Raw genomic sequence first — 268,864 nt, forward strand, 5'->3', positions numbered from 1 at the left:
CTAGGGACAAAGGTGAGAGTTGTTTCCTAGTTCTGCTGGATCTCTCAGCGGCCTTTGATACAATCGACCATAACATCCTTCTGGACCGTCTAGAGGGGTTGGGAGCTGGGGGCACTGTTATACAGTGGTTTCGCTCCTTCCTCCTGGGCCGTGTTCAGAAAGTGGTGGTGGGGGATGAGTGTTCAGACCCTTGGGCCCTCACTTGTGGGGTACTTCAGGGTTCCGTCCTCTCCCCCATGCTTTTTAACATCTATATGAAGCTGCTGGGAGAGATCATCAGGGGGTTTGGACTGGCTGTCCATCAATATGCAGATGATACCCAGCTCTACCTCTCTTTCAAATCAGAACCAGTGAAGGCGGTGAAGGTCCTGTGTGAGTGCCTGGAGGCGGTTGGAGGATGGATGGTGGCTAATGGATTGAAGCTGAATCCTGACAAGACAGAAGTACTGTTTTTGGGGGACAGGGGGCGGGCTGGTGTGGAGGACTCCCTGGTCCTGAATAGGGTAACTGTGCCCCTGAAGGACCAGGTGCGTAGCCTGGGAGTCATTTTGGACTCACAGCTGTCCATGGAGGCGCAGGTCAATTCTGTATCCAGGGCAGCTGTCTACCAACTCCACCTGGTACGCAGGCTGAGACCCTACCTGCCCGCAGACAGTCTCGCCAGAGTGGTGCAGGCTCTAGTTATCTCCCGCTTGGACTACTGCAATGCGCTCTACGTGGGGCTACCTTTGAAGGTGACTCGGAAACTACAGCTAATCCAGAATGCGGCAGCTAGACTGGTGACTGGGGGCGGCCGCCGAGACCACATAACACCGGTCTTGAAAGACCTACATTGGCTCCCAGTACGTTTCCGAGCACAATTCAAAGTGTTGGTGTTGACCTTTAAAGCCCTAAACGGCCTCGGCCCAGTATACCTGAAGGAGCGTCTCCACCCCCATCGTTCTGCCCGGACGCTGAGGTCCAGTGCCGAGGGCCTTCTGGCGGTTCCCTCATTGCGAGAAGCAAAGCTACAGGGAACCAGGCAGAGGGCCTTTTCGGTAGTGGCGCCCGCCCTGTGGAACGCCCTCCCATCAGATGTCAAAACGATAAACAACTACTTGACATTCAGAAGACATCTTAAGGCAGCCCTGCTCAGGGAAGTTTTTAATGTATGATACTTTAGTGTTTCCTGGTTTCTATGGAAGCCGCCCAGAGTGGCTGGGGAAACCCAGCCAGATGGGCGGGGTACAAATAATAAATTATTATTATTATTATAACTGTGTACAAAAGTGCTACGAACAAGCATATGAGGGCAATAGCTGAATCCCACTTACGGCATTCAATACAAATGCAGTAAGGGGAAGACAGGCGTGCTCTGGTCCATGGGGTCACGAAGAGTCGGACACGACTAAACAACTAAACCACAGGGACAATAGGAACTACCTTCACTGTTTCATTCACCACATCTGTGTCAGTCATGCTCTCCTGCTGGTGCACAATTGGCATCAATCTGAGATGCCCTTACAGAGCATGCAATCTACAGAACAGGAAGCCAGAGTCCTGTTCATTCTCATAATACATAATGCCAGGTACAGGCTGATACTGCTGCATGATTCTAATTAGCAGTGGAGCAAAAACTCAAAGCAGGAAGTTCTTTGATTATGCAAGCGCTCCTGCTCAAATGCAAGCACAATTAAGGCAGTCTCATGAGTAGGCAGTTTCTGCTTGCGCCTCTAAGCCATTTGCTAACTGCTACCAAATCCCTCACCCTCAAGAAAAATAAGTAATCTAGGGGGAAGGGGCAGGTAGCAGCTGGAGGGGTGTTAGGCGGGAGGAGCTTAGGAAACATCTCCTCCTTCGCACAAGAAAGCCTGGCAACGACAAACTGCACAATCCTGCCCATTGGCGGCATCATCTACAGCCAGTGAGAGGTCTATCAACTTGTAGGTCAAACCCATGATCTCCCACAGCATCACTTGCCTGAAGGGGGAGAGGCCCAGTGAGCTTCTTCCATCTTCTTTGAAGTTCTCCACAGCCCAAGGGGGAGCTATATTTTCCCCTCCATCAGTTCCACTTTCTGAGTTCCTTCAAATGCTCAGTATCTTTTGAAGGCATTCAGGTTTTCAGCAATAATTCCCAAAGGCCCATTTGATTTTGAGGGCTAGCACCATTCACTAGTTGGTTGCCCATTATTAATCCTAAATTGACCACTTCTTTGTCCATAGACTATTATCTGGAGAACTGATTTAGACCCTGAGGTTCTACAATTTGGCTTTTATAGGTAATTTATAATTGTAGAATTTGTCTTAAGACAAATATAAATTTAAGATTTTAAAGTATATCATACTTTTCTGTACCTATAGACTCGCACACCAGATTACTACTTTCCCCAAATATTTTCCCCCCTTAACTGTAACACCTGAAGAGGACTATTGCTGAGGATAGATTGTTGTCTGTCATATTTATAAGAACTCTTAAAAACTCTTTCTCCCTGTAAATTAAATGGAGATATGCAAATATATCCAAGAAGCAACACAGCAAATAATAAAACAGTCTCTCTTGCACAAGCTTTGGATAAGCTCTCTGTGGCTTGGCACAGCCATTCCAAGTATTAAATTCTTTATTTTACACGTCATTTTCATGCACGTTTATCTCACTTGCATGAGTTAGATAAGGATACACAATCAGCCTATGTTATTAATCATAGTTAATCTATTCCATGTTGATAAGTAACTGTTTGATTTCAGATTTTGCTCCAAGGGCTCATTCAGGATTATATTTCTAACAGGAACAATGGAATCACTTCTCATTCTTTAAGTGAATCATCAGAAGTGGTGTAGTAAAGTTAAATCACTCGACACCATTTTCTTCTAAAAACAAGTATTTTTTATTTTTAAAAAACTGAATAAAAATTAATGTCAATGTACAGATGTTAATGTTATTAAAATGTTCAGCGACATCATTTGCATTTTGCTGGCAATGTAGGAAATCTAAGGAAACATTTTGTGCCAGTTAGCGTGAAACTGAGCAAAGTGGAGAGCTAGTGAGCATTTATAGAAGAGGGTTAGCTAGAAGATGGCATATGATTAAGACCTTGTATATGTAAGCCAGTGTGTATCGATACATGTGGCCATTTCTCTTCTTCAGTAGCTTAACAGGGAAAATACAATTGTCTTCAGAATTGGATGATATACCATTTTATAGATCATCACATAACCAGACCAACAAGATGTAATTTAGCGCATGCATACATACACCCACACACACACACACACACACTATACAATTTAATGTATATTTTATGTAAACCACTTAGAGGTTTCTGTAAATAAGTGGTATACTAAATCTGTTAAATAAACAATTAAAATACAAATAGCAAAATCATTATTCACATGCTAATGCTTATGTAGCCCAAAGAGCGGAGTATTGTCATACTTGGTGGGGCCCACAGGTTGGCAGAAATAGAAAATGCTTTGGGGGAAGCTGCAAACAGGGTGGGGCCAGCTGGGGCAGGACACTCCATGGGGCCTCTGAGGAGTCTGCCTGCCTCCTGCCTCTCAGCCTCCCTACAGCTGAGGGGGGGAGGCAGCTGGCAGACCGTTTGGGGCAGTGCAGAGCCTGCAGGCGCCCAAGCCACCACATCACTCCCAGGACAAACACATGGCTTGGGCGCGCTGCAGGCCCTGTGGTGAGTGCCATTTTGGCACTCCCCTCAGTGATGACATCCAGGGAGGCCCGCCCCCACCGCACCCCCCATCCTCTGCCCCTGAATATAATTGGATAGTCTCAGTTTTAGGTCCTGTTTAGACACAACGACCCCACCAGTCTGCAGATAGGGCTGCGCGTACTACCTGCACTGGAATACAGATGGAAATAAGTTACTTGTTTCAATAGTTTTCAACAGTAGCTATTTCTTAAGTGGAGAAAGGGCTGAATAGACAGGAACATTGGCTCAGCATTTTAGCTCGCTCCACACCCTAGGTTTGTGGTAGCAAACCTAGGAACACTTTGCAGTGAGGCCTCCATCATTTGGCAGCAACAAGCCATGCTAAAATGATATGATGTATGCACTCTTATCTGCTCATTGGAGGCTTCTTATGGGACTGTTACTTGCACATGACTGCCATATTTTTATAGACATATTATGCGCATCCTCCAATGTGAAGGAAGATCTTATATTTAAAGCAACCCAGGCGGGTTAGGCTGAGAGAGAGGAAATGGCTTGAGATAAATCCATCGAGTGTTTGCTCTCACAGTACATTGTTCCATGTGGCTGTATTTTGGACTCTGTTTGTACAGGATGGATCACATTCAAACTGAGTATAGGTATAGGGAAAAAATGTTCCAGGCTGTGCTTGGAACTTCTGCTAATTCAGGAGCTGCTGTTGTGGAAACTTGTCTACTTCTATTTCATTGAATAAAAATCTGTGCATATCAGTTCTAATGGCTGCTCATGAGATTGGCCTTTCCAGACAAATAGGATTGTTCCTCTTCTCCTGTAATTAATTCTGATGTGTGTGTCTGAATAGTATTTCTTTCTTGTGCTACTTCGGCTCTCATATTTAATTGAAAATGTGTTATGTTTACAGAACATCAGAGACAGGGACATCATCTTTTAACTTGCGTGTTACAGCCTCTTTAAGCCACAAGATGGCAATATCAGTTATATGGCTTTCACCCCCCTTTTTACTGTCTGTCTTATTTTTCTGATTTTCAAATACAGTAATTGGATTCCTAAAAGTCATCTTTAGATTACAGAGGCGTTCTGTAATCATGTGATTTTAGGAAAACTATCACTAGCAAGTCTTAGAAAGTTTCCTCTAATAGATACTTTCAAACCAAACCAGAACCTGCATTAAAAGCAACGAGAAAACAAGCTATATTTTGAAATTGTTTCTGAAGGACTGCAGCTGTTCACTTTAAGAGGACTCAGATGGAGAGGCAGGTTGGGTTTGAACGAGTTAATGCTTTGTGTTTATAGAAGCAGTTGTGCTCAAGTGATAAACATCGGAGTGCAACTTGTATAATAGGCCCTCTTTAATGTTTCAGACTAGGTTCAAATCATTTGCTCAGAAGTGTCTCACTTTTAAATTTTGAAAATCTGGTCACATCTACAGCTGAAAATATAACTTTTGTCCTTGGCACTTTACGTACAGTCTCTGGAGTGTTCTTTGCAGATGCTTTTGATAGGAGTAGCAATGTATCTTTCTCAAAATAAGAGGAATTTCTGGTCCAGAAGAAAAACTGCTGGAAGTTGTACTGCAGATGCACTACTGATCACAAATAGTGATCAATAGTGAAAGTAGTGACAATGTGCTCTCTTTGGATCTTTCCTCAGAGCACAGATCTCAGGAAAGTAAATGCTGCTGGTTAGCTCAGTCTAATTCATACTCCCAGTGATTTGATATATGGAAGTGTAGACTCTCCCAATAAATGTAAGAGTTTCTCAAACTACTCGAGATGTTTCACCTGATGAAGAGCTCCTATGTTTCCTTTGAATTTTAGCAGCATTTTTGCATTTCAGTGGCAACTCTTATCTGTTTCAGTTCAGGGCTAGTGGGATTTGCACTAGCAGACATACATAAAGAAGCATGCTCAAATTTTTAAATGATGGAATGTTTTTTGTTTAAAAAACAACAGTATTCTAGCAGGTAGGAAAGGCACGAGGTAGAAACATGGGAGCACTTGGGAATGTATCATCATATATTAATAAAGTATGTGTAATGTTGTGCAAACAGAGTGGTAACGTTGTCCCTGTGCAGTGAATTTTCAGACGAAATTGGTTCTAGAGTTCTTTTATCTGATGATTTCCAAGAATTACCAGAAAGCGTGAAGAGTAATGCAGCCAGTGTGGTTCAACTTCCAACTATTCACCTTCAGCAGAAAAAAATCAGCAACAGTTATATTACATTAAACAAACTGGTCAACCTCTTCAGTGTCTGTGAGTTATTGAAATCACAGATCATCTGAGTATATTTCTGGGGGGGGGGGGGAGGAGAGTAGAACCTGAATTAGGGAAAGGTTGGTGACCTCAGCCCTAAAATCTGAGCCTGTAGGGGGTTCTGCTGCCACCAGTTTCTTCTGCCCCACTGTAAGGGTGGTGTGGCCTTTTCATTTTGTTTCTGTAAGATATTAAACTAAATGTGAGAACCTTCCTGCTGTAGTTTATAATACTCTTGGGCAATCAGAAAGCTTTCTGGATTTGCAAACAGTTGTATAAACTTCAATAGGAATCACTAATATGAAGTTATCTACTGTCTCTATATCAGACCTGGATGAATGAATTTTAATTTGACCCGTAAGAGTTGAGGTAGCCAAATAATAACAATGAAAAATGCATGAGAAGAGAAATTTCAGAGTGGTGATTTCACAGACAAGCTTATTTTATGCATCAGTTGCAAATTAATTGGAATGCCATTCCTTTCTTAGTAAGCCCTTTTTAGTTATTGTAAGCAGAAGTTCTGAAGTGTGTTAGCAGAGGAAGGATTATTGATGGATTGCTTTTTATTCAGGGTGGAATTCTTAACATTACTTTTGCAAGGAGTTTAGCATACAGAGGTATGCTGTGCTATACTATCTCAGCATTGCAACCTTCTCTGTGTGACCTATCAGTCATTCAAGCTTTGAATTTATGGATTCTGTAAACAGAAATAGCTTCCAAAGGAAAACAGCCCTCTATACATAGAATCTAAATTCATGTAAATGTAGTGACCCAAAAAATGACAACTGACGGTGGGCAGGTTGAATCTCATAACTTTATGATGTTGTGCAGCTTAGTAAGAGGAAGATATAAAAATATCCCTATAAAAAGAAACTAAAGACAGAGGAGAGAGGTCTTTGAATGTTAGAATGTATAGATATGCCCAACAATATAGTATTGTTGTGGGTTTTTTAAACCAGATTTCTTTGGGGATATTCAGGTGGGTTGCTCTGAGGCAAGATCTAGACTTGACATGCCATCATGTTCTGCTGATATGTCTCTATGGGAGCTGAGAAGGCATAACTCATCTGGGAGTGGGCTAGTTGTGTGTCAAAATTATATTGACAGTGTGGGATAAGAAGAAGTAGAGTTTGGATTTGATATCCCGCTTTATCGCTACCCGAAGGAGTCTCAAACTGGCTAACATTCTCCTTTCCCTTCCTCCCCCACAACAAACACTCTGTGAGGTGAGTGGGGCTGAGAGACTTCAGAGAAGTGTGACTAGCCCAATGTCACCCAGCAGCTGCATGTGGAGGAGCGGAGACGCGAACCCGGTTCCCCAGATTACGAGTTTACTGCTCTTAACCACTACACTACATTTGCTTTGATGTAATGTCAGCTAAACCTTCCACAAACAAATGAGAACGACTGTGCAATAAATGGGTCACTTGAAAGCTCCCTAAGAAAGATACAGAGAGTTGAGTTTGGGTTTCGTAAGCAAGTAGCATTTGAGTGCTGTCTGTTTTATGTGGGAACTGTATACTTGGGCTGTCTCTTGAAACATGTGCATTTATGTCCTCCTATGTTCAGTGTTTATATATGTAAATAAACATAAAGGTAAAGGTACCCCTGGTCCAGTTGCAGACAACTCTGGGGTTGCGGCGTGCATCTCACTCTATAGGCCGAGGGAGCCGGCATTTGTCCGCAGACAGCTTCCGGGTCATGTGGCCAGCATAACTAAGCCGAACCAGAGCAGCACACAGAAATGCCATTTACCTTCCCGCTGGAGCGGTACCTATTTATCTGCTTGCACTTTTTGGCGTGCTTTAGAACTGCTAGGTGGGTAGGACCTGGGACCGAGCAATGGGTCTCTCGCGGGGATTCGAACTGCCAACCTTCTGATCGGCAAGCCCTAGGCTCTGTGGTTTAGACCACAGTGCCACCCATGTCCCATAAGTATCACAAAACACAAATAAATTTCCAGTGGACTCCTTCCAAAGTGAACCAGAAGGGGGCTATTGCTGTCTCCCTGGAATGTCTTGGCACATAAAGAATTGGGGTGAACATAGTATTAGGGAAGCCTCCTACAACTCTTTCAGCTCAAAGGAAGGTAGTCTAGTCATCAATAGATACTTACAAGTAAAAAAACAAACAAACTAGTATGATCCAGTTAAAGTTAAGCACATCCTCAATCCATACACCCTCTTTCTTCTGTTGAAAGAAATGGGAATTTGAAATGCTTGACTTTGGCTGAATTAGAGCAAATTTGGGCACATTAATGAAATTTGCAATCTTAACCCCATTTACATGGGATTAAATTCAAATGGAGTTGCTTCTGGCATGTTTAGGATTGTGCTGTTAAGTACTATGGGACATTGTGGTCAAATGGTAAGTTTGGTTTGGGCCGTCTGCATTCAGATCTCTACTCGGTTGTTAAGGTTCCTTACATACAGCTAGTACCTATTTTTTCAGTCTTAAATGCAGGCATCAATGAGCTTCACAGAGTTACTGTGGGAATGACACAAGGGCCAGGATTGAAAGACCTGTGAAACTAGCTCTGTGAATCTGGAGGGTTCACAGAATAGCAGCCTCCTCTGACAAACAGGAACTTAAAAGGGCATTTGTGATATGGAAGGGGGATGGGGTGGTAATTCCACAAGCTTGTGTAGCGCTTCAGATTCCAGCAAGGATTGTAAACCAATTTGTATCCTAGCCTTTCTATTAAACAACAAATTTAAAAATGGTATTTGCTAGGGGCTGTGCTCCTGCTTGCTCCACTCACCTACCCCGACATCCCCTCCACATTAACCCTCCACAGCTTCCCCTTCCTGCCCCATGCAGCTACTAAGCTTGGTATTCCCCTCCCCAGCCCCTTTTCTAAAACCACTTCTGTTTTTCATTCTCACTTTGTTTTCACCTTCAGGCCCAGGTCTCTTCCCCACTCCTTCTGTGCAACTTCCTTGTACACAAACCACCCCCTATGAAAACCTCCTGCATCTCCTTCCTCCTCCTGTCACAACTATTAAGCACCCTTTCTGCCCTCTTCCCAACTATGAACCCACCATCCCCTCCATGCAAAACCAGGATTGTGAGGCAGCTCTACATGTCCTACAATGGGGGCTGCAAAATGACCGCCTTATATTTTTACGTATATAGAGAGAAATTGTCTACAAATGAAATTACATCCATGATCCTAATGATAGCAGGGGCAGCACAGTTCTGTACTACAGTAGTGGTTCTAGTTCCTATAATTTCATTGTTACTGAAGCTTTCTTCTAAGTGCACTAGAAGAAACAAGTTCTAAGTTCCACAAGTTAGCGATAATGCTTTTCTCCCAGGACACAATAACCGAAGCGTCACATTCTGTTTCTTGCTATAAATCCTTTATATGTGAAACTCAAACCTCTGCTAGGCTAGATTAATGGTTACCAGTGTATATAATATTTATCAAACCTCCTTTTATGTTGCTTGGCAATCTGTGCTGCCATCAAACACGTTGAAATAATTGACATTTAGTGCGTTGGCTTCTTTTGACTAAGAAGCATGACATTCATGTAGATAGTAAACATTTGGCAATTGCTGTAAATGTCTCCAAATTTAACACCATGACCTTTTCCCAGGTAAATGTTTTGGGATAAAATGTAAATAGTGATTCACTGGATGTCAAATACCACTGGATGTCAAATGCTGTGTGATCCTAAGTTTGCTGCCTTGTTATTTTTGAAAGGCTGGGAATTTGGTTTACAGGACCTCCCTGTTTTAAAGTCTTTGCAACAGAAGCAGTTGAAAAAATGTATTTACTGTGCATGCAACACATTTTTAGTCCTGTATTACTTTTTTTCATACTGTCTTTTTGATTAATTGGAGTTAGAGAAAACTTCTATAGAGGGATAATTAAATAGCAGCGTGTGTTTAAATTGAAACTGCTCACACTTTAAGTAAGCTCAATAATGCTGAACAGCGACACTGTTTAGAACTGATGTTTGGTATCTTGATTGAATATTGTATTGACAAGAAAATATTGTAATGCGTTCTGAAAAAAACCATATTTAGAGGGCTATATAATGATTTATTTATTTTGTTTCTAAAGCTGCCCCTCAGAGTTATTCATTTCTTATGTCTAGTACTCAGAAACTGGTTTCTCAACTGTGCTACTACAGACTGCCTGTAAGTGTCCCGTGAGCCAATGATTCGTAGAATTGTAGAGTTGGAAGGGACCGCCAATGGTCATCTGGTCCAACCCCCTGAAATGCCCACTAAAAAATAAATCCCTGAAATCCCTGTCCATAGAAAACTAGCTGTTGAAGAAGGGGGGTTCTACCTTAGTTTATTCTGTTGACTGTCCATCTTTCTGCATGCAGGGAATTTTCTTTTTTATATGAAGAGATATTCAATCATATGAACCCCACCCCACCCCCAAATTGCAGCCTAGAAACATATTTACTGCATTGTTTGTTCTTGACAAGAACTAGGCCTTATTTATTTGGGTGGGTTAGTTGACTCCCTGAGTCTCCTAACCTGGCAGGTTTTCCTATCTAGAATCTCCAGGTCCACTCTCCGCAATATTCCCAGCATCTAGCTTATCACATGGCTCGCTTCACGAAACCTAAAATGACCAGTTAACGCTTCTTTGGAGTGTTAAGAAGGAGACTCCCTAGTAGCTCTACAGGAACGTTCCATCCACACAAGGATTTCTGCTTGCACAATTGAACACCCCCTTTCTGTGCATTTCCTAAATCTGTTCTAGGGGTTCCCACAACCTTCTGGAATAGGTCTGGGGGAGGACACAGGGCATGCATGGGGGAAGGAGAGGGAAATATGCCCCATTGCACAAGCAGAAGTCCTTGCTGAACCTGGTTTCCCAGCAACTATCAAGTAGCCTGCCCACCTTTCCCAAGAGCGAAGAAGAAAAGAAGAACCCAAGATGACCTACCTTCTATAAAGATCATCTGCCACAACACACTTCTAGGCGTAGTGTTAGGTGTACACAGCCAGAGGTGCTGTGCATGCAGTGAAATAGAAGTGTGTGTTTATTTGCAGGCTCTGAACTGCATGGTGTATTCATGCAATTCCACTTAGCAAAATCAATTCTCATCTAGGAAAAGCAGAATGGTGATAACCATTTGAATGCACTGGTGCATTCACATCTAGAAGAGAAAATATCTTAGTATTTGACCCTGGATGTGGTTATAAAGCAGCACATAGCACATAACCTTTTCTAGGTCAGAATTCAGTGACTAAGTACCAGGCTATATGTTACAGCCCTTCAGTTGCATGCGTTAAAGCTTGGTGGCTGGTGTTTGCAATGAAAAGAGTGGGTGCTTTTCCATAAAGAAGTGTGGAGATGAGTTCACAAAGCTAAAAGAAGCAGCTAACAGGCTTTAAATTTACATATAATGCACAGTTTGGTTTTGATGCCAAGAATGCTACTCAGTCCACCATATTGTTTTCAGGACAAACCTATCAATGTAGGGAGGCAGGCAAAGATGACCTTCCTCTGCCTGGCACTCCCAAGAACCCCCTGAAAAGGTGCCCCAAATGTTTAGGAGTCCTTTTTATGCATTGGACTGTGGTGCAAGGGGTCTGATGGGATGGTGAGATCACAGAATTGCATTTGTTCAGTCCTGAATGCCAATATATTTGACTCTTTTCCCATTCACTTTAATTCTGTTAAATCTATATAAATCTACTTTAATTCTATATAAAATCATCACATTCAACATTATCATCAGTAAATTACTCCAAATCAACAGAGATTTAGGATATTCATGCCTGCACCCAAAAAACCCTTAGATTTATTGAGTAAATTAGAAATCATTATAATAAGTTTATCTGCATCCTGTACTTTGCATATAGCCAACAAATGGTACCAAACAGAGCTACAGGAATTGGAAGATTTTAACGTGACAGCCTCTCACATAGTCATCATGGTACAGTGATCACATCTAAATGTAAAATCTGCGATAGGAAGTTGGAAAGTTTCACTGAAAAATCCAGATACATAAATGTGTCCAGAACTTGTTGTTTATTATTCAAAACTTCTTCATATGAGACACTTGTGCATCCATGGGTGTAAAGGCCAGAATATCAGATAACCTGAAGCAATCGATAAACAGGATGGAATATCCTGCCATCTTAACAGCTATGCAAATGGGATACTAAGTTTGAAGCCACTTTGTTACAACCAATAACAGCTGTGAAGTCAATAACTGTGTCTAAAAGATAGCAAAACATTATGTAGACCTAATTGTCTTAGATTTTTATTAGATGTTTTTCTGTATCACTTTTAGAGTTCTGACCTTCCCTATTGATTAAGTGGCAATTTTGTCTGGCCAGTGATTGAATTATTGAATCACACCTGCCAAAAGTGATCAAGAGTGCATGAAATAAAGGGCAGGTGTCGTGTGATTTACAACCCAAATGAGTTGCTTGCTTTGGTTTTGATTAAATAATACAAAATAAAAATTAAATTAAGTAGTGACCAAATTGCAGGCAAAGTACTATAACAATTTTAATTTTTTTCATTTAGTTTCATACCATAGACTAATATCTCAGCACTGTGTGTGATATTTTTCTTTTATAAAAGTTATGACCACAGTTCCAAACCAAAAATTGATTATATTTTTCATGCTCTTTCAAATTGTTGTTTGTGGCACCGTTGTTGTTAGCAATACACATATACACATGTATGTGTTGCACATACACTTTTAGGGGATTCTCTTACTTGCATCATACACAGGTCCCCTGGTTGAATGACTCCATCTCCATATAGCTGTTAGGCACTTAGGGACTTTGCCAGTGGTTAACCCACTTCATTGGCTCATATTAGCATGTAGGGTTCTGACAATAGCATACAGTTCAGGCCGAGTGTCAAGCACAATGGCAATCAATTATTTGGGGAGGATCTGTATCAAAGGCTCCCTTGCTATTCCTGCTAAGTAATACTAATCTGCACTGTTCTTGTGGTAGGCTGCATGTAAAGTCCTGGACATCAAAACTGCAGATTTCATGGTGCAGTGAAGCTGTACATGAACAAAACCTCCCACATAGGTTGAGGAATCACTCTGTGTCATCAGAAGCCCAGTACTGCAGGCAATTACCCCCATCTTGTCATCTACTGGGGCAGTAGTAGAGAGGCCTTATTCAAACAACTCAGAACACAGACTGTAGAGACCTCTAGAGGCAACATGAGCTCATGGTAGCATAGGCTTACATTAGTGACATGAAGACTGTGCAACAGAATCCCTATTTTCCCTTCTGCTTGGGTGCTGGGTTACATATTTAATATAGGTAGCTGGTGACTAATTTCACCCATTTATTTCAAGGCAACTAACTGTCTGGATTGAGGCCATGCTCCACAACCATTCTTCCACCTTGAGCCCCCCAAAGCTGGTGGACTACAACTCCCATCATACTTGACCATTGGCCAGGGTGGCTGGGAATGATGGGAGCTGTAGTCCAACAACAACATTTGAAGACCCAATGTTAAAGAACATTGCATCATAGCAAGCTGCTAATGAGATTGTATTCTCCCTATCCTGCCTAAATATGCAATGTTGCTTTGGATGTTTCAGAAACATACTAAAAATGGCATTCAAAAGGCTTTTAAAATCCTGATACGACATAGGTAGGTTGTCAGAGGGAGGGAGGGATTGATGACTGCTTAGAAGCACCGACTCCCCCTATAAATGTAAGAAACTGCAAATTGCTTTTAATGACATTCATTTCTAATGGGAGCTCATTATGCAAAAGGAAGATTAGTATAATTAATCTATTTGTTACAAAAAGAATCAGTATTGCATCTAAGTAGTCATGAGCAAAGATCACAAAAATGAATGAAAACAAGCATAAATGTCAGCAACATTAACATACCTGAACCCCATGACTGTTTCATTTCTATTTGACAATGGGCTAGATACGTGATTCTAGCCAGCGGTAGGATATATACAATCTGTCCCACTCTGAATGGTCTGACAAATAGCCTTTCAGAAACCACTGGAAATTAATTTTCTAAAATATAGTAACAAACTAGCAACACAATTCTATGCATGTCTCATCAGAAGTAAGTTCCACTGTATTCAGTAAGTGCATTTAGGATTGAAGCCTAAGAGTACAATTTGTGAGATTTGTGCTAGAAATAGACAATGCCTTGGATCCAATAGTGGCCTGGTTCAAGTGAGACAGAATTATACTTGTGCCAGGGGGTATCTCTGATTTCAACTGATTTTGCTCTTACGCACACACACACACACACAGAGAGAGAGAGAGAGAGAGAGAGAGAGAGAGAGAATGAGCAACATTTAATGCTGCTCAGAGGTTCTCCCCAATTCTCAAGCATGGCTTTGATGGCAATGCAGGGGACTTTCTTATTAAGTCAAGGAGCTGGGACAGGTCTGTTCAACAAAGCTGCAGGAGTCTTGGAGCAGCTATTGTGCATTGGTGTCTTCTTATCCCAGTGTTATTTTCCTAGTATCTTTAAACTTGCAAACCTGCCAGAGGCAACAGTGGGACAAAAATAAAGCAATAGCGTGGAAACTATGGATTGCAGTGGGCTTGCCATAAGACCTGCAGCTTTCTGAGAAAGACTATTGACTGTCTCTAACCTGCAACTCAGGGTTCTTGTTTCAGTGTTTGAAACCCTACACTTAAGGGAGTCCCTTTCACAATAATGCTGATCACCCATTGTCCAGGGAGTGTATCATTGTGGGGATGGATGGAGCTTACTCCATGTATTCCTGCCTGCCCCTTCATGAGTTCTAATGGAACACCAAAAGAGGGCTACACAAAATATCTAGCATCACAAAAGTGAATGGTACTTCACATATTGTCTGCAGATGTTGCCCACTGACCTTAACTGAAAGGACATTAAAGATACAGAGAGGCTTTTATCCTGATTCATTTGAAGCAGAAGGCAATTGTATTTTGTCCCTTAAGGAAATATGGGGGAAATGAAAGATACTCTAATCATTTCATCTAATTGCAAATTATAATTGCAAACTGTAAATCAAAAACTATATGAATTCTTAGTAATGCAATGAAAAAAATTAATTGTACTTCACAATGCTGAAAACAGAGCAAATCAATTATATTGTTACAGGACATCCCAATCTCTGTCGAGCAGCTGCACCACGTTCCAGGTGCTCCATTCTGTCACACCCCTATAACAGCCATTTTGTGACAAGTCATGCCCACAATAGCCATTTGTGATTCACACCCATTGGCTCAATTTCCCATGCTAACTGATTGTTGGAGTGAGGGACCTGGAAAACCAGCAGGAATGAAATAGAGCATCACTCCAATGGTGATGTACAGGTGTCAGGGACAGGTAGGAGTCTGAAGGTGGACACAGGAGGCAGGGGGCAGGAGGGTGATCCAGGGGAATGGACCAGTGATTTGTAGAGTTCTGTGCCACCTGTGAGACAGGAGGCAGAGACTGGGCAGACAGAGACGGAAGTATAGGCAGGAGAAGAGGAGGTGGAGGAAGGTGCAGAGGTGGAAGAGACAGTCTCGGAGATAGTCAGGCCATAAGACTCTCTTCCATCTCTTCACCCATGATCTCCCAGGATGAGGAGAGACTTAAAGTGGCAGGAGGGGCTAGAGATGCTATGCAGAAGTCATCAGCTGCTTGCATGCAGCATGTCAGAAGAGGAGGTTTAAACGTGCTGTTGGAGGCATGGTTGCGCTGTTGCTGCAACTGTTTAGGTCAGAGCACAGGTCTTTAGAAGAAGATGGCTAACTAGATATTTAGCAGGAGTGGTGCACCTTAGGAGCTGATGTAATTGAGTGTTTTGCCAATAAATAACTAAACTTCCAATCATGTGTCTTCATTGGGGGGCTGGGTGTGCTCGGCACAACAGGCTTCCCTCCTTCTAACCTATTCTTGCAGCAACTGCTGGCCCATGGTCCACTGTCATCATCATACAGGACTAACATATTTCAAATATTGACATAGTTGTACAAAATAGTACCATTTACAGTGGTACCTCATGTTACAGATGCTTCAGGTTACAGACTCCGCTAACCCATAAATAGTACCTCAGGTTAAGAACTTTGCTTCAGGGTGATAACAGAAATCACGTGGCGGCAGCATGGTGGCAGCAGGAGGCCACATTAGCTAAAGTGGTACCTCAGGTTAAGAACAGTTTCATGTTAAGAATGGACCTCCAGAATGAATTAAGTTCTTAACCCGAAGTACCACTGTACATATAGGATGGTTCAAGAACTGGAGAATTACTCCATTTAGATTGCTGCCTTTCTCAAAACTTTGATGGCAAATAGTTTTGTTCATTTCTTCTTTTTTGATGCTCAAGTTCCAAAGGAGGAATACCATCAAGGACTTTCCCACGTTCAGTTTTGTTGCTTTTACTTGTACAAGAGCAACCTAACCAGAAGTGGGCAGCATGAGGGCCCTTGGGTGATGTCTGGCCAGATAATGTTGCCGTTTCTCCATTGACTGTGTAGTCATGCACTGCCACCATGTGGCAACTGAGCTGAGGGCTAATGTTTATAAAGAAATGTTGGTAGAAATAAATTCCAATGAGAAAAACCAGGCTAGTTGGTTCTCATTGCAAAAGCAAGCATGAGGGTATTCCAGTAAAGATCATGGTAGGAGCAAAACAATAAACAAACAAAAAAACCTAGCAACCTTCCCCCATACACAGTTCCAATCTGGTTCAGGGCCTTGTCAATTTGCTTTTTAACAAAGCAAAAAAACAAGCCACACAAAACCACATAAATAATGTCACTTTGAGTACTTGGGGGAAATTCTGTGGAAACAGTCCTGCTGATCACTTTTAAATCCCATTAATTATTGTGGGCCAGGGTTAAAGCATGTGCCTAACTCTGTCCTTCAATAACACTGGGTCGTCAGAGGGCTTAACTTTGGCTAGATCACTCGTATAAAAACTTAGGGGCACAATCCAGTCAGCCACTGCATCCCTTTCCCTCTCTTATGTGCACTTTCCCATTGCATGGGAGTTTTGCAATTTAGAACACTGCGAAATCAGGGTTATAAATTGTGTGAGGAGTCTTTATTAGTACAGGTGGTGCTCCACTTCAGAGATTCACTTTCCTAATCATGGAGAAAAGTGGAACACTGGAGGGCGTGGGACTTGCCAACCAACCCCAATATTCTCTCTCACATTGTGCAAAGAAACAGCACATCTAAACAGGGCTATAGTTCCCTTCCCCCCAGATAATCAGTGATAGTACCACTCAGCTGTTCAAAAGGAGACCTCTTCCATGCTTCCTCCCCCCCCCCCAAGCATCTGATTGGTGGCATCACCAGTTATTTAACCATGGCTATTTGTGCGTGTTTCTGACTCTGGAGCTCCCTTCCAATTGGAAGAGGCTTAAATAGTGGTTCCCCAAACCAGTAAAAGGAGCAGTATTCCACTATTTTGGAATGACCAAAACTTTATTAGGAAGGCAATGCTGGGAAAGTAAAAAAAGTGTTATGTCTGTGAAACTTTGGTGCATTGAATCACATTTAATTCATATTTTGAAAACCAGTCACTGCCTTGACGTATATAGTCACTGAAATATTTTAGCTTGGACCTTCATATCATATGATATTTTATTTTACTTTGAGAACTGGCCAGCATATCATATAGTGAAAAATGCTATTGTTCCTACATAAATAGAATCCAGAATGATAAAGATATACAAATATTTTGAAACCATCCATTAAAAACCTCTGATTGTATTAACTGGACCATGCTTGAAACAAAAGCTCCTCTCAGTGAAAACTTCCCCACTTACAGCAAAGGTTCTAGTTGAGGACTAAGCTGAAGTTCACTCTAGCCCTGGACTATTGTGGAATTTGATACAAAGAAAAGAGTGGTTTGGATAAAATTGCTATGAACCCTTTAAATTGACCACAAAGACAATACACTGAAGAAAAAATATAAACATGAGTAGGGCTGGGGGCCCCTCCAGAACAGTGTGGGGCATTGCGGGGGCTGATCGGGGGAAGACGAAAAACCCAAAGTCCTGTTGTGCATTTGATTTGGGTCCCATAAAACTTCCTTAATAGAAATTATTGGCAATTGTTCAGCTTGTACAATCTATCTAGTCCATTTTTGAGCATTGATTGAAGTGTAAACCATTAAACAGGCTCACATGACCTGTTATTTAAAGTGGTAAAGTTGCCATTTCAGCTCATCACATGCCGCTCATCTGTTATATCCAGAGGAAGGATATGCAAAATTAGGCTAGCAACCAAGGGAAGAACACTGAATATCCTGCTTAAAATATTCTATCCAATGCACTTGAAAGCATGTCATCATCCTTGAAACTGTTTGAATAGGAGCCAGCAGTGAGATCATCTTAATCCAATAATCTATGTCTTAAGCAAACAAGGCAAAATTAATTTTGTAAAATTAAGTGTTTGTCTAGGGAGGTTAAAATATTAATACTGCATAATCCCCTGGACTTCAGTAAAATAAACAGAGATTGAGGGTTATCCTAATGCAGGAACTGAACAATTTGCTTTGTTTTATGCAGTCAAAGATGTTTGCTTTGTGGATGAAGAAAAATATATACTGCTACAATTTGGTGTTATCTCATGCAATTTTATGATCTAACTGCATTAGTTTGTGTTCTTATGAGAAAAGTGCTGATAATTCAGCAGAACACACTGAGTCTATCCATGAGTGTATTAGAAACCTGTAATTTTCATCTGAAAATTAAATATACAAACTTGATGGAATAGTACACAATAATATATATTTAGAAGGATTATATTTTAAAATGCCTGTAAAAATGGAAAGCAATTTTCAGGATTTTTTTAAAAAACAAGGTACCACTTAGCAAGTCAAATACTTAATACTTCTTGTCCTGTATACTCCTTCCTTCCTTCCTTCCTTCCTTCCTTCCTTCCTTCCTTCCTTCCTTCTTTCTTACCTTCCTACCTTCCTTTTTGGAAATCTATTTTAGATCAATTAAATTTATGTGTATGTATATCAATATTCTCCCCCCCCTTTTTTAAATGGTAAAAATGCACTCTCTTAATCTTGCATGTCCATATAATGTTCCTTGCCTGTAGATTCAACTGTGCACCTGTCTTCTGCTGAAAACCTTTGTCAACATAGAAAAGAAAGGTACTACAGTGGTACCTCGGGTTACATACGCTTCAGGTTACATACGCTTCAGGTTACAGACTCCGCTAACCCAGAAATAGTACCTCGGGTTAAGTACTTTGCTTCAGGATGAGAACAGAAATCATGCTCCGGTGGCACGGTGGCAGCAGGAGGCCCCATTAGCTAAAGTGGTGCTTCAAGTTAAGAACAGTTTCAGGTTAAGAACGATCCTCCAGAACAAATTAAGTACTTAACCCGAGGTACCATTGTATTGGAAGACTAGCAGGGAGACCATGCTCTGAAAATCCTGTACCTTGGGTGGTACCTTGGGTTAAGAACTTAATTCGTTCTGGAGGTCCATTCTTAACCTGAAACTGTTCTTAACCTGAGGTAACACTTTAGCTAATGGGGCCTCCTGCTGCCGCCACGCCGCCGCCATGCAATATCTGTTCTCTTCCTGAAGCAAAGTTCTTAACCTGAGGTACTATTTCTGGGTTAGTGGAGTCTGTAACCTGAAGCGTCTGTAACCCAAGGTACCACTGTACTGCGTTGTGGGGGGGGGGGGAGAGCAAGACTGTATAGATTTGAATGCCTTGATGCAAATACAGTGGTACCTCGGGTAACATACGCTTCAGGTTACAGAGACCGCTAACCCAGAAATAGTACCTCGGGTTAAGAACTTTGCTTCAGGGTGAGAACAGAAATCATGCTCCGGTGGCACAGCAGCAGGAGGCCCCATTAGCTAAAGTGGTGCTCCAGAACAAATTAAGTACTTAACCCGAGGTACCACTGTAGACCAAATTCTTAACCTTCACATGCTTATTTGTATATTTACAAGGCTTTATTTCACCAGCTGACTTGCTGCTTCTGAGTTTTTCCTAGTAATTTAGTAAATTGATGGAATAAACAGTGTATACACTTCTTAAGCGTGGCTGCATTGTTACAAGTACAAACTGTGACAAGCCTTGGGCCCATGCACTCCACTTCCTCTTGTTCCCTCTTTCATGTGGGATGGCAACATTAGAAGCTTCCGTTTGCAGTTTGAAACAAGCTATAGTTCTTGCTTTATTCAAATAAGGGAGAGAGTAGTTTGTGCTAAGCAATAGTTTGTTCACACAGTAGGATGATCATAGTAGGAACAGATCCTGGGCCTTTGAGTGCCAGCCACATTTCATGGCTTCCATCTAAAACACAAATACCTAACAGACAAATGCAATTTGTTTCCACATCCTTAGACCCATAACATGACTTGATGTGTACTCTCTTTCTTTCTTTCTTTCTCTCTTTCACACACAGTGCTGGGCTCTCAGGATAAGAGGATCAGGAGTGACCTGGCAGATAATCCAGTGTACTCTTCCACTTTAAACAAGACTTAAAACCTGATGGAACATGACTAGATGCTACTAGGACCAGGAGCACGCAGTCACTGCTGGATAGGGCCACATGTGACGACTTCTCAGCTACTTTTATTGAGAGAAGGTCTGTAGAAATCCAGTCAGTTCCCTTTGCAGAACTTTGAATCACCCAACATTGCAAGCCAGTTGTAGCTGAACCTTGCTCAAAATCATCTGAAAATTGCTCTGCAAACCAATCACTATCTTGCATCTCTCTCTCTCTCTCTCTCTCTCTCTCTCTCTCTCTCTCTCTCTCTCTCTCTCACACACACACACACACACACACACACACACGGATTCTGATGCTTGTACCATGTCTTCAGTGGCTGTCCACTCACCAACTCTCTCTAAACCCTGCTTAGGGTTTAGCCTGTTCCACCCAACCTATTTTTCTCTAGAGATTAGCACCCTCCTGTTTACTTTGGAAACCCCTGGTACCACTTGTCATGCTAATAAGATAGATTTGGGTTTTTTTAAAAAATGAATTATTCATGGTAAAGTGAAATTAATTCACTCTGTTTCCCTCCCTGCCATTCCTTGGGGGATATTAAGGCTCCCTGCACGTTTTAATAGCTCCTTTCAATCTTCTAGTAACAGAAGCACTCATTTTGAACAGAATGAGAAACATTTTGTATCCACCTGTTGCACTGCAACATATTTTTTTAAAAAAACCCTTCAAGTGTATTTTTACTAAAGCACTAAAAGCCTCAGGCAAGCCTAAAGCTTATAGCTCTGGAGGAGGAGAGAAGAACAGAAAGAATTACCAGGTTTCCCCCTTCTTTTCAAATAACGCTGTCTGAGGCACTATGCACACTTTAATTTGGTTTAATCAAAATGAGTAGGCTGTCAGCTGATCCACACGTGGGGGTGGGGGAGAAATTTGATTCCTTTTGCATTTAAAGGTGAAGCTGCCTAATTTGCGGTCTCTGGTACAGTTCGCAAAACAGCCATCCTTCGAAATTTGCAGTCCTCTGGATTTTGCAATGCACTTCTCGAGCCAAGCAATATGTACAGAACTTCCTGTGCTGGGGCAAAGTGTGCCTACAAATGCATGCATTGCTGAGAATAATGCTCATAATTGCATTCCATTGGGCCAAACTGCATATAAAAATGTATACAGCAGGAGAACTCCAGCTGAAATTAGGATGGATTTTCACAAGGTCTCGTTTGCTTTTTAAATTGCAAGCGGGTGTAGACATATGGAGAACTGCGCTTAACATTGAAAAAATGAGTAAAATGAGAAACCAAAACAGACAGATGCAGTCATACCCAGCAGAGGCATTCATTGTAGGTCCCCCTCACCCCAGGCTGGGTGATTCACAGTCAAATTGCAATTGCAAGAGACTACATGTTTGAATTCTTTTTCTCAGAGGTGGGGTGGGAAGGGCTCTAGATTTAACCCTCTTCCCAAGGAACCAGTTTTCTTAAGGGATAACCCCTCATACCAGAGATGCCAACTTGGATAAAACATTGGGGGTGGGTTGGGACATGGTCTATGAAGAATTAAAGAAAATGCTCAAACATTCACTAAAAGACCAGAAGCCTTTTTATTGGGCATTATGACAATAAACATCCCAAAATAAAGCAAAAGATTATTTCTATATGCAACTACGCTGGCTAGAGTATTACGTAATTGCCAAATACTGGAAAGGGAATTCGACTCCAACTAAGGAAGAGTGGCAAAGTAAATTGGGTGAATATGTAGAAGTAGCCAAAATGACCGAAGTGATAAGAAATCACTCGTTTACAAGGTTTAAAAAGGAATGGGAATCTTTTAAAAATTATCTAGCTAAACATGGTTCCAAACTTAAAACTTTGATGTGCCTAGAATAAATTCACAAAGTAAAAAACAGTTAGATGAGTTATTTTATAGAGAGGAAAGGTTGAAAGAATACTAGAACACAGTTAGAAGGGAAAAGGAAATGAAGAGAAATGAAGAATCCGCTAAGAGGTAGGGGAAAGTCAATTAATGTACTATGGAAATGAATAATTTTAGAAGAAGAAATAGATTATGTATGTATGTATGTATGTATGTATGTATGCATGTATGTATGTATGTATAAGAATGAAGGAAATAAGATTTACAGTGGTACCTCGGGATACGAACAGGATCCGTTCCGGAGCCCCGTTCGCATCCTGAATGCAACGTAAGCCACGATGGCGCATCTGCGCGTGCGTGGGTTGTGTTTCGCCGCTTCCGTGCATGCACATGACGTCATTTTGAGTGTCTGCGCATGCGTGAGCGGTGAAACCCGGAAGTAACGCGCTCCATTACTTCCGGGTTGCCACGGAGCACAACTCGAACACGCTCAACCTGAAGGACATTCAACCCAAGGTATGACTGTATATCTGCAGATTTTAAAATGCAATTAAAAAATTATTTTAAAAAATTGGGGGCGGGGACGACCGATAAGCCTTACCCTGCATAATCGATCACAAGATGCAGAGCATGCAAACCATTTGATTGACAACCATTTCTCATAAGGCTTGGTTTCCAGACCCTTGAACATGTTGGTTACCCTCCTCTGCACACGTTTCAGCTTGTCAATATCCTTCTCAAATTGTAGCACCCAGAACTGGGGTCCAGTCTCCAGTCTGAAAGTGTGTCACTTCTTTAGCCACAAAAATTCCTGAGGGCTTTAATCCACTTTAATTGTGCAAACATCCATTTCCGTTATGTGACTGAATCCACTCCGTAAATTTCAAACAGTTCAGAGGCGAGCACAGTCTCTGAAAAGCGGAATCATGGTTATAATTTTCTTATGTGTAGGTTGGGTTTTATTCTAAAATGAACGTGACTAGGCTCAGAAAATGTAAACAGTAGAATTGAAATGTAACAGCCAACTATTTAATAATTCTTTCCTCTGCATACTTTTTGTTGCCACTCCTGTCTAATTGGACAGCTCTGTATATTCTCTGTACATACACAGTAACCTCTGCTTACACTTTGTGTGTTATCTTTGGGCAGTTGCTTATATCAGATAAAAAGGGGGTAAGTATCTCTCGCTGATATTAGTGGCAAGGTCACAGAGTATACCATCACTTCATTCATCTTTCACAATGGATATTAATTCATTTCATGTAAGAAAATGTACTCTACTATCTGCTGGATAATAATTTAAAGAAGCACTATCAGTTCATGCACTAGCACTGGCTTCTTTAAAAAAAACGAGCATCTGGATCTGATGCACTTCAAAGCAGAATGCTACGCAGAACTAGTCTTCTTTGAAGTACAGCTACAAGCACAGACAAGTTTAGGAACCCAAATCAGTTTCTGAATCTGCTGTACTTGGAAAAAATCCCAGTCAGATGTCTTAAAATAATAATACGCATTTTGGAAAATTGGTGTCTGAATCAGCTGTACTTCAAAGCAGAATGTCTCATACAGCTTTTTCCCCCTTTTTGCTTTGAAGTATGACTAATTCAGATGCAGACTTACTTTCTTCCTTTTTTTTAGGTTGAGGGAGCCGAAATTGGCATTCACCTTAGTCATGCTCTGGTCATTCTTCTTTGCTGCCTTGTCATTTTCTTTCGTCTTCAGCCAGTGTGAGAAAGGTGTAGTGTGCCATGCTGTAATAATAACCTGAATAATTTAGAACTGTAGCACCTCTGCTTGTGGTTAACGCTTAGCTGGAATGAAATATTCAACGCAGCAATAGAGAAATTAAAATATTAATTTATTTGTCAGACAAATAAATGAGAGGCACAGTGGTATATGGTTACCAAGCTCTGGCCTGGCCTCCTGCCATTCTGGCCAGCACTTATATTCCCTTAATCCAGCCCCCTTTGCTCCTCCTGTGGCTGCCTCTGTCCAATCAGCCTGGTTGGAATTCCTATTGGCTGTTTGGTAGAACCAATCACAAAAGATACACCCACAAAAGATACACCCATTTCCTTGCCCTTATAAGGGAGACAAAGAGCTATATATATGACATATAAGTAATAATATATCTTACATGGAATCTTAATTACCAGCTCACCTCTTGCCCTATTGCCTTCTAAAACAAATGTTTAATCTTACATTTTTATGTTCAACAGATGTCAAGGATCTTGAGTTCACATCAACATTGAAAGATTTCCTTCATTTAAGGTTTCTAAACAAATGCCTGACAACTATATATCAAGAGTGCTTGGATGGCGTCTTCTGTCTGGCAGGGGGGCTAGGCTGGTGGCTGACTTAATTTCAGGATAAATACAACTCTTACAACCATATGAAATAAGAATCTAGCATTCCTTAAATCCTTTGCATAATTACATTTAAGCCAATATATTTAAGCTAATATATTTCATACATTATCATAGGTAGCCTCTTAAAAGAATAAAGCTTCTCAAAGTAAAAAGGAAGGAACTCAGTAAAAAACAGCTTTTAAAAGAAGCCTCTTTAGTTTACACTCCTCCTTTCACCCCCCTTTCCAGCCTAAAAATAAAGTAGAAAGAAGCTTCTTCTCCAGCCAAGCCAGTTGCCTTTCCCCAACATTTTATTGCCCTTTTTAACTCTCTCAGTTTGAGAAAGAAACAGCTTTAGAAGATTTCCTAAAAATGTTCTCTTTTTTCTGTCAGCTAAATGTTTTTCCCATTTGCTTCTGGCCTTAGAGAATTCAGCTCAAGGTTTAACGTGAGGCCCATTGGTATCATTTTACTTATTTACCCATTCTTAATAGTGTTTTTTCAGCCTTGGGGCAGCATATGTAATTCTCCCTTTTTATGACTTTGAGAATTGTTTTTTCTACCATAAATCAATGGGGCCCTCTTGTCTTAGGAGAAAACCTCTTGCCAAGGTTTTTTCTGCCTGGCATGAAACATTTTGAAAATCTAAGCCCATTTAATTTAGGAACCTGATCAAGATATAAGCCAATATAAGTCTTGATTAAAAATGCAGTCTATATTCAGATGCCACATTCCCCCCTTTCAAGCTCAAGGACCTTCATCCCAAGTGTCCTTGATAGCTTGACCTTCATCATATTCCTGAGGTAAAGCTCTGTATAGGGCCATGATATGAGGTAGAGTTTCATTTGAAACCATCTTGCTAATTGTACTTCTAAAACATGAAATGATACATGGCATCATACATAAAACCATTACCACTACTGTCAAGAAAAACAAGCAAGACAATAGTATCCCTTTAAGTCCTGTGACATTAGGTAACCAATTGGTGAGCCATCCCATATCCCATCCTTCCCATGTTTGTACTGGGACATGTGCTATATTCTCCATCTTTGTAGCCAACACACGGATTGCCTCACCATTATCTGAAATGTTAAAGCAACAGGCATTCCCTGTCAAGTTCAAGACTCCACATAAGCCTCCCTGCCTGGCAAGTACATAATCCATTCCCATTTTCAGCTGCAAAATGGCGGCTCTACTTTCATCCAACTGTTGTGCAATAAGTCTCAAACTCTGGGCCGTTGCATTGGTTACAAGTTCCACTACTGCTTGCAATCGAATTATTCTATTTAGATTATAAATAGGATCCCGTGCCCCTTGTATGAGCTCACCAGGATTCCAGGAGGCAGGATCATAATAGGCTATAATGCGCTCTGGCGGCCAATCATCAGTACCGCTCCAACTTTGGGTACTTCCTCCTGCTATATGAGAAATATCAGCGTTTCTTCGTGTACGCTTGGCCGAACTAGTGGGCATAATCCACATTGGTGGTAATACCCAACCCAAGAAACAAGTCCCACTCCATTTGGAAGGGAGTTTCTTGTATGCCCATTCTCCACATATCCACCACAACCATCGGGTCTGAGGTTTTTGGTACGTGGAGTGCATAAGGCGAAATATCAAAAGGGGTAGAGAGTTCACAGTGCAGTATGTTAGATTGCCTTTTTCTGTCACAGTTATGTTCCACACCACTTTCCATGCATGAATAAAAGGAGGTGCACATGGCAAGGTATTCCGAGTTCGATACGTAGTACCGTTTGCCCAGGTTTGACTATTCTTAATATAATCCCAAGTATAGTGACAATGAGAAGAGCCTATCATGGTAGGATCAGCTGCATCTGATGATTTATGCACACAGATTTCCCCTTGCACAGGTATAACTCGTATTGGTTTAGTTGAGTTCCATCCGGGGAAATTCTGTACTTCTGTTTGGTGTGGCATTTCGCTTACCATACCAATGGCACTTAATGGTATTGGTAATAAGGGCATACCTCCCTCTGAATCATCTGGCCCAAGAGAGCAAACAAGGCAATTAGTCCTATTTGCAACATTGGCTACCATCTCAGCTAAGCCTACCCACATATTGTGGTCATGGCGGAATCCATATTTAGCAAATTTGGTCAGATTCATGGACCCTTCCCCTTCCCAAGGGATCAGGATTAATAATGAAATCATGTTGATGTCTAGCATATGCATTCCTTCCACAAAAGATTACCTTATTGTGATAGCAAATAATTATTAGCCCCAATATAATTCCCCCAATGACAGAAATGGGGAACCACCAAGACCAAAACATATATCCCGAGGATCCCCAATGAGTAATATCACTTATAATTGTTCCACAAGGGGGCAGTCAATCGATTGTATAAGAGAATCTTCCCGTTCACAATCGCTGGTTTAGACGCTCCTCAAGCTTCAGGCGTGCGCAGGTCAGCCAGCTTCCAGGTTGTGGCTGCAGCAGGCCGGTCGTCAAATGTTGCCCGTGACCTAGCCCGTTCCCGGTAGGGCTAGATACAGGGGTTTTTGGAGAGAGTTAGTTTTAAAGGATTAGAGGGGTCACCTTTGCATGTCCAACTGCCTTCGGACTTCTTCAAACGAGAGTGATGAATCCAGGGGGTCACCTCAGCTACCTTCACCGCTGTTGGAGTAGAGAGCAAGACGGTGTAAGGTCCACGCCATTTAGGTGCAAGTGGATCGCGTTTCCACTCTTTCACCCATACGCTATCGCCAGCCTGGAACTGATGAATCGGCTCAGCAATGCTGCACGGCGTGCGTTCGAGGGCCCACCTGTTAAGAGAAACAAAAACACGGGAGAGAGATTGCACTTGTCCCTGTGTCACATGGTCTCCTATTTGTTTAAGGTCAGCTGGAATATCCTGAACAAAGGAGGGCGGTCTCCCATACAGGAGCTCAAAAGGTGACAACTTAAGTCTTTTTGTGGGTGCACACCGAACACGAAACAGTGTTATGGGTAACACATCTACCCATCCCAATCCCGTTTCCTGGGTTAATTTTGCCAATTGGGTTTTCAGAGTCCGATTCATTCTTTCAGTTTTCCCTGAACTCTGAGGCCTATATGCTGCATGCAGTCTCCATTTTACTTGTAGGACTCGACATACATCTTGTACTACTTGATCAATGAACGCTGGCCCATTATCACTTCCAATGCATCTAGGTAATCCAAACCTTGGGATCAATTCAGTGAGGAGTCTCTTAGTTACCTCTCGTGCTTTTTCAGTTCGGGTGGGAAAAGCTTCAACCCATCCGGTAAGAGTATCTACAAACACAAGGAGATACTTGAATCCCTTAGAAGGGACCAGCTCTGTGAAGTCCACAATTAGGCTTTCCATGGGGACGTATCCCACATGCTGAATTCCAGGAGGTTGTACCGGTCCCTGCCTGGGATTGTTTTTAGCACAAAGAACACATTTCTGTGAAATGCAAGTTGCTAATTGTGATAGGTTAATAATATACAACTTCCGACTGAGACTCTCTCTGGTTGCAGTACCGCCAAGGTGAGTAGATTCATGATAATTTCTTACAATTGTGCCTGCTAGATGATGAGGTACATAAATCCTATTGTCCGGCAGGATCATCCAACCGTCCTTCACAACCGCTCCTTCCTGTTCAGCCCACTTCCTCTCTTCTGGGGTATAGTGAGGTTTAACTTCTTCTGGAACTACCTCTGGTATGAGGGCTGCTATAAATCCTCCCACAGGCTTTTGGGCTGCCTCTCGGGCTGCTTTGTCAGCAGCATGATTTCCTCTGGTTATTGGATCCCTTCCTCGTCCATGACCTTTGCAGTGCATTACAGCAATCTGTTCTGGAGCCCATACTGCTTCTAACAGGATTTCTACTTCAGGTCCATATTTCAAGGCCTTCCCGTGGGCTCCGATTAGACCTCTTTCTTTCCATAGAGCTCCATGTGCATGCAGGGTTAAGAAGGCATATTTAGAATCAGTATAGATGTTTGCCTTACATCCAGCTGCCAACTGCAGAGCTCTAGTTAAGCCTATAAGTTCAGCTTTTTGTGCTGAGGTGCCAGCAGGCAAAGCTTCAGCTTCCACAACTTCCTCATTGGTGACCACAGCATATCCTGCTCGTCTGGCACCTTCATGCAGGTAACTGCTACCATCCGTATAATATACAACATCTGGATTTTTCAATGGCTCATCTTTCAGATCAGGTCTACTGGAATAAACTTCATCCATTATTTGGAGACAATCATGTGATTCTTCATCATCTACCTCTGGTAGGGGCAGCAAAGTCGCTGGATTGAGCATATTCACTACTCGTAGATGAATCCTGGGATTTTCACACAATAGGCCTTGGTATCTAGCCATCCTTGGGTTCGTTAGCCAATAACTACCCTTATATTCCATGAGTGTCAGAACAGCATGAGGTACATTCACATACATCGTCTGGCCAAAGGTAAATTTATCAGCTTCTTTGACAAGGCTTGCAGTGGCCGCTACTGCCCTTAGGCATGGAGGCCATCCTTTTGCTACTGAGTCCAATTGTTTAGACAAATAAGCTACTGGACGGTTCCAACTTCCTAGTCTCTGGGTCAGGACTGCCGCTGCAATCCCATTCTGTTCATGTACATACAGCTGAAAGGGTTTTTCCGAATTAGGCAATCCAAGGGCTGGTGCCTCCATAAGTCGTTGTTTGATAACTAAAAAGGCTTGTTTCTGCTCAGGTCCCCATACGAATGGGTCCTTTTCTGCACCTCGAGTGCTTTCATGTAAGGGCTTGGCCAGACTGCTGAAATCAGGTATCCATAGTCTACAAAACCCTGCTGTTCCCAGGAATCCTCTAAGTTGTTTTCTTGTGGTAGGTTCCTTGATAAGGCAAATAGCTTCTTTCCTCTCTGGTCTCAATGCTCGTTGTTGGTGTGAGATGTCAAAGCCCAAATATTTGACCTTTTCTAAACATAACTGTGCCTTTTTCTGGGAAACTCGGTAGCCAGCTTCCCAGAGCAAGTGGAGCAGTTCCTCTGTCCCTTCTTTACAGGTATCAAAATCCTTTGCCGCTAATATAAGGTCATCTACATATTGCAGAACCACCTTTTCTCCCGGTATTGAGGGGTAACTTGTTAGATCCCTCGCCAAGGCAGTGCCAAATAAAGTTGGGGAATTTTTGAATCCTTGGGGCAATCTTGTCCAGGTTAGCTGGCCTTTTGTTCCTGTTAAAGGGTCTTCCCACTGGAAGGCAAATATAGGTTGGCTCTGTGGTGCCAGCCGGCAACAGAAGAATGCATCTTTCAAGTCCAATACAGTAAAAAATGTTGCTTCTGGTGGGATCAAACTCAGCAAGGTATATGGGTTTGGTACATTTGGGTGCAAGGTCTCGATAGCCTGGTTTACGAGCCTCAAGTCCTGCACTGGCCTGTATTCATCTGTCCCAGGTTTTCGAACAGGCAAAAGGGGTGTGTTCCATTCTGATTGGCAAGGCTTAAGCAGACCATATTTTAATAGGCGGTCCAAATGTTTCTGGATGCCCTCTGCTGCTCGCCGGGGTAAGGGATATTGCTTTACAGATACAGGGGTAGCCATAGGTTTTAGGGTTACTACAATTGGAGCTATATTCTTAGCCATTCCTGGTGGGCTATTTTCGGCCCATACTCCTGGTGGCACCTGTAGAGTTCGGAGGAGCTTGTTTAATTCTGTATCCAATGTGGGTTGGACTTGCAAGGCTGACATTAGGCGCCATGATTGTTCCTTAGGTACTGAGAGGGTAATTATTCCTGCTGCTTTTGATGGCAGTTTCATTTCTGGACCTCGAGGAGTGAAGGTGATTTGGGCCTGCAATTTGGACAGCATATCTCTGCCTAAGAGAGGTATTGGACACTCAGGTATATACAAAAACTGATGGGTTAAACGATGTCCCCCAATCTGGCATTCCAAAGGTTGGAGGAAAGACCTCTTAGCTGACTGTCCAGTGGCACTTTTAATGACTACACTTTTGGATGCCTTTTTCTGCAATAGTTCTGGGAGTACTGAGTATTCAGCCCCAGTATCAATCATAAAGTCTATTAAATGGCTCCCTAATTGAATCGTGACCGTGGGCTCCTGGAAGCCTAACTTTATGGAGTCCGGTCGTTCCTAGTCTTGGGTAAAATCCTCTTCTGCCAGTCCAATAAAATTGTCTCTACTCCGTCCCTGTCCTGGTCTCTGATATCTTCCATCTCGGATCATTCCCCGTCCCCGTCCCTGGTTTCTTGGGCCGGAGCCTGGGCCTGGGCCTGGGCCTGGGCCTGGGCGTACTTCTTCCAACCTCAAGGGTTCAGGACACTCCCGCTTCCAGTGACCCTCCTTCTTGCAATTTGCACATTGATTCCTTCCCAATGGTGGATTCCTTCCTCGCCCTCTCCCTCCATTTAAGGGGCGGTGGTCTTGCTTCACTGCTGTGGCTAGCATCACCATCTTTTCCTTCTGCCACTTCTTCTTCTCTTGTTTCTCAGCCTCATCCCTATTCCGATAAACTCGGCGTGCAATGGCCATAATTTGGCTCATCAGCATCCCTTCCCATCCTTCTGATTTCTGAATTTTCTTACGAATGTCAGAAGCACACTGGGCCACAAATGTAGCCGTAATCATTCTGCTGTTTTCAGGGGCTTCAGGGTCAAAAGGAGTCCATATACGATAGGCTTCCTGCAGCCTCTCTAAAAAGTCTCCCGGACTCTCATTTGGTTTCTGTTCTACTTCTGAAACTTTAGACATATTAGTGGGCTTCTGACATGCCCTGCGGATACCTTGCACAAGCGTCTGGCGGTAGGTGGTAAGTCTGGTCAGGTGAATTGCATTGTTTGGATCCCAATTAGGATCTTCCAAGGGAAAGTTGTCTTGGAGATGACGGTCAATATTAAAAATATTTCCCACTCTGGCCTGCTCACGCAAATATATCTGTGCCTTTTCAATTATGTCTCTCCTTTCCTCAGTGGTGAAAAGAGTATTTAGGAGCTGGCGACAATCTGTCCAAGTAGGGCTATGAGTATTTACTATTGAAGTCACCAAGTCCATCATAGCCTGAGGTTTTTCTGCAAAAGATGGGGTGTGTGTTTTCCAATTCATCAGATCCGTAGTTGTGAATGGAATGTACTGCAGGGTCGAAGTTCGAGGTGGCCGTGGTCCGGGTTGCCCGTTAACCAGCGCAGGCTCCTCAAGTGCATCAAATACTCTTCTAAGAGGGGCTACTACGTGACCTTTCTCTTCACTTTGCTCTAGGGGCCTCAAATCATAAGGGATGGTATCTGTTCCAAGGCGTTCTTTTAGCAGCTTTATACGCCTGGCTGTATTGCTTGCTGACCGATCAAGGTCTCCCTGTAACTTCTGTAATATTTCTCTAGGACTTGGATGTACAGGGGTTTGGGGTGGGCAATCAGTTGTTCCACTAAAGGAGACTTTAGATGGAGGTCTATTAGGAGTCACAGGTGGAATAACCACTTCTGCTTGGGCTTTATTATAGGACTCCAATGCCTCCTGAAGATATTTATCATAATCTATCAAGGAATCAAGCTCTGTGACTCCACCCCCATTATTCATTCCACTTTCTTGCCTCGGGGTTACAACTGGTGGAGTGTTTGGATTAGGCTCCCTTCGATGTGGAGCATAGGGGGGAGGTGGAAGCACCTCTTCCTCTGGTCCCTCAAAAATGGGTTTAAGTTTATTTGGCAAGATTCCTTTCCTAGCTTCAGCTTTTACAGCCAATAATTTGCATCGTTGGACTTTGCATTCCCTTATCCATGGAGGATTTTTATTTAATGTGCTCAGCCAGGAATCTATATATGGAAATTGTTCTGGGCACCCTCCAGTTTCTTTGGCGATATCAGACCAAAGTTTGCTTACTAAATTTATATCAAAGGTTCCCTGGGATGGCCATTCAGTATTTTGTTTTGGCCATTCTAGTTCACATAACGTTCTCAAGCGCTCTGGCGTCATTTTGACTCCATATGCCCCTGAGAAGGCTTTCTTAAAATTATTTAACATACACTCAAGAGGTGTATTTTCCCCCTTTGAACCCCCAACTCCCATTGTATGGCCCTGTGAAGTATCCACTCAGTCACTCACAGACACGCTTTGTGGGTTTCCTTGCCTAGTGAAGTCGCCTTACTAGGAACCGAAGTACTGCCCACTCCACACTCAGGTCAGCTACAGATTGCTCTGTACTTTCTCACACATACAATGCGCTGGATACTTCACCACACTCTACCTCCCAATTTTCCCTTTTCCTCCACCAGACCACCATCTGATGTACCCAACCACCTAGCGTACTCAGTTTCCCCTTACTGAGACGCAGAAGTTTGATCAAGACTTCTCTTCCTCCTAATTAATTGGAGGGCCAAAAATCCCTTTGTGCACTTACCCTTGGTTGGTTCCCTGTTTCCCCCGGTTCCGTCGCCGCCAGTGAGCAGGGTATCAGACAGACGAGTCTTCTGCGTTCCCCCTGGAAAAATTTACCAGTGCGCGCTTTGGGTAAGCAGTTGTCCTCTCTCTTGTACCCTGCCCAGTAGGGCGAAGGGGCTGCGTTCCAGCAGACCACTTATCCGAGTCACAGGGCACCATAAAATGTAGCACCTCTGCTTGTGGTTAACGCTTAGCTGGAATGAAATATTCAACGCAGCAATAGAGAAATTAAAATATTAATTTATTTGTCAGACAAATAAATGAGAGGCACAGTGGTATATGGTTACCAAGCTCTGGCCTGGCCTCCTGCCATTCTGGCCAGCACTTATATTCCCTTAATCCAGCCCCCTTTGCTCCTCCTGTGGCTGCCTCTGTCCAATCAGCCTGGTTGGAATTCCTATTGGCTGTTTGGTAGAACCAATCACAAAAGATACACCCACAAAAGATACACCCATTTCCTTGCCCTTATAAGGGAGACAAAGAGCTATATATATGACATATAAGTAATAATATATCTTACATGGAATCTTAATTACCAGCTCACCTCTTGCCCTATTGCCTTCTAAAACAAATGTTTAATCTTACATTTTTATGTTCAACAGATGTCAAGGATCTTGAGTTCACATCAACATTGAAAGATTTCCTTCATTTAAGGTTTCTAAACAAATGCCTGACAACTATATATCAAGAGTGCTTGGATGGCGTCTTCTGTCTGGCAGGGGGGCTAGGCTGGTGGCTGACTTAATTTCAGGATAAATACAACTCTTACAACCATATGAAATAAGAATCTAGCATTCCTTAAATCCTTTGCATAATTACATTTAAGCCAATATATTTAAGCTAATATATTTCATACATTATCATAGGTAGCCTCTTAAAAGAATAAAGCTTCTCAAAGTAAAAAGGAAGGAACTCAGTAAAAAACAGCTTTTAAAAGAAGCCTCTTTAGTTTACACTCCTCCTTTCACCCCCCTTTCCAGCCTAAAAATAAAGTAGAAAGAAGCTTCTTCTCCAGCCAAGCCAGTTGCCTTTCCCCAACATTTTATTGCCCTTTTTAACTCTCTCAGTTTGAGAAAGAAACAGCTTTAGAAGATTTCCTAAAAATGTTCTCTTTTTTCTGTCAGCTAAATGTTTTTCCCATTTGCTTCTGGCCTTAGAGAATTCAGCTCAAGGTTTAACGTGAGGCCCATTGGTATCATTTTACTTATTTACCCATTCTTAATAGTGTTTTTTCAGCCTTGGGGCAGCATATGTAATTCTCCCTTTTTATGACTTTGAGAATTGTTTTTTCTACCATAAATCAATGGGGCCCTCTTGTCTTAGGAGAAAACCTCTTGCCAAGGTTTTTTCTGCCTGGCATGAAACATTTTGAAAATCTAAGCCCATTTAATTTAGGAACCTGATCAAGATATAAGCCAATATAAGTCTTGATTAAAAATGCAGTCTATATTCAGATGCCACAGAACCACAGAATCATATCATTGTAGTTCTGGAAGGGCCCCTGAGGGAGAGCCCCTGCAATGCAGTAATCTCAACTAAAGCACCCATGACAGATGGCCATTCAACCTCTGCTTGAAAACCTCCAAGGAAGGAGAGTCCACCACCTTCGGAGGGAGTCTGTTCCACTGTCAAACAGCTCTTACATTCAGAAAGTTCTTCCTGATGTTTAGTCAGAAATCTTCTTTCTTCCTGGCATTTAGTACAAGAATCTTTTTTCTTGTAACTTGAATCCATTTGGTTTGGATTCTAACCCTCCAGAGCAGGAGAAAAGAAACATGCTCCATCATCCACATGACAGCCCTTTAGAAATTTGAAGTTGGCTATCATATATCCTCTCAGTTCCTTCTTTTCCAGGCTAAACAAACCTAGCTCCTTCAACTGTTCCTCATAAGGCTTGGTTTCCAGACCCCTCATCATCTTGGTCACCCTCCTCTAACACATATTCCAGCTTGTCAATATCCTCCTTAAACTGTGGATTAAATTTGTTTATTATAAATGTATCTATATGCTACCATCCATGTGCACGGTGCTTTTCATAAAACAGATCTGATGGGTCCTTGCTTCCAAGAGGCATATCATCTTAAAAGGCACAGAGGAAGGGGGTGGAGGAAAGGGTAAACAGGTGAAGAATATACAGTGGTACTTTGGGTTACATACGCTTCAGGTTATAGATGCTTCAGGTTACAGACTCTGCTAACCCAGAAATAGTACCTCGGGTTAAGAGCTTTGCTTCAGGATGAGAACAGAAATCGTGGTCCGGCGGTGCAGCAGCAGCAGGAGGCCCCATTAGCTAAAGTGGTGCTTCAGGTTAAGAACAGTTTCAGGTTAAGAACGGACCTCCAGAACGAATTAAGTTCTTAACCCAAGGTGCCACTCTATTCTATTATACTTTGGCTTAGTTACAATAGGGTGTTGCATCTAGGGGGATAGGCTTCCTGGGAAAGGTGAGTTCTGAAGAGGAAATAAAGGAGAGCAGTTGGAGGATTCTTGGAGGTAGCTGCAGGCATAAGGGAAATTGAGGGAGAAAGGGCAAAATATATTTGGATGGTTGAGACTGGTTGAGCTGGGATCTATCAGGTTATGAGAGCGGAAAAATAGCAGGGTGGGGCCATGTCATGGAGGGTTTTGAAGGTAAGTAAAATTAGTTTATGTAGAATCTGGCTGGAGCTATGGGAAATTCTAGACCACGGGCGGAAGCTCTGCACAGCACGCATTGAATATTTTCCACATATTATACACACACATGTATATGCTAAATATTGCATTACTGTTGGGAAAGAGCCACATCTTGGTGGTAGAGTAGAACACCTGTTTGGCATGCAGAATGTCCCAGGCTGAATCCCCTGCATTTCAGGTAGGACTGGGGAAAGTTCCCTATCTAAAACTCTGGAGAACCACTGCCAGTCAGTGTATAAAATGTTGAACCAGACGGACCAGCTTCAGTCTATAAGACAGCTTCCTAATCTCCAGTGTTTGTAAGGGGTGGGTGGGTGGGGGGAATCTAGGGTGTATTTGAAACCTGTTGTTTGAAACTGGGTGGGTGGGGGCTGGGATTCACTGATTCTAATAAACCTTTCATTTATTCCAAAATAATTTGGACAGAAACTGCCTATTAGATTAGTTTCTCACATCACAAACTATGTCCCCCTTGGAGATCGACATCTGGTAGGAAGTCCTTAATTAGAATATTCCTAGGCTGCTGCTCCAGAGAGCTGATTATGCAGCAAGAGGAAGATACAGAGAATTCAATTTGTATTACAAGGGAGTGAATTGTTGCTAGCACAGAACAGAGACAATCAAGATGGTGTATTGGATTTTGAATGAAAGCTTGTCAGTTCTGTTATTTGTAAGTATCTATTTCATAATCAAGCTGCTGGTTCTGATTCATTTTCTGATATTTCAAAGGAACTCTCCACTTTCCCCTAAATGTTTCATTTTTATCATTCACACAACTGATGCTCAAAAGTTTCATTCTGTTTAGCATTGGGTTCTTTTGACAAATACAACGCAGTTGTGAGATTTCTTAATTATACATTGCATTAGAAAAGAAAAATAACATGGTAATTGTGATTGAAAATCAATATATTTTCTATTTACTGTAGCTATTGTGGTTGGGAATGAACTTATACCTGTTTATTGACACATTCAACTGGTATGAAGAGGAGGATGCCTATCTTTATACTCGGGTTATGTTGGGTGTAAGTAAAAGTTTGTTAAATGCCCCTTTAGCCAGGCTTTCTCTTGGATATGCTTCTGCATTGTTATGTACCCCAAAGTCTCACTGATCTGCATGCCATTCTGCTTCTTGTCCCCCCCCCCGTTTTTTGTAACCAAATGCCCCATAATTTTAAAACCAGCCTACCTGGTTGCTTTTTTTTTATCCCACTTGATTTGTTTTAGTTTTGTGATTTAGGAGTATACTGCATCCATATCTCATTCATTTTTGTTAGTCATAAACTGGATTAGAAAAAGAACTTATCCATTGTTTCCTGAATCATGTATCTATAGTAATGCGCCTCTTACCCAAGCAGAACCACTTACTGCAGGGACATCATAATATTCCTAACGTGATATGATTTGTGACATTATACTACTACAGCCTTCCCCGATTCTGTGCTTTCCAGCTACTTTGTGACTACAACCTCCATCATTCTTGGCCATTGGTCATTATGACTAGGCTGATAGGAATTGTAGTCCAATGATGTCTGGGAGGCACGAGGACCAAAACGTTAAAAGTCTTGTTGCAGCATTAAGATTCCAAATCTTGCCTTCATCCATTTCACACACACACACCAGGTCGCTTCACCCTGCTGTATGGCAGAATTGCCCTCCCTGGCTGTAAAGCTGTGAAACATAAAATCAAATGGTAATTTGTCACCTTTGGGGGGCTAAAACATTTCTTGTGCTTTTCATTTCATATGTGTAACACATTATGTCATTTTGTGTCTAGTCCACGCTTGCCTGGGCAAGAGCTTCTGCCACCTGCCTCAACTTTAACTGCCTGCTAATCCTCTTACCAGTTAGTAGAAACCTGGTTTCATTCTTAAGGGGAACAAGTTTTGTAAGTACTTTCCCCCCCATTGCACAAGTATTGCCTTTTAAACGATCATTGAAAAGGTTCACTGATAATGTTCTTGTTATAAATGCACATTTAAAAGAAACTGATAAACTGTAGCATTTGACTGCCAGTGGATATTTATAGGAGTGTATTTTTCCATAGACTCATCACAGTGTTACAAATATAGCTATAATATTTCAATAACAACAACAAAAACAATAACAATAATAATTTATTATTTATATCCCACCCATCTGGCTAGGTTTCCCCAGCCACTCTGGGCAGCTTCCAACAGAATATTAAAATACAATAGTCCGTCAAACATTAAAAGCTTCCCTAAACAGGGCTGCCTGGTAGTTGTTTTTCTCTTTGACATCTGGTGGGAGGGTGTTCCACAGGGCGGGTGCCACTACCGAGAAGGCCCTCTATCTGGTTCCCTCGCAATGAGGGAACCGCCAGAAGGCCCTCAGCACTGGACCTCAGTGTCTGGGCAGAACGATGGGAGTGGAGACGCTCCTTCAGGTATACTGGACCAATGCCGTTTAGGGCTTTAAAAGTCATTCATTCATTTTATTTGCATACCACCCTTCAGGGCACTTCACAGCATAAAAATACAAGATGAAAAGAGAAAATACATAATAAAAACAAAAGTTTATCATTACTGGAATGAGCCTAGGTGACTTAGACTCATTCACTCTCTCTTCTTTTCTCCTCAGCTGATATAGCTGCAGGGAGGACATTGGAAGCTTTTGTGCGGTGTAGCGGTTAAGAGCGGTGGACTCGTAATCTGGTGAACCGAGTTCGATTCCCCGCTCCTCCACATTCAGCTGCTGGGTGACCTTGGGCCAGTCACACTTCTCTGAAGTCTCTCAGCCCCACTCACCTCACAGAGTGTTTGTTGTGCGGGAGGAAGGGAAAGGAGAATGTTAGCCGCTTTGAGACTCCTTAAAGGAGTGAAAGGCGGGATATCAAATCCAAACTCTTGCTACTATTTTTTTTTTAAACCACCATTTGTTTAGCATTATGCCCCAATCTGGACAAGCTTCAATTAGCTTTAACTATGGTTTACTTAAAGAAGCTTACTTCAGATATCTGAAGCTTACTTCAGATATTGGTTTGTGAAGCTAGCTTGTTACAATAAACCACAGTTGAGTTTTGCCTCTCAAAATGGCCTCTCAAAATTCTCCAGCCTAATTTTGAGCAAGGAAATGAGGGGGACCATGCCATCAAACTTCTCCAAGTTGAGGAGAAACTCTGTAACAGTTTTTCAGGAGTGTAGCTCACCATTATCAGTGACAGCAGCACCATCTCCTTTTTCCCTAAGGGTTTTTGATCATTCTTGTAATGATAAACCATAGGGGTGAGCAGGGGGTGAATCTTGGAATCACCTCTCAACATTGCTTCCAGCTGCAGTATTCCGGCTATGTTCAGTAAATTCTGGACTAGATAAACTGTACTTTATAATTATATTTGCATGCAATTTCAAGTTCATAAAAATGATTTAAGATGCATATCTTTTCCCCTTTTCATCAAGTGTTGTGGAGGAGTCCTGAGGAGACAACTTGACAAAAGTGTCACATTTCACAAGACTATTGCATATGGAGTAGCTGTGAATGCAAGTAAGTTTTTTTTTTTAACTTAATGCTTACAATGTAGGCTTCCTTGTTTTGTCTGGAGTGATATGAATTTGGAGTGCTAATCATGCAGTCCTAATGCAGGGAGGTCCAATGTGGAACTGGCCCATGTGGGGACACTGAGGGCCGGGCTTGTATGTGTGGCCTGGCCCTGCTTTTAGCCACACACTTTCAATCAAATATCTGAATATTTGGAATTCAGGTGTGAGCAAACAAATATAAAAATTTTGGGGGGGTTGCAGGTGGAATCTCTGAAGAAGTCTACTCTCTGTCCTTGGTATCCAGAGACACTCTGTGTTCTCAAATATGTCTTCTTAGAATCTATTGTTTTCAATGAAATTCCCAAGTAAGAGTGCATTTTCCCTTCTCCCTGAGAACAACACTTTCTGCTGTGATGGAGACCAGTTCTGTTATTTCAGGGATGGCTTGCTGAGGGTGTGAATAAATGCAGTTTTTTGGGGGGGAAAGGAAGAAGCTCTGGTATTACTTATGGTACCCCTATTATTGATTTGCAATTCTTACATATTTTAGTAGCAGGTGAGATTCAGTTTTCTTTATTTCTATCTAGTTATCATTACAAAACAAAGCTTTAACAGAATGAAAGTAACACAAGATAACATTGACTGAAGTTTAGATCCACCGAAACCCTACAGCATAAACAAGCTTAAAATGCCAACTAAGGCTTACTCAGAGTAGACCCACTGAAAGTAATGATCATGACTCAGTTAGGTCTACTCTTAGTAAAACTTAGTTGAATGCCAGCCTGATTTTTCATGGCATAGCACTACCCTGCCTCTTTAAAAAAAAGAAAGAAAATGGCCCTCTTTTAACAAATATGAAAATGCAATATTAAATTGAAATAAAAATGAAACAAAATGAATCCATGCAAATCCAAATACAATTATGTAAAACCTAAATGGATAAAAGCATAAAACAAGACTTTAAATTCTGAATCTCCCTGGCAGGAGAGAGCATTCTCTCAAGAAATTTCTCCTCTCATTAGTTACTAGAAAACGTGCAGTCTTCACAGGAGGCAGGAGCATTTGTTCTTCTCCAAACCTTTCCAGTTTTCTACAAATTTTCTGCAGCTTTCTTTACTACATGCAAGGAACAACACAGATCCTTTGTTATGCAGAATGTGTGCCTTTAACCATTTAATTGCTGGGTCAGAGGGCTTACACTTTTAAACAGGAGGATCTTACGGATAGGAGTGCCAAAGATCAAACACACACCTGTATGCTGCAATCAATTATTTAGTCAATAACAAGGTCTAAACCAGGGGTAAGCAAACTTTTTCAGCAGGGGGCCGGTCCACTCTCCCTCAGACCTTGTGGGGGCCTGGACTACATTTTTTTTGGGGGGGGGGAATTAACGAATTCCTATGCACCACAGATAACCCAGAGACGCATTTTAAATAAAAGCACACATTCTACTCATGTAAAAACACCAGGCAGGCCCCGCAAATGACCCAGAGATGCATTTTAAATAAAATGGCATATTCTACTTATGTAAAAACACGCTGATTCCCGGACCATCTGCTGGCTGGATTTAGAAGGCGATTGGGCTGGATCCGGCCCCAGGCTTTAGTTTGCCTACCCATGGTCTAAACATTATCCCTATCCCTTCATACTTACTCAAGCATACCTCCTCAGATGGCCAATCTGAGCAGAGCTGGTGAAGAGGTCAGAGTTTGGCTGATGCACTCTGACCTCTGGACTTGTCTTCTTGATCTCCAAAATCCTAGGTGCACAAGTCCTTGCTTTATACTTTCCAGTTTTCATCAAACATGACGAAAGTTATGAGTGAGTAGCATTTGAGGTCATTTGATCTGAGGTCATCAGGGTGGTTTCCCAGACCCTCATATGTTGTTCCATCATATGCTGTTTTTCAGACAGGCAGGTTCCCAGTCCCTGATCTTTTGAACTTTCAGGAGTCCTAAGACAACCAGAACACAGCCTTCTGTCTTGGCCTTCTTCCTGATCTTTTAACCTTAGGTCTCACATATTGGAAATAGCCATAGATTTCCAAAAGACCGCTTGCTTTTAGCTGTTTGTGGTATGTATTTTTGGCTTTCCTTCCTCCAGCAGATGTTCCCAGATGCCCTCTATAATTCCCACCAACAATTCGGCACTCAGATCCATTCTTTATCATTAGCCATTGAATAAATAAACATCTCCCATACATTCACTAAGCACCCCGCCCCCCATTTTTTAAAAGACATATATTACATTCATTGATATACAGGCAACTCCCTGCTTATACACATTCAACTCGCATACAACCGTGTATATGTGTGGTGTTGGGAAATGAAAAAAATAATTCGATTTAAACTGCAAAAAAGGTGTGAAATGGGCAAAAATGGCCCCAGAAGAACACAAAAGCTGCGAAAATGGTGTGAAAAGAGTGGGGGGAAAGACTAGGAAGTGCTACTGGTTTTTTAAAGGAAATTTTCACAGGGTTCCAGAGGTTTAGAAGATGTTTACAGGCTTTTTAGATGCTGTTCCCCACTATACATGATTTCACATACATGTTCGGTACCTGTGATTGTAACCCTCATGTAAGTGTGAAGTCGCCTGTACCCAACCATCAACTTAGATTCATTCCTTCTGCATACAATGCAGATCCAATGCAAAAGGGATGAGTCTAAATAATAGGATCAGTGGCTCAAGAGTTCTGCCCAACAGCTGTTGATACTCCCTTGCCTTCAAGAAGGACTGTGGAAGGGCTCCAAGATGGCACACTTCCCACCAGGATCAGTCAGCTGAATTTTTGTTCCCCTCAAAACCTCAAAAGAGCATGGAATGCAGAACACATTGCAGTGCTGTGTGGAGTTATATTTCTCTATCAGCCCAGCAACATACCACTTTTCTTTCATCATAAGAATGGATTCCTGAAGAAAGCACAATTTTCCCCTTTTAATTAACAAGTCATTCCAGGAATAGAAATGTATTAATTGATCTTGTTTTAGTTTCCTCAAGGTATCAAACTAAAGGAGCATTAACTTTAAGTCCACCAAAGGGAGATTTCCTCCCAATACAAATAGCAGCTTCAGGAGAGAGATTTTCCTCCCAGTTGATGCATGATTGACTGGGTCTGAAAAGTGCTACTTTTGGGCTTCTTCCACGAAGATGGGGAAACTACCCAGCCGTGTTTCTCATTCCTATGGAGGAAAACCCTATACATGTAGATGGGGCTCCCTTTAGACCAGCGGTTCTCAACCTGTAGGTCCCCAGATGTTGTTGGACTACAACTCTCATCATCCTTGAGCTCTGGCCTTGCTAGCTAGGGGTGATGGGAGTTGTAGTTCAACAACATCTGAGGACCCACAGGTTGAGAAAGGCTGCTTTAGACAGAGCTGGTTATGTGATGCATGGGAAACATTGTTGTTCAGAGGTTGGGATTCCCCCCTAGTTTTTACACACATTTCTTGTCCACAGATAGTGCTCAGGGCCTTTGCTTTGGGAGGAATGCAACAGGGATTTTATCTAACTATGTTTGTATGTTAGCATTTATGATAAGACATGAAAGCTATTAATGGACTAGGAATAATTTGCAGGGTGGTGGCGATCACAGTATAGGAGAGGTGTAAATAATGGGAGTCATTGGCAATCTATGCATGTTAAGACATGGCTGTTAAATTCTGAGCACGGTAACTGTGAAATTAATAAATCTGAGTGTAAGAGATGCTTCTAAATGTTTTAGATAGTTTTAAACTGTTTAAAAATATGTTTTTGTTTTATTTTAAATTGTGCTATTTTAACATTTTGATGAATAGAATAGAATCCATATAATACAAGTTAGGAAACTGATTGTAATGGGTATGCTTAAGTACTTAATTAAAAGGTGACTAACTTCAGTGCAACTATTATCCCAGACAGGCATGCAGAAAGACAGAGAAGTGGCTTTTACTCTCTTGAATAAGTATGTGCACCAGTTCAATAAGAGCTGTATATGCTTCGCTGAGAACAAACACAGATTAGCCAAATGTATCAAGACAACTCTCTTGTTTGGCTCTTTCTCTACATGCTGAACTGATGGATAATGACCTGTAATTGCAGCTCATTTACTAACCCCCTCTCCATAAAACAATCCAGCAATGAGATAGATGGAAAATTATAGACTAGCGTGCAACAAAGTAATAATAGCACATATGAACTACTTATGTGTGATCATAGACTTGGATTTATGGCCTGCTCTTCCATAGCTGCTGGCGTGTGATGGGCATGTTTTGAATGTAAGAGATGCTCTATACACTACAATGGGCAAACACACACATTTCTCCACAGTGCAAAAAAGTGGGGGCCTATGCATCTTCCACACAAAAAGGCTTCAATGTAAATTGAACAGCACGTTGCCTACAAGGGCAGCCTCATTCACAGAAGTGGGAAAGACAATGTTGTGTGCTTGTTCCTCTGCAATCCCACAGAAGTGAATAGGACAACGACTCTGGTGTTTTGAACCTATGGAAATGAAACCAGGCCCCCACATGCATTCATAGGTTTTATATGATAAGGAGAGCTGTATAAAAAGTGGAAAGATAAAAGTGAGAGAGGCTGAACCACCCCATGTTTGAACGTTATGTATCACATATGAACTGAAACAGTATTATATTGATTTATAGTATAAATATGTATTCAGGGATAATATCAACCTTTCATGGTTTATATTGTGACATTCTCTCATGTGTGTGTGTGTGTGTGTGTGTGTGTGTGTGTGTGTGAGAGAGAGAGAGAGAGAGAGAGAGAGAGAGAGAGAGAATTGAATGCAAAAGGTAAACCAAGCTATGTTCTCAAGCACATAACTCATTACCTGACCATTGTTGGAAAAATATTTGTCATCACCATCATCAAGGCTGCCCAGCTCTATTCTGGGAATACATGTTTAGCCATCCATTGTTTACCCAATGACTCATCCATGAAATAAGGATCTGTTTGCTTCCAATATTTCATATTATGGTCCTCACTTGATACAACTCTTTCTTTTCAAAGCCATTCACATCATTGCACATTTGATCAACATAGAGCGATACCATCTTAGCCAGTCAAAACAAGCAGGAGAGTTAAGCAGTAAACTGTCAGGCATTGGCAAGAGCCCTAATGAATCCTACTTGAACCCAATCAGGAACTATGACATGGTAAGTTGGCATTTCGGGGATTGGCTGGTGTTTGTCATTGGACTGTTTCCTCTCCCTTGAAAATGCGTGCGAGCTCTCTCTCTCTCTCTCACACACACACACACACACATCAGAAACAATGGAAGCAAAAAGTCTTCAAATGTTTAGTGTCTTCAAATGTCTGCGCAAGCACGCTTTATTTTGAAAGAAGAACGTGGCACTATGTGTATAACTCATTATTGCCTAACATCTGCCTTTTGGAAAATTACAGCTAGATTAATCTGCATGGGTTTCATTCTTACCTTTCTGTTTCATTGAATCTTGCTCTATTTCATTCCCTCAGAAGGACTTCAGTGTAGCAAAACAGCTACCTCTTAGATCATATCATTTCCTGTAATCCTTTCACAGAAGCAAACAAATTGCAGCTAATATTATTTATACCACTTTTCAGCACAAACCTAAGTTTTAATAATCAGTGCCAATAAGTTGCATCCAATGCTAGTTCTATCCATTGAAAATAACAGACATAACTAACTTAGGCCCATTAATTTCAGTGGGTCTACTCTGAGTAATACTTAGAAACAACCCAGTATGTCTGATTAAAAACCCCCAAATCTTTCATGTGTTTATTTTTACGCTGAAGCTACAACATTTATTCATTTGTCCTATAAAACCACTTTATTATTTTTCTTTCCCCCCAAAAAAAGAATACAATAACTGAAATACTAACAACCACTGCTGGAATGACAGGTCTCCTGATCACTGTGTCATTAATTCTGATCATGACTTCATCTACAGAGATCATCACAAGGTCCTTCTATGAGGTGTTCTGGTATACTCATCACCTGTTTGTTGTTTTCTTCATTGGTTTAGTTATCCATGGGATGGGGTGAGTATTAGTATACATCAATATGACTCAATGTCGTCATCATCAGAAGTCATCATTTGTGTGTTGCTTTCCTACCAGATTGTGCCCAAAGTCACATCACCCATATTATAAATTTATGCAAGATGGATAGTGGACTTCTTTGAGGGCAGCATAAAAACAGTCTGAGAGGCCAACACTCCTGCTTCCTGCTGTAACCTACCCACAAATTTCCCCATCCTGCTGCCATCAGGAATGGCTGATACAGTGGGGTGGTATCACACTGCCACCCCAGAATGAGGCAGGGCAAGAGTGAAGCTGAGGCTGCCTGGTTCGCTGGGGGGGAGCACTGGACTGGCTGCGCTAGCGTGCCTGAACAGCCCTGACCTCACTGCTGCCCAGCTTTACCCTGACACATTGTCCAAGTAAGCAGCAAAGATGCCAGTGTTGGCACTGCCCCATTGTGATGGACACTGCTGACCACCACTGTGTTATTCCATGTGTGCTAAAAGAAAGGCTCATGAGATTTTTAATTCACAGGGGGACTTTTTGATGGTAATGCAAGTGAAAAGGGAATGTGAAAGACCATTTTTTATTCAGCTCTAGCTTTATAATGCTTTTCTTTTTCTGTTTAGTCAGCTCATCCGTGGCCAGACCCCTCAGAGTTTGTTGCTGCACAATGTCACTTACTGCAAAGATCATTATTTGGAGTGGGAAACATCAGGTCAATGTCCTTTGCCACAGTTCTCTGGCAATGACCCTGTGGTAAGAATGACTCTTGCTTCTTGCCTCATTCTAGGCCCTTTCAGATGTGCTGCTGTTCAGATTTTTTTTTTTAAGTGTTATTGTTACTTTGCTGTTTCTTAGAGAGTGATTGCACTTCTTCCAATCCAATCCACTCCAAGGAGGGAGTTGTTCAGAATCTGGGTTTTCCAAACTTGGGTCTCTAGCTGTTTTTAGACTACAACTCCCATCATCCCTAGCTAGCAGGGCCAGTTGTCAGAGATGATGGGAACTGTACTCCAAAAGGAGCTGGAGATCTAAGTTTGGGAAAACCTGGTTCAGATTGAGAAATGTTCTGTGCCTTATGCTCCCTCATTCCACCAAGCAGTAAATGTTGGAGTTATGAGCATGTGCCCAAATTATTGATAGCCTTTCAGTGTTTGGTTGTTGTTGTTGTTGTTGTTGTTTTGCATATAACATGTGATATGATATAATTCTGACCCCGGGGAGATTAGGAAATAGACAGCAGGAATTACAGTGGTACCTCAGGTTAAGAACTTCATTTGTTCTGGAGGTCTGTTCTTAACCTGAAACTGTTCTTAACCTGAAGCACCACTTTAGCTAATGGGGTCTCCCGCTGCCCCACTGGAGCACAATTTCTGTTCTCATTCTGAAGCAAAGTTCTTAAACCGAGGTGCTATTTATGGGTTAGCAGAGTCTGTAACCTGAAGCGTCTGTAACCTGAAGTGTCTGTAACCTGAGGTACCACTGTACTTGGTTTACTGAGTCAGTCTGAGCTGTCCATCATTTTAGAGACTGCATTGACAGGCCTCCTGTCAGAAAAAGTGGGGAAATGCCATGAAACAAAAATTGCTAAAACTACCACCACCTTGCCATATATAAAAGTGAGAAACTGCACAAAGCACCTTCCACACAATGAAAATATTGTGGAACTATTTAAGGTATTTCAAAATAAGTCAGCTATAGGACTACACAAAACACATCTGGAAGAGCCCCAAGCGTGTTGCTCTGTTTACAAGGTTGTGGAAAAACAAGAGTGCCTCCTGTATAAAATTAATCGCAGTGGAACCTGTATAAAAATCCAAATTAATTTGCTTGACCATATTTGCCAATAATGCCTTCCAAGCTGTTAGATGATTTCATTATGTGTCATATTGTGCCTATAATTCTCTGATTAGAATAAGGTTGCCAGTCTGACCACCCAGTGCAAAGAACAATATTTTATGTCAAGGCATTTAAAAACAAAAAAACAAAATGAGAAAACAAAAGTAAGCTGTCTAAGAGTTTGAAATCTTGTTCAAAAACAAACCCTCCAAAGACTGCAAATCCACAGGGGGTAATTAAGTAACCATCATGTGCATGCTTGTCACATGCTTGAGTGACAAAAATCTAACATTTATTAAGATATTTTTAGGCTACTGTTCACAAAAGATTAGGATTGGGCAGAAAGAAAGCAGGAATAAAATTACTATGTTAAAATACAATGGGGGAAAAATACATCAATAACTTAGAAGGATTGTAATGACTGACCTAGATTGGTTCCCACATAAAACTATTATTTGCTACTACCCTGCATGCATATTAATATATCTCTAAAAACTTAGTGTCTCCATAGAAATAAATACTGTGAATAAAGACAGCCATTGTCTTGCAATACCGTGCACTGAAACTAATGAGCATAACATCAGTGAGGCACGGCTCCTTCCCTGCACACCCAAAGGAATGTACTCAAGATTGGGGAAGCACTGTGACAGTGGTAGGGCACCTGCTTTACATGGTTAAAGTCCCAGAGGTAACCTCCAGCATCTCCAGGTATGACTGGGAGAGACCCCTGCTTGGAATTCTGAAGAGCTGTTTAGTCATTGTAGACAGTACTGGGCTAGAGGGACCAATGCTCTGACTCAGCATAAAGCAGCTTTCTGTGTTGTAGATAGATTAATAGATCGGCAGATCTCCCTAGTTTCATAGCTGATGCTTCATTGTGCTGTCAGTGGTGGCTGAGGCCCATTGGGACCAATAGGATGGAACTCAAGGTGACCAAGAGTAGGTGGAGCCAGAGCAAATGACTTGCAACGCTGACTAATTCTAATTTTGTGAGCATCCTCTGCTGAGTTCTGCAATACTGAGTCTAAGGAGGAGGAAGCTGATAGCCAGTGCTCTGGAAGTAAGAAGATAGGCAGGCTGAGAGCAGACTGAGGCTGGAGGACCAGTCTCTGCTGCATAGTTTTGAATGCTGATGGATCTTGAATCTCAAAGTCAAACCAGATTAAGATGATTTGGTCTATGAAACAAATGACAAACACATTGAAGTTGGGAAAACACAATGTTGGCACATACCACTTAGTTTTACAGATCATTCACTGCTTCCTGGAAGATTTCCTCTGAGTGGAACTCAATAGACATTAGGATGTCCAAGAAGGAAGCTTTCCTTACCACATTCCCAATGTAGACATTCACAAAGAAGTGAATGTTAAATAAGCAATGAATGTTACAGCCAGCTATCTTACTCCTTAAGGAGTTTCAAGATTTGTTTCTTGTGCCTGTGCCATGGCAGCGCTGGGTAAGGATGTCTGGTTTACTGTCACCAGGTCATTGTTTAAAAAAAACAAAACCCAACTCTTCTGATTTACAATGCCACCACTAAGCCACCCAAAAGCAAACTCTGGGAAAATATCTCCTGGAGGATTTTGAGATGCAACTTTATTAATCTCTCTGAGCACATGAGAGTAACTGGTCAACACTGATCAAATCACACAAGGGTGTAAATCAAAGCCCATATGAACAGTATCGCTTAAACAGTATCACTTAAAGCCGTCCAGAGTGGCTGGGGAAATCCAGCCAGATGGGCAGGGAATAATAATAATAATAATAATAATAATAATAATAATAATAATAATACAGTAGTATTGAAATGGAAATGCCTGTTTCCAGGACAGTAAAAAGGCCAACAACATTAGGTCTAAAGTGGGTCTCAAAAGTGTCACAAATGGAGAATTCAGCAAGCTTGCCAAGGAATGAAGTCAATCATCTCTTTAAAGAATTCATATGTTATTTAAACTGTTATTAGTTGTTTAGAACATATATAAAAGAAACACACTTCATAGATTTGACCAGGTTCACCTCCAAGTGATGGTGATCTACCTTTAGAGTACTAAAGCCTGTATCCTCAGCTTCCATCATCAGCCTGTCCAATATCATTTAATGTCAGGACTAATGAATTTGTCACCTTGGCACAAGGGAAGTGTCCTGAATACAAGGAAAGAAGCTTTGGTCACTCAACAAGTCATCAAAGACTATTCATTTCCAACAAAAAGAACACTTTAAAGATAGCACTTTCTACAGCTGCTTGCGAAAGGATCAAAGGAGCATATTTGAAAGCCTTGGCTGAATTCTCAGGGAGGATATCAAATAGTTTAAAAATTCCTCAGCAGGGTTTTTTCTGTCTGTGCAATACAAACAGAAAGAAGAAAGACGCTTGATTTTCGCTTTTCTGTAGCTAGTAATTAGGCCAATGATTTACTTTTCATCGGTGACTTGCACCACTGCAGTTTCTTAAGCCAGAGCAATATTTTACCTCCAGTACTTCTGTTGAGATGAGTTATAGCCTGAGCAGCAATCCTATTATGCTGAAGAATGTCGATGCAATGGAGTGACTATGATCTTGTGGTGCCACCTTAGATTCCCTGGTGCAAGCATTAAGCTTGTGGTACTCAGATAATCTTACCTCATATATGGCCAATTGACCACTCTGAACTGCAGAACTGGCACTCCTACAGGTATCACATAATATTTGTTTTGCACTTGTAAGAAATCAGTAATTTGGTATGGCTTCACCCATAATTTGGAACTCCCTGTCTCTTGATATCAAGCAGGTAACTTTGCTGTACACTTTTTGATGCCTTCTAAAAAACACTTTAAGCAAACCTATCCAGACATGTAGAAGTTGACATGTGTTTAAATCTGTTTTTAGTTTAACTGTTGGTTTAATTATATTTTAAAGCCAGTGTGAGAGCCAGTGTGGTGTAGTGGTTAAGAGCAGTGGACTTGTAATCTGGGGAACCGGGTTCGCGTCTCCGCTCCTCCACATGCAGCTGCTGGGTGACCTTGGGCCAGTCACACTTCTCTGAAGTCTCTCAGTCCCACTCACCGCACAGAGTGTTTGTTGTGCGGGAGGAAGGGAAAGGAGAATGTTAGCTGCTTTGAGACTCCTTCGGGTAGTGATAAAGCGGGATATCAAATCCAAACTCTTCTTCTTCTTCTTTTGGATTGCTTAAAATACTTTCTCTTTTTAACTTTATATTTTATTCAAAGATAGTATTTTTATTTAAAATACTTTATCTTTTTTAACTTTATCTTTTATTGACAATGTGATTATTTGGGGGGGGGGTTCTAAACCACCTAGCTGTTCTATTTGCAATCAAGTGGTATATAAATTTCATTATATAAAATAAAAATAAAGCTAATGTTCCAGAGGGTAGCCAAGTTAGGCTGTCACCGGAAAATCAGTGAAGAGTCTTGTGGCATCTTAAAGACCCACAAGTTTCATATGGTCCAATGTTATGGATTAGAGTCCTTTTAAGCTTAACCCATTATAAATTTGTTAGTCCCGAAGACTGCAACTAAAAAGGCAATTCATTCAAGACAAGAGGGAAGGCTATAGTTGCCATTTACAGTACATTGGCCCCTATGTGAAAGCATCACCATGCAATGAGGCTAGAGAGGGCCATAAATGACCTCCTTTTTGCATCTTTAACTTCCTGTCCTCAAGTATGACTGCTAAGTTGCAAAGTCAGTAGCAGTTCTGGCTCCTTCCTGGGAACATCCAATACCCCAGATCAGATTTAGGAGCACAGCTGATAAAAATGTCCAGGCCAGGAGGACAGGGCAGCTCCCACCACACAGTTCTTCCCCCAGTCAAGTCACTTCAGATGGCTTTGTGCTGGTTAAAAAAAGCGTATCATTCCATAAACTGGGACACTTGTTTTTGCAGGTTCTGCTATCAATTTGTAAGTGACCCCCACCCCCAAACCACGGCTCTTGATGTTTGAGGGACCCATTGGAATGGGGTGGAATAAGGCAAATGAGACTTGAGTAGGTCAGGGGAAAATAATTGAAAATCAGGTGCCTCTTTCTGCTAGTGAAAACAACCCCTGTGGATACACCCAATTGTATTTTTTTGCCTCAATGTCATCAGTGTTAAATTTCAACAGAAATCATTGCAACCAGTTCTGTAATGGTACCATACTCTGGAAAAATGGAGAGGAGGGTAATGAAAAATGTGGAAAACCTGCAGTGTCAAAGGGTTCAAGAATTTTATAGACAACTATTCAGCATCACTTTGGCTAGTTCTGATAACAATACATATTGCACAATAGTATTTGCAAACAGCTACATGATCTAGTTTTGTTCAGCATTGGATATAGACTAGGGCAACTGCCCTGTGTTTCTCCCCATTGCATACTGTTATTCTTGGTTTTATTAATATATAAAGTATTAATTAAAGAGAAACTTAAATCTAAGTACTTTGGTATAATTGAGTTGCAAAGTCAATAAATGAAAGCACATCCATTTTGCATATCCTCTGCTGACTAAAATAAGCCAGTGTAAGCTGTTTCTCCAATACTAAAACTAAAACGGGAGAATGAATGCTTGCATGTCTAAAAAAATCCTGCATCTTCCATTATATCTAATTATCTAAAGCTGTTGTAGCTCAAGCTGAACAGAATGACCAGTTAATATATATGGTCAGCTAAGTACATTTGATCAATAGGATGATCAGTATATATGACCATGAAGTGCAATTATCAGCTATAATATCTTGAGGTCTAAGCAACTTGATGTCATAGATCTGCTAAGTGTAATTATTGACAATAAAGCAGCCCAATCAATTTAATAAAAATAGGTCATTTCAGCATAACTGAACTTTTTGGGTCAATTTCTGGCCAATGCATCATACTAGAAAACTTTGGTAATTGTACAGCAGAATCAGAGAGTGGAAATTGGTTCTCTCTTCTTAAAGGTTCAAGAATCTAATCTAGAGAGCCTGTGTCAGAAAAAGAGAAGCGACAATTTCACGGAGCATGCATTTATGCACTCTGAGCCAAACAGGATCCATGTCCCAAACAGCTGAGGGTGGCTTGCATCAGCATCCATAATGCTTAGGCAGGTGCAAGAAGCCCTATGCCCTGGCAGAACCCACCATTGTCACCATGGACCCTCTAAAGCCCACCCCCTCCTCGATTCCCAGAAGCTTGGAAAGGCCTCCCATTATTTTTTCTAGTTCAAGACTCTGAACAATGAACAGGTAGGGAATTCCATTTCTCAGTTTCCCTACTGTAGTTCAGGCATTACTTAACTTTAATATTGCATTATTGTAAGGTAAAGGTAAAGGACCCCTGGATGGTTAAAGAGGTAAAGGTAAAGGGACCCCTGACCATTAGGTCCAGTCATGACCGACTCTGGGGTTGCAGCACTCATCTCGCTTTATTGGCCGAGGGAGCTGGCGTACAGCTTCCAGGTCATGTGTCCAGCATGACTAAGCCACTTCTGGCAAACCAGAGCAGCGCACGGAAACGCCGTTTACCTTCCCGCCAGAGCGGTACCTATTTATCTACTTGCACTTTGATGTGCTTTTGAACTGCTAGGTTGGCAGGAGCAGGGACCGAGCAACAGGAGCTCACCCCGTTGCAGGGATTCAAACTGCCGACCTTCTGATCGGCAAGTCCTAGGCTCTGTGGTTTAACCCACAGCGCCACCCGTGTCCCAACTACTAGATGGACCTGGTGGACCTGGATGGTTAAGTTCAGTTAAAGGCAACTATGGGGTTGTGGCGCTCATCTTGCTTTTAGGCCGAGGGTGCTGGTGTTTGTCCACAGACAGCTTTCCGGCTCATGTAGCCAGCAGGACTTCTGCACTTTTGCACTTCTGGCGCAACGGAACACCGTGACGAAAACCAGAGTGCACCTTCCCGCCGCAGCGGTACCTATTTATCTACTTGCACTGGCGTGCTTTCGAACTGCTAGATTGGCAGGAGCTGAGACAGAGCAACGGGAGTTCACTCCATTGTGGGGATTCAAACTGTTGACCTTCTGGTTGGCAAGCCCAAGAGGCTCAGTGGTTTAGATCACAGCTCCACCCACGGCCTTATTGCATTATTGTAACACATTCTAAGTAGGGCTTTCTTTGCACTTCCCTTGGAAACCTAGTTAGTTCAGGAAGATGCAGCACAATTACTGACAGGAGTGATACCCTTTCAGCATATTACACACCCTGCTCAGAGAGTTGCACTGGCTTCTGTTTCATTAGTGGGCTAAATTCAAGTTATTACTATTAGTATTTAAAGCCCTTAATAGCTCCATGGGCCATAAGTTTCCAACCCCTGTGGAAAAGATGGAAACCTGCATTCTCTTCTCCATCAGTGGGGCGGTGGAGTGTTTGGCAAGCACTCCTCCTCTTTGCTTAGGAATTTTGGGTATATTGCCCACCTTAGCATCCTCTTTGAAGGCAAGGTGGAGATGGACTGAAATAACATAGTGCCTGCAGTGGTTTCCATCAGAAATTTAAAGCTTATATATGCATTAAAACTTCTCTTTATATGATCCCCAACAGGCTTGGAAGTGGGTCTTATGCCCTGTGATATTGTACATCTGTGAAAGAATTATTAGGCTCTGGAGGTTTCAGCAAGAGGTTGTCATTACAAAGGTGTGTGTGTCGTATCAGCTTTATTATCTGTATTAAAATAAAAATGTATGGTTATATTGCTTCATCAGTAGAAAGTTCTGTATTCAATATTTTGTTGGTGTACTGCACATTCTGTTCTGGGGTTCATTTTCATTTCCATATACATGAGCATTTCAATATTGCCTTACTTTCATAATACTGTTAAGAAAAAAGTTTTCCTGCAACGGCAAGTCGGAAATTGAACTGCAAGGTATGCAACATCATCACCATGTGAAAAATATGGAGGCGCTGTGGCCAGCAAAAAGTCATGCAACCAGGGGCAAATGGTAGCTAATATTTGCCCATTTAAAATCAGCTGAGTCACATTTATTATTACATTCCTTGTTGATGCACAGGACTATTTTGGGGTTGCCATTCAGTGGTAGAGCCTCTGCTTTGCATGCAGGTTCAATCCCCAGCATCTCTAGGTTGGGCTGTGTGAGTTCCTTGCCTGAAACCCTGGAAAGAGCCACTCCTGGTCAGTGTACACAATACTGAACTAGATGGACCAATGGACTTGGTAGAAGAAAGCTCCTTGGGTTCCTAGATATATTGTGTGCTGATTGTCATTTGACTGTGGCTTAGGTGGTGTCTCATTCCTCTGGAGTTCTGGAGCTTCATATGAAAAAACGTGGCTTTAAGATGGAGGCTGGTCAGTATATCTTTCTCCAGTGCCCTGCTATCTCACAGATGGAATGGCACCCGTTCACTCTCACTTCAGCCCCAGAAGATGACTTTTTCAGTGTACACATAAGGTCAGTCGGGGATTGGACAGAAGCCCTTTTCAGCGCCTTTGGAGCAGAGGAGAAAACCTTTCAGGAGCCCTGGAAGCTGCCAAGGTTTGATAACTAACTGCAGTGTTGCATACTTGTCATTTTGTTTTGATTAACTAACAATTTGTGAAGGGTTTTTTTTCGAAACAGAGTATAAATTATAATTATAGATGTAGTAAAACACAGCATTCTCGAAGTCTCACTGGCAGGAAGAAAAAGCCCCCATATATTAATGTTTTCCTTCAGGAGGACTGCTTAAATCATGCTACTTGGAAAAGATATTGAACATTATTTGATATGCCCATGATCCAGCCAAAACTAAGCACTTTGACATTCCATGGTTTTCAGTAGGAAAGCTAAGCAACTGTTTAAGTCTGCAACTGTAAGGTTCATAAAGTGCTTCACTTATAGGGGAAGGGACAGGTCTGGGGGGGAGCAGGGGGCTTAATGAAATCCACAGATCCTACCTCCCAATTTTAGCAAAATCTTGTCCCTCCGTAGTTTTCTAAAAATAGCAACACAAAGGCAATGCCTCCTTCCCCTGTAATTCAAGTACTGGGAGTAAGTCCATTGAGCTCCATAGCATTTACTTCTGAGTAACTATGTATGCTTACCACTATGCTGCATGAGAAGGGAGAGGATAGATATTTTAACTAAAAATCAGAAATGTTTGTTTTTGCTACAATGCCTATAAATAACCAAAGGATAAAAGAGATAAAAATAAATTACCCCCAGATTGGAAGTAAAACTTTTTGAATCTACTCTGGCTCTATAGCCAGTTCTTATTTGCTTGTTAGCATACTTGCTATTTCCCCCCCCCCCCCAGCTTTGCCATAAACTTTCTTCATCCTTCCTAATCATTATAAAATAGTACCAGCAACTTAACAGGGTATCTGGGACAAGGCAATCTTTGCAGTGTGTGCTGGATGCTGGCATTTTGTTCTCAGGAAGTTGTTCACAAATCTATCTTCTTCCCGTCTGCTTGCAGCTTCCTAAAAGTTGGCACATGTCATGCGACCTGACGCGATATTGCAATTCATAAAACCCCCACCAGTCAGGGATACCTTCTGAACTGAGGTGCAGTCTAGATAAAGTTAAAGGAGCCTAAGGACCCCTGATAGGAAATGACCAGGTTCCAGTGTAGGAAAGGGACTGGAACTCAGAGAACAAGGTTTGCAAGGAGGCCTTGGACATCTCTTGTTACAGGTATCAGGTAAAAGGTGGAGGCAAAGATGACCTCCACCTGAGATCCTAAAGAGCTTCTGCCAGTCAGATTGGATTGGGGTGGGGATCCTTCTTCAGGCCTCCTTCCCTCATGGACAGCATCCTGAGTTTTGGTTCTCTCGATTTCTCATTTTTCCAATCTTTTTTTAAAAACAAAAAAACCACAGACATCTTTACAGAAAGTTAGAAAAGCTTTCACTTTTTCATTTTCTCTCTTTTATTTATTTCTTACCCAGTTTAGTGGACATATAATTATGTATTTCTCCATATTCCAATCTTAAATTCAGCTCTCTGCATTTCTGCAGCACCCTGCAGAAAATCCCTTAGCATTTTAGCATGAATATCTCCTAATAAACACATTTTTTCCAAGCAGTTTTGACTAATGGACCCATTCTTGCAAACAATCCCCACCTAATATAATGCGTTTTTGTATGTTATTTTCATAGATATCTTCATTTTTATGCAGACTTTTCCCTAATATATGCATTGATGGGTTGGAGAACTGCAAAATTTGGATGAGTGAGAATTCCAAAGGTCAGCTGGCTGTTTGCATTTTGTTTCAGAAAGTGTGAGGCTGATAGATTTGGCTTTAAACGCATAATGAATCAAATTCCCACGCCATCCCTGTTCCTGGGGGCCACATGCATGTAGTGGGTGGGGTCAGAGCAAATGTAGATGGAGCAACAGGTATGACTCTTATCCTTGTACGGTAAACATCAGAGGTTTTGACATAGTGTCGCATTCCTCTCCCCACACCCAAATCTCTCTGTCATCCTTTCAGGCTAGTGAGAGGCCTAATTATAGTTCAGAGAAGCATTTCAACCAGTCAAAAAGCTCTTGAGGAGGGCACAAAACAGGGCCATTGGGGCTGTAGCCTGAGACTAGAGCAGGCTTCCTCAACCTTGGTCCTCCAGGTGTTTTGAGACTACAATTCCCATCATCCCTGACCACTGGTCCTGCCAGCTAGGGATCACGGGAGTTGTAGGCCAAAAACATCTGGAGGGCTGAGGTTGAGGAAGCCTGGGCTAGAGTGTGTGTGGATTGGGAAGAAGTTAAGTTTAGGAAGAGGGCCTGGAAAGTGGCAAGGCCTGCTGTTCTCCAGCCTTAGATTAGAAAAATGCTGGGCTAGCTGAGCAAATAGTCTAAGATAGTATAAAGCAGCTTCCTGTGTATGATTAACTATCCTTAACTTCTTTTTTTTACCAGATTGCCCCAGAGAGGATTAAAATATAAACCCTATATATTAAATCCAAATCCTGAATTTTAAGTCTTCTGAGTTTATGTCACTAAACCACTTTTTATCCAATGAATCAGGGATTACGTCTTCAAAATATCCTCAAAGTAGAAAAGATGTTAGATGATTTTAAGCATGGCATTTAAGAAAGAACAATGGACAGTCGGGCACCAGTTATGTGCATTCAAGAGCAAGTGGCTCCGTAGGAAAAAGACTTATCTAGCCAGGAGGACTGAGAAGCAGTGTAAGAGAAGAAGGAATCTCCCTTCCTGAATTGGTGGCAGGCTCGTTTTGCTCTGAATGCTCCTTTTAATGCAGACATTTTCATATATTTATGAATTACGTGCTAATATATCTAATTCTATCCCCACCCTCACATTTTTCATTCCTTCACCGCATAGCAAGAAGTTTTCAAACTGATTAAAAACATTCCAAAATTAAATCAGTTCCTCTGTGCCTTGATTTGCACACTATGGAAAATAAGACTTTTAAAGCAGGATGCTTTTTTTCTTAAATCATAATTAAATATGCAAATGCTCTCACTAAATTTGGCCATGCAATTAAGTCACTAATCAGATTGCCGGAATCCTTAAAATTGCAATTGCATGCTTAAATAAAATGGCCAGAGCCCTTATGCACATACCCCTCCTGCTCTCTTCTGCTAAGTAGTTTCTCTGATAGCAAAGCAGCACTCATGGAAAACTGTGCCCTTCTTCTTGTAACAAATATAACCAAGTCATCATTTTGGAACGATTCTATTTTGTCCTTTAACATATTTTATTTATGTATTTATTAAAAATTATATCCCACCGTTCTTCCATTTTCCCATGACAGTTAGTAATCCGTATATTAAAATAACAGGTACGGCGGTACCTTGGTTCTCAAACTTAATCCATTCCAGAAGTCTGTTCCAAAACCAAAGTGTTCCAAAACCAAGGCACGTTTTCCCATAGAAAGTAATGCAAAATGGACTAATTTGTTCTAGACTTCTAAAAACAACCCCTAAAACAGCAATTTAACATGAATTTTGCTATCTAACGAGACCATTGATCCACAAAATGAAAGCAATAATCAATGTACTGTACTATAAAATAAATAAGACAGTATTGTAGATGATAAAAATTAAAATTAACTTTTTTTCTTACCTGCACTGATGATAGTCATTGTTTAGATAGGGTTTTTTTTTATTCATTTCCACAGTCACACAATCAATCAATCAGTAGCTGAACTGGGTTCCACACAGTCACAAAAACAAATTAACCAAAAAACCTCAAAAACAAAAACACAAAATAAATAGCAAAAACAAAAGCGCCCAACTTAATCTGTTCCAGAGGTCCGTTAGACTTCCGACATATTCAAAAACCAAGGCGCAGCTTCTGATTGGTGCAGGTGACCTGGAAACAATAGCCGACAGTCGCATCAGATGTTCAGCTTCCAAAAAATGTTCGGAAACTGGAACACTTGCTTCCAGTTTTTCGGCATTTGAGAACCAAGACTTTTGAATACCAAGGCGTTTGAGAACCAAAGTACCACTGTCTTAGAAAAATAAAATCCACATAAACTTAAATCAACAAAAAGAAAACTCTGAACAGTGGCAGACTTCTAATTTTAGCTGAGTGTTTCTTGTTACAGACTAGCTGTGGATGGGCCCTTTGGAGCAGCAGCAACAGATGCGCTTCAGTATCAAATCAGTGTCTGCATTGCAGCAGGAATAGGAGTCACTCCTTTTGCTTCCATTCTGAAATCAATTTGGTATAAGTGCTGTAATCTAAGCACAGGACTGAGACTGGAAAAGGTAATCAGTACTGTGGTTACATGTTTCATTTGCAAATATGCTTTGCATCACACATCTTGCTCATTTGGGGGATCATTTCAGTAAATAACCATCATGGTTGTACTAGCCACTTGCCTTCCAGCTAATGTCCCAATTCTATTAACTTGTGGCATTCTGTTTAAGGGAGGCCAAGCTGCCTGGCTTTTTCCTAGGCAAATCCTATCTGTAGCTGCTTATTCTTACCTTTGTTCAACACTTAGCTAAATGGCCCATAGTATTAAGATTCTTTGGGAGCAGCCATGACTGTGGTGTGATGCTGCTTTAAATGTATAGTGCAGATGGGGCCTTGAACTCTGCATAAATACATTAATATGATTCTAGATATTCAAAGTTTTAAGTCTGGACTATATTTCACCCAATAGAACATATGCATTGGTTATGACTTGAACTGCATAGCCAAGTAAAAAAAAAAAGTAAACAGACTGTTGCATTATCTTCCTTCTCTGATGTACAATATATTGGTCAATTTGGTGATATAACCCATATCGCTATTTTAGTGATAGCGGTTGAGATGAATTATTAATTCATTTCCATTCCTCCCCACTTTTTCCAGTTCCGCATGTATTCCACAAACAAGGTAATGCATTGAGGGGAGGTGTCTGGCCCTTGTAAAAAATGCTGTGAGGTGTGTCACTGAAACTCCCATTTTACCGACAGAAAACTGATAGTAATGGTACATGAACTCATTATGAAAATCAAGTCTAAAAAGAGGTGCAATGTAGCGGCTAAGTGTGTGAGATGTAGTCCAGGAAGCTCCTAGTTTAAATGTTACTTCAGATGTGACTCATTAGGTGGACTTAGTTAAGCCACTCTTCTCAGCCATCTGCAATATGGACAAAAATAAAGATCTACCTCAGTGGGTTGTTGTAAGAATTACTGAGGTAAAGGATGTGAAGTGCTTTGAACACTTAAGAAGAGCTATAGAAATGTTGGTTACTATTCTTATATTGATTGCCAAAACTTGCCAAGTTGCCAGAGCATCCTGGCTTGTCAGATATTTGAACCAAATCTCCCTGGCCCAAGTCCCTTGTGCTGTCATATTACTGGAAGCAGTTTAGATGGAGCATTAAGAATGTCTACATCTCAGTGCCTTAGAGGCAGTGGCTGTGATTTTCAAAAATCCGTTTAAACTGTATATGAATGACTGCTGGAGTATGTTTAAAAACTCTACATCGTCAATGCTGGATAGAAAATCAAGTATAAATTTACACCTGAGCACAGTAGCCAGCTATAAGATTAGCTACTTATCTCCAAATAAATAATTTAAGAGCCATATAGGATGCCCGATGAAAGCTTGCACTTTGTTGAATTGTTTTACTTTCCCTTGACAGGTTTATTTCTATTGGATTTGCCGAGATCCATCTGCCTTTGAGTGGTTTGCTGATCTCCTGTGCTTGCTGGAAGCACAAATGGCTGAGAAAGGGAAAGCCCATTTTCTAAGCTATCACATATTTCTTACTGGCTGGGATGAAAGTCAGGTATAAATGAAATCTTATGGGACTGAGTTACTGAATCTTACTTTTCCAGGACTGCAGCCTAAGGAACAGTAATCAAATGAATGCCTAATCACATAAAGCGTCGCTTCCTTAGAGTGAATAGTTGTAACATTTGTCTTTTGAAAGTATTCATTCCAACTATATTTACCACGGTAGTCCCAGGTACACCACTTGATGCCAGGTTCTCTGCAGATGCAGGAGCACCCAAGCCCTGGCAGATTGGCAGCCAGATCTGCAACTGCTCCCCAAGCCCTCTTCCCTTTAGTTCTTCTCTTACTCTTTCCTCTCCCTCCTTCCAGCTTTCCTTTTCCCCGTGACTCTGCCTGCTCCCAACCCCTTATGGCAGTGCCACCCTGTCCACTAAATTTCTCTCTCTGGCACTTCACAATTTCTCCCACAACTTGTACATTAGTCTCTACTAACTATTTTGGTTAACTGAAACAGGAAGGCACTGGGGACATATTTGGAGTTACCTATACATAATTTGGGGTTATCTTTCAGGGGTTTGATGACCAGGGCAAGAATTCCTGCCTACTGTGCAGTCTGCTACCCAAATTGATGCCACTGTGATAATAAAGAAAGGAATGCAAGGTTGGAGGGGTATGAATATGCAGCTGGGAGATGGGGAAAGAGAAGAGGGAAGGGAGGCATAGCTACAGAATTCCATTATCTCTTGCAGACCTTGAGTAGATGCTGCATGATTTATGTAGCTTAGCTACCCATGTGAATCTGCTTGCTAATGTGGAAAGTCTGCATGCCAGCGCCACATGCCATACATGAGATTGGGCAGGTCCACAATGGATGCCGATTACAGAAACATCCACAGAATGTTAACATTTAGAGCAACAATACCACGGTCATAACTAATGAAGATGTCTTATGAATTGTAGAGTTGGGACCACAAGGGTCATGTATAGCCCAACTCCCTGCAATGCAGGAATCTTTTGCCCAACGCGGGGATCGAACCCATGACCCTGAGATTAAGAGTATCATGCTCTACTGACTGAGCTATCCCAGGAGAATATGAACTTGGAATATAAATCCCATCAGCCCAGCCAACATGCTCAGTGGTCATTTGGAGGGCATCCCTGATCTAGACTTTTGAGTGCCTCTTTTAGTCTGTTCCTCCAAATTTTAGGATGATAGCCTTTCCTTTTTTCCTTGAAGGTGATGTTAAACTTTCTGGTTCTCAAATAATTACCTTTTGGTTCTCAACAATACAGGCTACTCATATTGCCTTACATTATGATGAAAAGTTGGATGTAATTACTGGTTTGAAACAAAAGACCTTCTATGGACGACCAAACTGGGACACAGAATTCAAACATATAGCAGAAAATCATCCTAGGTAAGGCAAATTAGCAAGTAATGTCATTATACTGCATTTCCCCCAGTGAGCTAGGTAGGGAAGAAAAATTGTACCACTTTATCAATAACACTTTCAATAATAATTTGAGCTGAGTTCTTATGCTGAAAGCATCTTTATGTGTAATAAAACTTTAGATGAAGAAATCTTGGATAGACAATGCCAATAAAATCTAATTTTTGGACAGGAGAATCTAATATTTGAAGTATTAAAATATCTTGGCATTTGTCCAGCTATAATTGAAAGACACAATCCAATTATTGTTCAGCACAAAGGACAAAGTAACACTAATTTCCCTTGAAAATGGTTATTAAAGAGATAAACAGTGAGGCCTTTTTCTTACGATGTCAAGGATGTGTTTGTTCCCCAACATAATTGGCTGTGGATGTAAAGACAATGCTCTTATGTTATTAGTTCATCTCAGCTTGAAAGGTCTAAGTTGAACTCCAGAGTTTTGCTAAGAAAAGCTTAGAAAAGGCTTATTTGTTCCCAGTAGCCTCTGAAGCAGTCACTGCAGCTTATTTTGTCTTCATCACCCAGAAAAAGGACATAAACAAAAATATTTTGTGGTTTCTTAACAGCAGTAGGGGTGTGGGAGAAATTCAATTCAGTTTGCATTTAAAGGTGAATCTATGTAATGTGAAACGGTGTGTATACCAAAATGCAGCCATCATTTGAAATTTGCATTTCTTCAAATTTTGCAATCCAGTTCTCCAAGTAATTTATACAGTGTGCATGAATATGCGTATACTAATGAAAGTAACATGTGAAAAGTGCATTATTTTAGGGCAGATTGCTTTGCAAAAATGTGTATATTAGGCAGAATTATAAACAAGCATGTGTATATATACAAGCAATACAGTATTAGGAGAAATTCACACTAAAATGCTGGTGAATTTTCATGAAAATGTTTTCTTTAATTACAAGCTGTTGTGGAAATGTGGAGAAGTGAATGTAAGACTGGAAGAACTAGAAACTGAAATTGACAGACCCATCAGTCCCTGTTTAGCAGTGCCTACTATTTACCTGCCAGTTGACCAATAAGAATGTCTTTTTAAATAAGAAAAAAACATGCATGGCGATCCTATGTATGATTACTCAGCTATAAGCACTACTGAGACAAGTGAAGCTTACTTCCTAGTAAGGATTCAAATGGAATCTATCCAGTGGACTACCTAATCCAGAGATGCCTAACCACTGACTTGGGAGGCCATATGAAATCAGCTGTGATACACAAAAATGACAGAATATAAAGTCTTTGCTTTCAGGTCCATATAGTTCATGCTTTAAAGGATTTTTTCCCTATAAACTGTTTGATGCATGTTTAGCCCTATGACCCTTTTAAAGGGTGACTTTCCGAAACAGACAAAAAAAGCTCCAGGGCAGTGCAAACTTCACCTTCCCATTCAGTGTTCTGACAGCATCCCCCAAATAATGGTCATGAAGCTGGAAACATATTTCCCATGCTCTGTAATAAAGTTGGCATTACATATTATTATTCCCCCCCCCCTTCTTTCATTCTGAAATTAATCTGGGTATCTTGCTTTTCTTGGCAGCAATAACATTGGTGTTTTCTTCTGCGGACCTAAATCTCTGTCTCAAACCCTTCGAAAGAAGTGCAGCTGGTATTCATCTGCTGATCCAAGAGGTGTTCAGTTTTACTACAACAAAGAAAGTTTCTAGAATCTAGACCTTTTGAAACAGAGCATTTGGCATTCTGTGTTCAGTAGAGGAATTTACTTTGTCCTTAAATTGCAACCTGAGATTGCTTAGGGTGAGGGTGATGCTTTAAAAACAACAGCACAGTAGTGGAGGGAAGTTCTCACCAGCTCAGTAGTCCCACATATTCTGAGTTAGACAAGTGCTAAGCAAACAGGTCACCTGAAAAACAATCTTCCCTCTCCTCTGTGAGCATTAGGATTAGCAAATGGGACTTGGCTGTTTTTCTATCAGCTAATGGTAACCTGGAGGTGGGGTATTTCAGTGGCAGCACGAGTGTTGTAAAATGCCCTCCCTGCTGAAATATGAGAGGTCCCAGAAGTACCTGTTTAGGCAAGCGTTCCTCTGAACTTGATTTTTTTTTAACTGCTTCGGATGTTGTGCTTTTTAACTGGCTTGTTTTATTGTATATTTTCATTAGGGATGTTTAAATGCTCTGGTGGAATTGTTATTGTGTATTTTAATTATGTTTAAATTTTATAATTGATTTTATAGCTGTAAACCACTTAGAAGCTATTTTTGCATATAAGCGTTATATAAATCAATAAACAACAGCAACAATAATAATACATATAAATGCTAATACATTTAGATCATGCTTAAAATAAAAAAGTGATGGGCAGAACCTCAGTTCTCCGGTCCCACCATCTAGTCACAGCACATTAATAATAATAATAATAATAACAACAACAATTGTACTCCATTTGGTGGTCTGAATGAGAATTGGGTTTGTGTGGTAGTGAAGATACAACATGTGTTACTATTGTGCAGTTTTTATAGGAACAAAAGAACCAGACCCATCTGTCCTGTAAGGTCTTCTGTAGAGTGATATAGCCTTCTTGGTCATAGATACACAATCTCATGAAACTGAATCAGTTACAAATCTTTATAACATGGAACACAAAGCTTGCAAGCTCAGAATTATTAAGGACTACTGGGTCTAAGTTTGTCTGAACCTTTTTGATCTTTAACAATGAAAATGTATTGTTCAAGGCTTCCCTGCATCCCCCCCTCCTTTGTTATGGATTTCTTTACAGCATTTATATCCTGCCCTTTAGCCAAAAAGGCTCTCAGCACTGCTTACAGAAATCAGTTTCAGGTCCTTCTCCTCAGGCTCATAATCTACAAAGACATAACACATGAGGAGGGGAGCAAGCTTGTCACACAAGATAGGGTTGCCATATCTTGAAGAGCAAAAAAGAGGACAGCCTGAGCCAGTGCATGCCTGAGCTGGGGAAAGAGGTGTGTGGGCACCTGAAATGCCTGAGCCCCAAACACGCCCCCAAACCAGACATTTTCTTTAAACTGTAAAAATCTGCCCAGATGGGTATGTTGGCGCTCAAAAAGAGGACACGTCCGGGTTTCCCCAGATGTATGGCAACCCTACACAAGAGCTCCAAATCTACTTTAATTACACAACCTGAATGCGCCTGGTATGTGATTGAATACCACTTGAAAATTCCAGCTTAGTTACCTTCTATGCTTTCAGACTGTTCTGCTCCCCCTTTCTCTCTCTACCTGATTCAACTCCCATCTGTTTTTAGATTCCAGCTGAGATCATAACACTTTTCCTACTCAGGTGCTTTGCTACTTCCCTCCTCTCCCTGTAAGTGCTGTTTTTCTTTACTCTGGTCATTGATAAACCATTAAGAATACGTATTTGAAACCTGACACTTACATACTTCATGGTGAAGTTTCCAAAAAGTGGGGGGGGGAGGGGAGAATCCATAAAAACTCCAAAGAATTAGCACATAAATAGCAGTAGATTTGTTTGACAGTAAACAAAAGAAAGGCATTGCAGTTGTACTGAGGTGTAAAATACGGATCAAGGGGATCAGATAATGCGGTTACTGATCCACGCAATAAAACCTGAAGTGCAAAACATCCCATGTGTGTCACCAGATGAACAAGACAAATGACAACATTAAACATACATGCACGTACAAGGCAGTGGTAGAACACTAAAAAAACACACACCAAACAAACCCAATGAGAGTATACAGAGCAAGAAACCCTGCATATTACTGAACGCTGCAGTTATAGTTTATAATCTTCTGTTTGGGGACCAAATTTGTATGGAAAGCTTGCTATAAAAGGCACAGTTGTACTATGATTGAGTTTAAGGCTGTATATCTTTATTTCCAAATAGTTTTAAAAGATGTGGTTTTTCTTCTTCTTTCCCCTCTGTATGAAATGATTAATGTGGGGCATTGGCAGGAGCCACAGAGTAAGTGATGAATGAATCTCCGTGGTGGTTTGCCCGGAGGCTTCCCTTCGCCTCAGTGTTGTACTGAACCTCAGAGAAACTTGACACATTAAAAATATAAATTTCATAGAGAAAGAAACATCAAGCTTTTGTGAAGAGGAGTGCTGTGCGGAAACAAGGATCAGCTGCTACTCTGTTGAAGAAAGAAGCGGTAATTTCCGACAGATCCAGAGTGGTTCTTTTAATGGAGCCTATATAGGAAGCAACAAGCATAGTGTCTGAAGTACCGTGCTCTCATTCCCCACAACCTATACTTAGGGCAGCCTCCTGCAACAAGATGTAATGTTTTTGCTTCTAGCTCAATGTGGCATCTCTTCACTGCTTTGATTTATTCTCGCTTTTGCAAATCAATGTGGTATGCTACAGAAGGCGCATTTTGAGTCCTTGCTGTAGTTGACTGAGTAGCAGAAGTGTTATCACTGTGAGAGGTGAATTTCCCTGGTATCAGGGTGAGTGACTTAGAATGAAGGGGGGGGAAGGAAGGAGGTGGGGGAAAGATTGGCGAGGCTTGTTAGACTAGAATGAAACTGTATTTACACTGAATGAAAATCACTTTATTATGGATGCGGCTGAAATCAGAAATGGATAATAGGATGAGGATGTATAGAACCCTGCTGGGAGAAGTGCTATTTTGCCCATTGACTACAACTTTAGGAGTGCATATTGCAGCTGTGCCTGGAGTGAGGTGGAATGAAGGGCAAAACAAAATAACAAACAGAAATGAATTTGCTTTTTGGATATGTGAAGCTTTAGCAAAACTGCAGAACTGAAATAAACATCACATAGACCTTGTTCTTGAAGCCTGAGTTGCAGTGGCGTAGTGTAGTGTTGAGGGGGCAGAAGGGTGGTGACCATGGGCACAAAATTCTCAGAGGCTCCCTTGCGTGGCTGGGCTTCTGCCCCTTTCTAGAGCCATGGGGCGGCAAAGTGGGCCTGGGCTGGGCCTTAGAAGCTGCGGTCACACCTCCTTCTCCTTGTGGCTGGCAATGGGATGCCCACATGCCCTACGCCTTGGCTGGTTGAGCTGGGAAGCGCTGGAGCCATCAAGTCAAGAGGGTATGTGGCCACCACCAGCAGCAGTGCCGACACCAGCAGCCATATGCCTCGTGGGCTCCACATGTGCCCCTCAGGCACATGCCTCCACCCCAGCTACCCAGTCCACTGGTGCGGTGTGCAGCACTTGCCTCGCCTCAGGCGCAGGCAATCCACAATACGATACTGTTGGGTTGTGACAGGGCATTGTATGAGTTCTGCCCTATACATATCAACTCAGATCTAATCCACTATTACGTTCAGTGGTGCCTACTCTCAGGTACGTGGGTACAGGGTTACAGCGGTACAGATGATGGGCAATATCTGAGAATTATTGGAGTATAACCCAGATTGAATGGCAGGTCTCATCCTGTCTTCCTATTCTTTAACATCAAGAAATACAAAAATCATTGTTGCAGCATGAATGCATTTTCGGTGGGATAGCAAGGAAAATGAACAGAGGAGTAAAGTATTTCCTTTTGTCTCAGTTTTGTGGTTATACTTGACCATATTCATTAATCCCAATGACTACCCAAAAGCATTAAGTATTTAGTTAAGCAGGGAAAGTTCTGTCAACTGAAGCAAACATTATCAATTAAGAAATCAGATACAGTGGTACCTCGGGTTACATACGCTTCAGGTTACATACGCTTCAGGTTACAGACTCAGCTAACCCAGAAATAGTACCTCAGGTTAAGAAATTTGCTTCAGGATGAGAACAGAAATCGTGCTCCAGCAGTGCGGCGGCAGCGGGAGGCCCCATTAGCTAAAGTGGTGCTTCAGGTTAAGAACAGTTTCAGGTTAAGAACGGACCTCCGGAACGAATTAAGTACTTAACCCAAGGTACTACTGTAGTCACAAACTTGATTCATGGGCTTGAGCTCAACCTATCATAATGACAGAAGTGACACCATAGTCCCCATGATCAGCACAACTAGACTTACTTAAAATTCCCTTCAGTCATTCTACAAGTGGTTAATCACATGCTCAGTTTCTCCTGCATGGATGAGTGTTAAGGGAGAAGCATTAAGTTCACCAAAGTATTTAAAAAATGATTTAGATTTTCAGGTAGAGAGACATAAAAGTCTTTCACATGTACCTTGGTCACAACCTCCTTAGATCTATTTACTCTAGAGCAGCCTCATTGCAAGTAATGGCACTATGGTGAAGAATGAGTGTCTTAATACGAATGTAACACAAAAATATTGGGCTAAAACAAAGCTTTCCAAACTGTGTGTCGTGACATATTAGTGTCAGTGGCGTAGCGTTGGTTGTCAGCACCCGGGGCAAGGCAAGTAATTTGCGCCCCCTAACCTGTGGATTTTAGCACTCGAGTCTCTTCCACTAGATTAGCGCGCGCCCCCCTCAGATGTTGCGCCCGGTGCGGCCGGCCCCCCCTGCACCCCCCACGCTACGCCACTGATTACTGTGTCTGTTGCAGTCTGTAGGTGTATCGTGTGAATGCGCCTCACACTTCTCCTAGGGCTGGAAAAGGGTTTGTTTAACCTCTGGTTTGCTAGTAAAACTAAATTACTGTGTCACAAAATGATGCATGTCTAAAAAGTGTGTCACCAACATGAAAAGTTTGGAAAGCTCTGGGGTCAAGTTGCTCAGTCTTCATTGAAATATTTCATTATTCATTCATTGTGTGCAATTAAGTGCACCCTATGTAAATAAGTGCACTTTATGTAAATAAGGCAATTTTCCCATGGCAAAGTGGCTTTTTTATATATAAGGGAGCCAAGGCTTCTCAACATGCTCACCTTTAGTTGTGCTGCCACCTCGCTGTTCTCCAGGAAACTGCCATTTTAAAGACTTTTCATGGTCAGCTGACAGCATAATCAGTGCATTGCTAAGTAGGGGTTCCATGTGAATGAAACAATCTAAAAAAATAATCACATTCCGCTATCAAATCAACCCCTCCTAGTCAAGGTGGCACCCAGTTTTATTATGTGTACTTTCCTCTTCTTTCTTCATAGCAAGATTATTTCATTAACCTGATCCATGCATTCAGGTTTTTGGTGCTGGTGCTGTTAGTAATCTAGAAATTTAAGAGTTCACATAGCACGGAACAAGAGTGTCATCTAGTGGTGAGATTACTGTGCATGTTGTTTATTTGCTATGTCTTTATTTCTGCATCTTCTCAGCAGATTTACTGAGTGCTGGAGAGAAGAGATGAATTGTTCCCAAATATTTTTGTCATGATCTAACTTTTAACTTTAGAATAGTTGATTCTATTTTCAGCCATCAGCTTTTAACCGTAGCTGGTTAAAAAGGCTTCAATTTTACTTTATTTTTTAAAAAATGAGTAAGTTGAAAGCTAAAGGGGAATAAAATATGACTTTCACAGTTTCCCCTGGCAGTTACTCTCTAAAATTCCATTTTCCTTGTCTTGGAAGAGATGGGGAATAGGATGAACACCAGGACTGATTCTGAACTTCTCTACCTCAATCTTGACGGGCCACTTTGATGCTTTCAAACAACATTGCAGGAAGTTAGACTAGATGGCCCTCGACTCTACAATTCTCTGATTAGGCTGCAAAGGAAGTTCCCTGCTGATAATGGGGCTTGCTCTGTGTTGTTTTTATATTCAGTTCCAACTGCAAGCTCTACTTTCAGAAGATCGGGTACATTTGAGCTCCTGATTTATCTGGGCTTTTTCCCTTTACTTACAGTACGTCAATATCTGTTTCATTCCTAGATTGTGCACAAACATCTGAGGCTGAGATTTATTAATATCCTACCTCACTCTGCCTAATGCTTTTAAGAAGTGCTTAAGCATCATTAGGATTCTGGTTCTCAAGTTATTTGAGGCTAACATTTTGGACAAAAAATGGGTGGGACTAACTTGGTTTTTAAAATATATATATATAATTTATCACCGATTATCCAAATAACAAGTGCATGTTGCTCCACTGAGTACTGGACACTTCTACAAAGTGAATGGATGAAATGGAGTGAAGTTACTTACTTCAGTAAATCTTTGATTTCTGCTCTTATCTAATGCACTGACTGAACTTCCAGACAATCTCTATGCACTTTTATTAAACATTCCACTGCCACAAAACAGTGTCTTGCCATTCATTTATACTCACAGTGAACAGCAAGTAAGAAAATGGAAACAGACAAAATCATAAGGAAATCCTTGAAACCCATCATTAGTTTTACAGTACCACGGACAGAACATTCTTCCCTGCTTTGCGGAACATTTGTGCAAACGGCCTCCCAAAATCACTTCCTTTGCCAGCAGGACGCCTCTGACAATCATCCCTAGAAATTGTTTGAAGAAGGTATGTGTATTTTTAGCTACACTATATCCGGCAGCTGGAATGCTAGCATGTGACATTTCAACCTGTGTTCAATAATTAGTGCCCTAGAACAGTTGGTCACGGACCCAGCAAGAAAGGAGGCAGCCCAACACTTAATTATGTGAGTGGTGCCCAGGACCTGTGTAAGACACAAATGTTGAATTGATTGGACGTTGCCACTGAATATGAAGACATAGTATTGAGAACCTGAAACACTTTACCATTGTCCGATTAAATTAAGAATATGGAACAAATGAAGTGTTGTATGTTCACCACTTGTAGACTGAAAACTACAGCTGTAGAAATACTTCTCAAGATAAGTTTTTTATGGGTGCTTACAGAGAGGAAAGTAATACTGCAAATGTGTTGTCACCAACAGTTTTTTTATTTATCAGATTTTCTACAAAAGGGGAAAAATTAGATTGGGGGGGGGCAGGGCCAATTTAGAGGCCCTAAGCACTTGAATTTGATGCCCCCATATACATCTAATTCAAAAGTAAGCAATAATAAATTGTAAAATGAAACAGTATTTTTCAGAATGAAACAAAATCTAAAGATTGAAAATGTTATTTTTTTGTATACTTCCACTTTGTATTTTTTAAAAATCTACATTTTCTAATTGCAAAACTAATTTTACACAACACATAAGCTTCTATACAACTCTCACTTTTTGCCTTCGTCCTTCTAATGATGGTAGTTAGACAAAAGCCAGAGCTAAGAGTTGAGGGAGGGGCCCCCAGCAATTTGCTGTATGACACAGTTATCTTAGATAGGGGGGGCATTACCTCACCGGAAAGCTAGCCTGGATCTTCCAAGAATTGAATCTGTGCTGGATCTAGTTATTAGAAGGGGGCTAGGGCGCACAACCCACCCCCCACAACTCATAAGAATACAATTAAAAAACCAATCTATTTAATGCAAAAGATGTGCCACCTTCTGTCCTCAACCACAAATCCAGAGTCAAAACAAAAAAAATTCCTGTGTATCTGAAGAAGTGTGCATGCACACGAAAGCTCATACCAAGAACTAACTTAGTTGGTCTTTAAGGTGCTACTGGAAGGAATTTTTTTTTTGTTTTGACTATGGCAGACCAACACGGCTACCTATCTGTAACACAAATCCAGACACTGTGGACCACCTGAATAATGCTTGTGGACCACTGGTGGTCCATGTTCCAGTGTTTGGGAACTCTTGGCTGAGAAAACAACTGGGATTTCTTGCTGCTTTCTGTTGTCAGTGTGAAGTCTATGAAATCTCCTCACACCTTTGCTAGACTTGGGAAAATGTGACTGACCTGACCAAGGATCAGCATGACAGAAGGGAGTTCTTGACTGCTATAAAAATTAGCTTTTCATTAGTATTCTGCATTGCATTCTACATACTAGCTACACCTTCTCACATAACCTCATCTCCTAATGCCAAAATACTATCTCTCATGGTTACTAAGCAGAGGGTGAACTGCACTTTGCACATGTCCAGAGACGCTCTTTTCTCGCTGGAATCTGTTGTTATGACAGATTATGTTATCTCCTATGTTATTCCCTATTGCATGATCCTGACCCAGAGTCAAATCTCCACTGAAGATGGAGGAAGAGCTTAAATGCCACAGAAGGATCTAAGATCTTCCCGCCCTTCGCTCTTGAGGGCTGGCTGAGAAAGTTGGGTAGTGGAAAGCACCGAGCGAAAAACTCCGGAAACAACAAAGAGGCGGAAGAAGGCAGCGAAGCAATAAAGCGTTGAGCGGCGAACGCCTTCCTCGAGCGCTATACGCAGTCAAGTGCGCCCCGCCCCTTTTAGGCTCTAATGAACACCAGCCAATGAGCGGGCGGCAGTGGGCAGTCGGGCGGAGTTCTCCCTGGAGAGAAGACAAGATGAAGGGGTAGAGCGTCTTTTCCAATCCTGCAGTGGGAAGAGGGTGAATGATACGGATTTCCGCATCCGGGGTCATGAGGGTAATTTTTTTTTTTATTTAAGGGAGGTTGGGGGAAAGGGGCAATTGACGGTATTCCATCTCATTAGCAACAAGCGAGCACTCCCCTCCCCCGGTATTTGTGTTCCTCGTCGTTTTACTTCATTCCGCTTCTTTCCTAATGCGGCGTCTTGTGAGGCAAACGGAGCCATAACTGTAAGTTGCAAGTGCCCGCCTTCGCCTCTCGCGCGTTTTCCTCCGCCCCTCCCCGCGTTGCGCGTGCGCACCGACGACCTGAGCGCGCGGCGGCTGGTTCTGCCGGCTGCCTGTGCGCTCGCGCCGACTCCCCTCAGTGAACTGGCCGCGAGCCAAGCCCCCCCCCCAAGAAGCCCGTGACGGGAGACGGGGTATGCCCTCCCCTCGACCACCCCACCTGAATCCGTTATCAAATGCTGTGAAAAATACATATAAACTGTTCTCAACAGGCTCCAAGAACGGTTATTTTCTCTAGCCAGTTGGCAGCCCGAAGCTTCTGCCCCTCAGCTCACACGGAAGCAGCAGAGGAGCGGCGTGTGGCGCCTTGCTTGCTATACTTGAGTAGGTTGACTCACGGAAGACCAGTGTTTCTATATACGGCCCTTGCAGGTTCTTGCAAGGCAAGCTAGAGTTGCCATATGAGGGCTGCGAAAAGCGGGCTTTCAATGTTTTCTCGAAGTGAGTTTAGAAGCACCCCAACATATAATTGAACCAGGATTGCAAGGGCAATTTGTTATTATCTCGTGTGCTGCTTCCTAAACCACACATAAATACAGTAGTACCTCAGGTAAAGTACGTAATTCGTTCCGGAGGTCCGTTCTTAACCTGAAACTGTTCTTAACCTGAAGCACCACTTTAGCTAATGGGGCCTGCTGCTGTGCTGCCAGAGCACAATTTCTTTTCTCATCCTGAAGCAAAGTTTTTAACCCAAGGTACTATTTCTGGGTTAGCGGAGTCTGTAACCTGAAGCATATGTAACCCGAGGTACCACTGTATTTGTATCCACTCTAGGCCATATTTTCAGTCAGAAAGTCTTCAGAAACATATTACATAAAGTTTTGGGTATTTTAGAATGTTTGATGCTGACAGAAAGCATGTGTTGGATGCTGCTGGTCCAATTAAAAAAGCATTCATGTGGGTGGGTGTAGAATTCCGATGCCTCTTAAAACTTGATAGCCAAATATATAAGAAGTTCTAATTTAATCTTTTCCTCCTAATATTTTGCTAGTGGCAAAGAGTAACACTTTTAATCAATGGCTGCATCAAGACAAGCGGCTATGTTTCGCCTACCACCTCTTCCAACAATTGGAGAAATTATTAAACTGTTTAAGCTCAAAGCTGAAAAGCAGCTGTCCCAGAACTTTCTTCTGGATCTGAGACTTACAGGTAAGCAGTCTGTGTCATCTTTCAGTTTTCATACATATACTACTTTGTGGTTTTCTACATTTTAAAAAAGCTGTGTTTAAATAGATTATATTTGTATGTTTATTTAAATTGAATGCACTATGTTTAAATTATTCAAACATGGATTAACAGTTTAAGCATTCTATTGCTTTGTTAGAAAAAGGACCCATTGAGTTTAATGGGACTTACTCCCAGGTAAGTGAGTGCACAATTAAAGCCCAGATATGGCATGATTCATGAAAATATTCCATATAGGCAATTCCACCGCAATTGCTCGCTCAAAACTCCCAACTCTTCACAGGCCTCTCCAAGGTCAGTGCAAAGGCTCCTGGAATTGCTCTTGTTAAGGCTCGTTGGGTCACTAGATGCTATTTTTGCACAGTTTTTGTGCTCTTTGGGGGCCATTTTTGCACCCCCTTTTTCTTTTTTGCCACTTCCAGGTTCGTGACAATGTATGTAGTCACGGTTGTGCATGCCTTGAACGCACATAAATGGGGAATTGCCTATACTCCAGGCCTTAATTATGTAATGTCTACAGTTTAGAATACTTCAGTATGGTAGCATAGGTCAAAGGTTATCAGTTTACCTCTATAGCATGTTCTGATGGTTATAAATTAATGGATAAAGTTATGTTATGCGGAGCCAGGTTATCACCCAAACTGAAACATAAACAATGTGCTCCGTACTGAAACCACTAGTGAGAGTGATGATTCTCTTATTTAATTTCACAGTGACCCAGTGAGGTAGACCGTGTGAAGAGAGTTCATGTGTGGCAATGTAATTCCTGTGAACCAAATGCCACGTGTTTAACCAGTTCGCTAGACCATTCTCCCTGATAGCTTTGCACTGTCTTATTCTTCTTTGGTGATCACTCGTAGCTGAGTAAGATTGTCTTCCATAAACACAGTTTTAACACTGAGACCGTAAGTGACTGTGGAGGCCAATTCTGGATCCACACATCCTTCCACAGTGGGGATATTGGTTTCTGGGCGGGAGCTGATCATGGTGTGGATTTGCCAAGCGTGCCTTCCTCCTAGCACGTTTCTCCCTTGCGTCCTGAGTTCGAGTGTCTTCAAAACCCACAACACCTTTGGTAAAAGCTGTTCCCCAACTGGAGCACTTGCAGGCAGCACAACTATGTGGCATAGGTTTGACTGTTGGACTGGTTAAACATATGACATATGTTACATACGAATGCACTTCCAGTCACTATATCTGGGAGAGAACAGATGTGCATTTGTGAAGATCTGGTGTGAGAGAGATTGAATGCAGGGTAATCAGTTTTGTTACTTTCTTGGCAGTCATTTTGTGAATAGACAGGCTCACCTACAGCAGCCATTTTGCATTACTGTCCGAGGGCCCAGAAAGATTAGTTTTTGCCAAGTTCCAGCGATTTGAACAGAGAAGTTGGAGAGGTTGGAACTTTTTTTATGTGAATAACCAGTAAATAACCTAAATTTCATTAACAATTACACAGTGATTTTTTTAAATAAAAGTAGATGTAAAGTGGTCCAGTTCTTTCTGGTCAGCAGGATCTGCTAATCAAACAAATCTGGTGCCATTGTCATGCCAGGGTAGCATTAGGAATGAAGTGACAACTGAATCAAAATAAGGTGATTCTTGAAACTAAGTCTGTCAGATGAATCACTAAATGAGAGAGAGCATGGAGGAAGAAGAAAACTACATAGTACAATCTGACAGTTTTAAGCAGAGGTAAGCCTTTTTGAACCTAGAAGGCCATATTTGTTCATTTGCAGACAGTTTTGTTGGTAATTATTTTTCTTTTTTAAAAAAGCTTGCAAACCAAAGTCATAGTTAATGAGAAAATGTTTGCAAACTGTAACAAAATTTATTATTTTTACAGTTCAAGCATATTATATGTTTATGCTGATGGAATCTACACACATATAAAACACGCTGTGAAAATGCTTTTTAAAAAAAGTTTTGAAAAATGCAGTGCTTTTTCTCAGAAAAAAAATGTTTAGGCGTACTCTCATTTCCTTACTCATATTGAAATACTGCCCCTCAATGAGGCCAAACTTAGATTCACAAAATGTTTAGGGGTATGCATCCCCCCAGAAAAAAGCACTGGAAAAATGTACTGAATTTGCCATAGCTCACCTTCACCATCTAGTGTCACATTCGTATTTGCACTTTACAACACACTTAAAACGTTTTGTTTGCAGCTGTATAGCCAAGTCCTCAATATGTCCGTTTGAGTTCAGTGGAACTTATACCCAGGTAAACATGTATAGGCTAGGGAGTGTATGCCCTAACTTTCATACTCTGTATGAAAGAGGAACTTCTAATACAGTTAAAATAAGTTTTGTAGTTAAACTTATATACTAAAGACCAAGTACATACATCTTGCGATAGATGTCTTAGTCCTATTTATATCTAATTTAATTAACTTGATGATGCAATCATTGATTTCCATTCTGACATGAACTCATTGAACTGCTTTTCTTAATGAGCTCTGTGCATTGAGGATGAACTAATTTGTCTGTCCTTTCTTGCAGATAAGATAGTGAGAAAAGCTGGCAGTCTGAAAGATGCGCATGTGTGTGAGGTAGGCCCTGGGCCAGGAGGAATCACAAGATCTATTTTGAATGCTGGTGTTGCAGAAGTCCTGTTAATTGAGAAAGATCCTCGTTTTATTCCAGGGCTTCAGGTATCCAAATGTTTCACAAGACTTTTGATAGTAATTTTCCAATTTTAGCTGTTTTAAACATTGAATATCCTATTTTAAAAGTTGGATATCCTATTAAGTCTGTGCCAAATAACATTTCAGTTCAGTCCTGTTTATTCAGCAGGTAGTTGGTTTTTTAAGTGTATTCACTTTCCAGTAAATATGATCTGAGTCTCACCCTTAGTCACGAATATTGAGGCCTTTATCTGTCCCATGTTCGTGCTTTGATATAAAGATACACACAGGAAGGTGATGGGTGGAAAATGAGGACCCCTACGTGAGGGGCAGGGTCGAGAGGATCTCCCAGGGTGGGAGGTTGGGGGAAGAGCGGGAAGGTCCCTGGTGAGAGCTGAGAGGGTTCACTCTTCTGTGTGTGGAATAAGGGTTAAGATATATTTGTGATAGAGGACTTTGTAGTCTCTGTCTCTTCTTCTTTCTATACTTTATTCCCCCTCCCTTCCTTCTCTTATTCTTGCTTTTTTTTTCTTTGAAAAATCACAGATGTTGTCTGATGCAGCTCCAGGAAAAGTTCGTATTGTTCATGGAGACATTTTAACGTATAATAAATTAGGAAAAGCTTTTCCAGAACACCTTATGAAGAACTGGGAAGATGGTTAGTATGCTAGAACTACAGTGATTCAGAATACTGTTTTTTAAAAAAGATTTCTGTAATCGAAATGGCTAGCTGCTTATTGGATGAATGGAACATTCAGTGGTCTGTATATTTTCGGTTATCTGTGAGTGCCAGGAGACTGGTATACTTGTCTCAACATTATGCTTCCTCAAAGCAATTGTGGATATTGTTTCTGGTTGGTGAATACCTTGTGAAGCAGTCATTTTTCTACACATGTTCTTCTGACAGTGTATAGATGCAATTTCAAGGTATTTACCAGTTTCTGACACTTGGTTTCACTCTTGTTTAGAAGTTTGGTGTATCCTTTCTAGCTGTTTAATTCTTGCTGAGAGGAAATGGAAAACAACAACAAACAAACCTATGGTCATGTAAAGCATACTCAAACGAGACATAACCGGCTCTGTTCTTAGATAAATAAGGTATACTATTCATAGTATCAAATTAAAAATTTCAACGGAAGTAACTCATAAAGTTCAACAAACGTCAAGTCCTCATCGGAATGAGATGCTTCTCGTTCTTACTTTGATAGGTCTGAGAGTATGACCTACATACAACAATCCACAGGTACATCTAATCACGTAAATTACACGTGGATTAGTACATGTGGCAAATGCCTGTACATGATTAGATGTCCCTGTGGATAAGTAAGAATATCAGAACACCAATCTAGGATCAGGAACAATGTAATAGATGCTTCTTTAGTGCAACATTTTATTGAAGCATCTCATTCCAATGAGGACTTGACATTTTTTGTAATTTGTACGTATTCAGGTCCTGTAGAACAAGCTAAAAAAATCCTTATGCAGAAAGAAACTTGGTTTATTTTCTTATTCAATTCCTTACATCCCTCAGGTCTGAATACTGAAATTGATTATAGTTGTTTTTTGTGTGAATTTGTACTAATGTTTACATGTAGCATGGACTAAGTTTGTTTCCAAGTGAGTACTTATTTGAGAACTTCATCGTGCACCTGTGGATTGCCGTTACTTTAGATCCAAAAATTGTTTACATTTATGTATGAGTTTGTATTAATGTTTACATGTATATCATCTGAACATGGATTAAGTTTGGTTTTACTTTTGCTGTGCCATATGGGTCACTTTAAGAAAGATATTTTGTATCTGTGGATTGCCAACACCTGTAATGCAATCAATTTTGTGCTTGTCCATATAACCCTACTTTGTAACAGTTGCTACTTACCGCAGCTACTGTTATTCCATAAGATCCACTGTCCTGTAATGTCACATATGGTATGTACAGTTGTTTATGGTTTTATATTATATTTATATTATTTTTGCTGTAAAATGTGTGAGATCATGATCTTGTATTTATTTGCATTACTTAGAGCTTTAAGTACTGATAAAGCCCGGGACGGTGAAACAAGGCCAATATTCTGGAAATCCTTGTCTAGACTCTGTGTAAGGATTTTGTGGAACTGTAGCAACCTTTCATGTGGATTTTTTGGACTTTATGAACAGACAAATGGAATAGTCACCATTACACGGATGGACCTTATGCATGAACTGACTAAAGAATGATCTGATCCACCGGGTCTTCTGCTTTGTTCATTTGTTGAACTTTATGAGTTACTTCCATTGAAATTAATAATTTGATACTATGAATAGTATACCTTATTTATCTAAGAACACAGCCGGTTACATCTCGTGTGTTTAGAGAGGAAATGGAAGACATTGATGATAGGAAGACTTCTTCTCCCGTCCTATCCTATCATTCCCAGATTGCCATTTTAAACTTGTCTCAAATTCCTGATCTGCAGGTCTTCTCCCACTGTGGTTCAGATAATTCACTTTCCACCCTGCTATCAAATATTTTTAGCTGTTGCTGATTGCACTTTTAGTGGCATATGCAGATATTTAAAAAAACTAGTAACTGATTGAACATTTGTGTCTTTTCAACTTGAGAAGCTACTAAAGGAAGGGACAGTGCATTCTCATTATGAAAAATAAACTGAACCTTCCTACTACCCTAACCTTTGGCAGAAACCTCAGCCAATAAGAAAAAATTACAGGGGGAAAAAAGATTTTGGAGACCTGTTGCACATTTTTTAACATTCACCTGAATAAAATGTGTACTTTAAAAACAACAACATACAAACAAAATGTATGGGACCCTCAGAATTTTTTCTGGGCCTAACCCAACAAGTTGTGACAGGCCCCTTCCATTAGATTTTTTAAACTTTCTTTTGTATTTATTTTGGTTGGTTACATATACCTTGACAAGGCTTCATCAGTGTGAATCTTTCAGCAAACATAGCGCTAAACTAGACATGACACTAAATGTCTTGTCAGGCATGCTAAAATATTTAGGTGGTAATGAATAGTTTGTATTCTCTATAGTAAAAATAGGGTTGCTGGATGTATCTGCCTACCAGTTGGCAGACTTAATCCATTTTGGAGGGGGTCATATGTCTGCAAATGTCATCTCCTTATATGAAAAAGGGGAAATATATTGCTATTTTTAGTAATTTGGAGGCGGGGAGAAACAGGTTCATTTTTAACAGATCTAATTAATGGTCCCAGATAATGGAAATGCACAGAGCAAAGGAAGCCCAAAGGAAGGTTGCTTCCCATAGGTGCAGAGATAAGTCAAATCTTGTGGCCAATTCCCACCCGTAGTGAAAATGTGTTTCATTCTTACATAAATATCAATTAATCACATAGAGATATGAAAAAATGTTTTCTTTCACACTTTCTTATAGATCCACCAGACATACATATTATAGGAAATCTACCTTTTAGTGTTTCAACTCCCCTAATAATCAAGTGGCTTGAGAATATATCAAAGAGAGATGGACCTTTTAGATATGGTAGAACACAGATGACATTGACCTTTCAGAAGGAAGTTGGGGAGGTAAGTTTGCTTCTTACTTCCTTATAAATTATTAAACCAGAAACAGATCTAATATGTAAATTAAGAAATGTCTTAGTTGAATTTTGCTTCTGTGTTTTTTGAGACATTTAATATGCTGTACGTCAGGGGTCAGCAAGGCTTACCGGCCATGGGGTGGATGACTCCTGCGGAGATCGTCCGTGGGCCAGACCGGCGCGACGCTGGAAATGGCATCTGCGCATGTCCACAGTGCCAGAAATCGCTTCTGTGCATGCCCAGACACCAAAAATTGCACCTGCGCAGAAGCTATTTTAGGCGTCTGGGCATGCGCAGAAGCAATTTCCGGTATCTGCACATGCGCAGACGCGATTTCTGGCACTCCTCAGCAAGTCCCTGCACTGCGCCGGTTTAGCTTGGTTCAGGGATGGCTCGTGGGCTGGTAAAACGGTCTTCGTGGGCTGCATCTGGCCCCTAGGTCACATGTTGCTGACCCCTGCTGTACATCTTAGTGTGTTGCTTTTTCAATCTTCAAGATTTGTAGGGAAAAACTTTTTGTAACAAAAATTATATTGCATGCTATGCTAATATAAAAGTTAGACTAAATTCTTCCAAGTGCAAGAGGTATTATTTTGAAGTTCCTTAGTTCTGGCTTTTCGGTTTACTGAATTCATTCTTAGGATGAAAACACAGTAGTGGAACCATTACCACTTTCATCCACAACCATTCCAAGGGGGAATCCATTTTTTCGTCTTCTTCCTAAATAAAAATAAACAAAATAAATAAATAGCTTAGTACTACTAGTATTACTACTACTACTACTAATACTAGTAGTTTCATAAGCAAGTTCTGACAAAAACTAGAGACATCTGTCAAAATAGCTGACTTAGACTATGCATATCAGAGTCCAACAGAACGATCCTACCCATGAGTCCTCCAGGCTATTTGAGCACAGTGCTATATGGTGTTTTTTTGTTGCGGGGGGCGGGAACTTGCGTTAACAATACATTTGTGCCAGCATAATCAAAAAGCTTGCAATAAACTTCCAAAGAAAGAGCAAGAGTTGGGTGGAAACTTGGGACCAACTCTGTGCCTTTTTAGTATGTAAATCCATACATAATAGGTTCTGCCTTTGAAAGTCACCTGTGGCAGATACGGTGCACCTCTTATGGAAGTATGTGGCAATAATTCGATTTTGGAAAGAGTATGTGGTGGTGAACCCTTGTGCTTCCTGTTGTGGGTTCTGTTTTTCCTTGGGACTGTGGTCCCCTCCTTTGAAAAAAAGCTTGTTCCCCTCATACTAGCAGCAAAATAACTCTCCAGCAGTATTCTTACAGACGTGAACCCTTCTTTTGGTGATCCCATGGGTTCTTCATGCATGCCTCCTATGCACTGAGCTATAAAAGTAAATAAATGTTGTGACTGGAATTACACTCCTAACTTTATTTTCTGACTTCAACATTGGTCGCCCAAAATTTGGTTGATGGCAGAGTTTGCTCACTATTTTAGGAGGGCAGCTCTGCAAGTACAAATTCTCTAAATTAAGGCATATCTAACCTAAACTGTTGATTGGTTCTCTTCTCCAGAAATTTATAATATAGCCTAGTCTTGACAGGGTTGTGCTCCTCCCAAAGGAGCTGGTACATTGTTTAGGGGTACTTCTTGATCCCTCGTTGTCTTTTGACGCCCAGGTGGTGTTAGTGGCAAGGAGTGCCTATTTCTAGCTGCAGCTCGTTCACAAGCTACAACCACTCCAGGACCAGAATAACTTTGCCGCAGTAATCCATCCTCTGTTAACCTTTCAACTAGATTACTGTAATGCACTCTTTTGAAGCTATCTTTCAACATGGTCTGGAAGCAGAAACTTTCAGAATTTTTATTAGTACAATGTACTAGGAGAACGTATCTCCAGTTCTGCAGAATCTGCACTGGCTGCCTATACACTACCAACCCCAGTTCAAAATGTTGTTAACTTATAAAGTTCTAAACCACTTGGCATCCAAATACTTGAGCAAGTTCCTCTCCCTATATGATCTTGCTGGAGCCTTAAGAAATGCAGTGAAGACTCTCTGTACCACCAGTGAAAGCTGCCCAGTGTAGTGACACTGAATGAGCTAATTTCTGTAGTGGCACCTTGTCTGTGGCACTTCCTCCCCTTGGAAGTGTGTATGCTACCGGCACCTTGAAGTCACTGTTTCAGTCATATTTGGTATTGAAGATGGCCTTTTATATATTGCATCTTACATAGTGCAATTTATGAATGTTGAATATCAGTTCCTAATGTTATTGCCATGATATAAGGATCATCATCAGCACCAACCTCTTAAGATGCTGCAGTTGTGAGACAAAACAAATCCCTTTTATCAGTTTTCAATCCACGTGGTTTCTGGCACAAATGCTGTGTTGCATTTGCTGAAATATTTGATAGTGTGAACTGCTTTCTAAGCTTAGTGATCTGGCCAGTGGATGAGACTTGTAATTCTGAAATAGGTTGGAAATGAAAGGGAACAGTATGTTGGCAGCTAGGAGGAAATAAAGAGTCTGTGCTTTATATAGCTGTAACCAGCTGTATATGTGATCAATTTTTTCCCTTATGTGTGACATGTAGATTATAGTGCTTCTGCACAAAATGTAGCTTAAATGAGATGGAAAATAGCATCCACAGTGAGTTTCTTGTGCTTGTCTGCTAGGAACAAAGCTACAGGAAATGCAGTGGTATGATCATGGTAATAGAATGAGCTAGATTTGGTGGAAGTTTTCTGGTCTTTAAAAGCTTTTCTCCCCACACTTTCAAGTTTAAGTACATCTTTATTCAGTCCTTCCTTCAAAGAGCTCAGGCTTTTGTATATTATTCCTCCTTTCATTATTTTCACAATATCCCTGTGAAGTAGGTTTCCCTGAGAGAGATGAGGGATGCAATGTCTGATCTTCATGACTAAGAGAAGATTTTAATTCTTGTTTCTATGCTTCTGGCCCAACATTGTTCTTTTTTTGTAAATGCAACCATAGAAATAAGTCCCTAAAGATTTCTGAAAAAGCCTGATGCCTGAAATTACTGGGGAGAGCTTGCCTGTTGGAAAGAGCTTGTTTCTGATAGACATACACCAAACTACAGTTTTCATGTGTTAATTGGAATACATGAGGCGTATATAGAGGACTCATCCAAATACCCAGTTCAGAAGGCATTATTTCAAGGACCAGTATCTTGAACTGAGCTCAGATATGCCAGTGCAGATAACATTACACTGCAGGAATAAGCTCCAAGTGTCTAGTCCCAGGAATAACATGTGGAATGCAGTTGTGCAGATCCGTTTGCAGAAGGGCTTTTGACCCAACAGATCCTCCATTAACAGAATAGGTGATTTTTGCCAATTCCCTCCTTTGTCTCCCAAAGATCTGATCTGGTGGGTTGGGAAACCCTTCAGTACATTGTGGATAATGATGCTGGGAGCTTTAGGGCGAAGGGGGAATTGGTGAAAACCTATTTCATCTTTCATTATCTGATACCTTTGCTAGATGAAAAACTCTTTAGCAAACAAAGGGACCTTTTCTGTTTGTACAGTGGTACCTCAAGATGCAAACGGGATCCCGTGTATGCGCGTGCTCAGGTCACTTTTCAGCACTTCTGCGCATGCGCGTGACATCATTTTGAGCGTCTGCGCATGCACAAGCGGTGAAACTGTGAAGTAATGCGCTCCGTTACTTCTGGGTTGCTGTGGAGCACAACCTGAATGCGCTCATCCCGAAGCACATTCAACGCAAGGTATGACTGTATAAGAGACTCATAGTGAAGTTATGTTCACTACTTGCATCATAGATATGGGGATATCTGGGCCATCGGTCAAAATTGGTCCAGTAGGCCTAACTTAGATGCTAAGTGGAAGCCCTATTGGGATTGGTTCCAGTTGTGTTCCTGAGCTGTGCTGATCCCTCTTGAAAAAAGGGTTTGCTCTTGGCATTGATTAGCATGGACTGCAAGCCGCTTGTGGCTGGGATTGTCCTTTCCAGCCCAGCTTGGGCCCTTCGCTTTGTTACGTGTTTTTAAGGATTATTGGTTTTAAGAATCTATATGCCTATCTATATGCCTGTGGCTTGTGTGAAGGGCGCTACATAAATAAATAAAATGCATGCCCTTCTTAGACATTAATGGACATCTTCAGAAGCTTTTTGGTCATTTTTCTGATTAAGAGAATGTTCTGAAAGTCTCTTCTGTTTTTAGCGAGTTAAATATCACCTGTTAAATTTCTAGAAGTTAATGCTTAATTAGCTGGAATGAATTTTCTCACCAAAAAGTCTTTTCTTTCACAGAGATTGACAGCTAGTACAGGAGCCAGGCAGCGAAGCAGACTTTCCATTATGTCTCAGTACTTGTGCACTGTTCACAAGTGTTTCACAATTCCAGGTCGAGCTTTTGTCCCAAAGCCAGAGGTGAGTCTCTTTTTTCTTTAGTACTAAGAATTAGAAATTAAAGCTTCAAACTTAAAATGGCAAAGCCACCAACACATAAATGCAAGCTGAATGTGCTGTCTGATTCTGAGAAATTGGACTGAATGAGTGCTAAAATCACACACAACTATAGATTTAGAGCTAAAGATCCTGAAAAGGGAATTGCTCATTGACTGTATCTACCTGAGGCAAATATTGCCTAGAGTTGGCTTCCCCCTGCTCTTGAGAAGGACAGGAATTCATCAGGCAAATCATGTGTGTCTGGTTTTTATCATAGCTTTAGGAGTTTTCTTGTACCAGTCTCGTAGCCAAAAGCAAGAGATGGGTCAATAGATCAGCCAGCATGTTACAGTAATATTGTTGCTGAAGAATATGTATCAGAATTGGATTGCTAGTATGATTTGTTTGTGATATTTTGAAATTCAGAAAGACTGGGGAATTGTATCACCAACTTCATTGTCAGCAATTCTTCAACCTGACCATTTTGAACCATGGCTTTGCAAATGGTACCTCTTTTCAAATGCTTTTGCAATTTTAATACAGCCTGCCTTTGTAAAGTGATTCCTGCCATGTGAGGAAAATCCCCCAAAGCAAAATGAATTGCACGGAATTCCTGAAACTATAGGCATTAGTGTTGATCAGTGACAGTACCACGAATTTAAAGATTTACAGCTAACTGGCACTTTGAGGATTGACCAACAGATGCCCAGAGAAAGAATGTAATCTGAAAAGCTGCTTTTGCCCATGGATTAGTAGCCAGTTACAGTCAACATGGGATCTAAGTAAAGGTTTAGGGAGGTGACAAATACCAGACTAGGAATGCAGACTTGAAGATTAAGCTTGGCACTAGCAGAGGATGAATGAACCTATAGCACTGCTATGAATATACAGTCATACCACGGGTTAAATGTGTTTCAGGTTGAGCGTTTTCGCGGCGACCCGGAAGTAATGGAGGCCGTTACTTCTGGGTTTTGCTGCTCGCGCATGTGCAGACGCTCAAAATGGCTTCATGTGCAGAAGTTGTGAATCGTGACACGTGTAGACGTGGGTTGTGTTCGCTTCAGGATGCAAACAGGGCTCCAGAACGGATCCCATTCGCATCCAGAGGTACCACTGTAAATTGATGTAGTCATTTTCAACTCAGTTGCTACAAGCCCAGTTGTCAGATGCTGCTTTGAAAAGCTCCTGAACACTAACAGCAGTGGAGCCAATCAAGCTTGGTTGAAGCTGACTTAAAATGATAAGCAGAAATTTTCTCAGTGCAGTGTCAATTGAGTATTAATTGGGAGATTAATCTGGGATATTAATCAATGCACCTGCTTAATTCTTGGATCTTGAAACAACCAATTCACAAAACCTCATGTTTGTATTGGGATTCAGTCTCAGTTTATTGGCCCTCATCTGATAAATTGTATGTATGCTGTTCTCAACTCCTTGGAAGGAAACTAGGATACAAATGTGACAAACATGTTTCATAAATTCACTCAACAAGGTTGGTATAGAGACTAAATCAGTCATTCGTGATTTTAGTAATGAGATGACGGGTTGTAGTTATTGTACTAAAGAGATACAGAAGCAAGGCAAATTTCCTAGCGGTAGTGGTCATGTAGTAGCCCAAGACTGATCTACATTGTCAGGTTGAAACAATCAGAAGTCATTCAAGTACTGTAAGAAGCTTAATGCATGAAAATGATTTTCTTTCTAAATGCAGTAACAGCAAACCTGCAACTTAAATGTATTTAACTTACGCACATTCAGATTTAAGTGTGTGGCAGTTTAAAAAAAATTGGAAAGGGGACATAGTTCCAGGAAAAAAGGCTTTTGAACCCAATGAGGTTTGACTGTTTTTGATTTTGGCTTTAGGTGCTATCCCTGAAATGTAACCCCCATGGAGGTTGCGAGGTTTTCTGTATAGTGTTGCCTTTCCCCCTTTCTCTGTGCATCTGGAAATACCCCTCTATAAACACTGAACAGCACTCTTGGGGATTCTCAGAATTTGGTGCGAAATAGTAGAATATTTTCTGTGTAAGACATTTAGGATTTCAGGTGTGATAATTCCTAAAGGTGAAGGGGCCCCTGACGGTTAGGTCCAGTTGCGGACGACTGGGATTGCAGCATTCATCTCGCTTTACTGGCCGAGGGAGCTGGCATACAGCTTCCAGGTCATGTGGCTAGCACGACTAAGCCGCTTCTGGCAAACCAGAGCAGCACACAAAAACATCGTTTACTTTCCCGCCGGAGCAGTACCTATTTATCTACTTGCACTTTGACGTGCTTTCGAACTGTTAGGTTGGCAGGAGCAGGGACCGAGCAACAGGAGTTCACCCCGTCACAGTGATTCAAACCGCCAACCTTCTGATCAGCAAGCCCTAGGCTCTGTGGTTTAGACCACAACACCACCCACGTCCCTTTGTGATAATTCCTGTTTCTTGCATAGTGGAGATGGTCTTTTTCGTCTGTAGGAGAGAAGAACAGAGACTGAGCTAGTCTGTACTTTTTTCTCTTGGCCTATTGAGCCATGTGCTGTTGTTGTGTCATGCTAATGTTCATTTGTGCCAGCAACAGGGTACTTGTTTGTCTTGCAGATCTGTTTTGTCTTTTGAGATCACCATGGTGGTAGCAATGGAGAGTTGTGTATGTTAATTTCATTTGCATTAGTATGTGGTGCCATCTGCTCTTTTCCTGATGGTGCTCTATTCCCCCCCCCTTTGTACTGGATGTGTCTTTCTATATGAATGTTGTAGCAAGAATATATGCCTTTAGGGATGGTGCTCACTGTTAATGACTATTCCCCTTCTCTGTCTTTCTGTATGTGGCATTTTGTTTGCTCTGACATGGTTTTGTTGGCAGCAATTGCTTGGTGTCATTTTTCAGCACTGTGTCTTTGTAGACTCTGTCAGAGTATTTTCACTTCTTTTTTTAAAAGCTGAGCCTGTTAAGCGTTTAGCTGGAATGACCCTGTAGTGCTCTAATATTGTATTATTTGTGCTAATGGAACCTTCAAACCTACCTTTCAGTCCTTAAGTTCAGACAATATGTTTCAGTTTTGCAAACTTTTAAATAATTCTACAGATAGGATGCTTAATACACAAAGTGTACAGAAGCAGTTCAGAGTGCCAGGCTGTTTTCTATCATATTTTATATTTTTGCTGGATCCCCCCCAGCCCAACCCCCAAATATTTTCTTGAACTCTGATGTATTCTAAAGAGAGCTACGAATATGCATTGGAGAAAATGATGGCCTGCTTACACTGATAAACCACCACTGTTTGTTTGAGAATTAAACCCACTGAAATAATTGAGACTGCTTTGGAATAACTATTACGTTCAAGCTTGTAGCTCAGTGTAGCTCAGTAGAGCTTGTATTCTCTTCTGGGGTCTATGTTTGCTCCTGGATCTCCCTGTTGGGGGAGTAATGTGGTCTGGATTATATGTCTTACTCTGTGGGTGTCGTACATGTGGAGGATTCTGTATTTGGTTTTCCTTTCATACCATGATCTTGATCTTTATCTTAATGACCAAGTAGCAACATTAATATTTCTGTGAATCTTCTTTCTCCTGGTTTAAGTTTTGGCATATCTTTTCTTTATTTAAGAAAAAATATATACATTGGACTGTAAAAAGCCCCAAAACACACCTGAGCTTTTTTAGGTATCACAGGTATTTGCAATAAAAATAAGACAGTATTTATTTATTGATCCTAAAAGAGTTGTTGGCGGTGGGGGGGGGGGTAGACACCTTATTATTTACAGACCTAAGATTGAACCACTGCAATCACCAAATAACTTTGGTACATTCTTGGTGTGTCTGTCCATCAATCTATAGTGGGTAATGAAACAAGTTTCTTGATTTTTAAAACACGTTTCACATTTGATTAAGAGCCCTGCTGAATCAGACCAAAGGCCTATCTAGTCCAACATTCTGTTTCTCATGTGGCCAGCCAGACTTCCCTGTAAAGTTCACAAAAAGGACACTAGGGCAATAGACCTTTCCCTATTGTTGTTTGCAAACAACTGAGGTATGCTGCCTCTGATCCTGAAGGTGGCCTATAGCCATCATTGCTAGTAGTCATTAATAGCCTTATCTTCTGTGAATTTGTCTAATCACTTTTTAAAGCAGTCTAACTTTGTTGCCATCACCACATCTTGTGATGGTGAATTCCACAGTTTAACTATGCAGCGTGTGAATCTCTCACCATTCAGCCTTCTTCAATGAACCTGGCTAGTAGCTAGTAGTATGAAAGAGCAAGAAAACATCTCTCTTCACACCAGATATTATTTTATACACCTTTAGCATGTCCCCTCTTACTCACCTTTTTTGTAAATTAAGAAGACCCAAATATTGCATCATTTCTTAGTATGGGAGTTACTTCAGCTCCCTTTTCATTTTAGTGCCCTTTTCCTGTACCTTTTCTATGAAGAGCTGTTTACATCTCCAACTCAGAGCTAATATTTGAAAGATGGGTAGAAAAATTAAAACTAATATGGAACTAATAATCTTGCTCATCTTTTACAAGAGGCCAAGCCATATTCTTTAGTGAAATATAAACTCATTCTATTTGCACTAGAATATCTCTGTGTATGCAAATTTACACGTGTCCCAAGTTATGGCCCAAACGTCTCTTTTCTATTCCTTCCCTTATATACCAAAGGATTCAAACTCTGCCTCGCCTCCTGAATAGAAATGAGGGGTTCCCCACAGTGACTAATAATCATTTCAGCATGTTAAAAAGAAGGTTATGAGAATCAAGGCAAATTAACCAAGTGAATCATGCTGACAAAGTAATTGCAAACTGAGTTGCTATCACCTGCAAGAACTCTTTGTGTGGCAGATTGCCAGTAACTCTGATCCAATAGTAAATAGTTTGCATAAAATAAAGGATTTAAAGAAACCAAATGATGTGCAGGTTAAAATCACACTGAAGCTCTGAACAGATTGGGAACAGATGCATTTTGGTTAGTTAAATCATGCAATGACTTGGGTATAACATACAGAAGTCAAGGAGAAGACAAAAATATTTTTAAAGTGGAGCATGAAATTGGAGGGTTTAAGTTTCTTTAAGTTACAGAGGCTGCTGCTGATACACCCATTTCTTAGTCCTGAGCTGTGTCTAACCCTTCAATTAGCTGCAGACTGCTAAGTAGACATTTTTTTAAAAAACATAAAAATGGAATCTGCTGCAGGTGGTCAGGAGATGAGGGGGCAGCCTTGGCAACAACTGAAGCAGTGTCTTCAGCCTCTGATATGCAAATACACGAGGCTTTGTTTGTTTTTAAATGAAGAAATTTAGTTACCATGGTAGTTGGGTATTGACAATGAAAGCTACAATTTTAAAAACAATACATAGGGTTTCACATAAAGGCAGAGTAGGTTTGGCGGGTATCCTAATTAAAATTAGAGTTGTGTTGAAATTAAGTAAGCCGCATTACAGATATCTAACTTTCACATGCTAAAAAACAACCTGTACAGTACACATTTTTACCATTCTTTTTGTTTGTTTGTTCTAATACAATTCAGTTGCAAAGCAATATCAACATAAATTATTGGTTGTTGCAGTGATTTAAATCCCCCCATACCATACCAGAGTGTAATTATGACACTTGCATCAAGAACAAAAAACTTTCTTCGATATTTAAAAAAACCCAGAACTACAATAAACATTCCCCCCCACACACACACAACTGAGCAGGAGCCTTGAGTTACAGACAGACAACTGTATTTACACATAATCCTTCAGGTTGTAGCCTGTGTTGTTCTCTTGCTGGGCAGCTGGGAACTGTTGCTGTGTTTTGTTGGGATAAATCCATGCTCTTTGCTGCTTTGTAAAACAGGAAGTGCCAAAGATGGCACCTGCAGTGAGCAGAAGTCCTGCTGAAATGAATCCAATGTAAACTGCTCCTCCTGGTTCATTCTTACTGCTTTCTGGGACTGTTGGGTCCAGAAAATTTGAAATGATTTCTCTCGTGTACCAGGCTGTTGGTATCAAGCCGAATATACCTGCAAGGATGAAGAAGACTCCTCCTGCAAATGTAGTGTGGCTCTTGGTGTCATGGTCTCCTCCCAGCCGAGTGCACTTCATCCCCACCGTGGCGATGCAGATTCCAAAAGTGGAGAGGATGCAAGACAACACCATGGTGGTCCGTGCTGCCTGGATGTAAACAGGGAGGGAGAGGATTGAATATTTCAACGTGCAGCTAAACATCCCGGTGCTGTACCATGTGCAGTCCATCCAGAGTCCTTGCATCTGAGTTATGGCTGTGATGATGTTTGAACCTACGTCTGCGTTCACCTTCCAGTTGGGCAACAAGGTGGCTGTAATTGCACCGAAAACGCCAAACAAGGCTAGAATGAAAGCAAAGAACTGTAGAGCTGCTGATGCCATGATGAGATGTGCTGTCACCTTTTGTCTGCCTGTTCCTCTCCTGTTGTAAACCTTTGTATGCCTGATGGCTCCCCAGCCACGGCTATAGCTGTCCGCATGTGATAGAAGGGGGAGGAAGGGGGGAAGTGGCAGGGGCAAAGGAAAGAGAAATGAGCAAACTAGAACACTTGCATTTAAAATCACTGCTATCTGAATGAATGACTGAACGTGACCCTGCAGCAGATGAGAAGGCTACAAAAGCACAGAGCAGCTGTACACAGGGCACTTGAACAGAAATGATTATAAATGAACAGTGTGTGAGCGACTGAGCACAAGGAACTACCCTTCAATATTCTGCCACTTCAAAAAACTCAAATTGAAACACTGAAGGCACAAGACCAGGATCATGTAAATGCCAAAAAACACAGAAATACAAAATTGAGCTATTCTTGCCCTCAGTGGCCATCTCGCTTCTGTGGCACAAAAGTAGAAGAAGGTATCTATTCAAATCTACAGTTAACTAAAGCAATGGCTTGTAAGTATATACTTTCTTCCCAGTTTCCATAGGAAATTTTAATCCTTGGAAATTTAGGTCAGTACAATCTTTTCCCCATTTACATGGTTTTTAATGGTTCAGCAAGTACTCTTTTATTTATATACGTATCTCATAAAATTTGTACACTGCTTCATTTTTTTAAAAAAACACAACCTCAGCAGTTTACAAAAAGAATAAAATGATCAATAAAAGCAGTTAAAACAATTATTCTTTAAATTAAATCAGTGGTAAACTAAAAACAGGTTAAAGCACACATCAATGTTTTTTCTACCCATCTGAGTAGGCTTATCTAAATGAAAATGATTCTAGCAGGCATCAAAAAGAGCACAGTAAAGGCCCCTGTCTGATGTCAATAGGCAGGGGGTTCCAAAGCGTGGGTGCTGCAGCACTAAAAGATTGGTTTCTTACAAATGCAGAATAGGTATTATGTGGCCCCTGTAACAGTGGCAGTTCTTCATATCAAAGTGTTTGAGTAGACATATATGAATTGAGGCAATCTTTCAGGTAAACTGGTCCCAAGTTGTTTTACAAAAAATCTGTTTCCTTACTATTTTCTGAAGAGCAAAGCTCAAATTTCTGTGTAGGCCATATAGAAGTTGAAATTCCCAAGGACTAGAGCAGGGGTTGGCAAGGTTTACCAGCCATGGGCCAGATCACTCCCACAGAGATTGTCCATGGGCTGGACTGGCGCAGTGCAATGCCGGAAATCACGTCTGCGCATGTCCGCGGCGCCAGAAATCGCTTCTGTGCATGCCCAGATGACAAAAATCACGCCTGCGCAGAAGCATTTTTCAGTGTCTGGACATGCACTGAAGCGATTTCTGGTATCTGCACGCCCGCAGATGCCATTTCCGGCGCTGCACTGCGCTGGTTTAGCACAGCACGCGGGGGACTTCCTGAGCAGATGGCTCAGTTGGGCAGCTTGTGCGCCGGTAAAACGGTCTTTGTGGGCTGCACGTTGCCAACCCCTGGACTAGAAACTTAAATTTACCCTATCCCTTGATACAAACTAACCACCTCTGATATAGCACAATAACTAAGAGTAAATAAAGCTATTGGTAAAGACTGAAAGAATGATTCAGCTACATTTAAGTACATTTAAATTTTGTTGGTTTTAAATGGCAAGGTCAGCTGCATGTTAACTCTGAAATCAACGCTGCCGCTGAAATCAGTGATACTTAAATGTGCTTAACATTAGCTGGATCATTTCCTTGCAGTCTAAATGATGCCTGGTACATGGAAAACTCTTATAAAGCTCTAGGTTTCATATATTTTGTTGGGCAAAGAGCCATGATAATTAAAATTATAGAATAATAATGTTATTATTACTTTTAATTCCAATTCAAATGAATTGGATTTAGAAGGAGAGGAGGTTTGAGCATTCTAACTACAGTGGTGCCTCGCAAGACGAAATTAATCCGTTCCGTGAGGCTCTTCGTATAGCGGTTTTTTCGTCTTGCGAAGCAAGCCCATTGACAGCTTAGCGGATTAGCGCTACAGCTGTCAAGCGGCTTCCAGCGATCAGCTGTTAAGCGGCTTATCAGCGGAACAGCTGATAAGCGGCTTAGCGGCTTAAGAAAAGGGCGAAAAAAGCGAAAAAACCCCGCGGGGGGGTTCAAGATTTTTTTCGTCTTGCAAAGCAACCCCATAGGGGAATTCGTTTTACGAAGCGCCTCCAAAACGGAAAACCCTTTCGTCTAGCGGGTTTTTCGTCTTGCGAGGCGTTCGTCTTGCGGGGCACCACTGTATAGAGAAAGGTCATTAGTTTTATACTATTAATCCTAAAGTATTGAATGCAAGCTCATCTAATTAATTTTGCTGTTCATAAGACCACTTACTGGCATTCTTAGCTTTTAAATAGTGCCAGTGACTTAAGTTGGGTGGTATCACTTAGTAACAGGGTGGATAAAATTGCAGGTCTATTAATTTTCGTAGGACTTTACCAGTGAACCCCTTGAAGGTCTAAGCAGAAAGGCTTGGGGAATTCCAATACATTTTTGCTCTAGGTGTTACATTTAGGCCCTCTGCGCCTGCAAACATCCCATCTCCTGCCACATTGAAATGGACATGGGGTCAGTACCTCTTAAACCATTTGGGTTCAGTGGAAAAGTGCACAAAGTGTATTCGGGGGCGGGCTGCTGCTACCTAGTGCAACAATAATGCTGGCCCACATGGGCTAGTAGTCTAACTCAGTGCATATGTGTGTACTCTTTGGAACCAACCTGTATGATAGAAGCAACAGTAGGACTAATTAGGATTTTTTAAAATACATATATTTGAATTTGAAATGCTGGGCTTATACTGAATGGTAGATGAGCTAACATCTCTTGTTAAAAGCAGCATGTAATTGACATACAAGCCTGAGCATATCCAGAATCCAGTAATTAATGGATTCTTCAGCTTGTACATTTCTCATGTATATAACAAGACTTGGAATCTAAAATGTGCTGCCAACATCTTAAAAACATGAAAACATCATTATGCTGAAACAGCCTTTTTTTTTACTTGCTTAGGTAGATATTTTGAAGAATAGAGTGGTTTAAGAAAAAAGAACTTTTGACCTTTTCTGTAAATACTGCATTGCGTGCACTTATGCTTAGAACAAGCTTAGAACAATGGCTTGCCCACCTTGTGTGTTTTTTTTTGGGGGGGGCATTTGCATGACATCTGTTATGACTGACATCTGCTGATTTTAACTTTTACTTGGACCAGAGAAAGAAACTAAATTAGTTTTATACATATATTTTATATAATTGATGTTGTCTGTCCTTTAATAGCTATTTTATTTTCTGGATAATGATTTTATAGCTAAAGAAGCACTTTAATAAGCTTTCTAAACAAATCTTGCTCAGTTCCCCCAAACCCTAATTGCCATCTCTTCTGTTGTATGAGTCAAAGTACCCTTTTCACTACCTACCACACACATTATACTGCAACTTGTGTAGAGAAGGGAGTCACTGTCTGTCCCCTGTGATCCAAAATTTAACTTCTTTTTTCAGAAGGTACATTAAAACAAATTTCTGGCAGATGTGAAGTTCTCTTGGCATCTTTTGATTATGTCATGGACCAAAGGGACTAAATATCACCTGGGCTACTCAGAACAATTTTCTGTTTCCTTGCCCTCTCTCCCCTTTTCAGCAGAGAAACTGTATTTAGTTATCTGCCCCATTTGCCACCAATGCAGAGATACGCATTCTTCCCTGCCCTTCTGGTAGTCTTTGAAAAGTGTGACATCCAGTTAGTGATCAGTTTATGGAACTGCTGCCATGGCAGAAAATCTTGATTGGTTCTGACAACTTCAGGAAATTTTGCTTTATTAATTTCTCAGTAAGAGAAATTAGTAAGAGAAGTTGGTATCAGTAAGAGAAGTTGGTCAGGAGAGCTATACTGTATTATTATTATTATTATTATTATTATTATTATTATTATTTTATTTCTATGCTGCCTTTCTCTTAGATTAGAACTCAAGGCAGCTTACAGATATATCTGCTTCTAAAACAGTCCAACCTAAAACAGTTATGTAAGAGCCTTTCTACCCTCTCATAGCCTCAATTTTCCACAATATAGTTTTATATAGCTTGAAAGTTTGCTGCATCTTTAAAGGGCTGCTTGGCTCAGCAAAAGAGATTGACTTGTTAACTAGGTCTATATTTCTGTGGGACCAGCAGGCTACCAACCAACCCATGGATCTGCCACACAGCAGGTGCCCCTGTTTACTCCACATCCATTTCATAGGCTGCGAGGGTGGGAAATGGAGCCATCCCTGCGTGGCACTGTCTACCCGTCATTCTTTTACTGTTTATCTTTGCTTCAGATTTTGCATTTCAGCAGCTTTAAAAATTAAAACAAGCATGATGACAATAGGAATGGCAGCTTATCCCAATAACTGCTAGAAGCAGACTAAATTACATGCACATTAAACTGCAATGTTTGGTTAGAACATTTTTAAACACCATAAACTGTAATGTACAGAGTCTAATGAAGTTCAGTACTTACTGCTAAATGGGAGATTCAGGATGCTTTCTCAGCAGTATAAGTCGTAGAAACAACTTCTCTTGAATGTAAAGATCTCTCTTCATTAAAAAAATGCATTGGGTTTTTTTTTTATTAAACAAAAATAGCTCTCTGATGCTATGACCACAGCAGTCCTGCCCATTCCCTGTCTTAGTACCATCTACTGGAGAATAAAGAACGACTTTGTTTAATGAATCTGCCCTGAAGGGGGGGGGGAATACTTTGTTGAAGGAGCACATGCAAAGCTATCATGGAAGAAACACATGTAAACCCTTAATTCTAAAAATACAATGATTTCTAGATTCTATGATGAACGTTTGACAGTAGTTTAGAAATCAGGAGAAATGTAGAGCAATATGTATTTCAAAAAACATAAACCCTATATTTTAAAAGCTGCTTTAATTATAAGGAAATGAAACTTCAGAGTGACCTTTACTGCACCTGCAAATCAGAATTTACATTGCAAACAGCCACCACTACCCCAAATCCCCCACAATAAGTTTATAATTCCTGCTATTAATTATGGTGCAGAAATCTATTTAAAGTGACAAAGGTATATGGCTGAGTTTTACATACCTGCTACTAGTAGCTTGTAGCCTTCTCTAGTTCTTTCTGTAATTAGTCACCTTTCCCTAAAGACCAGAAGGCAAAATAAAGTAGTAATGCTGATGAGGCTTTGTGATTAAATACAGAGCACTGTCGAGGAGATCCTGACAAGTCAGCAAGAGGGAGACTAAAAAGCAAAGAAAGTGGGAAGGGAAACCTGCTGATTGTGCAGCAAGATAAATATGAGTTCTCCCTATTGTTGTCTGACTCTTCCCAGTGTGTAGAAAAGGAAAAGGCAGTGGTTTGTAGCATGTGATAGTTGACAGCTACATAATTTTATCCCTTGCTTCGTTAGTCTTGGAAGTAAATGGGGTTCTACGTTTTCCTCTCAGAACAGTTTTAATGTTGAGTTTTTAAGGCTGATCCATACCACAGTAATGCAGTTTCACATTTGATTTCTGCAGCCTCTGGTGATTGTGTCTGGGCTTAGTAATGGTTGACCCTGGGCTGCGACAGGGTCTCTGATTGAGCTTTGGGAGTGAAGCTGCTTGGGAGTGAAGCTTATTGTAGCAACAGGATAAACCCCTTCCTTTCTCCAGCCCAGTATAAGGATAGGGGTTTGTTTCTTTGGTCTCATGTGCTTTGAAAACACTTGGAAGCTTTTCATGTCTGGAGAGTACTACAATTCTATTAAAACACTTCATTGGGCGTAAGTCTAATTGAACTCGGTGGGACTTACACCTGAGTAAACATTCATAGCATTGGGCTGCACATGTATTTGACTTAATGGCATTAAATTTGTTTAAAGCATCGAAATGGATGGCTTACTCAGTGGACCCCATGGCTGACAGTGGAAATGCACAGCAAAAGTACATGTGGTTGTAACTCATTTATGAAGTTGCTAGACTAATATTCCTTTAAATTGGGGAAACTGACCCACAAGATGCTGCTGGACTACAACTCCCACCATCCCTGACCATTGGCTATGCTAATGGAAGTTGGGGTCCACCAAAGCTGGAGGGCCACAGACGCTCCATCCTTTCTGCAAATAAAGAAATGTCTGTAAAGCAGCAAGGGGATGGAATGGTAAATCATAATTATTTCTCTTTTTATTCCCCTGGTCAGGTAATTAGGTAGACGTATCCAGGGCCATGATGGGCCAGCAGTTTTTGAAACTCTGCGGGTGGGAGATTCAACAGAGTTGTTGTGGTAGTGGAAATCAGTGCAATGAATCCCACTAGTGCAATGCAAGTCCACTCCCCCCCCCCAATCTGCTTGAGAAGGTTAGGAGAACCCCCAGAACAGCATGCGGCACTGCACTCCATTGGCTGTTTTTCCTTAACTCATTTTGTGAACTTGCAATAAGTACTTAAGCTTCAAGAGCAGACAGATTGTTGTATAAATGGGTTTTATTGCATTTCTTTAATGAGCAATCCTGGTTTATATAGATAGTGAATTGTAGACTAGTTTAAGCTGCATTTCTAGCCATGCTTAATAGCAAGTAAATATCATTGAAATCCATGGGAACTAATCCTGAGCAAATGGTAGGTATATGTTCTTTCTCAGGCTCAGGTAAAATGCTCCTACAAGACATTGTGTATTATTTCTCCATAGTTTTTTTCTGTCATGGTGACGCTGCTTAGCCTAGGAGAGGGCTAAGTTGACAGAAGTCTCCAACTTTTGTTTAGTTTTATTATTACTACATTTATACCCCACTTTTCTTCTAAAGGAGCTCAGAGGGGTTCTTGTAGCTAAAGGCTAGTGTGGTAGTTTTTTTAACTGACCTATTTAAATTATTATTATTATTATTATTATTATTATTATTATTATTATTATTTTTATTATTATTATTATTTTTTATTATTATTATTTAGACCCTGCCCATCTGGCTAGGTTTCCCCAGCCACTCTGGGTGGCTTCCAACAAAATATTAAAATACAATAGTCCTTCATATATTAAAAGCTTCCCTAAACAGGGCTCTCTTCAGATGTCTCCTAAAAGTCTGGTAGTTATTTTTCCTTTGATATCTGGTGGGAGGGTGTTCCACAGTGCAGGCATCACTACCGAGAAGGCCCTCTGCCTGGTTCCCTTTAACCTCACTTCTCGCAATGAGGGAACCACCAGAAGGCCCTCAGCGCTGGACCTCTGTGTCCGGGCTGAACAATGGGGGTGGAGACGCTCCTTCAGGTACACTGGGCCTAGGCCATATAGTTTTAGCACTGACCTTGTATGGCATTTACAGAATTTTCCATAACAAATGAAGCAGGTATCTGCTCTGAAAAGTCTATACTGTAGTATAAAACTTTCTAAATGTCAAGAGACATATGGGAGAAGCAAGGATAATGAAACATACCTGTATGCATATACTTATCCTTGACGAAAATGCAGGCTTCAGTTTTGCTTGAAAGGTGGGAAAGAATGTAGACTGAATAATATAGATTGGTGGTGCCATATTTACGAGTTTGCATTGTACATTTACTAAAAATAAAAAACCAATAAATAAATGTAGATGTTTCTGTTTGGGCAAACAATTCCAATAGAAGGGGCAACAAGCTTTGGCAACAGAAGTGACAGAATTGTTTGGGGGCTGGGGTGTAGGTCCGCCTCAGTGAGATGAGCTAGTATTTTCTCTTAGCTGTAATTTTATGTTTTACAAAAAACATTTGCAAAATAAGGTGAAGGTGGTATGATTATCAGCAGTTTTAAAATATGCTTGTGTGTACCTTGTTAGATTTTGAAATTCAGCCTGCTAGTATGCACAACGAAGAAATAGGATATAATGTTAGTAATTTCAAAGCATCCAATCAGAAGGGAACAGCATTTTCTATAACCGTTCCCATAGTAACAAAGCAGCTTTCCTAGTATTCTAAGAGCCCAAGCCTATAATGAAGTAATGAGAATTGCTTTGTATTTCCATGGAAAGAAAACATTCTAATGTACTTTATTTCTGTATATCTTAGTTTCAATTTGAACCTAACCTGTATGATATTATCCAAAATATTTATTTATATGGGATTCCACTTCTGCAAGTGGGAAGTCTTTTGCTCGTGGAATGACTGTTTCTGACCTAGTGGAAGAGGGCTGTGTGGGGACAAGAACCTCCAAGTCCAGAGTTGTTCTTCTCATGCAATATTTTTGCACATGCTCCTTTTAAAAGCCAGTAGAATTCTTAACTGCTATCTCCTGTATTGCCCTTATTCATAGGGTTTCACCTACTGCAACATAACCAATGAATCATTTGTGGTACTGCATTGCAAGACATATCCTGCTATTGATTACACAATTATTCACACAAGTCATTGTTTGTTTTGGTTCCGAGTCAAAAACTTTGTTTTGGTACCATAGAATCTTCCAAAGACACACACAGAAACTGTATTGTCTTTCAGGACTGATCTTACAAGGCTCCTTCACAAAGTGTAGTTTGAGGGGCAAAAGTGCTCATAAACATTTTGCTTTACCTGTGAAAGGGGACCAGTTTGAGTTTCCTAAGAATGCCTATCCATGAACTGTCACCATATATGAAAATAGGACAGGGGTAGCCAAGGTGATACTCTGCAGAAGTTGCTGGAATGCAGCTCCCATCATCCATGACTATTGTAGTACGAGGATGACTTTGGCAATTACTAGTTTTTATGTTGATGTGAATTTGGGGTAGATTTGTTCAAGGTAAATGCAATTATTCCAGGTTTTTCCTTACAGGACTTTGAATCCAAACTGCAGTGTAGAGCCCTTATAGAAGGAATCAAAATAGCCAACAGGATATTCTGTACATTCAGCAGCAGCTCTTAATTGTGTTTTTCTAATTACCTGACATCATAATTTGCATCCTGCTACAGGAACTAGGGTGGGCACCCGGCTTGAATTTTTTCAGAATGATAACCATTTTGTCTTGTTATTTGGCAGTTTAATTGGGCTAACAACTTTTTCGAATGTTTATTATTTGTACTGTAACTTTTCATTAGGCTCATATACTTTCTTAGATCCATTGTTTTTATTTCTGTTCACAGGTGGATGTGACTGTCGTTCATTTTACCCCGTTGGTGCAACCAAAAATAGAACAGCCATTTAAGCTGGTGGAGAAAGTTGTCCGAACTGTGTTTCAGTTCAGAAGGAAATATTGTCATCAAAGTGTACGGTAAGAGATCTTTTCCCTACATACATTTTAAAAAAATCTTCAGAATGGTATTCTTAATACAATGGCTATGCAAAGTAATTTCACTCATGGGAATCTTTAGTTGGTGACAGAAGGCAGCATGGTGTGTGAAATAGCCAGCATAGACCAAATTCCTCAGAAAGAGCTCTTGCATCTCATATTATCTATAGGAGGACTTGGGAACCATTTTCTCCTCCTTGGGCCAGATCCTTATCTCCCCAGCCATAAGAAGGCCAAATGTAACATGTAGCTGGGGCCACCCACCTGTCAATCACTTGATGTCCTAGTGAGGTCAAGTGATGTTGTAGCCTTATTGGAGTTCACTGATTGGGTCTGCGTTGCTCCGGGACAGGAGGAAGAAAGTCAAATGACACCGAGGTTGATTCAGAGAGTGAGTTTATTCTGCTCTCCGGATAGCAGAAGGCACTTGCGTGATCAAGTCCACAGCAAGTCCAAAGAAATAACAAGTTTCATGCAGTATATATAATCCTCCAGGCACCCTCTCCCTCCTTCCCATATAAATCCAACCATGTCAGCCTATGTACACAGGTTGACATCACATATGTTCTTGCTCTGGTATTCATAACCATAAAAGGGAATTCCTTCCTGTACTTCTGACCATAAAAGGATCTTCCTCTTCCTACTCTTATCTTGGAGGAAGAGGTCGTCATCCCCGAGAACACGCTTTTGGCTTTGTTCCCGGACTGGGTCTGTGGTCTTTGTGGTCACGACATAAGATAAGGTACAGACGCATCATCCCTGCTCTACTGGAACTTGGCAAGGTCACTCATTGCCGTCACTGACTGATAAGGGAGTTAGCTTTGAGCACAGGCAGGGGTTTTGTTTATACGTTGACTCAGAACTCAAGTTAATGGATTTTAGCTAAGGAAAAATAGGGATTTTGGTGCAGTTTCAAACTGCCTGCACAGTCAGTTTTGGGTTTTGGGAAACCCATTCCTTCAATGTTGTGCTTTGCAGCCCCACTTGTGGGAAATTCAAAGCACAATGCTGGGCTGTTTGAGAGTCCTTTGGTATTAACTTTTCGCTTTACTGAAGGAGGTCTTCTCCCTTCCATGCTGCTCCTTAAACCTCCAGTTTCCATTGAAGGCTGGTTGTTCCTTTGCTGGAGCAAGGTATGCACCCAGTCGGGAGTTCATCTTAAGCTGCTGATCATTCCTTTGAAGTCCCACCATTACAGACCCTGCTTGTCATCCCATGTTATGTCAGGTGTCAGGTGTGAATCAGTGAGCTTTTCATGACCAGTGGATCACAAGTGGATATAAATCTCAATTATTTTGACGGTAAAATATGTGTGTATTTACCTTTTAAATAAATAAACATCATAAATTTTATTATTGGGTAAGGGAACATGAAACAAAGTAAATGTCTTCAGATATGTCTCTGAGAATAAACAGTGACAATCACACACACACTCACTCACTGCCCATGCCACTCTATAGGCCTACAACGAGAGAGAGAAATTATCCAGGCCTAGTTCCTTTCTATTAACTAGCATCTACTTCACAATCCAGACCATAGTACACCAAGCAAAAATGAGACCAGACAGTTAACGCCCGCTGACAAGTAGTGGCCATAGTTGTGATGAAAAGGTTTACAGGAATCAGAGCATGCAAGCCACTCCTTTTAATGCAAGCATATGGAACCTGCTGCTGGGCTGCAATTTGGATTGGCTGGGGATGATGGGCATTGGAGTGCAAGAATATATGGATTGCCACTGGCTCCCCAACGTTGCTTTAAATGCCAGGACACAACCCCATCTTGTCACCGCACCTCTATGCCCTACAATCAGCAGATGAGGCCTTGGTGCCTGTTTATTATCTGAAACTTAATTGGGATAAAGGGTGAGACTTTCTTTGTAGCATCACCCCTCCTTAAGGAACTGGGAGGGGGAATTTTCATTATGGTAGAAATTTTAACAGTGTGGCCTGACTTTTAAAGTGAACTGATCTGCTGCTTGCTGAAAACTAAACTTGTGATACTTTAGTGCTGCTGTTTCCATGTTGACTTGTAAGACAAAATAAAGACATCTTTGGTTTATGGTTAGGATGTCAATGCAAGCTTGAGCTCTGTGGCTTTTCATTTTAGAACTAAAGCTTTCCATAGAGAATGGCAGTGTTCGGGAAGAGAAAGTAAAATTTCTAAGTGATGTGCAGAGAAGGCAAAAAATTGGATAAGGAAAGCCAACCACTGAGTGAGGGGGCAGAGTACAGGAGATAGAGAAAAGATTGAGCAGCATAAGATGGTTCCATTGGGGTGTGGTGTGGTAGACCAGCAATGTGGGGTAACTGCACCTAGTGCAGGCAACTATTCTTATCATGGATTGGTCAGGTATTTTTATTGAAGCGGGTCACTGTTTCTGATGGTTAAAAAACCTGAATAAAGGAAGAGACCCCATTTAACAAACTCACTTGGATTATCTCTATTATTTTCTTTCAGGGTCTTATTTCCAGAAGCTGAACGTTTAGAAAAAGCAGAACAGCTACTCAAGCTGGCAGATGTTGATCCAATTCTGCGCCCGACTCAACTTTCCATGTTTCATTTTAAAAGCCTTTGTGATGTCTATAGAAAAATGTGTGATGAAGACCCAAAACTTTTTACATATAACTATAGGGATGAATTGACAGAGAAGCGAAACAGGAAGAGGAGCAGATTTTGCAAGATGAAGGATGACGTGATCTAGCTCATTCTAGAAAAGTAACCATGTGTGTTTCTGTCGAGTGGAATGAAATACATTCTAAGTTGGAATGTTAAGCCTTTTTGAACTAAGGTATGTGAATTTCATTGAAGAGAGAACAGTATAAAAAACAAAGCACACCAATTGCATTTAGCATTTTACTGTACAAGCTTGTAGAGAAAAATGAAAAATACAGTAAGATTACAGTACAGGCTTTTTTATATTTACATATATATAAAAATCAAGTATAAACATCTTAGTGCAGGACTTTAATTTTTCTAAGATGAATTTAAAAATATTTTTTGCTTTAAATGCCCCGAATTAAAGTTGCTTGAGCTTTCTCAAAAGAACATAGGTATTGACAAGAGTTCATTCCCTTTTCAAAAATTTAAAAACATCTCTTAATTTTATTTAAATGAGATTACACTGCCCTGAATCGTAAACAGCTCAATCTAAATTTCTGTTCCACAATAAATTAAAATAACTTAAGCCTTTACAACTACTTCTGTGGAAAACACAGTAGTGCATTAAACTGAATAGTTTCTCAAGTTACAATAATCACCCTTTTTAAAGTATGTAAATCTGTATGTGGTGATGCTGGAATCAGGCAGCTAGGACTTTCCATGCCTGTCTACTGTTTCATAAAAGCAGTCCTCATTAACCACTGAAGTTAAACTTTGTACACTAAATTCTCTTTCTAAAATAGAGTTCAGGTCAAAACTTGCAGCGTCTGGATGGCTATCAAGAGACTGGTGCCGTTCTTGCATTGCCAGTAATGTTCCTTTGTCACGTCTTGTGCTGTTCACTTTCCGTTTAATAGGGCAAAAGTGCGCCCTGACTAGTTTAGGGTGATCACCCACCCTCCGCCCTTCTCCATACTCACTCTCAGAAGAATACTTATCCTCTGTATCATCACTAGGATTCTCAGAAATCTTCAGCCGCTGGAACTGAATTTCTATGTCTTTTGTGGGACTCCCTTTCTTTAGAATCTGCTGGTAGTCATCCTCGTCATCACTTAAAATGTCAGATTCTTTGACAGGACTGTTTGAAAAATCTGATGCAGAGTTTTGGAGATGTTTCACGGGGGACAAAGTTTTAGATTCCAGGATGCTATCGGTGGTATGGCAACTGCTACTTGGAGTACTGCTACTCAGGCTGCATTCATCAGAATCCAATTCATTTACTTTGCCTGCTTCAGTGTTCCATTCATTACTGGGAGAGTTCTTCATTAACTTTAATGATCTTGAGGAAGCTGCCAGGGTAAAAACACATGCTAAATTCCTATACTCAACAACTCTGGCAAGCATATCAATAAGAGTTACATAGTTTTACAATTATGTTTCAGTATGAAGTGACATTTTAAACTACTTTCGTTATATCATGGGGGAGATATTTTAAGTTGTGAAGTGTGGCTTTCTTCAAACAAACAAAAACTCTGAACTCAGATTGGCTCTGTGGGCTCCTAGATAAATCAGCCATACTCCATGTGGACTAACTGTGTAAAAATGGCAATGTTAAGCTGCCTCTTAGTAGCACTAGGAAGGAACAGGGTTCAGTGCTTCCTGCCTAGTCACTGTGGAAGCCTGTCAATAAAATAGACCACCACTATTCCCCCTGCCCCCCCCCGAAAAAAGACTCCTACAAAGACAAGTTTGTAAGGTTCAAGTACTGAGTAAGGATCTTTGCATGAAGCTGGAGGGACTGGTGAAATGAACAAGTTCTGCTTATGCCGAAGATAAGGAACCACTCATTCCTGTGCTATGCTTCAACCTTACCTCAACTGCTCTGAGGATAAGCCTCTATGGCAGTCTCAGCTCTTCAGTCAAAGGCTAAGTAAGTTTATGAGAAAGTAATTTCAAGCAGTCAGTGTAGAGGAAATACTTCTATTTTGAAGGTTGCTCAGACTTTGTGTGTGGAAGAATATCCTACTTTGTTAATCACAAAGTTGATGTGTATTGTTACAATTTCTAAACCATCTTTTATCTGAGGATCACAGGACAGTTTACAATATAAAAACACATACCGTAGTAACAAATAAAAGCATACCCTTCCGAAGTTTTAAAAGGCCATATATTTTTTAATTAGCAAAAGGCCTGGGAGAAGAGAAATGTTTTTGCCTGGTGCCTAAAGATACGTAAGAAAGGTTTTATATTGTTGTAAACCACTGTGATATATTTTTATGATTAAGTGGTATATAAACATTAAATAAATAAATAACCCAAATTATGCCCCCCCATCCTCTTGCTTTGTTTACTATCCGGTCTGATTAAATGTTCGGGAACACTTGAAAGCTTGCATGCTGTTTTGTGACATTTCAGTTGACCTAGTAAGGTGGTAGTTCTAAGGCAGATTCTGGCTCTCCCCCTCCCCCCTTATAATCCAACACAACTGACTTTTAGTTTAAGCAAAATTAATGTTCTCCCACGCTTGTACATGTTTTTTTACTATTAAATTTATGTCTCAAAAGCAAAAAAAACAACAACCCCAAACCAACCTAGAATCAGACAGGTATTTAAAAACATCAACTTCTATGCTTTGCAAATTTTTTGTTCTTCCTACCTTTTTCAACTGCAAGATGATGCAATAACGCCTACTAAATATACAGTTGCACAACTAGTAATTTTCAACAAAGTGCAGTACAAACAGAATAAGTTTAGTTACTGTAATCTTTGTTTCCTCTCCAGCAATACTACAGATAAGTGTTTGAACATGCTTGGATAGTATTACTACAAACTAGTATGAGTTTAAATTTTGACAAAAAATACATTCTTACCCAATTTTGCTGAAACAGGAATTCGATTTTTATGCAGAACTAGGCGGCTTTTACATGTTTTCTCCAATGGTGAGTCACACTTTATTTGACGCCTTAAGTTTTCTCTTAGAATTGAACGAATCACTTTGACTATATTGGTCTTGCTTTCACAGTCACTGCAAAATTCAAGAAAAGTGTAGTTAGGTTTTAGATAATACAAACACATATGATTTGGCTTTGTCTTCGTAAGTTGAAGGAGCAATTTGGAAACCTTAATTGTTCACAGATGGAACAGTTAAGTGGCTGGAGAATCAGCATGAATGTGCGATTCCTCATGGGGTCTGCATAAAGTTCTGTGCTTACACAGTTCAGTTCTAGAGCTTTTGGAGTTGGCAGAGCATATCCATAGGGAGATGATTGGCCTTGCTGCATGAGCAACAACATAAAATATCTTTCACCTGAGGTTTCTTTAATACCGCTGCCATTAAACAAGTAAAATTCAGTATGCTGTGATTAATTCCAAAGGATATCTAATGGCCCAAATTATGCATATTATATAGAGGGTGTTATGTAGGGTGGGAATGAAAGGAGAAAAGACTATTTGGAGGGGAAAGTGAACCCACAATTGTACCTGCTACATAGCTGGAAGGTTGTTTCAGGTCTTCCTTCCAATTCTGACTTGGTATGAATCAATTCCCAAATGCAATTGTTTTCTGTTCCTGCATGTGGAAAGAAAGACATGTTATTGTAAATATTTCATGATGTCTACAAGTCTGTTGCCAAACAATTTTCATGGAAAGACTTATGAGACCACAGGGAAAACTTCAAGATCCTTCAAGACATAGTGCCCCTCGCCTATTACTATTGTGTTTTATATTCTAGATATTTATGTTTTCCCCACCACCACCACTGTTTTACCAAATAAAGATGCTATCACTCTCCCTCTGTATGCTGGTACGCAGCAGGTAAGCTGTGCAGCCCTACCATGACATACACTATTGATATGGATTATTGGGAAGAAAAATCAGGTTTCCCCCTTATTTGCAGTTGTGTCATTAACTGTATCCAACATCGCATTAGAGACTCTACCCACACTGTTTGCTTAACAGCAAAGTAAGTTCATCACCCAACACAGGACAGCTTTTTGTCATTTATCTTCTGCTAAATTAAAAAATCTTAATCTCAGATTCACAGTTACTGAATAAATATGTTTTTTATTGGTAAATAACAAGATACTTGGCAAATGATGTTAAACACACTGCCTGATGTAAATAGGCACTACATTATTGACAATTATAATAAACACTGAATTCTTTCACAAGTGTCCTTCAACCATGGCGACAACAAAATCTCTAGCTAAGGCCAAGTTATAAACCATCCTCCTGCATTAACATTACTTTTGCCGTCACATCAGCAGGGAATAAACCACAGTTAATTACAGGTTCCTATTTTGTCTGAATTAGGAAACTATTGTTGGTTCCAAACAGCAGGCTATGAAGCCTTAATATATTGTCTTGTTTGGAAAACATGAACCTAGTTTACATATCATTGTTTCAATGTGACCATTTTCTTCTGTTGTTTAGCTTTACTCCATATGTTAAGATTTGAAGTAATAAAAGTACTGAACACATTCATTGGTGACAAACATCAAAAAACAATAAAAATGTTAAATAAAAAATGTATTATCTATAGATAAGGTCACCTGCTGTATTGCCCAGTCGGACTTGAAGCGCAGATAAAGGAATCAGCCAACGAAATTTAAATAAGTCCAAATCATTATGATTATGCGTAGTACGGACATTTGTTGCCTGTAAATAAAAAGTACTGAATCAGTTTAAGTGCCATTGCCTTTTAAAGAATTAATTAAAGCTTCATTCCTAGAAGACAGAATTATGCTTCTGGGGGAGGGGGGAGTTTGAATCAGGGATCATGTAAGCGAGTGACTTTTTGACATCACCCCATTTGGATGTGATGGGTAAGAAGGCAAAACAAACAAAAATCTCCCCCACCCCTTCCTAAAATGGAAAGGTTCCCCTGGATCACAGTCCCTTGTGATTCTAGATTTTTTTCACCTATTTCTAATCTACTTTATCTAGAAAAATTATCTAAGTAATGTATGAAACATTCCATGCATATTCCGCACGTATACCTTGAAACATTTTGTATTGTAAATCAGAACAATAATACACAATGCATCTTAGGTAGTCTTATTTTTTGACTAAGAAAAACTTACCAGTTTCTTTTTCAGTTTGCAGTTCTCTTTATATACTAAGATGACAGCTCTTTTGAATGCTAAGAAGAGAGAGTGACAAGGCAACTTTTATTGATTAGACTTCCAAAATGAGTACTACATTTTAATTTTTGAATTCAGTTATGACATACACTAATAATAGTGTGTCTTAACTGGCAAAGCAAATTGCTACAGGTATTTGCACAGGGATTTGTGTCGTCTTCTCTAGATCTGCCATTGCTTGCATTTCACTCCTGGGGCTTATATTTATACAATCTTGAGTTGCATTTAATGAGAAGCAAGATTTTTGCCTGATTGGTATAGCTGGTAGCTGGAAGTCTTTCACTTTACCTATTCCCGAATATTGTAAATATGTTCTACTGTACATTAAAGCGTTTATCTATTCACATTTTTGTCAGCTCATTTATTTTACAGAATCTGAGCACAGCTACATCCCAATCCCATCTACATTATCCACTTTTCTTTCCTCCCACCAATAAACTGGATCAAATTTATCTGAGATGGGTGCAATCATTCAAATTTACTATTAACAAGACTACAGTTCCAGAAGAAGCATTTAGGTATAAGAAACATACAGAAGTTTGTTCTGGGACAATGGGATACACAAATTAAAGTGAAAGGGAATAAGAGTCAAAATTCCTAATAATAATATTAATAAGAAGAAGACTATATAATCCTTTAGTAAGAGCTATTTATAATATGCAGACACATCATTCACACAACTATAGACACAGGCATGAACAGAAATTTGATTGATTGCTGTAGGTCTTATATCTTAATTGCACAAGGCTAATTGATTCATGTCAGCACCTTGCAATTGTTACAATCTTCATCCAAGCCTTAATGATGCAGCAGCATGTTTCAGCAGCTCCAATATGGAAACTGTTGCATGTATAGCAGCCTGCTCATATTTTGAACTTTAGTTGCTAATTCTAATGAGGTGAGAGCTACCTAATGCAAACGGGCAACATCATGTGTAATGGTAGTTCTTTCTCTCCTCACCTCAGCCGCCCACCCCCCTCTCAAACTTCTCTCCAAAAATAGGTTTCAAAAGGCAGAGGAAACCTCTACAGCAGATTTTGGGGAGAAGCAGGGGGCTGGAGGGGACAGAAGAGAAACAGGAAGTATAGGTGTAAGAGCAGATTTCTGTTGTGGCAAGTATGCAAAAATCATTGGATGTCACCCTAAGTGACTGGGGAAGGTCAAGGCAAGGCAATCAGTGGATAAGACTCATCAGTCTCCTTGTCCATGACCTTAGCCATCTACAGCCTGCTACCCCACAATGTTTTATCTGGTGTCTCTCCCACTCTGCTAAAAGGATCAAAAATTCAAGTTACTTGAGAGCTGGTACAGCATAGTGGTTAATAGGCTGAGCCATAAAATTGGAAGTCCCTGACTCAAAACAGGAAGTTCCGCGGCTATTACCTGGATGCCATTAAGAAACATCATGATCATATACTAATAAAAACTCATTCATGGGCAGCAAAATCAATACTATACACAAGAGAGGAGGCATCAGCAGGCTTGGATAGGCCGGGGAATACAGACATACAAATATACTTGTAGGGAGGAGGATAGGTCGGATGAAAAAGAGGACAGGGCTCTGCATCTTCTAAAGTTATACAGAAGAATTCCAGTAGGTGTAGCTTAAATGACAAAGAACAGAAAAACCCCTGGAGAAAAAAATGACTAAGCAGACTCAGAGGCCACAGAATGCTGGCAGATTGTTAGGAAAAATAGAAATATCAAGGAGGGAGGGAATGGAAAAACTGGAAAGAGCATTGTTAACTGACTGTGGCCCTCAACAGGAGCAATCTGCACTGCAACCTTTTGTTGCTGCTCCCACCTGTCTTATCCTCTGCAATAATGAGATGTTACTGGCCTACTCTGTAGCACTGTTATCACTGTGATAAAATGTGTAAATACTTTCACAAAAATGTTGAGATCTAAATTATATACTATATTCACAATAATGCCCCCATCACTAATTTTCAGTAGTGGAATACATTTCAACCAAGTTCCATCTTGGAGCAAGCATAGAAAGCTAACAGATCTGATATCGAACAACGCATACCTGTAACCACTGCATGAACTATTTTAGATGATGTTTTGACATAGTTTGAATAAATCACTCACCAAACACTGTGAGTTCCAGGTCTTTTCTTGTTTTGCCCAATGATGAGAATGGATTCAGCCATGCAACAGTAGAGTACATTAGAAGTTCTCCCATAGAAAGTTCGGTGACCTATGTCCATTGTAGATTAGAAGGGTTATTCATTCTAACATACAGCAATGGGGATCACTTGCTGAACAGACTGTTGGGCTGGGGTATTGTTTAGGGGGATTTTGCTGCTGTTACTGATAATAATTTTTTGTATCTTAATTTTTGGTGCTTATAATGATTTATGTGGAAATTTTTCAATTATAATTCTGTACTTTTTATGTTTATGACTACTTTTGTTATGTTTGTAATTCAGGTAACTCTTGCCTTGTTGTAAGACATCTTGACTATGGAAAGGCGGCATACAAATTGATGATGGTGATACTGTTTGAATTATCTGCACACACAAAACCCTGCTCTCATCTTCTTACCTCTTTCTCAGTTCCACTCTGATCTGCAACTAGTTGGTCAAATACTGCACCGTAATCCTCATAAATCTTCTGCATTTCATTGATGTGACTGGCCACCTTTTCCATTGCCTTCAGTGCTTCTGCAATTTGTAAAGGCAAATCCATTATTTGATATACACTGAGTGGGCCTGTTGAAACATTGAGTCACTTAAAACCCAGGAATTCATCATCTTAGGAAGTGCAGAAACAAATGCACTGTTGATGATAACCAAATAAGCAAAACCGCTCCCAGTATCTTGCCAAAAAATTCTATTAATCATGTGGAAAACCACTTTAGACTCTGTAATGTGCAATGAGGTTCCCTATTGTGTGCTTAGCTCAATGCTAAATACATGATACGATACAAACAGCTGGGACAGTTTTTAAGAACATAAAACGATCTTGCCATTGGTCCATCTAAGTCCAGCATCCTGTTCTCACCATGGCTGAACAGTTGCCTCTGTGAAACCAGCAAGCAGGAATCGAGCCCAAGAACATTCTCCCCTCCTGTTCAACTGGTATTCAGAAGCACAGATAGCAAAGCTTATTTCCTTGGGAAGTACCTGTGAGATGGTAATGCTCCTCGCTTTCAGGGTCTGTCAGAGATACCAGCTCCTTCAGGAGCAGCGGGTATTTCAGCACCCTCTGAACTGGCTTGATGAGAAAGGACTCCAATGTGGAAGAATGCTGTTTAGCTGGGTTGCGAGCATCCAGAAAGGCCTTAAAGGCTTTATCTGTTTTGGCTAAAGGAAAAACAAAACAAAAACCCAGAGCGTATTAGCAGCCCAAAAGCAACCATATCGAGAATCAATCTTCTGCATTTCATTCCAGGACCTGGCAAACAACAGGCCACACTCCTCTGCCTCCCTCTTGGTAAAGGCCATCAATATTCTATGTAGCAATAAGCAACAGAGAGATAATCCTTTCATATATTATGCATCCTTTGTTACTCCACCTTAATCTACAATCACTGCTGTGCAGCTTAGTTTTCCACAGCTATTAAATTGACCACAGGGCATTTACTACTGGGCGGTGGAAGTGGCTGGCAGGGCACAGCTACAATGCTAGCTTCGCAGCAGCAGCAGCAACTTACCGGATGGGGCAAAATCGCAGGGAGATTAGCACAGGGAAGCCAAGCTGGTGCTCCTGCCAGTCTGCCCACAGCACATCCCATCACCTAGTCCTTTGTCCCTCCCAGTAAACGGCAGCAAACCCATTGCTGGAAAACTGGGCAAGACACTTCTGTTGGCCAGTATATAAATATAAAATAATAATTTTTTAAAAATATTTTTTGCTTATTTAAAAGGCTTGTCTCACTATGGGTATGTTTGCATCAGCCTTTTTTGGGGGGTGGGGGGTGGAATATGTTGCAGAACATAACATCAATCATTTATTAACTCTTCACCATAAGTGGTATCTAATACAAGATTTTACTTCTGGAATGTGCACTAGAAGTGTTCGACTTTACTAAAGATTTACAAACATTCCCAGCAGTCACAAAGAATATTGTCCTCCTTTCAGGGGATATGTCACAGATTCTACTTCCATCTAAAATTACTCCCAAGAAGCTGTGGCAGTGCATTTTCTTTCCAGGTGGCAAGCTGCCATATCTACTCAAGGAAAAACACTATTTTAAACAGCCTCACTGTGTACTTGTGAACATGTTCAAACTCTCTCTCTCTCTCTCTCTCTCTCTCTCTCTCTCTCTCTCTCTCTATATATATATATATAATGATATAAACCTCAAAAAACCCCTCAAAGCCTCACTGTGTACTTGTGAACAAGTTCATACTCTCTCTCTATATATATATATTAAAGAAAATGATATAAACTTCCAAACCCACAGTTCAATCCAACTAAACTGCCCTCTCTCTAGGCCCCTGTGCATCCCCAGAGAGTGGGGGCACAGAAGGAGGAGTGGAGTGGGAATCATTCTACTTGCTCAATTACTTAGTTGGCTACAACCCTTATTCCTCATATTTACACAGAGGTTACACTAGAATATTATTTCCATAACTAGGTAGAGAAAGAGGGAAAGTACAAATGGAAAATATATGGGATGTTGAGGCAAGCACACCCTATTAAAAGCACTGCAAAATAGTCCCTATATCATCAGAAGGCAGTCTGAAAAACTAAAACAAAAGCTATTTTTTTTATGCCATCACCATGAAAAACAATTACTTTGGTGCTATGAATCTGTCGTATGGATATATTGCATCAGTAAGACTTTTACCTCTTTCAAGAACTTTCTGGACTTTTATGTGGTTTGCACAGAACCCACTGTACAATTTAAAGTGGTCAGCATAATACAGGAAGGAACCTCCCAAGGAGAACAGCAGTTTCTGAAAGCAACACAATCAGAAGTTAGGAAGAGAATTTTTTTTATTTAGCAGGTACTCTAGTATTATTCTTTAGTTAGAAGATCCATTCCTTAATGCAAAACATTCGTGGTCTGCCTTCCATTAGCATTCAGGAAGTGTATAACAGCAGTTAAAATAATGGCATACAATTCAAAGACATTGTGCTTTGAAAATGATGAACGCAGACCTCAGCAACACCTTTTGCAAATATCTTAACATGAACAAGGGTTTAGTTAAGGAAAGCCGGTGCTCTGATTGTCACACTGCAAAAACAAACCAGAAATTCACCTCCAGAGTCATGCCCTCAAATGCAGAAGTGTTAATAGCCCATGGTGTTATGGGCCTAGTTTAGTGGCATTCCCAGTTGTGGCCAGACAGGGCCCTCCCTGTTGAATTTCCAGCACCTACTGAATATATCTATATCTATTTCTAATATTTCTAATAATATTTCTAATATAAATTCAATAAAAACGATGAAATCATAATTTAGTTAAGTATTTTATAGTGTGTGTGTGTGTGTGTGTGTGTGAATATAAAAATCCAGCAGGCATTTTAATTAAATTATTTTATAGTTTTTATTGAATTTTGTCTTTATTATATTGAATTACTTGTACATAACTTATTATAATTAAGTAGTATAGAGGTTGCTTTGGATATATTTGACCCTGATACCAGATTGGTAGAGTCAATCTTTCTGTTGAAAGATTGGTTGTAAAAACATGAGAGAATATGAGAAAAACCCATAACGTGGGAAAAAAATTGTGAATGTGCAGAGTTTCCCCTCTATATATTCCTGTTTTGCAAAATATCTTGGGGAATGTATGAACTGCATTCCTTTCATGGCATACAGTAAGCAACTGTACAAAAGAAACTATTCCCAGCTTATTCCCAGATTTGCCATATTTTTCACCCCACAGAACAAATCAGAAAACAAGAGCTTCATAACCCTGTTTGTGTTCACCAATGGTGTGACTACTCATGGACACGTACAGCCTGGCCAGCGTGATCCATGCTCTGGGAACATTCCTGGTGCTGCAATGCACATCAAGTGAGGCTGTCTTTGAAGTCTGTTCAGAAAGTGCAGTTGGTTCAGAACCAAGTGGCTAGATTATTGACTGCTACTTTGGCACTGCAGGTGACATCAAGTTCCAACAATTTCACATATTTGAGAAAATACTTAAACCTTTTCTTTTTGCGTCAAAAGGACAACAAAGATGCATAACAACAATAAAAAGCACAAAGACATCATCAATGCTTCATGTTATTTACGTGTATGAAACAAAATGTTTGTGTTGGAGAGAGAACAGGGTGACCGTGACTCTTAAGACAAGAATTTGCTCAGCTTTTGAGTATAGCATTTCCCCCTCCAGAGAGTTATCAAGATAATACAATTATAGGATGGGACTAGGGGGAGATCAGGCATGAGTTTGTTGTACCTTGATGCAATGTAGATATGTTCTGACAGGGAAATCATGAAAGTGAGTGATTTAACTGGGAAAACATTTCATAAACTTATTTTACTTTTTCCGGATGTATGATAATAAAGACATGCTTCTTAAGACTAAGAAAACTCTTTCCCCTTTCTCTTAACATAAAATCACATGAATTCCTCCTCCCCACAAAGAGTATTCACTGCATGCTTGACTGTCTGAAAACAGTTTAGTAGTCAATGCGTTATACAAAAGTAATTCTGAGGAAGAGAAGAAAGCATCCTCATAAAACTACAATTCCCAGGATCTTTGAGAAGAGAACCTACGTCTACAGAATCAATTTTAAACAGTTTGGGTTTGCAATGTGCACATATGCCCTTAAATTCATCCCAATGTAATATTGGGGGCGGGCGGGTCACCCAGTTTCTCTGGAAACTTGCAAGTTTGCTCGTTCACTCTAAGCCATGGTTTGGCTTAGTGTTATGTGCAAACTGAGCCAGTGACTGAGATAATTCAGTCAATGGCCGTATTCACACGTAACATTAAACCAGGGTTTGTGCTCTCCTCTCCTGTCCTGAGCAGCCATGAACACATGTCAAGTTCAGTTTCGTTCTTAAAGAATATTGTTTTACCGTTATGTACGAACCAGGGATGCTGTTTTAAAACAAACTCAAGTCAGTTTCTAAAGTCTGTTTCAGTTTTATGAAGCTGGCTTGTTTAACTAGACATTGCTTGTTTTAACCCTAGATTCCTGGTACACATATAGTGCAAAACAGAGAGCGTTTGAAAGAAGTCCTCGTCCAAGTGACAAGGGAGCAAGAGAGGGAGCAGGCGAGTCTAACACATTACTCATGCTAACAGAAACTTGTCTATGCAGTGCTAAACCATGGTTTGGCATTACATGTGAACTGAGCCAAAGTCAAAACAGTGCCCCCTGCAAATAAATACAATTCAGCTGAAGAGATGGAAAGAAAGCAAAGGAAAATAGTTACTAACAAAATGTACAGGTACTTTTTATATATGTAATGAGTTTGAGATTTTATATTTACCCGGAACTGAGAAGGTGTTTCAAGTGTGTTGAAGTCAGAGCAGGAGGAAATGCCATCTTCAAGAGTCTCTAAAAATACCTTTTGAAAATCCAGCATCTCTGGCAGACTTCCAAACAGAGACTCCATCTACATGTGGGGAGGAGAATTAAATATGGAGCACGTAAATTGTTTACGGTAATACTATCCAAGAGAAGGCAATCAATCAATATGTTGCTACAGCAAACAAAGAGATACTTAGCATTAATGAATTTGTCTCATAACAGTTTTGGCACTGAACATGGAAAAACAAGTGGTTTCTGAAACAAAGATGTCTTAGAAGCATTGTCGTCAAAAGTGGACTCAATTTTTATAACTAAGACATGATTGATGCAGCGGATAGAAAAACACAGTTTGTCTTTTCTTTCATGTACGATATGATGGAAATGCTTGCAACATTGCAAAAGATTGGAAAGCAGTTAACAAAAGCAAAATCCTCTCACCTCATCTTGAGTGAGGAAGGTCTCACTTTGAAGAGGTTCCAAGTATAATTGGAAGAGGCAGCTCAGGTCCTATAAAGGCACAAAAATTGCAGAGTTTCAAAAGAAAATAATTCCTTGATAACATTCACCCGGGTATAAAACTAATGAAAAATAATTTTAACTGACATCCAAAGTCTTATTATTCTAACGCTATTGCTTGAACTCCGTAACTGTGGCACTCTTACTAGGAATAGCAAAGACAGCTTAGGAACATGATGACATGGAAAAAGAATTGTTTGAACAAAAGAACATTACTCCCATCTCCCTCCCTCCCTCCCTCCCTCCCTCTCTCCCCACAACCACATGATTTCTATGACAATAACATCCTCATACTGAATGTAAATAAACTGTGAAAAAGACCCTATGGATCAAAAACAGAGACGCTATATGTACTTTTCCTTGTTTGTTTGTTTGGTAACACAATGCAATCTTTAATAAAAACTTGTTAAAGGAGGAAGAACTGTTTATTTCTAGCTGAATGTGTCACTGGAAGAAGGTCATCACTGAGGATTACGGGACCACCTTGTGGTCAAAATCAGGAAAAAGAACTGAAGGGAAGCAGGATGCTCCCAGAATCACATTTGTGTCTTCACCAAGCTTGAACATGTTGATTGGAAGGGACCTACTTCCGTAACAATAAGGGAGTATTAGCTGTCAAAAATAGAAATACCCCAAACAAAGGAAGAAAGGCAGGAAAGTGAATTAGATTCTGGGAGCTGCCTGCTTATCTCAAGTCCTCTTTTTAAGGTCTCTTGCCTGCCTTTAACCACAAGGTGGCGACATGCCCCTCAATGATTGCCTTCTCCAGCAACACAAGACTGTTAGTATATGTAAACATGAACCCTCTAAAGCAGGGGATTCATCCACCAGACGAACAAAGGACTGTGGTTTATTCCAACTATAGACCACAGTCAGAACAGAGCACAGTTCTCATGTAAAGCCATCGCTGACAGCTGTGATTAGTTTTAAAGAAAAATGAGAAGTTTTCGATCTCATGTGTGCAAAAGGATAGCAGAGAGGAAGGCAGAAGCATGAGAATCCAAGACTTGCTCCTGTAACACCAATCCATAGCGTAGCATTACATTCTGAAACTGGCCACAGTGAATAGTTATGATACAAATGCCTGATCTGAGTCATTTGTGCTCTGTAAGGTTTCATTCACACTACTGAAAGTCACACTGATGAAAGAATAACGAACACTAAAATAACAACAATACAACAAAATTTATGTAGTGTTCAAGCATTCAAATATATAATACAGTATATTCAATATATTATATATTCAAATATAACTGTCCTATTAGTTAAGTCCATACTATTATCCCATAGTGCAGATGGAGGACTGAGGCTAAGGGAACAGATAAAAGTCTAAGCTCTTAGCTGCTGTATGGCACTTTCTCTCACACTTGGCCAGACCTGACTCACACAGAGCTGACTCGATGGTTCTTGGCATACTAGGTATTAATTTTCATGCATTTTAACACTGTCAAGAGAATGTCTTCAAAAGCACAAGTTTGGTGTTCTTTTAAAAGTAAAGCTTAAGATTCTTGAGGACAACAGAATATATGAACTAATGAAAGCTAAGCTAGAAGATTTAAAACTTCTTGCAATCATCACAGTTTTAGCTGAATCACTGATGCCACACTTTTGGTGGATTATAGGAAGGGAAAAGTTTTTAAACTGCTAGACTTGGAACCTTGTGGTACGGGCAAGGGCCAAACGTCTACATGGGAAAGCTTTCACACATGCATCTAACACAGGGTATGCAACGTGGAAAGAACTGCAGTTGCATGAGAAAACTGTGAAAGCATGCATGGGAAAACATTTGGGAAATCCTGTCCTGTGCCCTCCAAAGTTTGAATCTTTTATTCATGGGCAAATACCCATAAAAGATGATGGGATGCCATATAAAAGGCAAACTTTGCTGGTTAATATACGGAAAACAGCCGCTAGAACACAGAGGGAAATAAATTATCCCAGCCAAATAAGAACTATGAAGAAAAATGAACATGGTAAAATGTTTGTATTACCTTTACATAAGATTTTTCTGTGTCCATAAGCTCTTGGATGACCTTCCTAAGTCTGTCTGCGTCAGTAAGTTGCCGTGCCAGGGGCTTCAGAGGCGGAATGTTCTTTATTCCTTCCATACTGTTTACCTGAGATTCATGGAAATGTGGGCACAAAGCTGAAATCTGCTCGGCGCTCTGTCGGTTGAAAAACACAGAGACAGACTAGTTATCATACTTTGCTTCCCACTGCACATTTGACATTGACCTATGTACCATTGCATGTATAGCAGGCAAATACATGGTTAAGGAGTTCAGTTTCTAACAGTGCAATCCAAAAGTCTCTAACCAGTGCAATCCCATCCATGTCTACCCAAAAGAAAATCTTATTGAGTTCAACTGGACTTGGTCCCAGGAACATGGGTATAGGATTGCAGCCTATATGTTCAATTCTATGGCCCTGCAGATGTTGTTGGACTACAACTTCCATCATCCGTGCCCACTGGCTATGCTGGTAGGGGCAGACTCCCCCCTCCCACTCCATTTGGTGAATGAATTATTTAAGATGCAAAGACATAATATAGGTTCTTGCTTGATCTAAAATATCCATGGAAGATAGTGTATAATGCACTAATGTGAGAATACCTAAATAGTAAGCTAAAACATGTTCATTTTTCAGCTTTCCAACCAACTTCTTGGTTTCTGATTTTCCTGTTACAATCTATTTATTCAAACATCAGAAAAATACACAACACAATGCCACCTTTTTAGATCGGCCTTTGAATGACAATGATAAGAAAACCACATGACGCTAGAGCTCCAAGAGGAAAGGATAAACAACAACAACCAGTTATGTTAAATAGGACCACACATTTCATGTGATATGCTGTTTGACCTTAATCTGGAAACAAGATGGGGTGGTGAGAATGGACACTGATGTCCACTCCAACTTAGCAGTTCTATGATTTTCAGTTACTGTATGGCATTTCTAGCTGAATTGCTGTCGTATGATAACTTCCTTTTTCAACCACACATTTTTTTACAGTCTTTCTTGTGTTTATCAGCCATCCCTGGACCCGCTGCCCTGCACTTTCTTATTTAATGCCACTCTCCCTTTTTCTCCTCTTATTTCCTACCCTGCAGATTTGAGGTCTGTGTGCAAGGGCTTCCTTTATCTCTTGCACACAGAACAATGATTGTAGGTGCTTCAAAAAGATGACATCCATTGTCAACGATGCTGCAGATCAGACATGCTAGTCATGCTGCCTATTGTTCCCATTTCTTGAAGTATATTATTTTACAATCTGAGTAGTATTGGTCACGGGAAAAGTGACAAGAAACATTGTTGTGTATTTTTGAAAACTTGCAGAATGTGGGAAGGGGTTAGAAATGGTCAGTATTCCAGACTCTGGCATTTTTATAACAAATGACTGCACCCACAAACAATGTCAACATCAATCCTCAATTTGTTATTTAAAGATGTTAAATTGTTGTTATAAAGAACAAAATGTTATCACGCTCACAGATACACCAGAACAGATAGATGTTGATAATGACAGGAAGTGCTGTTTTCTAGATTAGTGCTATATTTGTGCCAGATTCATCCGTCCAAAGCGTTTTCCAGGAATGTGAGTGACTTCAAGCTGTGTCAAGATTCAACACACTTGTCACGTTTCATTTTGTGTTCTTCCTCACTGTCCCAGTATTTCATGTAGTTTAATCTTCCAGAATTGTAGACTTTAAAGTTTTCTCTAAAACGAATTTGTGCAGTTGCACCTACGCCTCCCTCTCAATAAATTAGATGCAATGCACCAAAAGGTATGCACCAAAAGTTATTTAGAAAATGATGCGTTTAGTTTTTGCTTACAAATTATTCAACAGATAAAATGGACACGGTGAGCAAGCTTCAGACCATGGGTTCTCATCACTCCTACCATTATTTTAGATTATGGATAATCATTCATCCTCTAATAATGGCATCAGAAACAAACAAAAATCTGGCACAGGAGTAGACAGCCAAGCTACTAAATACAGCTATAGCTCAGACCATTCAGGCTACCATGTTATTATAACAGACCCCTCAAGTGTCCCGATTTAATCCAGACATCCCAAATTTACAGAAGATGCCCTGGAGAAGGATGAGCAGGCAGGTGCGGAAGGGGGCGGTCTCTGTCAGTGGCAGGGAGAGGGTGTGGGATGGGGTGGAGGGTGCCCTGAATTGCCCTCCCAAAATGTTGGAGGGTATGTTATAACCTTCAAACACTTAAATATTGTCAGTAATAGCTATGTAGGTTGTCAGGGGTGGGAGAGAGAATAGAACACAAGAAAGATAAATGATCTCTAGTTTAAGAAAATGCAACACAGAAATCTAATCAAAATATCTTGAGAGTTGGATTCCTTTGTGATGAAAAAATTCAATATAAAAATAGTTTCATTAAGCAGCCCAGTGTCTTGCTATTCTCCACCCACAGCAAGAAAAAAAATATGCCTGATCAATACTTCAAGCACAGTATCTTTTGTTCATGAATAAACTTTTGCAGGATTAGATAACCACAACCTGAGTAAGCCAAGACACTGTTACAAGGCAAACTGTTACAAGGTAATCCACCAGCTGTTTATGGTGATGTATTCAAGGAGGCTCAGGCTCAATGGAAGCCTCTGAATCAGTATTAGTTTGAAGCCTAATTCGAAAGCTTATTGGCTATTAATGTTGTGTTTTAATGAATTAGAAAGAATGTAAGTGGTTTCCTCTATGCAATTTCAACAGTATACAATGGAAAAGGTACTTCAGGATTCAATCTTATCACAGATGTTTAAAACATGGCTTAGACATAAGGTGTCCCTGCACTCAGAATTCTCTGTCATTTTCTGTTGTTCCCACTCAGAAAGTGTTAATTAAGAAGTAAGTTGCAGACTACTGCAACAACAGTCAAGGTCTGCAGTATTTAACTCATTGTCCTTTGTACTTAAGTACATTCACTTTAGTTTTCAGATGTGTACTTTTTGGGGGTTGGGGGGGGGAGGAGTGTCCAAAACTCCACAATCCAGAGAAGGATATCCATGTATGGAAGGTTCACGTCTGTGCTCCTATCAGGAATGAAAGTGCAAATTGTATGCACACCTGCGTAATGGATCCCATCTACCCCAGTGCTTTACTTTCAATCTATATCTATACATGAATATGAATGAGAAATCAAGAATGTTATGCAATTTACATAGATGGTTTCTGCATGTAGGCTTGCATTTCCCATTTCTGCATACAAGTCTCTTTCACCTGTATCAGTGCTGTAAATCACTGAGGTTGGAAACTTAAGGGACAGGGCAGCGCTGCAGCCAACCCCCCCCCCCCAAAGAATCATACTGACATAAATGTTATCTGAAAAAGAAACTCCTCTACTACCAAAGTAGGAGGATTTCGCTAGTTGCAGATTGTATCACTAGCACAGTTATACTAGAGATGCACTTCCTTGTTCTTTTAAATGCCTTCTCAGATAGTTTATAGCTGCAAGATGTAGAAGGGAGACAATTTTGCAAAGAATTCTGAAACAGTTGTTGAAGTTTGATTCAACATGGTATTGTGAGTGGTATTGTTTTGGACACCAATCTCAAACACAATCCATTATTTTATTTTTTTAACACACACACACACACACACGCAGCAAGTTTAGTTTACCCTTACTCAAGATCAATTCTGTTAATTACTGCCATGCTCACTTACGGATATTATTATATTAACAACTGTGCATGCATTAAATGGAAGGACAGTCCATAGGTTTTATATACAATTCCTGCTTCTTTCAAATTTTGCATTTCAAGTTTGCTCAAGCAGTTTAAAGAATGAAACACTTACCCTTGAAACTATCCTCTGCAGGGATCCGTAAGCTGCTGATGTTTGCTGCTTTGCTTTCCTTCCTAAAGCTAAGCCCTTAACTCTGGTTTTACTGTGTTTGAAGGCAGGCATTGTATAACTTGCCTCAATGAATTTTTCTCCCTAAAAAAGCAAATACTTCAAAAAGTGAAGGTGGCGAGGCCCTTTATTAAATCACTCTGGCACATTATTTTGAGGCGCACTTTGGCAATAGGGGAAAAAACATCACCCAGCAGTTACCTTGTGCACTGACGTACGATAACCTGATATGCGGCTGTTCTGCATTTAGTTGAGCTAAACAAAATACAGGGAAAAACACACTACTCAGTCTATAAAATATCTCGTACAAAACTATTGCAATTCCTGCAAGGGGTGGAAGAATACCTTCAAGATTCAACTGAACACCACAGAGTTTCTCTGCTTAAAGAAACCCAAAAATTTGTGGATCAAATCCCATTCAGAGGTTTCTGGCTAACAAACCCTATGGAATTTAACATGTAACCCAAAACATCGGGTACTATTAGAAATCTGCTGGATAGAGAGAGAATAGAGAGGCTGGATGGCTCTGAAGGTCAGAGTGAGTTTTCAGTGACACTGCTGCTCTGTCAAGTATTTCAGACACTGAATGCCGTGGCTTCAAAAACAGCAACACAGCACTGGAAAGTTAGAATGCCAAAAATTGTACACAGTTCAGTGGGGTTTTTGTTTATATAATTTTTCTTGTCCTTTATTTGAACTCCCCAGTTGTAATTGCATCAATACAAAAATCTACGGTAAGCTGTGCTGATTAATAAATTCATGCTTGAAAAGACATTTAATTTCCTATACTTCACTGTAGCTTAATTAATGGCCACTGCTTTAAATGTACATTTGTAATATTTTAATACTATTATTTTTAATGTTTACTTTGCAACCTCATTTGGAGACCTAATGCTAAAAAAAAAAGGATTTCAATTAAACAAACACACATGGGATTGTTTCCAGAGCATTTTGAGAAAATTTGAAAACATGCTTCTGGAGACATTGTTTATTTATTCTTTCATCCATCATTCATTCTTTCCATTTCTACCCTGCCCTTCATCAATTTGCAATCCAAGGGCAGGTTATGCTATGTGATGTGATGCATGGTGATAGCTGAAGCCTGCATTTCTTGGAGCTAGTTAAGAAGAAACCTACAGAAAATATTTCTGCATACAGTACTGCTGTAGAAAAAGTTCTGCTTTAGAATAAATGTTCAAGAAATCCTAGTTTTCTCCCCATTAAGTAATATACTCTATTAATGAATCACTCCCATAAAAAGTTCTGAAATACGGTAATTTATCAATAAAGACAATAAAGCAATTTAACAATAAATATGTAAGTAAATAAAATTTCTAGCCCAGTACAGATAGAAACAGGTATATAGATCTCCAATAAAAAGTCTTGTTTAAAAAAGAAGGTCTTCAATAGGTGCTGTGAAGACAATAAAGACTGTGCCTAATGGGAGGAAGTCCAAAGTTACTGGCTGATGTACAATAAGGGTGGAGAACCTTTGTGCTGGTTGACATCAACCAAGATCACATTTCAGAAAAGTGTGTGGTACTAGAACAAGTTGGTACAACAAGAACAGGCCATACTCACATTACTTCTACTCACAAAGTATGGAAATCTGTCCTATACACACCCTTTCCCTCTCTTATTCAAAGCCAAGAAGAGTGGCAAGAGCTAGGATGTCTGGTTAGCTGGGGTTCTCAACCACAAAACACGAGGGCTAGCACATCTCTATATGGCAATCTAGCTTCCACACTCCATGTGTGGCCTTCTGAGCAAGTACACCTGCATGCCTGTATGTATGCTTCCCAGTGTCTCTTGGCTCTGCAGCCAAAGATGAGATGGGAAGAGCAGCTGGAAAGGACACGGATCCCAATAATGGGAAACATGTGTTCCTTCAGATATTGTGGGACCCAGTTCCCACAATCCCCAGCTACCATGGCTTGTTTGTCAGAGATGATGGGAGATGTGGTCCAACTGAACTACATGGAAAGTGCTTACGCTCAGATAAAACGGCATCATGATCTGCATTTTCACCAATGTCCAATTGGTGAATGTCCAAAAAGGCCCTTATTCTGGTTCTACAGCAAGAATATTAAGACGATTATGGCTCACAGTTGGGTCTTCAATACTCATGCAGAGCTTCAGACATGCAGCGGTTATTTTCATTTATGAGCCAAGTAATATCTGCATGCACAATAGGTTAGGTGCATGTGTGCAATGAAACACTGTCATTCACAAAGAAGCCATTTGATCATGGTGAACTTCTTAGTATGCTTAGCTTGAATGTATTTTTTGCATGTATAAAGTGGCTTTCATAAGCAGGCAGGCAGGCAGGCAATCAGCAGTACTGAGTACCGACTATCGTCTAAGGATGTCAATCTTTTAGAAATATTTACACAATTCTGTTGTTAACTTCTGACATGCTGCAGTATAAATATACTAATGGTTAGGATGGGTATGCTAAGACTGTATGAATATGCATCAATTATTTTATTTACTTACTTACTAGCAAAATGCCAGGTATGACAGGCAGGGTAGGATGGGTGGGGAGAGGACACGGTTAGCAAAGAGTCTGGGGCTTGTAGTATTCTTTGAACACACATACGTATATATTCATCCACCTTAGTGAAGGCCAACACTTCACTTGACCCAATGGGAACGGAATGGCAGACACTCACTGATAGAGAAAAAGTAAAGGTGGACATTGGAGGCATCCACACTCCTGAAACAGGGTAGTGACTGATTTAGCTCACTGCCACTAGACTCTGCTTTCATTTGAAGACTTTTTTACAACTGTGTAAATCCAACATAGAAAGAACCTGGGAAGTAACACAAGTGCCAAAAGGTCTCCCCACCCCCAGTCCTACAGACTGCAGCTCTTTTATTTGTCTCATAAAACTGAATAGAAAGCCTCGAAAACTGAGCCAATTCCAATCTCTGTAGTCTTGCCCTGTCTCCTATCTGAATGTCTTAGTCATGTGTGTTTCACAATTATTCTCTTTCTTCCTCATTGAAATTCTGTGAGATAGGTCACTATTATTCTTTTTTTGCAGAATGGGAATTAAGGCTGAAAGATGGCAATTTGCCCGAAACTACCTAATGTAGCTGTGGCTGATCTCCAGAAAGAGAATATACTTGATGCTGAATTGAAACGATATATAATAATGCCATTTCTGAAAAATAAATGCAATTCATCATTATTTTTAAAGGACATCTAATAACTGGCTGCTTGTATAACTGGAACCCAAAATAGAAGTGATGACATATGATGCCGTGGTAGTCATGACACCACTGCTCCCTAGCCTTATCAGAAAGATGCAGTTGTCAGAATGGCTTTGCACAATGTCATTGTAGATCTGAGGGTATGTGCGAGATGAATCTGGCCAAGTCCTTACAGATTCACTTTCCATTCTGTACATTGTTCTTTTTAGTGTGAATGAAGGCCATTGTCTAGGTCTGAAATTTGTGTTGAGTGCAATTGGGAAGAATAAAGATTTAAGCCATTAGTAGTCAATGTGGTACCCTCCAGATGTTGTTGGATGACTTCTCCCATAATTTCGGACCACTGGCTACACTAGCTGGGGCTGATGAGAGCTGGAGTCCAACAACATCTGGAGGACACCATATTAGCTAAACCCAATTTAAAGGGAAGGAGAAAGATTAGAACCCATGTAATTTGATAACATGAGTATTCCTTTCCTTTTGCTATTCAATAACGCAATTAGTTCAAACTTTCACTCTTGAAACTGAACAAAGAATGAAGTGCAAATGCTGGTTGACAGATCACACCCAGCTCTTAATAACTGCAACATCGAGTGATGAATAGCATGTGTGAATGTGCCATTGAGTCCAGAAAGGTTTTCACAATGGTTAGCTGAAGCATGCTGCAAGTCATCAAATGCAAAGTAATCAAGGAATGTATATACATATGAGAACCAGCCCAAAGACACCCCAGTAAGAAAAGGCCATTCTCTTAATTAGTTGGTGTCTAAATACAATACAGTATGTGGATGAACCTCATCTTCAGCAATCCTTCACTAAGTGAAAGCCACTTTTTCCATTTGGTGCATTTGGGGGCAAATACAGCAATGTGTGATATGCAACTCTTCCAACAGAGTAATCTTGAAAAACACTCCCACACTTTCTTACGCCATGACTGGAAAAGGCTGCATAGTTCTAGAGTCAACAGTATCTTCACTCCTGCTCAAAGTATACAGCAAATGCTTCAGTTCCGTGTCGGAGGCGGAACAGATTTAGCAGCTTCATGAATTAAAAGCTAACCATATGGCAGCTGGCACAAGCTCTTAATTAACAAATTGCAACCATTTTTGTATCAAATAGTTCAATAATCTCTTCATCTTGCAACTTGAAAAATACAAGTAAATTGGAAAACAAGACGTCATTCAAATTGCTTTGTAAATGCAAGAGAAACTCTGCTGGACTAGAGAAAAGGTCCTGCCTTCTATTTCCACACTAGCCTAACATATGCTCCCAGGAGGCAACCATGGCATGAAGATTTCCTTCACTGCCGGGGCTATGAGGAGTTTGGAAGGAGTTCATTATGTCCGAACTCCAACAAACTGTGGCCAGTTTTAACCATTCTTCGTTAAAACAGGCTGACCTCGAACCATAAGTAAAATTAACCACAGTTTAAAGTTTAGGTGACACACTACACTCTGCCAATGTATTATAAAATTCACTTTGAAGGTTTTTCTTCTAGGAAAACCACAAAATATCCTAGATTGTAATACATGAAATATTTATTTTCAACCCCAAACTAAATTTTCCCAAATACAGTAGTTAACACTATTGAATCCATATACTACCTAGTGGGTGGGTGTACTTGGCTAAAATATTTGACATTAGAAAATTAGTGGCTTGGTGTAAAGATGTTTAAATGCAAATTTTATTTTATTTTATTTTAAATGTTTGATGAATTCCCACATTAACAACATTCCACTTTACTATAATTACACAGAGTGACAGAGCCTTGTTCCATAACCATTTCCTAAGGATCAGAGTCTGAAACTATGGTAACCACGGAGAATTCATTCTCGGTATCATTCATATCTTTTAAGAATTATTTGACTTTGCTATTCATAAGCCATTTAACATAAAGACACCACAATTTTGGTTTGAAACATTAAATGTATTCCATTGACATAGTAAAAAGAACTTATTATGGAATAGTAAAAGTATAGCAATGGTGATTCAGGATCACAGGAATGGAGCCCCCTATCTGTGGCTGATAAGGAGCTTTCATTAAACTTTAACCGTTTTGAGTAATAATCAAGGATTCTTTTCTTTGCTATCTGTTCCATACTCGCTCATATAAATTTTTCAAAGTCAACAATTACATGAGTTCAAGGGCAAAACTTCCTATTACAGCGAGTACTTGCTTATGAGCTACACTATACAGAAACACAGAACTGGTTATGTTTTCCTTTGGACCAGCAAGTCTTCAAAAATGCCAGAAGACAAGCTCCAGTTATGCAGCACTTTTATTCAGGCTTCAGGTAAATTATATAGCCATTTCTTGCAATGGTTATCAGATAAACAGAAAACACAGAGTTTATTTTTGATCGTCAGTTTCTGGCCACCAGAACTTTGCCACTTTTCATAGTGCTTCTACCAGGAAAGTGGCGTGGAGGTTGCAGCATAGCACTGCCTCCCACTGCCATGGCCGTGGCTCTGGGAGTTTTGCCTGAAATTGGCCAATCACAGGCAGGCCTGGAGGTGGGCTTCCAGGGAGCGGGCCTGATTGGTCGACAGCCAGTCTTCATGCAGGTCTGCTCCTTGGGCTTAGATTCAGCCTGCTTCTTCTCCTCAGTGCCACACTTGTCATGGGATCTCCCACCATCCTCCTCTCATTGCTTAGAATGCACCCGCTCATCAAAGGGTTTTTATTACGTATTTTGTGTTTTTTATCTTGTAGTTTTATGTTGAAAACCACCCTGAGATCTACAGATGAAGGGTGCTATGCAAATTTAATAAATAAATAGGGGGTTCACATGAATCCCCTCACATGTTGCCAACATCCGTATGTTCAGCACCCATGTGAAGCAACCTTAAATCTATACAGATGCATTTTTACCTTTCATGGAGGAGGTGCATGTGCACCTTGCCATTTCACATGGCCCACATGCAGCTGGAAGGGACATGTGTGTTGCACAAAGTGGCAGTGTTGGATAGCGCTAGCTGGCACAATCATGCAAGCCCTTAAGATATACTTTTAATGCATTGGGGAGTTGTGTAAACCTACAATCAAATAATTCTAAAAGGTTGGTGTTGCAGGAATCCCTTTGCAAAAGCCATTCTGATACATCCAGCTCTCCTGCCCACCCACCTCGCCCCTTTTTTTACCAATTCCAGCTCTAATGTCACTTTCTACCAATTCACCTAAGAGAGCTATCCCTCTAATCCTCTGATATGTAGTCTGATTTTAGTAAGTTGCACATTTTTGTAAGTAGTCCAGCAATTTCACATGAGTATTTTAAGAATGCGATCCACCCCTAGAGATGTATTAAGTTGATGAGTGGCAAAGGGGTGACTTTATGCTCCCTACCTAGTTGATCTGCATGAATAGGGTGAGCAGGGGGCTATTGGGGATGTGTGTGCGCATGCCTTCTATTTTTGTGTGTCATGTGTGCACATGTGGTATGTCCAATGCAACCAGTGTGTGTGGCGAGTGTAATGGTGAGAGCATGCATTGGCCTCAACATTTCCTGGCCACATGCTAGCACACAGCCCTTTGAGGATTGGCCATGGGTGAATGGCACCTTTGTGCTGAAAAAGTTAGCCAACCCTGTTCTATCAGAATCATTTCAGTCTGCAATCCTAATCCATGGAGACTTACTTCCAAGTAAGCATGCATAGGACTGGGCTGCAAACACTTAGACTGTATCTGATGAAATCAATACACATGACTAACTTAGACTCATTCACTTCAATGAATTTACTCTGAGTAAAACTTAGTTTGATTCAATCCTTAACTTCTAACCAACATACATAACAAAGAAAAAGAAGCATCTATACTACTATCTTGTCAGGCAACATGTAGAACATTGCATTTTAGTGTATGGATTCATTGACCTTGATTACTGTCAGTCTATATCAGCCTTTACGTAAAAGCAAAGAGCACACAGACCCACAGATATGATTCAACAAAGCACAAACAATTCACTCAGCAATTATACTGCATTCTCAGATATTTTAATGTCCTCTATTATAGTTTCAAGGCAACAGCTATAGAGTGTATGTGTCATTACCATAAAACAGTTTTGAAACATAGTTCGAAGTCTTACTATCTCTCTATCTATGATATCCACAACATTGCAATATACAACTACATTGTGGTTCTGAAGGAAAACAGAAATGTCTTATTTTTAAAAAGAAAGCAGTTGGAACTCCCACAAAGAGAAAGTTCAAGGGAAAGAAACACAACATTTAAGGATCATCATCAAGAGAATGTAGATTTACACATTCCGCACAGGGGGAAACAACTTCCTTTTTGGAAAATTAAGCACCATTTCAGTTGCTTTTTGTCTTAATTTGCTTTTAAGTTCATTCACCACCTCAGTTGCAAAAGCAGAGCAGTCTGCTAGTCAATGTAAATGTGTTGCGTACGGTAAGAGAAAGGTCTTCCTTCCCCCAAAAGTTGTGAAATAAATTTACATTCAAAGAAGCTTCAAAAATATGTGCATTACTTTGCTTAAGCTTTAAATCATAAAGCAAGAAGAAAAACAGAAACTCAGATATACGCTTGTGCATTATGTGCACAAACAAACAAACAAACAAACAAACACACACTTGTGGAGTTTAGATTAATTACAATTTTGATTTCTTTACTTACATATGTTAAGGAAAGAGAGTCAGATAATAATTTTCTCCTTCCAGACTCAGGGATGATATCTAAAGCTGTTGTCTGCCAGGAACTGAGCACTTCTTCCAATCCCTCTTTCACAAAATAATCCTCAGACTGATTGTTCTTCCAGCCTGCACTGAAAACCTCCTAGCGTCACGACCATCTTCTTCACATCATGTTTTTACATAGTCCCACACTTAACAATATTACATAACGCCAAGATGCTTCTTCTGCTGTACTTTCACATAAGTGCACTCAATGAAGTCATGCAGAAATATGAAGCTGGGGTGGAAATCAAGCATTTTCAATAGTAAATTGCTATGAAAGTCTTAAGGCTACTCACAAAGAGGATGTCTAAAACAAGGCTAGGAAAAGAAAAGAGACATCATTTTGCTCTTTCTGCCTCCGCTCACAATATCTTTTCAGCAAGACTACTTTCTAATGCACCCCCCAACACACACACACACACCAACACATCTGTTGGAGACAGACAGGGTCATACAAATTGCTCTGACAGTAATAGGCACCCTCCAACCAAAAAACCGGCATTCAATTATAAGCCATTTGCAGAAATTGTAGGGCTGTCAAAGACACTGCTACAGTTGGTGGTTCAAGTCTGGTAGTGTTAAAGCTCAAACCATTTTTTTCCTACTGCATCTTAAATCTAGAACATCCTTACTTAACCGCTCAAAACATCAGCAACATTATCTAGGACTAAATGCTCTAACAATAGTGTTAGTGCATATGAACAATAGTCCCAAACGCGTCAACATGCATGCGTGCACACCCACACACAAACACAATTATAAAGAAACACTTCCCTGTACCTTTCCAATTAATTGTTAAAGTAACATATGCAAAGGAATGTAAAGGACAACTTACGGTTTGCACTGAAAAGCACTATAAATAAATTGTGTCTATGTGTAGCCATTCCACTAAATTTGCTGTTATTGCCAGGCTTCCAGAACAGAGGACAAAGGAAGCAGAAATTCTTTTGATAAGCAGTTGTTTTCCTTTAGTCATCAAATTACGTATTGATTGGAGTTTCTTTTTGTTTGTTTGTTTTTAAAAAGAAGAACTAACAAATGCAAGGGAACAGAGACAATGGAGCTATCTCCACTTTATTTATTTTGAGCAAGGAGATAGGGCCAAGGGCAAAGAATGGATTGTGACTTCCCTTTGGATCGAACAACACTGTAGAACTAGATGGCTAAAATTGGGGTCTGAAACTACAGAGTGGGGATTCTCACAGAAACGTTTGTGGAAATTAGTCTGAAACCAGAGCATGATACAACTTCATGAAAGATGCAAGACTAATGTGCTGGACACATTAGTGTGTGTCTGGACTTATCACAGCAAATAGGCAGGGAGTGTCCTACTACGTAAGTCCAGAAGCTTGTATATGTCTCAATGCAAGAAAGAGTGCAGTCCCAGCCTCTTTAAAAGAGGCAATCATTAGACTGCCCTTCAAAATAAACATTGCCTGGACCCAGAAGATGTTGACTTCTGCAGGCCAGTTGCAAACATTCACTTTCTGGGCAAGGTGTTTGAGCAGGTGGTTAGTGGCCAGCTCCAGGCACTCTTAGACAATACTGATTTTCTAGATGCATTTCAGTCTGGTTTGGGAACAAAAACTGCTTTGGTTACTCTATGAAGTTATCTTTGGTCCTTTTGGCAGCTTTTAAAACCATTGACCTTTGTATCCTTCTAGATATACCGTCTGGGCTGGAGAAATACTGACACTGACAATGCATTCAAGGGCAAACTGTGTCCAATATTAGAAGTAGAACCTAGTCACTGTGGCTGGTAGCTATTGAAAGACCATTTTCATGGAGCATAAGACTAAAACTCTTCTAAAGCCATCCAAGTTGGAGGCAATCACTATTTCTGGTGGGATTGAATTCCACAGTTTAACTATGCCCTGTGTAAAGTGTGCCCAGCCAATAGACTTGTAAGCAATCTACAGGACCACACTGAAGCCTGGGAAGATTTTTTGCCCTTAATTAATTTGGCTAAAAGCCCAGAAGACTAAAATACAAAGACTTGACACAAAAGGCATAGTATATCCTACTAGATTTTAAGTGCTTTTTTCTCTCCTCGTTTAATATATTTCTCTGTTTATTCCTTGTATTCTTCCTTGATCACCTTTCAAACACTAGATCTCCCTTGGTAATACTAATGTGATTTTGTATTATGAAAGCACACATTCAGCTGGTCATCATAAAAAATAGCTCTTTCCTTCCATATTTATACCAAAAAGTCCAGAACCTTTTAATCAAAGATTATATGCAAAAATCCCCTTACTGTGCTGAAAAGCTGCAATCTCACCGTGTGAATAAGGACTATGGTTTCACAGCCAATTTAACCTCTCATTATAGTGCGAGTCACAAAGTAAAAATTCTATCACAGAAATAGGCATTTACAAAATTGGTTAATGGTGTTTCAATTGCATGTAATATAGCCACAACTTGAACTAGTGCTTTGAAGGCCTGTTTCCACAACCTAATTGTCATGTGGCTCCTGTGGCAACTTGGCTAGCTCATATTGATTTCTGACTACTTCAGTATGGCACAAACTAACTGAATGTAGCATTGCCAGCCAGACAATTTGATTTTTAGCATGGCATTGTAACCTGCCTTAAAATGAGGGTTTGCTTTGCTGTACTAAAAAGATGAATGTGACACACAGAAGAAAATCCACATGAAAAGTTTGTCACAGCCTAGAACAGTTGCAAATCAGCAGAGGGTAATTCTTCCCCATGGATTCCAAATGCCGAATTGGTTGTCATAGTAGGCTCCAAGACCTACCAAAATTCAGGAAAAAGTAAAACTAGGTTGGGGTACCAAAAACATGCACATGTGGCCCTTTGCACCTGGGCTTTGGAAAAATTATTCTGTTGGGTTTTGTCTTAACAGAACACTTTAGGGTACTGTCAAGTAATGAAGTACAAAGGAAACAGAAGTAGAGCTATAGCCAGCTATTCCTCCTTGTTTTTCTGCAATTTAACAGTTGCTAAAAATTCAATAACAAAAACATCAAAAACATCCAAGAAAAACAAGCAACTGATTTATGTAATCAAGCAGCATCCAAGTAAGACCTGACTGCTTTGATTTGTTGTCTGTTCCTGTATTTGTTCTACTATTATGCTAAGTAGTTATACCTCTTTCTTCAGCTTCCTTGACTGCTAGTGCATGTGTGTGAGTAGCTTCCTCCTTGGACATTTTGGTGTTTCAAGGGTCATCCTACATGTCCAACATGCTCTTTCAAGAAGCATCTTCTCTCTTATAGCACTTCCTGTCCTTTGAAATCAGGGAGTGAGATTTTGTAGATACGTTTCATCTTCTGCCCATATTAAGATCAACAAGAGATCGACACCCACTCTCAGGAATTTAATGTCAAAGAGATCTGCTTAACTCCCAAACTGCTTTCCATTTGCAGATGAAAGTACTTTTTTTTTAACCCCAAGCCCTTCTTTAAAAGTATATGGCAGGCATGTCCAAAGTCCGTTTCGGGGGCCTAATCCGGCCCGCCGGTCGGTTTACTCCAGCCCCTGTGGTAGTTTATTTCCTGGGGGGAAATCCTAAAAAACCCTCAACCACAAAAAAGGTCAACAACTTTGGTCGGCCCTTTGGTTGGCCCTCACGGCCCTTTACTTCATCAAATCTGGCCCTCTTTGAAAAAAGTTTGGACACCACTGGTATATGTTGATTGCTGGCTTGAAGGGGTTTTTTCTATTGTTTGGTAGCTTTAAAAAAATGTTTTGTGTTATGACTTTCTGGTAAGTTGTTAGTATCGTTTCTTGCTTTAAGTCACTTTGGGTACCTCATGGCACAGAATCAGCAAAAATAAAATACATGCATACATACCTACAACTGCCTGAAAACTGAGCTTCCCTCAAGCTGAAGCTCAAGTAGTTCCATTTCTTATGAGTGTGGAAAGTAGCACTCGGAAGAGGAAATCATTTTTGTGACGGACAAGAAGAGAGATAGGTAGCGATGCAGTTTTGAAGGTGAATTTTTTTGGATGCAGTTATTGCCAGCAGCCCTGTTTGAAATCAGGGGTGGCATGGCGAGAATGGGGCTGGATGAAAGAGGATGAAGGACAAAGGGTAGAGCCAACCATGGCTGACATGCAGGGCTGGGCACAATCAAGCAGCTGCTTATTGCTTCTGCCCTCAAGGGGGGCCCAGGACAGACCTTACTGCTGGCTACTGACCTGCCATTTAGCAAACAGCCTATGGGAGGCATCAACCCCTGCTTCTCTGAGACGGCATTGGGTGATGTGGGGTTGCCACAGCTCTTGGTGCTCACTGCTGACCCTATCTGTAGGCACTGGAAAACCACTAGCTGTCATCAGGGACCAAGCAGGAGTTTGCGGGTAAGGTACAGATATGGCTGTAGAAGTCCAGGCAGTTTCAAAATGCCATGGATCAGCTGTCAGGTGAGGCCAGTGGTTAAAGAAGTTGAGGAGACAAAGAAAGAAGGCAAGGAGCACAGATGGGTTGGGGAACAAGTTATACACGTGTGTGTGTGTGTGTACACGCAGAAATGCAACTGCTTCCTTCAGAAAATACACAAGATGTCAGGCAGACGTGCGTGTGCGTGTTCAGCCTTGAGCTTTCAGAAGTCCTTGAAGGAGATACAGGTACTACCTGACGCTCTTCACTTCTCCTCCATGAGCTTCCATTAGCAGCTAGCATGGCCCAAATGTGGATGAGGGGCTGACTGTAATTTCAATGACACTTAATTCTAAATTCACTCACTGGGTAGGACAGGGCTTGGAAACCTGTAGCCCTCCAGATGTTGCTGATGCCCAACTTGAGACTACTTGCCTCGTTGTGTGGATAGGGCATCACCTGGCTCGCATTGAGAAACTACTTTTAAATGTGCTTTAGAAGAGAAACGAGTTGCCCATATAAACCAGTGTATGTACATACTGGTCAGAATATACCTTTTGGCCCCTCAAATGCTCCACACTTCCAAAATAGTTTCTTTCCTAGCCCTACCTACACACTTCTCACAAACCTCCTGTGCACTGCAGTGCTGATCTAGCTGACCAGTCCCAAACCAAAACAAACCTGGGGTAAACCCATGCCAATTCACTTGTCTGGGCACATGACTGAGGTATACAAAAATGAACAGCCATTCAAGTCATGGTCTAAATAACTTTGATCCTCTTAATCCTAAAAATCAGAAGCCAAAGTTCAAGAGCAGTTGAAGGAGTAAAAATACTGACAACATCAAGAGCAGGCAGGGCCAAACGTGGCCCTCCAGATGTTTTGGGACTACAATTCCCATCATCTCTGACCACTGGTCCTGTTAGCTAGCGATGGTGGGATTATAGTCCTAAAACATCTGGAAGGCCAAGTTTGGCCATGCCTGATCTAGAGGATAGACAGTTCTTATCTCATTCACTCTGGCAAGATTCCTGTTTGTGTTACATTTGATCATAGTTACATATAAAGGCAATAAGCAAATGAAGAATGAAATGAAATCACTTGCATTCAACATGCAGGAAGTTTGAAACCAGGCGTCCCAGCAGTAAGTCCAGTACTTTGCCCACAACAATACACAGCTTGTAGGCTGTGGTACCTGACAATTTATTACCAAGCATAACCATCATTGACAGACTTCGTTCATGACACATGAAAATGCATTTTGCCTCCTCAAAAATAGCTGCTTTCCTACAGGTATAGCAGTCATACTCCAAAATGTACTACAGATTAAGGTAAGGCTATTGAGTACAGAATTTTAGGCTAAATTATATCATGTATAAGAGCTGTCAGCAAGTCTCCTAATACTGTTTGCTGATTACTGTGCTCTAGGTTTTTAAGAAGTGCTCTTACCTGGAAAGATAACTCAAGTTTCTCCTTCTGGGGAACCTGGTCCAGAATGCCATTCGTACTGCTTCTTTTCAGACTTGCAGTAACATCAGGCACATTGCTGAAATCTGCATGCAAGTGAAAAGCAAAAAAATTCAGAGGGTTCAATTATCAGCAGTAGAAAATTATTTCTTGCTTCATTCATAAAAGCTCTCTGTAGCAGGGAGAGGGGAAGGAGGAGGACTACTTTGCTACTTCTACTGTTCTCCCCCCCCCCCCCCGCCGCCTCTTTTAAAAGGCAGTTCAGCTAAAACAGCCTCTCTGAAGTAATGCACGTATTTGATCGGCTAAAATTAAGCTCTTCCTCCCCAAATTCCTAATGTAGCATCATCTGTCTACAGTGTAGCACAGTTTGTGCTGGCCGAAGGGAACAACCAATAAAAATGACTCCATGTATCAAGTGATTCTCTTGGATGAACACAACGTTCTGCAACATGACGTGGTTCATAAATACATTAGTGGAGCAAAGTGGGCAGGGGAGGGAACCACCCTGGCTTCCTTCTTAATGCAGTTTTTTCTAGAGAAACAATTTGGAAAACTGGCAATGGAGGGATGATAGAGCTGTCCTTGACCAACATCAGGCACCCTGCAGGCAATTTTAACCAAAAGAAAAGGAAGGTTCAAATCTCCCAATAAGAGCATCCAAATTTTGTGTGTGTGTGTGTGTGTGTGTGCGCGCGCACACACACACACACACACCTTTTGCAAACATGGGATAAATACATCTGTCCTGTATACAACTTATTTGCCACTGCATATATTCTTATCAGGAAAAGCCTAAAATCTTTAAAAGTTGAAAATGACAAACCAAGGATGGGGAGCCCAGTTCAATATTCTTTTCTGACTCTTCACGACTCTTTCACTATTTCCGCCAAGTATTTCCACCTCGGGCCATGAGACCAATACTAGGGTTTGACAATCAATTCCATGTTTTCTCTTTGAGAGCCCATGTGCTAAGTCTACCCCCGCCCTGAACTGGAATCTGTTACTAATTTCACTCAACAAAAATCACACTCTGGAGCATACAACACAAAAGTTTAAAATAATGCATTATTTGTTTCTGGTTATTATGCATCCCCCCCCCCAATCAATAGTTCCCTCCGCCATATTCCAAGGTACAGCATTTGGGGGTTTCGGGAACTGAGTTGATGCCATTCATCATGTTAAAATCAGTTGCACTAGGCAGGCAGCTGACTCATCTTTCAACAGGGATGGGTTGGCATAGTGCCCCACCAGCCATCTGCCATTGGCGCTGCTTTCCCAATCACAGCATGGCTGGGAAGTGGCTGGCCAAGCCACAAGAAGCCAAATGCTAAGCCAGCTGCTGCTGCTGCTACCACCAGTGGCAGCCTTATTGGTCTAGAGCAAGCCAAATCCAAAGAAACTGCCCCACTAATATTCAGGGAGTCAAGTAAGGGGATGTCAATGCAAGGAGACCCTCAAGAAAATTGGAAAGCAAGGAAATGGTAAAGCTGTGGCTATATATCCAACATTCCTAGGAGTTCTACTTATTAAAAATGGCTCTGTCAGTGTCAGTGGGATCCTTATCTGATCTCCAGAGATTGAAAAAAGAGGTTAATCTATCCATATTTTAGTGGGGTGCATTTGTACATATAGATCCAAAAGGGTAAGGATAATCTGCCCTCTAAATCCAATTTTAAAATGCTATTATTATTTCTTTATTATAGCTACTTCTAAACCACACTTCCATAAAAATACAATATGAGGGTGTACAGCATATAAAAACTGCGACAACAGTAAAAACATTAGTGACAAAATCTATACTACTGAATAGGTTAAAAGCAAATTCATAGTTCAAAGGCCTAACTAGTATAGTTATTAGCTGTAGCCTTATAATTATGTCAAAAATCAAAGGAAAACTGTGGGTTTCAGCCAGTGGTGGTAGTGGTATGCCAGCAGACAGCATTTCTGAAATTGCGGCAAGTACTGTATTGGCCCAAATATAAGCCGCACCTTTAAAATTCCGCAGGCACTCACACCCCAAAATGGCAAACATAGAAGAAAATGCTACAGCGATATCGTAAAAGCCAATTTTTGTACGGTTGTGAATTGAAACCGCACTTCGTGAAAAGTTGGAATGGGGTGCGGGGGGAGAGTGTGGCTTATATTCAGGCCAATACGGTAGTATGAATTTACTGCAACAAAACCAGGGGTGGAATCCAACTCAGTTTTATTTAGAGTATACCCATTGAGATAAATGAACATGACCAAGCTAATATCAGTGGGTTTCCTCTGAGCAAAACTTAGAGCTTATCCATACTTCTTCTTGTCCCATTGCTTTGCCCCACGGAAAACTGCTTTTTAGTGCTCAATCAGAGCAAATGGCAAATTGAATACCACTCTAAGTATTTTGCCCAGAGGCACTCAGAAGCCATGGAGCATCCACAATGGCAGGCAACTTCAGTGAGTGCTTGACTGTATTCAGTCTTGTGTGACCAGTGGCTCCTTAATTACATGACTTACATAACGTTGTGTTATACAGGCAGGCAGATCTATGACTCACCGTCATTCAAAAGAAGTGATCGTGTAGCCACCAGATTACAAAGAGTACACCACGGTTTCCCAAATCATTCCCTTACAGTTGGTTATTCAATTAAAGGCAAACAGACTGTGCACAGATGCGATAGTCACAGAAGGAACCAAATATTTGTCAACCATAAGGGAATGCAGGTATTTGCACTTTCAGAGAGGTAGAGGCCACAGAATAAAAGCTGACAATGGGGCATAATCAAAATTATCAGATGCAAAGACCATGCATGTGCTGCAGAGGTTTTTGGTGCTAACATATTGAAGGCTAGGAAAATGATGGGGGGGGCCTTCAAAAAACCCCAAAACCCTCTCTTTCATTAAGAAAGTCTTTCTACCATGTAAGAAAAGAGAGCAGATACAGCCTTCACATGTTGCCTCTTAGCCCACTTGATTAATGAAGCCTTAATTACATTCTAATCAGCACTTCTCTTGCCATCTCATCCTTCTCTCTGCAAATAAGGGGAAATTACAGTGAGGAGTAAGGAGGAATAGAGAACTTGCTCTTAAATATCTTGGTGCTAGGAATGCTTCCTACCATTCATAGCTCTATTCTGAACAAGTGACTTATTGCTCATCAGGAGGGAAAAATCAAGTGTTATCAAATGTCAAGAGCATGGGTAGGTGGGAAAGACTCTTCCAAGCCAGAAAAAGGAGGTGCGCTTTACCTTCTAGTCTTCTGACAGTAATAGAGGGAAGGGGATGGAGAACTAAAAATAAAAGCAGATGGCACAGCGAAAATTAGATGTACCCAACCTCTCACAAAGTAGAAAAGCTGTATAGGCAATTTGTTCAGTTTTCTAGGTCATGCCTGTGAGAGTTTCAGAGCACAGACTGTCTAATGGGATATGTGTTTAACTCAGGCAATATATTTGTTCAACAAGGATGGAATACCTTGTGGGGAAAAGCTGTTAATATGAGAAGGAGTAGAAATGTGAATGGTCCATAGCAAAATAAGATATTTAGTTATGCTGAGTCACTGCTCTTCCACAATCAGTTTGAAACTGAATACAAACATCAGTTCTACACAGTATTTAATATAGCGAAGCAATGATTCTTCAACATCAACTTCATTGGACTGGTCATGTTGTTTAGATGCCTAATTATTGTCTTCTAAAGCAACTACTCTATTCCCAACTTAAGAATGGAAAGTGTAATGCCGGTGGACAACAAAAGAGGTTTAAATATGTTCTCAAGGAAAATACAGCTTGAATGTTCTTGAACCTAATTAGCTTTATCAGTCTTTCCAGAACGTACAGAACATGAACTTACTCTTGTAGGGAGAGGTCATGCCATAAAAAAGCCACCAAAACAACAACACTGTGTAACAAAAGCTATAGTAAAAATGATATAAAGCAACAGCTGACAAAAGGATGCTTGCAGTAATCGCTTTTGCTCCCAAATTAAAATACTGGGAAAATCTCAAAATACTCTCTCAAGATACTTCATATTTTGAAGGAAAGATGAAAAGCTTAGGGAGAAAAATATAATCACATGCACTGGTGTTTTCATGAATGGGGTCAGATTTATTTACATCAGAAGTTTCTCATATTCTTCTACATGTTTTGATCAGGCAAGCTGCCGAAAGGCTTCTGTTTAAGCAGTTCAGGAATGGAGCCAAACCTCAAGGAGGTACAAAACCTTGGTGGTCCTGGTATTTAGTAATGACTGGAAAAATGCTGAAGGGAGCGGCAAATGAAATACTATATTGCATCCTGAAGAATGAAAACAGCTGTTGAATGAACTACAAACAATTCTCCCTTTGCAAACAACAATCCCAAGGTTAATGGTCAGCCCAGAAGATAAAAATAATGCTATTCTGTTTTCAACAGAACAGAATAAGCACATTTCCAGCTTTCACAAATCACTTGTTGAAAACACTATGCATTGTTAATTATCAGCTTATTACATTAATTACTTGCTCAGCACTTTTTATTAAAATAAGCTATTAGGAGTATTTAACAGTAAACACTGTATGCTTCAGAATCAAGTTGAAACAAATACTTGTGACCAATCAGCTGATTAATCACTTAGCTGATTAATGTGGGAGAAATCTCAATGATAGTGTTTGCCCAAGTAATCTCAATGGGTAAATGAAAACAGAATCATAGCTCTCAAATTCCTGAGTCTATCCTCTTGGAATTTTGAAGGTTTCTTACCTAGAGATAGCTCTGTGATATATGCCTCTTCATACAAATTCTCAAAAAATGGGGTGGGGAACATTAATCCCTTATTAACCCCCACGTTTTAAAGGCATCCCCCCTTTCACAATACACACAAAATTTTAGCAATGCTTAATCTTCTTAGGAAACTACAATGGCCTGCAATTTTTGTAAATTTCTGTCAAAAAATTAAAGGTTATGGGTACACACTGTAAAAATATAAAGGTGCCTATCACAGATTTGTCACCTCATTGTTGGAAACTAGGCCTCAAAATTTAAGGCGTTGATCCCTGCACCTTCCTATTGAAGAGCAGGGTGGACACAGCTATTTGCATGGCAAGTGGCCGGAGTCACAAGTAAATGGGCACTCCTTCAAGTGGGTTGCCTCTGTGAAGTTTGTTCACACTGGTGCTGGCATCTCTGTGTTGACTGGGGTGGAGCCAGAGCTGGCGAGCATCAAGCTTACTCTCAGTCATTTCCCCAGAATAGCAGGCTCCTCACAGACAGGAGGAGGTGCCAGAAGGGGGACATTCCTCTGACAACCTGCTCAGTCTTCTCCTCTGAATCCAGATCTACACCCCCCCCCCCCCGCAAGATCCATTCTGGCTCAGGAACTTAGTGGCATCCTGATCCACCTCCCCCATCCTGTTAGAGCCCTCCCCAGGATCCTTCAGTTGCCCAAGCTGTTTCCATTCCTCCTCAGGATCTGACCATCCCTTCCATGATTCCTCCATGAGTGTCATGACGTGAGGGATGAGAATTGTAGTGCATGCTCAGTACATCTTTGTGCATAATTAGGAAGAGATGAGTAAGATTTGATTTGCAATTCCAGTCAGCCTCTCCCCCCACCACACACACACACAGTGGTACCTCGGGTTACATACACTTCAGGTTACATACACTTCAGGTTACAGACTCTGCTAACCTAGAAATATTACTTCGGGTTAAGAACTTTGCTTCGGGATGAGAACAGAAATCGTGTAGCGGCGGTGCAGCAGCGGCAGGAGGCCCCATTAGCTAAAGTGGTGCTTCAGGTTAAGAACAGTTTCAGGTTAAGAACGGACCTCCAGAACAAATTAAGTTCTTAACCCAAGGTACCACTGTATATATATGACATCAAGACAAAAGGCTTAAGTTTGTGGTAAAAGTTAGACTTTTACTCAAAGCTGTGGAAAATTAAAGTTCAAAAAAAAACACCTCCATACCTTTTATTGTCAAGTGGCCATGTGGGGGTTTACTTTAATAGCCTTCTTATGTAACCAAAGAATGATTCATAAAGAAAATGAAATTCACAACCTGACAGATGGTAGCAAAGACATGGGTAACTGTGAATCTAAAATGCTTAAGCTTCAGACATAGTTTGCAACCATTAGAAGAAATGCTAGCTTTCAGCTTATCCAAAGAGCCACCTCATTTTCTCTCTCTCCACCCCCACCCAGTCCCTGTTGTCTTAGTTCTCTCATTACAGATCACCACAAGATTCCGAAACAAAAAAAGAAAGAAAACCCTAACTAGATATAGATGACCATCTTAGCACACCTGGTGCCTTGAGAAAATCCTCTATTACTACCGATAGAAATGACTAGTCCAGGTTCCCCACACATATAAGGCTTTGACCATTGTTAACATTTCCAGTTAATCTAGGGAACTCCTTCCTAAAAGCAGAACAGGAAACAAGTGTCATGAAGAGGGCTTTAGAGTGCTGCACTGTGTAAAGAACTGATATCCCCTTATTGCAGAACACATTCAGCTGAAATTTACATTGCCCAGTATTAAACTTAGCTTTACTCAGAGCAGACACACTGAGAGCAATGAACATGACTAAGGTGCGTTGGTTAATTTCAACAGATCTCGGATATTGCTCTAATTAAAAACAACAACAAATGAATTATCAGGATTCCACAGAGAAGGGCTGGTGCTTCCATGCTATGCTTTTGAACTTCTTGGAAGTACCCGACTGGCCGTCATTGGAAACAAAATGCTGGACTAGGTGGGCCTTTTGACCTAAGGGAATCACTGCAGCCATTCTGTATGTCAGAGTTGGAGAAACCTGTGGCCTTCCAGCTGTGGCTGGACTCCAACTCCATTTAAACCAGCCAGCATGGTAGATAGGGGTGATGGGAGTTGTAGTCAAGCAACATCTAGAGGCCAGAGGTTCACCTGTACTTAAACCAGAGCTGGAAGTAGAAGACCTAGATCTATATAAATCAGGACTAGTGATTTTCCACAACCTCATGCAGACACAACTAAGATGACAAAGGTAAAGGTACCCCTGACTGTTAGGTCCAGTTGTGAACAACTCTGGGGTTGCACACTCATCTCGCTCTATAAGCTGAGGGAGCCAGCGTTTGTCCGCAGACAGCTTCTGGGTCATGTGGCCAGAATGACTAAGCAGCACATGGAAACACCGTTTACCTTCCTGCCGGAAGTATTTACTTGCACTTGACATGCTTTTGAACTGCTAGGTGGGCAGGAGCTGGGACCGAACAATGGGAGCTCACCCCATTGCGGGGATTCGAACTGCCGACCTTCCAATTGGCAAGCCCTAGGCTCTGTGGTTTAGACCACAGTGCCACCCGTGTCCCAACTAAGATGGTAGGCCACTGCAAATGAAGTCAGGGCATAAAATGTGAGAGAACATGGGCAGAAAAGGGTAAACTCATTAAACGGATGCATTCAGTCAAAGCTGTGCTGCCTGTACTGGTTTCTATAACAAGCCATTTGAAAATGCATAAACTAAATGCCGGCACACTATAATCCGATAAATGTGACAGACTCTCTCACAGAGATTAATTTAGAATAATTATCCCTGCCCCCAACTCATTGTAAAAAAGTCTGCCTTGGTTGCTGTCTGAATCAGACAGTCAAAGCCAAAATACCTTTTATCCTTTGGTGTCTGGGAACAACATACATTTCTAACAATTTCCTATTATAATATATGGAGATTAACACAAGTTGCAAACGTGTCCCTAAGGAACAATGAATCCGGTAAATGGGCACATACACTTACTATGGCGAATGCACTAGGTAATGCTGGCTTATGATATCAAGCTAACAATCTGAGTGATAGTCCTAATAAAACGAAGAATAATTAATTAGCACCATAATTTTTGTTTTATGACATGAGCTTTTATATGCCAACAGTCAATTTAATAGTATTTAAAATTGGACTACGACCCATGAGGAAGATGCTTCTTACTGTGCCACAATTCTTGCCATCATTTTTTACTTTAAGTATGACCTAATAAAGCTGCTATTTTATAATTAAATCAACCCTAGAAAATTCTCCTTAGTGACCTTTCAATTTTTAGAGGTATGAAAAAATCAGATCAAAAGCCCTTGATACATTGAATCAACCACATTAATCACTTACCCAAGAACAACACACTTCAGTTACACTATCAGCCAAAGTTTAATAGCAACCTCTACTGTAGGCAAGTTGCTGATGCAGAAAATAAACCACATCTCTGGTCAGTGTAGACACTGCGTAGCTAATACAAGTTAGCTCACTTTTTATTTCTACAGAAGAACATAAAAAGCAGCCATGGATTCAGTGAGTTTGATCAAAGGAACGGTGGCCTATTTTTACTGCTCAAAAATCACCATCTCAATATGCCTTTTTACCCATAGAGAAAAAAAAGTATGTATATGGATCATTTCCTCAATGAATGGAAAAGCAACTTGGGGAGACATTTTGGGGTAAAAATTAAAATATGGCAGGATATGAAATGATTAAGCAGTCTCTTAGATACCATTTCTATGGTCAATTTCCTAGTCCCCTGGGGTGGCTTTTTATAAAAAGAAAATGTTGGGCAATGGTCATCTGCATCCTTGAGTACTGAACATGCTCCCATAGTTTCTCCCATAAGGAAGCTGCCTTACGCAGAGCCAGACAACTGGCCCATATAGCTCAGCACATTGACCTTCAACAGCTCCTTCAGGGTTTGGGGCAGCGGTCTCTCCCAACCCTATCTGGAGATACCAGGAACTGAACCTGAGACCTTCTGCATCCAAAACAGATGCCCTGTCCCTGAGCTACACTCCTTCCTGAGCTACAACTCTTCCATAGTGATTTAGTGTCCCGGAAAGAAATTCTGCTGATCTCACCAAATCAAAGTCCCTTATGCTGAACACAGCTTATTTGCAATAATTTGTTAACATTTCTCCTAAAAACTGTACGGAAACAAGCAGCTACCACCATCTCCCCTTTACTGCTTCTGCTTCTTTTGCTGCTTCTTTTAAGTGGCTTTCTAGCCCTCCAGACTAGCCCTCCAAATGTGTTTTAAAGACACATTAAAAAATATATCAGCTACGTTTAGATATTTAAAAAGAAGCCCTGCACTTCTCTCTTGTATAGTCTGCCTCCCCCCCCCCCCAGGCTTCCAGGGCAGCTTCTTCCCCTGGCAGAAAAATTGCTGCTATGAACCCCAACCAGACTGATGTCACTCCTTGCCACAGAGGACTCTTGGGCCTCCAGAAAGAAAGATGCATCCAGGGGTACCCCCAAGCTACGCACTAGCTCTTTCAGAGAGAGTGCAACCTAGAACATGTAACTTGCCTATCTCCCAGACATGGGAAGCACCCAAGTCTGTTCTAATAGCAGCAGATTAGACTCTGAAAAACATGTCCTCTCAGATCAGCTGATCATATAAACCACTCATTCCTTTTTCGATGCCTTGTTTCTGTCTTTTTCTCTTTCTTCTTTTTTTAAAGGCTAACGTCATTTAGATGACATTAAAATAATTGCATTTGCCCTTTAGGTACATAGAGGACTTTAAAAAGAAGACACCATTCTGATATTATCTAGAAGCAATCAGCTATGACAAAATGAAAAAGGAAGGAAGGAAGGAAGCATCCATCATGAGCAGTATCTCACCATTTGCTGTATTCTTTTTGAAGTTATCCAGAAATTCCTCCAGGAGTTGTGACTGGTTAGGAGGGGGTAGAGAGTTTCTTGCTTCCCTGGAAATGTCACCATCTGACCACGAAGTGCATAATGCACTTTTATTGCGGCCAAGATTCGTAGTCAAAGTCAGCTTCACACTTTTCTCAGAGAACAATAACTCCATCTGTCTGAGGTCAAGATCACACACCGATTCTCCATTTATAGTCAAGATTTCATTGCCCACACGTAACCCTGGGAGCATGAGGAAGAGAAAGTAAAAGAAGATTAAGCATACTGGAGCAGTCAGAAATATTCAGCTAACCGCATAGCACCTTAATTGTTCAAACCAGTACCCTGGTCTTCATATTATTATATATTAGGCCATGATACACACTTTGATGAAATGAACATGTCTAACCATTATTTTCTCAAGGTTGATATTTGCTTTTTTGTGCAAAAGGGCACTCAATCCCATATATACCTCATTAGAAAAGCCTACACACATATGTGACAAAGCTGCACAAACCTTCTCCGTAAGCCATCCCATCAGGGAGAACATCACTTATGAAGATATGGGTGAGATGCTGGTGTTCATCCACTTGTGCAGTGACCGCAAATCCTGGAGTTAAAAAAGAGTAGTGCTGTTTTAAATTAGTTTTAAAACAATTCTAAAAATCAGATTATCAGATAGTGAGTTGAAATACTCTCATAATTGAAACTAATCCTCTTTTATATTACGACAAAGGTGTAATTGCTGTATTTTGAGTCTGTCCTTCTTTGAGATTTTTAGCTGTGATTTCATCATTGTAGGTTTTTTTTTTGTAAATCACTTAATAGGTTTTTTTAAAATGTTAAGTGGCATATAAATTGTATTAAATGAATAAATACGTGTTTGTTTATTCATTCCTTTACTATTACATTTGTATCTTACCTTTCGTTCAAGGAGCTCAAGGTGGCAAGCATGGTTCATTCCCCCCTTTCCATTTTATCCTCTCAACAATCCAGTGAGTTAGGTTAGGCCAGGCATAGGCATAGGCATAGGCAAACTCGGCCCTCCAGATGTTTTGGACTACAACTCCCATCATCCCTAGCTAATAGGACCAGTGGAATGATGGGAATTGTAGTCCCAAAAATCTGGCGGGCCAAGTTTGCCTATGCCTGGGTTAGGCTAAGAGACTATGACTGACTCCAAGGTCACCCAGAGAGCTTCATGGCCGAGTGGGGAATGGATACCTAGCATCTGAGGTCCTGTGGCCAACACTCTAATCACTACACCACACTGATGCTACATCTTATTACTATTTTGCATAACATGAGACATGAAAGCAAAATTGTGTTTACTGGATAGATACAGAATTTTAATTTTTTTTAATACTGTACTATGTAGCAAGAAGGGCTGGTGTCTTCAGAAGTCCCATCCTCCCTACCAAATGACTTCTGAGAGCCAGTGTGGTGTAGTGGTTAAGAGCGGTAGTCTCGTAATCTGGTGAACCGAGTTCGATTCCCCGCTCCTCCACATTCAGCTGCTGGGTGACCTTGGGCCAGTCAACACTTCTCTGAAGTCTCTCAGCTCCACTCACCTCACAGAGTGTTTGTTGTGGGGGAGGAAGGGAAAGGAGAATGTTAGCCGCTTTGAGACTCCTTAAAGGGAGTGAAAGGCGAGATATCAAATCCAAACTACTCCTCCTCCTCCTCCTCCTCCTCCTCCTCTTCTTCTTCTTCTTCTTCTTCTTCTTCTTCATCTTCATCTTCTTCATCTTCTTCTTCGTTCCCCTGCCCCACACACATATACTGGCACTCAAAAGTCTCACATTTTGTTTCATTTTTGCAGTTGTCCTCCTAAAACGGAAGTTCTGGAGCTACAGAATGGCTCTGGACACCCTGGAGCCACAATTTCCTTCTAGTACAATCAAGGTCAACTAAACAAAAGACTAGCAACTAAGACAGTGCACACATTAGGAATGCCATGTTGGAAGCAACTTCAAATCTTTTCACATGGCAGCTGTTTCCACACAGCAGGCCATTAGTATGAACCAACTCATCAAGAAGATCTGCCTATTTTTCCGACACCACCAGAGGATAAAAAAAGAATTCAATCTTAACTTGGAAAAAAGGGGTAAATGGCGTTGGTGTAATTTGGGAATATGTTCTCCCACATCTGATTTCTGTTCAAGGTTAGGACACCAGCTGTGATGGGCTTCTTGAAGCAGCTAAAGGCTACAGGCCTCTGGCATGACTCATCCACACCTACCCTTTCTCCAAAGAATGTATGTACATGCATTGGCAGGTATAAATCTCTGTTACTGAATCTCTTCAGTTTAACGTCTATGACAAGGTTACTATACTTAGTAGTATAGTTTATGATGCACTGGCATCTCTTAAATTTATATTTTGGAAACTGTACTCACCAAAATCAGTTATACCCTCATTCTTGGTCAGATGCACATGATAGATACATAAAGGAAAGATTTCTATTTCATCATATATCTGTAGGAGAGAAAATATAATCTTAACTTTTTAACTGTAGAGAAATACATCCCAAAGATGTACTTAGAAGAAACTCCCAACCTAATCACCATTGGACTAATTTTGTTTCAGCTCTGGGTCACAGTTTCTAGGTAGAGAGATGCCAGTTATTTGATTTACTATATTTTAAACATGCAGGACCCTCAGGTGTCACACTCGTTTGTGCTCATTGTACACCAACTTAGAGGTGGGGGATGCAAAGTGTTGTGAAAGTTAACTTGTGCCAACTATTTATCATTTAGATCAGTGTTTCCCAACCTTGTGCCTCCAGATGTTTTTGGCCTACAACTCCCATCATCCCTAGCTAGCAAGACCAGTGGTCAGGGATGATGGGAATTGTAGTTCAAAAACAGCTGGAGGCACAAGGTTGGGAAACACTGATTTAGATCAAACTAGACATGCTGACTTTGATCATGTGTCTTTCCTGTTCACACATCAAAAAGGGATTGGGACAGTCAGCGTGAAGATGTTCCCCCTGCACCTATATTTTTTCCTCCCCTCCCCCATTATTTTTAATTACATATTTAGCATCAAGTATAATTCAGCCCTAAGCTAGAGCTAGGCATTTCAAATTTATGTCCACCCAATTCACAATGCATTAAGGCTGGCGCGCCTCAAATGTTTCTTTCAGAGTGAACCAAGGAAGAAACTGCAACCTTCTACCCATATTTATTAAGTAGTCCCATCTGAATAAACACAAATGTTCCTCCTCCAGCACATATAGTGCTTTGTAACCTATTTCAAAGAATCATAGAATTGTAGAGCTGGAAGGGACAACAAGGGTAATCTAGGACAACCCTCTGCAACAATGTGACTGATGAAGAGCAAGTGTTGAATGAGTCCAGCTCTGCTCCATCTTGCAATATTTGTCTACCTTTATCATTTGTATGTTGTGAACCACCCTGTGACCTTTGGATGAAGGATGGTATATTAATTTAATCAATCAATCAATCAATCAATCAATCAATAATACAAGGGTGCAGTCCAACAAGTAAAATGTCTGAATAATGAATTGCACATCTTTCATTGTGTCACTTGCCTGATCTTGTATGTATTCGTACACTTCAGGAACATAGTGCTCAATATTTTCATCAGTGAGCCTTTTAAGTTGTAAGCCATAGTGTCTTGGTTCCAGCTGCTTAATCTAATGGATGAAAAGAATATATCTAGAATTCAGAAATCATTTGTAAAAGTCTAGATGTCACAGCAGATGCACACAGATACCAAATGACGCAACAGCAATCTTCAATAAGCCACTTCCTAAATAACCACCATAAATAAACTTAAGTTGTACAGATTTCACAGCAGCAGTTTTGTTGCTTTTAAAAATCAAAAGGTTTGTAATGTTTATTCCTGCACATAAAATTAACTGTCTGGTAAGGTGGGTAAATAAACTTTGAACCTTGTTCTCTTCCTCAGTTTAAACTGACATCTGTTAAGTTTCTACAGGTCTTCCAGATGGCTTAGTTCTGCTCAGTGAAACGTACACATCTGATGTATAAAATGCATATGTGCACACAGGCTGTTAAGAGAAGGATGTTCTGCATCAGCTGTCTTTTATTGAACTCTTTACTGCCAATTTCCTCTGAGATCGTGAAACACCACCTATTTTTTCCACAACATGTGTTACCTCCAGGAAGCTAAATAACGGAAGAGGGAGGACTTCCCTCAAGAGATTGTCATTACAGAGTGAAACCATTGAGGTACTGTTCCTTAAGCTCTCTGGATAAAGCTGAGGTTGCACTGATTTCATTTCAAGCATCAACAAATTAACAGCACAAACAAAACAGTCTGTGCACCCATTAAGAGAGAGGGTTGGTACCTATCAGGATCTTCCATGCTCAAAAGGAGTCCTTGATTTGATCCAATGAAGGCTGCAACCCTCCATGCCACCTCCCAGGAAGGGTCCCCTCAACCCAGCAGAGCAGATGGGAGGGTGCAGGAGGCTTCAGAAAGGACTGGCAAATACTGCCTTCCTCTTCTATTAAAGAATGCCGAAGAAGCCCTTTCTGCAAACACAACTTAGCTCATGGGATCTTTCTGTTGAGTGGAACTCAGCTCATGAGATTGCATCTTCTAGCTACACATTATTCAGTTGAACAAGGTAATTCAGCAAGATTTTAGGCAGAATGTGATTTTTACAAAGCCTGTCACATTTTGATTTATCTGATTTAAATGTGTATTTCTTGGATTTGTCACATTAATTAAAAAAAGATTGCCAGCACAAAGAATAAAGGATCTATTCCATGAATCCTGGATGAACAAATACAGTGGTACCTTGGTTTAAGAACAGCTTAGTTTGTGAACAACTTGGATTAAGAACAGTGCAAACCCAGAAGTAGGTGTTTTGGTTTGTGAACTTTGCCTTGGAATAAGAACATGTTTCGCTTCCTGTTGAGTGTGTTCCATTTGTAAATTGAGTCCCCCACTGCTATGGGAAAGCACACCTTGGTTTAAGAACGCTTTGGTTTAAGAACAGACTTCCGGAACGGATTAAGTTCGTAGACCAAGGTTCCACTGTACTTGGAAATGGTTGCAATCCTGCACAATTTGTAGCAATTTAGTTTCAACTTTGAGTAACCAGCAGAAGTTTTTTCAAAGAAAAAAGTATCAGTAAGTGGTTGTTATCCAAATAAAACATTTCAGGAGATGTTGATAACCAGAACTAGTACTGCTGTAAATGACCAAGTTTTTATTTACAAAATCTCAGTGAATCTTTGATGCTACAAATAAAGCACTCTTCCTGGTTTGTTTATTTGTTTAGGCAAGCAAGTAAATGCACAGTAGCCTAATACACTAAACTGTATCAATCATCCACCACTATAATAATCCATAAAGTATATGAAGACATGAAGCGGAATGTAAGAAAAATAGCAACATATCCAAATTTGTATATAAAATTAACTGCTTCATGGTACAGTATCATCCATTCTTTAAAAGACATGTTTGTGTTATTGCTGCTTTCACATGAGTTTGTCTTCTTCAGCACCTTACACTTGCTAAACAGAACTGCCAAATGTACATGGTACATTGCAAATGTTCTGATGCAATTAAGCTGCTGAAGTTGACCAGGTCCCAGTTCACACCTTGTGAACTTGACTGCTACAGTTTATCATATTGAGATGGATCCATTTGCTCACACCCTCTCTTCTTCCCCTTTCCATTGTATGGCTAACTTTGGCAAAGTATCCTAATCTTCATCTGTAGTTTAAGCGCTCCCTGCTGTTCAGGATCAGTACTTGGCTTACATATTCTATTTTTCAAAGAGGCCTTTAAACCACTGTTTCCTGATTCAGATGTTTGAGCGTTCACCAAATTGTGAGGTGAAGGGAGAACCGAAAGGAGAAGGAGGCAGCAAACAGGCATAAGGCGGCCAGAGGCTACTCATAGGCATCTGACTGGCCACTTGTGACAACAAGATGCTGGACTATTTGGGACATTAGCCGAATCTAGCAAGGCTCTTTTTATGCTATTGTGGCTCAGTTCCCTGGATCAAGATTATTTCCCTTGAACCTGGTATATGATGAGTTCAAATATTGTTTCTGTGACTATGTATACATATTTGGAAGAGGATAGATTATATTATAAAGCAGTAGTTTTTAAGAAAAGTACTGTAAAGCAATTGGGTATGTGGCTCTTTTTAATGCTCCTGCATTAAAATATTTTCTACTGATTATCCTCGCTCTGGTATTTGTATGTTCCATTTAGAAACATATTAACCTGATATGCAATAATCTTTTGTAGTATCTAAATAGGAATTTAGAAATCGCCATTCTTATCCAAGTATAAAAATGAAGTCAGCAGGTAATGGGGAAGATCCTTAACTGTACCTACTACACAGACACAGTCAGATTACTTAAATGCAGTGGGACTCAAGCAACCTATGTCCCCCCTTTTAGTACTTATCTACCACCCTTGTACCAGACACAAATGCAAAACATACACAAACATTCAAACACCACTTTGCACTAAAGAATGAAGATTCCCAGCACTCACCAGAGAAGTATGGAAATGTAAGAAAAAAGAACCAGGAAAGATGTAGCAGAAAGGAGTCAGCATTAAGAGACTGCTTATGAAAAACATTAAAAGTATTCAGAACAGAAAGAAAGATAAAACAGAAACAAAGTTTTAATTGAAAAAGAAATCAAAATAACTTCAGATCAATGAAGTGATATATACAAAAAGAGAAGCTACAAAAAAAATAAATCCCCAGTATCTACACACATATATTTTACCACAAGGTAGTTTGTTTTTATGAGAGGTTATTATAGTTCTTCAAGGTTTTCCTTGTTCAAATAGCAGTATTTTTCTCAATTTCCCCTTTCCCCCAGGCTTCAGGTCTCTCCCGCCACCTAGTGGCATTCCCTATGATACATTGCCTTTTCCCTTATTAGTTCATAGAATAGGAAACACAAAGATAAAGCTAGAAGCTAAAGTGGGTAATAAGAGCAATTTAAATATATATATTTGTAGTGACTTGGTATAATTAAAGCCAAGTAGTAGTAATGCCAGGAAAAGCCTGATTCTCCCCTCTCCCCTTCTGCTATATGACCATGGGCAGTTAAGGGTGTGCTTGCGAGACTGACATGTCCTCTTTATGGCACCTAAAGTGAAGCCACTTTAAGGCTAACCTTAAACTGAGAGGCCCAGACTAATTTTACTGGTGAAGTCTATCAATAACCATCAAGGGTGATTCAGAGGGCAACCCCTAGTCCAAACTCTCCCCCATCACCCACACTTGCCACTTTGCTTTGCTTATCCAGAAGAGGCACAATAAAAAGCTGAACACACTCCAGTATTATTAAAAACAAATAAATTTAATTGGGCTTAATTTGGGTTTTTAAGGTATTCAATGACTGGATTTTGTGTCAAATATATATATATTAAGGTGGTTACTTTTTGCCACTGACTGTGATTCTGTGCACATGGGTATGTTTGCATTCAAGTCATTAGCATTTATGAGTGCATTACCCATATTTTACTAAGAATAGATCCATTGATGTTATTGCTTCCTGTATAATGCAATTTTTCTTATGATCTAAAATTCTGTTTCAGTGGTTTTGGAGAAAAAATACATTATGGTTTGGCTTTCTAAATCAATTTGATTTTATAGTACATTCTGAGATCCTAGGATTCAACTTTTTCATACTTCACTGTTACATATCTTTTGGCTATACTGGGGGCAAAGCCAATTCATAATTTTAGAGACAGAAAAATATAGTAGGTTAAAATCTACTGGAGGTTAAAATTTACTGGAGACTGAACTGCATTGTATGCCGCATCATCTTACACAGCATCCTTTAAAACTGTATATATATATTTGCAAGGATGTAACACCTGGGCTTTAAAGTTCTAAACAGCGGGATTAGCCAGACAAATTAAGATGAAGAATAATGTACCTTGCATGCCAGAGTCAAAACATCATCTACTCTGTGTTCTGGCTTGAGAGTTAGCATTACTCCTTGGCCATCAGGAAAGTGAACAGGTGACTGGATGTCCCAGGTATTTTCTTTTGAACAACTTTCTGGAGCTGGGCAGTACACATTTAGAAATTCATCTACTTTCTGCTGGAAGAAAAATATAACAATTTAATAAAGCAGTATCACTTTATAATCTGTATAATCTGAGTGATAGAAGATTGCTAGAATGAAATAATAATGTGGCTTTTGTTCTAATTTCCCACCACCATACCTCTGCCTCCTACATGCTGCACTCACAAGAGACAATCAGCTGACAAGAGGATTACAGGAAAGCACACAGGAATTTGGAGAATAGGATGGATATTGCATGAATACAACCTAAGAGGTTCACTGAATCACAACTCACAGAACCATGATACATAGTTCTATTTAAGGAGGACTGGCCCAATCACGAGGCAATTGTCCAAGATGGTGGTAAACTGGCACCCCTCCCAGGACCCCCAACCATTTACTTCATTATTGGCTGGCCAGCTGGGGTTGCCAGTACTCGTCCTGCTGTGGCCAAAACCATCAGACAGACTCCCACCCAGTGATGCTAGGCTCTATACCACCACTCACATCACCTCCCTGCCTCACTCTGAGAAAGGACCAAGGTGTTCTTTCCTCAGAGTGAGGAATTCTGTGAGAAGTGACCAGGACAGCTCCTGCAACACTGCTGCACTGAAATAGTGTTTAAATCTTCTTCTTCTTTGTACAATCACTTTCCAGTGGTTGTACTTGATGTACTTACTTAGAATTTCTCATCACAGTGGCAGCAGAAGCGCTTTCCTGGTCAACTCACCCAGAATGCCTCATTTAGAAGAAGGACCAACCCTCTTGGTCCTTTCTCAAAGCTAAGAAGGGATGAGGTGCAAGGGGCAGCAGAAACACCAACAGCACTGCTGCTGCTAATGCAGCAGGAAAATGGGGAAAAAAGAATGGAGATGACACAAGGAGGAGGGGTAGGAACTAAGTCACTCTAATTTCAACTAACAATTGTAATTTTATTATTTATAACCGCACCCATCTGACTGGGTTGCCCCAGAAACTCTGGGGCCACACTTAAGATCACTTCATACATGAGGTACATGAAAGCCATTCCATATATAGTCACAATACAAATGTCTGTATCGCACAATCTTGAGCACTCAAGAGTGGAAAAGTATATAGACGGTAATTCCATTAAATGACTTCTGCTCTCCAAATGAGTTTGATTCTTTATTCTCTTCGTGTGCTTTTCAAAGTGAGAAAACGATACACAAAAAATATACAGTGTATAAATGATTCAACAGAATCAGTTTCAGATGTTCAGATTTGTGTAAATTTCATCAGCAGAGGGCACTCCGTTTCAATACTATCTGGAAACAGAAATGTAATGCAGGGGGATTCACACTACTAACAGTTTTTGGTGGGGTTTTTTTAAGGCTTAAGTTTCTTTCACCTTCCCAATTTTCAAACCTCAACTACCTTTGTCAAAACCATCCAGGTCCCAGAGCAATGTGATAACAGACAGACACTTGTTCTAAAACAACGCCTAAAATTCATATAGGCGTGAGTCTTTACAAACTGTTTTAGGTTTACTGTGACCAGGGGTAAGTAAACAAAAACATTTGTAAAAGTTTTGATTGTTTCATGGAAACGCTCTTATGGTGGTTTACATTTTTTTTACTCCATCCAAATTTTCCATCTTTGAATCTAAGGGGGTTGTATTTTCCCACCCAGTAACGTCTGCAGAGTGAGTAATAACCACAGTACTTTATTCATCCATAGCCATGCAGAGGCCCGACAACACGTTCTGTTTTCCATAAATCTATGCCAGGGTTGTAGAGTGTACTATGCTTTGCCACGGTGTTGGTTGAAGAGCAGTTGGTTACTTCATGATTTTCCTGTCTTTGTTTTGTCACAAATTTTATATGAAACGCCTCAGAAAACCTGCATGGAACATTTAATGGGGCTGTGCTTCACTGAACTCATCAGGAAGTCTCTTGTAACGGTTCGATTTTGTTTTTCTTCAAAATTTCCTAACAGAATAGGCTTGTTTCCAATTTTGGTGGTTTTGCGAGCTATGATGAATCACTTTTTTTAAAAAAAAGTTGTTGGATGAGGCATGAAGGAACTGTAGAAACTCCTACAAATCTGCAGACAGTTATTCAAGTCCTTCAAACGTTTACATAGATGGAATGCCCAAACTTATTCATTTAGCAGACATAAGATCAGTGGCTCATAAACCAAGTTCCACAGAAGGAATAGTTTTGGTTTAAAAATCCAAGCTCACTATAAAATTATAGATTTTTCCACCTGACTTGAAAGCTACTGAACACTTCTGAGCAATATCCCAATAAATTTTCGAAGTACAATATGTATGCAAAAAAGAGAGAGAGAGAGACAGTGAGAGGAAAGATCAAGAGATATTCAGAAGACAGGCTTTTGTCCAATTATAAAGTTGCATTTAAAAGATCTCACTTCAAATGCAGCCTTGTCCACATTAGGAGCACAAGGAAGCTGCTTTATATTGAAACAAGACCATCTTCCTCAGTATTGTCTGCTCTCCAGGGCTTCAGGTAGGAATCTCTCCCAGTCCTGCCTGGAGATGCCGAATATTGAACTTGGGACCTCCTGAATGCAACACAGATGCTCTACCCATGAGCTATACAAATAATACTAACAAACCCATCCTAGCATCCCAAGGCACAAGAAGGTCAGATAAAGAGGTCTTCTACCTTATAAGGTAAAGAAGAAAAGAAGGCTGATCGCCGAAGAATTGATGCTTTTGAATTATGGTGCTGGTGGAGATTCTTGAGAGTCCCATGGACCGCAAGAAGATCAAACCGATCCATTCTGAAGGAATTCGGCCCTGAGTGCTCACTGGAAGGACAGATCCTGAAGCTGAGGCCCCAGTACTTTGGCTACCTCATGAGAAGAGAAGACTCCTTGGAAAAGACCCTGAGGTTGGGAAAGATTGAGGGCTCAAGAAGAAGGGGACGGCAGAGGACAAGATGGTTGGACAGTGTTCTCGAAGATACCAACATGAGTTTGACCAAGCTGCGAGAGGCAGTGGAAGACAGGAGTGGCTGGCGTGCTCTGGTCCATGGGGTCACGAAGAGTCGGACATGACTAAATAACTAAACAACAACAACCACCTTATAAGACTTTTCACTGTTTGGGAAAAATTTTTTTGAAAGTGTGACATGTCAACTGGCACACTTTGTAGGTGCTGGTGATAAAATGCCTTTTAAGAAAATAATTTAAGCTTTTAAAATTCCAGAATGAACAAGTACGTGAATTAACCAGGGTACTGGATATTAAGATGGAGGGTGCACTTCTATTCCCAAGAAAAAAGAAAGCAAACAGGTTTAGCTGAAGTTTGAAATAAAAGGCCTAGAGTCCTGCTGAGTCCTGCTGACAGGACCATTGAAGTGATGCACAGCCAGCTATGCTTATGGTATTATTGAAGTATTCGCTCATTAAAAGCTTTTCAATTATGACAGCTGGTTTGGTCCTGAAGCCTGCTTACCCCAGAGGAAATCTACATGACAATTTCTTCTTGTAGTAGAAAAATGAGTATTCCTAGCACATGCCCACTAAAGGATAGAGGAAAACACAAAGAGGACATACTAATAGATCAAAAGGAGGGTGGGATTGGAGAGAATCAGTCAAAAAGTTTCCTTTGGTTTGCAGTTCATACAGCTGCACAAGGGTTTTAACATATACATACATACATACATACATACATACATACATAACGATTGCTTCAGTTTTTAAAGACTAATCTGTATCAAATTACAACCACCCATTTTAAACGAATATTGAATATATAGGTAGCCATGCCCTCTGTTCCTTGTTTGAGGATTAGGATTCAATAGGAATTCACTACTTATAAATCCATGAAACATTAAGGTGTGGCCAAATGTATATAAGTTATGACTTGCTAATAGTTTCACATGCACATGACTAGCTAATCCTTTTTTCTACAAAATGTATTAAGTGGTTCTTTTGGGGGGAGAGGAGAGAGAGAGAAACATAGATAAATCGTGATTTAAGAAACACATTCAGAAAGTGTGATAAATAGTGAACAGCAAAGATTTAGAACCCTTACCTCGGTAGAATTACTGGAATTCTGAGGTAGCTGTGTTCCAGTAAATCCATGCCCTCCAGTTGAGTCAAAAATCTAATTAAAAAGAATGTGTATCCTAATATAAACAAAGCATTCCTTGCAAAACGGTTTCACATGCACACAAAAAGGAAGGAAAAGCTAGTGAACTTAGATCAGTAAAGCCGAACAACTGAAGAGTAGTTTACTCTTTTAAAATTTGGGTGTTAGTGTGTGCAGGCATTCCAGGAAAAGGGCAGGGTGGAAGCCCCTTGCACTAAGAGATTATACTGACATTCAGACCTTCCATTTTCTACATGCTAAAAATCACATGCATGCACTATATAATTCTGCCAGATATCTGTCCTGACAGCTGAGAGCATTTTGTACACACTAGCCCTAGAATCCTGGGGCAATTGTGCTAACCAAGCAGCCAACACAAACAGCTGCCAATCAGGAAACTGACTTCACATCCAATTGCTCTCAAGCCTTTCCAAGGATCATCCTGATAACCAGTTTCTGAGCAGCCACTCTTAGCCTAGCTCTCCTTTCACTGCCAACTTGGAAGAGAGGGATGCAAATAGCTTGACTAAGAGAAAGTATGCCCCTTGGCACATTGTCCCCAAGTCCAGTTATGTCTCCCAAATAGTTGCTTCAGTAATGAAGAGAATGCAGAACGCTTCTTTTGTCATGGCAGTGATCAATGGTGAGTGCATTTGTTTCAGAGATAGCATATTAGGAGTCCAAGTGATTGTTGATGGGGGGATTGTACTTGGAGAACTCTTTGGGCCAAATCCTTCCTCTCCAGCAACAATTTGTTAGGCAGGCAAAGAGTTGGCACCCGCATGTTGTTTCAAATACAGTTGGAGAATTCACTGCAAACTTGTTACAGTTATCAAACTAAAACACTCTGGAAAGGGTTCTTAGGGCAATCCTATATCTTAATCTTTCATCCAGCCATGTTTAAAATACACACCAGCAATGTCATGCACTCAAAGTTTACATTCAGCAATTAAATACCAGTGCAAATCATGTACTACTATTTTTGTTTGTTTGTTTATTAGATTTCTCACTTGCCACACACCATAAGGACCCAGGGCAGGTTTCAACAATAAAACATACAATTATAAAACAAATAAAACAGTTACAAAATAGTCAGGATCTTCTCCTTTCAGCAGCTGAGCCTAGGTAGCAGTGGCTGAACCCAATATATGAATGACAGTAACCAATGGTAGCTGTTTGTGCTGAGCAAGACAGAGAACTCAATGAGTGCTCCACACCAGCTGGGTTTTTGTTTGCGATTTGTATGTCTTCTCCCTCTCCATCAAAGGCACTCCCTCTAGTTCCCACCTGGTTAACACTAACTGGGATTTGAAGCCAGCCTGGTAAACTGCAAGCCCTTTAGTACATTTCAAAGGTAAGTTAGGACTCAGAATATTTATGAAGTCCTCCCCTTTCTCCTTAAAAACATTATCACTCTAAAGTCTGTTCTACTGATGTGTAAAAGCTATCATTTTTCTTACGTCTCAATAGCTGGGTTTTCGATAAGGAGCATGTGAGAAACCACTTGAAGATAAAAGCAGAGCTGTTTTGTTTTTCCGATATGCTTCTGATTATTAATCTGTATCTTATTAAATGTATTTTAAGATAAGGAACTGCGCTTATGGCTTTAAATGATTCACAGCACTCATGGCTGCCATGAACTTCGTATAGTGGGCATAATGGAAACCTGGTGGAATGGAGGGAATCAGTGGGACATCAGTGGGTTATCTTCAGTAATAAACTCTATAGGACGGACAGGGAAGGATACACAGGACGGTGCCATTCTGTATGTCAAAGAGATCATTAAGTCTACTGAGTCCAGCAACATAATATTTTACAATAACTATATAAACCTGGCTCACATTTCCCATTTGCAAAGTAGGATATTATGGAAGGTTTCCTATTAGAAACCATTTAACCCAGTGGGATTTGCAAAGAGAAGGCAGAGTAACATTGGTTCCCACAGCTAATGCTTCATACTTGCCCCATGTTTCTGAAGTACAGTGTACAACTTTGCTTTAGGTTGGTTTACGTATACTAAATTTGTATATCATTTCCTACAGCAGAAGTCCCAAAGAGATTTACAATGAGACGTGCTCCATTTCGTTTATAGTTAAATGACCTACTTTATAATCTTTCCAAACAATGTGTTATTAAGTCACATCAAAAAGATAGCTATGTAAACATAGATAATGTAACTTCTAGTCTCTTCAATTTAGAGAAAATACATTAACAAAGTAATTCACTTGAGAGAGGCTGTTATCAATTTTAGAGTGACTGAATTAATAATAATAATCCAGGAACAAGAGAAAATAAGTTACGGATTTGGTACCTAGGTTCTATAGATATGAAAAGTTGTTCCACTGAGTTAAAGTTACAGTAAAGTTTTCAGACTGGGTTTTTATTTCCATGTTTCATTACATTTCTGGAACCAGGGAGAGGAAATCTATGTGTCACTGGTGATTTCCCAATCATAATAAAGTTTTACTTTATTTGTATTGCCTATCTTGGTCATGTTTACCCTCCACTTTCCTGTTCTTGTCTATTAAATGCCCACACTATTTATTTAAAGGGTTTTTTATATTTTAAAAAAGTACTTCAGAGGAACCAGTTGTGATTAGGGAGCTCCTATCAAATGAGAACTCACCCACATGTCTTCTTTAGGGAAGAGGAGGAAGCTGGTTTCATTCTGATAAAACTGCCTTTATCCATGTCTCCTTATCTTGCTGGTCATTTGAGAACACATCACTCAGCTTCACCTTACGGAAAGGCCTGACTGTTGCAATGGCAAATCCAGTGTCATATTTTATCGTCCTGCATATCCTGCCATTGCTGGGAAGTGACTTTTATCACTCCTAACTAGCTAGGCTGAGATTAGCATCTTACAATGACATCCGAAGACTGCCTGATGTGAGAGATGCTACATGCAACTGCAAGGAAAACATGGTGTGTGGCATGTGTGTGGCTGCCGACTTTCTGCACACCACTGTTTGGAATAACCAATTAGGCATCCTAATTTAAACCATTTGTTTCTTACACCACTGATGGATGATCAATGCAATTTTAGAACAATTTTATAGATTTTTTTTTTTAATTAAAAAAATATATATGCATCAACTGGAAACTACCTGTGTTATAGATGGCCTTTTTTCCTTTGCCTTTCTTGCAAGAGTGTCCAGTCCCTTAAGGGAGGAAAACAAACCTTTCTTGCTCCGAACCCTCTGTGAGAGAGACAGTGTTCGCTTCCTAAGAGCTGCCTCATCCCTGGAGCAGATCTAATTGATAGAAAGAGAGAGAGATAGGGGGGGGAGATAAGTAAACGAGGAAGATACAAGCATAGTTATAAATATAAGCTTTTCATAACTTGTTCATCAAAACAAAATGTAGCAAAAACCTAATTATAATGAAATGTGACACAAAAGATGAACAGTGCAATCCTATGTATATCTGTTCAGAAATATTTGTCATTGAGCTCAATGGAATTTACTCCTAGGTGTAAATGTGTCTAGAATTGCAGCCAAAGACATTAAAAAAACACACACCCCACACATACCAGCTACGATTTATCTGTGAAATACCTCCTGCCAAACCCACATAAGCTTTTGCAAAGCAGCCAACAAAGGATGGTAAGCTGTGAACTGGCCGGATTCCAAAAGGAAGAGATGCATTATAACATGCAGGGTAAACAGTGTGTTTAGTGTAAGGCTGAATTATAGATCTTAATAGAATGTGGCGATACCAGCATCCTAGAGAAAGCTTTCCGAGCTTTGAAAAAATGATTTTAAAACCATTTTTGGAACTAATTTTACTTTGCTTTAATTGGATATTTTAAGAGACTGTATGCATTTTTATATTTAATAATCAGTTCTATATTTCAGTAATAATGAGAACATGGTGTTGTTGTTTTTTAAAAAAATCTATACTCTTTCAGCATACACAAGCAATATACATAATATAGTTAGTGTATCATAAGATTTTACTAGCAAGTAGATATTATATCTCATTTTTCAACAAAGTATCATTCATGTTGTTTTGAGCTTAGTGTTATAGAGAGAAAAAGGGCAATATACTGTTTGCTTTTTTTGGTAGACATTTCTTTCAGGATCATTTCAAATGTTACAAATTTCCTACATTGCTGGCACTTCTATGGAACAAATAGAAGTAGTTAAAAAACAACAACCCCACATGAAGATCATGTGTGATGATCACACATTCATCTATTTCACTGTATCTACAGCAGTGGCCAATTATAGATTCCCAGGGGGAAAACAGTCATGTGTGCCATTGCCACAAGAGTGTTCATGTCTTTTCCAATATGAGAATACTTTTACAGTAAGGAACTCAGCTTTGCTTACATGGAGTTCCATTTTTCCACATCAAGTGCATCAGGTGTGCATCACTGTCTACCTACAGTAATGGGCTGGATGAAGGTAAATAAATTGCTAATGAATTCTGATAAGATAGAGATGTTGTGGTTTGGCAGTTCTGAGAATCAGATGAACAACCTGTTCTTGATGAGAGTGCACTTTCTTTGAAGGCGGGTGGGGAGGTTATTGTTTCAGTTTTTTGTTCTTGATTTTATTATGTGTTTTGTGTTTTTATCATGTATTTTTAAATGGTTAATCGGCCTGAGATCTGCGGATGAAGGGTGATATACAAATGTAATAAATAATAATAATAAGAAGAAGAAGAAGAAGAAGCAGCAGCAGCAGCAGCAGCAGCAACAACATATAGCCTGGGATGTTGCTTGATTCCACCTTGTCACTAGAGACTCAAGCATCTGCAGTGTCATGGAGAATTTCCCCCCAGCTCTGGCTGGTTAACCAGCAATAGCCATTCTTGGACCAGCATAGCACAGCTACAGTTATCTATGGTCTGATAACCTCCTGTTTTAATTACAGTAATGCATTCTATTTAGTGTTGCCTTTGAAGATGACACAGAAACTGAAGTGACCTGGCTCCTAAGCAGACTCTCTGTACAGAACTTCTATTACACCTGCTCTTATGAAGATTTGCACTGGCTGCCAATACATTTCAATTTCAATTTAAGTATTTTACAGATACAAAGTCTTGAATGTCTTGGGACCAAAATACTTGAAAGAGTGTATCTCCTTGTACAATCCTGTCATATGTTAAGATCGCCCAGAAAAGTTCTTCCTAGCATTCTGCCACTAGGAGTTGCAAAACATGGCATCTTCTCCATGGACTTTTCTCCTGGCTTTGAAACCACCAGTCTACCCCTCACTCATTCCAAAATTCAGCTGGTGCTCAATTTGATGGTACTAAGTCACCAGCTCAAAACTCAAGCTTTTGGGAGTGGTCATTAATATTCAGTAATTGGTGTAGTTTTGCTTTAATTGTGTTTTCATTATATTGTGTACAGACACAGGATTCTATTCAATTTTGCCATCATCCACCCTGAGATCTTTGGGAGACGTGTGAGATATAAATGGTCTAAACAAATGAGTAATATTAGGTGGTCTTTTTAAAGTACAGTACTTCAGACAAGAAAGGGGTCACAAAACTGACTTTCATAGTCAGATTAACCTTGAAATTACATTTACCAGCAAAATATTTATATAGTTATTAAAATTGTAAACCATCCTTCATCCGTAGACATCAGGGCACAAAATACGTAACAAAAACAAGAATGGGGGAATAAATCACACAAACCAAAAAACCCTCCCCCCATACACACATTTAAAAGGGTATAGCCAAAAGCCTGATGAGGACCATATGTTATGGAGGGAGGGAGGGAGAAGGAATTATGCATTTCTGCATCTTGTCACAAATAAACTCCTCTACAAAACACTTATATGAAGCTGTGTTCAACTCACCAGTGCATGGAAGGATGAGACAGAGAAGATGCCCAGCCTTCCTAATGCCATCTTTGAAGGACGACTGGCAGCTGCCAAAAGGCTCTTTGGATTTGGCAACTCCCCGCCTTGCAAGCTGGCTAGATAACAGCGCATCCTGAAGAGATCCATGTTAAATTTCTCCAGATTCTGTTCCCATTGCTGGATCTGTTTATATACACAAAAATGAAATAGTAGAAGTAAATTAATGGCTTGTGGAGGGTGGTCAAAGCTCTGCACCCTCAGCTAAATCACTTTCATCTGTAGCATTCGGAGGGCTGATTAGTTGCTCACATCCAAAAAGACATTCTGTCACACTCAAGAAATGAACCCTCAAATAAATGGATCAAAATAAAACAAAGTTGGTGGCCTTAACTGCACACTGACATCATTATTTAGGAAAATAGTTGGTTACCCACAGAAGCCAAACATTTAAAAAAACGGATTCTTGCAATCCATAATGCTCTAGACTACTTACAGATTACATTATGCTTCCTATCTGGATTGCACCACATAGGTTGCCCTGGGTATAAACAGTATTGGGGCTCTGAAATGTTGTCTCACAATATGGGGACAATCTTTTCTGGAATCACAGAGACCATCTTTAATTACTATGAGTGACCTACCCAGTGGAAGCATATTCAGTAATACACACAAAAAACAACAAAATATATGCACAGCTTCACAAGCTCTAAGATGCTTCTAATTACAATCAGTTTGTTACAAAGATACAATCTAATTCCCATCTTATCTCTTTGGTTTAAAGATTAAACAAGGTTTGAAGGAAGTATTTTAAAGTTGTCTTTTTCTACTCCTACTTTAAAGATGAAAGGTACAGAACTGCCTTGTGGGAGCACACATGTTAGCTGATAGGAAGCAGAAAGGGCCCAAGAGAATCTGTTGAAGGCTGTTCATAACCCAATCCCTTCTCCAAGTTTATAAAGCCTTAAACATGCCATTCATCACTCTGTACATAAAAGGCTGATAATATAAATAAAATGTTAATCATGAAGGTGATTGCAATGAGTTAATTCGATGAATAAATAGCATAGTGGTACGACTGATGCCTTTACTGGGTATCTCTAACGATGGAGCTATGCAAAAGCTTAAGACCCCACAGAGACTGTTCCTCCTTTATGATGTCCTGCTATTTTATATGACGATTTTGTCAACCACATTACAAACACCACACACAAAAACTTTTTTACACTTCAATTACTTCATCTCAGAGACAACCCATATGGCATCAATGTAGATGACTCACCAAGTATTTAGGTTGTTTCATCTTTGTTTTACAAGGCTCTCTCTAAAGCCAATTTGATACAGCACATATTTTACTCATGCAAATCTGGGAAGCCAGAACCAAAAGGCTTGTGAAAGATGAGATCAAGTAGATGATCCAAGATAGATCTGTGCTTCCCATGGTCAAGCGGCTGTCAGGGAGAGTCACTGAGTCACAGGGTAAGTATGGAGGTAAAATTTTATTATTGTTGAGACTTAATACAGAGAGGTTTATCCCCTTTAAACACCCTTGTTCTGGCACAATTCTCAGAGTGAGGTTAGATTACTTCTTGGGGCCGCAAGTTTTCCAACTTGAAAGGCAATTCTGAGTACTTTTTCAGAGGCCAAAAGCAGATGACGGTCATGATATCCTAATGAAAGAGGTAAAGATCAGGACCTAGTGAAGGCTTGCTAATGCAACTGGTTGATCAGAGAAGAGGCAAGTGACAGTGCTCAGGTCTCCACTTTCGCCATCTCTAATTGGCTTGCCCCAGAAGCCTTCTAAGTCCTGGCCTACACAGTAGCTAATTAATAAAGAGATGGGGGGGGGAATCTTCTGCAGCCCAATTGAGCTTTTACCTGTGCAAAGCTAAGTGTCCCGAGACCCAGAGTAAGTATTCTTTTGAAGGCACTGCATTGCTAAAATTCAGCAGCTTGGAGACTTGGAGGGGGCGGGAAGAAAGGCAGGAAGACAGGCAGGAAGGAACTATTCTACCATGTGTTTTTCTATTCAGTGATAACTTTTACAAAAGAGGCATTTCTATCTCCTTTTAAAGGCACCTACATTGGACACCACAAAACTAGGTCACAGGCAGGAGTGAATTGCACCTCACCTCTGTTCAGAACAGACAGGAGTGTGGGTGTCCAATCATGGCACCCAGTGAAGTGTGATAATGTTTAAGGGGGTGTGCTCACTGTGTGACAGGCAGAATCAGAGCACACAAGAACAGAATCAGAGCACAGAAGGAAACACAGTTGTGTTACGGACTCTGAATTTTTGAGGAGGCATTTACTGAGACCTTTTGTGGGTACCATAGGGGATGTTGGTGGGCACACTGGCATCTGTAGGTGCCAGTGACCCTGCCTTATGATATTCTAACTCATGCCATTTTTATGCCACTATTATTGCAGTGAGAGAAAACAGTTGTACTCCCTGATCTCTCTGTGTGAAACGTTTGATCCAGGTAGAGGAAGGTCTTTATGAATTTCTATGAAATTTCATCCTAAGATACACTTCTTTTCTATTAAGTTAAGGGCCTGCTTTCAGCATTAAACAGAACATGGGGTTTTCTAAGATTTTCTAATAGACTTGGCATCTACCCTACATATAACGCAGAACATAGTGATTTCTGCAGATTCAGCTCCTGATCCCTGCTAAATTCAGTTCAGCTGCAACTGTACCTGAAACAGCTCTTTCATCTAAGATATAAAACTGGAGATCCCATCACCTTGTCATGGTTAAAGATCATTTCACACTTATAATCATAATGCCATAATGGTTAATTCCATTTAAAGCACATTTATTTCACAGTACTTCATATGCTGTGGATGATAATGGCTCTGTTCTTGCAGGTTCCTTTAAAATGAAAATACAAAGAGCACTGTAGTATTTGAGACATTATAGCATGGGCCTTCATAGGCAACAGCCTCCCTGATCACTCAACTACAATTTGCTAAAGTGTTGTTTGCTCAGTCTCTGTATTTGCTATGAGCAAATACATGATATCTACCCATTACTATGAATGTAAAAAGATTTAACAATTCATATCCATTTTCAGGAAAATTACAGCTCAAACCTTCTATGATTTAGCAAGTTAATATGGTTGCAAGTGGATTTTTTACAGAAACAAATAATGCACAAATGACAGCTACATTTGTGCTAAGATTTCCACAAGTTGAATGTATGTCATGTGAAAATTCAGCAGAAACATGGTGGAAGGAAGGAAAGGGAAGAAAACATCAAGAGGATAGAATAAAAAGGCTGTCTGAATGCAGCCTTTGTTAATTAATCTTGTCTCTTCTGCATCTGTCCAGAAATCAGACCATTTAGAAAAAAACAGAACATAGGATTACCCATGACTGAGGACAATGGAACAGCTCACCAACTTTGGGGGATTGCCAACTTTGGGTGATTTGGCCTAGATCAGAGGTTCCCAAACTTATTTGGCCTACTGCCCCCTTTCCAGAAAATTTTTTATTCCGCAGTCACCTGGAAATCTACCTTCTTTAAGTGATGGGGCAGGGCTGGTGCCACAGCTTGCCTGCCTTTGGCCAAATAGGTAGGCAAGCTGTGATCCATTTCCCAGGCCTGGCTGAAGCTGAGAAGCATTCACTCAAGCCCAGGAAAACCCCTCACCTCCAGCATGACCACCAGATCCAGGGGAGCCATTATTGTCCTGCAACGGTGCCCAACTTGGCAGTACACAACAGATGAAACATGTACGAATGGTTTTTCAATTTTTTCTTTCCTTATGCTTCTGCCACCCCCTTATTTATATTCAATGCCCCCCATTGCACCTGAGGCTACTACCACCCCCCTGGATCATTCCAGCACACACACCCCAGGTGTTCTTGCCAACTTTGGGAAGCACTGGACTAGATAAACCTGGCAGCACTTAGATGCATTAGTTGTGGCAACAGCCTAATCAGGTTTGGAGTGGCCATGTTCTAACCAATGGCTGCTAGGCAGTAGCAGCTGAAGGGCAGCATGGGTAAGGCTGCAATGGTCTGCTGTCTTTTCGAGAGGGGAGCCCAGCACAGTGCCCCACAGTGCCACTACCACTGCCAGGAATGTGAAACAGGGCCATGTCTATTTGAAATGTAGTGAGGCTTATCAACCTCCATAGAATGCACGTGTATGAACCAAGGGAGAACTTGCCATGAAGATACTGGTTTTGATAGCTTTCCTGCGCTGAAGACAATGTGTGTAGCAGCTCCTACTTTTCCTGTTGTGGTTAATTTAGCACAAAGGAGCTGAGCAGAGTGTGAACTCATTCCCCTTTAGGGTGAATTCCCTTCACACTGAACACTAATTATGCATTCCTTTGACACAAATGTTAATCACAGTTAATGTTAACCAGGTTCACTCTTAATCAAGATTTACTACCCCAGAGGGAAGTGTATTTAATGTTATTAACCACAATTACAATAACCTAATTTTGGTCAAGACCATTGAGAAAAGGGTGGGATGCATGTATTCTGGACAGGGAAGCAGCTAGGGAGATGTTCATTTTAATTATATTGATACTTTGTTGTTGACCAGTGGGGCTTCTTTTTGAGCTGAAATATAAATGTTTTATTTATTTATAAAGCCCTCCATTTACATAGCAGGAAGTGAAATGAAAATTTGTTTTGCTTCTTTCAAGATTTCCACAGGAGGGAAGTTTGACTCCAAGAGCAGTTGCCTGTAAACGACAATTCAGTCTGATCTACTGCATCATACAGGCACTAGTGATGCTCCCATTTGCAATGCATATCCATAGGGATGGTTGTTTTCTAGCCTCAAAGTGCTTAACCTGTGTACTCTGAAGAGTGATACTCTTTGCAAGAATCAATCTGCAGAAGCTAATCCTTTATTACCTGGTTCTCAATTGCTTTCCTGTTTTTAGGGTCACTAACGATTGAGAGCTGCAGCTCAGCCATCTTTTTCATCTTACTATCCATGTCAATCTTTTGGATAAGGCTTTTGGTCTGATTTTTCAGCAATCTGATCGTATCTTCTTTCCCAAGTTTCTTTGCAAAGAGAGATGCGGAAGCAGAGTGTATTGCTGTAACCCAGTTTTCAAGGTCAGTCTGGCTTGTAGCCTGAAAAAAGAAAAAAGCAAGAAAATTAACTTTATAAACTTTATAAACAAAACACTATAATAGTATCTAGTGGGTTCCAAAACCAACTTCAGTCAAGAATAACAGTGTGGGGCCAGTCTAAGTAGGATCCACTTACCCTCCCCACTTCATTGCACCATGTTGCTTATATGCAACTTTCCCCATCGAATGCAAATAATAAAAGGTTTCTGCTATGCTAATGTTTCCTTGAACAACTGGCAACTGTAATTACTAGCAATGCTTACTCTTTATCAAAAGAGGAAGAACTCTGTATAAAAGATGACATTCATCACATGATGCTTGGCTACAGGAATGGCAATTACCTAACCCATTATTAGTTTAATTTTTAAAAAATATACTGAACTAAAGTTACATTTGAAAGTATACATGAACCAGGATACTCCAAATTTTCTTCAAGCACAAAGGGAGGGGAGACAAGACACCGACTTTAATAACTATTCAATGGCAGCTAATGCACTCCCTTCCTAATTTTTTGCAATTGCTTTCTGCAATGTATCATGGGCCTCTTCAATCAATATGCTTTTCCTATACAGAGGCAAAGTGTTTTCTGTTAAGGAAAAACATACAAATTTGAAGCAGCCCTTGGCTGTGTAGAAGTATGCCTGTCCATTATGCATTCCAAAACATTAGAATTGTTGGTCTAGCTATACGTTGATATCCGTCTGTCTTGAGAGACAACTGAGTGTGCCTGTGGGGGTGAAACCAAACCACTGAAGAATCATAGCACCCACTGTGGCAGCAGAGACAGGTAACTCATAACTGTTGCCACCTGCATTGTATTTGATGCTTTAGGAGCACTGAAGTGACCTCTCTGGGGCACAATCCAAGGCAGCGTGTATGGAGACTGCCTAGACAACAAGCCTCCCCCCTCTTGGTCTCACTGATGTGGTCCAAAGGAAAGCAGACCATTATGTTTGGCACCAGCTCGGCTGCAGGAGTTGCCAAAAGGAGGCGTACAAGGCACCATCCAGCCATCCCTCTACCTAATTACCTTTAGATAGTTAGATAGCATGCTTCCTGGTTTGCTACTTTATGGTCTGGTGAGTAGAATTCCTAAAGGAAGAGGGTTTATCTAAGATTTCTGGAGCACACAGAAGGAACAGAGACAAAACAACATGATCTAGAATTCTACTCCAAGAGCACTGATTTAAATACAATATGACTTCATTTAATGATAAAACAAAAAAACCAAAAACAGAATACCTGGAATAAGTAGACATCACCGAAAGAGTTGCTGAGACAGAAAACATTCTCCTTCTTGGGGTGTTCTGGACAAGACTGCACTATACTGTCTTCTGCAAACAGGGCATATCGAGGCGAGCTGTTCTGCTCCATGGAATTTCTCCCATAAGTCTCATAAAACAGCAAGGTGCATCCTTTTCAAACGAAAAATGTAAAAACGAAAAGTAGTTCTGGTTTATGTCTTGGATCTTTCTAAACTCATATCCTCTTAAAATACAATATTAAAATGTTCATATGTGCAGCTAGAATTGGAAGCAACTTTCTACAGGAAACACCAAACAAGTATGGGCAACATATTCATCTTCAAACTTCTATAAACACACATCTGAGAACTCTGGCCCAAATAGGTTCCCGGATTTATGCACATCACTAGTTAAAGATGTGAACTATTGTGATGGCTATTATCACACATCTTCTAGCAGAGGGGTATATTTTTTAAAAAAATCCAGCACTCAAGACTGCTGCAAACAACCAAAGGCCAAACAAAAGAGGTATGTGTTACAACACCTCTGGGAGGCCAACAGAGAGGAGTGTCAGACTTTAAGGATCCCTAAACTTAAACAGAACAGTCTTAAAAGTGGTACATCCTGAAATATTAAAAGCTGGAAGGAAACAGGCTTCCAGAGACACATAAGAATACAAAGAAGGCGCATGGCAAACATATATAGAGGAGGAATTCTATATTTTGGTGCCACCACTAAAAAAAGTCCTGATTTATATACCTATTAATCAGTTCTCTACAGAAAGCAAGCCTTTTACATCTGAATTTAATGTTAGGGCAAGTTTATACAGGGGAAGGCCATTCCCCCATATGTATGAAATCCAGAGTTAATAGATTTGCTATGGGAAACAGAGGCAAATTTAGGTGCTTGCAACTGGTTCGGTCACATGGAGCCTCAGGGACATGACAGCTATGATTTAAAATGGATTGTGAGAAGCGGTGGTACCAGAATTTGCATCACACAGAGTGCAGCTGAAATTTGAGACCAAAAGGTCTACCACCGGCCCAGAGTTTCATTGAAATCATTGGATTTTGCTGCCAGGTAAATGCGTTTATTGTTGAGGAGTAAGATAGTAAACAGCAGTTGTCAATTCGAAGCAGATGACACCACTGTATTGTTGCTTACACACAATGTATCCTGTTAAAAATCTAGCAATCCCAAATAATGTCAATTGCTAAAAAGCTATCCAAAATGCACACATGCTTGAAACACACTTGTTAGCTATCACCATGATTTTATGTTGTCATTTTATGTGGGAACTGGGAGATTATAGATGATATCCAACTAAGTCACACTTAAGCAGACCCATTGAATCCGGTGGAATTAAGTTAGTCATAACTGATTTAAGTCCATTGATTTCAGTGGGTCTGTTCTAGGACTTAAACATCTACCACCCCTTTATATTAAGAAATAAAATGACAGCTCCCGTTTCTGCCCACAGATGGGACTAGACAGCCTTCTTGAGGCTGTCCCTACCTCTGCTTCCAGGACCAGATTACAGCATATGTGCTACGATCAGAACGTGGTTGGAATGTAATATTCCTTGCCTGGATAAATTAATTAGGGTGGACAGATGGTAAAGAAAAACATTCCATATTAAAGGAATGATCTTGATGGCCATTTAAGCACTGCTGAAGTCTCAGGACACCCATCAATTCACTTTTGGCAGGTGACCAGATGGTTGTAATCCTTCCTGTCATTGATAAAACTAAACATAGCTCAAGAGACGGCACAGAAAATAATACCACCTCCACAAATCAGTGGTTTTAGTTTAGTAAGTTAAAACCATTTATGCAGCTAGGAACACTCACTGATATCTGGCCAATTAGATTCCAAGTGCCTGACAAGTTAAATGATCTGAAAGCAAGCAAATTTCTACCACAACATCTACAAAGCTAGGATGTTTTAGCAGAAGAGGTCATAATGAAGCCCAGAGCAGCAACAGGTGGCAACATCAGTGAAGTCAATTGTGACACTGGACAAACGTTTTCAATAATGCTTTGTCTTGAGGCACACCAAGATGTCAATTGTAGTATGAGAAGTCTCAGGGATGGGAAGCTTATGAATTTACCGAAAGCAAGTCAGGTATATACTACTGCTACAAAAATCCCAAAAATCTTTTGATTTTATATTGGCTGTCAGTAGCCCTGGTTAAATCCAACATGCACTCTGGACTTTAAAATTATAATTACTTTAAATAATTACTTTAAATATTACTTTAAATAATAATTACTTTAAAATAAACAGAGGTAAAGGTTTAGCCATTTAATTCAACATTTAATTTGATATTTTGACTCATTTGGGAAAAGTCCCAGCTCAGTGGAAAAGCACATGCTTTGCTTGCAGAAGGCCCCAGGTTCAACTCCAAGCACCTCTTGCCCAAAAACCTGGGAAGTCAATGCCAGGCGCTGTGAATAATATTTAGCTAGGGGTGCTGCAGGGTTCTGTCCTGGGCCCATTGTTGTTCAGTGTCTCTATAAATGACTTGGATGAAGGAACTGAGGGATGCTCGTCAAATTTGCAGATAACACAAAAGTGGGAGGAGCAGCTAATGCCACAAGAGACAGAATCGGGATTCAATTTGACCTTAACAGATTGGAGGACTGGGCCAAACCTAACAAAACAAATTTCAATAGGTTAAAAAAAAGGGTAAAGGTAAAGGACCCCTGGATGGTTAAGTCTATTCAAAGGCAATATGGGGTGTGGAGCTCATCTTGTTTTCAGGCCAAGGGAGCTGGCATTTGTCCACAGACAGCTTTCCGGATCATGCGGCCAGCAGCACTAAACAAGCTTCTGGTGCAACGGAACACCGTGATGGAATCCAGAGCTCAGGGAAATGTCATTTACCTTCCCGCCACAGCGGTACCTATTTATCTACTTACACTGGTATGCTTTCGAACTGCTAGGTTGGCAGAAGCTGGGACAGAGTGATGGGAGTTCAAACTGCCAACATTCCAATTGGCAAGCACGAGAGGCTCAGTGGTTTAGACCACAATGCCACCCATGTCTCGTGTTCACTAGGAACAAATGTCAGGTTCTACAGTTAGGCAGGAAGAACCAGCTGTACAAATTGGGGACACCTGGATTATCTTTAGTACATGTGAAATGGATCTGGGGTCTTAAGTAGACCTCAAGATTAACATGAGTCAATAGTGTGATGCCAAAGAGGAGAGAGGAAAGAGAAGAGAGCAGCAGCAAATAAAAGCTAATGTTATTCTAGGCTGCATCACCAGAAGTATAGTGTCCAGATCAAGCGAACTCTACAATTCTATGATTTTATACTTAGTAATAAGGCAGCTTCCTATTTTCTTGACAAAAAAACTTGTTTTTTTCTTGCAGCTTTGTCAAAATAAACCAGCATTTCCACTTTTTAGACAATGACAGTGATTACTGTACAGTGTGTGCCTAATGTGTTCTAGAACAGGCAAATCTTGTTAAAATGCGGTTTCCCTTCTGACTCCATCCCTTCCTTCAACGTAATAACACAGAGATAAATTACACACACACACAGACACACACAAAATATTTCTTTGAAGTAGTATGTGCTGAATGACAAGCCCTGCAAAAAATGCAGAAAATCACCACCTCTCCAAGTTAATTAATCCTAATCCATGCTTTGCAATGCATATAATTTATTCAGCCATTGTCTTTGACATCCACCTACAAAGTATCCAGCGATTAACATAACCTAGGAATCACTGGTGTTTATTTTGTTCTGCATACACCACCTTCACTGGATGTTGACTGATATAACTGTCTTGTTGGTTTTTTTTGTACTTTTGAAAATCAGTAAGAAAATATTTACAAACACACAGACAAATCATTTGTCAGAGGAATTCAAGCCTTGAAATAGGTAACATGGTGCTCTGAGCACATACAGAGCTACTTTCTTTCAATGCTAAGTAACTATTATCAGGTCTCCTGCCAAACATCTGCATTAGGCAACAAGGCTTATAGGTCAGAAGGGATGAAGTTTAAGTAGGCTTGAATTATAAGAAAATTTTATTTGTTTGGTCATACGCCATAACAGACTTGAATTCCAACACTCACAGTTTAGAAGTCAAACAGCAAGGACGTTTATACCTGCCATTTTGCCCAAGCAGGAAATGATTCAACTATAACAATAATTCAACTATAACATGATTTATCATTGACCCACTTTCTCTTTAAAAAGACATTGCTTTTCAAAGTATTGCTTCATAGAACTAAGACTGAATGGAAGCAAAGTTAAAGGACAAAGAGACATTACTATGAGGAGCGGAGAAAACTGGGGAAATGTCCAGGAAACATAGATTATTCATGCTCAGACAGCCTGCTATGTACTGCAAGTTCTATCAACACAAAACGCAGGAGCAAAAGTGAGCACTGGCTGAGGATTAGTGCTGCAGAGCCCTAATGCTACATGTCTGCAGTCTGAACTCTCACACTCCAGCAAAAAGCACACTGACTATCAAAGTGCCAGATGTGTACAGTTAAGAGTACCAGTACCATAATAACATATGTTCTTAATTATCTCTCCCAATCACACTAAATAATGCCCTCTCAATTTCCATTCTACGATAGACCCCTTGACATGTGAATCCCATAAAGGAGGCATCATGTGATTACTGTGGCCCCACTTCCAGATGTCCATGTTTTTGCACTGAAGATGCCTATGCATGTGCAGTGGTTCATGTGTTACCTCCACAAATTGTGTTTTTATGCTGTGAACCACCCTGAGATCTGCAGATGAAGAACGGTATATAAATATAATGAACAATAAAATAATGAGAAAGGGCACAGAACCAGAAGAGGATTAAGACAGGCGATACTTCTGGGGAGGACACTCAAGGATGGTGGGGCAACCCTGTCGGTAGCTTTTACTCTAAAAGTTTCAGAATGTGAACTGCAGCAGCACGCACCCGTTGCAGACCAGGGAATAAGTGAAAGAGTAAGAAATATTAACACATGCAACTAGAACAGACAGAACATATTTGAATTACAAGAATCGTGAATACTTGCGCATGGGATAAATCTTCTGAAATCTTTCAACGAAAAGGTAACAAAGGGGGAACCATAAAACATTCATTATAAATATGCTTTTGATAACTTCTGTCCTAGTAATTGAAAGGCTTTTCAGAACAGATGCAGAATAGAAATAAATTTAAAATGCACTGCCAAATAATGCCATATAATGCAGTCTACATTAGTTAAGAACTATGAGCCATAACTGACCTTTCAGTGTTATCCAGTACTGTTTCCATTTTCTCCGAGTAACCAACTCAAGTTTCTTCTCTTTCTGTAGGGTCACAAGAGGTTTGAAGAAGAGCCACCCAGCTTTGCGGACCACTCCTTGTTCTTTCTCATACAGCAGATCCAGTTGTTCTAAGGAGCCGAGTGACTCGCTGCTCGAGTCCTCTGTTCCTGTGGAGGTGTCTGTGTTTTCATTGTTGGTCTTGCTCAGGTCAAGCTCCCGCATGAAGTTCTCATAAATGTTCTGTCTCAGGACATCACTGCTGATTGCATTAGCAGACTCACTTCTCTGTGGGAAGAACTGGCCAGAGCCAGCGGACCACAGAGAACCAGAGAAATGTGGGGGAGCAAGAGTGTCTGGAGAAAGACTTTCAATTCCGTTGTCAAAGTATTCACCTGAATCTTTGCATTTTGTTTCCTGTGGATAAAGTGGTAAAGTTAGTAAATCAGCATAGTCCTGCCCATCCCTTAAACATTAGCACTTGCTGACTCTAAGGTCTTATATGAAATCTACAGCACAGTAGCAACTGCTGTGATGTCTGTGGCACAGAGTATGATGGCAGCAGGCATCAGAAGCAGCCCTGAGGACTACAAATCCATCCTCTTCTTTTCGCATTGACAAATGGCAATGTTTTCTTTTGGAGTAACAAGGTATGTTTATTACAGTCGTACCTTGGAAGTTGAACGGAATCCATTCCGGAAGTCCGTTCAACTTCCAAAACATTTAAAAACCAAAGCAAGACTTCAGCAAGCTCCTGCAGCCAACCAGAAGCTGTGGAAGCCCCATCAGACATTTGACTTCCGAAAACAGTTCACAAACTGGAACAATCACATCTGGGTTTGCAGCATTCGGGAGCCAAAACGTTAGAGAACTAAGCTGTTCAAAAACCAAGGTATGACTGCATTGGTATAATTATCAGACCTCACCTGGAGTACTGTGTCCAGTTCTGGGCACCACAGTTCAAGAAGGACACTGACAAACTGGAACGTGTCCAGAGGAGGGCAACCAAAATGGTCAAAGGCCTGGAAACGATGCCTTATGAGGAACGGCTAAGGGAGCTGGGCATGTTTAGCCTGGAGAAGAGGAGGTTAAGGGGTGATATGATAGCCATGTTCAAATATATAAAAGGATGTCACATAGAGGAGGGAGAAAGGTTGTTTTCTGCTGCTCCAGAGAAGCGGACACGGAGCAGTGGATCCAAACTACAAGAAAGAAGATTCCACCTAAACATTAGGAAGAACTTCCTGACAGTAAGAGCTGTTCGACAGTGGAATTTGCTGCCAAGGAGTGTGGTGGAGTCTCCTTCTTTGGAGGTCTTTAAGCAGAGGCTTGACAACCATATGTCAGGAGTGCTCTGGTGGTGTTTCCTGCTTGGCAGGGGGTTGGACTCGATGGCCCTTGTGGTCTCTACCAACTATATGATTCTATGATTCTATAATTGTACTAAAATGTTCTGACTAATTTAAAACATTCACTATTCTATAAGGAATAATTTTGAACGGTTCCCCAGAGCACCTCATATAGGGTTCTCACAGGCTGTATCCCACCCAGGCAGCTCACAGGGCCAGATCTGCTTCGTTTCGGCAGAAGAACTGCATTTCATTCATTATTTGGACCCATTTCTGTACATAGGTCCACAGGATAGCAGGTATATATGCTGTTTTCATAACTCTTAAGGGCCATTCTCTGACATTAAACACTGCACCAGTCAGTGTGCACCATTCAACTATGAAATACCTTGCCAGATTGTGAGCCACAGTCCCAAGCTGCCAAACTTCTGACACTGGGCCTTCTCCTAAAGTGGAACTGTATGTGCAGCGTCATATGCAGCTATTGATGCCAGCCTCCAGCGGGGAAAAAGCTAAGCTGACTCTGCCTTCCCTCTGGGGAAGTTTCTGGGGAGCCTCGGGACAGAGGAAGAGGAAGGACGAGGTGGAGGTACTTCTTGAGTGCCTGGAGGCTCTGCAAGCATTTGAGCTGAGGGACATACATGCATCCCCATCAGAAATCTATTTCAGTACTAAGGCAACAAAAGACAAGTATGCCCAGTCTTCCATAGAAGCCCACCCATTTTTAACCCACCTTTCGTGCTTGCAATTCTCTGTACATAAAGTGTGTATGGGGTGTGTGGAGAATATAAGTGAAGAGGGGAAGACCAGAAAAATGAGCGAGGAACAGACAAGCACTCTGAGACACAGAAGCAGCGGAGAGAATCAGAAAAGGCATGTACAAAAAAAAGGGGGGAATTTTGAAAAAGACACTGCCAGCTCCCATTCAGCCAATCAGAGGACCGAGGCAGGGTGGCGGAGTCGGATTGACACAGCGACAGAGATGGTTTGGCAATGAAATTTGCACTCTGAGTAGGGAAAATGTTGGCAGTTGTTTGTTTATAATTTTAAAGGGCAAAATACCACAGCTTCTCTTTGCTAGAGACTACACCTCAATTCTGAGTGCCAGAATTAAATTCATGGTCACCATGACAACTGTGGTGACTATATTTGTAGATTCCTGTTTAGGAAGGTACCTAACTGTATCTCCAAGACTGGCATATACCATTAATTCTACCTTCATCTTTAATATATAGGACAAGTATTTTTTAAGCAATAACTTTTGGAACATTATGTTTGTTTGCTGTTTCTGAAAGTCTAATGATCCATCAGAGCAAAGTTGTATGTTACCCATTTGCACAAGCTGTGACTATGTGAAGGAATTTTTATAAGATGGGCAGAGCACTCAACTGTTCAGAGCCGAATACTTGACATATGATTTTGATTTTAATTTGGCAGCACTCATTTTCTAGATCTTCTGCTTATATGTACGTTAGTCTATCTGGAGATCATTACAGAACTGTAGTTTATAGGGCCTGATAGCAGAAGGTAATAATTACCATCAACTCCCACAGAGCTCTAAGACAATCTTCCCAAATAAATATCTTGGTATATAAATATCTTCCTCAATAGTGTTTGAGAATCAGTTCTGTTGGGTGGAGTATCCCTGCATGACACTATTACCGAAATGCTTAAAATAGAACATGTGCATGTGTAGAGTAAGTCATGAGCGAACACAATTACTTAATAATATCAAGTACTGAAAGAGCTATCCAAGGCAGCTGTTCACCACGCCATCAGAAGAACCTCCCAAATGTTTTACATTGTTTTCTCCAGTGATGCTTCCATAGCCTTTATTAAAGGACTTGCTTTGAACTTTAAAAAGAAATTAAGGACAGAACAGTGTGCTTCCGGTCATCACATCACAAGCACTGAATGGCATGCAACACTGCCCACTCCTTAAACCAGGGGTAGTCAAACTTTTTATACCTACCGCCCACTAATGCATCTTTCTTGATGGTAAAATTTCCCTACCACCCACCAGTGCTAGATGGAAGGAGGATTCAGTTTGTAGAACCGTAGAACCCCCTACTGCCCACCTAGAATCCTGAAACGCCCACTGGTGAGCAGTAGGGACCAGGTTGACAACCCCTGCCTTAAACTGTCACTCATCAAAAAAGCTGTGTCACGCTTTGGAGAGGATGAGTCACCTCCAACATGCAGCCACACCATTGCAGTACACCCACAGCTGCAGCTGTCATTAGAAAGGTCATTCTTCCCATGAAAAAGTCATTGCTATCAGAATGTTTATTCAGAGGTCCAAGGAGAAGAACCAGCCCTGACATACACTAATCTCGGACCTCTTTATTCTTCATAGATTACACCCGTCATACCCATGTTGGACACCAATGCTAATGGATTTTAAAATGTGGGCTTTCTAAAATGCCAACAATGATGTAAAAAGTGCTGGTTGGGTTTCAGTTTATGCAAAGAGAATATGCACATGAACTTCCAATACCTGCGCACAACCCTCCTCTCTCCTTTCTGTTGCTTTCTGTTGCTACAAAACGATCCTGCATGATACCTTAGCCAAGAGGTTTGATGAAACAGTCCAAGAAAGGAGGCAAGTGGGCACCACCCTGTGAGGAAGCTGCAGCTGGTACAATGCAGTGGCTCAACTGGGGTAGGATAAATACTTAACATTTCTGAAATCCTTATTTTTTCTGAGCACTCAAGTTGGCTATAATTTTGTGCATGGGTACATCAGCAATCTTGCAGATATCCTGTAAGTCTGAAGGTTATTTTACACCCTGAAGATGTCTAACTGAAAAGCAACATTGCATATTTTTATTTATTTTTTTAAATGTCTGAGTCCAGTGGTCTGTTTTCCCAACCATCAGTATTTTCAGACCACTGAATTGGAGAAGTTGAGTTATTTTGGAAAAGAAACTGCTATCATTTACACACACACACACACACACACACACACACACACACTGAACAAAAAGACTTGGCAACAAACCAACTTGTCATATACATTAATGGAAAGGGACTAATATTTGTACTTTTGAAAGAAATTTTGGCTGAAACTCCACATACCTGTAGTTTCCTCTTCTTTCTTGACAGGCTTCCTGTCCAATCACTGATTCTGCGCATACGGCTTTTCAGTGTTTCCTTTTTTGCTGCGTCTTCATTAAGGGTTGCAGATTTTCTGCAGGGCAGAGTGTAGGAAGAGTACTGCGGAGGTCCCCTGTGCTCTACCTTAGAAGGAACGTCTATGGCTGAGGTAAACGAAACACGGTTGCTTAAACCAGCATGATGAGCATTGATATAATCTGCAGAGAGCCCAATATCAGAGGTTTGGGAGCTTCTTAGATTTGAATCCCTATATAAATCACGGAGGGAAGAGAGAGATGAACTTTGGTTCAATGGTTTCTTGCAGCCATTCTGGGGAAATTCAACTTGGATACTTGCATCGAGGGTGCTCCTGGACAAGTATGACCCATCCAGTTCATTCATGTCTCCATTATTTCCCCACGGAGCATCATACCATGAAGACTCCGAGCTAATAGAGCTCCCTTTACTGGATCTAAGCCTTGAATCAGTGGCTGAGAGGCGGTGACTTCCAACATAGTCTGTGCCACATGTTTCCTTCACTTCAAGCACATTATTCTTTTCAGACTCTAAAGTAGGCGAGTACCGCAAGAGTTGAACTGGTCCACTGGAATCCTCTCTGGAGACTGTGCTGTTGCTGCTGCTGTTGTGAAATTCAACCCTCAAACACCCATCCAACTTCCCCAGTGTCTTAATGAGGACTTTTGGACTCATTCTGTCATCCGATGGTGGGCTTTCTTTCTTCCCATAGCAATTTAAGAAATGCCCATTACATTCCCTGGAAGCGACATGGTTGCTGGTAGCTTCAAAGTCAATGTAGTGCAATTTCTCAGGCAAAACTGCATTATTGCTCCCTTGACTGTAGCTTCCCAAGTTGTGCGTCCTATGTTTGGCATGGCTGCTACCCTTTGAAACTTTCACTACTGTGTCACCAAGTCTAGAGGAATAAGGCTGAGTATTCTTGAAATGAGAAAGGCAACTTCTGGTTATTGCTCGAGATTTGTAGTTTGTGCCACTGGTGCTGTGATTCCATCCCTGCGTGGAAGAGGACTTCTCATCTTTAGCATGGATGCTGCGAATTTTCAGAGAACAGGGCTTTTGCTTGGCACTGGGTGTAGAATTAGTATGATTTTTTGTTCCCTGAAGGCTGTATTGGCTTTCTGAATTCCCCATTTTTCACTAAATCAAGAGAGTATGAACAGCTGTGGTTATTAAAACACTCTAACAAAGTAAACTTTCAGTCTTACTTTTAAACTTCTAAAAATATTTGCTTATAAGAAAATTTCACTAATCTGGATTTTTTTATGGGGACAAAACAAGGGATGTTGTTGTTGTTTGCACATTTAGTTTGCATAGGAATTATCCTGGAAGCTACCTTATAAATTATTATCATCATTATTAATTTATTAACCACCTTCTAAAATACCATCCCAAGGCAATTTGCATATAAATAAAACAGTTAAAAACACAATAACAATAACAAATACATTCAAAACAAGATAAAAACCCTAACAAGTGGACATTCATGGTAAAGACCCATTTATCCAGCTGGAAAAGCTTGTTGGAGCAAAAATGTCTTCAACTGTTTCCAGAAAGTACAGATAGTTTGAATGTAACTTAAAGATTGTGCTGCACCCATGTCATGGCTTGAATTTATAGATTCTCAGCAGACCAAAGTTCAGATCTGCTGGGCTGCTTTCATTTTTCATTCTGCACAGCACTTCCTGGTTCAAAATGAAAACTTTTGTATCAGACAAACCTGAAGAATCACTCAAATGTAGATGGAATAACCAGTCTGTGTCCTTGGCATTATCTTGATAGCTGGTCACCAAGTTTCCCACATAATTCCACATGAATCCCTGTAAAACAAGAAGTTGGGTAAGGTCTCAGTCAAGTTAATACACACATCTTCATATTGTATTTAATGTTTTATAAAATGCTTTTTTAGACACCATTAACGTAGCAGTAATTATTTCAAATGACTTAACCATGCTAACACAAAAACCATGGCTAGTGCTCATGTGCTCCTTCTATGCTCATATTCCTTCCCTTAATTTCAGGGTCTTAGCAAATCAGTTTGCAGCTTCAGTGGAGCCAGACAAGCTATGGTTAGTGCAAACTTGCCCACATCCAAGGATTACAAACCATGGTCTAAAGTGAGTTTGTGGGCAAACTACATCTGCCTGAAATTTTGAGTTTACTTGGACACATTCATATATTGCCAAACCATGCTAGGCATTACATCTGAACCAGGCCCAAGTATCCCAAGGCAGAATATTACAATTAAAATTACCATCAAGTGAGATGCTGTAATATGATTCAAAGTTTTATGTTTAATAGCTGGATCTCAAATTATAGTTTGATAAATCTCTGTGGGGCTTTTGTTGTTCTCGATCCACAATCCCATCTGAATTCCAGCTGTGACCCAGAGGTAAAAGGCCACTGGGTAATTCACTCATCCTACCAGCTGGCAAACTCTGTTTGTATTTTAAGGTTGATCTGCCAGAAAAGTAACAACAACAAAAGGAAAGCACCAGGCGTTGCACACACCAAGGGACAAAAGCAGCTTTTGAGAAACTGACTCTAATAGAAACTTATTCAGAGAGCAGACAGAAAGCTGAATTTCAGAGTAAATAGATCAGCATCGCAGAACGTTGCTATAAGGTTTGTATTTCTAAAGCACACAAGAGACTTATTTCTTTTTATAACTTTCAGCTATCTAATGTACATTCTAGAATCTATGTTTGTAGAGCCCTAAGTATTTTAAGAACATGTGCCCTAAAGGTGAATAGAGATTTACGCTTTCCAAAAAACAAAGAAGACATTTTATTGTAATGTGTGTAATGTTTGTCAAACTTACAAAAAAATAATAATATTACACAAACTTGTTGTTCAAACATATAAATCACTAATCTACAGGTTAATGAAGCCTTTCTATAGCACTGACACAAAGAAGCCACATTGGAAGCTCAGCGAACAAATGACAATGACTTTCCAGATTATACCCTACAATATCAATGTATACAAAGTCATGAACATTTTCACTAATAGAAAATTAGCTGTACAAAGTGCTGTGACTCAATCTTATTACACCAACAAAAATACTTAAAAAAAAAATATTTATGACACCCCCTCCTTTGTAAGTACTAATTGCTTCAATGTATAAATGTCACCAACATAAAGTACGTTTTGGGTAACAGGCACAGCACAATGCTAAGATACAGACAAAACAACAGTGATGATTGGAAGGAAAACACCACATAAATTTCGCATGCCCCTTGTTACCGTGTAAATGGAAATCTCCAGGGGACTATTGACCAATGAAACACAGAGGAGTCACCAATGAGAGCATTTATATTCAGAACCAAAGTTACAAGAACATAAACTACATTCACAAGGCAACTTTCAGAAGCCTATTTCTATTTATAAGAGGACATGAAGCCCAATTTGTCTGAAGAATCAGTCAAAGACCATCTGGTCTCTACCATGATTGTGCACTCACAGAATAATCCTTTTTAACAGAGCAAGTGGCAAGCAAGCTGCTGTTATAGACCTCAGTATAACAGCATCAATTCTTCAAACTTAAGCCACTGATACAGCCTCCATTGTACACCAATACAATGAAGATGGTTAATAAATACATCTATCAAAGGCAGGTATGCAAAACGAGCTGACACTCAGCACAATGAACAGTTAAGGCTACAAGCACTGCATGTGAAAAGTACTGTCATGGAGCACTATTTCTTATCATGTAAGGCAACTTCCTAACAGCAGAAAGCAAACACAAGAGATTGCCAGCACTTAAAACTATGTGTTTTAGTCCTGATTACACTTGGTAATAAACGCATGATCATTTATAACTTGTTCACTTTATTCATACGCTAGGCTGTCTCACTGTGGCTAGATTTGCCACAGAGGCATTCCTTTATCTCTATCTTATAATGAGTTGGACCATTGTCTATTTAGCTTAGTACTACCTACACTAACTAGCAGTAGCTCTCCAGACTTTAAAGAAATGGGCTCTCCCATTCCTATCTGAGTGAAAATTTCTGCCTGCTACATCTCTTCATGACTGAGCTGCAGTTGTGAGGCTTGCACTCTCCTCGACTCCCCTTTCTTCTTCCAGTGAGCCACAAATGTGAGATCAGAAGTTTTCATTTCCATTTTAGATTAACCATGGTTCATCGCATCATCCAAAATCTAAACTGTGGTTAACTTAATTATGGTTAAATTGAAATAATCTAGATTCATAAACTTGGCCTGAAGTTGGCTAGCTTCAACACACTATAGTTAAGCCTGAATTTATTTTGTTTGAGTTTGAACATTTGAGTTTGAACAACACAACAAGCTATGGATGATCTAAAATAGAAATGAAATCTCCTGAATACCTCCTTGCAACACAGCTGGAGGGTGGGCAGCATAAGCTATGGTTTGCTGAGGCTCATTCTTGTGGTTCTTAGGTCCTAATAAAGTCAGTGAATTCTGTTTATTGTCACCAATTCTTTATCCCAGACACAACCCAGTAACCATCCAGTTAATGGTCATTTCAAGGGTTCTGCCACGCAGCAGATTCAGCTTTATTTGGGGGGCTGTCCCAGGTAGGACCATTCAAAGCACCTGAATATTCACAAGCAATTGGTTTCTTTTTTTGTTAGCCAACTATCACATAACATCACATTATTCAAACAAATGGATTCAAGGTCTAGGGGATCTTGACATCATATAAATGGATCATGTTTAGAATAAATAACAAAATGTAAAAGTGTAACCACACCTTGAATTTTATAATTCATAGGGGGGAAATGACAGAGGAAATGTAAGGGGAGGCTATTTTATAAGAAATATATAGTGCATGCCCCCCGCAAAAAAGGTTGCTGGCTTCTTAAAGGCCAATGGCCATAGAGTTCAATGGGTTTTTCCACAGCAAGTCAAACACATCCACCTATTCCTCTTACAAACTTGATGTTATTTTACTGCACTGCTGTGATGTGAAATAAAATGGCGTAAATCTAGCTCTTGCAAATCAGTAGAGTGCGGCAGCCGAAATGATCATGAGGCTAGAACAACTCCTCTGTGAGGAAAGGCTGCAATATATGAAGTGTTTTAGTTTAGAAATAGGCGAGTAAGACAGGACATGATAAGGATGTATTAAGTTATTCACCTTGTTTTTATGTATAAGCCACCATGAAAAAAGGGTATAAATAAATATGTGACGATAATACTAATACTAAAAGAGGTTAGAGAGTTTTTTCTCTCTTTCATAATACTAGAACCCTGAGTCAACAATAAAGCCGAATGTGGAAAGTTTCAGGACAGCCAAATAAAGATCTTCCCACACTTAAATTCCCTACCACAAGATAAACAGTTGGCCACCAACTTGGGTGGCTTTAAAAGGGAGTTAAGACAGATTAATGGAGGATATAGCTGTCAATGGCTACTGGCCATGATGGATGTGCAAGACCTCCAGTATCAGAGGTGGTATTCTTATAATTATTATTACCCACATTTCGTCCACAGTCCCTGGGTTGGTTACAACAATCTAAAATTCAGGAGTAAAATAGTTAAAACAAATCTCAGCCACAGAAATAGGGTGGGTCTTGAATGCCAACTGGTGGGGAACACAAGCAGGGAGGGTGCTATTGTGCCCACGCCTTGCTTGCAAGCTTCCCATAAGCCTCTGGTTGGCCATTGTGAGAAATGATGCTGGACTAGATGGGCTCTTCCCTATATTCACAACAGCTTTTCTTTCATCACAATCCTATGTCAATAACTCATGCACACGTATGACCATGATGTTTGCATTAGCAGGATATTCAATAGGAAATTATGTTATTGGATAGCCGCACAAGGATATAGTATATTTCCTTGTCAAGTTGAGCACTTTGTATTAAAAGTAAAACTGCAAATGTAAGAGGACAAAACCACTTACATTATTATTACATTCATGCGCCTTCTGCCAAGGCCACACGTGACTTTTTTATATATCAAGCAACTGAGTGGAGATGTGTGCATAACAGTTTTCAGCTCTTTCACAGAAGACTTCCTGGCATAATTTACTGCATTTTTGAAAACCAGGCATCTTAGTCACATGCTATTGCAAACCAAAAGCAGAGCTTTTGATTTCTACAATCTTAGCAATACTCCTATGCCTACACACGCACACCCACCCACCCTAAATTAATGCTACTATGATATTCTTGGCAGATTTACTATTTTAAATTATATACCAAGAAACTCAAGGAATGAGCAGCCACACAAATACAAATGATTATGATTTTTATATTCCTTTTTAGTCTTAAAGGGTTCAGTTCTTCCAACTGGAAGCATGATTTATGTATTCTAGTTTAATGCCATTTTGACACCATTATAGAACGGTCTCTCACCAAATCTGAAACCAAAGAATCTACATACGTTCCACAAATCAGCAGCCTAAAAAATATGAACAGCAATCTCAAAAATAAAGAAAGAAAGGCACATTGCAGAGTGCAATTGTAGACACTTCTTGTTCACGTGTTCTATTTTGAAGATTAAATGTGGACTACTTTATTTTAGTAAGGTAAAGATAATGGACCATTAGGTCCAGCCGCAAACGACTCTGGGGTTGTGGCACTCATCTCGCTTTATTTTAGTACATGTGCAAAATCACATCCTTATCTTCCAGGTTAATTATTCCTTAATAGCAATGACCTTCCGATTCTGTAGTCACAGTAAGTAACAAATTCAAATCACCACTCCTTGCACTACTGTAAGATAAGACTAAAATCATGTGGAATCAACTTTACTATGCAGTCTTCCTGGAAATGGTCCTCTGGGTATACTCAAGATTCAGCATGATTACTCACATGACATGCAGCTGTTGCCTACTGTCTCCGCTGCACCCTCTCAATTTGGGATGTAGAAAAGGATATAATGGAAATGACACACCAGTGCATTACACTTTGTGGTCAGCCATCAGTTCCAATGTAGGTTTGTCAAATTAGCACATACCAACAGTACTAATTGCAAACAACTAAGTCATTGCAGTTTAGAATTAGAAGGAAGTTATCACATGAACACAAAACAGTTGATAGGTATGAACATTAATAGTGCATAAGATCCGATCTAACAAAAAGAAAGTGAAGACCTCAATCATGCCATATCATGTCACTGGGGTTAATAGAGTGATGCAGTGGATGGACAGTTGGGTTTGGATGTGGGAGACTGAGCCCCAAATCCCTGTACATCTGGTATCCTGATAAAGGTACCTACAGCCTTAGTTTATTCCATAAGGTAGGCAAATAGATGGATGGATGAAGTACGCTGTACAGCAGAGTGTACTGTAGAAATGATAATAGTGTGAGGCAATCCCAACTATAAAGATCCACTTTCCTCTAAAAAGTGCAAAACCCATCCAACTATGACACTGCTTCCATTATGCCTGTGTGCACACTGGGGTTTTATGCATTTTCATTCTAGTCTTATCATATAGTTACACAGCCACCATCTGCTGCAAAGCCCTGAATCATGGTCCCCACTCGTGCCTAATGAACATCCTCCAATTGCCTTGGGTAGTTGGATGAAGACCAACCTGCCCCAACAGCAAACTCTACCAACATAGAAGGCTACTTTTAGGACTAGAAACAAAAGTGCCTACTCCTTCAGGCTCTTTTCCTGTACTAGTTTTCTGCTAGAAAACACAACCTCACCTTCCTTTAGCTGAATTAAATGGTCACAGGCTCTTTTGACATACTGCAGCTCCTAGTCACAGACTCTCTCCTTTCCCTACCTAGGGTGCTTAAGTATTTCTGGCAACATCCTTTCCCAGGCCATCAACTACTTCCTCTGCCAAAGCCAATGCTTTTGCCTGACACTTCAGTGGTGTCGCTCATTGCTGCATCACTGCTGATGTGGCCTTGAATGCCAGTGCTGGCCCAGAGCAGCCACTGAATTGAGATAAACCACTGGTGCTCTTATTGCTGCATGAAGTCCTTCTTGATTTTGCACAAAAAGCTTACTCTGGGACCATTCAGAGCTATCCTGTAACTAATAAACTAGTTTTAAATAAAGCCGGAACAAAATGCCAAATGCCACTAAAGCCAATTATTTCAAAATAAGTGGCTTAGAATAGGATGCCAGTTACACCAAGGGAGGCATATCAACTTAGCAATTCCCTTCTAGTGGAAATAATGATCAGCACTCTTAATAAAGACACTTCCTCTTTTTCAGTAGCATTTTTCTTTCATAAACACATAAAATATGTCTTGTTGGATCACACCAAGGCTCCATCTATTGTAGCATGTTGATTCCAACAGCAGCTGCCAGATACTTATCATTTGGAACTGCAAAGGTATCATTAGAATGGTTGTATTGTGTGGCATATGAATAACATTCCATCTGAAAAGCTATGCAATAGCCTAAAGATCCATCCTAGCCAGGGGGGGTGGGGAGGGAGGGAGGGGAGAAGGAAGCATCCATACTTTGTTGTTGTTTTTTTTAAAAAGTTACTTAATTCAATATTGGAGCAAGTTCAGACCTGAAGTGTTCATCTAATATATAAGTAATACAGAATAACAATAAAGTAATTTTTCAGACAGTTAAGCAAGGCATTTATGCACTGTAAATTTCAGGGAAAAACAACCAAGAGAGCAAGCAAGAGTTATTTACAGATTAGTCATAGTGTATGCAGGCAGGATAAAAGCTCTACTGCAGAAATCTTTCTCTGTAAGGAAATAAATCTTTTACTCTTCAAACAGTAAGACAATTTGAATAGCAGCTAACTCAACGGTTTAAACAACGGCAACCACTAGCTCGTTCAGCAAAGTCGCTCATAAGACTGCTGAAAGGGAAATGTGTCCCTCTTAATCTGTTTGGAAAGGAAAGCAAAACTTCAAAGCCAAGAATCACAAACAGAACCGCTCTGCCCAGTTCCCCCTTCACAACTTCTTTTCTTATTGAGCAAACTGCGTGTCCCACTAGATTCCTTACCCCAATCTCTGCTGCCCAAAGCTTCTGCTCTAGTCCGTTTCTCCAAACGTGTCACAGAACCGTTTAGCATACATACACACAGACTCTCCCTTTCTTTTTCTGCTTCTGGTAAGCCAGGAAACTGTGTCTAAGTCTCCAAAATGTTCAGCAGTTATGGGCTAAAAACAGATTCTGTGCTACGCTGGATATATTTTTGTCTGCAAGCTACACACCCTCCTCATGTTCAATTTTTTCCATTGGTGGAACAGGATGATGCAGACTTAACCAGAAAGTGGTTTTCCATGGGCCGCTTGAAATGATTAGCCTGGACAGCCTGCCATAATGCCTCTAAGCCTTCAGGGAATACTCTATGACTAGGCTGTTGTTTGACCCTGCATTCCTGAATTACCACCAAAGTGCCATAGGAAAGCTACTAAAAGGCTTGCTGAATAAAGGTTTGCTTGCTTAAAAGGTAGGACTTCAGTGTCTTTAAAATATACATCTATATATTAATTAATAATGCATAACTTTAACTTTCTTCATTTTAATATAGTTCGCCTAGATAAACAAGCAACTTCCCAAACCACAGATGGAATGTTATATTTCTTATATAAAGTCCTTAAAGTTATTGTGCAGCATAGTATTAGGCATAGTCAAACTTGACAGATTCTTGCTTTTATTTTAGAATGTTAAAAATTCAGCTGTAACCACCAATAGCCCTCAATTACTTTAACCCTCAGTAACTTTAACAACAATGAAAGCTCCTTATTTCAGAATGCAGCAGTAACCCAAAGTTTCATAGTCCTATCAAAATAATACAATGCATTAAGAAATGAGTCATTTACCCAGCAAGGTAAACTGATGGTTGGTTTTTAGACCTCACAACTTTTAAAAAACTCCTTGGACTCAGTGATGCATTGTAACAGGTTATAATTGCTTCTCCAATATATGCTGTTGATAAAGGAGTGAAGAGCTATTTTAGCTTCCTATGTGGACACTTTTAGTGATTTATGAATTTTTTTGTATTCCCCACCAGCCCACCCAAGAAATGCAAAATACTGTAGAACAAGACTGTACCACTAGATTGAGCCTTACAGGGTGGAAAAAGTTGCCTTGTAATTGTTACAATAATTCATCCTACACAGATAATTCATACAACGCAGATTGCAATAGCCCTTCTGAAGCTGAAGCTGTTAAAACCAGCACAGAACTGCCAAGCTGCTCTTACCACTCTCCATCACCGCAAGTAAGCTACAAAAGGGGTAAGGTGGAATAATATGACATATCTTTTCAACCAATTTTAGAAAACAGAACTTTTGATGGGGTGCTAACTGCAGATAGGATTTCACTAGCCCTGCCATGCAAAACTTTTATTAAAAAAATCAGCATTTGTCTTTTTGGTATGAAAACCTATGGACTTTGGCTATTGCAGAAAAGAATAACACATAAACTTTGGGTCTCCAGAGAGATGGAGGACCTAGAACGCTTCTACATCATCTGGGATCTTATTTCTTATGCTTGAGAGTAGTTGATTGGGCAATATGGCTATCCTGATTTATATTGGTGTGTTACCACTTCTTTCCATGCTCCTTCTCTTGTATGTGTGTTGAGCTGTGTACAAGGCAATACCCGACTACTGTACTTTCAAGTAGTCAGTAATAGTCACTATATTTCAGGAAAACGTCATTAAAAACAAAACCCTGGTGTTTGGCCAAGATTAAGGGGGGCAATCAGGTGGGGAGGACCTGTATGACATTCTCCCTCCCTCTTTCTCTTTCTCTCTCTCTTTCTCTCTCTCTCTCCTTTATGTTCAACCTGTGAATTTTTGCTTTGATTTCTTCAGGTGATTTCCATTTATTATTTTCCCATGAGATTTCATTTTCTCTACCTCATTTATTGTCAATCATTTTTACCCATTTTTGCTATTTCTGGATGCAACAGGGCACCAGTACTTAGCTCTGCTTGCATTAATAGACATCCTGACCTCTGGTGTTTAATTGTATTGTAATCGCTATACCTATATTCTTTGGTATTGTTCTAATTTCCTCTCATCAATCAAATATACTTAGCTCAGCCCATTTAGCTGCAGAAATTTTAAAGTGGATTTCTCTTATCGGGAATCAGGATGTAAAGAATTTCAGGCATTTCCCTGGTTTTACCTTGGGTCCAATATAATGTGAATATAAAAGAATATTTCTGACATTCCAGTTTTTTGCTTCTCAACTCCATAATAACTACTCATAGCAAATCGTCTTATGTTATCTAATAAGAAGCCCTAATCTAGTTTGTTGGCTTATCAGATTGCCATTGCCATTTGTTTACATAAAAATGCATAGGGGATATGTATATGGCTAGCTTAGCTTTATCCAGGGAGGAAATATGGCATTACAATTTCAAATAAAATGATCTCAAAAACATAACATGTAAAATAAAAGTGTGTCTATTTGCATTTGCACATCACAAGCTGAGTGATGTATTGGAATTTGCTGCTACAAGAAAAGCTGCCCAAGGCAAAATTAATGACACAGACAAGTTCAACATCTGCCAAGGCATCTAATAACTCTCAGCCATTTTGCTTGTTGGAGGTGCCTTTGTTTGAAATGACAGGTTCTTAATAGCCTGAGTTACTCGCCAAGTCTCAAGGGACTCTTTCTACTCATGGTCTGTTGGGAAGCGGGGTGGGGGTGGGGGTGTGGCATGCACACACACACACACACACACACACACGTTCTTTTACTCTTTTACAGCCCATCATGCTAATCAAGGAGAACATCACCATATGAACCCATTTTAATCATGCAAGTAAAATAGACAGGAAGCAAAAACTGAATGCAAGCAACTCTTACATGTTTCTCTAGTTTTTGTTTAAAACATCGTTTGTACTGTATTCTGAAACTCTGCACTGCAGAGAAATATGCAAGTGTGTTGCGATATTGCTAATCATTGCAATTGTTAGTTGAGGGCCATCAGTGTTGATTGCACAGGGTTCCTGCCCTGAGGCGCTTGCAACATTTGAGGCAGGAGAAGATACAATGAAAGCAGAATAAAGTGGATTCACAAATGAACATGGAAGTAATATGCAGTTGTTTAAAAGCTATTCAGGCTTTCAAAACAGTGTTTTGAAACTGGCACTTTTGAAGAAAAAGCAATCCCTGATACTACTGAGAATCCCCCTTGCCTGGCTTCTATTTGTGGCCAAGGGTGCTATTTGAGGACATAAAGGTGAGGAGATAACATTTAAAACTAATAATTATCTTATTAAAAAATTATCCTGTAGTGTGGTAATCCTTTTCCTCTTTAATCAATCATTTTGCAAGATAACACATATACCAGAAGAGCATGAAAAGATCTAGATAAGCAGCAAACACATGTAACAAAACAGCTCACTCAGAAAAGTCATCCAGCTTCCTCACAATGGCCTGCATCTTATCAGGGATCAGAAGCGGTTTCTGCCATTCTAACACAACCTTGCATGGCCATTTCTCCTGCAAATAGTAACTGGAGATCCCAGACTTATGATGACAGAACAAAGCTGTAATATGATTTATTCTAACTGTTGCCAGAATCCAGTGCTGTCTTATTCCATTGGTTTCGGGAGCCACAAATAAATGCTTTGGTGTTTTTTTTAAAAAAAGTTGCTGAAATTTTATGTGGAACACACACCACATAGAGAAAAAGTAAGCCAGTCTCTATGGAACAAATGGTTAATTATCAATCTGACAGATAATCTAGATTATTTACTTCTCCCCTATAAATGTTCTACAACAGAGAAAAAAATATAGGCAACATTATAACAATCTTAGACTGTATTTCTAAAATACACTTACAGTGGTACCTCGGGTTACATACGCTTCAGGTTGCAGACTCCGCTAACCCAGAAACAGTACCTCGGGTTAAGAACTTTGCTTCAGGATGAGAACAGAAATCGGGCTCCGGCAGCGTGGCGGCAGCAGGAGGCCCCATTAGCAAAAGTGGTGCTTCAGGTGAAGAACAGTTTCAGGTTAAGAACGGACCTCCGGAATGAATTAAGTACTTAACCTGAGGTACCACTGTACTTGCATTGCTATGCTAAAGTGAGAAGAACACAGATTTCAGTCAATTATGTACAAGATAACTTTTTTGGGGGGGGATGTTTTGCCACTAGAAAAGTATGAACTTTCTAAAAAATGAAATGGAACCTGGTGTGCTAAGCCAAACTAATACCATAATAGAATGTTCATTCCCACTTCTAGACAACATTTGCCTCAATGACAGTAATCACTAAAATACATTGAAAGTATATTTAAAATGCAGCTGTTATGATTGGGATGTAGAGCTATTGTTACTTCCCCGTGAATCCTGCTTTTAATAGTCCACACATGTTGTGGAGAAGCTGAAATCTGACTTGTGGGCATCCAGCATTCTAGTCACCTGCAAACACATTTGAAAGATTTCTGTAGGTGGAGATACAACCTTGCTTAACTTTAATATTTGAAACATCACATTTCGTGGTACCAACTCACAAGACCAGCTGATCGAATACACACAGGGAAAATAATGAATACAAATGATTAAAATGGTCAGACATTTCCTAGTTAGTGCCCCCAAAAAACTGCAGTTCCTAACTGGCACTGCATAATATAACTTTCTTTCTGCTAAATGTGCTCAGATAGCCAAGTGCCTGTTGTTAATCCTGGGCATCTGGAAGTCAGAATAATGCTGTCTTTGAAGCTGTGTGCATTATTCCACAGTGGCTGAGGAGGGAAACAGCCACCCAGAGTGATCCTTTGAGAGGATCCCATAACAAGGGTTGCATCTAGACACTGATTGGTAGAACACTCACATTTCTGATTCCTGTATACTGTGTTATCCCCCAGGTTAAGTGGGGTCCTTTCTCCCCACTCAGTGTTGAGCCTGGATTTGCATAATACTGATTGGTTGGCCCTGTGTCAATAAAATCAGTCCTGCTTCAGAAGCAGTTAAAAATAATGAAAGCAAAAAATGTGCTCTTCAAAAGCATTAAAGCTTTAGGTATAACTATTGGTTTTCTGATGAGCTCTGGGTGATAAAACAGGCAGTGGCAGCACAGGTGACACAAGTCCATGTGTTAGCTCTAGTGTACAGGGACCCCTGACCATTAGGTCCAGACGTGACCGACTCTGGGGTAGCAGCGGTCTTCTCGCTCTATAGGCAGAGGGAGCCGGCGTTTCTCTGCAGACAGCTTCTGGATCATGTGGCCAACATGACTAAGCCGCTTCTGGTGAACCAGAGCAGCGCATGGAAACGCCGTTTACCTTTCCCGCCAGAGCTATACCTATTTATCTACTTGCACTTTGACGTGCTTTCGAACTGCTAGGTTGGCAGGAGCAGGGACGAAACAATGGGAGCTCACCCCGTTGTGGGGATCCGAACTGCCAACCTTCTGATCAGCAAGCCGTAGGCTCTGTGGTTTAGACCATAGCGCCATCCGTGTTCTAAGCTCTAGTGTACAAAGCCGTAAATGGCTTGGGACCCAGGTACCTGAAAGAACTCCTCCTGAGGAACAACCATATTAGGTTCTAAGATAAGCAGGGAAGTCCCTATTGGTGCTGCTACTGCTGGGATCTACCCAGCTGGCCCTCTTGGTGGCAATTCCATGTCTATGGAATGCTTTCCTCTGGTGAGGTGCATCTATTTCCCCCATTATTAACTTTTAGGAAAAACTTTAAAACATTCCTGTACACCCAAGCATTTGAATACTGAAAGATAACTTTTATTGATGACCTTGAAATTATATGTAGCTGTTTGGCACATTTTTAGATGCTCTCAATGCTTTTAAATGTTTGTAGATGTTATTAAATGTGTAAATACATTTTTATTTTAAAGCTGTAATTTTATCACCTTGTGCTTGTGCCTCTGGGCTCCTTTGTGAGGAAAGGCAGGAGATAATTTTAGGGCAGTAATCCAACATTCCTGCTCCATCAGCACAAGAGACTTACACTTGTTGGACAGAATTTCAACCCTCCTCGCCTCTCCCATGCAGCCAGCCAGACACCCACCCGCCCACCCTCTGGAAGGTAGGGGAACACTTTGGGGTGCAGGGGGGAGGAGTTCCTCTGCTCATGGAGCACTGGATACAACCCTAGATAAATTAATAACAATACTAATAGTAATGTAGCAGGGAAGCAGAGGTTGCCGTGCAGCTGCAGATGTGTCAGCCTAGCAGGTTTTGAAGGAACTGAGATATATGAGGGCCACTCTTAACAAACCTAGATTATTAGGAAATCCCTTGACCAGCTCATGCATATCATAACTACCTAACTTATATAATGGGAGTTGGTTCACAGGGTGGCTTCTGACACATGTCACAATTGTACAAAACGAGTAATTATGTGGTGGTTAGGTGATTCAATTCATGCTTGATATGAAGAAGTCTCATGGACACACTAAAAAGCAAAGAGACTGGTGTTTTACAGAAATAACTTCTGATTCAGTTTTCAGAAAGGAATATTAGCTCTTACTTTGTTTAGTTGGCTGCTCAATCGTTTCCTTTTGGAACCCTTTCCTAATTTTCTAGGAATGCAGCACTTGTAGAATGCTAACAGTACTACTGGCCAGGAAAAGCGGAAACCCACACCTACAGAACACAGATCATTAATCAGTTCATAAAACTGTTGTCAAGCACTGGATGTACGGTAATTCACAATCAGAACAAGTTCACATAGAAGCCTTTCCATGTAACTTCTGGACTGGCCTTAATTCAACCATCTAATTAGGTCAGAATGATTACCTAGAAATGATACTCATTTTAAGCCAGATGTTTTAAGTTCTCTCATCCTGATTTATTATTTTAACCATTTTTGAATGCCCAATAATTTCCGTTCCATCTGTGAACATTTTAATGTACATCCTTCCAAATTCCTGGAACTGTGTTACTGCATAACCCCGGGCATGCTAACTCAGAAGTCAGTAGGGCTTAAAGGTAAAGGTAAAGGTACCCCTGCCCGTACGGGCCAGTCTTGACAGACTCTGGGGTTGTGCGCCCATCTCACTTAAGAGGCCAGGGGCCAGCGCTGTCCGGAGACACTTCCGGGTCACATGGCCAGTGTGACATCGCTGCTCTGGTGAGCCAGAGCTGCACACGGAAACGCCGTTTACCTTCCCGCTGGTAAGCGGTCCCTATTTATCTACTTGCACCCGGAGGTGCTTTCGAACTGCTAGGTTGGCAGGCGCTGGGACCGAGCAGCGGGAGCGCACCCCGCAGCAGGGATTCGAACCGCCGACCTTTCGATCAGCAAGTCCTAGGCGCTGAGGCTTTAACCCACAGCGCCACCTGTGTCCCAATGTGCTTGGGATTGCAACCTTAATGTACACCACACCATGGATACAGACCCTCTCCCTTCATGTGTATCCCAGCTCCCAGGACCAAAGGTGTGCTGGGCGATACAGAGTTAGAGTGCACACCTGGCTGCGAAGAAACTTAAGAAGGATCTCTTCAGGTGCAGGAGGCACTAACTGCATTTTGTAGCCCAGCTGATGATCTGGAAGGGGTCAGGCTGAACTAGCATAGAACCCCCCAGAGTCTGTCTGGCCTTTCCTAGTGCAACAACTCCCAACAGGGTGTTTCTATTCTCATTTCTTCCTTGACTTAGCTTCTATTTGTTTTAAGTTTCATTTCTTCTGCCTAATCTTGAATAGAGCCACTTCAGCTCTGTAGTTGTGTTTGAACTGGTACGCTGCACCACACTTCCAGTATCTATACCACCAGATGCTGGTATCATACTGTTTGGATCCCAGTACAATGAAGTGACCATGGGACAAATCCCCTCTTGTCCAAAGCAGAACAATTACATCCCATATAGCAATGTGGTGAAAGCAAATATTTTCCTTCCCACAAGATAGCCAAAATTGGGGTTGGGGGTGTCCTTTTCACATAGGGATGACCTGGTTTTTTTTGGCAGCAGCCGGGGTGGGGGTAATGTTCTTTCATTCTGGCTCAGCCTTAGACTAGTACTAACAAAACAATCCACATCTACCTCAAGGTTATGTTTAAATCTACACCCATTGTTTTTACCAAGCTACCTCCATTTACGAATCAATGTCATTGTTTACTCTGCATTCATCAGAATAAATCTTTACTGCAAACATGAGGAAAAGGAAAGAGGGCAATTGCAGTCTTGGTCAAGCCCTCCTGTTGCAACATCATCAGTAGGAACTGTGTTTGACAACACCCCCTTTTATAAAAAGGCACAAACTACTTGAAAGGCACTTTGTCCTTTGGTGAAAGTTCATCCTATGGAAACACCACTTGACAATCAGTGTAATAAAAGAGGGCAGGAGCAGAACAGTCACTTATTGTGCATTAACAGTCATCGCCTTGAGCAGAAGGAGCAAGTCAAGAGGTGTAGCAGAGCAGGAACTCTACAAAATATCAATAATCGTTATAGTTCACAATTTAGAATTGTGAAAAATATGGAGCTGCCTAAAGCAAATTTTCACCAGTTCCTCCTGCTCCCTCCCCACTGCCAAACCCATTCCACATTCCTTTTGTGAGACCTCCATCTTTCAGGAAAGGCTTTTCAGAGAGTATAGTGAGAGGAGAGGGCAGAACTGGGAAGCTTTCTGATTGTGTATGTCGAAGCACACAGCTTTATACACTTAAAGCCCCTGTGGGAAAGGCTTTCAAAAAGTTTCCAAAATTAAAGTGAAGTGAACCTATAGAACATGGCCTTTCCCCAAAGGCATGGAAAACACATCCAAAGGAGAAACTTCTGTTGTTTATACCATTTCTACTAATACACTTCACTGAACCATCACAATAAGAATATGCAAAGGCTCCCCAAAGTTGCTATGAATTCAGGCTTAAGTCCACTGAGCCTATTCAAAGGAAACAGCCAAAAGCACATCTTCTGACATATAGGAAACAGGAAAGAAGAAAACACCATGCTAAGCTTTATCTGCTCATCTGTTTGAGACTGAATAGAATCCAGTACTTTTGTCTAACAGTTTTGTGCCCTTTTTCCTGTTAAGAAAGGTTCATATTTCACAACATTGTTCTATTAATATTCAGAAGACAAGCTTGAAGGCAGGAAGGTGGTAATGAAAATGGGAGAAAGAACCTGTAAATTGCAACCATTCATTAAAATGATCCATGAGGCAGGATTTTCATTTCTAACTCGGTAACCTCACTGCATGTTTCCTGTTTACAGAGTCGCAGATGGCTAGAAATGTAAGATTCCCATGATAAAGGAAAGAGTTCATATCAACTGCATGCCCTCTTGGCTCTTTTTTATGGTATAAGGAAATCCGATGACTGTGGCAAGAGGGGTAGTAAGGTCCATTAAGGCAGCCTCCATGGTGTAAGAAGTCAAACCTGGTTCTCATCAAGTCTGTGCAACCTATTTTGAAGGGACTTAAAAGTTTTCAGACAATAAAAACTAAGCGTCACATTTCTAAATCTAAAGCACTCTCAATATCTGTAATGCAGGAATAAATCACGATGAGTTCCAAATATGAGGCATATCCCCACACCAGCTCCTTAACCCAGAGGTCTACCACATTAAAGCAGGCACTCTCAACTAGAATCCTTGGAGAGACAGCAGGGATGCACAAGCTCTGTCACTTCTCCATTGCCCAGGCCCACCTCCAACTTTCAATGCTGGAGGGCAAATGTCTGCAGTAAGGAGGACTATTCGTCTTTGAAGGTATAAGACAGAAGCCACAAGTCTGTGGTATGCACGTTTCATATTCAGATGCCCAGGCAGCAGGGCTGCATACAACCCTGAACCTGAGACCTCGGAGAATCAATGCCAGTCAGAGGAGCCAGTACTGGATTAGAGGAACCGATGGTATGGCAGGAACAAGGCAGTAGTTCTACTACATTGCTTAAGTGTACTTTGTATTTTTGCAAGGGAGGAAGATGGAGAAGGAACCCATATTACTGAATTCCACCTATTGTCATAGCTGTCAACTTTTCCCTTTTTTAAAGGGAAATTCCCTCATTCCGAATAGGATTCCTTGCAAGAAAAGGGAAAAGTTGACAGCTATGCCTATTGTGACCCCTAGTTCCCTTCAATAAGAAAAAGCTCTTCTCTTCCCCACACACCCCCTCACTAACCCCCGTCCAGCAAAATCCAATTTCCCCATAAGAAATTATGTGTCCTGCAGTGATTCTAAATAGAATATTTGCAACTCAACCTTTCGCCTAACCTCCCACCCACCATGTTTTTCTCATTATGGTTATTAGGGCACAGGAGCAACTAAGACTTTGTATGATTAGCCCATCTTAACTTAATCAGCTTGTGCTGCTACAGTTTGAAGCTGGTTAGCTTGTGTACTGGCTATGGAGTACCATATCTGGCAATCACATACCCAGCAAATGAAAAGGTCATATGCCACAACTCTCTAGGTCACCAGCAAGACATACATGCATATATGGGTGTGAGTACACGCGCCTACACACATACACTAGCTGGATGGTTACAGTGATATAGCATTTCATTTACCATGATCTAGCTCTTAGGATTTCAGCCCCAGTTTATCCTGCCTTTTACAAGACAGATGATTATCTCTGATCCATATGAGAGCTCAGGACACTTAAATCTTGTGATTGCTAAATAGCCAGATGGACTGTCTGTCTGTCTGTCTGTCTGCCTCTCTCTCTCTCTCTCTCTCTCTCTCTCTCTCTCTCTCACACACACACACACACACACACATTTCAAAGATTCTTTAGAAGTTAGTAGAGTCTGAAGAAACAAAGCACTTGCAAAAAGGGGAACAGTTCAGTGTCTAAATTCAGGCATTTATTTGCTCAGGGTCGTGCCTAGCAAAAGCAAACAGTTATTGTGAGAAATATAAAACTAACTGATTCCTAAAAGCTAAACAAGGTATTACAAGCTCCTGTGGGTCAACAAACTATAAGTGTACATGGACTTTCCCCTCATTCAATGAACATTACCTGTATGTTACATCTTATAAATATACTGTCATGAGAAGTTAAAAACAGAATTAAAGTTTTGCTTTTTAGTCTCTATCAATATTACAAAACTGGTGAAGAACAATTGAAAATGTTGTTCATATTCTCTTAAAAGCTAAAAATTTGTCCTACTTAAGAAGAGGTACAAGAAGATGGGTTGGACTGGATGTATCCAGGCACTAGCTATAGTGAACCTCTTCACATACAGGAATATGAATTATTGAAAAAGCATGGATTACAGGCCCAGAACAGGGAATCACAATAAGGTTCAGTTTGGAAGGCTTACATGCTCCAACATAGAGCTGGTTTGCATACAGCACTAAACCAACCTGTCAAACAGCACAAATGCACAGGTCCCTGGAGGAGAAATTGTCACCATTTCACTCTTTCCCTGGTCCTCCTGCTGCTGTGAGCTAAGCCATGATTTGCTTCAGCATGGCTGTCGAAACCCAAGCTTGTGGTTTGTCTCCTCCAGGCAAACCTTGAGCTGTAAACCCAAGAGTAGTTTGGAAGAAGACAAGCCATGAGCCTGGGTTCAGATGACCAAAGCAAACCATGGCTTAGCTCACAGTAGAATGAGGACCAGGAAAGGAGCACAGCGGTTGCAATTTCCTCTCCAAGAACCCACAATACACTAAACCATGGTTGGACTTAAAGTTACTGGTACATGTAAACCATTTCATTGTACAGCTCATTGTCAAAACTTCTCATATCAGATTGTTGTAACTCAATTTTGGGGTATTCACATGCATTCAAACACATGTAAAGTTTAAAATAAAAAAATACAGTTGCATAGAAATGCTATTAGGAAGTACAGTTGTTTTATGGCTTAAAACCAATGCAAATATATAGAAAACAACATTACTATACAGCACGGGCCAAAATGTTATTTTAAGCAACAAACACTTACACACAATCTTTGTTTCCAAAAAGCCTCACCTTTAAATAGAAAGGGCAAGCAAAAAGAATGCATATCTGTGTTGGGAAATACCCCTACCTTGACTTGCTGCTTATAAAGCTTCTTTTTCCCCTGTGTTGTTTATTTAGTACTAATAGTATGCTCATTTACACACTGCCTAGGTGTTTGTCTAGAGGAAATCATACTATTATGAAATGGAAATATTTAAAAAACGTCTCTGCATACTGAATGGGATATTCTTTAAGTTTGGGCTACACTAGGCATTTCTACTAAACTTTTCATTTCTTTGGGCTTTTCTGAAAACCTTAGCCATTGCCATTCAAAGGCCAGTAAAAATAACAATATACAAAATATTTCCTCTCTCTGCCTCCACGCCTGCTTCTAATGGAGTTTTAAATTTAAAGTAAACCAATGCCAATCAAATCCTGACAGCCAACTGTGCAAATTCAAAATTTGGCAAGGAAAGCTGACATAATCCTGAGGAGAAAGTAAAACTTTGACAAATAAAGCAAACACAATTCATTAGAGGCAAAAGATAAAGACCATATTCTTATTAAAATTACCACTTGTGTAAATGTTACTAAATGTGTGAAAATCAATGTGATAATCACTGTATTTTCACTGATTTAATTGTGGTCAGACTCAAGAGATCACAGCCAAACCATTTTCTGGCAATTGTGAACACGAGTTGCGTTAATCTGATGCTGCTTCATCATTATTGCCAATTTCTCCTTCCTTCCTTTCTTTGCTCAAACCATGGTTTGCCAATTCAGAGATCATGCTTTGAAGAAACTAGGAAAGGGATGAAGGAATCAGCATGTAAGAAAGTAATGCAAGCTCATGATCCTTTAAGGTTACAATCACCAATGATGGCACGACCATGTTTTTGAACTGGGCGGATGACTGACTTCACAAGGAAACAAGCTTAATTTTTTAAATAAATAGATTAACCAGGTTTTATTGTATACTTCATATCCTTGGGTTTATCTACTTGTTAATTGCTACCCAACACATATCCTTGGAATGGCAAAAGTTTTTTTAAAAAAATAAGCAAAACAGCACAAAGGGGAATAGAGAAATATAGCAAATAACACAGATATTAAGAAACAAAAGTATTAATGTCATCAAGTTAGTTCTTCCCATGGAAAGCTGTAACAATTTTGCAGACAACATGAAAGAAATTATTCTGGACAGGACTTGGGTATGCCAGTGCTCTAATCACACTATTAGTATCAACATTATTACGTTAGAATCCAATGGAATGACACATTTATTAGGGTAAAGGTAAAGGGACGCGGGTGGCGCTGTGGGTTAAACCACAGAGCCTAGGGCTTGCCAATCAGAAGTTCAGTGGTTCGAATGCCCACAATGGGGTGAGCTCCCGTTGCTTGGTCCCTGCTCCTGCCAACCTAGCAGTTCGAAAGCACGTCAAAGTGCAAGTAGATAAATAGGTACCGCTCCGGCGGGAAAGTAAACGGCGTTTCCGTGAGCTGCTCTGGTTCGCCAGAAGCGGCTTAGTCATGCTGGCCACATGACCCGGAAGTTGTATGCCGGCTCCCTCGGCCAATAAAGTGAGATAAGCGCCGCAACCCCAGAGTCTGTCACGACTGGACCTAATGGTCAGGGGTCCCTTTACCTTTACCTTAAAGGTTAAACTGACTGCAGCACCATCAATTAATTCTGCCTAATTCTTTGTGATGTAGGTTCTCTGCAGCAATAACCACACATAAGGGAAATTTAATAAATAATCAAATGCCTTCCAATACTTCACTGGTCAGTTATTACTTTTTTGTAAAGTGTGAATAAAGGCTTTATTCACATCTTGGAATCCTTCTAATTATGAAGCCTTAATTACTTGGGATCCATTTGCCCGCTTACCCAGGACGCAGAGGTGACAAAGAAGCACCAGGGATTCAGTTCCTTCGGAGAAAAAGTTTATTGTGATCTGCGCAGAGACCACCAGCGGAATTATTTCCAAAGGCTGGGGGCCCCTAAAACACGTAAGCAAGCAGTTTTTATACCCTAGCAGCACCTCCCAACCACCCCACCACCAGTAACGTATCATATCATATTCCCCCCTTTGCCTTATGGCCTCATTGGGTGTTGCCAGAGCATTTTGGCAGTGCACTCCTTTCGCTTATCAGTCAAACCTGCATATCTTATTTGCTCCAGATGCATTTCTCCTCCTGCTCTCCGGGCGTTGCCTTCCAACTGTCAATGCACCCCCCCCTGCCCACTCCCTTCATTTCCCTCCTCTTCTTCTGAACAACCTAACCCATAGGTTCGTTCGCAGGGATAGGCCTATACTCTCGCATGAGGGCAATCACACGGGGTCCCATCATTCGGGACATCATTTTTTTGCATCATCTGTTGCAAAAGCAGGGAATACAGAAGCAGAGCAAAAGCAAAATTAGCAAAGGTCCCATAAGCATAGCAAAGAGCCCCCGGAGCCACCCTGTTGGGAGGAAATTGTCTAGTAGGACATATCCCATCCTTCCTTCCCAAGTTTGTACAGGAACATGGGCTACTTTTTCTGCCAATTGAAGCCACTTGTTATAGAGACTCTGAGCCCCCTGTCTTCTCATTTCATGTGTGGGGAAAATGCTATTACGATTTAAGGCCTGGAAGCATTTGGCCTTGGGAGTGGATTCTCCCACCATAAATAGGAGAAGGATCATCAAGGGGATGGAGGGGGATCGCTTCCTTCCAGAAAACCTATGGCGTTCGTGCCAACAGAAATATAACAGCATCCATATAATCAAGGCAGTACATGTCACCCCTATCCACCATGCCCGATGGTTCCAAGGTTCCTCCCACCATTCCTTAATCATGATAAGGGTCTGGGGAAGGTTTTGGCCTGCCTGGGCGTTCAGGGCGATCAGGATAAAAGGGGTCGTGGAAACCTCCAAGGATCAAATCCTATAGTATGCAAATAGAACCCTTCTAGTCCTGCGGGGTGACTATATCCTTGGTGGGTGGAGGGCAAACACAAGCCCCACGGGGAAGGAGCCCAAGGTTGGTAGATTACCACACACCCACAAGAGTAGGTGGCACTTGGTGTCAAAATACCCACGGGCTCTTCCTCACACCAAATAATACACACTAGAGTTCTTTCGGAATTTAAAACATTATCAGGTGGTGTTACTCAAACTGCAGGCACGCTGGGAGCGCTGCCGGCGGGCGCTCCTCCCATCCACTTCTTCAGCCGTGCCTAGAGGTCCGGAGTGATACCAGCAGAGCGGTCGTCCGCTGGGCGCCTGTGTACGTACATACTGCCACAAGCAAATAATGATACAATCCACATCGAGGTAATTCAGTAAAGTCCACAACAAGGTCCTCCATGGGTGCCGTCCCACTGTGCTGAACTCCTGGTGGAGCCAAGTGTCCAGTTCTAGGGTTGTTCCTTTGGCACAACATGCATTTCCTGGAAGCTTGGGCAGCCAGTTGGTAAAGGTTGGCCACATAAAAACACTTTTCCAGCTGCTTGGTCATGTCATCAGGTCCCACATGGGTGGACTCATGGTACCGCTGAATTACTTGCCGGGACAATGATCCTGGGATCCATATCCTCAGCATCTGCAGTAGCCACCTCATGGGCAGAGTACCTTGGTTTCAAGGTGCTATCCAGAATTTCTTCTGGTACCAGGGCCCCAATGAAAGGTGTTGGGGATGAACCCCGGGCTGCTTCCTTTGCTACCCGGTCAGCCAGGCGGTTTCCCCTGGCCTCTTCACTAGGTCCAGTTTTGTGTCCATAACAGTGTATCACTGCCACTGCTTCAGGTTCCCAGACAGCGTCCAGAAGGTCTAAGAGCGCCTGAGGGTGCGCCACTTGACCCCCTCTGGAGGTGAGCAGACCTCTTTCCTTCCACAGTGCCCCGTGGGCATGCAGGGTGAGGAAAGCGTACTTTGAGTCAGTATAAATATTGATCTTTTCCCCTTTTGCTAGACACAGGGCCCTGGTAAGTGCCGTTATTTCAGCCAGTTGGGCTGAGGTTCCCAGTGGGAGTGAACTGGCCTCAACCACGTTGTTTTCAAGGGCTACCACTGCATATCCTGCCTTTCGCTGTCCAGCCTCAACAAAGCTGCTTCCATCCACAAACCATGAAGGCCAATGTGGGTTTGCCTCATCCTTAAGGTCAGGCCTGCTGGAATACACTTCATCCATGACCTCTACACAATCATGGGTCAGTCCCTCACCTTCTCCTACCGGTAATAAGGTAGCTGGGTTAAGGGCTGTGGTAACCTGAAACTTCAGGCGTGGATGTAATAACAACATCTGGCACTTCCTCATTTTTGCTTGTGATAGGAAATAGGTGCCTTTCATGTCAAGTAAGGCTGGGACTGCGTGTGGAGTCACACAAGTGGTGTCTTGTCCGAACGTGAATTTATCTGCCTTTGTGAGTAGGGTGGCCACTGCCACAACTGCTCTCATACAGGGGGGCAACCCTTGTTCTGTTGAGGTTAGCCTCTCTGACAAGTATGCAACGGGTTGCTGCCAATTTCCCAGTTTCTGGCATAAAACTCCCTTGGCTACCCCCTGGTCTTCATCTATGAACAGGGTAAAAGGCTTCTCGGGGTTTGGGATGCCAAGCGCTGGGGCTTGTTGTAATGCCACTTTGAGATCCCGAAAAGCCTGCTGCTGTTCCCTGCCCCATATAAAAGGATCCTTCTCTGTTCCCCTAGTTGACTCATGCAGGGGCCGAGCAATGCTGCTGTAGTTAGGTATCCATATCCTACAGAACCCTGCGGATCCCAGAAAACCACGGAGCTCCCTGCGGTTTTTTGGCTCTGGTATTTGGATAATAGCCTGTTTTCTTTCCTCCCTTAGAGTTCGCTGTTGGTGAGAGATGTCAAAACCAAGGTATTTTACAGTTGGTTGACATATCTGCGCCTTCTTCTTGGATACCCGGTATCCAGCCTCAGCCAGGTGGTTTAACAAGTCCTTGGTGGCTTTCATGATTCTGAATCACTTCCCTAACTCTCATCACCTACGGTCTGCAAATAATAACATCCTCAAGGTCCCAGGCCTCAGAGAGGTCAGGCTGGCCTCAACTAGAGCCAGGGCCTTCTCGGCTGCGGCTCCAATCTGGTGGAACGCTCTGTCACAAGAGACTAGGGCCCTGCGGGACCTGACATCTTTCCGCAGGGCCTGCAAGACAGAGTTGTTCCACCAGGCCTTTGGTCAGGGCACAGCCTGACTCCCTCCTCTGGCAACCTGCACAGAATCTTGCTTAATCAGTTGCCATTAATTTGATTTCAATTGATTTTTATAATGAAATATTTTTAGAATAGTTACAGATAGGTAGCCGTGTTGGTCTGCCATAGTCAAGACAAAAACAAAAAACAAAAAAAGGTGCTACTGGAAGGATTTTTTTTTTTTTTTTTTAGAATGTGCAATTATCTGATTGTTTGATTGTTTTGATTGTTGTTAGCCGCCCTGAGCCCGGCTTCGGCTGGGGAGGGCGGGATACAAATAAAATTTATTATTATTATTATTATCAAATTAGTAGGCTTCCGGGAGGCCCGCCTTATCCCAGTCAATACATTCAAACAATTTTATAATTTTCGCTGGGTTCTCCTCAAAAAAAAAAAGGGGTTCTGATTGCGCCAATTACATACATCTGCACTTGAGAAAGGCACATGTTGGACCGTATATGTTCGTGGCGCTGGCCCTGGGGGTCCCGGTGGGTCATAAACCCGGCGCAGGGGGGCTATCTTCTCTGCTCTCTCCTTTTGTTTCTTGGCTGCCTTATGCAGGGCAGCTCTATCCCAAGCCTGTTCCCAATGTCTCTGTTTCTTCTTCCATTGCTCCCTTTTACACTCTGCGGCACTCACTAAGTGCCCACTAACGTCTATTTCTTCCTTAAAGTCATTTACAAAATCTCTAACTCTTTTCCTTTGTTCTTCAGTCCACCTCTTTCCACCCTTTGTCAACTTTCCAATAGTCTGTCTAAACTCCTCATCCTCTCCCTTTTCCTCATCTGATTCATCATCTTTGGCCTCCCCTGGCACTGCCATTGGTGGGGCATATGGGGGAGGAGGTCTCAATACACCTTCTTCTTCCGGGTCCTGTAAGACCTGGGGTTTTGGCTTCATTCTGACCGCACACAGGCGGGCGCCCTGGTCTATTCTACTGCGGCAGGATTCCAGCCACGAGGGATTTTTTCCCACATTAGTTTTCCAGGTGGAAATATAAGGAATCTGGTCCGGGTGAACATTAACTATATTTTGCCACAGGGGTTCTATTAACTGCAGGTCGAGAGTGCCCTCTGATGGCCAGCCAGTACTTCACATAAAGTTCTAAGTCTCTCTTTCTGCAACTTAAAACCCCAATAGTCATGTTTTGTAGCTGTTCTCCAGTTATCCAGTAAACACTGCAAAGGGGTACATTTACTGCCTCCAGATCCCATGTCTAACAAAATACTCTGCTCCTATACGGGACTTCTCTTCAAACACACCGGTTTTGCTACAGACTGTGGCTTGGCGAGCTCGCGCTGCCAAGAAACTCACAATCCTACACACGCTTGGCCATGGGGACGCTAAGCCCCGGCCTCACATATACATTCATCCTTTCACACCACACACAACACAGGCTCCCCTCTGTCCTCCCCTCCTACCCTCCTGGCGGCACTTTTACTGCCACGGCCAGGTGAGGTTGATCAAGCCTCTAGCCCCTTTCCCTTAGAGCTCACCTTTCTCCCGTTGTGGGTCCCTTTCCTCGGCCGTCGTTTTTCTCCCTTGACCGGGTGTCTCCACTTTGGGACGGTGTGGCTAGCTCCCCCTACAAACTGGCAGGGTGCGCGCTTGGAGCTGCGAGCACCAGCCCAAGCTGTTCACCGCGGTCGAGCCTGGCCTCCGGTCCAATGGGTTTGGGCAAATCCCGGACGAGCCCCCAAATCTGAAGCCTTAATTACTTGGGATCCATTTGCCCGCTTACCCAGGACGCAGAGGTGACAAAGAAGCACCAGGGATTCAGTTCCTTCGGAGAAAAAGTTTATTGTGATCTGCGCAGAGACCACCAGCGGAATTATTTCCAAAGGCTGGGGGCCCCTAAAACACGTAAGCAAGCAGTTTTTATACCCTAGCAGCACCTCCCAACCACCCCACCACCAGTAACGTATCATATCATATTCCCCCCTTTGCCTTATGGCCTCATTGGGTGTTGCCAGAGCATTTTGGCAGTGCACTCCTTTCGCTTATCAGTCAAACCTGCATATCTTATTTGCTCCAGATGCATTTCTCCTCCTGCTCTCCGGGCGTTGCCTTCCAACTGTCAATGCACCCCCCCCCCTGCCCACTCCCTTCAATTAGATGAATGTTCAGGTTCGCCTGCTGGCACAACATGCCTGGAACCCAAATAAAAAAGTGAGCAATGACCGAACTTGGAAATATTACTTTGTCCAACAGAAAATGATGTTTCTTAATATTATATCATAATGAAATAATCACACAAAATAATTAGTAATTAGGGCTCTATTTCACAACTTGCTTACTCTTTAGTCCTATTATATTTGCAAATAATTAAAGCTAAACAGAATGGCTACATTCAGACATTACGTGAAATCATACTTTAGCAAGACATGAATGAGCCTAGGTGATTCTTGAGCTTACCCACACCCCCATCTCCTTTTGTTTCCACTTCCACTTCTATTTTACCACAACTTGTCATGTCATCTGAGCCAACAAACTGTTATTATTGTTAACTATGGTCTGCTTTAAACAAGCAAGCTTGAAATCATAGTTAACAATAATAACAGTTTGCCAATTCGGGGGGGGGGGGAATACAACCAGTGGTTAAGCAAAGATGGAAACAAAAGCTTCCAAAGTCCACATTTTTTTTTATCTAGGCTAGAGCAGCACACTGTCACATAAGGGGGGGAATCTTCTTTCACCTGTATTTGTACTTGTTCATGGGACTGTGGAATTCAATGAATAATGCATCTATTCTTAGGTGAACATTCCAAATTATCAAAAGCAGTTAAACAGTAGGCCTGCAAACTTCCCAGTCAGGCAATAACTGGGGCTTTACATAAAATTTAGTTCAAGACATAAATGAATGTTGGCTGCCACTTTCCCACAATTTCTTTGTAAATTTAACAAAACAAACTAACCTTGGTGATTTTGCTTTATGGTTCTCCTAATTTTCTTCCACTGTTTCCTGAATCAGCAACATTGAGACATGTTAGTATGTTGAGCACATTGACATGACTTGGTCGCTTCACCAAATCTTCTGAAAGATAAAAATATTTGAACATAGATTTAGAATATAATTAGAAATACTTTCCAATACCTGCAGAATTCATTTCCAAAGACCTAACTCATACACTAGTAAACCAGACAACTTGGGTGTGCCTTCCCTATAGACTAAAAGGTAACCATGCTAGACAGTTCTTCTAATGACCATTAATTCCCCCAAGGATATCATTTTTGCCTTTTATTCTAGAGGCAATCAATTCTAGAGATACTCAGTTCTTGATACACATCTGGGTTTCCCAGTTTAGGTGATATGAAGATGGGCAATTTTGGATTCTGCCCTTCTACAACAAAAACTCTTGTGGTGTTTTCATGATATAAAGTCGCTCATTATTAAAGATGTAAAACCAGTGGCTGATTCTTTGATAACAAATTGTTTGCATGCAATTTCCTAAAGGTAATTGTATCCCCAGGAATGAAACACAGAGCCAGTGAAGCATCTATGTGACTGCAAGTAAGGGCCTAAATTACATGTTCTTAATTCAGCACTAGTGGTCAAAGCAAGACAATAATACAGAAGAATGTTCTTTATTTCACTCATGCCCCTTCTTATCCACCAAGGACAGAGGTCACTTCCAGACAATCTGTTTATTGAGCATTCATCCTGATTGGTTTGCAGGGAGATCAGACAATATTGGCTATTTAATGAGCATTCATTCCCATTTGTTTGGGTAGGGGGTTGCATTAAAGTTCTTTCCAGAACATTTCCCCATCATTTTCCTAATGGGAAAAAGACTTGATCGTCTGTGGAAGAAGATTTGTTGTGCAAGAGCTTCCAATCAACTATAATTGTGCAACATGGATTTGCCAGTATGTAAATGAATCCCACCCCAAAATAGTGACATTCTGAAAGTGAAACTTGGACTACTTCACTCCATACAACAATATGCTGCTTACTTCCTTCAATGTGCTTGAGCTGGATAGTCCAGGAATGGCAACATTTACCAAGTCTTTATAAAGAGAGGGAAAGGCCTTAAGTCCTTTTCAGGATACACCCATATGCAGTGGCGGGATATACAGAAAGAAAACTCAAATTCAGTTTAAGCCTCCACACTGTGCTGGACATACATGACCTGCTCACACTTTACATGGACAGTGTGCCCATAACTCAGTTCTCAAAACTATCATCATTGCTCTTTCCTAGAAGGCAACCAGCTCCCTCTGGTCTTCTTCTCCATCACCTTGTTTGTTATAACTAAACTGAAGACATCACCACTTTGCTTCACTATCTAAATAAAGCAGCTTAAATGATAAATCTTTAAACAGCTAAATGGCGTTTTTCATTCCTACCAACCAAGTCACTTTCCAGTTGGAAAAACATGCAATATTTCTGGATGCATTTCATATGAAACTGAAATTAACAAGCCTGCTTTTCAGCTTCTTCTTCCCAGAATTTAGTACCTTGTTGTACTAGATATTTATTTTTTGCAACAGTTCTAGAGTGAAAGAAGAATAGGTCTATTTTAAAATGAAAAGTTTCTTTCAAATTCCTGGAGGGAGTGAAGCACAAACTATTATGAGGACATTTGAAAATTTGCTTTTGGAGGTTACTTAATAGAGATAATTATCACAGACCATTGGTGTTAAAAGGCATCACATGGTAACAGCAGAGGCACCTGACCACTGCCTGTCTGCCATCAAAGAGAACTCTGGGGATGTAGAAGACTACTATGGTACAAAAAAATCATGGATGAAATAAATGTGCTCTTTCTTTCATTATAAAGTTGCCTAGGGGAAGAAAGCATGTATTCCAACATCACTTAGATGTTGAACATCACTTGGCTATCCAGACATCAAAATAAAAGCTTCCCAGAAGCTGCTATTATTTTTCAGGATCAAAGATTAAACTAGCTCTGAGATAGCCCAAGAGCATGGGTATCACAAGGTATATTGCTCACAGAATTATTAACGCCTTGCATCAAAGTGAAGACTTCCTTATTCAGTAAGACAGTACAAGGGGTGAATTGTGAACCCATGCTGGGTGGAAACAAAAGCATACTGCCTTGTAAGCATGCAGCACATGCACCCTCTCTATACAAACACACCCCACTGGATGGAAGGGGTGGGGTTGGCTGTGGCAGGGCAGAGCTCAGTAGACTCCTAGATTTGTAGAGTTGGAAGTGACTTCCTGTAAATAGGCATATGGGCACTCATACCATTCAATACTCAACTGAAAAATACAATTTCCACATAAATATCATAAACACTGCATCACTGCTTTTCTGTTTCTCACATGGAATAGCTGTGCTTCATAGGAAGCTTTTTCAGATGAGGGACAGGTTGGGGCCAGCTCCTTAAAAAGCATCCTTAATCTCTTCAGGTCTTGGACTAGCGCCAAGTAATACAGCCTTGCTGTCTATATAGAGTAGGAACAGCTTCTGTTCTTAGTGAGCCACGAACTCTCAATCCTAGCTCATCCCTTGTTGAATGATTGAGGTTCTACAAGTATTTTGCCAGTCAAAGTTCTTACTTGGTGCTGAACCAATCACAGATTCTATCTATTAAGCATTTGTGAGGAAGGTTCTTGGAAATATACTAAGCTCAAAAGGATAACACATGGAGAATCAAATCTAATTTTCAATGTGAACAATTAATTTCCGTGCTTTGGACCCAGCATCTATTCCAGAAGGATTCAAAAACAAATTACCCATAATTTCATTAAGAAGTAGAACTCCTGTCTCAATAATACAAGGCAAAACAGAATTAGCATATATCAACACCAAACTGGAAATCACACCCAAAAGGAAGCATGAGCAATAAGATTTGAAAGAGATTATTTGTTCCCAGCTATTATAACAAGACTGTTTGCATTTGTGTCGGACACTTCCTCAAAAGCAAAACAACCTTGTTTCATAGTGGAAGCTGATCAAATACCCAAGATTCCAACCATTACAACATTGTACAAAACAGGACATTACAACATTGGAATTCTTGTCTTCAAATGCAAGCAGAAAAGAAACTGATTTCAATTAAAATTGCTGGAGAGCTATAAATGAAGAATGTGTAAAATTTATTAGCAGAAATCCAATTAACAGACCTGGAACAACGCCAATAATAAGTTGTGGTTAGAATGTCTAAGGGAAACACACAATGAAGTAACTTTTATTAAGCATAAGTAATAGTTACATCTGCTTAAAGCTACGTTTATGCTGCCAAAGCAATAGAGTTCAATGAAAATACATATACCATGCATAAGTTCATTGCAGTGCCAGATTTTCCATGACAATATGCTGACCACTCCTGGTGCAAACAGCAACTCCATGGTAACAGAGTGATTAGTTAAGGAAAGAGACACAACAAATAGCCTAAAAAACCAAAATTGCTCAGGGAGCACAACTGTCCCACCTGTTACACATAAGGGATGCTTCATGTTGTATCTTAGTTACACAAAGCTATCTTTGTGTGGGAAAATGACCATAATATCATTTCCTATCAAAGTTGTAATATATTACACAAATATATTGCATGCAGTAGCAATGTGATGCCATTATTCCACACCTGAGCCTTAATTCCCTTGAAGGACACACAAAGGTGAAGTCTCACTGATGCATATGTTCCCAATATTTGAAACAGAACTTGATGACTCCAGGTCAAAAGAGACTACCCAGGCAAGAACCAAGAGGCAGCTGCTTTAAAAAGTTTGCTACATGATTGATGTACCTGAACAGGGAGGCAGTAATTTACTGCCCCCAACTATGCAATAAACAAAACATTATCCAAATCCTTCTGCTGCAGTCACTTGGAATGTTATAGAAAGGAGATCACACTGGAATGACTACTAAATTTTGGTCATGTTCAGACATAATGCTAAACCATTGTTTAGTGTGGAAAGAACAAGCTGCAACAATGATTGGGGTCCTCTATTCTCCCCTTTCTGTAGATGTAGTTGCAAAGAGGCATTCAGAAGCTTTTCCTTCCAATTTCTGTTAGCTAGTTTTGCATGTTGTCTGAACTGAAACCAAAACTGATTAACGTCAACAAGTCAGATTACTGTTTAACCAAGCCATTTACATATCCCATGGTTCAAAGTTGGATTCTTTCAAACAAGCTACGGATAAGATTTTACCAGGGTTAGAAGTTTTTGAGCAACATGAAAAGTTTCAATTAATGTCAGCTACAAGCTAAAGTTTCTGAATTTCTCCTTTTGTGGGAGGAGGAATCTGTGAGTCCAAAGCTTGCCTAGGATTATTCTTGCAACACTAAACTATGATTTAGCATGCAGACTGGCTACAAGAAACCAGCAGCAGCACAAGTCGTCACCACAGTTTAACACATGCTATGCAGACACTATTATAACACAACCACTTTGTTAAAGTTCAGCTAAGTTCTAGGTCTAATCAGTTCCAGACCAGGCCAGGTCATGAATGAACAACACCATCATATTCCCTTGATATCGATGGAAGAATAAAAAGCGGGATATAACTGAACAATAAAACTTTACTTAGCAATCGTGTTGGGGATTTTGTCCTCTTTTGACAGATGTTAGGTACCTAAACATTTGGGAGCTTGAGGACATAGCCCAGTTTAAAGAAGAATGAAATAAAGTAGCACGAACTTACTTTTTAAAATTCTTCCGTCATTTGAAGATGGGTTTATGCAAATTCCATGGAATGATAGGACATCTGCATAATGGAAGAATGTACTACGGGAAGCCTGCACAGCTGCTGTTTACACCTTACTGGTAGTTACTGCCTGGGGCACATTTTGGCCTAGGATGTGCTTAGATACTTTTCAGATTGAGGACTTTACTATAAAAGGGTAGAAGCCAAGACATGCTTCTACTCCACCCAAACCCAGGTCTTTAATAGCTGGTTGATGAACCTGCCATTAATTGCTTTACACTACTATGACCAGATGTTCCTAATCTGGATGTACTCTTCATTACCCATTTCAATAGTTTCCGAACTCTGTTGGGTTCCTTAAAGGAGTAAGAAATTCTGCCCAAAAATAGGTGGGGTTTTTTAAGTGATAGAAAAGTGTTCCATCCCAAAATAATGGATTTGCTTGAACCTTTCCTTCCAAGTTTCATAATGGAACTTTATTTGGATTGATGTTTCCTGAGCTGTGAGCTAATCTGGCACAAAATATTTCCTAATTCCTGCCACTAAAATGAGCTTAATCTTGTTAAAAATATTGTGAAAACTCTTGTCACTATGTGCCACAAAATAGTACATCAGCACATCCCAGAAAGAAAGAAAAATTACAGCAGTCATAGAGCAGGTAAAGTTTATTTTCCTCCAATTGCCCTAATGAGAGGGAAATCCTTTTCCCCCCAGAAAGAACCAAAAGGAGTGGCAACACTCCCTCTAGACACTCCACCCTGCTAGTATGAGCCCAGCAGGACTTTGGATTTGGCATTTAATCCAACTTAAATTTCGTTTGCATTGGCCCAGTAGGATTTCTTTGCCAGCTGACTTTGTTCACTCCTCATACCTTCAGCTCTTTCTCCAGGTACAAAGTTTGCGCCTTCCTGTTAACTTCCAAATAACTGAATTTTACAGAAAATGCATTTTCAAGGCCAGGCAACAATAACTGAAAGAGAATATTCAACTAGATTTGCTAGTTATCAGGTCAAACCTACTTTTACATAGGTTTTTCAGATCGTAGTAGGCTCATCTTTACTTGGCTTCACTTTGCTTAAATAAGCAGAAGAAATCTGAGCTTGGGCTTATCACAATTTGATGGAAGCAAATGAATTGTCTGATTTGGGCAGGGGGACTGTTCAAGGAAAACAACCACTTTTTGTACATGGAGATTCAGATGACAGAGTCTTGATTCTGGGTTAGCTGTGCAAATTGGCACTTGCCACACATCCCATCCCATAATCCATTCAGTTTTCAAGAATCAAGAGTTTTCAAAAATTATCTAAAGGGTTTTCCTTGCAAGGAAGAAAAGTATATATATAGGAATTAGAGGGCAAGAATCAAACAAAGGAGCAAGAAAGAGTAAGCTGGATAAAGAGAAAGCACTGAGAAAGCTCTGTGCAGGGGTGATCATGGAATTCCACCCCATCCCTCTTCTGAGTCTTGGAAGATGCTGCTAGCATGCCTACATCAACTTCCCTCAGTGAAGAGGATATCAGCTTTCTGAAATAGCAACAAGGGGGGGGGGGGACAACCCTCAAGATTCCCAGGGTACTCATGTCTCCCAAGCTAGGTTTCAACCTTTCTTTGCAAATTTACAAACGTTCACGATACACTCAGTCCTGCTTATACCTTAACCAGGACAGTTCAAGCTGAGTAACTTAGTGTCAGCTTCAGTTCCTGTGCTCTCTAGCTAATATCAGAACTCATTACAACAGTTGCTGCCAATTCCACTGGGCAAAAACAGTGGTTGTCAATGTGGTGCTTTTGGAAACAATGGCATCCTCGAGATCTCCCCTAGTATTCTCAAAGCCTCTGAGCTCTCTACCCACTCATGGTTATCTTTCTTTCCCTTTAAAAGCATTCAGAAGGAGGGAGCTAGAAGAACAACACTGCCCCATGTCCCCTCTCAGCTCTATGTAATTTTTAAGGCACAGATTAATTCTGCTAGATCCAAATTTTGCCAGATGCCTTGACAAAGTGATATGTGTACAAGTGCTTTCTCTCTTTCTATCTCTTTGGGGTGGGGAGCTGATCCAGAAGTGTCCAGAAAGGGAGGCACAGGCTGCACTCACTCAAAAACCCAAATGCACCCATTGGCCTGAAAAGGTTGTGGACTTCTAGGATGAACAAACTGTGATCTGATGGACAGAATAAGGCAGCTTCATATGTTTACTTACATCTCTAAAAGGTTATGATGCAAGTAGCTGCCCCTCCTTTCCCACTTTTGCAATGGCCGTGGCAACATATAAAACTCCAGGGCATAACTCAGTTCTCTCTTACACAAATCCTGCTGGAGTGAATTGAAAATGCCTTCAGTGGAAGTTTGAATGGTAGAGAATCCATTTCACCCAGATTTGTGTACCCTGGATATCATAGTCTCAGAGTTCTATGCACCAAAAAGAAACAAACCTGGTATTTAAAACATTTACATGCTAGATTCTCCAATTATAGGGTCTGCATGCCAGCAGAAACATTAGTCATTTGCTTAGTAACAAACCAAAATGAAATCCTTTTACATTTGGTTTCCATACAATATCATTTACTTTTATAACTTGATTTTTCAAAAGGTTGCTATCTTTAAGACAAAGTTTTGCACAGTATTTAAATTTCACCACTATTCCTATATATAGACTTCATCTAACTAAAATAGCAATGCTCAAGCACATGGGTGGAAACTTAACAGTAAATCTGAGCAGCTTGGAGAGCTCATATGAATTTTACAGTAAGAGCACTTCACATTAGACATGGAATAGCAAGGCCAGTGGGGACCTGGTCAGCATTCTGCTCTCTTCCACACATGCAGGGTACAGTATTGCAACTATTTCCCAATTCAAGCCTTCTCCTCAAGAGGTAAATGGGTGCAACTCCACTGACACAAAGTTGTCCTAAGGTTATTAATTTGGATGGAAGAAAATAAAACACAAGCTTAACTTGCAAAGCAAAATCATTGACATTTAACATGCCTTGGCTGGGTCACATCTGAAAAGTCTAGGATACTCTCTCTGGTTTTATTGTCATTTAGTTACATTAGTTATATTAATTACATACTGTATTAATTGAAGACTAAAAAATAATGCAGCAAATATGAAACTACTCAAACAGAACTTGTGGTTTATTATTTTGTAGACATAGCAGATGTCGTTTTGAAATGGAGATCCCCCCCCCAAAAAATAACAAACACAAAGTTCACATGCATATGGCTACAATTATTTTTAAAAGGATTTTGTGAGGGGCCACCACACACAAAAATAAAAGGCTGCGCAGGATTTGGTACCAGACTAGGCTACAATACTGAGTGCTACAATGTGTTTGAAGTTTCATCATGGACCTATGGAGCAAGGATGAGTGAGGAAGGCTGGCTGGCTCAATGGTAGGTTGTTACTGACAAAGTGGCTTGGCAAGATGCAATATCAACAGGCCCTGGAGATAGAATCATGAATATAGCTGGAGCCATCTGCAGTTCTCTATTCAAGAAAAGGAAAGAATCCAGTAACAGCACTAAAAAAATGCAAAGGTATTATCTTGCTTAGGAATAATAATTGTCCAGAGTAACATAGCTAGTACCAAACCAGTACTGAACCAGCATACAAATGCAGCAAACTTTACTCTATCAAAATATAAAAAATAAGCAATTTCTTCTGACTTCAAGGAATGTGATAACAGCTGCAAATATTACTTCTGCCTGACAAGTTGCAGACACCTTTCCATATAAGGTGAAAAATGTATAAAAGCTGTTCAGGCTATACTGTTGCCTCTGTCCCAGCTGGTTCATTACACTCTAGTTGAAGCCTTTACGTTTTTAAAATCTATATAAAAATATTTAGAAGCAGACCACAACCACTTATCTAAAGAACAAAAGTGGGGAGATAAGCTTTAATTAGGATAGAATCATCCCACATTTTGCCTTCTGATGTTTTGTCAGCAGAATAACTCACATTAAAATTGGAGTCACATTAAAATTGGGCACTTTTCTGGTTACCAGAATGGAGGGTTACCTGTGTTGTTGGTGTTTCTTTTTGGAGGGGGTTATATGCATTTTGCTTATTTGGGGGGGGGGGGTTCCAAGTACTGCCTTTTCTTCTGCTGTGAAATGGGTATTTTGTGGCACCCACAACAGTTTCTCCGATTTCCAAATGTGTGCCAGGCTCCAAAAAGGCTAGGGATCCTTGTATTAAACCTTCAAAGTTTAGAACTTAAATACAAAATGCACTTGAACATTATCTTACTGAGATATGGCACTGTGCTTCATATTCTGAATAATAAGCTTGCACAAGGAATTAAAAATAAATCAACAGAGGGGAAGCATGTGGAGAAGGGAAAGGTGGTCTCCATATCAGAATCCCTCAGCAGGCTAATACTGCAGGCTAATCATCTGTGTCTGCTGAACTAAAACTGGATCTGAGGGAAAACTCATATATGGGTAGCACATCACAGCAGCAAAACCTCATATGTTAGAACTAGAAGTGATTGCAATATTTGTCTTGTGCAAAGTAGAACTCTCCATGTGAGGACATGCGCTCTTCCTCCCAAGGTTCCCTGCATAGGAGCCATCCTAGGGGCTGAGGTCCCTTTGCCCCCGCCCAATAAAGTATCTGAGGGGACCCCCCCTCCAGTTGATGGGCATTGTCATCCAAATGGATGTGTGTGCAGCACCTCGTGGTCGATTACCGGTATGTGGAGTGGGGCTTACCTGCCCCACAATATTTTATCCAAGGTGGCACCCCTGGTTCCCTGTACTTTAACTTCATCAATCAGTTCCTTCCTGTTGGTAAGAACCCGGTCCATGCGAGATGACCCCTCTGTTGCTTTTCCCACCTTCTGGGAAATGAAATTGTCAGCAAGGCAATTTTGTTGGACTTTACATTTTTGGCAGTTTGCGTTCCAACAGATAATGTGGTAGATGAAGTCTACCATGACTACTATATCTGTCCTTTTTCAATGTCTGGTAATCAGCTCTAAGAAAGCATCATCCACTCCTCAGTATGGCTTGGAGGTCTATAGCAGACACAGTACGGTCACTGTTGATTCCCTCTCTTACAATCTTTACCCATATTCTCTCAAGCAGCCTTTTATTTCCCAAGTCACGGATCTCTTCACAAGTGTACACATCCATTACATATAATGCTACTTCTCCTCCCTCCTTCAATTTCTACATTCCAAATGACCTGTGCCAAAAATGTTCTTCTTCAGACAAATGTGCCAAATATTATGCTGCCCTATAGATTTTGGTTGGTTGGCATCTGTCTGGCTTGAGAGACAATGGCGTGTGCCTCCAGGGGTGAAGTCAAACCACTGCATTAGTAGCACCAAAGGGATCTCCCCAAGGAACAAGCCTGGGCAGTGTGTATCAGCCTCACTGATGTAGTCCAAAGGACAGCAGAGCAATACAACCATCTTAGGGACTCAGGATTTGTGTAGGGTTTACTCCTTAGCCTTTTCTTCTCCTGAAGATATTCCAGGAGGCAGCAGAGGTTTAGGATCAGAGTTTCACTTCTCCTAGATTGGCTACCTTCCCAGATTGACAAGCCCCATCTGCTTCTTTACAGCATGTGCAGAAACTGCCTTCTTGCCTGTTGAAGCCACTATTAGACTTGTCTGCTCAAATGGAACCTGTTGTTGCATGTAGGGTAAGTCCCTAACACACTGAGAGTTTGAGACCCATTGGCTACCCTCACTTGGTTTAGCCAGCCAAAGTTATTCCCGGGGTGTGGCCGTCATCACAGGCTGGCAGCTTCTAGGAGCCACATATAAGAGCTAAGTCATGGGTAGGCAAACTAAGGCCTGGGGGCTGGATCTGGCCCAATCACCTTTTAAATCCGGTCCAGGAATCAGTGTGTTTTTACATGAGTAGAATGCGTCCTTTTATTTTAATGCGTCTCTCGGTTATTTGTGGGGCCTGCCTGCTGTTTTTACATGAGTAGAATGTGTGCTTTTATTTAAAATGCATCTCTGGGTTATTTGTAGGGCATAGGAATTCGTTCATTTCCCCCCTCCCCCCAAAAAAATATAGTCCGTGCCCCCCACAAGGTCTGAGGGACAGTGGACCAGCTCCCTGCTGAAAAAGTTTGCTGACCCCTGAGCTAAGTGCAGGATGGGGATCAAAGATGGGCAAACTAACACAAAAGAAGCCCGATGTGTCCCCACCAAAGGTACTATCTTCCCTAACAGCCCATGCACCCTAGCCCTACAGCACAGAGCTGGAAACAGTGACCCTATTCTTAATATTGGGGGTAGCCTGTATAGGTATGTATGCACAGATTAACACTGAAGAAATTATTTACTACAAGGAAGGATCCGCCCCTATTTAAAAGAAGGATTGCATTTTGTGCATCAGAATAATCACCTGTGTTGTGCAGTGCTGCTGAATTAGTGCATGAGAGTGCATAAATGGAACAAAGCTACACAGTTAACACAGTGCTTCAGAGCATTTGCCTATGCTAAATGGAAAGTAATGCATATTCCTAATTATTTAAGCATTGCTGTACATGATATACTGACTATGAACAGATGTAGGCATAGTCAAATACACTGTGGGCATATAACTCGCATGCCTAGTATGTGAACTATTTTTTATGCTTTCTGACCTGCTGATTGCTTGCTGTTGAACAACAGGCCATGAAAATATGTGCAAAGGAGAAAGATATAAATGTGAAAATACATGTGTGTGGTTTATGGGTTTGGTTATTTAAAAAAAGAAAAGGGGGAAATAGAACCATTCATTACTTTTGAGAAATATTCAATAAGCTCCCCAAAGCATCTGGGGTTTACTTCAATTTTTATGCCAAATTACAGACTGTGAATTCCAATAAGTTTTCTAGGCAAAGAATGTTGAACTGTGTTAATAATGGAGAAACCTCTGGTACTTTTGTCCATCTGTAACACTTGGTACCCCCCCCCAAACTATGCTATGATTGTGATTTATATTATTTTTTCAAACATACTTGGTTTATTAAACCAACAACATGCTAAGCCTAATTTCATTTTCCTTGCGGAGAACCTTACATTTTATTCATTATCTGGCTTCCAAAATCCCATTTAGTTATAGATTTTGATACATGGGCAGAGTCACAAGAAACAGTAACTCTCTGTGAAAATAAAACTGGAACCATTTGATGGGTGTGCTAGCAAAATTGGAATTCCTGTATAAACAAATACCAAGATTTTAAAAGTAGCTGAAGCAAAACTGGCATGCCCTATGCATTTGTCTGAAGTATGTGTGGCTAATGTTAGATCAGCAAAATGTCAGAGGGGATCACAATTGTTCAGCAACTGGCCACACATCTCATGCACTTTGCAACGTTTCAGAAATGCATGGAGGAATCTGTTGTAATCCAGAAGAAATGAATCATGGCATGAAATCAGGCTAACGAAAACACTAAAGAACTGGGAGAGGGGAAGATATTGCCCAAACTTGGGTGTGGGGTGGAGTTGCTGTATGGTCTCTACCCACAGACCTGAAGCTTTTCACATTGCCTGAGTGGAAGAAAGGAGCAACACCGCAACTGCAAAATGCAAATGGACTCTAGTGTAATTAGTAAGACTGGCCACCCTTCTTTGCAAAATCTTTGTAACATTAATGCACAACCCCACCACGTTTTCCCCTCACTCCAGTTCTTGTAAAAACAAATTCTGAATTCTAAAATAAACAAAACCCGCCCTATATGCTAACCATCACAACCAAAGTAAATTATTAGTCTGCCCATGCTACATTGTTTAATAAAATTAATTCTTCTTTTCCGGCCACTCTTCTCAGAGTAATTAGAATCTTATAGCAGCAAAGTTGAAGGAAATGTAGCCATATGGATCGAATGTGGCAGGAGGATAGCAACTTTATTTGTGGATATTAGAGAGCCCAACTCAAATATTCAAATAGACATATGTAAATACAAAAGGATGTGGTTATTTAAAGGTCAATAACTGTATTCGGCTGTTGACTGAAATCTGCTTTGTCTTTGGTTTAAAAGTTTCCTGTACTTTACAATAAAACCACTAAATAAGCCACTATTCTTGGAATATGATGCCAATTAATAAAAACTATACAAAATATAACTAGAAAATCAAAATGGATTTCTTATGCCCTGGAAATGTCAACAAAATGCCCAGTTCCAAATGGTATTTTTCATTGTATTTATTGCTTAGCCAGAGGTCAGAAAGCATCTTGTCATGAACAGCAATGCATTCCACAACACACAGTTTCCATGGATGGAGATAAAGAACAGCTTCCTTAAAAAAAAAAAAACACCCAAGGGCCTCAATTAAATACACAAATTTCACACAACTTTAAAAAGCAAAGAGCAGCAAAAATGCCTAATTACACCTGTATACACATGACTGCACTTTTACTATGTGCTAAAGCTCAACAGTTCAAGATTAGAATTTTGCTTCCATACATTCCTATAAGATGTTTATTGTTATCGTAAAGGCATGAATAGAAAGCAGGTATGTTTCATATATGGAACATACTTGAGCAGCAACATATGTAGAACTTATTCTTTAATAATAGCATGTGTAGGTATTTAAGATCACATCTACTGATTCATCATACAATTGTCCAGGCACAACTTGAAGTGTTGGTGCTGACTTTTAAAGCCCTAAAATGTCTCAAAACAGTATACCTGAAGGAGTGTCTCCACCCCCATTGTTCAGCCTGGACACTGAGGTCCAGCTCCGAGGGCCTACTGGCGGTTCCCTCACTTCAAGAAGTAAAGCTACAGGGAACCAGGCAGAGAGCCTTCTCGGTAGTGGCACCTGTGCTGTGGAACGCCCTCCCGTCAAGGAAATAAACAACTACAGTCACACCTTGGAAGTTGAACAGAATCCATTCCAGAAGTCCGTTTGACTTCCAAAACGTTCAGAAACCAAAGCACAGCTTCTGATTGGCTGCAGGAAGCTTCTGCAGCCAATCGGAAGCAGCAGAAGCCCCGTCAGATATTCGGCTTCCAAAAATAGTTTGCAAACTGGAACAGTCACTTCTGGGTTTGCGGCGTTCGGGAGCCAAAAGGTTCGAAAACTCAGCCGTTCGAAAACCAAGGTACAACTGTATCTGACTTTTAGAAGACATCTGAAGGCAGCCTTGTTTAGGGAATTTATTCTTTTCTGATGTTTTATTGCTTTATTTTTATTATTATTAATAATAATATTCTGTTGGGAGCCACCTAGGGTGGCTGGGGAAACCCAGCTAAATGGACAGGGTATAAATAATAAATTTATTTTTATTATTATTATTATTATTATCATCATCATCATCATTATTTATCCCAATGAAACTAGTAACTCAAAACCTGCCAAACCATAGAAGGCTATTTCAACATTGCAATTCTGTGTACTCTTACTCAGACGTTGAATCCTTGAACATCTATTTTCTTTTGTCATTGCACCCTTGATCTTCTGCTCAGGTTACCCCCCCCCCCCCGTAACAATAGATGCAAACAATGAAAGAGGCCCAAACTATTCAAAAAGCAAACACTACCCTAGATGACCCTACAGGTTCACAATTATTTAAATAAAATGTTCTACACAGTAGAATTCAGAGGCCTCTATAAACACACACACACTCAATAAATACTATAGGACAGAAACATCACATATATATTACAAAGCACACATGATTTTAAAAAAGTAACTCTCTTAGGAAAAACAGAAATCATACCCATGTCCTGATACCATTTGCAAAGTTATCACCTCATTGCTAGAAATTGTGCTAGTTTCTGTCTTTACTCCAGATAAGGTTGCACCACATAGAATAAACACACATCCCACAAACACATAAACCCTTATCTGACCACTGACATCAGGGTCTTTTCATTCACTACAACTAACATCAGCATACGCCAAAGCAGTCACAAACCATACTTCTACAAAGGAAATGGGAATCTCTTTTGATGACACAAAAAGCAGATAGGTAACTGACTCAGTGAAATTCATGCTTCTAATGTTACATTTAAAGGGGGGAGCAATGCACTTCTCCTAGGAGATACAAGGTTCCCCAAGGGTGGAGAAAACTCATGCCAACACATGAAGGAAGATGCATACAGTGGTACCTCTGGTTACGTACTTAATTCGTTCCGGAGGTCCATTCTTAACCTGAAACTGTTCTTAACCTGAAGCACCACTTTAGCTAATGGGGCCTCCCCGCTGCTGCTGCTGCACCGCCACTGTGCAATTTCTGTTCTCATCCTGAAGAAAAGTTCTTAACCTGAGGTACTATTTCTGAGTTAGCGGAGTCTGTAACCTGAAGCATCTGTAACCTGAGGTACCACTGTAATTAACTCTTAATACATCAGAAATGCACATAAAATGCAGATGGGTTTCTTCCACTTTGAGTCCCAAACTGATATATATTTTCTGAACTAAGTTTTGTCAAATCTTTGAACTCATAAAATATACTGATTAAGGACAGATTCATGCATGGAAACCAGACAGTGTTTCTCTTCTCCATAGATGCCTGCTCAACCATTCCTGGATACAATAGTACCTGGTAAGCAAATTGTCACTACAGAGGTATCAGTGTGGTGCTATTTCCACAATCATGGCATCATTTTTTTTAGGTCTGAATCAGACATAAAATGAATAACTGATTTCAGACTTTATATGAATAATTACTCTGGTCTTAAGAATTCACTAAGTCTGTGTTTGTTTGTTTGTTTGAAAGGTCTTTCTACTGCTTAATTGTTAAAACCTCTAAATGATTTATCCTGTTTTCTTCTTTGCAGCTCTAGAAGCTACTATCATGGCTCACACAGTGCCTGCTCCTGGCAAACAGCAAACCACCAGTGCTTGCATGTAAATACAAGTGTGCAGAAATCTGGCGACACAGCAATATGCCCATCCATGTGTGTGCATCCTTTGGAAATAGTTCTTGAGAGCCCAGAGGCTGATCAAAAGCAGAAACTCTAGAATAAATTTCCTATTTTGTCTCCAGTACTCAAAAAGCATTATTTCAGCCAATATATATCTTATATAATATAAGATAATATAATAATAATCACAGTGGAGATTATGCTTCATTCTCTAGCAGCAGATCAAGCACAAGACTAAGGAGTGGTTCCACACTTTATGCAGCATTCATGTTTGCCACAGATACACTAATGCTGTGCTAGTCTTTCCTTTGGCAAATACAAAGTATAAATGACAGATCTGTATGCACAGCCATCAGACATCTCCCAAGTAATCAGGGCTCCCAGGAATGCCAATATAGATATTTCAGGATGTTCATCTGACAATTCCACTTAAGGAGTTTGCTGAAGGAAACCACCCAGAGCAAACATGTTTGGAGTGTGAGATGCAGAGCCATTTTGTATAGTGTACCTACTCAGCCATATTGCTGTGGCTAAGCTGAAATTTGAAGCTGCATTGCAACTTATCAAATAGAATTAATGAAATACCAAATCTCAGTGATGTAGGGCAGATACAGAAAAAATAAAAAAGTCAACCTTCGCAAAAAATGAGAGTATTCAATTTCATATGGAAAGTAGAGAATAGGTTACATAAAGATTTTTTGCATGGTTCAAGCAAATAGGTATCCTCTGCTGCAAGTGAGACAAGGTCAAAGCTTCTATCATGTTGTCAGGGTTTCTGGGAGAGAGGAGGAGATGACAGAGGAGACGGAGAGCGAGTGGGAGGAGGGGCAGAAGGATGAGGAAGAAGATGACGGAATTCTGAGGGAATCCACGAGTCTGAGCAGCGAGTCAGAGGATTCTCAAAAGGGGGTTACCTTAATCAAGCAAAAGGGAGGAGAAGGGAGAAGCGGAGAGGAGCCCAGTGGAAGACAGACGCAGCAAGAGGCGTCTCAGCCGGAACGGAGTAAAGGGGGTGGAGTCGTCAGCCTCTCGGAGGGAGCAGGATTAGGAGAGAACAGAGAAAGGGGGTTGGAGCAAGGTGTTCAGCCGGAAAGGGTGGAGAGCAGAACAAGGGGTGGTGTAGCGGTCGAAAGAAAGGTCAGCAGCAACGTACGCGCGCCAAGTTCAAACGTAGAGGCGCGCGGAAGTGGAGAGAGCTCAGGGGAGGAGCCCGGCCCTAAAGCCAGAAGGAGGGGGGAAGAGGCGGCAGAGGATTCAGCCTCAGGCGAGTCACGGAGAGAGGGAACCCAGGGGGGCAGGAAGACCCTGCGGAAAAGAAAGGAGAGGAAGAGGTGGTCTAGAGCCAGGCTATTAAGTTGGTGTGGAAGAGGGGAGGAGTCAGAGGGGACTTCAGCGGTCTAACGTGACAGACGTACGGCCACGATGCTGAACTGTACGAGAAGCAGAAATCTTCAATAAACTTTTCCTGTAAATAAACTGCAACGGAGTGAGGTCTCTTGTGAGCTGGGACCCGTCCTGGGTGGCCGTGACAGTAAGTCCCCTCTCAGAAAGCAAAAAATTTTTTTTGCGAAGCTCACGAACGGGAGCAGCCATGAGCGCTGAGGAGCAGCTGGTTGCACTGCGGGATCAGGTTACCGCTCTCACATCGGCAGTCATTGCTTCGCAGAAGAAGAATGACGACTTGGAGAAGACGTGCCAGGATTTGCAGGCAAGGTGGGAACACGCGGACAGGGCGGGGGCCCCAGGTTCCAGAGCGGAGGGCATTGCGCTTGGACGGAGGGGGGGTGCCCTGGTTCCGCATTTTAATGGCAACTTGCAAGACTATCCCAATTTCAGAGCGGACGTCGTATATGCACTGCATTTACTCCGTCACGATTTTAAAGATGAGGAGGAGAAAGTGGGGTTCATTGTTTCGCACCTGCATGGGGAGGCCAGGGCTTGGCTACGCAATCTGTGGCGCGAAGATGGACCGGCCCGTCGCAATTCAACTGCGTTCATCAAAGCGATGGATTCTTGTTTTCAATCCTCTGTGGATGTGGACATTGCGCGCCGTCAAATGCACGGGCTGAGGCAGGGGAAAGCGACTGTGCGCCAATACCACTCTAAATTTTTTGCATTGCTCACCGCCTTAGGTTGGCCAAAGGACAGTAAGCCGGTCAGAGATCTTTTTTGGGAGGGATTGAGCCCCCCCATCAAGGATGAGATCGCTAGGGGGGACAGACCCCAGACCCTAGAAGACGTGGTGCAACGGGCTTTAGCTATTGGAATTCGACATGAGGGACGTCCGTGGCACGAGGAGGACGGGCCCCAAGCGCGTGCGCAAGCGAGGACTCTCCCTTTTGTGCACAGGGATTTCAGCCGTGCGCACCCCTCGCCAATGGGGAAGGACAGCGAGGAGCCGATGGAGATTGGTGGTGCTAGGGCTCAGAAGCCATCCCAGAGCCCTGTCCCTGGTGCAGCCAAAGCGAAGCCTCCTAGAGGAACCAGGAAGTGTTACATCTGTGACAGTGCGCACCATATGGCGAAAGAGTGCCCCCAGAGGCTCCAGAAGCACACTGCAGCACTGGCAACTGTAACAGCAGAGGTGCAACCAGGGGAGCAGCTTCAGGGAAACGACAGTGCCTGGCTGGAAGCAGAGCTACTGGGGCTCAGCCAGGCGGATCTGTAGACAAGCCCCCAGCATCACTGCAGAGCGTGGACCCTTTGCCTCCCAGACCGGCAGTTCTGCTCACAGCAACACTCCAGTTGCCTGATGGGAGACTCCTCGAGGTTCCAATAACGATCGATTCGGGAAGCAACGCCGACTTCGTGGGACTGCAGTTCGTTAAGCAGCACAACATGGCGCTTCTGCCTGCAACGACGCCTCTAAACGTGGTCACGGTAGACGGCAGGAAGTTGCTGGGGGGGCAAGTGGTGCAGCAAACCCCTCCCATGATGATGCAGATTGGCAACCATCGAGAACTTATTAGTTTCAATGTCACCCACTTATCGGACACACCCATCGTGTTAGGCATGAGTTGGCTGGAGAGGCACAGTCCCGCGGTTGCGTGGTACCAGCGGCAGATCACCTTTTGTTCATCGTATTGTGCTCAGCATTGCTTTCAGACCGATCAGGGAGGAGAAGCCGAGCAGCAGTTGCATCTGGGTATGGTGCAAACAGTGCCTCACAAGTACCAGGACTTCTTGGAGGTTTTCTGTGAGAAGGAAGCTGACAAGTTGCCGCCTCACAGACCTTACGACTGCGCGATTGATTTAGTGCCAGGGGCGCAACTGCCTGCTGCCAAGCTGTACTCCATGTCGGAAGACGAGATGCAAGAGCTTCGGGAGTTCATAGACCATAACCTCAAGCGAGGTTTCATCCAGGAATCTAAAGCAGCGGGTGGCAGCCCTGTGTTCTTTGTGAAGAAGAAAAACACGCCCCAAAAAAGGCTTATAGTGGATTACAGGTTCATAAACAGCTTGACTAAGCCCAAAGCTTTCCCCATGCCCAAGATTGACGACCTTTTAGCGACCGTCAGGAGGGGCAAGATTTTCACCAAGCTGGACCTACGTGGAGCTTACAATCTCATCCGCATCCGGAAAGGAGATGAGTGGAAGACCGCCATGTTCACCCCTCTGGGCACATACGAATACAGAGTCATGCCTTTCGGTCTCCAAAATGGCAGCCACGTTTTTCAAGCATTTATGCACCACGTGCTAGCAGGTCTCCTCTACAAGAAGTGTGTCTGCTTTCTCGACGATATCCTGATTTTCTCGGAATCGCCGGAGGATCACGATAAGGACGTGAGGGAGGTCCTGCAGAGGCTGAAGGACCACAGGCTGTACGCCAAGTTGGAAAAATGCCAGTTTGATGTCAGAGAGGTTGATTTCCTTGGCTACAAGTTGTCCGACGAGGGACTGGCCATGGACAGGGCTAAGGTTCAAGCGCTGTTGGACTGGAAAAGCCCTCGAAATCGGAAAGAGGTCCAGAGGTTCATCGGCTTTGCCAATTTTTACCGCAAGTTTATTAAAGGTTTTGCGAACGCGACGGCGGCTATCACTGACACCCTCAGTTCCAAGAAGAAGAAGTTCGTCTGGACCGAACAAGCGGAGCGGTCCTTCCGGACGCTTAAAGGTCTTTTCGCCTCCGAAGAGCAGCTGCTCCACGTGAATCCCGGCAGACCCATGCGGGTAGAGACCGATGCGTCAGACAGAGCGGTTGGGGCCGTTCTTTTGCAAGAGGATTCACAAGGCAACTGGAGACCGGGTGCGTTCTACTCCCGGAAGCTCAGCAAGACGGAGCGCAATTATACCATATGGGACAGGGAGTTGTTGGCCATTCATGCAGCTTTCAAAGCGTGGCGACACTTCTTAATAGGAGCCAAGCACACGGTGCAAGTCCGCACGGATCACAAGAACTTAGAGTATTGGCGGACGGCTAAGTTACAGACCCAGCGACACATGCGCTGGGCGGAGTTCTTTGCGGATTTCGACTTCAAAATAGAATACATCCCAGGAGACTCCAATGTTATTGCAGACGCACTGTCCCGAAAGCCGCAATACTTGGAGGAAGCAGCTCCAATCGCAGCAAAGCACATTTTCGCACCGCAGGCGTGGACGTGCGCTACCATCGCAGTCGACCTGGACGCGGTGCGACGCGCGTTGCAAAGGGATCAGTTTGCACAGTCCAAGATGGAGGAGCTACGCGGAGGGTCGCGAGACAACGATGAGTTCCAATTGCAAGATGGACTTTTGACTCGTAAGGGTGCCCTTTACGTGCCCACCGACGATCTTCGAGCCAAGGTTCTGCAACAATTGCATGACGCCCCTAGTGCAGGCCATTTCGGCAAAGAGAAGACGATGGAGTTGGTGGCTAGAGACTTTTGGTGGCCCCAGATGAGAGGAGAGGTGGCGGACTACGTCGCCAGGTGTGATGTCTGCCAGAGGTCCAAACCAGTGCACCAGAAGCAGGCGGGATTGCTAGAACCGCTGGAGACACCGCAGCAACCGTGGGAGAGGGTAGCGTTGGACTTTGTTACGGACCTGCCCAGCTCCAGAGGTAAGACGGCGGTGTTAGTGGTGGTGGACTTGTTCACCAAGATGGCGCATTTCATCCCTTGTGCCAAGGTGGCGACGGCAGAACAGACCGCAAAGCTCTTCATCGATCACGTCTTCAGAGTGCATGGACTTCCGCAGTCCGTCTTGTCCGACAGGGGGCGCCAGTTTGTTTCCACTTTCTGGCGAAAGCTTCTGGGCATCTTGCACGTCAAAATCAACCTGACATCGGCGAGACATCCACAAACCAACGGTCAAGCGGAGAGGGTCAACGCGATCATGCAGCAGTACCTGCGGTGCTACGCCAACCAGCGACCTGCGGCGTGGGTGGACTATCTGCCGATGGCTGAATTCGCCTACAACAACACGAAACACGCATCCACCGGGGTGACGCCTTTCTTCGCGAACAATGGCCGTCATCCCAGAACCTTCCCGAGATTTGCGGCACCAGGAGGGGGGGGGCCTCAAGATGCCGACCAGTTTGCAGCGGAGTTGCAAGAGGTGCACGAGGAGCTGCGGAGACATTTGGAGCTGGCAAAACAGGCGTATAAGGTGCAGGCCGATAAGCACAGGAGGGCGGGAGAGGACATCCAGATTGGGGACTGGGTGTGGTTAGCAGCCCACGCGATGCCGGCCAGGTCATTGGCCAAGAAGAAGTTAGGACACAGGCAGCTAGGGCCATATCAAGTTGAGGCTAAGATCAATCCGGTGGCTTTTCGTCTAGCCCTTCCGGAGGGTTCCAGGGTGCACCCGGTCTTTCATAGGTCGGTGCTCACTCCCTACAAAACCCCACACAGGTTTCAAGAGTCAGGAGCACTCCCAGAGCCACGTAGGAGGGCGCCTGAGGGGGGGGAATCGCCAAGACCAGAACCTCTTAACGAGGTCACAGAGATACTGGACTCGAGATGGGGGGAGGAGGGAGTTGAATATTTTCTAGCCAGGGAAGGCACTCCGGCCTCTGCCAATAGCTGGGTGCCGGGTTACGCGTTGGACGAACCCCTGTTGAAGGAGGAGTTCCATGCACTTTTTCCGCACAAGCCCATGCCCGAGGAGTATTTTGATGATTGGCTTTTCACGCCCACTTTGTCAGACAGCACGTTCGAGGGTTTCTCCTCACCCGAGGGCCATACGCCCGAAACAAGCCCGACCAGGGATCCGAGACTGGGGGGGGAGGAGACAGGCCCTTGTTGGTGGGTGGATCAGCCAAGGGAGGCATGGAGTCAGAGATGGATGGTAGGTCCTTGGCAGGCAGCGCCAGGAGAAGCAGTGATGGAGGAAGAGACTGTGAGGTCTGTGGGTGGGGAACCCGAGTTCGAACACACATATACGGAGATGACAGAGGAGAACGTTGAAGTGGACAACTTGTATCCTGAACCGACCCCGGAAGAACCACGTTTTCCTCAACCTGCACCCGGCGAGCGGGAGGGGGGAAGGGGGGGCTTCGAGGGGGGGATGGATGTCAGGGTTTCTGGGAGAGAGGAGGAGATGACAGAGGAGACGGAGAGCGAGTGGGAGGAGGGGCAGAAGGATGAGGAAGAAGATGACGGAATTCTGAGGGAATCCACGAGTCTGAGCAGCGAGTCAGAGGATTCTCAAAAGGGGGTTACCTTAATCAAGCAAAAGGGAGGAGAAGGGAGAAGCGGAGAGGAGCCCAGTGGAAGACAGACGCAGCAAGAGGCGTCTCAGCCGGAACGGAGTAAAGGGGGTGGAGTCGTCAGCCTCTCGGAGGGAGCAGGATTAGGAGAGAACAGAGAAAGGGGGTTGGAGCAAGGTGTTCAGCCGGAAAGGGTGGAGAGCAGAACAAGGGGTGGTGTAGCGGTCGAAAGAAAGGTCAGCAGCAACGTACGCGCGCCAAGTTCAAACGTAGAGGCGCGCGGAAGTGGAGAGAGCTCAGGGGAGGAGCCCGGCCCTAAAGCCAGAAGGAGGGGGGAAGAGGCGGCAGAGGATTCAGCCTCAGGCGAGTCACGGAGAGAGGGAACCCAGGGGGGCAGGAAGACCCTGCGGAAAAGAAAGGAGAGGAAGAGGTGGTCTAGAGCCAGGCTATTAAGTTGGTGTGGAAGAGGGGAGGAGTCAGAGGGGACTTCAGCGGTCTAACGTGACAGACGTACGGCCACGATGCTGAACTGTACGAGAAGCAGAAATCTTCAATAAACTTTTCCTGTAAATAAACTGCAACGGAGTGAGGTCTCTTGTGAGCTGGGACCCGTCCTGGGTGGCCGTGACACATGTTTACAGGTGTTATGGCAATTCACAACATGTGGAAACAAATAAATATTTTCCCTTCATATACAGTGGTACCTTGGGTTACAGACGTTCCAGGTTACGCATTTTCAGGTTATGGACCATGGGAAACCCGGCAGTACCGGAAAGGGTTACTTCCGGGTTTCGCTGCTCTTGCATGTGTCACAGATTACATCTGCAACCTGAGCTTCCACTGTATTTTAAATACTACATGGAGTAATATGGGTTCAAGTCCACACTCCAGTGCTAATCACTACCTTTCTGTTTTTGAGCAAACTCTGTAATTCCAGAATTGTAAGAGAAAAACACATGTGCCTGTAGTATCCTAATGATGCATAGTGACTCAATTAATTAGAATGATGCGTTTCCTCTCTTGGCCACTCTCCCTCTTTCTGTAAAGTAGGAATTTCCTTTTGGGCAAGCTAAGTTGTTATTGCTCTGATAGCTACAAAGAATAGTTATCACAATAGACGAAACAGGTCTAACTTCTTAATGTGCCGCCTTTATTATTTAGCATAAGAGCACAATCCACAAGTCTGAGTGGTGAAAATATTACAGAGAAAGTGAGTTCGCACATGATTTTATGGGTCATTACTCAGATAACCCACTGCTAGTCCAGAAGTGTGACTGCTATTCATATGGGTCTATGTTCTGTGAATCAGCTGGTGTAAAGGGGTCATAAAGAGGTAGGCTAACAAGGTAGGGGGTGGAGGGAGGAGAGTATGGACCTACTCAAACATAACTGTTCACATGGATGCCACCACTTCTGTGCACTGGAAGCCCCATAAGGCAGGGATTGGGCAGTCACTTAGGAAATTTCCACTCTACTTCACATACTGCCTTCCAAGAGATACTGTAGTTAACTGTAACAATGCACAACTTAAATTTTCACGCTGCTACTGTCATCATACACACCACATGGCACTTCCCCTCCATTCCTAACACTGGCTTCCAATCTGTCCTGTAATCTTTAGAAGCTCCTTAAAGCTTACTTTCAAAGTCCTCAGTAGTCTTGCCCACCTCTGTGTCCATACATTCTTGTCCTCCTCAGTGCCTTGAACTCTACCACTTTCAGCCTCCTGAATGGTTTCTTTCTCCCTTAAATGACTTCTCCATTATCTTGTGCATGGAAGACACTCAGAGGTTGCCCTCTCTTTCTTCAAAGCCAACCTAAAAAAACAGTGTTTCCACAGAACCTTTGCCTCTACCCTCCTCTGTTACTATAATAATGCTTTCAAGTATGTTTAAATGTAATCATACAAATTTGTCCCCCATTACTTTCCCTTGTAGTCACCTCTTTCTTCATAACAAAAACTGTAAGCTCCCTTAGGCAGGGGTCCATCTTTCCAACACTTCCTATCCTACAAAGTGCTACATACATAGATAGTACTATGTAAATAATAATATAAAACGGTAATATGGAAAAAAAGCATATCCAGGAGTCCAGAGCCTCTAGAATCTAGATTATTCAGGTTTGGTGTAATTTTTTTAAAAAATGATCCAAGTTTCTCAGGGAGTAAAATGAGAACACATAAGACAGGACTATTCAATGCTTAAGTAGTATTGCAATGTTTATAGCTAACTTTTCCCATGAGAGATGCTTAAATCTGTTACTTTATAACTAGCGAGTGTGAATATGTTCTTTTTTATAACTAATATTCATTAAAAAGAGATGGAACAAAGACACTTTAAATCGATGCACTAGAGAATAAACCTATTTACAACTGGTAAATGGTTAGTAGCTAATTATTCTTGCTGGTGTGGCACTTGCAAATAGCTTTCGAAAGAGAATATGCATTTCCATGGTTACACAGTATGAATGTTTTCAAGAACCAAAGTAAGTGGACTATGAAATAATCTCAGTGCAAGAGATGATTTGCATCAAACACACTTAACACCTATAGGATGTGCTTGTTTGATAACCATGCCATTATCATGATTCCCAGTAGCTTACTGTATATTGCATGCATCTTTATGCAGAAAACCAAAAAGCATTACGATAAGCATTGATGAACAGGTTTATTTAGTTTCAAGCAGAGCTCTGGGTGGAGCAAGAAAAACAGCATTCACAAAGTCGCTGCAGAGACTCCTTATACTTTCATACCATCTCAAAACCAATGGAAGTCATATACACATAACCCAAGGTCACAAGTTTGATTAAAATTATTTCCCATTGCTAAATCCAAAATACTCCTTACAAGTTTGTTTGACATGTAAAACATTTACCCATTGCTGTAGCGTTTTTAAAAAGATAGTAATCTCTACAAATTTTGGCACACTACTATGTGTGATTTTATTGTTTAACAAAAAATTGATATTTTGTAACCTTCTGTTTGCAAACAGCTTAGAGATTTTCCTTTCAGAAATGTAAAGCGGTATAGAAATGATTTAAATAAGTAAAAGACTGTTCTAATATAATATACGATTTTTTATTTTAAAAAGTATTGATGTACAGAAGACAAGAATCCTAAATTCAAGAAAGGAATTAAAAGCAGGTGCCTCTTGTTTTAATAAGTAGGTCACCCACCACAGCAGCTGGGGGAAGGGAGACACTATACATGAGTGGGAGAAATTGGACATGGCAGCCACATCTTATTTGTGAATAATAGCCTTATCACAACACTCAGATGACTTAATAATTACAAGTGTCACCAGCAGCAAGTGCTTGGGGTTTGTAGAACCTTCAGCTCAGCAAGAGCTCCAGCTGCACAGAATTTAGTGCAAGGATCCAAGTCTTCAGATAAAGGCCAATTTCCAAAGATTGAGGAGTGTGAAGGGGCATCTTTAATAACCCATGTCCTAAACTATGACTCCATGGTTTCATGGATTCCCTCTCATCATCATTCTTTGTTACCAAAAGCACGTAGCTAGCAAACACCTTTGTTTCTAGTTCCACTCTCTTTCAAGAAAGATAGGGATACTTTTTTTTTACAAAGTATCCCAAACATATGGACTTCCCAAAGCTACATTCCTGTAACAAAGCAAACTTCTTTCAGCCTCCTGTATTCCTAGTTTTAAGCTATGGTCTGTCTTTGTATACAATTAATCTACTCCTCTAACCCCAGAGCTCTGGGCTGTAATACATGCTGCATCTGTAAATCAGGGAGAGGTCAGAGACAATTTTTAGAAGAGTTGAAATCAGTTTGAGAGAGACAGTGGTCTGGATGGTGTACATATTTTCTATGTCCCACTGGTGCTGCTGTGAGATAGATAGATAGATAGGTAGGTAGGTAGGTAGATAGATATGAGAACCCTACTGAACTAGTTTACCAAAGGCAAAAATGTGATGTGAGTATATACCATGGGCGACAATCTCCCCACCCCCTAGGGGAAAAAAGCACCTATTATCTGCCTCCAGCCTTTGTTAAATAACAGCTCCACAAACAAACCAAAGACTTGGAGACAATCTTGCTTAGCAGCTTTCCCCTTTTCTTTTCTTTTTTGCATGTTCAGTACTACGCAGGAAAGCTATTAAACACTTCAAGAAGAAAGCAATATTTATTATGAGTTACTGTATTTGTACAGCACATCCAGCCAGGACCTCCAGCAGCAAAAGTTCAGAAACATTTTCATAACAACTACCATGCTTATTTTTAGTATCCTCTTGGATGCTTTCTGATTAAAGAACTGCAGTGAAATTATCCAGACACTCTGGTAGGCGTGCCTTTCTGTGATGGGCACCAAGGAAAGCATACGCACACAGAAACATTTTGAAACAAGAACTTAAGAATTCAAATGTAGTTCAAAATAACTTCAAAAACACAAAACTACAGAAAATTTAACTAATCCAGCTACGGTGGTGCCTTTTGTAATTGTTTTATTGTTGGGATGCTATTGTATTTTACCATGTTGTTCTCCCTTAATACTGGCAGTACAGAAACTTCTGAAATAAATAAATGCACAAGATAGCTTGGCTGTTATGGGGTGTGTAGCCAGGCTAATGCTCTCTACTGACGCACACACAAGTTCCTATCTTTGTACTCTGAATTGCTGTGGGCTAATAACTGCTCTCTAGTTCCATGCTGGAAATCAATGATCACACCGATTCTGAGTAGAACGCTTTAAAAAGGTGGGTGACTAAAACAGGTGTTATGATGTCAAGGGCATGCCAAGGGCAGAGTCACATAGGAGGTCGCTGTCCTCCTGATCTAGTAGGTTAGCACACAATTTAGAAATGCATTAAAAATATGGCAGTGTTCCCACAACTTTCCACAGCACAGATTCTACCAACTCGACCACAGGCTAGCTTGTGAGCAGACCAGAAACCCACTCCAAAAAAGATTCGTGCTCATGCCTTAAATAGCCGACCACGCAGCCTTAAGGCTGCAATCCTAAACACATGCGCTGGATAACAAATCCCACCGAACATTGTGGGGCTTGAGTTGCTTCTGATTAAAGACGAATAGGCTTCCCCTAGAAGTTCCAGAAGGAAGAATTCATTTGATTAGAACGGGCGCCGCCTAGTCAAGCAAAACTCTCGCAGCTGAAGTGATTACCAAGCATCAAGCAAATACATCAAGGCTGGGAATCAATCCCAGGAAAGGAAACCTGTTGTCTTCTTCAGCGGGTCTACGCAGGAGCAAACAAGAGGCGGGAGAGTCGAGTTTTCACACCCCTTCCAGAAGGAAACCATTTAAAAAACAAACAAACCCCCAAAGCCGAGCTTTGCAGTGTTAAAGCAACTTGGGGAGAGGGCGGCGGCTTCGAGCTTCGTAGCTCACCTCCAACCTAAACAAGAGAAGTTCTGAAGGCGCCTTAGGCTGCTACCCTGATCAGTTCAGCCACTAGAGCCGATGGTCTTAGAAGGGCTGCAGCCCATTAATTTCAGCGGGTCTACCCCGAGTACGTGCTAGTGGGACAAGCCTTACGAATTCAAGGGAAGACGCGCGCGCTCGCCCCTCGAAAAGCCCTCAGGAAGGATGCCCCCTTCGTCGTCCTCCTTACCTCGGGGTAAGCCAGCAGCGCTTCCTTCTGAGGAGACCCGCGCAGGGGCTTAGCTGAGCCGTCCGCCTCCGAGGGCGGCCGCCGAGCTGCTGTTCTGTGTGCTGACCAGAAGAACTCAGCCCCTCTGGAATGGGCTTCCTCCTCCCCTCGAGAGCTCGCCCTCGCCGGCCACCAGAGGAGAAGCGGCTTTCTCCGCCCCGCGGGCTCTTCTTCCACGCACAGGCTCGTACAAATCCCAAACAAACGCAGCCCCGCCTCGCGCCGCTCAGAGACCCAGCAGCAGCAGCAGCAAGAAGGCCAATAGGAAAACGCCGAGGGAGCCGAGTTGCTCGCGCCTCGGAGGTCGCTCGGAAAGTGGCCGGCGCGCGCGCGGAGGGCGGCTGCTTGGGCGCGGGCTCCTTCTGGACTCTGCTCCTCACAGCCGACAAACAGCAACACACGAGCAACTCCTCCTCCTCCAGCTCCGCCCCTGCCGGGCGGCTGCCACCTAACACGCCTCGACGTCTTGCGCGGCAGAGCGAATATCAGGGCAGAAGCTCTGTGGCGGCGGGGCAGTCGGACTTTGCTTGGGGCGGGAGGCAGGCTGAGCAGCAGGGCCCCAAAGGCAGAGGACAGGCCTGGCTTTCCATCCTAGAAGGCAGGCAGGGTCCGCATGACTTCTCGTTCCTTCCTCAAGAGCTGCGCTCTGAAATGTTGTGTGTCTGAGGTAGTTTGTTTTCAGAGGTCCGCCGACACCTATTGAACACACATTGCTATCTAAAGGACCTTAAGACAATTAAAGGCTGGCCTAAGGTATATGGCTGCCCGAGGGACCTGGGAAGCTGCCTTATAGTAGGGTTACCACAGTGGCGTAGCGTGGGTTGTCAGCACCCGGGGCAAGGCAAGTAATTTGCAGTGGCGTAGCGTGGGGGGTGCAGGGGGGGCCGGCCACACCGGGCGCAACATCTGGGGGTTAGGGAAATCCATGGGTTAGGGGGCGCAAATCCATGGGTTAGGGGGCGCAAATCCATGGGTTAGGGGGCGCAAATTACTTGCCTTGCCCTGGGTGCTGATAACCCACGCTACGCCACTGGTAATTTGCACCCCTAACCCGTGGATTTGCGCCCCCTAACCCTAACCCCCAGATGTTGCGCCCGGTGCGGCCGGGCCCCCCTGAACCCCCCACGCTACGCCACTGGGTTACCATCCCCGGAATGTCCCCAGATTTGCACATCTGTCCCCAGGAAACGTGGCAGTGGCAGCCTCAGCAGCCCAGAGCCAGCCTGGTAGTGCAGTTGGCTCTGGCTGGCTCTGTGCTGCTGACTGCCACTGCCGCTGCCAAAGGGGAACCGGGGACGTTCAGAGGTACAGATCTCCTGCCCCCTTTGATTTGACTGATGGGGGAGGCTTGGGAGTTGTGGGTGGGCGGCCATTGCCCTGGAGAGGCGCAAGGTGCATGGTTTCTCTGCTGGGCAAGGTGCAAAGCCCTTCTTTCACACCCTATGTAACATAAATGTGCAGAGTTTTTTAAAGACTGGGCAACAGCGCGCCGTGCGCCCATGACTCCCAAGCCTCCCCTGATCTCCTGCCCCCTTCCCCCTTTCTTTTGACAGATTGGGGTCGGCTCGGGAGCCACGGGCAGGCACCATTGCCCAGTTTTTTTAAAAAAAAACTGTGCATTATGCTTCACAGGGTGTGAAAGAAGGGCGTTGCACCTTTATACAATATGCATGTGTGCTTGAGCCCAGGGTCATTTGCCTCACCATCCCCACTACTGCCTCCCTGTTGCTACTCAGCTTCCCCCCCAAAAATAAATGTCCCCGGATTCATTGAAAAAAATCTGGTAACCATACCTTATAGCCCCATCTCAAGGGTCGGTCTAGCTCAGTACTGTCCACACAGACTGACAGTGGCTCTCCAGGATTTCAAGGAGGGGGATGGAGATGCTGAGGGGGGAACCTGGAACCTTCCACATGCAAAGCAGATGTTTTACCGATGAGCTATAGCCCCGCCTCCCAAATGGAGGTGAATGGCAAGATGGCATCCTCACCCAGGGCCATGAGTGTAGCTAAAGGGGGGAGGCTGCCCCCCTAAATCAGTACAAATCAATACAAATCTGAGGTTCTGCCCCCCCCCCACAAAAATCCTGGTTATGCCCTTGCGCAGCGCCACCCCAAGCCGCAAACTCCCCTTGCAACCAGGAAAGAAGGGGTGAGTGAAAATCTACATCAGGAACAAGGGGAGGGGGGCATTAATATCTAGAGCAGGATCTGCTACCCCTGTGGATCCTGCCACCCGAGGCAGTCACCTCACCTCACCTCCTGGTTGGACTGGCCCTGTCCTGACCCTCATTACATGTATGGAAGCCAGCTGAAATGACATTCGGATTTTATTTCAGTGCTGGCCGTGGAACAGTTTTCTCCATCACACTCAAAGGCAACAGGCTACTTATGTGGCTGCATAACTTCCTTCTTAACTTTCATTATTTCATTTGCAATAATTAAAGAGACACTTCAGAGTAGTTTTTAATAGGGGTATAGATGTAAGGGGGTCATCTGCATACCCTCCAACATTTCTCTGATGAAAACTGGGACATCCCATCCCATAATTATAATTTTATTATTTACACCTGACACATCTTACTGGGTTGCCCCAACCACTCTGGGCTGCTTCCAACATCTTTAAAAACATAAGAAAATAGTAATAAATAAATAAAACTTTCCTATACAGGATTACTTTCATATGGCTTTTCTCCAATGAAAATAGGGACATCCTAAGGCCCGGGAAACCGGGACGGCTTCTCTAAATCAGGGATATCCCTGGAAAATAGGGACACTTGAAGGGTCTGCATCTGTAATCTCTGGATCTTGACACTTCTAACCATGTTCTACCAAAAAACCCCAATAAACTTTGTACTCAATGGTACTTACTTCTGAGTGTAAGTGTTTAGAATTGTGCTGTTGGATTCTGTCCACCTTGTTAAACATCCATCCTGAATGACTTAGGCTGCAGTGCTTAAGCTCCATGAGCAAAATGAATTATTTGTACCTTTGCACCTTAAAAAAAAAAAGCATTGACAGCTTGTTCCACCCTGTTTCCTAGGAAACTTTCCTGCCTCTCAGTGACAGCAAGTTGGCTCCTCAGCGCTTTTAGGCTAATAGGGTGAATGTCTCACAAGGTGCTGGGAGGAAACAATACAAATGAGACAAAATAGATACAGTGGTACCTCTGGTTACGTACTTAATTCGTTCCGGAGGTCCGTTCTTAACCTGAAACTGTTCTTAACCTGAAGCACCACTTTAGCTAATGGGGCCTCCCGCCGCCGCCGCGCTGCCAGAGCACAATTTCTATTCTCATCCTGAAGCAAAGTTCTTAACCCGAGGTACTATTTCTGGGTTAGCGGAGTCTGTAACCTGAAGCGTATGTAACCTGAAACGTATGTAACCCAATGTACCACTGTACTAGCTTAGCACACCCACACATTTACCCTACATATCTGTGTAGAATGTTGTGAGACTAGAGAGACCTTTGGGAGGCTCCTTGCCACATTTGGTTAGTAGAGTGCATTTGACTTGCTGCCAGTAGTGCATTCAGGGCAGGGCTTGGGGGCAGGTGTCCAAGAGTCCACTCAGGAAAATAAGCACAAGGGCCCTCAATTCCAGTAGGGCTGGCTTACCACGTTCTGAAGTGAAGTAATAATCAATGCTGTCTAAAGAATGCACCGCAACTTGCTGCATCACAAACTCTGCAAAACTGCCCTGAGGACTGTTCCAAACATTTTACATCCGTGTGCAAAGAGGAAGGGTGGCCCCTACATAATTACAGCATATGCCTTTCTTTTTTCTGTTCTTTGTCTGAATGCATATGAACTGAAAATCTGTGGCCAAATGCAGCTTCCTCCCCAATATGTGTACACGGGACAGGTGGAATTTTCACAGAACATGGAACACATGTTTTACTGACTTACAGTCATATGTACCCCGAAAGGTAAAGTGGCACGTGTGAAATGCAACTACTCTGTTAGAAAGGGGGAATCCAGCTAAATTGGACATTGAAGGGTCAATAAAAAAAACCGAAGAACTTGTGACACAAGGCAGAACATAATGCACCCACATATACAAACACAGTCTATAGAGGGCAACTGTACAAAGGAAGCTAATTATGAGAACAGAAATTATTATTTCCTATGCTGATTTAATTTCACTGGGAGACTCCCTTAAATCAAGCTTTGTCAGAAGTCCCAGTGGGTATAGTTCACAATGACGGTGGCTATATTAAAATCATTGTGAGGAAAATGGATAAGAACAATGACTAGGTTGCTAGGAGGTAGCCAGTTGGAGGGATGAAGGGGGCCCAATACTCTTTGGGAGAGAAAGGAGAATTGTCTGGAAATACCCAAATGGCTGTTCTGCTTTGTGTGCTGAAGTTTGGGCAAAACAGAAACCCCACTGCTGGATTAGATTAATGTGTCTTTCCTCCCTCTATGACATAATCCCAAATGTATGTTTTGCTATTCCGCTATACCACTCCCGCCACTGTGTTGTGTTGAGGGTAAGCCTGTCTCTCCATTGGAATATCTTGGTCTTCAACATAACCACTAAGTGATCTAATTTCAGTTGAGCTTTTATATTAAAAAAATTATTTCTGGCTGTCCGTCTGGACAGAATTCTTCATCTCTTCTTTCACTGTGTTGTGTGTGTGTTTGAGCTTACCACTAAACTGGTGTTTTCACATTCTTAGAAAATTACTTTTTTATGCTAGCAAGACAACAGAAAAGGAACCCCCCTCCCAACTTTTACATTACAAGCAAACCAGATGTGTGGATAGAGTCATTATATAGTTAATCACCACCAGAGCCCTGTTCAGGCATCTGCATGAACATGAGAGGGCTTAAAGCCTGGGGAGGGGGAAGGAGAGGGTGTGTCTGCAGGGTTCACAATTGTGTGGAGGCTTCTAAGCATGTAGAAGACCCCTTCAGACATTTGGGCTGAATGTGCAAAGGTTTGATGAGGAATCCATGCATGCAGAGACATTGTGGCAGGGATTGTGTGCTCACTTCCCCCTCCCCCAATTGTAAGTCACTTTCAGACTCTTGCTATTCTTCAGTGCATTCAGTCACATTGGCAAGTTCAGGTTGCATAATTAAGATTGATTGTGCCCTGTGCCACACACTTGCGTCCCCCAAAAGAAAGGACTTTTTTTTTCATGAGGAAAGTGAACAAACTGCAAACTGTGGTTTGGTGCTGATGAAGAAGAACTTGTTATGTAAAGGACTTAACCCTTCACAAAGCACTAGAGCAGGCACGGCAATCTAAGTAAAGTCCAGAAGAGGGATAAATGATCTGGAAATGGTGACTTCTAGTTCACAAAACAGTAGAAGCAATTGCAGCATCCCTTTTGAAAATGGCAAATTGACTCTTCATGTCTCTCCAAAAGCAGAAAAAGGAAAGTCCAGAAAAAGCAGTCCAGCCATTAAAAAAACACCCGGCAGCAACAAGAGGCACCCTTTTCGAAAGAAGAAGAAGAAGAGAAGGGTTTGGATTTGATATCCCGCTTTACCACTACCCTAAAGAGTCTCAAAGCGGCTAACACTCTCCTTTCCCTTCCTCCCCCACAACAAACACTCTGTGAGGTGAGTGGGGCTGAGAGACTTCAGAGAAGTGTGACTGGCCCAAGGTCACCCAGCAGCTGCAAGTGGAGGAGCGGAGACGCGAACCTGGTTCCCCAGATTACGAGACTACCGCTCTTAACCACTATACCACGCTGGGTGCATATCTTGCCTAGCCAGAGGAGCATAGTGTGGGAAATGTTCCAAAGTAGGCCAGTTTGCCAGCCAATGCCCTACCCAGTCAGATGGTGCAAAAAGTGACGGCAGCTGTAAAGGGCAAGTTTTATAATCTGGAAAGACACCAACCCTCACAGAAGAATAAGCTACTGGTGGGACAACCATTAATTTCAGAATAGATTCTGGATCTGATACCCCCGTTATTTCAGAGAAGATTTCCAAGACTTTCAGAGAAGGCTTACCCCCACCTGCATAAGATTCAACAACTAGCACTCACTATCCTCAAGCAAACTGGGAAGCAGAGAAAACAGCACACATTGCAAATAGAACGACCTACTTATTGATCTTTTAAGTTTATGGGTAGCCCAGTGGAATTGCTAAAGGGAAGGCACCCGTGGTGAACCCTGGGAAAAAGTTGCTGTTTCAGACTGAAAGAAGTTATAAGCATTTCTATAACCTGTGCGAGGATAAAAAACATGGCAGACTACAGCTACCATATGGAATGGGGGAGGAGGGATGGAACGAAACACACAGATCAGATTCTGTTGATTCTGGACATTGAATGCTTAACAGGAGCTAACAAGACCTTCCTCTTATTGGAAAATATACAAATGCAAAAGGACTACCTCAAAATGGAAATTCATCTACTGAGACCTTTCTAACACTCCATGGGGTGACCAAGAACAATATAACGTGTTTATATTTATCTCTACCCTGCATAACTTGTGACCTGCCAGGGTTAGGGAGCAAGACTTACCCTAAGTGTACATGGCAGTTATTTCCAGAACTAAACCTTCAGCAATGCCACTATAGCTACATTCAGTACATTTTGGGGTAAAGATAAAAGAGGTGCTAGTACTCATATATTGATAAAAGTGCTATGGGTGTCAGCCCCAAATGTCAGCCATGGGCAGCAAAGAGAGAGAGAGGAGAGAGAGAGAGATATGCTGGTACTCCATGCGATTGAGTACTGTTACAAAAAAGAAAAAAAGTGGGGGAGCCTTGGCTATATTCATGAATTGTTTAGTTCATATTGCATAAAATTAGCAGGGGTGCCTAGGGTTACCATTCCCACCCCAATCTGGATCCTGTGTCTGGTAGGTAGAATTTCAGTAGCTGAATATTTACCTGGTGTGAAAATACTATGTAAATATCAACAGCACTAGAGTTCTTCCAGAAAACGCTAGCAACCCCACATCCACTGTGGGTACCCACAATATATCCTATAAATGCCCCATATTTTTTTTCACCATACAGTGTGATCAGTCGCATATCTGCCAAATTTAGTAACATGCAAAATAGCCTCCGCCAACCATGTGATCAGAATATCTAGCAATGGGCTCTACTAAATGTCCCTTTTCACAGGAGGCAGTGAGCTGCATGTTAACTGATCCAACGACGATAATAAAGAAGCTTCACAGAACAGATACTTGTGTCCAGATGGTTTATAACTTAGGCAATATGTGTTGCAAATCATTGTTCTGCCGCAAAACCATAGCTGAAATTTCAAAACGTGATTCCTTCCAGGCAACCACATGGTATTAATATTCTGTGTTAGTTTAACATTGTCAATAGCTGTTTCATTAGCGCAATTCTGAGCTGGGAATTAACCCCAAGAAGGTCTGAAGGGATTAAGCAGGAAAGCTAGTCCAAATGAGAAGAAATAGCTGTGTACACACCACCCCCAAATTTAGCTCAGATTATGGGGATTAATCCAGTTTAATGACTTCACGAATTGAGAACAATCCTGAGCTATCACTGGCCTGCAATGCAACTTTTTAAACCCAGGGTGCCCCTTTCCCATCCTCATGTATGTCTGCCTCATGACACTGCATGTGGGTGTTTGCAGCAGGAAAGGGGGCTTTTTTGCCCATGGTTGGGGGGCAGGGAACAACCATGGTAGATCACTTGCAGCAGAAAATCAGTGGCTACAGGAAGGATTAAGCCTTCTTCCTCCATTACAAATTTCCCCCTCACCCACAGCTCCCAAAAGTAATATGTAGTTCTTCCCAGAGCAGGCATTTTAAAGTCAATTCCAGTGCTCAAATTATTATAGAGATGGGGACCCCACCCCATAATGAAACCCACAAGCTTCCAGTTCTTCAATGACCCCCATGTTTAGGCAAATCATGCCCATGGCTGCTAAAAACAGCATCTAAGAGAAAGCATCACAAAAGAGAGAGCGTGTAGTTCCTTTTTCCAATGCAATCTGATCCTTTAGATCACTTACAGTGGTTTAGTTACAATGGAACCAGAGGGACGGCCCTGGTCCTCCTCCTCATCTCCCAAACAGCATCCTGGAACAACAGGACCTCAGTTACAATCACTAAACCTCTCCGGACCTACAAGTGATATAATGCATAAACAGCTGGCTCTTTGTTTCACATTTCCCAATTTGTTCAATTTATGGTGTGTTACTAGGAAAAAAAACAATAAAAATGCTGAAAATTATAGCTCATCATTGCTCAATTTCTTTCAAGCTCCTTCCCCTCCAGGATTTCAAAAAAATAAATAAAAAGCAAACTTCTCAATCCTTGAAGCACTCCACTGGCTCTCAGTCCATTGAAATGAAGGGAACTTACACTGTCAGAGCAGTTTGATGAGCAAGCCTCATTCTCCTTTTGGGTCATAGCCTTACCATCTGCACACAGGGAGGGGAGATTTATTGTCCTGCATTCAAAGGGAGGAAATGTGAATGTTCAGATCTTGCACAATAACTCCAGTTTAGCAATGACAGTTCTTCAAATGGGTTTAAAGCATTAATAGTCTTCATGAAACCTGGAGGTGAAAAGTTCTGTTGTACATTCATAGCACGGTGGGCATTCTTGAGATAGAAAAGAAATACAATATTTTGCAAATAAATAAATACATTGTCATGACAAAAGGGGGGGTGACCTCTCAAGGTCATTTCTATCTGAAGATTGTAACAGTCCTGATAATAGATAATTTTGTGTGTGTGTGTACTTCAGCAACCAGACGCAGTGTGGTTTTACACGATAAACACCACAGGAGCTCCTCAGAGACTATTTACTTAAACAATGACTTTATTAAGAACACTTCACATTTATATAGCACTTAACAGCGTTCAAGGCACTTTACAGTATCATCTGTCTCAACAGAAACCTTTCAAGAATCCTGCAAAGTAGGTAACTGATAAGCTGAGGATAGAGATCAACATTTATGTTACTCTGGCACTATGGGAGCAGATTCACTATCACTCCTTCCTGCATTGCTAGGACAGCGTGGGAACTTCTACATGGGAGGATCTCATCCTTATCACATGAGCGCCTCGCAATTTGTTTATTTAAAATATTTCTATCAAATTAAAATACTCAAATGACCCAGGAAAGAGTGCCATAGACCACTGGTTACCAAAGTAATGAGCTTAAGGCTGCAGTCTTGAATCCATCAGACGCAACGCCCATCAAACGGAATAGGAGAGACTTCTGAATACAGTGGTACCTCACTTCAGGTTACATACGCTTTAGGTTACAGACTCCGCTAACCCAGAAATAGTGCTTCAGGTTAAGAACTTTGCTTCAGGATGAGAACAGAAATCGTGCTCCGGCGGCGTGGCAGCGGCAGGAGGCCCCATTAGCTAAAGTGGTGCTTCAGGTTAAGAACAGTTTCAGGTTAAGAATGGACCTCCGGAACGAATTAAGTACTTAACCCGAGGTACCACTGTACTGTTGTATACTATTGACACTTACAGTCTACATATCTAGGTAGGTTTGCCTGAACAAAAATGCAGGGCGGGACCAATACAGTTTGGCACCTGAGGCAAAGCACAAAATGGTGCCTCTTCCTGCCAGGGGTAAGTGAATATCTACATCAGGAACAAGGGGGCAGAGATAAAGATCTACAATGGGAACAAGGAGACCTCCTATTTGCCAAGAGGCTGCTGTAGGAGGTAGAAGATCCAGCCCCGAAGGAGCAGACCACAGCCATCGCTGCCACCCAGGCAGTTGCAGCAGCAGCAAGTGATGTATTCCTTGAAGGCAGATCTGCCGTTCTTGTTCATGCTACCACCTAAGACAGCCGTCTCCCCTTGCCCCATGAATGGTCTGGTCCTGAAATAAATGTTTCTAGCGGGTCCTGAAAAAAGTACAGGTGCCTTACCAATGCCAACAGCCAGGTCATTCCAAAGTGTTTGAACTTTTGCTCAGGTCCTGCAAGTTTGCCAAAAATGCCTGGTTGATCACTTTGAGAACAGGATGCTGAACAAGGTGGGCCATTGGCCTGATCCAGCAAGCTTTTCTTAGGTACTTACATTCTAAATGTTAAGAACAAAAACTGATTCCTGGCAACCAGTGAGAAATCGCTCTGTGTTCTTCATAGAGGGTCGTGCAAGGGGGCTGGAATAGGGACAGCTCCCTTTTGCTCCGTCCGCTGCGCTTAAATGAAACTCAGACACTGCAGCATAGCTGTGGGCAAGTCCCAGCATGAGAATGACACGCTGACTTGTCACGGCACCAGGTTGTTGTTTGCTATTTTTTAATGTACAGCTGACATGCACCCGTAACTGAATGTGGAGAACAACCGCTTTGTTCCAAATGCAGAAGCAAGTGTGATGACCACAGGAACCAAACTGTACCATGAATGAGTGCAAAATTGTGAGGAACAGCAGTAAAGAACTGGCCATTCTGAGACCAGAAGGATTGTTCATTCCACACATCAGCCTCTTGACATCCCTGTACAACATTTTCAACAGTGACTATTTCAGTAAGAAGTTACTGTGGCCGATATCCTTGGTTTATTTTCTGCTTGTCCCCATCACCCTCCCATGTCAACTGGGACCACCATGCCTCTGAAGTATACTATTTCGCATATTCTGTTAACAACCCAGATCATTTCTGCTGGGCTGAACACTGCTCACATCCACACCATCCCTTTAAAACACTACCGTACGTTGATATCATGGCTTCTCTCAAAGAATCATTGGAACTATAGTTTGTGTGCCTATTCCCATTTACTCTGTACCCAGGGTGTTCCCACTGCTGGTGCATACAACATTAGCCACAATCAATATCTATCCTGTTGTTTCTTGAGAAATGATGCATTTTTATGCATTTCTCCCCCCCCCCAAAAAAAACCCCAGCTTCAAATTGAATTGAGAACAAGAACAACCTAGCAGCAATTTAGTAGATTTAATACATGCATTGTGGCTGTTGTCCAGCACTTTTATGAGACACAAACAGAACATTATTTTCCATTAACATTTTTTCATAGTTACATTTAATGTAACCCCCCCCCCAACATCTGAAAATAATTGAAAAGCAAACACCACAGTGCTATTTATACATTTGCCACCACCGTGTTGCTTATATTCATGCCTTACTACCCACATCTATATATGTTTTCTGGGCTCCCTATTTCTGCCTCAAGAGGTGGGAATGACGGTGGAGCTCTCAGCTTATCTTGCAACCATGTAGAAAACTTATATGGATTGTTACATGGTGCTTAGTTTTCAATGGATGATTAATCATTGGATGTCCTGCCTACAGCATTCATTCATACCATGAAAAGTATCTATAAAAATGCAAGTGTGTGTGTGAAATGACTCATAGTCACACTTGCACTTTTCCTGCTTAAAGTCTTATGGTCTAAAAATACAGCAACAGAGCAGTCTTTATATTCACCAGGGACAGCTTAGCCAAGTTAGGTGTGAAAACGAATTGGACCAGAGCCAGGGTCGTATTCTGTGGAGCTGCTTATTCTTGGAGTTGGTTCTGCTACTCCTGATCTACAGGTCCTAATATGCATGACCTGACAGCACTCTTTGTTTTGTTTGGTGCCAATCACACTGAATTTGAAAGGTGTCAATCCCATATTGAGCGGTTTTGATGGAATCAGTGGCGCTCTCAAAACTGCTCACACTAACAACGTGTGGTTTGACCAACTTGTGTGGATGTTAACTGCACAAGGAATGTACCCATGATTTGCTATGGTGGTAACCATCAGTCAAGTTCCACGATAAGCTGATTTAAAATATTGTCTCATGGGAAGGAAAAAACAAATGCATCATGAACACAGAAAAGTAACATGCAAGGGAAGACCAAACTAAATGTGATGGTGGTAGATCAGTGTGTCGAAACATAGATTCACCCCAGTCCTGAAAAAGGAGGTGGTGAGCAGTTTTGACCAGCAGATGAGCGCATGGGAGAAGGTGCTCCACTTTCCCACAACCCCTTCTTCCAGCCAAGCACAGCCCTTGAATGGAGAATGAAGACAGGCTACAGGGTGTGTGTGGGTGTGTGGGTGTGTGCAAGTTTCACATTTTTCACACAGGCACACCTTCTGCTGATAAAAACAGAGGCTACCCCTTTTTCCACTGTGGCAGATAATGCTTTTAAACACATGTCTGGCTCTGAGAAGTCTGAGCATGCTGCTTTCCTATGTGCAAGAAGGTATTTAGGTTGGAAGGAGTAGCATCCAAACCTGCAAACCCTTACCTTCAACCATACAGTGCAGAAAAAGAGTCTACCCTCTTAATCCTGCTGAATGCATAAAGTGGGAAGAGCTTTGTTCTCTATAGATGCAATTTGAGGCCCAGCTCATATATGCCACACAGTGGGCTGGTGCAGTAGTAATATCTGCAGCAGAAAATCACATAGCTTGAGTGGATCACGCAGAATGTTCCCACCATGCTGCAACAGTATGTATAAGCCTGCCCAGTGTGGTATAGTGATTAGAGTGTTGACTAGGATTAGGGAAATACACATTCAAACCGCCACACAGCCACAAAGCTCACAAGGTGGCTTTGGGCCACATATGCTGCCTTGCCCCAACCCTGTGAGGACAAAATGGAGCAGACCGGAAGAACCACGTCTGCCACCTTGGGTGCTATACAGCTTGAGAGCCCAGCTGGATCAGGCCACTGGCTCATCTAGTCCAGATACATGTCCCCACAGTAGCCAACCAGATGCCTATAGAAAGCCAGGGAGCAGAATATGGCACATGAGCCCTCTCCTCCCCCCTTCCTGTGTTTTCCAGCAACTGATATTCAGAAGAATTGCTGCTTCTAACTATGGAGGTGCAGCATAGCCATCATGACTAGTAGACATTGATAGCCCTCTCCCCACCCCCACCCTCAAGAATTTGTCTAATCCTCTTTTAAACCCATCCAAGTTGGTGGCCATCCCTGCCATCTGGTAGAGTGAATTCCATAGTTTAACTATGCAATGTGAGAAAAAGTACTTTGTTTTAGTGGTCCTAAATCTTCCAACATTCATTGGGTATCAATGAGTTCTGGTGCTATAAGAGAAGGAGGAAAAAAAAGAAATTTTCTCTATCTTTTTTCTCCACACAATGCATAATTTTGTAAACATCTACCATGTCACCTCTTAGTCACCTTTTCCCTAAGCTAACAAGTCCCAAATGCTGCAACTTTTCTCGTTCCATCCCCTCAGTTATTTTGGTGGCCCTTTTCTGAACCTTTCCCATCTCTACAAGTTCCTTTTTGGGGCGAGGAGACCAGAACTGTAAACAGTACTCCAAATGTGGTTTTGCTAGAGATTTCTATAACGGCATTATTATCGGCAGTTCTGTTTTCAATTCCTTTCCCAATGATCTCTAGCATGGATTTTGCCTTCTTCACGGCCACTGCACACTGGGTCAACATCTTCATCGAGGGATCTACTCTGACCCTGAGGCCTTGCTCCTGGTCCATCACCTCCAATTCAGACTCCATAAGTGTGTCTGTAAAATTAAAACTTTTTGCTCCAATATACATCTATTTGCACTTGTTTACACTGAAGCTATGGAGGAAAGGGGTGATATATATACAATGGTACCTCGGATTACATACGCTTCAGGTTACAGACTCCGCTAACCCAGAAATAGTGTTTCAGGATAAGAACAGAAATCGTGCTCAGGTGGCACGGCAGCAGCAGGAGGCCCCATTAGCTAAAATGGAGCTTCAGGTTAAGAACAGTTTCAGGTTAAGAACAGACCTCTGGAATGAATTAAGTACTTAACCCGAGGTAACTCTGTATAGGCAGTTCATAGTAAGAAGAAGCTTGCTATTTCAGCTGGAATACAAAAAGCCTGAGAATCCACATAGTTCTGCTGTTACACAACTGAGGAAGGGAGGGAGGGAGGGAGGGAGGAAGGAAGAGGATGATCAGAAGACTGATGTTTTGGGCTAGGATGAAAAAGTTATGGGAGGTTAAAAGGATTAATCATACAGGACTCATCCCAATGACCTATTTATTGAGCATTCATTTAGATTTGTTTGCACAGTGTTTGCATATTCTCCCATTATCCATTCATTTCACACTTTCTGGTGCATTTCCCCATTACTTTTATAACTGCAAACATCAGTTTATTTTTAATGGGTGTTTTTGTGCAAGGCCGACAGAAGACTTTAATTCACTTCAATTGGACGAACCTAAATTTCCTGGTATGTACTTGAACTCATCCTCCATATACCAACAATCTGGAGGCAACTGTTCACCGTCTAGACTTAGGCCAAGCTCAGCCTGACCTACCTCACAAGGTTGACATGACAATTAAAACACATTTTATTCTAGTCTTATCTCCACAGAGGCAGAGGAAAGCACAATAACATAAATGTTCCAGCTTATTTCGGTTGGCTCTTAACAGAGCCATTTGCTTTCTTTAGTTCTGCTTTACCCCTTGGAAAAGGGAATTACTTCCTCTAGTATTTTTAAAGTTATGCCTACTTTATTTTAAAACATTTCCTTTAGATAAAACCAATCAAACCTTTTGTGCCGTCCTGAATACCTCTTATATCCTACCTGTCCCACAGAGCCTGTGTCTAAATGCCAAAAACTAGTAGTCACTACAATAGCAGAATAAGAATTTATTTTGGAGTTGAAGTCAACCACACAAGGGGCAAAGCCAAAGTGCTAGATGGAGGGACACTCTGGTGTGTGGACTTCGCACACATTGTGCTGCATTGTGCCACATTTGCATTGTGTCTGCTTCACACCCACCCCTTTGCTGGCTGCCCTGCTTTGCTGAAAGGCGAGTGATTTGAAAAACAAAAAAGGACGCTTCCTGAATTTATTAAAAAAAAAAAAAGCACACAGAAGGCAGATGCTGGGTGATTATGGTTTTTCCCACACATTTCTGAAATGTCAGTCATTGGATTCACACTTCGCTTGGAATCAAAGAAGCACAATGCCTAATAGGCAGCAACCTTCCAAATTGCTATTAGGCTAATTACTTAGCTAAGACAGCTGGGCGAACTGTTGGACGGGACCCCCCCCCTTTTTGCAACATGCACAGCCTTTGCTGAGAATGCTGAAGAAAGCCCCCTCCTGGGGAACCATTTTTATTAAAGTTTTGTGCAGTCGAAAGCAAAATGTGCAAAATGGGAGAAGAAAAACGGCCCCTTTAGCAAACATAAAACCGGGTGCATCTTCAGCAGCTATATAGTTGATTAGCAGCGCCATTGCAGCGTTATCATCTTTTCTCTCTCCATTTTTCCCCTTAAAGGAGCAGCATGGTAAGAGAGAGAGAGAGTTGCCAGTGCAGCACTCCCCAAAATATACTTCTTTGAACACAAGCAAGATGCAAAAACACAGAATGAAGATGTGGATTTTAACATACCCTTGCTACAGTGATGCTGTCATTTTATTTATTTATTTATTTGGTATGTGAGGCTGCTTGGCATTATTTTAAGGCTACAGTCCTTTGTGGCCTTAGTTTGGTTTAAGCCTCGCCGAATGCAGCAGAATATCTGAGTAAACATGCATAATATTGGACTTTCTGAAAACCAGTGCTTCCATTATGCCTCTGAATACCAGCTGCTGGGATCTGCAGGTGGGCAGGGTGCTGTTGTGCTCATTTCCAGCTTGCAGGCTTCTCACAGGCCAGTGTAAAAAGAGGATGCTGAACTAGATGGGCCATTGGGCTGGACCTAGCAGGCTCATCTTATCTTCGTATGTAAGTCACAATGAATTTGTATACAGTGGTACCTCGGGTTACATACGCTTCAGGTTACAGACTCCGCTAACCCAGAAATAGTACCTCAGGTTAAGAACTTTGCTTCAGAATGAGAAAAGAAATCGTGCGGCGGCAGGAGGCCCCATTAGCTAAAGTGGTACCTCAGGTTAAGAACAGTTTCAGGTTAAGAACCTGAGGTACCACTGTACAGTACCTAGTAGAGGGCATCTTCCCCCACCTCTCCCTCTCACACCCCCCCAAGGCTCTTAGACAGTTCTACTTTTCTAATTTTTAAGTATAAAAAAGCTGGTTCCCACAACAAGGTAACCCTAACAATGACTTAGCAAGACATATGAAGTTGCAGCCTTCTGGAGAGGAACTCAAAGCTGCTTTGCTCCTTCTCAATCAGTTTGCGTTACTGGGGTTGTGCAAAGCAATTCACTGTTGAGCTCCCATCCCAAACACACTCAGGAGGAAACAATTCCCCTTGAAATCTGAGTAAACACAGGCTTGCACCGAGAGAGGACATAATCCAGCAGTTCTGTGTGCTTAAGCCAAAGCCATTGAAATCAGGGGGCTTAAGTGTGTCTAACTCTGCTAAAGGCTGCCTTCCTTTTCTGCCCGAGGGTCAGACTAAGCATTATGCTGAATGCAGAGTGTGCAGAGATGTCTCTTGTTTTTCTTAAATTAATTACAGCTGTCAGGGGGTTGATCGTTATTGAGATTGCAGTGAATGGGGAAGGGCGTTTTATCCCTTCCCAGCTGCTACCCCGCATCTCCCCCTCTCCCCATGAGGCTATGGCTGTATGCACTTATGGTGTGTGTGCACATTTAAAACATATCACCCGTCCCTCCTCCACACACACCAATAATCCTGGGAGCTGCAGGTTGTTAAAGGTGATGGGAATTGCAGCTCTGTAAGGAGTAAACTACACTTCCCAGGGTTCTTTTTTGGGTGAGTGGGTGTTTTATATTTAGAGTGTGTTTGCAGCCTATGATATTTAGTTGGGTGAGATTTGGCTGGAGGAGGCAGAGCCTCTACACTAGCTTCCTATCAGGTGGGTTGCTGTAGCTTACTGTGTGGAGGTGTGCTCAAAAGTGCAAAAGTACCAGCAGAAGCACCATATTGGCTTCTGCCAAGTGTGTTTGCACTGCACTAACCTTTCCAGATCACCTTGCTCCTCTCCCTCCCAGTAAGCAACAGCGACCCACATGGGTTGAAGTCAGCCTAGTGGCACTGGCAGAGGAAGGGGGTGCGGTCTGCCCCGGGTGTCATCCAGAGGGGGCTGACATCGCCACCTCCCCCAGGACACTCGTCATGAGCAGACCTCCCCTGGGATGCTAGCCCTGCCCCTGCGGGCAGCTAGCTCCACCCCCAGGTGCATAGTATGTGAGCCGCTCTGGGCATAGCTGTCAGCGTTTTCCTTTTTTTAAGGGAAATTCCCTTATTCCGAATAGGATTCCTCGCAAGAAAAGGGAGAAGTTGACAGCTATGGCTCCGGGTGCAGGAGCAGCTAGCTCTGCCTCTGTTTAGTACAGGCATGGCCAAACTTGGCCCTCCAGCTGTTTTGAGACTACAGCTCCCATCATCCCTAGCTAACAGGACCAGTGGTCAGGGATGATGGGAGTTGTAGTCCCAAAACAGCTGGCGGGCCAAGTTTGGCCATGCCTGGTCTAGTGGCTCTGCCTTACCTGGTGAGCCACTTCTGATTAGGTTTATTAAATATATATATATTGCTTCCTACATAAAAAAGTCCCAACGTGATTTACACAACTGAGTTTTAAAAAATGCAATGATAACAACCACCTAAAGCCTGACCTTCCTCTGCTCTGTGTGTATATACTGGGTGAAGCTTTTCCCATCACTTCATGGCTGTCCCCATGAAGTTTCACCTGCTACAGTTCTACCTGGCGGGCAGCTGTTAAACGCAGAAGGATGGGAATGGAAAGGCAGCTCTGAACTCTCAAGCTTGGTATGTATTTGATAACAAGAACCAGGACCTAATTCTCCATTCAGTCACACCAGGTTTACACTGACAGAAGTCACTTGAGGCAAATGAAATTACACCAGCATAAAAATCTGGTGTAATGGAGTGGAGAATTAGACCCTCCGACACTAATTTCTTCTGACAGAACGGGGCAGAGCTATTTGCCTGATGTTTGCTTCTAAATTGTTCCGCTGATGAAATTTGTCAGGGGCAAAAGCCCCTGAAATTCATGACTTCTTTCTCCTCCATTAACTAATTCTGGAAAGGTAACTATAGTGCAGGCTGCTCTTTCTGTTTCCTCACAGAAATGCTTGTAAGCCCTGAGTAAGATATGGCATCTCTAATGAGACAAGGGGTTTCTGTTGTTGTTTTTTTTGCTTCTATGCCCATTTGGATTTTGACAAAGACTGCTGAAGGAGGCCACAATTTGTGCCTGCCATAAAAGTGTAATTTATCTATCCTGGTCACCTTTGGCCATGAAACCTTCTGAGTGACTTTGGGCTAGCCCCTCCCTGTTGTGCAGATTGGGCACAAAGGGAGACGACAAGAGAAGGGGTAGCAGCAGTGACAGTGGCAAGGAGGACATGAGGGGCGATTCAGGCACCTTGCCCAAAGCCAACCTGCATAACTGGAGGCAGCCCTACTTCCTTTCATGGGACAAGTCATTTGCAGTTATGCAATCTGAGCAGAAATTGAATAAAGGAAGCAAATGGAGTATGCAGTTGTACAAATCAAGTCATGCCCTTACACATAAATGAAAATACTTTCCCCCGATGTGCAAGATCCTAAATACTTCATCATAACAGGAGCATAAATAATGAAGCTTGGGTTCCATAACGATTTCCCCCTGTTGTATTTCACCACTTGGATTTGCTCTGTGCTTCAATCCTTCACTCACACAATCCTCTCCCTCCATCTCTCTCTCACACACAGGCCCATTATCTGAATGTGACTTTCTACTAGCAATTTTTCAAAGTTTCAGTCTTTTGTACATTGTAGCATTGTATAATAATAATAATAATAATTTATTATTTATACCCCGCCCATCTGGCTGAGTTTCCCCAGCCACTCTGGGCGGCTCCCAGTCAGTGTTAAAAACAGTACAGCATTACATATTAAAAACTTCCCTGAACAGGGCTGCCTTAAGATGTCTGGCGAGACAGTCCGCGGGGAGGTAGGGTCTTAGCCTGCGTACCAGGTGGAGCTGGTAGACAGCTGCCCTGGACACAGAGTTAACCTGCGCCTCCATGGACAGCTGTGAGTCCAAAATGACTCCCAGGCTGCGCACCTGGTCCTTCAGGGGCACAGTTACCCCATTCAGGACCAGGGAATCCTCCACACCTGCCCGCCTCCTGTCCCCCAAAAACAGTACTTCTGTCTTGTCAGGATTCAACCTCAATCTGTTAGCCACCATCCAACCTCCAACCGCCTCCAGGCACTCACACAGGACCTTCACCGCCTTCACTGGTTCTGATTTAAAGGAGAGGTAGAGCTGGGTGTCATCTGCATACTGATGAACACCCAGTCCAAACCCCCTGATGATCTCTCCCAGCGGCTTCATATAGATATTAAAAAGCATGGGGGAGAGGACAGAACCCTGAGGCACCCCACAAGTGAGAGCCCAGGGGTCTGAACACTCACCCCCCACCACCACCACTTTCTGGACACGGCCCAGGAGGAAGGAGCGGAACCACTGTATGACAGTGCCCCCAGCTCCCAGCCCCTCTAGACGGTCCAGAAGGATGTTATGGTCGATGGTGTCAAAGACCGCTGAGAGATCCAGCAGAACTAGGAAACAGCTCTCACCTTTGTCCCTAGCCCACCGGAGATCATCAACCAGCGCGACCAAGGCAGTTTCAGTCCCATGGTGAGGCCTGAATCCCGATTGGAAGGGATCCAAATGGTCCTTTTCCTCCAGGCGTGCTTGGAGTTGTTCAGCAACCACCCGCTCAATCACCTTGCCCAAGAATGGCAGATTTGAGACTGGGCGATAGTTGGCCAAATTGGCCGGGTCTAAAGATGTTTTTTTAAGAAGCGGTTTAATGACCGCCTCTTTCAGCGGGTCTGGGAAGGCTCCCTCACAGAGGGAAGCATTCACCACCCCGCAAAGCCCATCGCCCAGCCCTTTCCGGCTCGCTTTTATCAGCCAGGATGGGCAAGGATCAAGGAGACAGGTGGTCGGTTTCACTCGTCCAAGCAGCCTGTCCACATCCTCGGAGGTAACAGATTGGAATTGATCCCATATAACAGGACCAGACAGAACTCTAGCACTCTCCCGCCCTGGCCCTGCTCCCACGGTGGAGTCTACCTCCTTCTGAATCTGAGCGATTTTATCTGCAAAAAACTTTGCAAAAGCATTGCAGGAGATCTTGGGGTCCCTACCAGTCCCCGGTGGTACAGGTGGTTCCGATAAACTGCGAACCACCTGAAAAAGTCTCCTGCTGCTGTTTTCTGCAGATGCAATGGAGGCGGCGAAGAAGGCCCTCTTCGCCGTCGCCATTGCCACTTGGTAGGCTCGATGTTGAGCTCTAACCCGTGTCCGGTCTGATTCAGAATGAGTTTTCCGCCACCGGCGCTCTAGCCGTCTCAACGATTGTTTCATCACCCTCATTGACCTGGCATTGCACAGCAACACTTTCAGGTCATGTGGGTTTCCCTTGCTGATTACTGTATCCTTCCGGTCAGGACCAGACCTGGAGGCAGGGATAGTCCTCAAACAACGACTAAACCTGCCTCCTCAGTAATGACATGGTCTGGTCTTAGCATAACTACTCCTCCTGCCCGTGATCACTGAGATCGGGTGTCCCAATACATCTCCCCCTGTGGAACCTGCCCCACCCAATCTATTGGCTGAGGCCCACTCCCAGGCAGCCATGACCCTTCCCCTTAAAAGGCAAAATACAAACTATATAATAATTTAACAGAATAATAATAATAATAAAACAGAACAGAACAAAACAAAACAAAACAAAGCAAGGAACAATAGTGCTGACTCAGTGCTTATCCCACCCCAAGCAAAAATAAAATAATGAAATAATATATTATAAAAAACAACCACCACCATTTAAAGTGCTGCAAATTAAAAGCGATTAAAACATTTAAAACCATTTTGTCCATTGCTGCCGGTAGCTGCTCAGGCCTCTAAACTGTATAACTATTTATTAAAAGACAAAGCTAGATAAGTAGAAAACACATGTTTCAGCTGCTTAGGAATTATGTATATGAAGTGGTATATAAATACCCTAAAGAAATAAAGAAATAAGGTTGGGGGGCTTTTTTATTGCAAGGTGGTCATGTGCAAAATGGTATTATATGAACAAATCTCCCATTAGAAGGTGTGGCAACTTCTCTTTGAAAGGCTGTCTGGCTCAAGTCCTGTTTAAAGACAGGCAAGCAGGGGGCTTGAAGTTGCCCGTTAACACAGACTGAGCAGGCACAAAGATCACCTCATATGTCTTCCGCACTGTGGTATTTCTGTTTAAATGATAGCAATTAAGTTTAAATGTGCATGCATACATTAGTATATGCAAATTGTATACAAAACTCTGTTTTTGCTATTCTCTTTTTTATTATGTGGGAGGGGGCACTCTGCTTGGACTACTGCAATGTGCTCTACGTGGAGCTACCTTTGAAGGTGACTCAGAAACTACAACTAATCCAGAATGCGGCAGCGAGACTGGTGACTGGGAGTGACCGCTGAGACCACCTAACACTGGTCTTGAAAGACCTACATTGGCTCCCAGTACGTTTCCAAGCACAATTCAAAGTCTTGGTGCTGACCTTTAAAGCCCTAAATGGCCTCAGCCCAGTATACCTGAAGGAGCGTCTCCACCCTCATCATTTAGATGAGGTCCAGCTCCGAGGGCCTTCTGGAGGTTCCCTCACTGTGAGAAGTCAAGTTACAGGGGACGAGGGCCTTCTTGGTAGTGGCACCTGCCCTGTGGAACACCCTCCCATCAGATGCCAAGGAAATAAACAACTATCTGACTTTTAGAAGACATCTGAAGGCAGCCCTGTTTAGGGAAGCCGCCCAGAGTGACTGGGACAACCCAGCCAGATGGGCAGGGTATAAATTATTATTATTATTATTATTATTAACCTTTCAGTCTAAGATCATGGGACCCAATCCATGAAGCTTTGTTGAAGCCTCATTGAAATTGCTGGAGCAGCAGCTTCACTGCCCTCTATCTCATGTTTCTAAGAAATCATATACATATCCTTTCAAAAAGTTTCAAAATCCCAGGTCAAAAAAACCCCTGAATAAGGTATTTAAATGCCACCTTGGCGAAGGTTGGGGTGGGGACAAAAGAAACAAGCGATACTTTAGGAATTTGATTTATTGCTTTTACAACACTGTCACACACCCAGGTATTCTGCATGAGCCAACACTGATGTGTCAGCACACTGCAGCATGTGCCTTTCTCAGCAAGTTTGCCAGCACATTTTCACAGTGCATTTTAAAGCAGAACATGAAAAAAGGGTTGCTTCCCATTAACCTCTTGTGTACCTTCTGCATCTACTTTAAAGGGTGGGGAAACTATGCAAAAGGCAAATATATCCTTTTATTACTTTCAGGCTTTCTGTATTGGGACTTCGATCCACAAGCCAGTTAACCAGGCATACCACAGCAGTGGTCGAAGAACACTGATTTATGTGGTACATAAATATGTGATACATATGCAAGGCCCTTTCCCCCTAGCCTAGGGGGCTGGGCCCACACTCACCAATCCTACTGAAGAGGCTCCTCATGAGGCTAGAGGAACATTGCCCAGCTATTGTTTTATTGATTTAATATGCTTAAGGTTTTTTTAAAATATCAAGCCGTATAGAAATTAAATACATACATACACACACACACACACACGGTTTGGTCCTTGCATACTGCTGGGTCTAGCAAAATGTGAACCACACGAAATCCTTCTGTGACTACCTGAGTGCAAAGTACATACACAAGTGGCGTATCAGCTCTTGCTATTACTCTCCGTATTCTAGTAGTCTGCAAAAGGAGCAGCCATTCACAAATATGCAGCCATTCAGCAGATGGCTGTTTTGCATTTGCTTTGCAGAAAACTCTAAAACAAAATTAACTCTCCTGGGAAAAAAATAATTATTGAAATAGGACAGAAACAAATAGGGTCATTCATATGAGTAAAAATAACTTTATGTTTGGATATTTTTCTCTTGTTTTTGCCAGCACAAGGGCAAGTTGCTGCAGACAGCCAAATGAGATACGAGATCAATTGTGTTAATGTGTACGCATGTGCGCAGATAGATAGAAAAGGTAAAGCACCCCTGGACGGTTAAGTCCAGTCAAAGGCGTCTATGGGGTTGTGGCGCTCATCTCGCTTTCAGGCCGAGGCAGTCAGTGTTTTGTGCACAGACAGCTTTCTGGGTCATGCGGCCAGCATGACTAAACTGCTTCTGGTGCACAGAGGACCGTGACAAGTGCCAGAGAGCACGGAAACGCCACTGCAGCAGTACCTATTTATCTACTTACACTGGCGTGTTTTCAAACTGCTAGGTTGGCAGGAGCTGGGACAGAGCAATGGGAGCTCACCCTGTCGTGGGGATTTGAACCACCGACCTTCTGATCGGCAAGCCCAAGAAGCTCAGTGGTTTAGACCACAGCTCCACACGCAAATAGCACGTGTCACGCCATCATCAGGTCCTGAGCAGCATCAGGACTGCAGGAATGGGAAGGGACTATCCCACTCTTGCTCCCAGATGCTATTTTTCATTGAGAGGAAAGCCTCCATCTGCACCAACAGAGGTTTCCTTCCCAAGGCAAGTAGCAGCTGTGGGGGAAGGGGGATTTTTGTTGGGGTCATGACAGGAGGAGAGGGTTAAACTCCCCCTCCCCCATGGTGCTGATGCTGAAATATACAAGGAACTTGTAGCTTAACCCTAACCCTGTATGTCACATTGACTGCCATGGGACTTACTCCCAAACTAATTTGCATCGGGTTGCAATCGGAAAGTTATAAAACCACTAGACGTGGAAGAGTTCTCCCCCCACCCCTAATTGGGATGTGCCCATTAGCAACAAGCAAACACATTAGTCATGCGGCTTAGGTTTTTTAAAAATAAATAAATAAATCGCAACAGGCTTATATGTCCTTGATGTGAGTCAGAAGGAAAACTGGCTGAATGTGAGCCAAATTAAGCAGAGGGCAGGGAGAGAATGTGTAGTTTGATCCTAACATCATAAGCATCACATCAAAAGGAAGAAAAGCAGGAAATGCACTGGCTTAGCAAATGGAAGCAACTGGCAACAGAAATATAAAAAAGAGAGGAAAAAACTATATATTCTACTTTAACACGAGTATCCGAAATATCCCTGGTCTTTTTTTCTTTTTAAGTTACTCACAAATTACTGTTTAGTATTCGATAAACCATGCCCATGTTTATAAAGTGGAAAATTAAAACAATGCATGAGGACTCAATCATCTTAGCCATCTTAGGTTGATTTTGATTGCACATTCCAGAACACCCCATATTTTCCAAAGGCCTCATTTGCATTATACATTTAAAACACTGGCATACTACTTTAAGCACTCATGGCTTTCCCCAAAGGAGCCTGGAAACAGTGGTTTGTTAAGGCACCCAACACTGTGTCCGTTGCATGACCAGGAGGCAGTTCCTCCAAACCATGCCCACATGCCCCACACCTGACTTCATAAGTAATATCAGGGGTGGATAGGTAGAGATGTGTCTGGATTGGCTGCTCATGCAGCTCATCCCTGCAGAAAGCAGGATTGAACCCCTATTTACTAGCTGCTGCATGGAGGGGTTCAACCCCACCTCGGTGCAAGTGTGCACACAAGCTTACCATGGTTGAGCTTTGTTGTCTCGTGCTTTGATTTTATGGCTTTACATTCTAGTTTGGATTTAAGTGGCTCTCATACTTACCTACTGTAAGCTGCTCAAAGAATGTAACGGTAGTGCAGCATACAAATGTTGTCAAAGAAATAAACTTCTGCTGGCATTGCTGTAGTTGACCTGACTTGGAGGCAATGGTGTCCTATTATAGACAAGGCAAAGGGGTCCATTGCTGCAGCTGCACTTGCGGGCTTCACTTGTCACATGGCAACCAATGTGTTGTTAAAGATCATTTTCTCAACGTTCAAGTTATTATCTTCTTACTGTTGTCACCAGATTTGTTAACTGATCAACGAAGCTGTTAGATGCCAGCCCCACCATGGAAAACCCAACTAGTTGGTGACCTTCTGCAAAAACATTTAGCAAACCATGTCTTGGTTCACTGTTTTCGGCAGTGGTTAAGCTAGTGTTAAATCTAGAAATAAACCACTGTTTTAGAGCCCTTTCCAGGGTGCAGACAGGTGTCTTTGTGATGTGGGACAGGGTCATATGCAGATCTGACCTGTGGCAAACAACATTTTGGGAACGTTGCCAAGTTTTGTTCCAACCCAGAGTTTCATGTATTCTGCAATGTAGGCACAGTGCTCCTGCATGTTGTGAGGGCCAGTCCCTTCATCCACACACATAAAGGAATCTGGTAGAGAAAACCTCAGGTGTCATAGTCTCATTGTCGAGCAACAACGTGCAGAGCTCAGTGGGGTGGGAGGCCAGCCAACCAGAAGAGTCTCTGAGGTGTACTTGCCTGGAGGCACCTGACGTCTGGTCCAGTTCTAGGGGTGGGCAAACCAACAATCTGTGTGGTCTGGGGTCAAAGAATCTGATGATCACGAGGTCAAGGGTCAAGATGAGCAGGAAACAACAAAGTAGGGCCAGGAACGACAACTGTTCGTTCCAGTGTCTGCCTACTGCTGGAAGCTCTGCTTAAGAAGGATGAAACCAGCTGGTTCTCATCAGCACCTTCTCCTCTGTGTCCTAGAAGGCTGATCTGCTGCAGGTGGAGTCTCTCCCTTCTCCCCCTTCAGGTTGCTGTTCAGCAGGCAAAGTTGTCTCCTGGCCCATGACAGGCAGGATCTAGAGTTATAGGCTGTCATTCCTGCATTGCATTCCAACCTTACGATTCTATGATTCTAAGTATCTGGGACACTTTTTCAATGCTGTGTGTCTGTAGCCATTTTCTGCCACACATGATAATTCCTTTGTGTTCAGAACTAGCTCTTCTACTTTGGAGTCATAAGATGTTCCCCCCAAAAAGTCATATCCAAGTTGGATATAAGTTACCACACAACACCAGATAAATTATATATATATATATATGTGTGTATATATATATATATATATATATATATATATATATATATATATTCCACAAATGATTCATGGACAGCATAGCAGTTTCCATAACTTTCAGCCCCAAACACAAGATAAGAGTCAGAGAGAATTGTGGTGTTCTACCTCATTTCTCTGCAGCCTTCTAAAACTAGAGACAAATGCTGAAATTTCCCCAGATGCATGCCATTTAATTATCTCAAAAATACATGGACATTAGAATTGGAAGAAAGAATAATAGGAAGCCGCTTCCGACCATGACAGACAATTGGTTCCCCTCTAACACAGGATTCTTGTTTACAGTAGCTGGTGATGGGTCTCCCCACAGACTCAGGAGGGGGCCTTTCTAATCCAGCCACCAGAGATTGTTTTGTCTAGAGATTCTGTGGAATTGAACCTGGCACCTTCAACACACAAGGCATGAACTGAACCACGGCTCCTCCCATCTTTCCATGACACACAAAACCTCTTTCCTTTTAAGGGCACAATTGAATGGGAAGTTCTCTTCAAGGCCACTGCAATGAGTGAGAGTTGCACGAGAAAATGCCTGTTAGCAGTGATGTGGTTTTTTACAGTGACAGACATTCTGTGGCCTTTTCTTCTCTACCGGCGGGGCTATGGCTGGCGGCTTACTTAATTTATTTCACTTGGTACATTTCTGAACCAACTCTATACCTGAAGATTTCTCAGCAGTTTATAAAGCTAGGAAGATAGAAACAGAATGAAAAAACCCCAATACAAATGTAAAAATACAAAACCCTGAAAAGTGGCAGGTAAAAACAAAGTGAAAAAATAAAAATAAAAAAGCGTAATGGTTGGCCTGCTGATGGATTCACCTGTCTGGCCTGCAACCCTTACCTGTCTATTAATGAGAGATAACATCAGGTATGACTTTAATGATTGGTTAACCATATCACTTTTTCCAATGCAGAGACATCCATGTAATGTATCTACAATGGTTACATCATCTGGATGGTGGTGATACTTTTAATCTCAGAAACAGGCACTCCCTCATTTCCTAATTTGACCAGATGCTCTTTTCCTTGTTGAGTTCCCAGATGTTTGTAACAGGCTTATATAGTTATTTGTTTCTATATCCTATTTTCTCAAGCAGGGATGGGGAACCTTCCAGGTGTTTTGGGACTCCAACTCCCATCAGCTCCAGCCAGTATGGCCAATGACCAGGGAAGCTGGGAGCTGCAGTCCAACTGCACCTGGAGGGCTTCGGATTTCCGACCACCACCCTTTTGTGCTGGACCTTTGGGTGACCTCTAACTGTGGTACCCCACATGTGCAACAGCTTTCCACTTGCGCAGGCTGGAAGGAAGAGAAAACCATTACATCCACTGATGCAATATTGGATTTTGGCCATTCTGAGGCAGTGGGAAAACAGTGCCAGGGGAAAGGAGAAGAGGGAGAGGTTTGGGGCCTCACTATTGGGAGAATGCTGTCTCATCACCTTCAGTTGTTGCCCTCTTCTCTGTCATGGATAGCTTGCTGCCATTCCTGGCCTCTTCACATGCGTACTATATTCACATGGCGGAAGGAGCAAAAAAAGGGCTAAGGCAGTGCCAGTGATAAAGTGTGGAAGCATCGGTTAGGGAAAAGAGTAGCGGGAGAGAGCCACATTGCTGCAAGTGCCAAGTGGAGATGACTGGTCTCAGACTGTCGCCTTCTTGGGCTTGGGTTTTCCTTCCCTCTCTGCCTTAACGGTTGCTTCTTCTAGGGACAAAATGAAGCCATCTTGCACACAAAAATCTCAGGGACCTGCTTTCTGGCCTGTCTCACCATTAAATCTGTAATTCATTTCTCCTCTGCCCTCTCCATCTCCCTTAGACTGCCAAGTTGAAGTACGGCGGTGTGTTATTTCAGCCCTCACCTCTTCTCCTCGTCTCGAAGTGTAGACAGAAGCAAAATAGTCAGCCAGGGTTCCCTCTCCTTTTGTCTATGCCTACCGAAGCATGACCTTTTATTTCACCATTCGCATTCGCGGTTGTACTTTGGCCTTCCCTCTCCTTGCATATCTGCCCTTCCCGAGCATATAAATCAAGTGTTGTAAGCAAATCCCAGCTTTATTGCTAGACTAGCTCTTTCCAGTTTTTGTGTGCTTTTATTCAGTTCCTTACCAACAGGTGGTACAGTGGTACCTCTGGTTACGAACTTAATTTGTTTTGGAGGTCTGTTCTTAACCTGAAACCGTTCTTAACCTGAGGTATCACTTTAGCTAATGGAGCCTCCTGCTGTTGCTGCGCCGCAATTTCTGTTCTTATCCTGAGGTAAAGTTATTAACCTGAGGTACTACTCCTGGGTTAGCGGAGCCTGTTACCCGAACTGTTTGTAACCCAAGGTGTTTGTAACCCGAGGTACCACTATACATTTAGTCAGCCCTCAGACACACATCCCTGGGACAGGTGCTTGGGAGACTGGGTGCCTGTTATCGTATGCCTCTGCTTATAGATATTTCTGTTACATCTGGGCCCTCTTGTATGCTGGGATGTGCGTTTTAATGAGTTGAGCAGAATGAGTGATTCTTGAGGCCATGTGTTTGGGGTGTGATGAATGTAATAGTGCTTAGCCTACTCCTTTGCTTCTGTTTTGTTCGTATTGTTTTATAGGTTAGAATTGCACAATCACTGATTTATTGTGGATTTGTTAACGATACTGGGACTTGATAGAGTCAGTTGTTATTCACTCAGCCATTGTAATTGTTATTTCTCAGCTGAGACTGATGTTCTATTCTGTTTTTATTCAGTTTTATGTATTTTATCATTTGCAATGACTTTGGCTTAATAAATAATATTTGTCTTTGTATTGATGCTCTGTTACAGATGTGGGGACCCTTTTTTTGCTGTACTTCAGTCCCCAGTGCCACTGGCCTCAGACATCTGAAGGCAGCCCTATAGTTTTTAATGTTTTATTGTGTTAGATGCTTTAATTTGTTGAAAGCTCCCCAGAGTGGCTGGGGCAACTTAGTCAGATGGGCTGCATATAAATATATTATTATGATGTTTATTATTATTATTTCACCATACTTGCAAGGGCTGTTGGGAGTTTTAGTTCAGCAGCATCTGGAGGGCCAAAGGTTCACCTGTTTTATTTTGTTCAGTTTTGTTGTTGTTACATACTGCTTGAAAGTTGCTTGGGGATTCTCTTGAATGGCATCCAGCCAGGGAAAGGGAGCAGAAAGACTTGGCAAATATACCCATAGCATTCTAAGAGTCTAAGCACAATGTGGCGTTTGAAGTATGTGATTTAATTCTGTGTTTCCTGCAAGCGCCGCACCCCTGTGTAAGCAAACTGACAAGGGTGAAAACCATGGTGAACAGCTTAGAAGAGAAGAAGAAGAGTTTGGATTTGATATCCCGCTTTATCACTACCCTAAGGAGTCTCAAAGCGGCTAACATTCTCCTTTCCCTTCCTCCCCCACAACAAACACTCTGTGAGGTGAGTGGGGCTGAGAGACTTCAGAGAAGTGTGACTAGCCCAAAGTCACCCAGCAGCTGCATGTGGAGGAGCGGGGAATCGAACCCGGTTCACCAGATTACGAGTCCACTGCTCTTAACCACTACACCACACTGGCTCTCTTAGGCAGCAATCGTTCGTATCGTTCCCTTTTGAAAAACACTAAACCTCACATTGACTTAGTAGTGTATCTGGACCGCATGCTACACTTCTGCGGTGGTCAAAGGAAATCACACCTACTTAACCTAGAATGCAGGTTTCCTAAATCAACACTGCATATATGGCACACTGTGATAGCAGCTGGCCCCACACCCAGTTTTGACGTCTGATATGTCATTTTATTATATGGAAGCAGCCTTGTGATATGAGCAGCAAACATCAGCTGCGCAGCCTCCAGCCTTGTGGTCAGGCATTGTAACTATTCTGCTATCCCTTTGATGCTGAGTGTAGCATAGGAAATGGTGAAACCTTCCCCCATCCCCTTCAGCTTTGAATCCATCCACTTGGGAGCCTGCTGCTATTATAGCTTCTCTTCCTAGCCAAGAAAGCAAAGCATCAGACAGGCTTCCAGGTTTGTGCCCCTTTTAAAACAGTAGCCAAGTTGCTGGCACTATTCAGACTCTTCTGGTGAACAAATCACACCAGGGGGGACTGGAGGATTTCCAAACATAAACAACCCCAGAGAGAAACACGGTGCGAGAGGTTGTGCAAATCACCAGACATGAAGAAATGCCAGCAGTGGAATGAGTTTCCACAGCCAGGAAGAATCAGAAGTGGTTCACACTGTCAAGCCCTCCCCAATATCTTGTCTACAATCACGTGGAGGCAAATTTGTACAAAGGAGGAGCAGACAGCTGCCCTTTCCTTCTTCGATCAGTTACCCTTTTCCTGGGAGCCAGCATCTCGGAGGTGGCTGCCATATTCCTGAGTGTGCAGCTCAAGCTTTCTTCATGGGGTGATTTATCCACCTTCATGATCACATGTTGGAGTTAAATCATACCATTTTTTATAAAAAAAAATCAGCTATAAAAATCTTCTGAGCTCTGAAAAGGACACTGGAAGCAACTGTAACAAAGAATTAAAAAGAGCTGGAGATGCGGGCAGTCTGCTTTTGTTTCTCATGACTATTAGAATTATGGTCTAGTTGCTACTAGATAATGTGGGCCTGTTGGTGAAAATTCAATAGCAGTAGTAGTGTGTAAAGTGGGCTTGTGAGGGATAAGAGTGGAGGAGAGCTCCCCCCAGTGTTACTGGAAAGCACCACAATCATGCATAAAAATATACTTTAACTCTATGAGAGGTTGCAGATAGCTGTGTAGAAGAAACTTCAGCTGAAACTCCATGTAGGAGGACAGGTCTATTGACAGCTACCAGCCATAACAGACAGGCTGAACTTTCCTGTCCAAAGGCAATCTTCTTCTAAGTGATAGGTGCTTAAATGACAGGAGGAAAGCCACCCCATCGTCCTCATACCCAGTTTTTGTGCTTTCAGAAGAGACATCGAGGCTGCCCACTATTCAAGACAGAATACTGGGCTTAAGGGACTTATCCAGCACAACAACATTTCTGTTCAACTGCAGGGCTCACTGAAGAATTTTGTAACTTGAGCCTAAATTAAAACTGAGTTTTCTTCCTTTTTACTAAAAAATAATAACGTTGCATATTGTTCTTGTGGGTTATGAAATGAGGCTATTTTGATGTTGTGTGGTCTCTGTTTATATGCTTTATAAATTAAAAATAGTGTGCTTCATACCCCCCCCCCCAATACCTCTATGTGGCAAAGCTACCTTATCAATATGGGACTCGTACTTCTCAAATGTCCCTTTGCAGGGTCTATTCTATTATGACGTCTGAAGAAGTGTCCAGAACCTTCTATTTATTTTACTGTCCTGAAACTTCTAACATTCAGCTTGATTAGATGGCCCTGAGTTCTAGTATTAAGATAGAAACTTAGAACTATAGAATTATGGAAACAGAGAGTTGGAAGGGACTCTGAGGGTCATCTAGTCTAACCCCGCAGGAATCTCAACTAAAGCATCCATGACAGGTGGCCACCCAACCTCTGTCCAGTTTCTTCCTGTCCATTTCCTCCACATCCTGCATAATCATGTTTATTTCAAAACAAAGAAGACCCAAGCTAAAAAAGATCTCCAGTACAATAAAGTTTATATTCACTTTTTCACAGATTGATTTCGTGAGGAAGATTCAGCATGAATGCAGGATCCTCGTGATGGAAATATTTTGTGGCGGAAAAGGCATCAAAGCATATTTATGAACACGTGGCTAACTTCTGAAAGTCACTGAGAAAATGAGAGACATTAACTCTACTTCAAACAATACTAGTGGTTTCTTCAAATAAACTTCTTCTGATGACAGAGAGGATCTAGTGCCAGAAGCCTTTGGGGGTTCCAATGCCTTGAATAAGAAGATTAGTGTTAAGAATGCCTCATGTCCAGTTATTTGAGAAACAGCAGAGGAAAATAGGGGGTGGGAGGAGCTCAAAATTGGTATAGGTCTGCTTGGTTTGGGATAATTCATCCCACACCCAGGAGATTACTAAGAAAATGTATGTGGATGACTACACTTGAAATATGCATTGTATCATTTCTCTGTGTGTCGACAAACTTAAGACAGCAATTGGAAGTCTTTACTTCCTGAAAGCTAGAATATGTCCCTCTTTTCTTCTTACTGGCTAACATGTTCATTATGGCAAGCAACCTTTGCAATAAAACAGCACCACAACTGAACACTTAGTGGCTTGTTCCCATAATGAGCAAATTATGCCATCGGATTAAGTGTGGGCTTTTAAAAAATAAAGCCAACGCCACGTGTCTCAATGTGGAAGCATCATTTCTGGAGTTCCCACTGCAACCTTGAAGGCTAACTGGGCACAACAACTCTCATATCCAAACAATTCTGAATCAACCGGCTGCCTTAATTTAGATCAAGTCTAAAACTATGTCAAAACAGATGTTCTTTTTTGAGGGGTGGGGCATGGCTGCCCATTAAAGGCCTGTTCAAAGACTGCCCATCTCATTTGAATGTGAACATAATATTGTTCTAATTGTGTAGTATTGAGTTGATTCAACTCGTCAAAGTCAGCTAATATTGTGAAGAAAGCTAGCCCTGCCTTGCATCAGAATGTCTGAAGTTTCCACGGGACAATGCTGCTCAAAAGCTTGTTGTTGAAACTTCAGGAAGGGAGGGGTGGAGGCCAGACCTTGTAAATATTCATGGGTATTCACAAAGAGAAGCTTGCCAGATGCTGGGGGGGAAGGAGTGAAGGCTTTTGAAAAGCAGATTTATCCAGAGAACAAAAACGCCCAACCTATGCCCTTAGCATGCCATGGGATTTTCTTTCTCTCTCTCTTTAAAAATGATTTCTTCAACAGATGGAGTCTCCCTTTTGCAGTTCCTGGAAACCACCTCCAATAGCACAGCTTGACATACAGGACAGCCACAAAAATAAGGGCCGCAAATATTCCAGGTGCCAGAAAAATGAATACTAGTAACACGAGGAATGCAATGAGCGTGATCCAAAGTTAAACGCTCTGAAGTTTCACTGATTAAGCCTCCCTGATTGAAATTAGTCAATAGACTTAAAAAGTGCTTGGTTGGATCATGATCTAGCTGTGTGTCAGAAAGGAATTTCTGTAGCCCTACTAACATACTTTCACGATACTTTTCATTTGGGATTTGTAACATTGAGGTCTGTGGGTCAGCATCTGCCCCACCCCACTTACAGCCCTCTGGACTGGCTCCATCCACCAAGACTGGTCACTGAATGCTCCTGAACGAGAAGGAACTATAAATGGCTTCCTGTTTCTGCTGTCAGAGCAGCGATGTCTTCTTGGTTCTGGTATGTTCCTATGCCTTCTCTAGCTCCAGCCCCTTAGTTTTGTTCCCTGACGCCTGGGTTGATCCCTCAGCTCTCACCTCCTGATTCCCAGCTTACTAGCCTATAGCTCAGCCCTGACCCTAGAGCACAATGCTATTTTCAGGTTGTTTTTTTAAAAAAGAACCCACTTAGCTGCTAAGGAACCCCCCTGCGTTGCAGATGATTCTGGGACATGGTCTAGGGCGGATGTTTTGGACTACAACTCTCATCAGCCCCAGCTGGCATTGATGATGGGAGATGAAGTCCACAACACCTGGAGGACACCTGGCTGACCACCCCTGATCTACAGCACACAGCTCACATGCAGTACTGTCCAGGTGTGCAGCTTCAACATTGAACTCTCAGCCACCTAGAAGACCCTCCCCCCCACCCCAAACTCCCCTGCAGCTGTAGGTCTTTGGGGAAGATTGGTAGTGATGGGCACACAGTTTTTCACAAAAGGCATAGGGTGCTCTGTGTTGGTGTGTCAGAAAAATAAAATTCTAAAGCAGGGCAACACCATTATCAGCATTAACTAAAGTGTCACAAAACAGCGAACAAAGACACTCTGGATTTTGTGACATTTCAGCTGATCCTAATAAAAGTATCGCCCTACTGTGGCTCATGGGGAAAAGGCTACTGTAGACCATTTTTTCCT

The 268,864-nt window shown here is 41.6% G+C and overlaps 4 protein-coding genes across 11 annotated transcripts; 2 read left to right on the forward strand and 2 right to left on the reverse strand.

Annotated features, from left to right (window-relative positions):
* The first annotated feature begins 36,183 nt into the window (after nt 1–36,183).
* NOX3 (NADPH oxidase 3) lies at nt 36,184–65,333 on the forward strand. Of its 2 annotated transcripts, XM_081905180.1 has the most exons (13): nt 36,184–36,287; nt 36,544–36,639; nt 37,392–37,502; nt 39,034–39,118; nt 44,122–44,267; nt 44,954–45,135; nt 45,747–45,876; nt 53,464–53,556; nt 54,160–54,413; nt 58,438–58,600; nt 59,971–60,117; nt 61,359–61,483; nt 63,058–65,333. In XM_081905180.1, the coding sequence occupies exons 1-13, from the start codon at nt 36,243–36,245 to the stop codon at nt 63,182–63,184; spliced, it is 1,704 nt and encodes a 567-aa protein (XP_081761306.1). In that variant the 5' UTR covers nt 36,184–36,242; the 3' UTR covers nt 63,185–65,333. The 2 variants fall into 2 exon arrangements, with proteins under 2 accessions (XP_081761306.1, XP_081761307.1); XM_081905181.1 differs by lacking the exon at nt 36,544–36,639.
* A 5,612-nt stretch (nt 65,334–70,945) lies between these two features.
* TFB1M (transcription factor B1, mitochondrial) lies at nt 70,946–102,121 on the forward strand (the record flags this gene model as incomplete). Of its 4 annotated transcripts, none has more annotated exons than XM_081905225.1 (8): nt 70,946–71,778; nt 73,000–73,157; nt 75,695–75,846; nt 76,366–76,477; nt 79,218–79,369; nt 83,654–83,773; nt 99,275–99,402; nt 101,878–102,121. In XM_081905225.1, exons 2-8 carry the CDS (start codon nt 73,025–73,027, stop codon nt 102,119–102,121), a joined length of 1,041 nt encoding a protein of 346 aa, XP_081761351.1. In that variant the 5' UTR covers nt 70,946–71,778; nt 73,000–73,024. The 4 variants fall into 4 exon arrangements, with proteins under 4 accessions (XP_081761351.1, XP_081761348.1, XP_081761350.1 ...); XM_081905222.1 differs by lacking the exon at nt 70,946–71,778 and adding an exon at nt 71,792–71,951; XM_081905224.1 differs by lacking the exon at nt 70,946–71,778 and adding an exon at nt 72,061–72,142.
* On the reverse strand, nt 87,083–95,333 carry CLDN20 (claudin 20). Its single transcript, XM_081905235.1, has 3 exons — nt 95,305–95,333; nt 94,704–94,780; nt 87,083–90,260 (listed from the first exon to the last, which is right to left on the reverse strand). Exon 3 carries the CDS (start codon nt 90,170–90,172, stop codon nt 89,510–89,512), a length of 663 nt encoding a protein of 220 aa, XP_081761361.1. The 5' UTR covers nt 90,173–90,260; nt 94,704–94,780; nt 95,305–95,333; the 3' UTR covers nt 87,083–89,509.
* Nucleotides 102,122–102,726: 605 nt separating the features above from the next.
* TIAM2 (TIAM Rac1 associated GEF 2) lies at nt 102,727–235,218 on the reverse strand (the record flags this gene model as incomplete). 4 transcript variants are annotated; one of them, XM_081905118.1, is made up of 28 exons in its annotated part: nt 234,999–235,218; nt 207,253–207,371; nt 180,106–180,205; nt 178,332–179,525; nt 173,886–174,321; nt 168,631–168,803; nt 167,164–167,388; nt 162,286–162,471; nt 159,577–159,723; nt 156,413–156,484; nt 152,257–152,421; nt 147,897–148,001; nt 146,740–146,818; nt 144,858–144,950; nt 144,323–144,583; nt 134,702–134,805; nt 117,116–117,289; nt 115,047–115,115; nt 114,568–114,693; nt 111,962–112,070; nt 110,292–110,471; nt 109,711–109,829; nt 109,255–109,363; nt 107,101–107,159; nt 106,570–106,675; nt 105,499–105,586; nt 104,889–105,043; nt 102,727–103,367 (listed from the first exon to the last, which is right to left on the reverse strand). In XM_081905118.1, exons 4-28 carry the CDS (start codon nt 179,517–179,519, stop codon nt 102,727–102,729), a joined length of 5,169 nt encoding a protein of 1,722 aa, XP_081761244.1. In that variant the 5' UTR covers nt 179,520–179,525; nt 180,106–180,205; nt 207,253–207,371; nt 234,999–235,218. The 4 variants fall into 4 exon arrangements, with proteins under 4 accessions (XP_081761244.1, XP_081761242.1, XP_081761243.1 ...); XM_081905116.1 differs by having other exon boundaries at nt 152,257–152,424; XM_081905117.1 differs by lacking the exons at nt 207,253–207,371; nt 234,999–235,218 and adding an exon at nt 187,311–187,471 and having other exon boundaries at nt 152,257–152,424.
* Between the last annotated feature and the right edge of the window lie 33,646 nt (nt 235,219–268,864).

This window comes from Podarcis melisellensis (genome assembly GCF_964234715.1).
Source record: "Podarcis melisellensis genome assembly, chromosome: 3".
Classification (NCBI taxonomy): Eukaryota; Metazoa; Chordata; class Lepidosauria; order Squamata; family Lacertidae; genus Podarcis; species Podarcis melisellensis.

Coding starts and splice junctions, on each gene's coding strand:
- NOX3 (XM_081905180.1), top strand. CDS start 36,243: ATGGTGTATTGGATTTTGAATGAAAGCTTGTCAGTTCTGTTATTT. Junction 36,640..37,391: donor ATACTCGGGTTATGTTGGGT/GTAAGTAAAAGT, acceptor TTTTGTGTCTAG/TCCACGCTTGCCTGGGCAAG. Junction 44,268..44,953: donor CAATCAGGAACTATGACATG/GTAAGTTGGCAT, acceptor CCCCAAAAAAAG/AATACAATAACTGAAATACT.
- CLDN20 (XM_081905235.1), bottom strand. CDS start 90,172: ATGGCATCAGCAGCTCTACAGTTCTTTGCTTTCATTCTAGCCTTGTTT.